The following is a 217,500-nucleotide window of genomic DNA, read 5'->3' as shown; positions in this document are numbered from 1 at the left end:
GCAGTAAGGGGTTAGGTGCCTTGCTCAAGGGCACTTCAGCCGTGGACTGGTCGGGGATCGAATCGGCGACCCTCCGGTTACAAGCTCAAAGCCCTAACTAGTAGGCCACGGCTGACCCCTAAGGCAAGGCCAGCTGTGGTATGGGTGGCTGACTGTAAGTCAACCCAGGAACTAAGCAGGACAATCCCATTTTTGCCTAGATCAACCAACCCATTGGTCTGACTCTCAACCTACTTTAAACTGTAAATGTTTATAATGTTGAACAACAACTGTGTCTACCTCCAATCAAACATATGTTGGATATGTTGTGGTAAGTGTAAATACATGTAAAAAAACCCCCCAATAAAACCTGAAATGTCTCTGTGTACTTAAGTCTATGTTGTAACTGTACCAGAATGCCATATTTTAGTGTTTTCATTGTAAATGTGCATAGTAGTCTATACCTACCCAAGGATTTAGGTATATGCACTATGTTTGGATGTTTATGTGTACAAAATTATATTGTTGTAATTTTATGTCAACAGAATCAATACATTTATCAATAAATATGAATGCATTAAAAATGCTATATTGTCTGAATTAATTTGTGGTTTGAATATTGCCCGCCAGAGTAGGCCTATCAATTGTAAGTCTATGAAACATTTGGTCATGTGGCATAAACTTTTCATTCACAAAAATGTTGTTCTTGAAAAGGATTGATGCCTAATATTTTATATGTGAAACTGTTTTAAAATGCATTATCGGCTATATTGAAATACACTTCCTTGGGGCCAATCGTTTCGTTTTGATATTGGCAACCGCAATTCAACTGGCATTGCACCTTGCCGGTTCAAACATATTCCATTCCGCAATAGCTTACTCCAGAACTGATTTTCCAGCTCGCCGTACAACTATGGGTGTGTTTTGGTGGATTGGTCACAGTTTCTTCTCCTCTGATTGGATCTCATCGACGTGGATCCTGTGAACTTGCCCTATGGTCAAACTGCATAACACTGCCCCAGTACTTGCAGCGGTGTAGAAGTGAATACAATAGAAACGGGAGGCTGCATGGGAGTACTTTGAATCAAACGTAACGGAATCTATCATCTGGGACTCGGCCGTGTTAATTTTTTTCTGCCGGCTTCAGGATGATGAAGTTTAGGTTCAGGAGGCAGGGGAACGATCCCCAGAGAGAGAAGATCAAACAGGACCTCTTTGCATTCAATAAGGTATGGGTGAAGATATTCGGGGGTTTGTCGCCCCCCCCCCCCCCCCCCCGAAAGCATGCATGCGGTGTCGAGTTGCATCAAAATTGTTTGACAAAATATTTTTGGTCAGGCTGTGGCTTTCTGTTGAGGTTCGGTCCCTTTCGTTACGAACGTAGAATCAGCATGTTTGTTTCGCAGGAAATACAATGAATGTCCGCAAGAATTATTCGTGGGTGAATTGTTACAATCACCGCGCCTTGCAACATTTACAAACAAGGGCCCGATTGATACATTCACACGTAGACAACAGCATACACTAATAACCTAACAGGATTCTTCAATAGTTTGGGTATTTGGTTGTAGCCTGTCTAAATTGGTGGGATATACAACCACGTCCTACCGCCAGACATGATAATTATTTAATTACTCGCAGGTCCACAGCAGTAACTGCGGCAAAGTTTGCAGCCCGAATACCAAAATCCTCGAGAACGAGTGGTGTCCATCTGTTACTATTGTTATCCAGTGTAGCGTTGTGTTTGGTACTTTTAAAGTCTTGGCTTCTGTTGTCTGAAATCATTTAATAAGCAGACTATTGAGATGCAAATTCAGATGTTTGTCATTAGTCTTCCTTAAAGCTTTTGTCTTTTCTGGTCAATCGTAATAGTTAAAACCTTTAGCTATGCACAAGAATAGAAGTAGCGTAGGCCTAACCCACTTAAATATCATTAGGCTATTATGCATGAGAAGGGACTAAGCTTTTGGAGGGATTAATTTACTGACACTTTAAAAAGAAACAGGATTTTCTGCCAGTGCAGGATTCTTTTCTGAGGTGACTGAAAACATTTAATACTAGGCCTACTCAAGTGTTTTTAACTGTTATTGGGAGGATAGGCAATAGCCTAAGGCATACAGTCATTGAGTGTGTTCACTAGTTATATGAGGTGTGCTTTAAGTTTGCTTTTGTTTGAAGATGTGGAATAACAACCTGGTTAAGTATCGAAGTGGTCCCCCACCAAAACACGGCTGTAGGAGTACTAGTTATTGGCAGCTATAAAACTTGTTGGTTTGGCCTTGTTAGAGAGAATGGGGATGAGTTGGGGGTGGGGGCTTGTTCTTTATGATCAGGGCCGTTCGCAGGACCGCGCGCACACTGCCAGCGAGGTCAGTGGGGTTGGACTGGCACACATTGGCCAGCCGTGAACTTCATGGCAGTGTCAAAAACGCCCCAGGGGTGACTTATTGTGAGTAACGTTGACACTCCGGATTTGTGTGCACGTATTTTAGTCGTGTGTGTGTGCGTGTGCGTGTGTGTGTGTGTTCGCCGCGTCTATTTCTGCCATCGTTTTTTGTATGTTGAACTGTCAGTGGGGCTGAGCGTTGATGGCAACGGCAATGCCAGCCAGGGAGCGCGCCCTGACACAGTGTGAAATGTCATAAGGCAGCCCTATCCCCATCGGTGTCACCGACTAGCACCTCTGCCTGAACAGCTGCTACCCCCACCTTGGCCACTTTACAGCTTGAGCAATAGAAAGAGTTTATCTCGAGTCTGTTCTGTCTAGAGGGGACAAAAACTGAGTTATATCAACATTTTATTGAGGTCATCCCTCACCTTCTGACTTTACATGTATTGTATTGCATGGCCTCCCCTGTGATCAAGGAAATCCCTTTCCTGTCTGGTCGTTGTAATAAACTTCAGGTTCTAATACATTTTGTTTTATGAGTCATGGAACTCTGTATTTGAAGCTGATATTGTTCCCTTTTTTTGATTGTTAAAACTGGCCACTACTCCTATTACTGTATGTGCATGTTTGTGCCTGTTTCTATTTTGTCTGTCTGTTGCAGGTGACATTGAGTGATCAAATAGTTAATTTGTCTTTCTGTCACTCTCTCTCATCAGACTGTCGAACATGGATTCCCTAACCAACCCAGCGCCTTGGCCTACGATCCAAAGCTACAGCTTATGGCCATTGGCACCAAGTCCGGAGCCATCAAAGTGTATCCTTTTTAAAATTGGGAAAACAAAGTGCATGTTGGTCGGCGGCTTGCACGGTCGGCTGGTTTTCTGAATGGGAGGGCGTGCTGAGACTGAACGGTCTGTACAGATTTATGAAGCACCGCTTCATAACTTCACCCTGTCAAGCAAGAGGGTTTATGTTGTTTTGATGGTGCTGAGAGTGCCATTGTGTGTATGCTTCTCCTAATGGAGCCCCATTTTGGATTGCTGCAGAGTTTTTTTTTCCTCCACCATGAAATCATTGTGGGTTGTCAGTGGATTATCATAGCTCTGAAGTTCTGATCTCTGCTCTCTCTCTTTCTTTCTTTCTTTCTTCCTGTCTTTCTCTCTCTCTCTCTCTCTCTCACACACACACTCTCGCTCTCACTCTTTCATTTCCCAAGTCGCTGAGTCACCACGAAATGAACTATTGATTTCACGGTGTTGCTAATTTTTGAGTAATGAGCGGGGGAAGTGGTTTTTGGAGATGCAGAGAGTGTTTTTTTCTTTTACAACGCAGTGTTCTTCCGTGCATGATAAAGGCTGGCAACCATTGCTGCGATAAGGCTTTAAATACTGCACATTCCTCTCGGTGACGTCGTGCAGGCCTCTCTCTCTCTCTCTCTCTCTCTCTCTCTCTCTCTCTGCAACGGCGGCGGCAGCAGCACTGGCTGGCGTTATTGTCAGTGGCGAGCGAGCGAGCGAGCGTACAGTAGAATCAGGGCTTTGAGCTGCTGCAGACAGCACGGCTTCTGGGGTGACTGGCACTGTCAGGCACTGCCCTGCCGAGAGAGGGAGAGAGAGAAATGGAGGGAGAGAGGGAGGGAAAGAGGGAAAGAGTGGATGGATGGAAGTAAAGCGGGAGAGGGGAGGGAGTGGGATGGGAGAGCGAGGGAGGGTGACATAGTAAGAGGGAGAGAATGTATGAGGTAGGGGGGTGTGGAGAGCAGAGGAGAGAGGGGGCAAGCAAGCAGTAATAGGCTCAGGAAGATAGAGGAAAGAATGAGGGAAAGAAAGAAAGAAAGAAAGAAAGAAAGAAAGAAACACAGACGGACATGTTGTAAGGGTAGAATGAAGAGAGTGGGGGGAAGAGTGGTGGACTAGTGACCAGCGAGCCTGGCCGAGGCCTGAGTCATGCAGGGCGTGTTGCTCGAGAGAGAGAGAGAGAGAGAGGTCTGCTGCTGTTGAGCTGTCAAATCTGTCTGGCCGTCTCCGTCACTGCACTTCAGTTCAGATTTGCCTGTCAGCAAACCACCCCACCGAGCCGTCCGCCTTGCCCCGCCACGACCCCACCCCCACCCCCCCCACCCCCACCACCACCACCACCACCGCCGGGACCAAGAGCTCACATGACGGAACTCTCTCAGTTCACCCCAGGCCTGGGTGCTGATGGTTCAAAAAAAAGAGAAAAGAAAAAAAAAATGACCGGGGCTTCTCTGGTTTTGGAGTAATGAGCGGTTTGGGTTTGCGAGCATTTCCTCCGTCTAGGCACCAGGGGCCGGTGGGGGGGGGGTGGTGTGGTGTGGTGCGGTGCGGTCAGTGTGCGTGTTGCAGACGCAGGAAAGAGGGGAGGGGGGGCAGTGGGGGTGGACGTCGCTGGCGCTGCCCAGTGCATAGCTTGCATGTTTGACATCTCCCTACTCCAGTGTTTTCTTCCTGCTCTCTCTCTCACTCACACACACACACACACACACACACACACACACAGGCACTGTCGGTCTGTAATTCTACCAGGGCCCCGCTGAAGCTGATTCATGGTGCTGCGTTTGTCTCACACTGGGCTGTGTTCGCGTTCTCACACTGCGGTGAATGCGCAGCCCAGGGAGTGGTTTTGTTTCGTTTCAATTTGGATGAGAGATGTTTGCAGTGTTACAACCCCCCCCACCCCTCAAGGGCCTTGGCGTTCTTGACTATTTTTGTGTCTGATAGTCTCCTCCGTCAATAGTTTTAACGATGCTTTTTTGGCTCACATGTCTTTGCTTCGAGTACTTTGTAGTCAACTTGTGTCAACGTGTTTTAGTTTTCTTCTGAAGGAAAAAAAAAATCCTTACTGATGTCAATGGAACCATGTTTAATCAGACAGCTAAGAGGCTTCCCTTATGTTGTTTATTCATTAGACATCTAGGCCTGTCTTCCTTGTCCATTTAACCAAAAGTGGTCTAGGATGGCCTTTTTTCCACGGCCCATATCATTTGCATCGTAGCATGGTTTACACTCCCACGGGGGGAAGCATTGACTCAATTATCTCTCTCTCTCACCGCTCACAGCTTGTCTATCTGTCCCATACCCGAGCAGTTAAAAACACATTATCTTTCCAGCTTGTTTATAGAATGCCAGCGTTGGGTCGGAGAGTGGAGAGCTTTAAAAAACAGGCATATTTTCGGCCCCCACTCTCTCTCCCTGATGTGGGGGCCATGCTGTGCAGCCAGATGTGTGGTTTGCACATCAAAAGCGAGATATGGCTTGTGATCTGCATAGCTTCATAAGCGCTGTCATCGTCAGGCACCCCGGAGAGGAGGCAGGGGTCTAAAAGCTCGCCAGTGGTCAAGCGCGACCCTCGGGGTCTGTGTGGCAAAATCAATGGGACCTACTGTGCTGTTGACCTACTTTTGTATATTGAGTGACAAGTGCCGATTCTGTATATCAAGTATTGATCAGTTTATTCTTTAATTATGCTGTAAATGCATTTCTACACTAATTTCCTGTGTTTTTAGCTGCATTGTGTGTAAGCTGCAGGACAGTGTTTTATGCAAGTTAAAAGAAATGAAATCATATTAATGCCATATTAACTGCCCTCGAGTATTGACCTCATAGCTGAAGAAATTTTGACAAAAACAAATGTATAAGCCATACAGTATGATTTAGAGATTCAAAAAAAGACAGTGACCAGTGCACTATACCGTTGTTGTTGCTGTTTTTGTCAGATAAAACTTTCTTAGTGGACTTGTTATGAGAGAAAAAAAAAAGCCCTGGTAATAGTAGTGTATCTTATCAAGAATGTCAAATTGGCATTTCCCAGTAGGTTGCATCGTAATGCTTGGTGTTTTGCATTGCACGTGGCATGGAAGGATTAGCAACAGGTGTTTGTACCTCCAGCGTTTCCCATGTGCCTGCCTACGCTGCCTTCCTGGAGCAGTGGGGGAGCACTGGAGGGGAAATAGCTCTCTTAATGTGCTGGGCGCTTGCGCTGGGAGGCCAGTGAAGTAGCTCTTCCTCTTTGAAGGCAGAGTCAACGTTATCTCAGCCAAGCAAACCCAGAGGCTTCTCTGTTTTTTAGGGACTGGTCCATCTTCTAATTCTGCATGCTGGGTTTCTTTTTCTAGGAACCAAGCTAATGTTTTGCTGTAAAATTGCATGTTTTTTCCCCCCGGGGTGGTTGGATTTAGGCAGAATCTACAGGTAATGAGGGGTGGGAGGGGGAGAAAATACCATTGTATACCCCTTTTTGTTTTTGGTCCTTGTGCTTGGTTTTGTTGGTCGTATGAAACAGGAGCTGGTGTTCTCCCAAAATTTGTCTTGTGGTATAGTTCTGGAGTTCTGAGGCACTGGTTGAGGAGGAGGAGGAGGAAGAGGAGAGCAGGGGAGGGCTTTTAATGGAAAGTAATGAGATGGCTGGAACAGTCAGGCCGACGGGGAGCTGGGTTCACCCCCCTGAAGAATGCGTGTCGTCCTGCCCCGAGATCACCCTCTGCAATGGGGAGGGGTGGTTGAGGAGGGGTTGAGGGGGGCAAATTCTTTCAGAGGCCTGTTGCTGGCCCTCGAACCGTCGCAATAAAGACATCTTTTGAACCGGTTTCCAAGGCCACCGCTGCAGCAGGCGGATAATCAGGATGCAGCCATGATTTTTTTCTTTCTTTTTTTTCGGGAGACGTCGTTCTCTTGCCAGTGTGTGTGGATTTATTCTCTCTACACTGTTTATAGCATGTGTGTGAGTGTGGGGGGGGGGGGGGGGGGACAGAAGCCTGTGTTGAATCGGGCGATTTATAGAGTTTTGTTCCCAAACGTTCCTCTCTGTCATCCCCTGTGGCAGTCAATATGTAGCTATCCATCTCTTTGTCAGGATATGAGACATTTTCTTCCTGACTGTAAGCTAGGGTTAGTAGTTTATTTTGTTTCCTCAATCGGCATCATATGCTCTCTGGCGTGTGGTTCTCATTTTCTGTCACTGACTGACATGAGCGGCATGACTGTTAGTGAGTCCTCTGTAGTGCCATGTGATGGGGACATTGGTAGGCCTTCCGACATTATGATCAGTCGTGTGTGTGTGCGTGCACGTACAACATCGTAATTATTCTGATTTTGCACTGTGTTCTTACATGCTGACTTCAAAGAGGCACTGACCTCAATTGGCGCTCTAGAGAACCTCTGATGGAGAAAATGGAGGAGGAAGTGCTTGGTATTTGTTTAGAGAAAAAGCCTCAGTATCGCTCTCATCTGGGGTCGTAATGAAAATTGTATTTGTTTTGCATTTTTGCCATCTTGAAACTGGCTGCCTTGTTCTAAAATGACTTGACTACTGGTGGGGATTAAAAACAGAACTGAGATTGAGTGACATTCAGCCTTTTTGAGATTGGATGCCAAGGATATGATGGATAACTAGCTTTGATGACTCCATTGTAGGTAGCGTTGAGGAAATTTGAATGAGCCTAGAAGGAATATCTGACGTGTGTGTGTGTATGTGTGTGAGCCCTGTAATCTCTGGATGGAACAGTGTGTGTGTGTGTGTGTGTGTGTGTGTAATTATGGTATTTCCCCCCCTCTCCTTTTTCCCCTCTTTTTTTGCTCTCCCTCTGCCTTTTGGGTGAGCCAGCCCTGCAGGATATGATATTGAGTGGATTAATCAACGGCTTAGCTTCCTGCCATTGCACCAAGCAGGGGGTAGCCGTCTGTGGATTTGGGTATCACGTGCTGGCAAAGGCGCGGTGCCATATGACGCGCATTAACGCTACTGTAAACATTAGCTCCTCTTGCTAACATCTGGTGGACACAAACTATTTCTGTTGCTGATGATTACAGTGATACGATTAAGTCTTTCAAATAAACTTTTTTCTGTTTTATTTTTAGTGCATCCTGTTCAATATTGTTTTAGATTGATCAGTGATTTGTAGTCATTTTGAGTCACTGATACAGTATAACAGTGTTTTAGTAGGACATTCCAATGGCATATCATGTACTGGATGTACATATGACTGGATGTTTCTGTGATCTCCTACAGTGATGGCTTGCTTGTTTTTAGTCTGCACCATTGATTTGCAGTCAGAAACTGTTCACTGGAACATCTAGGCTGTTTTGAGGACATCCTAACAGCTGTGTGTGTGTGCCTGTGCGTGTGTGTGTGCGCGTGTGTGTTTTTTGTAGAAATGTTCTTGCACCACCGTTGTTTGAGCAGTGCTCTGTGTGTGTCAGTGTCTGCTCATTGATCAGTATTCATTGGCTCATCGCCCCTCTGAGCCCACACACAGCTGTAGTCTTGGTGGCTGAGGTTGTCAGCCCTTGCACCTCACAGTGAAGCGCTTAGCATGGCACACACACACACACACACACACACACACACACACACACACAGTCGACATGGCAGCGTTATGGCTGAGGCGTTATCTCGACTCGTGTTTCGGACAGCTCTGCAGATGAAAGGCCTGAGACTGAGAGTTCTGATTTCACGAGGAGCCTCGTTCTCACACCGTACACACACACACACACACACACACACAAACACACACACACCGCCGCCTTCCATGCTGATTGAGTGCAGCTGAGGCAACACACAGCCGTGCCTCTCAGGCGCCTGCATCACTATGCCCGTCCGCCCCCTCACTTCCACACACACACACACACACACACACACACACACAGAGGCGCACACACAAAGGCGCACACACAAACGCACACATTATCTCTCCCTCTCTCTCTCTTGCTATCTCTCTCTCTATCTCCCTGTCTACTTTCTCTGTCGCTAGTTTTTTAGTGTCGGTCTCAGGCGTAATCTCCCTGGTCCACGCGGTGTTTAATCAACACATGCTGGACGTCTGCACACACACACACACGCTTGCAGGGGTCATCCAGGGATCAGACGCGGTCTCTGCCCCAAATCCAGGTCTCCCCAGCTGCACGGTGAACTCTTTGAATCGGGGCCGTTGCTCCATCTGCAGCCCGTAGAGACTTCAGCACTCCGAGACTCGCGTGGCTTACTGTTTATGGGCCGATAAGGCAGAACGACGTGCATCTATGCCGTGTTCTCGGAGGGAGGCGGCGAGGATGCTCTCCTTTTTTCCCCCCACGTTCTCGTTCATCCCTTTCTTTCTGTTCCTCCTCATACTTATCTGTGGCTTCACCTCTATTGAGTGCGATGGGCTGAATAACGCGGTAAAAGATTGGAGATCGGATAGCATCGTTCTGGTTTATTTTCCTCCGTCGCGACACTCACACACTTTTCTTCTCTTCTTTTCACACTCTTTATCTCCATCTTGCTCCGTATCGTTTTTTTTTTTTTGCTCCATCTCCTCTCCACCAAGCGGCTCCCTCTCACGCTCACTCTCTGCGTGGCTTTGCTCTTTCATCTGATGGGCTTATCAGTGATTTCTCCTCAGACCTCGGTGCTCTGCCATTGATGTTAGGGCAGCCCACCCTTACACACAAACACACACACACACACACACACACACACACGCACACCACACCCCACCCCCTCCTGTTTTTAAAAAACTCTGGTGTCTCCTCCAATCTGCCCTCTTCTATCGCCAGTGAAAGTCTCTGGGGACGCATCAGTCACAAACCATTAGTATTCTGATGCATGGCACACACACACACACACACACACACACACACACACACACACACACACACACACACACACACACACACACACACACACACACACACACACACACACACACACACAGAGGGGGAGAGAGAGAGAGAGCCCAAAATCAGTTCCCCATTCCCCACACTTCCAGTCAGTGTTCCTTTGCCCTTAGGTCTTTCAAAAGAACCTATAGGGTCTTTTAGAAATCCCAGGACCAGCAGAACGGGAAAAGAATGAGGTGAATCTTTATTGGACTCACTGGCACGCTGCAACGTTGCCAACCTGTTTTTTTTTTTTTCCTGCCCTTTTTTCCTTGCCCTTTTTTAAAAAAAGAGAGCTCTGTTTGATTATAAGATGTCATTGTGGAGCATTACAATAAGTAGGAAAGTTGGCTGGCTCAAGCAGGGGCATTCTTCGTTAAAGGCCTTTCTTTCGGCCGTTGGCTTCGGGCTTAATGAGACGAGCACAAGAGCGGAAATCTCCTTCCATACGGCTGGGTCGCTTGACCTAATCTACTGTGACGTGAGCCTAAAATGGGCAGCGCACTTTGGGGCTAACTGATGAGCTTGCAATGTTCGTCCTGCGGCACAGTATCCAAAGGGTACTGAAGCAACCTGTTGCTCAAGCACAACAGTTGCGGAGTACCTTTTTCCCTCCGCTATAAAAACGGTTTATTTTCGGCGTTAAGGCAAGCCGTGCCAGAATATTCCAGAACACGTTCACTTCTCGTATGTTTCTGGTTTTAAGACGCCCTAATAAATGGGATTTTATAATGTTAATAATAAAAGCAAATGCCTTTTAAGTCTCCAATGTGTTTTGGCAACACTTAAAAATAAATATATATGTTTGAGACATGTGGTTTTCTCTGTTAATGGAGGCATGTTCTAGCTATACGTGAGCGTGAACACAGTGTCTGCTGTTTGTGTCTATTCAGACCGTGAAATTGCATTATCTCTTGCTAAGTTAGTGGGAGCGCCTGAGCGGGTAATTGCCAGCCATTGTTGAAGGGAGAATGAGGGGAGAGGAGCCAGCTTCTCCAGCCCACGGGTTCCCCCTCAACTCTCTGTGTGTGTGTGTATGCGTGTGTGTGTGTGTGTGTGCGGGGGTGACTTTGCACTGTAAAGGGGCAGAGAGGCTGAAGGAGAAGGGGTGTAGGGCCTAATGAAGAAACTGCTCAAGGCCTTCGGAATATTCTGGTGTGTGTGTGTGTGTGTGTGTGTGTGTGTGTGTGTGTGTGTGTAGTGGGGCCAGATTGGGTGGTGGGGGAACATACATGTGTATGAGTGCATTTGTTGGAGAGCATGTCTGATATGTTTCCTCAGGCGGATGTGATCACGACGAGGAGCGTTTGAGAAGTTTGGGGTTTTTCCTTCAGCGTTCCCTTTTTAAAACAACAGTCATGAGCGAACAATCAGGGCGGTGCTTTTACTGGCCCTCGGTCGATGTTTCCCCCTTTGCTTCCCATCATGCTGCTACGCTGATTAATGTGGTCACGACCTAAAGCAGTGATGATTCTGTCCTTGTGCCAGCTTCTGTATTTGGTTTTGTCCTGCCAGTTAAACTCTTTCTTTTCCTTTTTTTCTCCCTTTTTTGTGGTGCCTATGCATATCCCCCCACCCACCCCCCTCGCTTGCCTAAAGTGTGTGTGTGTGTGTGTGTGTGTGTGGTGTGTGTGCGTATCCTAGATGAGCTAACTCAGCTATCAACTGGTTCTGGATCAAATTTGCCCACGTTCTGACTCTGCTCTGTGTCAGTCTCTGCTGCTGGTTTGGCTGAGATTGTGTTGTTGAGCAGCTCTCCGTGTTTTTTTGTCTGAAGGCTCCCTTTTGCTGGCCCGGTCGCGGTCGAGGATCGCTGGTGGTGGTTTCTGTGTTGAAAGTAACCCTTCGTAGTGAACGGCGATTGAGCAAAAGGGAGTCGGTCACACACAGTAAAAAGCAGGAACTGACCGAATGATAAAGTGTCATAACTTGTCTGTGTTATTTCTCTTGTCGCCGGGGTCACGGAAGACTTGTTGCACAACAAGGCGTAGCGGGCAGCCTCTCGAGAAACAGGAAATCTTCGGCCTCTTCAATACGTGTTTTCTTTTCCTCCATGCGAAGAGGCATGGCTCGACCGCACACGCAAAAAAACAAAACAAAAACGGCCTGGTTTGTCAACCCCTAGTTCTTGTCTCGTAGGCTTGGTTTCCGTCCTGATCAAGCCTCTCCCTGTAGTAGACCTCTCCGTACAGAGAGGAGGATATTGAATAGACGTGGAGTTGAACTCCGGCCAGCCGTTTTTTGTCTCCCATTGTGAAGGGGGGGAAATGTTGGAAGTTGGAAGAGGGGGAAGTAACGCACGACGCCCCGAAAGAGCAAGAGTGGGGTTCTGTTAGTGATTAATGAGGTGTGGAGGAATCTGTCTCACACACGCGCACACACACGCACACACACACACACACACACAAACGCGCACACACACACACACACACACACACACACACACACTCTCCACCTTTTCCTCACACACACTCTCACTCTTTCTTTCTCTCTCTATCTCTATCTCTGTCTCTTTATATCTCTCTATCTCTATCTCTCTATTTCTCTCTGTCTGTGAGTGTCATCCAGCTGTTTGCTTTTGCTCCTCCTACCTGCTCCTCACACCCAGCACATTCCAGGGCCTCGGTTTCTCAGCCTCGCCTCCACCATCACACCATCACACACACCCACCCACCCACCGGCTCCGTCTCGCTCCCTCCGCTCCCCACCCGCACACTACTCCGCACCGCTCGCAAAGGTCGGCCTTTTGTGCAAAATTTCATGCTCTCACTCTCTCTTGCTCTTGCTGTCTCCGTTTCTCACACACACACACACACACACACACACACACACACACACACACACACTCTTTTTTTGAAGAGCTTGTTCTCTTCCCCTCCCTGCCATCCGTCCATATTCTCTCTGGGCTCTGGCTCACTTTGTCTCCAATGTTTTTCTTTTATAGGTCAATTTTCCCTTCTTTCTTCGATCCCCATCTATGTGCATTCTCTTCTCTTCATCGCTCGCTCTCTCTCTCTCTCTCTCTCACTCGCTCGCTTGCTCGCTCTCTCTCTAGCTGCTCCTGCTCCCCTCTCTCTCTTTCTCACACAACCTCCTTCCCTCATTTATTCATTTATTTTGTCTTATCGGGCCAGAGAGTGACGTAAACTTAAATAATGGAGAGGAAGGGGGGGAAAGGGAAGTTGTCTGCACCCCCTCCCCCCTCCCCCCCAGCCCATCTCGGGGTGCTGTACACACAAAACCACTGAAGATCCATCCTGGAGTCCGTCCATGGCAAACAAACAGTGGAAGGACATGGGATGAGAGTGGTCGTCCGGATTTATTTTTAAAGCCCTCCCCTGGCTTTGTTTAGTTAGGGGCTATAAATAGGGCCAGCGTCCATCACTCATTTGTACGCTTGTCTTGAGAAGCTCCGGGCTTTCTCGCTGATGGTTATCGTGCTGATTTCAAGCCTTCCCATCTGGGCTACTTAACTCTGACTGGGCCCTTGTTTGCTGAAAAGTCAAACATTATGATCATTATTATTTCTCAGTTTGGTGCACCAGGACTGCGGGAGTAGTGAGTGATCGTAGTGACTGCAATTATATATTTATTTGCTGCGTTGTGGTGTTGGTTTCGCAGAATTGGACGATGGGAGTTGAAACCATGTACAAGAAAGTGCACAGAGTCCGCCCTTGGCATGAGTGTGTGGAGGATAGTGATTGTGTTGATGATTTGTTTTGGACTATCGTGTGTATCACTATTTGGAGTCCTGATTGCAAACACATAAATTATACAATGTATCAAGGGATCTTTCCTCCCACCCCAGAGTTGCATGCTTTTCACATGAGTTCAAGGATCCCAATTTTTTGGGGAAAAAAAACATTATATTCCATAACCGTCACCTTTTGCACCATGGGCTGGTTTAATACATACAATATTTCCTTGGACCTTGAGGAGGGTCTGGAACAACGGGCCGGTAGTGCTTGTCCTCCAACAGTATACTCGATCTTCCATACTGTGTGGCCCGGTAGCATTTGTCCTGTGGACCGTCCGGCACTAGTCCACTGCCCGATGGCTACAACACTGTCTTGGATTAGAGGCTCATAGGGGTTTGGGTTAGAGTGATGGTGGGGAAATAGATAGTGAAATATCTTCACTAAGCAGCATTATCAGGTAGTGGCAGTCTGTGTTTTTTGTTGTTTACCATGCATATAGCAGTGGGAATTATGGGATGCGTACAGCGGCGTGACAATTATTGCGGACAACTTCGCTCTCGACAATAGTTGGGCTACATTAGATTCTATTGTTGTGAATACAACCCCGCTCGCCAGCATCGCACTTTGCCGCTGCGTGAATAATGATTCTGTTCTATTTTGTGGGTGCTCCATAAAATCCATCGTTCTTCCCGTTAAAAACATTGCCGCTGATGTACGTGGCGCCAGTGTCCACCGGGCTTTAAAGATGTTTTGGTCAGTTCTCTCTCTGGCCAGAGCTGCCCTTAACTGTCTGTCTGATGGAAGCAGCTGAAAGGAATGGTGGAGTGGGTGTGAAGGATCCTTGATGATTGGGTCTCTCTCTTTCTATCTGTCTGACTAGGTTCTGATCCTGGAGACAGCAGGGTTAAATAGGGTTTGCATTTCAAATGGGTGTCACTGTCCTCATCATGCTGACACCGTTACTCGTACTCTAGCTGAGCCAGTCTAGTTTTTTTTTTTTTTAAGATTATTTTTTGGGCTTTTTATGCCTTTATTTGGACAGGACAGTAGAGAGAATGACAGGAAGCGAGTGGGAGAGAGAGTCGGGGTGGGATCTGGAAAGGACCACGGGGCGGGAATCGAACCCGGGTCGCCAGCGTACGGTGCAGGTGCCCCAGCCAGTTGCGCCACTGCTGGGGCCGAGCCAGTCTAGTTTGATCAGAAGACTCTTTGCAGTGTTCTGGCAGTAGGGGTGTAGGATGAGTTGTAGCATTGTGAAGATGCACAAGTAGCTTTTCAGTCCAAGTCGCTTACTAGGCTTCCTGAAGCCCAATTATACCAAGACGGCTGATTAGCTGGATTGAGGAGTGTTAAGCTCTGGATCATGTGTACTCACAAACGTGTGTGTGTGTGTGTGTGTGTGTGTGTGTGTGTGTATTTTCACATAATCGCAAGCTCACTCTCTGTTACGTATATGAATATAAATGCAAGTTTAAACTCCTGTGATTTCTAGCTCCTCTTTTCTCCCCCTCTCTCCATCCCTGTGCCCCTGCCTGTGCGGTGGACATGAGGTTACTCTCGTTGTCGTCGTTGTTGTTGTTCTCGATGGCACACAGGCCCTGCTTTGTCCATCTCGCTCTTGTCCTGACGGTGCCCGTGCCTCTCTCGGACTCCCTCTGGAACGGTCACACAGACCTCCCATCCCCCTGAGCTTGGATCCAAATGTGAAGCCTATTATTATTATTAGTGTTATTATTGCTATTCATATTACCTGAACAAGAGGAAGGGGTCTATTTTAAAAAAAAGTCACGTGTGGCATGTTACGATCGTAACAATGTGAGATGGGCTTCTGACAGCTCTTGTTGTTTCTGAAAGGGCAAAGTGTATATTTTAAGGCTGCAGTTGGGAGTGATTTATTGGTCTTGGCGATTTTGTCTTGACTGCCATACGGGGAGTCAGTGGGTTTGTAGCCGAGGTTTAGGGCCAACTGGTGCAAGGGCATCGTGAGAAACATGTACAGGCGCTTGTATAGAACGTGTCGTAAAAGTTTGAATTAGTGGACTTGTAGCTCAACTTGTAGAATGTGGCCCTAGGAATTGTTGTAGTCTTGGGTTTCACACACAAACTGATAACTATAGGAGTAGACGTATTGATAAAATCATTCATGTATGCATCCATTCTGCACTGTTGCTCTGCTGAACATTCAGGCTTTTGCCTGATTAGTAGAATGCGATCTCCAACTCTGAAATCGTCTCCATCTCCTCCAATGCTTGTTTTTTGATGAGTCTGTGCTGAATCCATCTGCTATACACTGTTAACAATGCCTGCTTGATTTGAACTGGCAAGCGTGCAGCCGTCGCTTTACCCAAATGTAAATGGGCTCTCCACACTTTATGGTTTTGTAATAACATTGCAAAAAAAGAGATGTGCGATGGGTATGATGTGGGAATGAAAAGCAGATCGAATGAGAGTCATTTGGGTGAAAGGAGAGGATTACACAGTCTAGCTATTACAGTTTTAGCTGGAGCACGGCTGTAGAAATGCCCATAAAGTGCAGTGTTTTAGTCAATTACTTTTCATCTCAAGATTTGTCAGTTTTGTGTCCGCCACTCCATCAGCTGCCATGCTGTAATTACCGCCTGTGGTTTCCTTGCCTTCGCTTCAAAAACACAAAGCCGAGCTTGGCCCTCTGTACAAAAAAAAACTAAGGTAATTCTGTTCGTGTCTGTTTGGGTTTTGCCCTTTGGCACAGCGCTGTTTGGTTGCCTGTGTGATCAGAATGTGATGGCAGTCATTATCTGTAATTGGGCGTGATCAGCCTCTGGTCTTAAGCTGAACTGTGTTCGGGGGAGAATCCAACGTTTGTGTTTTTTTTATGTTTGTGTGCTTGTGCTTGTTTGGGAGCCTTCCAGTCACTCTCAGCACCCTTTCTGCGTACAGTATGTCCATGAGAGATTGAGGGTGCATGCACACTGTTGCCTGAACGAAGTCCGATGCACAAAGTTGATTAATAAAAGAGAGATAGAGATGGAGAGAGATTTTTTTTGACATTCACTTCACTGTCATCCATTTCAAAGTTATACCCACAGCATATAGTTCCATAGCTTTTTGTCCAGATATGTTTGCATTAAAGTTCCTTGACTTATAGCCAAAAGCTATGGAGCACCCGGAGTGGAATTCACTGGCCTGCACAGAGACACCGCCACAGTCACGCAGATCCACTTCCTCTATGGACAGGTAAGACCGTGCTACCCAAACCTCACCGCTCATGCGGTAACGCGCACATATTATGATTTGTGTTTCGTGACTTAAGTCTCCTGAGTACAATACACATATTGAATACCTCCTCGAACATTTTAATATGGCTGCTACATATTCCTTTAAACTGACTAAAAGACCAGACTCTTTTTAGTGATGTTGTATTTAGAGCAAACACCTGCTACCAGCTTCCTGCTACCAACCAGCGCTTGGTGGCTGTGTCTCCACAGGGATCTGTGTCCATTTGTGCTTTGGTGTTTACATTGTGCTGTCTGCTAGATGTTAAGACATCCCTGTAGTGTTTCCCGTAAACGTGGTGTAATGGGACACACCTGACATCTGCTGAATATTGTATTGAAACTGGTTGGCAGGGCCGGATCCTCTCGCTGTTGGATGACAACACTCTGCACCTGTGGGAGATTATCCAGAAGGACAGCTACTCTCACCTGGAAGAGGTCCGCAGCTTCACCCTACCCGGCCGACCGGGGATCGAGAGCGCCAGGTGAGGCTGACGTGACGTCCTTCGCCGGCTCAGGGAGCAGTCTCTGAAAGCCACAATAACAGCTTGTCTGTGTGAGAGACATGTAGGATCATTTAGTTTCAGAGAACAACTTGTTTTTCCTCATTTACTTAAGCAGGCTTTTGCATTGGAATAACCAGGTGTGCTAGATTGCAGGAGACACACCTGCATGCAAAGCCGTGAAGAAACAAAAAATTGTTCCTGTTATTAAGCTCTTCAAATAAGCCAACTGGATTGCTCTGTGCTCTGCTTACCAGCCAGGCCAGTGACATGAACAGAAGTGATGGTGATCCAATGCCCAATTAAACTGACCATAAACTCTGTAACCCTTTTCCTCCTGGAGGTGAAGCTGATCCAATGCTCCGCTATTTACTGTAAACTCCGTAGCCATTTTGCCCCTGAAGGTGAAGCTGATCCAATGCCCAGTTATTTACCATAAACTCTGTAACACCTGTCTTCCTGGAGGTGAAACTGATCCAATGCTCCGTTGTTTACCGTAAACTCCGTAACCCTTCTCTCTCCCCACACTAGTGCGACCCGTGTGACTGTGCTGCTGCTCATGCTGAGGTGTGACCTGCTTTGCGTGGGCACAGAGGGAGGTGGCGTCCACTTCGTGGAGCTGCCCAGCCTCACCCTGCTGGACAAGTCTCTGCTCCAGGATGAGGTGCTGCAGAGGTCAGTTGTCTGTGTCTGTGTCTGTGTCTGTGTGAGAGAGAGTGAGAGTGTCTGTGTGTGGTATTTGCTGTTGACACTAAGCATGTTTGCTGTGTGCATTTCATTGGAGAAAAAATGATTTTAGTTGGGTGCTTCATGCACAGAACCTCCTGTCATGGGCTCCATTGATTTAAGTTGAGTGTTTGGGTGTGTTATGCACAGATAGTCCCGGAGCTGCAGGAGAAATGTCACAGAGGGGGAAAACTGAGGCTGCACTGATGGCAAAAGGCAGCATGGGAATTTTGGAAAGATGCACATCTGCCCAGTCTATGCGCATGAAAGCCTCCTGTTTGGCTGAGCTTCTTTGACCTTTTGACACATGTGTTTAGTCAAAGGGCTGATTGTCAACCTGAGCTTGACCGAGCAAGAGAAGGATTTTGATCCAATGTTGTGTCTTCACCTGGTCAATAGAATGGCAACTGCTATAAGATCGGATTACGGAGTAAGTTGAGTGTGTTTCACATTGGAAGGACTGGGGCGTGGGGAGATGCATTGGAGGGGAGTTCTCTTGCCCATATTGAATACTGAGGGGGGGCACATATTTCAACATATTGCCCATGCTGCACACATCCAATGGCACCCCAGCTAGGTTTTATTGGGCAGTTGATCCAAATGATTTTGAAAAGGAGAAATATCCGTTGCTCTCTCTCGGGGACCATTTTTTTGTTTTGGTCTCCAGCTCTCGCCCACTCCCCTGCACCCCGCTCCTCCTCTCCTCCTCTCCTCCTCTCACATCTCCTCTCTTCCTCTCCCCCGCTCCTCCACTCCTCCTCTCCCCCTCTCCCCCTCTCCCCCTCTCCCCCCCTCCTCCCCTCCTCCTCTCCTCTTCTCCTCCTCTCACATCTCCTCTCCTCCTCTCCTCCTCTCCCCCTCTCCTCCTGCAGTGCTTGCTGGCCTCCAATAAAAGAGAGTTGGGTGGACAGATTCCACCGGCAGCTTAGCTCATAAAATAACTATGTGGGACTCCCTCCTGACGGGGGTCTTAACACAGAGTTTAATGAAGCTGAAGGGAGCTTTCTGACTTATTTCCTTTACCTTCGGGCTCCTGCCCCCATTGGGTGTGGACTGTGGAGGGGAGGAGGGGTTGGTGGGCAGGAGACACGTTTGAACTGGAGGGATCAAACACATTTCATGGGCATAGCTCCAAATGTCCACTCCACTCTTCACTACACGCATACACTCTCTCTCTCTCTGTGTGTCTGTCTCTCTCTCTGACTCACACACTCTCTCTCTCCCTCTCTCCCTCTCTCTCTCTCTCTCTCTCTCTGTCTGTCTGACACACACACACACACACACACACACACACACACAGCTGTGTCCATCTGTTACGCCTCTGTAAGATGGGACTTCAGTCTTTCTCCATTTCCTCTGTTTTGCTTCTCTACACATCAGCTGTTTTTTTTTGTTTTCCCGTGCAAAAAGAAAAAGAAAAAATTCTTTGGTTTCCCCTGCTGTTTCTTCTTGTTTCCACCCATCCGTTTCTCTGAGTCTCTAACCCCCCATCCCAGTGCGGTTCCCCATACTGTTCACGCCTCACTTCCTGCATTATTGCAGGGGGTTCTGCATGACCGGTAGCCATCCTCTAATCTGATGCCATTTGTGCTCTCCACTCGCTGTGGCACTTTGCTTCCTGTCTACTTTACGTGTTGATTGCCATTGCTTGGCAGTTCTGTGTGTGTGTGTCTCTCTCTCTGTGTGTGTGTGTGTGTCTCTCTCTGTGTGTGTGTGTGTGTGTGTGTGTGCGTGTGTGTGTCTCTATCTCAGATGGCTAAGAAGATGGCTGTGAAAAGAAACCAGGATGAAGTGGTAGAGTGTTAGGGAGGGAAAAAAAATGTCAAAATCACCCCAGGCCTGCCTCTGTGCTAAAGATGCTGTTTAAGCTGCAAGTAGATTACACCCTTTGCCCATTTGGTCCCTTTTTAGACACCGATAGGCTGGGCCGCGCTGCGCCGAGCGCTCCGACTTCATGCGCTGTCAAGACGGGGCCCTGGAACCGCTCATTAAGCGGGGCACAATTTGGACTAATGGGCGTCCAATCCCATCTGAGCACCGCTGCTAATAAGTACGTGTCAGCCAGGAAGCGCCGCGCGCGAACAGAGCGCTTTTGTGCCGAGTGCCAAGCGCCGTGATCCCTGGACCCCGAGGATGTGCTCGAGCACGAGGACAGAAAAGGTTCACGGACTCGTCGCCGAGTATCAGCGGGGAAGCGGCATTCCTAAAAATACTTTGATGCTCTCTTGCGGTCTCTTTTCTCTTTCCCTCTCTTTCTCTTTCACTCTCTCTCTCTGTCGTTCATTTTTTCTCTCTCTTTTTTTTGAACAATAGTACGCTTTGTGGTTGGCTGTTTTTGTTTGGGAGCCGAAGTGTCTCCTCTTCCTGTCGTGTGTGTGTGTGTGTTTTTGAGATGCCAGCGTGGTTTTGAGAAATGAGGGAGGGAGTCTAGTGCGCGCTGTAATTGTTTTGGTCTGACAAAACATGGAACTTAATACGCGTCGTCCAGCCCGGGCTCGGCCCCGTGTTCGCCGCCGTTTCGTCAGTGACCTGTGCTCGGCCGCTCCAGTGTGCTTTGTCCTGGGAAGGGTCGTGTTGACAGTTTCATTAATGTTTAAACAGACGGGAGTGATTTATGGCCTGAAATGCATCTGTTTTTCTTGAACGTATTCGCCACCGCTGTCTGTCATGCTACTCTCTCATTTTATTTGAGTACTTTTTTTTTTGTTTTATCCCCCCCTCTTTTTGTCTTTCTTCTTTCCAAGAGCCTTTTGGAAATGGTTCCTCCTCAAGAGTGTCTTTTCTTTGTGCCATTAAGATTGCAATTGTTTGTGTGAAATCTGGTCCCCTCTGTGGCTTGTTGGGTTCAATACCGAGCCAAGCCACTGCAACGGGATTCCAGTCCCTCTCTTTTCTCTGTCTCTCTCCTCTTTTCCGCCTCTCAGCCCCCCCTCACACACACACACACACACACACACACACACACACACACACACACACACACACACACACACACACACACAGAGACACACTCACACACGCACCCCTCGCTCCTGTTTTCATGGGTGCATCGCATCCTCTGTGGGTTTATTGTGTGCATTCCTGCAGTTGAATCTGTGCCACAGTCACAGAGGAATCCCATTCGGTGGTTTGTGATTGGTCATCAGGGTTTAAAGCTTGAATTCGAGCCTGGTAGGATTTGCTCATGTTGTGTCAGCTTTGTCCTTGTGCACCCTCACTTTTATGGGAGCCCCCCCACTCCACCCCCCTTAAAAAAAAAGGGAAAATCCTGATGTCATGCATTTTTCCTCCCCAGCTTTTTTTCTTCTTTTTTTTAGTGCAGTGTTATTCTCTTCAGTGTGGGACAACTGCTATCACAACAAGACGGGCCGACATATCCAAGAAGAGAGTGTCTGTGTGAGAGGGAGTCCAGCAAGGCATTTTTTTGAGGAAAGATGCAAAGGCCTTATTCCGACGTAGGCTTCAGCCAGTTAGTAAATAAGAATACAGAGAATGCTGATTTGTCGCACTAAGCTTGACGCTGAAACGTGCAACCAGAGCGTCGAGTTCCTCAGAAAAGTTCAACGGGGCTGAGGAACCTCAGTCTGCAGACAAAGATGAAGGCATCCTCTTGGTGTTTACAAATCACCCATCTGTCCCACTGTTTGAGATGCTGCACTGGCAGCTCCTCAGTTCTCTCTACCTCTCTCTCTCTCGTGTGTGTGTGTGTGTGTGTGTGTGTGTGTGTGTGTGTGTGAGGGAGGCAGAGTGTGATCCTCAGGATGCTTTTGAAGTCTCCCTTGGTACTTGCCGCATCAGAGGATGATGAGCTTTTTGATGATGCAGGCATCCACTTGGGGTTTCAGAGCAAGGGATGGAATCAGTCAGGCTGCCTGCGTCTTCTTCACAGGAGACGGAGGGGTGTTTGTTAATGCACAGCTTTGTGTGTTAGAGGGATGGAGGGTGTGTGAGAGTCAAAATTGTTATTCCCCTCGCAAGTGTATGTGTGTGAGTGAGACATTCAGTCTTGAGGGGTCTGTCTTTAAAATATCTGCTGGCTCATTCAGGCCTTCCTTATCTGTGTTTAAAATATCTAGTTAGCTGGTTCATTCAGGCTTTCTTATCTGGCTTTAAGATAATCTAGTTAACTGGCTAATTCAGGCCTTCCTTATCTGTCTTTAAAATATCTAGTTAACTGGTTCATTCAGGACTTTCTTATCTATCTGATCTTCTGTTTTGTTTTGCTTTGTTTTGTTTTGTTTTGTTTTTGTTTTTGTTTTGAAGTCACCCCTCTGTGTTTGGTTCTCTGCCGGTCAGTGTGTGTGTGTGTGTGTGTGTGTGTGTATTGTTTTTTCGTGCGCCATTGTTTGTTGTTCTGTGGCTTTGTGTGCTCCATCTCTGGGGCCTGTGAGTAATGGCGTCCCCTCCCCTGCAGCGTTCCCGAGGACTACAAACACGGGAAGTCGCTGGGCCCCGTGGAGTCCCTGCAGGAGCATCCTCAGCAGCCGGACAAGATCCTCATTGGCTACAGCCGCGGCCTGGTGCTCCTGTGGGACATGGACTCGCGGCACGCCGATAACGTCTTCCTGGGAAAGCAGGTGGGGACTTTTTAAAACATTTTTGTTTATTTATTTGTTAGTGTGACTTCACGCACGTACACACGCCATCAACCCCCCAACCCCACCCCCACCCCAACAGAAACACTTACATGCTCTTAGTTGAGTGTGAGGGGGAGGGAAAGGTTTTTTTTGTGTGTGTGAGATTTTGAACTGAAAATAAATTCCCCCCTTGATAGTGCCCTCATACTACTTTTTTTCCCTGCTCAAGACTGAGGGTGGCTCTAGTGAAAAGCGTCAGGGCAGCAGTTCACCAGAAGTGAGTTTCTCCTCCCCAGAGCCCGTCATAAGAGAGAAGTCAAACAATTGTGAAATCTGTAGGGGCTCTCCATTCATTCAGATGATAAATTTGATGGCCTTTCAGGGAAAGCACACACGCGTTGGTTGGTCTCTGTGCATTAGCTCTTTGAAAGGCTACTGAGACGAGAGATGCAGAAAGGTCGATGCTGTCAATCCAGCTAAAACTTGAAAGGTCTATCCTGTCAGATGCCAGACCCTTTTCATCACAGGCTAAGCATGATCGTGTGTGTGTGTGTGTGTGTGTGTGTGTGTGTGTGTGTGTGTGTGTGTGTGTGTGTGTGTGTGTGTGTGTGTGTGTGTGTGTGTGTGTGTGTGTGTGTGTGTGTGTGTGTGTGTGTGTGTGTGTGTGTGTGTGTGTGTGTGTGTGTGTGTGTGTGTGTGTGTGTGTGTGTGTGTGTGTGTGTGTGTGTGTGTGTGTGCGTTCTAGTGCTCATGCTCATGTCTGTTTGTTTTGTGTGACCCCTACAGCAGCTGGAGAGCTTGGTGTGGGAACGGACCGGGAGCTCCTTCGTCAGTTCCCATAGCGACGGTGGCTACATGGTGTGGTCCGTCAGCAGTGGCACCCCGTGTGCCAGTCAGCCATCCACGTCCACTATACCCTACGGTGCGCGGCCGCCTCTTCCTTCTCTCTCTCTCTCTCTCTCTCTCTCTCTCTCTCTCTCTCTGCCGGCCACATCAAGAGCCATTTTACTTTTATTTAAGCTAGGCCATATCATTCTGATAATGTAGCCTTGAAGCATTTTATTGTTATTGTCCTCTAGCCTCGTTTTAAGTGGTTGTTTAATTGGCCCAGAGACAGGATATGTACTTCCAAAAAGTACAGACCAGTGTCTTTCGCTTGTGAAAAAAAGTCTATTAATTTCTCCAGCCCAGACTTATAAAAGTCCAAATAAACCTTAAATGGCCTTTTCACAATTAGCTGATGGCCTGTTTACACCAACCGGAGGAGCTTTCCACGGATTTTCCCGGTTTTTAATAGCCACTGTTTTGGTTTGCCGTAGTGCGGTGCCTTGTTTGGCAGGGCACTGGACTCTGTTTCTTTTTCAATGTAAGAGGAAGAAAACAAAACGTGTCTCTTTTTTTCCCTCGCTCTCAGGTCCATTTCCTTGTAAAGCTGTGAACAAGATCCTCTGGAGAACAGCAGAATCGGGGTGGGTATCAGAGACAGGAAGGAAGAAGAGTGAACGTCTGGCCAGAACTTCACTTTCTCTTTCTTTATTATATATATTTTTTCAACTTTGATCTTCAGTTTGTCCTTTTCTATTTCTTTTTCCAAGTTTGTGATCTTGTATCTTCTTCTCTCTTTTTTGCGTGGGTCTCTCCGCAGGCCTCCGTTGGTGCTCTTCAGCGGCGGCATGCCCCGGGCGAGCTACGGAGACCGCCACTGTCTGACCATCCTGCAGGACAGCACGCACGTCACGCTGGACTTCACGTCCCGAGTAATCGACTTCTTCACCATCCACTGCACAGATCCCCTAAAGGGTGGGTATAGCGCTCCAGTCCACTATCGCCATGTTTACATACACTTTCGACCGAGACCAGAGGCCTTCATTACATCAGCACGCATGGGTTCGAGGTCGTGTTTTCTACCCACGTTCAGATAACGTTGTGCCATTAACCCGTGTGCTCTCTACATTAGAACTGTTACTCAGCTCTGTAATTCCCGTCTGGCATCCCGTAATGTTTACAAATGGATTTTCTCCTTATCGGTTAGTTTGTGTTTCGTAATGTGGGCTGTTTTGGTCCTCCAGAGTTCGACGACCCCACGGCCCTGGTGGTCCTCCTGGAAGAGGAGCTGGTTGTGATTGACCTCTTGACCCCCGGCTGGCCCACGATCCCGTGTCCGTACCTGGCCCCACTCCACTCGTCGGCCATCACCTGCTCCTACCACATCTCCAACGTGCCCGCGCGGCTCTGGGAGAGGATTGTCAGCTCGGGGCAGCAGCAGCAGTGCCCCCAGCAGACGCCTGTGGTACGCAAACACACACACACACACATACACACACACACACACACACACACACATGCAGTTACCCGCATATACACGCACAAATGCAGTTACCCGCATATACACACACAAATGCAGTTACCCGCATATACATACACAAATGCAGTTACCCACATATACAGTACACACACAAATATAGTCACACACACATTCACACTAATGCAGTCACACGTATATACACACACATATAGTCACACACACATTCACACAAATGCAGTCACAAGTACACACACACACACACACACACACACACACAAAAAACCCAAAGAGTGGTCCACAGAGAGGAGAGGAGCTTAGCACGTTGCTTTGACTTTACACCCTTCATTGGACTGAGCTGGAGGACAAATGTATAGTAAAGTCTTCATCAACTGTACTGACACTTCCAAAAGTGAAGTGATTAATTTTTAACTTCATTCTGTGTTTATTTAATGCTTTTTGTGTTTAAAGTTGTCTCTTTATTTCCCTGCCATTGGTTACAATCCTCCACGTTTTGTAGTCTCTTCCAGTATGATCCCGCAAGGTAAAATAAATGAGATTTAACTATAGCAAAAACTAAAGGAATGATGTTATCATTCAACAGTCTCCCCTTAATCCAGAGGAACTTGAAAGCAGCCAGGCTGAAAACATAGTTGTTAAGCGTTTCTGCTTTCTGGAAAGTCAACCCACAGCCTTGGCGTCACTCCCGCGTTCGCAGTTCCAGTTTTTTGCTGCATTGCTTTTTTTTTTTCTTGCCTTGGTCAATGTGAGTGCGGCCAATTTTCGGGGTTCAAGTCGGGGTTGAACTCGGAGGGGCGGAAACTGCTCGCGCGCCCCTGCTCCTCTCTGTTAAATTGGCAGGAAGGCTCAGGTCTCTAGAAACATATGTCAGGTGCCGAGGGCTAGCTTGGACCCACCACCCAACAACATCCATTAGTGCTTGAAATGTTGTCAATAAAACATGGGCCAGCTTCCTCTGAGACCCCAGTTTCATATGTTTGGTGTATGCCAACGAGGTCATTTACAGCGTGTCAACATTTTCACTAATGCTGTTGGATTGAGCGCGCCGGTAATGACTGAATCCCCCCCGGTCTCCTATGCAGAACTGGCCGATCTGTGGAGGCAAGAGCTCGGCGCCTGAACCCAAACAAAAGGAGCTGCTACTGACGGGGTGAGCACTTGATGTTTGTCTAGAAGAGGAAGTGTGTCTGTCTGTGTATGGGTGCCTGTATGAATTGTACATGTCCGCCTGTGTGTGCGTGCACATGTTTGAGGGGCTTGATGTTTGTCTATGAGAGGAAGTCTGTATCTGTGTCTGTGTATGGGTGCCTGTAGGAACTGTGTGTGTGTGTGTGTGTGTGTGTGTGTGTGTGTGTGTGTGTGTGTGTGTGTATGAGGGCTTGATGTTTGCGAGAAAGCTATGCTTGACCGTTGAGCTGATATTGTCATCACTCAGTCATTGTGACCTCTTGTTCTCAGTCACGAGGACGGCACTGTGCGCTTCTGGGACGCCTCTGGCGTGTCCCTCAAGCCCCTGTACAAGCTGAGCACGGCCAACATCTTCCAGACGGACTGCGACCACAACGACAGCCTGACCCAGGCCGGGGAGGAGGACTGGCCCCCTTTCAGGAAGGTGAGAGTCTAGTGTCGTGCTGCACCATTATCTCAGTCGTGATCGCAATATCAACCGACACAATTTCCCAATCGCAGTTAGATATTTTCCCTAAATCTTGCAACTCTAGTCCAGTGTCGAGCTCCACCCCTGGCTACGGAAACTGAGTTGGGCAGAAATCTTGGACCGACTCTTTCATCAGTGTTCGTTGGAAGAGTTTTGGAAGAATTTGTTTATGTATTGGGTTTTTATCAGCGTGACCAGCAGTTTTGGCTTAAATTAGCTCCCAGTTTTCCAGCGGAGGCTGCGGAAGGAATCGTTTGAATTCAGCTTTTGCCTGCAGCCCAGAAAACATGGATATAAATAGGGGCTTTAACTGCATCATTTTTCGTTACATCACATACTCCTTTCAGCGCACGTTCATTTTCTTTTTGTGTCAGTTCTTTACCTGCGTCGACTAACCTCCACACGTAACACCCTTTTTTCAGTCGAGTCTAACGCACACTATCTGCTGGTTGTCCTTTTAAGGCTTTGTGGTGCATGCACATGGCTGGTTTGTCCCAGACATGTCCTAGCTCTTTTTAAATCGACCTCTCTCCCGTCTCCCTCTTCACATAAAGCAGTGGCATTCTCCAGCAGTCTTGTATGCCTCACGCAGCATATGGGATTCACACTCACATTTTTCCCTGCTCCCCCCTCCCCCTCCCCCTCCCTCTCTCCCCTAATTAAAAGCAGGCTGGCTGGCTGGCTGTCTGAGTGGCTGGTTGGTGAAACTGCACTCGCAGGTCTCTCTGCAGACGATGCAGCACATTCCAGCCCAGGATGGCACTGAGGCTGTGTTTAGAGCTTAATGACCCAGGCCTTCCTGTCTCCTCCCATTATACACACACTGTGTGTACGACTGTGTGTGTGTGTGTGTGTGTGTGCACGCGTGTGCATCTTGAGATGTAGGGTGGAGTAGCATATGTGTTAGTGGAGGAAATGGTTGAATAAACTCGTCCCAGACACTAGAGCTGAGGAGGCCTGGAGAAGATTCTAGAATGTTATGCTTGTGATGGGTCTGTGTGGTGCACATCTGTGTGTGTCAGTAGGGGGTGTGCCATGTGCCTGTAAGATAAAGGTGTGTGTGAGGATGGTATGTGATCTATGCTGACCCCTCTGTGTGTGTGTTGTCAGGTGGGCTGTTTTGACCCCTACAGTGATGACCCCAGGTTGGGCATTCAGAAGATCTGCTTGTGTAAATACAGTGGCAAACTAGTGGTCGCTGGAACTGCTGGACAGGTATGTTCTTCAACTTCTATCAACTGACTCATACTATACTCTCTTAAAAATATATAACAATGCTTTGTGCTTTTGTTTGCAATCCTTTTGTTTATTTAGTTTAATAACATCTTTAGTTGCAATTGTACAATTATACTAACATCTATTACTGATGTGGACTTTTTTTAATGTCTCCTTGATGCCTACTTAGTGATCTAGTGCACTGCACTCAGTCTCTCCTACCTCACCTTCTCCTGTGTACTCCTATGGCCAGGTGGTGGTGATGTATCTGAGCGATGAGAAGTCTGATCACATGATCGACGCGGCCACGATGGACCTGCTCCAGGACCGGGAGGGCTTCACGTGGAAGGGGCACGACCGCCTGCCGCCCAAGTCCGGCTCGGTGGTGTTCGCCCCCGGCTTCCAGCCCGTCGTCCTGGTGCAGTGCATGCCCCCCGCCGCCGTCACCGCGGTAACGCTGCACGCCGAGTGGAACCTCATCGCCTTTGGCACCAGCCACGGCTTCGGACTCTTCGACTACCACCGCCGCAGCCCCGTGTTGGCAAGGTAACGCCAGGGAGGCCTCCGCCAACAAACAGCCGTGTGTGTGTGTATGTGTGGATAGATTGTGTTTAAGTGTTTGTCGAGGGAGAGAGTTTAAGAGTGGGGGAGAGAAGTGAGAGACTTTAATGCGGCCTACTTGGCAGAGGGGAAAAAGGAAGAAGTTCTTTGCTTTTTACTACATCTCTCCTGTTTTCTTTCTGTTCTTCTGTTTTGTCATGAGTCAATTCATCAGGTTTCAATAATTGCCCAGTACCCCATGCAACATTTTTATTTTGTTTTATTTTAATACAATTTTATTCAGTGAATCCAGTGAAATTGATCTGGTTTGGTTGGGCTATGGCCTTTAATCTCTCCTCTCTCTCTCCTTCCCTTGGCACTGTGTATCAAACATCTCAATGGCTGTCATTAACATTAATGCAACACCGTGAAACACGTGGCGTTTTGTTTAGTTTGGTACATTCCGTACGAACGTTTTTTTCAGAGCATCGTTTTTGTATTTGTTCCAGATGCACGCTGCACCCCAACGACTCCCTGGCCATGGAGGGGCCACTCTCCCGGGTCAAGTCTCTGAAGAAGTCACTGCGTCAGTCTTTCAGAAGGATCCGGAAGAGCAGAGTCTCTGGGAAGAAGCGGGTAGTCGTCAACAGTCCCACCAGTAAAGTGAGTTTTTAGCAACAGACAATAAATCAGAAGCGTTTTAACAAGTATTCGCTTAAATGCAGGCTTTCATCTGAGCTCGGTTTTGTGTGTGGTTTGGGGGTAGCCATTTTGTTTGTGGTTGATTTCTGCATCAACAAGGAGCTATTCTGGGAAGGCTGCGGAGGCAACTTGTCAGAATTTAATTTTCGATAGACATGCCTCCGTATTGTGATTTGCCTCCGTAGTGGATAGATCTACCCCCCAGTTGTTGAAGTACTGTACACTAGTGGAGATGGGGCAGCCAGTTCTCAGGGATTTTCTTCCAATGTGTCTGGCAGAACATATTCAGTGGAGACCTGCTAGTACAGCTTTTGCAATTACACAGATGGATTTGAACTTGAAGAGCAATGGGAACCAGTGTACCGTGTACAGTGTGAAAGTACACTGCCAAAGAAACGTACCAAAAATGCATTCTAAAGACAGCGGCTAGTTTAGCAAGCCAGGGTCAATTCTGTTTGCGAACGGAATTGAATAGGTTTGTTGGATTAGCATTTTTGTCATTTCTGTCTATTTTCATAAATTTCTACAAGTTAATAATTGAGTTGTCTGTTGCCATCTTGGTGGTCCCCTTATGCAAGGGATGTCCTAATGTAGACTAATCCCTCTGAGCTAAACTGAGCACCCCCTGCCCGTCCTCTGCCCTCAGGTGCAGGAGGCCAACGCCCACCTGGCGGAGCATGACGAGATGGCCCCCGTCCAGAGGAGGATCGAGCCCCGCTCCGCCGACGACTCACTCTCGGGGGTGGTGCGCTGCCTCTGCTTCGCCGACACATACCTCAGAGACGGTAAGACATGAACCCAGCCACAGCAAACCTCACCACACCACATACCTCAGAGATGGTGAGACATGGCCACCACCACACCACACCACACCACACCACACCACAGAGACGGTAAGACATGACTCTTAGACTTCACCACCACACCACACCACACCACACCACATACCTCAGACCTGGTAAGACCTGGCCACCACCACACCACACCACAGAGACGGTAAGACATGAGTCTTAGACTTGACCACCACCTCACCACACCACACTATACCACATACCTTAGAGACGGTAAGACATGACCACCACTTCACCATTTCACTACACGCAAGTAGAGCACTGAGGATGACTGAGGCATTTATTCACATTTCTTAGATTTATTTGTCTAAATTCCCATTTTACAAACTTTTCCTCATACATGATTTTGAGCATATGAAAATGAGTCTATATTCCTATAAAATGTATATGCATATGCATATGCATATTTCATTTTCTCATCATAGTTCAAAGGGAAGGCTTTAAAGTTTAGCCAGAACATTTCAGACAGCTCCTCCTTCTTGCCTCAAGAGATGTTGTTTCAGGAAATGTAAAAAACTCATTTTGTTTTTAGACCTTTAGGCATACACACACAAACTGTGCTGACGTTCTGGCAGACTTCTCTATAAGCGCATTACACCAGTACAAACATCCTGGCTGAAGGCACCAGGCCTGCACGGGCTTCTCCAAATGCAGAGTGTAAGCAAATCCACACTGCTGAGTCTGACTAGCGAGAGGGGGGCTGTTGTATGCATTAACAAACGTTTCTGTGGTTCTTCTGTCGTTTCCGTGGTATGCTGTGTTATGTGTTTTTTATTTCTCGTACAGAGTCGAGTGTAGGGTTTATCTTCGGTATGTTAGACCTATAAAAGTTTTTAACGGTTCTCCGAGGGGCATTTACCTTTACGAAAAAGTTAACCATTTTTATATTTGTGCACGCAGCCATTCCACTTCACATGTGGTTCTGTTTGCCCCCCCTCTCTCACTCACCCGACCCCCCCCCCCCCCTGAGATGTGAGTGAGTCATATGGATGTGGCTGAAGAGTGTCAGGTCTCTGGTCTGACTCTACAGCTGCACACATGTATTTGACACCCCTTTCAGTTTCTCATTAGACGCCCTGCCTGCCTGTCGGTGAGCCTTGACTGCTCTGGTCAGTTCCAGTGTCAGCTGGTCCATTTGCATTTGCTGGAAAGGTAGTCAAGGGCTGTGATTGACTTCTATGACTGTGTGTGGAGACGTTTACAAACCGGAGAGGGCTTTTTCTTTGAGGAAAAAAGATCCAGAAATGTGTACTTAATACCCTTTCTTTATGTGGTGTGCTTTATTCTTTGATATGGTTGTGTAGATAGATTAGTTTAATAGGAAGGGTCTGTTCGTTCTTCAAATGCGACTGTAGTAAAAATTCATTTTACATATGATTGCATGGCTTCTTGACAAAATCGACATTTTCGCACAGGACTGAAACGGGAATGAAACACCCAGAAAAATGTACAGTCAGTGAAGGACTATTTTCAAGGGTCAGAGGAATCGTAGCGTTCTAATGTGATCGCATATTCTACTCTTGTCAGGGTAGGGTCAAATTACTGATAATAAACAGATGTGAACACTGTAATTTTTAGCTTTTCGCTGGAACTGTACATCATCACTAGGAGATGGAGAGTTATCCACTCCACTAGTAGATTGGATGGCCTTTTTGTTTTGGAAACTTAAGGTCATCATTCTGTCTTTGAAGTTGAAATAAAATAAACATTTCCTTTACAGTTCCATAATGAAAAATGTTTTAAGCAAATTGAACTCATTTATATAGTGAGGAGCAGTCAGTAATCAAAAGATGTATGACTCAAGTAGTTAAACAAAGACTAATTTATTTGGACTAGATTTCTTCAGTTATATTGTTAAGTGCAACTAGTTTCTTCACAAAGGCACAGTAATGCCCATATTGGGTACGTTTGATATCACAAAAAGGAACCTAAAGTCTGAAGAACTATCTGTGAGGACAGTCTGTAATCACACACTAGGTTTAGCGGCATGTTCTGGCTTAAAAATAGCCTAGACATTATTAAACATTCTATATCGTAGCACTAAAGACAATCTATTCTGGTAGGCCATTGAAACCATTCAGGAAGTTTTGAGAGGGCTCTGGCCATTTCCAAGCCGACAGTGTTTGAGTTAACCGAGTACGAGTCTCGTACGAGAGTGGTATTTGCTCTACTACAGAAACGTCTGCGGAGAACCGCTCATCTTTAAATCAAAACACTACCGAGAAGGAGGCTCCCCTCTAAAGCGTCAGGAGATTTAGGCTTGTGTCCGCCCGGGACTCCAGAAGCGAACAATGCCCCGCATTGTTGCGGTGGACAGTAAATCTGGAGGTGCGCCCCTAAAGAGGCACTCAGGGAGGCCAGGCCAGGCCCGGGTATGTGTGTGTGTGTGTGTGTGTGTGTGTGTGTGTGTGTGTGTGGTGGGGGGACGTGTGGGTGTGAAGAGGCTTATGTTGCGTTGAGCCGCGGCCCTCCCCCGAGTCCGAGCTCTGGGGCTGGGTTGGGCCGGGGGGTCGGCGGGCGGGCGGGCGGGGCGACTGGAAACAGCTGTACTGGCCGCGGCGGAGCAGAGGGGCCTCGGGGCCCGTGCTGCTGGAGGAGCTCGCCGCTACGCAGAGCTGCGGGAAAGCCACCTGACCGCCCGCCTGACTCTGAATCTGACAGATGGAGGGGGTTTGGGGAGAGGTCCCTCCCGTCCTTCAGCAGTCCATTCCTCTCTCAAATCCACTCTTCCTGTGTGTGCGTCTCTGTGTGTCTCTGTGTGTGTGTGTGTGTCTCTGTGTGTGTGTCTCTGTGTGTGTGTCTCTGTGTGTGTGTCTCTGTGTGTGTGTGTCTGTGTGTGTGTGTCTCTGTGTGTGTGTGTGTGTGTGTGTGTCTCTGTGTGTGTGTGTGTGTGTGTGTGTGTGTGTCTGTGTGTGTGTGTCTCTGTGTGTGTGTGTGTGTGTGTGTGTGTCTCTGTGTGTGTGTGTGTGTGTGTGTGTGTGTCTGTGTGTGTGTGTGTGTGTCTCTGTGTGTGTGTCTGTGTCTGTGTGTGTGTGTGTGTGTGTGTGTCTGTCTCTGTGTGTGTCTGTCTCTGTGTGTGTCTCAGTGGAAGAGGTTGGGAGTGAAACAGAATCAGACGTGCTGTTTATGTAGGATGTGAGAGTTAGTTGCAGTGCTTAAATGTGTGATCTTGTATGTCGGTACTCTGGTTTCTGGTTAAATATTTAGAGACTCCAGCAGCCAATCAAGTGTTGAAATTGGAGCGAAAACAATGATGACCAGTGCGTTTCCCAAGAATGAAGTTCAACATGAGGTTCTAAGAGCATAACAGGTGTGGGTGTGTGTGAGAGAGAGAGAGAGGTGCAGGGAAGGGAAAAGACTTGGCTTGCCTTTACTCAAACATGTGTTATTTATTCCATTTTAGAGCCTGTGAATGACTGTGTGCGTGTGTGTGTGCACGCGTGCATTTTTCACAATTCTCAGTCCTCTTTTGGCTTGTGTGGCTTCAGGACAATTATGTGTCTCGTTGTTGTTGTTGTTGTTGTTGTTGTTGTTATTGACGTCCTGGAACCTACTCTATCTTTTTTTTGTCTGCCAGACGAATAAATGTAAATAAATACAGGGTTTCCCCCAGAAAATTTGTTAGTTAAGGTGGTGTCTGTCCAGGGGAAGGGGGCGTCGCCGTAGCGTACCCGCCACATCGCCGCCACTACCCTCGATGGGGGGGGGGGGGGGTCGAGACCGTTGGTTGAACTGCAGCCGAGACCGAGTGACAACGGCCGAGTCTTTTAGGAAGCAAGTCTGAGTCGAGACTGAGTCTTAAAGGAGTCAAGGCCGCATCAAGACCAACCAAAGAAAGAGGTTTTCATAATTTACATCACCAAGGATCATATAACAGTTAAATTCCCAAAGGGTAGAGATTGTTGGCTACAGGAGCAGTCTAGCACACACTTGTCTAAATAACTTCTTTTCTGATTTACTTTAAGACAAGGAGGTCAGCTGAAGTAAAAAATTAGTAGGCTGTCAGCATTTCATTAATGTTGAAAATGTTGAATTTTGACACTAATGACAGCAATATACCTGGATTTCACATTCATTGTATCAGATTTAATTGAATCAGCAACCAATTAAACATCATTAACACAATTTAGACAATATTATACCTTAAAAGTTTACAACTCCAATGCAGGGCCTTTTGTATCTTTCAAAACCTTTGCACTGCTCAGCATAGCACCATAGGATATATTTTAAAGCCAGTCAATATTATAGTATTCTATTAAAACCAAGAATATTTGCAATGGTGGATATTTTAGAATATATCATAAAATAAAGATAAAACTGTATGAAAATGTAACATTGCGACTGTATGGTATAGTTAATGAATTGTGATTTAGTAGGCTAAAGCTGCAATTCTTTGATTGAAGCTGTAGGCCTATTGTGCGTGCCTGTTGCTCATATATAGCCTAAGAGAGCCGGAACGTTTTTAATGCTTTTTAAAATATAATTAGCGAGATCGTACCGCATTGAACACTAATATTTTGTCACTAGCAACCAGATCTGTGATCTGTCAAATACAGTTGCATGTTCAGCTCTGAACAAAAACATCCAGGAATTATTTCTACAAAACGGAAACATGCGTCCCGCCCGGTCGGGATGAATGAAACTGGCATGGGAGACAAGAGGCTATAGTTTAAAGTTTAAACTAGCCTGTGTAAACCTCAGACAATTTACAACACGTGAATGAATAGCCGTCACAAGTTGTTGTTAGCTGTAGGCTAGATGGCACAAGTATTTGTCACAACAAATTACAAGATGCAGTGGGCTATGCATTCATAGTAGACGAGTGATTAAAAAAAGAAAAGATAAAGCGCTCAAAAGTGTTATGCCGCTCATCCCACACATTTGGTAGATTCAACGGAGAACCATTCCTGTGAGAGTCGTCAAATCTAGCTAGGTTTAGGCTATTTGTGTTCGCAGTCACTCTGAGATATGCGTGGCAGTGGCACCTGACCTGATATCAAATACTCATGCTGAATGAGCGCGTCGCCTGTGCGCATAGGCCAACTCGATTTTGAAAAAGTTTATTTTTTTATGCGTTCTGCAGAGAAGGGAGACTAGCGGCTACGGTTTGGAATGACATGGAGAAAACATGACAGAGTAATACGGCGAATATCACTATACATAATATATTTATTTATTTATTTATTTATTCATTTATTTATTGAAGACGCTAGTTAAGGCGGCAGCCCTGTGTTGTTAAGGCGGCCGCCTTAGCAGGAAAGCGCTGCGGGAAACCCTGAAATAAGCAAACAGACGCGTTCATCCAAAGCGGCCTCCAGCTACAGTTTATCTGTCCCCTTGTGTTCCCCACCACAGGGACCCATCACGGCCCGACCATGTGGGCCGGCACCAACTCGGGCTCGGTGTACGCGTACGCGCTGGACGTTCCGCCGCAGGAGCGCTTCTCCGAGCAGAGCGTGGAGGCCCTGCTGGGCAAGGAGATCCAGCTGATGCACCGGGCGCCCGTGGTCTCCATCGCCGTGCTGGACGGCCGGGGGAACCCCCTGCCCGAGCCCTACGAGGTGTCCAGGGACCTGGCCAAGGCCCCGGACATGCAGGGCAGCCACTCCGTGCTCATCGCCTCAGAAGAACAGTTCAAGGTGAGCAAAGCCCTCAGGGCTACAGTGGCCAAGTTAAAGGAATAGTTTGGAATGTTGGACATAGGACCTCATTTCCAACTTAGCCGGGGTGATATAGGTCGGTGGAGACAGTTTTCAGTGTATGTCATCCCTTAAGTTGCAGCGTAACTAACTATTCCGAACTATTCCTTTAAAGCAACACTGAAATTGTTTTGGAAGGTACAAAAAATGAGTGGTTCATCAACTCGTAACAGGGTGAACGGCACGTCTGCATTCGCTTCACAGCCCTCTATCGACTATAACCGCACTATGCAAGTTTACCAAATCGGGTAGCGGATAGTTCAATGAAATGAGACACAAAAAACTACAAATTTTACTTGCTTCGATGACACAATGCATAATATTTTCGTACAATCTTGCAACATACTCTACCTTGTCTGTGGATGTCGTTATTTGCTGGATAAACAAATGGTGTGCGTGCGACAGAGGAAAAATGCTTTGGTGTTGCCTTAATGCAGGTTAATCTAACACCCGGGCTACACCGGGGGGGTATTCCATCAAGCGAGCTAACCGTAAATCGCGGCTAACTTTGATAAGCCTCGCTAATTTTAGAGAGAGCTCGGTTCCATTACTCCCGCTAACAGGAATCTCAGCTGAGTTGCTGGGGTAACATATGCTTCTGAACTAACCTGGTCGGTGGCAGGCTAACTGCCGAGCTAAATTAATCTGTGTTGCAAATAAAAAACACCAGTCGGAAAACGAGTCCCAAACCGTTGGTTCCGTCAACCTGTGCCGTCGTCACCTGTAGCCTAGCCTACAACTTAAAAAATAGAAGGAGAAACTTTTTTCCGACAGTGTTGCAAGCGTTGATTAAGGCTACCTATCCGCTAGTTTAAATGAATTTCTGAAAATTATGCAACTTACATTGTTTGAACTTGATATGTGTGTGGTCCAAGCAATCTTGCGGCTATGCGTAACGTACGTCTTTCGTGGTGTCATGCGCAGCGTGACAGGAGAACAATCGAGGCATGTTTTGCGTGTTCTCGGGTTCGGTTCCCATGCGATGAATTTACATAGACTATGTTAACACATTAATATTGCCATGTTTAGTTATACTCTTTAATGAAAGGCATCATTATTAAGGGTCATATACAGTAGCTTCAGTGACAGTAGGCAGGCTGTCAGTGTGCTATACGATGCACGGCAAGCCAGCCTATAGCCTAATTCTGTAAAGGCTATAATAATTAAAACCGCTTCATATAGTCTAATTAATTATGCATGTAGTTCGGATATCAAACCAACTGTATTACAGAAATTAAATATGAAATGACATATTGAAAGCCAATATTGCATTTCAGATAGGCTAATTATATTTCACAAACACTTTGGCAGAACTATATGCTTATGGGAGACAATAGGCTAGGTTTTCTCCCAATACTCCCAGGACAATAGGCTACCAATTTATTTTATGACCACCGAAAAAATATTTCAGAGTGAACCCTTTTAATTTACAAACGTAGGTTATCTTTATTGTTGAATAGCCTATGCCAAAGTTGTTTTGAGTTTAAATAGCCTGCTTATTCACTCGTTTTGTTCAGAGTAAGACAATCAAAGTCCCAATTCAAACCATCATAATTACTGTTTAGCGATTTACAGTAGGCCTACGATTTCGTTATTCTCCTTTTTAGGCAACGACTGTATCTATTTTTTTCTCTCGTGTTCAATTTGATTACTTCCGATGAAAATCCTGTAGATGGCGCTTGTAAATCGAACTGAAATCTTCTAGTTTGCCTTAATTTTACGACATGCATCCTCTTTTCATCAATCTATGGTTTTGGTCTACTTTTCTACCTCGTGCACGAGCAGACATGAAGCTGATTTTAGCCTCGTTTGAATAAACGAGGGCAAGATGCAGCTAACTTGAGTTAATGGAACGGCTTTAGCTTCAAGTGGAAGTCTACGCTAGTTCAAGCCAGGCTATTTCTGTTGAGCGCCGCCTTGTTTAGCGAGGTTGATGGAATACCCCCCGGGTCTGCCACTGAAGTGTAGTGTAACAATAGTGTTCGAGGTACATTCCGCTGTCACGTCTGGTGTAACCAGTTCCATTGATTATAGTGGAAGCTAATTGTTGCAGCAGATTTCAGTCACAGGTGATGTGTGTAAATGAATGGGCCTGGGTGGGTGTGTCTCTCTCTCTCTCTCTCTCTCTCTCTCTCGCTCTCTCTCTCTCTCTGTGTGTGTAAAAGTAAATATTGGCTTTCCAAAGAACGTGTTGTTGTTAGCGGACATTCTCCAGTCCGTATATCATAAATGAGCCGTCCCATTCCCATCAGCTGGTATTCATTTGCAGCATCTGTAATCCTGGAACCTTTCTTATTTCATTTGGCCCCGTGTTAGTGTTTGAAAGGGTTTAATTGCTATTTACTTATCAGCCATTATAGTTTATAGTAGCGATGACACAGTACATTGAAGGGATTTGTCTGCTTGCTGATCCAATGTTTAATGTTTTGAAAGTTGCAGTTGACATGTTTTGTCTGTCTAATGGCTTTCAGGTGTTCACGCTGCCCAAGGTGAGCGCCAAGACCAAGTTCAAGCTGACCGCCCACGAGGGGTGCCGAGTGCGGAAGGTGGCGCTGTCCAACTTCGCCAGCGCGGCGTCGGACGACTACTCGGAGAACGGCCTGGTGTGCCTGACCAACCTGGGCGACATCCACGTGTTCAACGTGCCGGCGCTGCGGCCGCAGGTGCGCTACGACTGCATCCGCAAGGAGGACATCAGCGGCATCGCCTCCTGCGTGTTCACCAAGACCGGCCAGGGTGAGGAGAGCTGTTCACTTTCAACAACAACAACAAAAACAAAAACATAAACATCTACTGTTTCATTCACTGCATGTTAGACTGGTGCTGCCACTCATTGGTTAACCTGTACCAGTAAAACCATTGTCTGGCTTTTTTCATGCAGATGTATGTTGCACATGTGGTGTTTGCAAGACATGACATTTGTGTGCGTGTGTGTGTGTGTGTTTAGGATTCTACCTGATCTCGCCCTCGGAGTATGAGCGTTTCTCATTGTCTGCACGCGTCATCACGGAACCTCTGTGTCAGGTGGAGGTGGACCGACCGCACGAGCCCACCGCCCACAGGTAAAGAACTAGACCGTTCCCTTGGCCTCAACACCCAGTTATAGTCACACAGGCCCACCGCCCACAGGTAAAGAACTAGACCGTTCCCTTGGCCTCAACACCCAGTTATAGTCACACAGGCCCACCGCCCACAGGTAAAGGACAAGACTGTCCCCTCGCCCTCAACACCCAGTTATAGTCACACAGGCCCACCGCCCACAGGTAAAGAACTAGACCGTTCCCTTGGCCTCAACACCCAGTTATAGTCACACAGGCCCACCGCCCACAGGTAAAGGACAAGACTGTCCCCTCGCCCTCAACACCCAGCTATAGTCACTCAGGTGTGGGCTTGGGTGGAGGCGGAAGGGAGGCGGAATGCCTTCAAATGTGTGTGGGTGATTCTACTGTTCATGCCACTGGATGCAACCTGATGCGATTTCTCCCAAAGACTCAGGGATATTAGCTCACTATCAGGCTTTCAGTTAATTGCATGATGTTATCAGAGCAGTGAAGTAAGTGCAGTGTAATGACTATGCTTGCTAGATGTCTGTTCTGTTTACGAATAGCAGAAGCGGTGTTCAGAATACACCTGATGTTGTTCGCCAGCTTTGAAAAGGTCTTTTGGATAGACTCTGCAATGACGGAAACATTTGAATGTCATCCAAAGTTGAAAGTCTTTCATTAAATAATGAATGAATGTGACCATATTTTGATGTCGAAAGTAAATTATGTTATGAAATAGGGCAAGTCTTTTTAATAAATTAATGTATTATTCATTAAGATGTTGCCACTGGTAATATGTGTGTGCTGTAGCCATAGGGTTAAATTGACTCTGGGCAGTTTCTGAATGTTATTGAGAACATCTGCCCAGCTTCATGTGTTATTTCTTTTTGGCCCTCTTAACCCTATGGTTTTCAACCACCAGTACTCCACAGTGTCGTGTGAAGCCATGGCTCTCTGTCTGACTCGTTTCTCCTTTGGGTAATAATGTGGCTTGTCATTTGTGGGATATTTGCAGTGACAGCACAACAGCCCCACCTCACGCGAACGGCACTCATAAGAAGCAGACCACTGGAGAGCACAAGTCCGTAGCAGAGGCCGAAGGTACAGCTCACAGAATGAACGAATGAAAAGAAAACGGTTTTTTTTCTCTCTTTCTTTTTTCCCCCCTTTTCACTCTGCTCTCTTGTGATCTTGTGCATTAATCAATGAAAGCTGCCCATGTGGTAACCATAGAAACGGCAAGGGGAAATGGCTTTAAGACTACTATAAAACAGCCACTTAGGAGGAAAATACCAGCAATTGGATATCATTTATTTTCTGGGTTAATGATTGGAAAATTGACCAAATAATACGGGCTATTAAGGGCCGTAATGTCTTGTGCATTGTGTCTGTCAGTGTGGTAAGTTATATAACAGATACATTCGTGACTTTTTAGAGGGAGATTGACCACTGCTTAATTACAATGGTTTTGGGAGTCATGGCCTAGTTTGGAAAGTGTAGATGATGTTTTTGCTGACGTTTTTTTGTCCAAGCGACCCTACTTGTGTATTCATCATATATATATTTTCTTTCTCTCTCCTCTCTCCCTCAGGCATGGTCGATGAACTGCAGAATGCGTTACACTCGACGATGCTGGATTCCCCCAACAGCAGTGCTGACATCACTCTCGACACCACCGGGGAGCTCACTGTGGAGGACGTGAAGGACTTCCTCGTGTAAGGCCTGCTCTCCGTTCAGAGCTTCCGATTGGTCGGTTTCACCTTGGCCGGCTTTCTTCTCGTTTTTTTTCCCTCTCGTTTTTCCTTTTTGACATGCTGCGTATGTGCTTGTCGTAGGACCGTGGACGAGGCCGAGAACAACCGGAGAAATATCACCGAGGAGGACGCCCGGCCTCCTGGAATCCTCATCAACTGAGCGGCGAGGGAGGGAGGGAGGGAGGGAGGGAAGCCCTTGGTGAGTCCCAGACCTGTAGACATGACCAGCTGAAGGCCACTCGGCTGCCCTGAGCCACTCTGGTCGTCCGTGGCTGGCTCTCTCAGGGCTCCCACGGGCCCCGGGAAGCCTTGGAAGTTCTTTTTTTGTTGTTGTCCATTTTATTTGAGAAGCGTAAAGCAAAGCCTTTCAACGTTTTTGAAAATGGACATAAACATGCCATGTGGTGTTGAAAGCGCTTGAATGAGTATGTATATTTTGTGTGACGAGATCCATGATTTCACCTAGTCTTCAATCACCATCAGTCCCATATAACTTGCATTGCCTTTTGCAGTTAGTGCCAAGCCTTAGCCATTAAGATTCCTTCTGAGGTGGGTGTATGTCTGGATGTAAGAGTCTGGAAGCTGGATCCTCTGTGGGCAGACGTGGAGGAGGGTAGGAGAGGAGGAGGGGTGGGGGCTGCTGAGGTGTAGGCAAAGCTTAGCTGTGAGATTTCAGGAAGACAGTGATGACTCGGTCAGGAAACTCCCTCGGAGCCGAGGAATCGGGGTGATTCATGTGAAAATGTAGACATTAATGTGTGGCTCGCTGGTTTTGAGTGTGTGGAGGAGGTTGGCGGTTGATGTTTTTGTTATGAGGGCCAGCTCTCTCTCTCACGCTCTCTCTCTCTCTCTCTCGCTCTCTCTCACTCTCTCTCTCTTATGCTCTCGCTTGCTCTCTCGCTCTCTCGCTCTCTCTCTCTCACGCAGAATGTGTGGGGGACCATTAGAGGTTGTTTTTCTTCTTTTCCTTTCCTTCCTTCTTTTTCTTGGTTGTGTTTTTTGTTTTCCTACTTATAAAATATATAATCTCAGTTCCATTTAGAGTTGAGGATGTCTCTCTCACACACACACACACACACACATACACACAAGTGGTCTTTGTTGTGCTTGTAAGTCAGAGGAGGTGGATTGTATAACTTCAAACGGACGCCTGGGACAAGGCCAGCATTCCAGTCTTGGCGTGTGGGGTGAGAGGAGGGCATCTGTGTCTGCTGTTCCGCCTCCTCACCTTTCCTTTATTCACCGCCACTCTCCTACCTGCCCCTGCCTTTCATCACAAACCTCTGCTGTGTGTGTGTATGTGTGTGTGTGTGTGTGTGCGTGCGTGCGCAACTGTGTTCATGAGTGCATGCCTGAACATCTAAACTCTGGATGGATAAATCTTGGGAGTTTTCTTGTTTCTTCTGTGGCTGTAATTCTCTGATGAGTTCCCCCTGGTGGCTGGATGTTGTAATTACCTGCACATTTATTAGCATCGTTTTGAGGTCAGCTTGACTCTTGTGTAATTTCAGACAGGCGCCTGTAATGATGTAATCTGTGTTATAAAGCCCCAAATTAAGATTTAATGAAGACTCTCTTGTTTTGTAGGGATCATTTTTTTTTGGGAGGGACCGACCTCGATGGAGTTTCCAGCAATATTCTGAATTGGAGCTTGTCTGAAGAAAAAAATGATGGAAAGAAAACCCGAAAGACTCCTAATCTGAAGTTGCACCAGATACGTGTCTACAAGGAAGCGTGAGAATGCGGATGGATGTCGCACCCTCCCTTGTGCCAAAACACTGTCCACTACCCCTCTCCCCCTCACACCCGCCCCTCTCCCCGACTTCCCCCAGCTTGTCTTTCCCCATCTCATCTCCCCTTCAAGCAAAAAGACTAAAAAAAAACACTATGTTACAGTTGGTCGAGACGCGACGGACTACACCAATAACTGCACAAGGATAAAAAAGCCCAGGTAACGGCGACTAGTCAGGAGGCCTGCACTGACCACCCATTCTGAATTTGATTCTTGTTTGCTTTTGAACATTCCTTCCTCCCGGGTAGCAGCGATCCCCTAGCCTGTCTGCTCCCCGCTCCCCCCACCCCCTTACGCTGTGCTTTCACAAGGAAATGAACTGTGGCCTGAATGAATTGTTTACCCTCAGCCATCTTGATAAGACAGCTCTCCGATGATTTTCTTTCTTTTTGTTTTTTTTTCTCTTCTCTTTCATCTCTGTGGTAACTTGCGATGGTGTCTGAGCACGTTCGGATAGCCATCAGAGGGCTGTGGTTATGGACCCTGTGGGTTTGATCAAAATGGTTGAGTTTTTTTCTTTTCTTTTTCTTTTTTTTTTATGTTTTCATATTACCATATTGCCACTGTAAAATAATTCTGGCAGTTAACTGTGAAATGTGTTGATGAAGGCGAGAGTGGTGCTTAGAATCGAGGAGGAGAACTTGCTCCCGTGTTTTGTAAGGTGAACTCTGTGCATCTGGAGGTGTATAATGCTTGTGTCCACCTCTTTCAAGTACTCCCCCACCCCCCTCCCTCATGCCACAGTATTAACACCATATGAAGGAACTAATAATGAATGATGCAATATCCTATAGCGTTATTTTATATGGCTTATGAAATTGATATTTTATATTTTGTAGATATATCACTGGCATGTAGAGAACTAGGCATTTGTAACACTACGGTTTTATAAGGCGATTTGTGTTTGTTTTGAAGGCAAATATGAAGGTACCAGTTCCACGGTGTTGTGGAGAGAAGTCTGATGCCTGAGAAAGGAGAGTTTGTCGTGATTACATGGATTAGACCCAGTCAAAGTTTGAGTAGTAAAAATGAAAAGGTTACATTGTATAGGTAATCTTTTGACCTTTTATACTGTTGTTATTATTTGATACAACTATTCCACATCAGTGTTTTCTTCTAGGATAAGAAAAAGGAAATGTTTATTGATTTTATGGCATTTAAAGGGTGGAAACCGTATCTAGTTGACCACTAAATGGTAAAGATACCCGTCATGGGAACTTGCGTTGTTCAGCGAGGTACAAGCTTTTAAATAGTCACAACCGGTAGATGAAGGATTCTAAATCTCATTATCTCTGTTATCTAAGATTACATGACATGTTGAAAGGGACCTCACTAATGTAACTGTTTCATTAGTCTTTTGTGTTGTGTACATGTTTATTTTGGCCTTGATTTATACAAATTAACATTTACACATGTAAGCTGGCATATCTATCCTGTGAAATTCCATTTTGTTTCTTTTTTTGTAGAGTTTTAATTTGAGACCTAGTGATGCTAATACAGAATCTTGAATGTTTAATAAAGTATTTACTCTCTAAAACTATTGGCTCGTTTTATTAGTCACTCAGTAAAACTCAGAAGACTGAGGCTGAAACATCTGATTTGGAGCAAAGCATTTGTCAGTAGTGGTCACTTCCAAGTGGTGAGTGAGGCATCGGAATGACCAGGATCTGAGGTCTTTCAAACAAAACGTAATATGGGAGTTCAATGTCTTGGTCACAGCAACCTTCAGCTTTTCCAGCAGCCTTTAAACTTGGACTAGATTATATTTCCAGTTAAATTGACCAGTCATAATCACTGGGGAAACTGTCAGTCCACTATAGAGTTGGTCATCATTGCCACACTAAAACATCAATATGGGCTATGAGTAAATGTATTTGTAGGACTGTGCAATGATCCATCCATGCAACATTGCAATAGATTGAATTTTCTTTTCTTAAGTATCTAGTGACTGAATGAACTATGGAAAGCTGTTGTGTATACAGTAGGTGATACGGACCCATTTATCTAAGCAACAGGGGACTGCTGCTGAGCTTTTTACCAGAGAATGTCCGGAAATGTTTTGAGCTCTCAATAAACACAAGACGAACCAATATATTTATTTTGTTTTGTTTTAATAGTAAAAAGTCAACACGGATACTTATGTACAAAATAGCTATTTATTTCTTCATGTTTACTTGTATATTTTTGTGAACATTAATGATCAGGACAGACTAGAACCTGATACACTGATCACTGGACTTCAGCTCATCATGTCTGTCTCATCTTCCTCTTCCTCATCATCGTCATCAAAGTAGCGATCCTCTGCATCCCGATTCACTATGTCCAAGTTGTCATAATCTGGGTTGTCATCCACCTCACTGAAACAGGTGAAACATTTTTACAGTAAGTAAGTTTAATCTATACAACTTTTAGTGCTTCACACGATACAGAAAAGAAATGAAACAACTATAACAAACACACAGACAAACATGCAGTATTTACAAATATATAACAATAATACTGTCCTCCCAAACCCTAAACCTGGATTTAAGTCTTGGTGCAACCACAGCAAATGTGTGATCTCCTTTTGCTGTAGTCACACACGTGCGCGCATTCTCAACATGCAGAATGGAACCCTGACCCTAACACCACCTCTTGCAGAAGTGAAGCAGACACCTGCCTGTAGTTGAAGTCTTTGTCTTTGCCATCCAGGAAACGTTGCTGCATCTGACTGACAAACTCCTCCTTGAGGAGGGCCTTCTCCTGATCGTTAGGCTCCCAATCCTGCTCTCCACGTCGGCCATGTCCTGTCAAGAACCAAAATACAACATTCAGATGTGACCTGTATGTTACTGTAGGTCCTGACTTTAAGCGCCAGTTTTGCTTCGAGATAACAACCATCAAACAAACCACTTTCTTGGTTAGGCTTTTAAATCCTAAAGGATGCTACAGTATATGGAGTTGCATTCTGTGCTGTAGAAAACGTTTAGACAAAAATTACACACAAGGGTCAATAGCCTAATAGCTTTTTACTCAAACAAAAGCCCCTACACTCACTCTCTCACACGCACATACGCACGCACACACACACACACACTGCTCTATAGATCTTATCCTCACCATCCTCCTCATCTTCCTCTTCTTCCTCCTGTGCACAGTCCTCCTCCTCCTGTTGCTCTTGCAGACGGGCCTGCAGGACCCGCTCTTGGTAGGAGTCGATGAGCAGGTCGGACAGGCCTCCTGGTCCACTTTGCATTGCATCCTGGGAGCGCTGAAAGATCTCCTCCTCGCTCAGGTACTGGCCGATATACTGCTCATACAGCAGCGGTTCCCGAATACGCATCTGCTCCTCGCTAAAATACTGACCTTCTGTATTTGACGAGGGAAGGAATGCACAACAGTGTTTTATGAATGACTTGTCCAGCTAGTTGATAAATCAATTTCATGTTAAGTTGGGTGACAAAATAACATTGAATTTTTTTCTCTTTTTATCTTGTTTTGTCCTGTCCAGCCTCATCAACTGTGAAGCATTTTGGGTCAACTCTGTTGTTTTAAAATGAGCTATAAATGAAGTGACTGGACTTTTAAAGTTTACTGTTGGGCTACAGAAAATTCATGAAATAGATCATCATGTTTGTTGGGATGACGATATTTTAAGAGGTCTACCTACCTTTCTGTAATGCCCTTAGAGCTGCATACCGGTGGTTGCGAACGTTAGTCTTGTTAGTTTGACTGCCTGCTCGCCTCTGCACCTCTTTGAAGTAGTGCTGAGCCCTGAAGTCGCCGCTGACGTGAGAGAAGGCGTCCAGGTGTTCCGGTTTCAGGTAAGCCTGGTAGCGCTCCAGGAAAACCAAGGGCTTGGCTTCATATAGCTCCAGCAAGATCTGTCCTCTCTCCTCCAGAGTCAGGTCAGGGTCCCCGATCTGCTGGCTTTTCACCGGACTGCCACTGATTGCTACAGCCTCTATCATGTCGCTGAAATATATGGGATGTTCGCCCCTTGCAGGACTTTGAGCCTTGTTAGGTGATGGGCTGCCTTCATTCCCACTACTCGACCCTCTTAAATCAGGAGGAGAGCAAGCGCTACTTTGAGCTAATGATAGTCCAGCCTCACTACTACATTTCTCGACAGCTGGTTCAATTTCTCCCCACATAGTTACAAAATGTTAACGTTAGCGTGATGTTACCTTTAGCTATGCTAGCATACAAACTCAGCCAGACAGCCCGCTCTTCGATATACCGATAGCTTGCATTACTGCTTCTTTTTGTGCTAACAAGTTATTTTCAGCCAGACATCAAAGTGTACAGTAAAGCATCACACGGACAGTTTCAGAAAGCAAACATGCATTTGTCAGGAGGGAGAAGTGGACGCTGGTGTTGCGTTTGCTTCTCCGACATCTGGGTACGCTGTTGTTTATGTCCCCTTTAGTTCATTTCCAACAATTTTAAGTTCCGCGGAATCCCCGTCGTCTCGAATATCATCCCCGTCGTCTCGAATATAATATTGTCTCCGCAACAAACCAAACAGAAATAAAAATGCACATGCATAGATTGCAACAATAATAATATGAATAATATGAATAATATGCGAAATACTTATTCAAATATTTTAATTGTTCACTTTTGGAAAGATTACCATGACCAGTTATTACACAGCTTCTTCAGATATCAAACAACGCTGACACGCCCTCGTTCTTCTTTTCTTTATAAATAAATCAATAAACAAACAAACACATAAATAAAAGGCTAACTCATTTTCTCTTTGCTAATGTGATCGGGTTGGCTACACAGGATGGGTTTTTCAGAGGACAAATTTGTCTCATTTTGCCTTGGCGAAAGCCTAGAGACAGGATGTGTTATGTAGGCCTACCAGCAAGTGGCAGTGTTGCTCAAGTAATGGTCTCGTTTGCATTTTTGTAGGCTATTTGTTCAAATTTACTGTCTTAATGTAGGTTACATATAGCCTAGACCTATATCCTATGCCAGGGCTATTCAATTAGTTTGTAATAGGGGCCAGTTCATGAAAAGTATCACAACTGAGGGGCCGGAGAAATACCGCTTGAAATATGAGTAATTACGTACAAATGTAGATACAATAAACTACAACAGCACAAATATGGGTGTTCAAATGTTGCATTTGGTAAATGCATAATATCAGAGCCCGTCCCTTATTAGACATTCTCTGATAATATCGTTTTTTGGTGGTTATTTGTGTTTTGGGAATATTTCTGCCACAGGCCCAGACTACCACAGTGGTAGGCCAACATTGGGAAGGTGACACTGGATCTATATTGCTAATATGTTGCATTTTGTAAAAGCATAATTATTTTGTGGTTATTTTGTTGTATTTGTGTTTTGGGAATATTTCTGCCACAGGCCCAGACTACCACAGTGGTAGGCATTGGGAAGGTGACACTGGATCTGCATTGCTATGGCTAATATGAAATCTGTGATAACATTAACAGCAATGGAATCTGAGCTATGCGCAGTAACTGCTAGGTCCATACAATTTCCAATGGGCACAAACAGGTTTCAAACAGTGTTTAAATGAATTAAATGTGCGTAATCGGTCGCATATGTAACTCTTCTCAACATACATTTAACGTTCCCACCATTTAAATTGGATGAACGTGTTCACAGATCAATGTTACTTACAGTGGACTTGACATCAAGGCGATGGATGTGTATTAGTTTCACACTGAAACTATTTCCATGGTGCAACCCGTTAAAATGTTAGTAGCTTATAATACTCCAACGTAGTGGCAATTTACGTTGAAACTAAGCTAAGATGGAACTTATGTTCAACTCGGTCAAAACGTTACGTGCAATTGGCTGAGGTGCAGTGGCTGCAGGACTTCAGAGCGAGTGAGAGCATGCAACAGAACTGATGCCACCAAAGTTAAACTTTTAAACCGACTCCTATTTGCTCCAATAGCTACATTACGAGTGGCGAATGTTTTCGCGAGGATCTGCTTGACTGGAGAGGCACACTACCGGTGAGATTTCATGCACCGAAAATGCTTCATGCTTTGAGGAAAAAAGCTTGGATTTGGCGCACGTCAACATGTTGGTGACGCTGCGTAAAAACGAAGCAAGGCACCTCTTTGTATAATATCCAGTAACAAAGTAGCCTACAGCGGCAACGCACCACACAGAACATTATTTCTAGGCGCTACTCGCAGTGTAGCCTATCACTGCACCTCCATTAGCGTGTTTTCCACCAGCTATTTACGTCTCTACCGATCATAAAGATTTGCTCATATATAACATCAGCCAACACTTCAAGGGCCACTACAAAGTATCTCGGGGGCCGGATACGGCCCGCGGGCCGCTAATTGAAGAGCCCTGTCCTATGCTATCTATAATTATGTAAAATATATAATTGTCTGCTTAGTCTTACCTAAAAAAATATCAGTTTATCGATTATCTGTGCAATGTCAGAACTTATAAAAATAGTTAGGCTAAACCAATTATTAGTGAACCAAATATGTTGTGCACTTTTGACTGACTGAATGACCGATACATTACTTCTCATTTGAACCTTGATTGTTTACTTTTGGTGATTATTTCATTTATTTAAAGGTAAGACATGTGTGCGAAGTCACTTAGCAATGCCAAGTTTGCATGGAGAAAATACAGCAACATAGTAGGCCTAGGCTAGGCCTAGCCCTAAACTAGAAAAAGTTAGGATGTTATGTAAAATGCAAATAAAATCAGGACTTGATAATCTACAAATCTCGTAAACCCATAGGCCTACAGTATATAGCGGCAAAAAGCACATAGACAGCATATAAAATGTCAAAATAACAAATTTGACCATTTCATGGAAAATATGTTCATTTTCAATTAGATGCCAGCAACAAAAAGTTGGAACAGGGACTTATGCTGCTTCATTTAACAACATTCTATAAATGTTTAAGAACTGAGGAGACCAGATGCTAGAGTTTTGAGAAATACATTTTGTCCCACTCTTGCCCAAAATAGGATTTCAGCTGCTCAACAGTCTGGGGTCTTCTTTATCTTGTTTTTCATTCCAGTGCACCCAATCTGACAGGTCTGGTCTGCAGACAGGCCATTTTACCACCTGCACTCCTCTTCTACGAAACCAGAATTAATTCTGGCATAATTTTCCTGAAATATGCCAGGTCTTCCCTGAAAAAGACATTGTCTGGATGGTAATATATGTTGCTCAAAACCTCATTGTACATCATTCAGAATGGGCACTAATGCATCTCCACACCATCAGATAGGCTATATTGAGCTGAGCACTATAACAAGTTGGACAAGTTGAATAGCTGAATTATAGTCCTCTTCTGTTTAACCCAGAGGAGTCCATGATTTCCAAAAATAATAGCATATTTTGATTGGTCTAACCACAGGACCATTTTCCACTTTACCTCAAGTCCTTTTCAAATGAAATGTCTGCTGCCATCCAATATTGTTTTTCAGCTCTGTTTTGCAAAGATTTCTAATAACATTATGTATTGTAGGCAGATATGAATAGCAAATAGCAAACATACGAAAATACTGTACATTTTAATGTTGGCTGCAAAGATCATGCAGACGGCTATGATTTACTGCACACACCCACACACACACACACACACACTCACATCATCAAGATCATACGCTGGGTTTAGTTAATCATCGGGCTATAACAAGACCACGTGAGCTACAGTATGTCTCTGACAGCCGGGACACTTTAATAGTGGTTGGAGTAAACCGGGACACTTTAGTGGTTGGTGTAAACGGGACATTTTGGCGTCCCAACCGGCTTTTGTCGGGACTCAGGACACGCATCTCAAAATCGGGACGTCATAGGGAAAGGAGACATATTCATGCATGTAAGGTTCGCTTCCCACACGAAGCTTCTACAGTTCATAGCTTACCAGCTTGATAATGCCATTTTTAATTATATTCTTTAGTGAAAGACATGTTCTACTATTGATAAAGGGTCATGCACATTTGGTAGGCTACTCAGTGACAGTAAACAGTGGCAGTGGGCTACAATGTGATGTGATGCAAAGATATAATTCTGTCTGTATAGCCTTCTAATGACTAATAACTAATGATGATTAAAACATCTTCGTGTGTTGAGGATTGTTCATGAGAGCTAATTCCTTCCTCAGTTTCCTCACCTCCTCTCAACTTCCTTCCTGTTCCCCTTTCACTCTCACTTCAAAACCACTTCAAACAGCAGCCACAGGAGGAAGGATGTCGGCCTTAATGTTAATGTTCATCATTTCAGGTAAGAATGGCTCCTGCTGGGACACGTGGGATAGTGTGGAAATCTCATAGTGTTTGAAATGAAGTTAAGCTTTTTCCTGGTGCTTCAGTATTCAGTATTCTACAATATGTAAAATAGTTAAAATCATGAAGCATGAATGAGTTGATGTGTCCAAACCTTCGACTGGTACTGGTATGGATGTGGTGGAGCAGCGGAAACGTCTCCGACTGACAATTTAACAACCTGGGTTTGATTCCTGCATGTTGTTGTGAGTCTGTATCGCATGGATAAAAGCGTCTGCTAAAATATAAGTCCACTTTAGGATGTGCAGAGTGAGGTCTCCATCCTTGAATGCCTGAGGAAGAGCTAGTGGCTCCAAACGGTGCTTGTCAATAAATTTCACTTTATCTTTTTGTATGGCTTACGGCTCTTGAAGATCCTGCACCTGGGCAAAATTAACTAAGGATGTGTGTGGGTATTCAACTTTTTATGACTCCATCCTTGAATGGACATGGAAATGCGCCATTGGAGAGGACAAAGCCTATGCATGCAATACATTTCATTCTTATTTCTAACTATCCGGATGACATAGCCTGCATGCTGCTTCTATTTCGTAAGACTCCTGAACTATTGTGGGCTAACCGAAGCGTGCTTAGGTCCTAACCACGTCTGCTAACATCCCTGCTGCTAATCTCACTCTTTTGTAACAAAAAACTTGCAAAAGTTATTTCCACACACGTTAGGCCTGCTACCACACTCTGTGTGCGTGTGTATATGTGTGTGTGTGTGTGTGTGTGTGTGTGAGAGAGAGAGAGAGAGGATGAAGGGTTGCTGGTTGCTCAGGCTATTTTGATGTGTAAATCTAGAAGATCCAATTCCCATTGTAATAGTTTGCTTTATAGACTAGTTATGATTGCATTGGATTGTCCCATTAATTAAAAGGCGCTCTCAATTGTTAGAATAGAATAGAATAGAATATATACTTTTTTGATCCCGTGAGGGAAATTCAGTTCTCTGCATTTAACCCAATTTAACCGAATTAGTGAACACACAGCACACAGTGAACACACAGCACACAGTGAACACACAGTGAGGTGAATCACACAACCCAGAGCAGTGAGCTGCCTGCCCAACCAGCGGCGCTCGGGGAGCAGTGAGGGGTTAGGTGCCTTGCTCAAGGGCACTTCAGCTGTGGTGGACTGGTCGGGGATCGAACCGGCAACCCTCTGGTTACAAGCCCGATGCGCTAACCAGTACACATCGGCTGCCCCTGTTAGCCTTCATTAATGTCTTGTGTATAATGAGGAAGCATTAAGTTATCATGGTTACTCCACGATATGGTCGCAATCACGATCCTTATCATTCCTTATTTTACATTTTGCAATTAAGGTTGAAAAACTCTCACTTTGGTCTACAAGACACTGACTGGATCTCCTTCCAGCTACTTTAATTCAATGATCAAGATGTACATCCCCAACCACCTACTGTGGTCTTCTGATGAGCATCTGTTGTGTTGACCAGCTATAAACGCTAGTAGTCTGACCAACTTTTTGGCAACTTTTGCCATAACCATGAGCATAAAACAAATAGTTTGCCACAGGTAGAACTTGATAGTTTCAGATGTTGTGTGGCAAGGTTTTACTACTGTAGCTGATTTTCACTTTCTATAAGCCAACGGACATCTTGCAGAATGATATGAAAAACGGGAATCAAAAGCACAAAACTTGTTGCCACTGACAGCAGTCATTATATACTTTGCAGCAGTACTTATTTAACAGACTTATTTAACATTGTGAAGGCCCATTCATGTGAACGTAACTTACTGCAGCACTCTTAATATGTTTTAAATTCAAAACTGTTTCTCATCAGTACCAATAGTGGCATGCTTCAACATCGAGTCTACTTCCTGGAGACACATCAACCAATCGGCAGAGGGCTTTGGCTACAGAGTGATCCAGGACACTGCATCACGGTATGAGTGGCATGAACACCCTGAAGACAATCGTGCAGTATGATTAAGGGCATCACCAGCTTAATTTAAACACGTCATAGAGAATACAACAGGCCCTAGTTTAAAAAATAGTGGGGCAGCGTGCAAAGTGTATTTGGCCCCATCATCTTTTTTTTTAAATATCAAACTGCTTTCCTTCTAGTCTGTTGGTGAGTGCTTCTCTAGAGCAGCATGGTGTGGATAAGAGAGGGCGGGTTTACCAATGCCATGTTCCTGTATGCTCCCCTATACGTTCCCCTGTACGTTCCTATATGTCCCCCAATACGTTCCCCTATATGTCCCTATATGTTCCCCTACATGTTCCTCAATGTTCCCCTATATGTTCCTTTATGTTCCCCTACATGTTCCTATATGTTCTCCTATACAGTATGTTCCTCTATGTTCCTATATGTTGCTGTAGTCTGTTGGTGAGTGCTCCGCTAGAGCAACATGGTGTGGATAGGAGAGGACGGGTTTACCAATGCCATGTTCCTATATGTTCCCCTATATGTTCCTTTATGTTCTCCTATACGTTCTTGATATGTTCCTCTGTGTTGCTGTAGTGTGTTGGTGAGTGCCCCTCTAGAGCAGCATGGTGTGGATGGGAGAGGGCGGGTTTACCAATGCCATGTTCCTATATGTTCCCCAATATGTTCCCTATATGTTCCTATATGTTCCTATATGTTGCTGTAGTGTGTTGGTGAGTGCCCCTCTAGAGCAGCATGGTGTGGATAGGAGAGGACGGGTTTACCAATGCCATGTTCCTATATGTTCCCCTATACGTTCCTATATGTCCCCCAATACATTCCCCTATAAGTTCCTATATGTCCCCCTATACTGTATGTTCCTATATGTTCCCCTATATGTTCCTATATGTTCCTCTATGTTGCTGTAGTCTGTTGGTGAGTGCTCCGCTAGAGCAGCATGGTGTGGATAGGAGAGGACGGGTTTACCAATGCCAGGTCTCATCCAGCTCCTGCTCACCACTACAAATAGATGGTATGTATGCAGTATGTACCTATTTATTGATCAATATATTTTATGTGTGAGGCACGCCTGTGACTAGTCACACCCTTCTGTTTATTCTTGAATAACCCGAGCCCTCATTACAACTTTCCTAATTTAATCTGCCTTTCAACAGTCTAAGTTTTCATTCTCAGGTGTCTTAAACATAATAAACATTCTCATATTTTTTTTACTCTACATAGTATACATTCTGTATCATTGTATGTATCTAAATCATATAAATATTAAATGTATTAATCTCAAACAGTTCCTCTGTATGGATTGAACATGTCCCTTGGTCTTTCTATGAGCAAGACAGAGGCATCTACAAAGACAATAGTAGGTCACCTATCCCACCATCCTCTCAGTCTGTCTTCCTGTCTCTCCTCTTAAAATGATTTTTTTCTTGCTTTTTCTGACTTTTTCCTCTGTCTTTCAGGTTTGTGGTCCAACCATTCCTAAAGAGTGTGACGGAATCACTCTCTATGGTGGGATGTGTTTTAGCATTGGTCCATCTCTTCAACAAGAAGGACCTGTGCCAGCCACTCTTCAAGGTACACCCCCCCCCCCCCCCCCCCCCCCCCCCTTACAACATGCATAGGCAACTGGCAGTGGAGTATTCTAAATCTGTTGAATAGAATGGCGATTAAAAGCTACAGTAGATTAAAGTCAATTCAGGTTGCCGTTTACACAGTTATATATGTTTTCCTTTATAAATCACAATATTGAATTTTACAGTGCAAGATACCTCATAAAGACAGGGGATGCATACAGAAAGAAAGCAACTAAAGGCAGTAGATCTCTGACCGCCCTTTCTCTCTCTCCTTTCCATGTTGAATTTTGTTTGAATATGGGTTGCTATTATTTAACAGATTGAACTGTAAATTATGTTGACATATAATGGTTAAAATCTTGTTCCATGCCTGCACAAGCCTGAGGCCATTTATTGGAGGTTTCACAGTAACCTACTGCCTACATTTCATTTTAAAGGGTCAGAGAGTGCAAAATGATATACTGAAATCATATAAAATATTTTGCTCTTCAGACTGCAAGGCTACAGATATTGCCTTCTTGCTGGATGGGTCTGGGAGTGTGAATAGCAACCAGTTCATCACCATGAAGACATTTGTAAAAGGCCTATCCACAAGACTGCTGCATCAAAACACCAGGGTGAGTCTGATTCCTTCTTTACTTAATATCCTCTGAGCTGGATGTAGTTTAATGAAAAACATTAACAGTCCAGTTTCCCAGGAATGTTGCCAGTGGCCTCTGTCTACCTTATGCGCATCCCAATTCTCCCTGCAGTTTGCCTTGGCACAGTACTCCTCGGAATGCACCATCCATGTGAAGTTTAATGATTTCAGAAGATCAGTATGGGGAGACCAGGTAGACAGTATCGTCCAGGAGAGGCAAGGTACTGCTACAGCAAAAGGCATCAAAAAAGTTGTGTAAGTCTTAAATTAATCAGAAATCTTCTTCTGTCATGGTAATGGGACTGTAGACTTTCTTCTCACTTTTCCCATGGTCCACTTTGTCACTCTTTTTTAATCCGTCGGCCATAAGAACAAACGGTTATGAATATAATGTTCCATGTTACACCTGGCACATTGTGGCATTATTTAAAGTCACAGGCAAAGTGAAGCTGACTTCACTGTATCTCATAGTCGAGGACAAAACAGTAAGTACAGCAGGAGTTTATTTGAATAGCACTTGCCTGATGGCTTCTACTATGCTGCTATCGCTAGCGCTGCGTCAACGTCACTCTCACACACACACACACACACACACACCCACTCACACATACACACACACACACTCACTCACACACACACACACGTGACGTTGTGAAGTGTGAGTGATATTGATGCAGCTGGACCCTAGCATGAAATGACTCCTAACCATGCCTTTAAGTGTACGATTACATGTACATATTAAACTGATGGGGGCAAAGGGTCTAATCCAGGAACTGCTAACCTACAGTAATTATGTTGTTTTGTTTGTGCAGTTTTATGCATATTTATTCTTCATCATGTCACCGTTTAAGGGAACAAATTATATAGTAAAATACTATTAGCACTTCTGATAATACTGTTGATTAAATGCATTGTCATTGTTTTGATCTTCTCATTTCCACAGGAATGAGGCATTTGATGTTTCTGCTGGAATGAGACCTGATGCTACAAAAATCCTCATTGTTATCACAGATGGGCGCTCAAGTGATAGCGACAAATATGACGCTGTTACAAAACTAGCTGACGCTAAAAAGATTATCAGATATGCTATTGGGGTATGATGTGCTATATGTTTATATTTACGCATTTAGCAGAAGCCTTTATCCAATGTAGCTTATGGTTCACAGATGTACATTTATTTTCAACATGTATGATGCCTGGCTAGCACACTTCTCAAATGAGACGTGGTCTGGCAACCAAATGTTCATTTTCTTGTATTTGAAAAAAATGCCCAGATCCGTTCATTGGGCACCACAGATGTCAAATCAAATGTGTCTGTGCATAGCTCATCATTGTCTTGCTTCCCCCCCGTTCTGTGATTGGTCCCTTATATCAGGCAAAAATTAGGGTGGTAGTTTCAGACCAGGGGGTCAGGATTTGACTGATTAGCTTCGCCGATTAGCAAGGCACTTCCTCGTCGCCATTTTCCAGAAATACATCATGTCCGGTGCCGTTTCTCCTCATGCTGATTGGTGGCTGTTCCACTCTCAGCTCATGTACGAGCTTAGTGTGGGCACGAGCTCTCCTTCTGTACCTTAAGTCAATCAGTAACCTGGCACTTAATTGGCTAAGTAAAACGGCACCGGAAACAAGCCCCTTGAAACGCCATGTTGAAGCCTGAAAAAATCGTTCAATTTTGGCAATTTTCACTAGCCTAGCATTCCCATTGAAATGAATGGGGGCGGGACTTGTTCACTTTCTCCAGTTCTTAGAATACCTCCATGTTCCAGACTGCCTCAGCAGCGTGAATGAAATTGTGCGCAAGGCAGCATGGGAACAGCCAGGCTATGTCTAATGGTGCACTCCACACCACTAGTGCTGCCAGCCAGGCTATGTCTAATGGTGCACTCCACGCCACTAGTGCTGCCAGCCAGGCTATGTCTAATGGTGCACTCCACGCCACTAGTGCTGCCAGCCAGGCTATGTCTAATGGTGCACTCCACACCACTAGTGCTGCCAGCCAGGCTATGTCTAATGGTGCACTCCACACCACTAGTGCTGCCAGCCAGGCTATGTCTAATGGTGCACTCCACGCCACTGGTGCTGCCAGCCAGGCTATGTCTAATGGTGCACTCCACGCCACTGGTGCTGCCAGCCAGGCTATGTCTAATGGTGCACTCCACGCCACTGGTGCTGCCAGCACCTTGCACGTCTGATTTCTGCCCCCTCACAACTTCTCTTCCGAGCCTGGGGGGTGTCACAATTACATTTGATTTTTTTACATAGATACTATGTGATTAATTAATCTAAATGAATCGCATATCATTTTTGCTGTGAAAACTAAATATAAGTCGGTAGATTTTGAATATGTTAATTAGATATACCTAGGGATCACAAAAAACTTGGATTGATTACTATTGCAATTAGTTACGGGTCAAACGCTAGATTGACTGGCCTAAATGCCTTGTACGTACAGTATGTGAAAGAAAAACTTTTGAATTGCATTGTAAAATTTGTTTCCTCAGCATATTTGGTCATATTGTAGATTGTTATGGCCATTATTTGAACAGTGAAAATAATATGAAAGGAGTTTTTGAACTTTAAAGTCACTCACATTCATTCATTCATTTATTAATTCATTTGAATTGAAATATCTAAAAAAATGATTGTCAATGATATGGTATGATGGAAGTATCTCAATGCATCCCAAGTCACTTGATATGTTGTCTAAAGGTCGATATCTTCCTTATGTTACTTGGCATGCATTGAGATACTTCGATCATGCCATATCATTGACAATCATTGGTTCTATAATGTACTTCCATTGAAACACATTGATTTTGACTTGACTTGATTTCCTCATTTTTGAGGTGATATGAAGTGATATCTAATATTCCCTTTGCATAGGCTTTTGGTATCCAATATATAAGCAAAATGCAGCAATTATTTTGAAGCTGACTGTACCTATTGTTCAGATTTAGTTTTCTAGAAATATATGCAAATTATTGCATATTTAAGTAAAACTGGTCTCATTTACATATCTAAACATCACATTTCAGAAAACTTGCAATGCAAAAAAGCTTTGCCTTAATGTGAGTAAACAACTGTGAAAGTTTCAAGTTGATATCTATAGTTTAAAATTTTACCCATTTCACCTGTAGTAAATCCCAATGGCAAAATGCATTGGAAATTGCTACCTTTGACCTTGAAAAACTTATGTTCCACTAAATATAAATGGGTAGATTTTTAATATGTGATGCAGGGTTTAAGGATCAATAAAAAGTATGAAACATTACTATTGCAATTAGTTTAAGTTTTGGCCCTTTTTTGAGCTAGATTGACTGGCCTAATTTCAGGCCACAGTTATAACCTAGGGGACACAATGAAAATAAATGTACACTCTCCTCAATGTCAACACTATTTCTTTGTATTGATGTGGTACTTTAAAGTTAACGATCTCCGGTGATCTGCAAATTCCTTGCTGCAGACATGGCAGAGGCCTTTTTGTATTAACACTTTATTTTCAACAACACCATCAGGCTGTTTTTTAAAAGTAAATATTTCAATTAATGATCCAAGCAGGGCATTCTCGTCTCCTTCCTTCATTTTACAGTCTAATGACTGACTAGAACGACTCAAAGACGAGTCAAAAGGTCATCAATTAATCTGGGTCATTTTTTTAATCAGATTTTTTTTTTCTCAAATTAATTAATCGAAATGAATGTGTTATTTTAACAGTCCTAGTTTTGAAAGAATTTTAATATTACTGAATTGTGCACTTATTTTACTAAACTGTGGTCTTGTAATAGATTGCGCTCTCTATTTAGTAAATTGTGCATACAATAAGCACGAAATGAGCTCAGGACTAGCCTATTGCATCTTCAACAGAGAATAAAGTACTTGTTTGGGTGTGTTGTGCTAATCAGAATGTCCCCTGATGAGAGATGCTTCTTATCTTCCTTATTTCACAGGTTGGCGGCGCCTTTAACAGTCAGTGGGCACTCGAGGAGCTCAGGAGCATAGCATCCTCACCTGTATCAGAGCACATGTTTAAAGTGGACAGCTTTGAGGCACTGGACCAGATCAGCAACACCCTGGAGAGGAGCATCATTGTCATAGAAGGTATGAGCAGGTTTCAATTTGCCAGTACTCATAATCTTACACTTCCAACCTCCACAGAATGAAAAATATTTATATAAACACACTCACATGTTAGAACACAGCATGTCATTCTCAAAACCACTCTCTTCTTGTATCCCCAGGAACCCAAACCACTGGTGATGCCACAACGATGGAATTTGCCCAGAATGGATTCAGCGCAGCTCTTGTGTCAAGGCCTGTATGTTGTTATATCTATTGCAATGTATAGCAGTACCGTATCAGTACTGTTTCATGTTGTGAAAAAGACAGCACGGACAAGCTTAAAAGTAAAAGTAAACATAATTATGCTTTTAAACGAAAGTACTTTTACAAACTCACCCTAGGATACAGAATGCCACACAGCTAGATGACTGGCTACCAGAGCGACATGCTCATTGAGCTCAGTGCAAATCAACTTAACTGAAAAAAACACCACACCAATTTCTAGGTATATATGGTGAAAGGTAGCCTAGGTGCGTGCGTGGCAAGATGGCGCCAGTGTGTCAGGCGTGCCGTCAGCTGCTCCACCTGTTGTGTGTGTTTCTGCTGTCTCTAACACTTGTACATACCGTCAACGCTCTGCTGGTATATGATCGCCAAACGCTGCTAGATCTGAGAATCATCTCTGGAAATCTGCGCAAATTGGATTACCACGGGGGGGGGACTGAGTCTCCTTTCCTATCGGATGTCCCGTCATACCTCCGCCGCACTCCACCGCCCCGACGAAAAAGGCACCGACGCCGGGGGAAACGCAGCGGTTGTCTTGTGAGGCTGAGGGCGATGTTGGTACGTCCCGATCGAGGTGGATATGGAGCTGGTCCTCGCCTGTGCGCCTCTCCACGTTCCCTGGACCCTGTTGCTTCCTGTTTGGTCATGGTGGCGGGCTCCGATGTGGCCTTCCAGCCCCGCGGCCCCTGCTCTCCCTGTCTACGCTGGCGCGGAGTGAACCTGGAGTATCTGCGGCCTCTGCGCCGTGCCTCCCCGCCAGCTGTTCGCCCTGACCCTCCGGCTCCTGCTCGGTTTGGCCTGGTTAACGCCAGATCACTTGGAAATAAAACCTTTATCCTCAAGGACTTCCTCTTCATCTCTGAGACCTGGCTGACTTCTGGTGAGTCCAGTGTCTTTACGGATCTTTTACCGGACAAATGCTGCTATTTTAATTCTCCTCGGACGTCTGGCCGAGGCGGAGGAATCGCGACTGTTTTTAAGAGGGACTTTACATGCAAACAGATATCGCTGTCATCCCCTACTAGCTTTGAACTGAGTCTGTTTGAGCTGGGCCACTCGCACACGGTGTTGTGCGCTGTGGTTTATCGGCCTCCCAAATACAACAAAGACTTTTTAACGGATTTTTCGGTATTCTTGTCGGATGTTATGCCTAAATATGACCGGGTCCTTATCGTTGGGGATTGTAATATTCACGTTTGCTGCCCCGAGAACCCATTAGCGAGAGACTTTCTAAACATAATTGACTCTTTTAACCTTGTACAGTCTGTACTTGGGCCGACACATGAACGTGGTCACACACTCGATCTTGATATGGTTTGCCTGTTTCTAACGTGGAGATCTGTGCTGCCATTTTCTCTGATCATATACTGTTTGATGCTGCTGTTCACTGTCCAACCATTAAACCTCGCGCCCCGGCTCGCAGATGCCGAGTTATTAACCCTTCCACTGCTGCATACTTCTCGTCCGTTTTTAGTCAAAACTGCGTCATCCCTGAAAGTTTGTATAATGACACTGAGGCTCTGAACTCTTGGTTTCTCAACACCTGTCAAACTGCCATAGACATTGCGGCTCCATTAAAAACCAGACGTCAAAAACCTAAGTCAGAGGCAGAGCCCTGGCTGAACGAAACAACCCGGGCTTCAAGACAGGAGTGTCGAAGAGCTGAGAGAAAGTGGAAAAAGGACAAATTGCAAGTGTCTTTTCAAATATTGAGGGATTGCTGGCGTCATTACCAATCCACTGTGAAAGAGGCTAAAAGAAAATATTTTTCTGATATTATCCTGGTAAACTCCCACAAGCCTCGTGTTTTGTTTAAGGTCATTAAAGGGATAGTTCGGATTTTAAGACACGAAGTTGTATGGGTTCCCTGTCAGCAACGTAGTGCATCAGCACTGACTTACCCCCGACAGCGTCCTGTGAGCCGAGATCCAGCCGGTTTTAGATCGTTTTTGATGCTGAAGAAAGTAGTCCGGCAAGTTTCTGGGGTCACGAAAGTAAAGTGTTTTTCTTCTCAAAACCATATGCGTTCAACAGAGTGATATAAACCGCTCACAAAAAGTAAGGAAACTTGACTTTGGCCCATTATATCTCCCCTTTAGTAACACCAACCAGTAAAGTGTTTCATATAATTTTTATCGTTGATTTGTCACCTTTACAATGAGGTATAGCTTGTAAGCATAGGGCAATCATGGAATGAGCAACACAAGCAAACGTGTAAGTAGTGCCAACGAAAAATGTGCCAAAATGGCCTGTTATGCTGTTGGAATTCACCTTTGTTACTTGAAGCATTGACGATTGCACTCTCCCACAGAAATGAGGAAAACAAAACATGTTAGGCATACATTTGTTCATTTTATACTCAGTGTCAGGGTCCTCAGTAGTGTGTAGAGGATCCATATGCAGCCACAACAGCTTGGCACCTTCTTCTCATGCTGGTCACCAACCTGGCTACATTCTCCTGTGGGATGGAATTCCATTCCTCGATAAGGATCTGTTGTCAGCCAACCTGGTTTTGTTGGTGACTCTGGCACGTACAGCACGCCCAAGCTGATCCCACAAGTGTTCACGGCAGGCCATTCGATCCTCTCCACTCCCAAATTCTGGAGGTACTCTGATGATCCCAGCTCTATGGGGGCGAGCGTTGTCATTCTGGAGGATGGCAATTGGTCCCATATTCTGGAGATATGGAATTGCCACTGGCTCCAGAATCTCATCCCGGTATCAAAGATGAATTTCCACAGTAGTGGACAATAAAGACTTCTAATCTAATCTAACTGCATGATGATTGCCTTCAATGATAACAAGGTCTGTCTTTCCAGTTAGAGTCACCCCACAGCAGAATGTAAAGCCAGGTTGGTGACCTGCATGAGAAGAAGGTGCCAAGCTGTTGTGGCTGCATATGGATCCTCTACACGCTACTGTGGACCCTGACACTGAGTATAAAATGAACAAATGTATGCCTAACATGTTTTGTTTTCCTCATTTCTGTGGGAGAGTGCAATCGTCAATGCTTGAAGTAACAAAGGTGAATTCCAACAGCATAACAGGCCATTTTGGCACATTTTTCGTTGGCACTACTTACACGTTTGCTTGTGTTGCTCATTCCATGATTGCCCTATGCTTACAAGCTATACCTCATTGTAAAGGTGACAAATCAACGTTAAAAATGATATGAAACACTTTACTGGTTGGTATTACTAAAGGGGAGATATAATGGGCCAAAGTCAAGTTTCCTTACTTTTTGTGAGCAGTTTATTTGCACCACAAAAACGTTGTCCAGGAAAAATTCAAACCTCGTTATCACTTACTCATTTTTCGCGATTCCTATCACTGCGCGCTACTGACAGCTGGACAACGTTTTTGTGGTGCAAATATATCACTCTGTTGAACGCATATGGTTTTGAGAAGAAAAACACTTTACTTTCGTGACCCCAGAAACTTGCTGAAGAAAATAGTCCGGCATCAAAAACGATCAAAAACCGGCTGGATCTCGGCTCACAGGACGCTGTCGGGGGTAAGTCAGTGCTGATGCACTACGTTGCTGACAGGGAACCCATACAACTTCGTGTCTTAAAATCCGAACTATCCCTTTAACTCTGCTTTGAATGCACCACAGACTGTTGAAATCGATGCTTCCCCAGCTGTATGTGAGAACTTCCTCCACTTCTTCATTGATAAAGTCACTTCTGCTAGAGCATATATCACCCCCTGGTTCTGATCCCTCAGTGTTTGTCCCATTTTCTGCTGTTCTTGACACTTTTGAGCCTGTGACCCTGCCTTTTGTACAGGAGATTGTTGGTCATTTGAAGCCCTCAGGTTCTCCAAGTGATGCTGTCACTCCTCGCCTTTTTAAGGAGGTTTTTCCAACTATTGGACCAGCATTTACTGCAGTCATTAATAGCAGCCTGTCCTCTGGAGTGGTGCCTGTTCATTTTAAACACAGTTGTGCAACCCTTGTTAAAGAAACCTGGTCTGGATCCTACTGTTTTAGCTAACTTTAGGCCTATTTCCAAATTACATTTCCTTTCTAAAATCTTGGAAAAGATTGTTTATTGCCAGCTCATGGATTTTATAAATGCACAAAATATTATTGAGATTTTCCAATCCGGTTTTAAAACATTACACAGCACTGAATCAGCACTTTTAAGAGTTTTTAATGACATCTTTTTAGCTACTGACTCTGGTCACTGTGTTGTCCTTGTACTTTTAGATTTGACTGCTGCTTTTGATACAGTGGATCATGACATCCTGATTGCTCGTTTGGAGCAGTGGGTGGGCATTAGTGGCACAGCACTAGATTGGTTCAGGTCTTATTTGTCTCAGCGAACCTTCTGTGTTAGCCTTGCTGACTCCGTGTCCTCCACCGCTCCCCTGTCACATGGGGTGCCACAGGGCTCTGGGCTTGGCCCCCTTTTATTTTCCATCTATCTACTCCCACTTGGTTCAATTCTCAGGAAACATGGCATCTCTTTTCACTGCTATGCAGATGACAGCCAGATCTATGTCCCTCTTAAGAAGTCAGACTCCTACTGTGTTAAGCCATTGCTTGAGTGTTTACACGATATTAAGGCCTGGATGTCTCTTAACTTTTTAAATTTTAATGAAAAAAAGACAGAAGTTATGGTTTTTAGTGGCACTTCTGTGACCCCCCCCGGTTGACCTGGATCACTTGGCACAGTATCGCAGGCCAATTATTAATAATCTAGGGGTAAAGGTGGATGCTGACCTTAAATTGGACACTCAGATTAAAGCTGTGGTGAAGTCTAGCTTTTTTCAATTAAGGCAGCTGGCAAAAATCAAACCAGTCCTTCAGAGACAGCACTTTGAAACAGTAATCCACGCCTTTGTGACCACCCGGCTGGATTACTGCAATGCACTGTATATGGGGGTTAGTGGGTCCTCCATTGCCCGTCTGCATCTAGTCCAAAATGCTGCTGCTCGTCTTTTAACTAACACTAGAAAGTATGACCACATTTCACCTATTTTAGCCTCACTCCATTGGCTGCCTGTTCATTTTAGGATTCATTTTAAAATTTTGTTGTTTGCTTTTAAAGCCTTGAATGGCCTGGCCCCACCATACCTCTCCGAGCTGTTACACCCCTACACTCCCAGCCGTTCTCTCAGGTCAGCTGACCAGCTGCTCCTGACAGTGCCTAGAACTAGGCTGAAATCCAGAGGAGAACGAGCTTTTGCTGTGGCAGCCCCAAAGCTGTGGAATGTATTGCCACTCTACATCCGACAAGCCTCTTCACTGTCTCATTTTAAATCTTTGCTTAAAACCCAGCTTTTCTCACTGGCTTTTGATACCAGGTAGTATGGTTGATGTGAGGTAAATGTGTTATGGACAGTGCACTTTATGTATTTATTTATTTATTAGGGCCCGAGCACCGAGGTGCGGCCACTGAAAGTGGCTGCACCGTAGGTGCAAGGCCCTATTGTTTTTGCTCAGATTATTAGGGCCCGAGCACCGAGGTGCGGCCACTGAAAGTGGCTGCACCGTAGGTGCAAGGCCCTATTGTTTTTGCTCAGATTATTATTATTATTATTATTATTATTTTTCTTCTTCTTCCGTCTTACCTGTTTTTTTTTTTTCACCAACTTGGCATGCTCTAAAACTCTTGTAATTTCGCAGCCATTTGTAGAATTGCAATCGAAACTCAGAGACAGAGCTTTGGCCTAGGGTGTGGCTCAGGGACTCTATAGCGCCACCTAGCGCGGTTTCTGTTGTGTTTGACACATACATGCACGAAAATGAACCAAATTTGGTGGACATGTGTGTTGTATGAATCTGAACAATTTTTAGATTTACACTCTATAGTAAATATTCGAAGAATTTGAGTTATGGTTATGATTATGAATTTTGCACATCATGTATTTTGAAACACTTCTCCTAGACGGTTTATCGAAATCATGTCCTTTTTGCAGTAAAATGATCTTGAGGGGTTGCCCAAGAGAAATTGCGACCAGATTTTTGAATTTCAAAAGTATATTGAAATGGCGAAGGTTTGAATCTAGGTGTCTTATAAAAGAAACAAAAAGTTGGTGTTATAGGCAGAAAACAGTGACTAATTTGGATGAAATTTTATGGAGTATTAGTTAGTGTGTTTGTAGTGACAGTCATATACAAAGTTTTGAATTTGGTGTTGTTTGTGATTTTTAAAAGCGCATTAATGATTTTGGTGGACACAGTTTTAGCTAGAATATTTTGAAGCGAGTTGATGAATAATAATAATCATATTAACCTATGCTGCAATTTTGACTTTAACCACATTAACAGAAAGTGAGTTATTTAGGTTTTCTTATGAAGATGGCTCTGTGTTACGATCTTTTCTCATCCGCGCCTTCATGTTGGTCCTGTTACACACACACAGAACCACATTTAACCGCACACACATTACACACGCGCAAGCTTTCCAGAGAGTTACGCACACACATGGCATCCCCCTTGACCCCTCTGCCTCCCTCCCTCTCTCTCTTTCTATCTCTCTCTCTATCTTAGCCCCATGCCCCCCCCCCCTCATTTGCATACCGACCCCCCACACACTCTCTCACCCATCCCCCATGCCTCTCTGGTGGTGGTAAGAAGGCCAACAGACTTGAGGATGAGAGAAGGCACCACAATCCTGCAACTTATTTGCCATGTGTGTGTGTGACAACACCTTGGTTAATAGATCTTAAACTTTCCTTAATATTAGACAATGATTAAAGAAGGCTTAAGAACGCTCTGTCGGGTTGTCTGTTGTGGTTGACACATACATTCACAAAAATGAACCAAATTTGATGGGCTTGTGTGTTATTGCTATCTCTAGTCAGAGACAGAGCTCTGGCCTAGGGTGTGGCTAAGGGACTCTATAGCGCCACCTAGCGCATTGCCTGTTGTGGTTGACACATACATTCACGAAAATTAACCAGATTTGATGGGCTTGTGTGTTATCCCTATTGCTAGTCAGAGACAAACTCTGGCCAAAGGTGTGGCTTAGGGACTCTATAGCGCCACCTAGAGCATTAGGCCCTATTGTTTTTGCTCAGATTATTATTATTATTATTATTATTATTTTTCTTCTTCTTCCGTCTTACCTGTTTTTTTTTTTTCACCAACTTGGCATGCTCTAAAACTCTTGTAATTTCGCAGCCATTTGTAGAATTGCAATCGAAACTCAGAGACAGAGCTTTGGCCTAGGGTGTGGCTCAGGGACTCTATAGCGCCACCTAGCGCGGTTTCTGTTGTGTTTGACACATACATGCACGAAAATGAACCAAATTTGGTGGACATGTGTGTTGTATGAATCTGAACAATTTTTAGATTTACACTCTATAGTAAATATTCGAAGAATTTGAGTTATGGTTATGATTATGAATTTTGCACATCATGTATTTTGAAACACTTCTCCTAGACGGTTTATCGAAATCATGTCCTTTTTGCAGTAAAATGATCTTGAGGGGTTGCCCAAGAGAAATTGCGACCAGATTTTTGAATTTCAAAAGTATATTGAAATGGCAAAGGTTTGAATCTAGGTGTCTTATAAAAGAAACAAAAAGTTGGTGTTATAGGCAGAAAACAGTGACTAATTTGGATGAAATTTTATGGAGTATTAGTTAGTGTGTTTGTAGTGACAGTCATATACAAAGTTTTGAATTTGGTGTTGTTTGTGATTTTTAAAAGCGCATTAATGATTTTGGTGGACACAGTTTTAGCTAGAATATTTTGAAGCGAGTTGATGAATAATAATAATCATATTAACCTATGCTGCAATTTTGACTTTAACCACATTAACAGAAAGTGAGTTATTTAGGTTTTCTTATGAAGATGGCTCTGTGTTACGATCTTTTCTCATCCGCGCCTTCATGTTGGTCCTGTTACACACACACAGAACCACATTTAACCGCACACACATTACACACGCGCAAGCTTTCCAGAGAGTTACGCACACACATGGCATCCCCCTTGACCCCTCTGCCTCCCTCCCTCTCTCTCTTTCTATCTCTCTCTCTATCTTAGCCCCATGCCCCCCCCCCCTCATTTGCATACCGACCCCCCACACACTCTCTCACCCATCCCCCATGCCTCTCTGGTGGTGGTAAGAAGGCCAACAGACTTGAGGATGAGAGAAGGCACCACAATCCTGCAACTTATTTGCCATGTGTGTGTGTGACAACACCTTGGTTAATAGATCTTAAACTTTCCTTAATATTAGACAATGATTAAAAAAGGCTTAAGAACGCTCTGTCGGGTTGTCTGTTGTGGTTGACACATACATTCACAAAAATGAACCAAATTTGATGGGCTTGTGTGTTATTGCTATCTCTAGTCAGAGACAGAGCTCTGGCCTAGGGTGTGGCTAAGGGACTCTATAGCGCCACCTAGCGCATTGCCTGTTGTGGTTGACACATACATTCACGAAAATTAACCAGATTTGATGGGCTTGTGTGTTATCCCTATTGCTAGTCAGAGACAAACTCTGGCCAAAGGTGTGGCTTAGGGACTCTATAGCGCCACCTAGAGCATTAGGCCCTATTGTTTTTGCTCAGATTATTATTATTATTATTATTATTATTTTTCTTCTTCTTCCGTCTTACCTGTTTTTTTTTTTTCACCAACTTGGCATGCTCTAAAACTCTTGTAATTTCGCAGCCATTTGTAGAATTGCAATCGAAACTCAGAGACAGAGCTTTGGCCTAGGGTGTGGCTCAGGGACTCTATAGCGCCACCTAGCGCGGTTTCTGTTGTGTTTGACACATACATGCACGAAAATGAACCAAATTTGGTGGACATGTGTGTTGTATGAATCTGAACAATTTTTAGATTTACACTCTATAGTAAATATTCGAAGAATTTGAGTTATGGTTATGATTATGAATTTTGCACATCATGTATTTTGAAACACTTCTCCTAGACGGTTTATCGAAATCATGTCCTTTTTGCAGTAAAATGATCTTGAGGGGTTGCCCAAGAGAAATTGCGACCAGATTTTTGAATTTCAAAAGTATATTGAAATGGCGAAGGTTTGAATCTAGGTGTCTTATAAAAGAAACAAAAAGTTGGTGTTATAGGCAGAAAACAGTGACTAATTTGGATGAAATTTTATGGAGTATTAGTTAGTGTGTTTGTAGTGACAGTCATATACAAAGTTTTGAATTTGGTGTTGTTTGTGATTTTTAAAAGCGCATTAATGATTTTGGTGGACACAGTTTTAGCTAGAATATTTTGAAGCGAGTTGATGAATAATAATAATCATATTAACCTATGCTGCAATTTTGACTTTAACCACATTAACAGAAAGTGAGTTATTTAGGTTTTCTTATGAAGATGGCTCTGTGTTACGATCTTTTCTCATCCGCGCCTTCATGTTGGTCCTGTTACACACACACAGAACCACATTTAACCGCACACACATTACACACGCGCAAGCTTTCCAGAGAGTTACGCACACACATGGCATCCCCCTTGACCCCTCTGCCTCCCTCCCTCTCTCTCTTTCTATCTCTCTCTCTATCTTAGCCCCATGCCCCCCCCCCCTCATTTGCATACCGACCCCCCACACACTCTCTCACCCATCCCCCATGCCTCTCTGGTGGTGGTAAGAAGGCCAACAGACTTGAGGATGAGAGAAGGCACCACAATCCTGCAACTTATTTGCCATGTGTGTGTGTGACAACACCTTGGTTAATAGATCTTAAACTTTCCTTAATATTAGACAATGATTAAAGAAGGCTTAAGAACGCTCTGTCGGGTTGTCTGTTGTGGTTGACACATACATTCACAAAAATGAACCAAATTTGATGGGCTTGTGTGTTATTGCTATCTCTAGTCAGAGACAGAGCTCTGGCCTAGGGTGTGGCTAAGGGACTCTATAGCGCCACCTAGCGCATTGCCTGTTGTGGTTGACACATACATTCACGAAAATTAACCAGATTTGATGGGCTTGTGTGTTATCCCTATTGCTAGTCAGAGACAAACTCTGGCCAAAGGTGTGGCTTAGGGACTCTATAGCGCCACCTAGAGCATTGTTTGTTGTGGTTGACACAAACATTCACAAAGATGAACCAAATTTGGTGGGCTTGTGTGTTATTGCTGCCGCTAGATAAAAACAGAGCTCTTGCCTAGGGTGTGGCTTAGGGACTCTATAGCGCCACCTAGCGCATTGCCTGTTGTGGTTGACACGTACATTCACGAAAATTAACCAAATTTGATGGGCTTGTGTGTTATTCCTATTGCTAGTCAGAGACAGAGCTCTGGCCAAAGGTCTGACTTAGGGACTCTATAGCGCCACCTAGAGCATTGTTTGTTGTGGCTGACACAAACATTGACAAAAATGAACCAAATTTGGTGGGCTTGTGTGTTATTGCTGCCGCTAGATAAAAACAGAGCTCTTGCCTAGGGTGTGGCTTAGGGACTCTATAGCGCCACCTAGCGCATTGCCTGTTGTGGTTGACACGTACATTCACGAAAATTAGCCAAATTTGATGGGCTTGTGTGTTATTCCTATTGCTAGTCAGAGACAGAGCTCTGGCCAAAGGTCTGACTTAGGGACTCTATAGCGCCACCTAGAGCATTGTTTGTTGTGGCTGACACAAACATTGACAAAAATGAACCACATTTGGTGGGCTTGAGTGTTATTGCTGCCGCTAGATAAAGACAGAGCTCTGGCCTCGGGTGTGGCTTAGGGACTCCATAGCGCCACCTAGCGCATTGTCTGTTGTGGTTGACATGTACATTCACGAAAATGAACCAAATTTGGTGGGCATATTTGCTACAGCTATTCAGAGACAGAGCTCTGGCCGAGGGTGTGGCTTAGGGACTCTATAACGCCACCTAGTGTGTTACCTGTTGTGGTTGACATATACATTCACGAAAATGAATCAAATTTGGTGAGCTTGTGTGTTATTACTGCCGCAAGTCAGAAACAGAGCTCTGGCCTAGGGTGTGGCTTAGGGACTCTATAGCGCCACCTAGCGCATTGTCTGTTGTGGTTGATACATTCACGAAAATGAGCCACATTTGGTGGGCATGTGTGTTATTGCTACCGCTAGTCAGGGATAGAGCTCTGGCCTAGGGTGTGGCTTAGGGACTCTATAGCGCCACCTAGCACATTGTCTATTATGGTTGACACATTCACGAAAATGAACCACATTTGGTGGGCATGTGTGCTATTGCTACTGCTTGTCAGGGATAGAGCTCTGGCCTAGGGTGAGGGTTAGGGACTCTATAGCGCCACCTAGCACATTGTCTATTATTGTTGACACATACATACACGACAATTAGGTACGCTTGTGTGTTATTGCTGCCACTAGTCAGAGACAGAGCTCTGGCCTTGGGTGTGGCTTTGGGACTCTATAGCGCCACCTAGCTTGTTTTCTGTTGTGGTTGACACATACATTGATGAAAATTAACCAAATTTGGTGGGCATGTGTGTTGCTCATGCACATGCCCACCAACAAGTACGTGTTGCTTTGCTAGATTCCGCAAATGTCACGGGTCCGTACCGCAGGTGCTCGGGCCCGCCATCGCCGCTTGCGGCTATATTTATTATAGTTTTTTCCGTCTTACCTAACTCCTTTTTTCACCAACTTGGCATGCTCTAAAACTCTTGAAATTTGGCAGCTACGTGTGGAATTGGTAACGCTACTCAGAACCAGAGCTCTGGCCTAGGGTGTGGCTCAGGGACTCTATAGCGCCACCTAGCGCGCTGTCTGTTGTTGTTGACACATACATTCACGGAATTGAACCAAATTTGGTGGACATGTGTGTTGTATGAATCTGAACAAGTTTTACATTTAACCTATATAGTAAATATTAAAAGAATTTGAATTATATGAGATTTTCTGATTTTTGCACATCATGCATTTTGAAATACTTCTCCTAGACGGATTATCGAAATTATGTCATTTCATCAGTAAAATTATCTTGAGGGGTTGCCCAAGAGAAATTGCGACCAGATTTTTGAATTTCAAAAGTATCTCGAAATGGCGAAGGTTTGAACCTAGGTGTCTTATAAAAGGAACAAAAAGTTGGTGTTATAGGCAGAAAACAGTGACTAATTTGGATGAAATTTAATGGAGTATTAGTTAGTGTGTTTGTAGTGACAGTCATATACAAGTTTTGATGTTGTTCAATGTGGTGTTGATTGTGTCACTCAATAGCACATTAATGATCGTAGTTGACACATAGTTTCACCTAAAATATTTTGAAGCAAGAATACGAATAGTCATATTCATATCAACCTATGCTGTAATTTTGACTTTAACCATGTTGACAGAAAGTGAGTTATTTGTTTATTTCAAATTTGCCCATGGTGGGCTTTTTGCTATCGCCCCCCTCTCTGCCCTTCTTTGTCTGTCTCTCAGCTGGAGGTCTCTCTCCTTCCCCTCTCTCTTGCAGCTCACACACGCACACACTCTCTTATTAGCACATACACATTGACACACGCGTGGCTACACACACACACACACACACACACACACACACACACACACACACACACACACACACACACACACACACACACACACACACACACACACACACACACACACACACACACACACACACACACACACACACACTCCCTCCCTCCCTCCCTCCCTCCCTCCTTCCCTCTGGGCAGCTGTGGCCTACTGGTTAGGGCTTGGGGCTTGTAACTGGAGGGTTGCCTGTTCAATCCCCGACCAGTTCACCACTAAGGTGCCCTTGGGCAAGGCACCTAACCCCTCACTGCTCCCCCAGCACCACTGGTTGGGCAGGCAGCTCACTGCTTTGGGTCAGTGTGTGATTCACCTCACTGTGTCTTCGCTGTGTGCTGTGTATGTTCACTAATTTGGTTAAATTGGGTTACATGCAGAGAAATGAATTTCCCTCACGGGATCAAAAAAGTATATATTCTATTCTATTGATCCATTTGCCTCTATTTGTGGGTCTCTCTCTCTCTCTCTCTCTCTCTCTCTCTCTCACAGTTGATTGCTTCCCCTCCCCCGTTCTTTCCACACAGACAGACAGACAGACACACAGACAGACACACAGACACACACACACACACACACACACACACACACACACACACACACACACACACACACACACACACACACACACACACACACACACACACACACACACACACACACACACACACACACACACACACACACACACACTCCCTCCCTCCCTCCCTCCCTCCTTCCCTCTGGGCAGCCGTGGCCTACTGCTTAGGGATTGGGGCTTGTTACTGGAGGGTTGCCGGTTCAATCCCCGACCAGTTCACCACTAAGGTGCCCTTGGGCAAGGCACCTAACCCCTCACTGCTCCCCCAGCACCGCTGGTTGGGCAGGCAGCTCACTGCTCTGGGTCAGTGTGTGATTCACCTCACTGTGTGTTCACTAATTTGGTTAAATTGGGTTACATGCAGAGAAATGATTTCCCTCACGAGATCAAAAAAGTGTATATTCTTTTCTATTGATCCATTTGTCTCTACCCCCTCTGTCTGTGTCTGTCTAGCGTTATTGCTATCGATAGTCAGAGATAGAGCTCTGGCCTAGGGTGTGGCTTAGGGACTCTATAGCGCTACCTAGCGTGTTGTCTGTTGTGGCTGACACACACATTCAGGAAAATTGACCAAATTTGGTGGGCATGTGTGTTGCTCATGCACATGCCCACCAACACGCACATGTTGCTTTGTTAGATTCCGAAATCTCACAGGTCTCCGCACCGCTGGTGCTCGGGCCCGCCATCGCCGCTTGCGGCTATATTTCTTATTTGATTTTACTTATTTTCATCTTATTTGTTTTGTTGTTTTTATCTTATTTGATTTTATTCTATTTTATTATTTTATGCTAATTGACTAGTTTTATCCTACCTTCTTTTTATCCTACTTCTTTTTTTATTTCTTTTACTTTTTAGAATTAGTTTTATCTCTTTTATCCTACTGTTGTCCTCATTTTGTGGTGTACAGCACTTTGGAAACCTTGTGGTTGTTTAAATTTGTGCTATATAAATAAAGTGGATTGGATTGGATTGATGATGTGGGGCTATTTAGATATTTAAACATTTATTTATTTACGATACATTATTCATTCACAAAGAAAATTGGTGTCCTTAAAGGTTGTATTTTTCCTCATGTTGTTAATTAACCCTCTAACCGCCCAGGTTTTTTTGGATTTTTGCATAACAAATTCAAAAGGCCATGGCTTGAAAGTGGTCAGAGATAAAGTCCTACTGTAAATGTGAAAATCATTGAGTATGAACTAAAGTTTATAAAGGGAGTACATTTACTCATCTAATTTGCATATTATGACGTCACAGATTGGCAATAGCGTCAAATTATGCACATTTCAGTAAATACTGATTGTTGAACACATTTGAGCAGTTTTACTTTGATTTTTGTAATTTCTCCGACATAACAAACAAACAGGACCACAGCCACATGTAAACCAACAACAGTAAACTATTAGTATGACCACAATCCCTATGTTACTATATAATAAAGTAGCCTGGTCAAATCAGTTCCTATCGCGGATGACTTTGTAGTTCTTCAGAGCCCTATTTTTACTAGACCTGCTGTCTGTACCATGTCAATTACAGACACTATCATCATGATTATCACTGGCACCAAGCACATCATGCTTATTTGAACCCTTTGGTCAACATTGCTGCAGGTAAACATTGACGTACACACGCAAAGACCCACCTCCATTCACAGACGCATCTTGACTGTCACTGCCAATGAACGACCGATCATAATCTCCAAAAGACAGATATTCTCCTTCAGAATCAGAGTAGGTGAATGGCAGACCCAAGACTTCATAACACACTTTGTTTTTTAACATTTGCCGTTTTTCTGCTTCAATTTGTGCATAGCGATCGCGCATTTCACTTCCGCGTTATAAACAGGAAATGCGTCTTTTTTTTTTTGTTTCTCACGAGTAATACAGGCACTTCCTGAAAACTTTTTTACTCGAATTTGGGCTTGAATCGAAGCTCTGGATGTCTGCCAACTAGTGGTGGAGGTACAAAGGCGATTTGTCACCCTACTCGGATCTACCGTCTGTTTTAATCAGTGATGTTGCTTGTCGCCGTACGGCGCCTTGGGCGGTTAGAGGGTTAAGGCATCAAAATCATTTCCCAAAAGATTATTTATTGTCCTCTTTTTAGTCAATGTTAGCATGTGTATGTAAACTTATGACCACAACTGTAGCTTTTTGGAGATTTTTGCCTGTTGTTATTCCTTCACCTTTACAACAAAATCATTTTCACTGTGCACAGGGTGGATACGTCACAAGAAGTTGAATATATATTGTGACTCTAGAGGGAGCTCTACGACACTAGAAATACCTTAACCTGCATAGTGTACCTTTAAATGATACATCACACTTAACCTGCATAGTGTACCTTTAAGTGCTACATCACACTTAACCTGCATAGTGTACCTTTAAATGCTACATCACACTTAACCTGCATAGTGTACCTTTAAATGCTACATCACACTTAACCTGCATAGTGTACCTTTAAGTGCTACATCACACACTTAACCTGCATAGTGTACCTTTAAGTGCTACATCACACTTAACCTGCATAGTGTCGGGCAGCCGTGGTGTACTGGTTAGCGCATCGGGCTTGTAACCGGAGGGTTGCCGGTTCGATCCCCGACCAGTCCACCACGGCTGAAGTGCCCTTGAGCAAGGCACCTAACCCCTCACTGCTCCCCGAGCGCTGCTGGTTGGGCAGGCAGCTCACTGCTCTGGGTTGTGTGATTCACCTCACTGTGTGTTCACTGTGTGCTGTGTGTTCACTAATTCGGTTAAATTGGGTTAAATGCAGAGAACTGAATTTCCCTCACGGGATCAAAAAAGTATATATTCTATTTTTATTCTATTCTATTCTATTCTAGTGTACCTTTAAATGCTACATCACACTTAACCTGCATAGTGTACCTTTAAATGCTACATCACACACTTAACCTGTATAGTGTACCTTTAAATGCTACATCACACTTAACCTGCATAGTGTGCCTTTAAATGCTACATCACACTTAACCTGCATAGTGTACCTTTAAATGCTACATCACATTTGGAAATTCAACTAAGCAGTGGTATAATGAAGAATAATGTATTACGTAACGTAATGACTTATAACCTTATAAGGAAACTGTGCATGTATACAGTGTAGATGTGGATAAATATATCCTCTGTGTCTCTGTGACTCCATATCTCTCTTAGGAACGGTTTCTAGTGGGTGTGGTTGGGGCAAATGAATGGAGAGGAGGTTATCAGGACATCCCTCTGTCCAGCGGGGAGCCCAGCTTCAAGAGGGTTGATCAGGTCACTGCTTACAGTTATCTGGGTAAGACACTTATCACTCCCAAGGGAGTGCAAGCATGTCTCCCCATCCGTTGCATATAAACATATGTTCAAATACACATACATGGGGGTGCGCTGTGGCACAGCAGGCTGCAGCGTTCATGCACTGCACAGTTCCAACTTAACCTGACTTTCGCCAGATCCTTTTAGTTCGCTGAGCTTCACACAAGGATTTGGGACTGAACGATAGGAGATGTATTTCAGAAGGCGGGGCCTTGTAAAAAAAATCCTTGTATGTGATTGGATAAACCACTTGTCCGTTACCTTGAATGACGCGCTAGGCTACTTCAAGCTCTTGCCAAACCCGGTCGGAAGAAGAGTGAAAACATCCTTGCCACCAATAAATGCCTTCAAAACCATAAACTGTTCCTCTTTTAAAGAATGAACACTCGATAGATTCGACAAAACAGTTGAAATAGCAGAATCAATGTCAGCACAAGACTCCTCGGTGCGCGTCGCCATTGTTGTTTGAATCAGACAGTCACTTTGGCGCTACGTCACATCTATGAAATCCCCTCCGGCGATCCTGATTGGTTCATTACTTTTTGCTCCCTGGAAAGAGTTTGCTATGCCCTCGAGTCCAGACCCTTGTGTGGAGCTCAGCGAAACGCCTCTGGTGGAGAATGGCGGAACTACAAGGGTCTGGCGAGAGTCAGGCTAGTTCCGAGTACCCACGGGGACCCAAGTTCAAGTCCGACCTACGGTCATTTCCAGATCCCACCCCATCTCTCTCTCTCCCACTTGCGTCCGGTCTCACTCTTCACTGTCCTATTCATTTGTGCCACCTACGTCACTATCAAGTAGAACGCCGCCATATTTACGACCGATTTCGCCCAATATGACTGCCCACACTGCCCGTTTGAATGGAAGAGAAAGACAGATAGATCTAGAGAAATGTTCAGTTTTAGGCTCCGATCTTTATTTGTTTGTTACCCCCAGTTTTCCTTTATCCCTTATTGTCTGCCCCAAGTTTGTTCCAATTGGCTTTCCATATCATACATTTATCTAGTTAACCCCTCATACAGTGGTGTTAATTAGGCTATTTTAAGATAAGGTGACGATGTTCGAGACCGCCCAAACCGGGAAGATAATCCCAAAAATGTGGGATAAAAACGGGGACATTTTCAGGTTGACTCAATCCGATTGAAATACATATAAGTTTTGTCTTCAAAAAACGGGGGGGCTAGGTAGCTTTACTGTATTTTCCCCGGGTCGGGCAACCAAAACCGGGGGCTGTAGGCTACAGGAAACCGGAGACTGCACCGATGCATCAGCATGGGAATAGGCTAGCCTACGTAGGCCTAGGCTATAATAAAAACATGATTCTAGTGGTAGTTTACTGACTAGGTAACGTTAGTTAAGTGGCCAACAGCTAGCAATCTCATGTTAGTGCCCCAACTAATTGAATAAATAGCCGAAAAGAGGCATTCTCCCTCTCACGCAATAGCGTTTTTGAAATCGAAACTGGGTTTTGCTGAAGTAGCCGGCTACAGGCAGGTTTTATTACATAAAACCAAGCAACACGGTGTAACCTTAATTTGCTGTTTATTGCTCTGTCTGAAGCACAAAATATAAAAATACCAATCAGACATGCATCACGCAAGACGCATCGATTTCTGTACATGTAGCCTATCTCATTCACACCGATAGCAGCCACAACCGCACGCTCTGCAAACTATAGCTAACTCTAACCAACTAACATTGGCAAGATATAAAAACAACGTAGCCAGTGTATATAATGAGCACAATACAAGTAGATAGACTACATTACAGAAACAGCACAAACTACAACTCTACTAGATCGCATTTTGATGACACCATACCTCTGCCTCAGGACTGTCGCAGCACCCTCTGGGCTAGGCCTACATGAAAACTGGTAAGGGGTCCTCCGCAGCGTGGGAACCAACTCCTTCCACACCCAAGCCACACACACCCAATAGCCTACTATTTACTGTACCCAGAGGAGTATGAAACAGTTTTTCACCATGCAACATTGTACAGAACATGCAGGGAATAAGGGGAAATCCAGGGAAGCTTAATCAACCCTGCTACAATAGCAAGTTAGTAGGTAGGTTGCCTTTAACGACAGGAGCAAGCTTACCGCAACAACAGCGGTCACACTATAACAGAGGTGAATTCCACCACAACACACCTCTAGTGTTCAAATACACTCATTCACAGGCATGATTTCATACTACTTTGAGTAACTTCACCATCTGTAATAGTGTCTTCTGCAACATTTAAATAATACAATTAAAACTGATTGAACTGACAGTGACCTTTCAGCACCTGATAAGGTAAAATGTACCACTTGACAAGATGACATTGAGCACCACAAATAAGAAAATAAAGACAGATTTTGAGAGCACAACTTACTCTTATGCAGAAACTACAGTATGCAACACTGTTAGGTTTGTAGGTTCACCAAAATAACATTTAACATCTATGACTACAAAACAGTACTAACTAATTTAGAAATTATTTTACACCAATAGATTTAGACAACTCAACTCATGGTTCAACATATTTTATTTAAGACCTGTCAAGACAGTGTCAAACAAAGCATTACAATGTTTGGATCCACAATCCAGTTTGAAAGATCCAAAAGATGACATGTGAATACATCGTGCCAATCATGTGATGTGTTGGGGATACACTGTACCAATCATGTGTTGTGATCTCACTGCTGTTCCTTAGGTGGCCATAAGATTAGATCTGAGATTCTGAAAAACATTACATCTAATGTGCTAATGAACACTATGACGACAGTGAATTTAGATATTCCAAAAAAGTGAGCAAAAAAGTATTCATTCAAGGACTGTTCCTCATCCCTGGCCCTTAACTCATGAGCCACACACACTCACTTTCCAGTGCTGACATCTCCGATGCCAGGTCTTTTCATAGTTGTGGTCACTGTGATGGTCAGTAGAAGTAGTAGCCTCTTCATGCTCCTCCACATTGGTGGTTGAACAGCCAGTGAGATTGTTGCAAGTCACGCATTTTGTGCTTCATTGGCTGAATGTTGTTTGTCCTTCTCCCTCGCCGAGGTGTGTGCAAAAAGACTGCGCACAAAACTGGAGTCCAAAGCAGTCGCTCCTAAAAAGTCAGGGCAGAGTAAAATAAAACACGACATGTGTGAGACATTACATTGTCCAACCTGAGTAAATATATTTCTCTTAGAACCTAGCCTAACATGGCCAGGGTCTTTTAAGTAGAGGCTGCGCAAAGCACAGACCTTTATTTGGGGCAGGATTTGTTCAAAACGACCACGGCTATTACCCGAGGCTCAGCTATAAATAAAGTATGTATAATATGAGGATTTACGATGTAGGTCTTAATAAGGGACAGATACAGAAATTAGGAAGTTAACTACTGGGTTTAGCCAGAGACAGTAAAAGATAGGGATAGCATAATAGCCTAATTAAGTTATGGTTACGGTATTTAGCAGACGCCCATACAAATAACAACGATACAGTGGGCTATAAGCTAATTAACAGTAACAATTTCAAAGTTGATGATACTACATTAATGACAATAGAATAATCCGACTTCAGCATTTGTGTTCATGTGAAATATAGGTTTTAGTAGGCTATCAAATGGAATAAGACATTGCAAGATTGCAATTTCAATGTGCTAACGTTAAAATAATAGACACCATACCAGCTACCATCTACTAGCAGCTAACACAACACAAACGCATTGCATAAGATATTATATCATGCGTGATGTTTACAAAACGTGTGAACCTCATGAACTTGACTGATTGATATAGTCAATCAAGTTTTGTAAGTGTTGTCCAAACGTGTCTCTTGTTGTTGTTAGCCCTAGATGCTACTAAGTTGAGAAGGCTCGCTTACCTGACACGAAAGTGTTCATTGCAGGGTGTATCGTGGTTATCCAAACATCTCTTCGAATGGCAGTTACTTCTTTCTTCTTTCTTTTGGTATAACGTTAGCATAACATACCAGTTCAGGGTTCCTCAACTGTACAACACATAGCTAACATGACTATGTGACCTTAACCTGTTGAACTTGTTAGCAGCTAATCATTTCCCTCGAGCCGCTGGCTCCGTGGTCACTCCGTGGCCCCGTGGTCACACTTTTTCTTCGGTTTTCTCAGTTTAAATACAACGCGAAATGAATTTCCAAATCTCCACTTTTGCCCGAGTTTTGTTTAGAAATAATCGTATTCAGAGGCGAAATCGCCGTTTGCGTGTAAAACGAAGGGAACAAACGAAGGGGAAAGTTTCTATTATTTAAGATATCCATGTATGAGTGAATGGCGCCGCCTAGTGAGCGACTCGAATCGGTCGGCAAGATGGCGGCGCAAAGTTACTGTGACGTCAGGTGGTCCAAACGAATATGCAAAAAGGCAAAATACAATACAATTAAAAAAGAAATACACACACACATAGACATGCATGCACATAGACACATATTGTGAGCCCAAAATCAAAAGTTAACCTATCAACCTCAACATTATGACTGGTGTGCATACACACACACACACACACACACACACACACTCACACACATACACACACACACACACACGCACACACACACACACACACACACACACACACACACACATTGTGAGCCCTAATCAACCTCACCATTATGACTGGCGTGACACTGTGGTGTATACTGGTCTCCAGGCTACTCAATGGCTATAGCCAGCTCAAGAGGAAAGGACTACATAGTTATGGGGGCCCCCAGGTATGAACACAAAGGGCTACTCATGGTCTTCTCTCCTGGAGATAAGCCACCAAAGATGATCACACAGGTACTGACCTCATCTGAATACAATAATGCTGATGTTACTGTTACTGTGATAACAGCTGTTTAATCGCCATTATGGATTATGCAGTATTATATAGGAAAAAAGTATTGCATGGCGACTTAAGTATAACCAGCGTCATCAGAATGACCAGCATTAACATAATAAATGTCTCTATTTTATCTCTCTCAGTCTCAGATCGGTGCCTACTTTGGAGCAGAGGTGTGTGTGGTGGATTTGGACGGAGACTCCAACACTGATCTGATTCTGGCATCTGCCCCCATGCACACAGAGGGAGAGAGAGAGGGCAAAGTGTTTGTCTACAGAATAAAGTATCAGGTGATGCGTAGCAGGCAATGGGACACCGGATCAATTGGGACGCTGTCCTAACTTTTACAGAGAAAGTCTGAAGCACTTTTCCATTGAAGCTTGTCTTTCCCTTGACTGCCAGATTGGCGTGTCCCTGCTGGGGATGAAGGGTCAGATGGGGAGGTTCGGCTCGTCTCTGGCCAGCCTGGCTGACCTGAACGGGGACGGGATCAGGGACGTGGCCGTCGGAGCTCCTCTGGAGGATAACGGACAGGGCAGCGTGTACATCTTCAACGGGAGGAGAGGAGGAATCAACCCCACCTACTCACAGGTGAGAGAGAGAAAGAGAGAGAGAGAGAGAGAGAGAGAGAGAGAGAGAGAGGGGGACAGAGAGAAAGACAGATAGATAGACACAGAGCAGACAGATAATGGAGAGCTATTCACTGTTGATTGACTGGGAAATGAACAAACACTATCACTGGCCCCAGGCGTGGCGCAACTGGCTGGGGCACCCACACCGCACGCCGGCAACCTGGGTTCGATTCCTGCCCCGTGGTCATTTCCGGATCCCACCCCAAGTCTCTCTCCCACTCACTTCCTGTCTGTATCTCTACTGTCCTGTCCAATTAAAGGCATAAAAAGCCCCCAAAAATATACTTCATAATAATAACAAAAACTAACAATCACTTAATCATCACTTCAATTATAGAGGATTGCGGGTTTGTCGGTGCGGTCCGGTCTGCGGTTCTTTGGGCTGACCGTGGCCCAGTCTGCTTTGGACCAGAGTAAAGACGGACTGCCTGACATCGCAGTTGGGTCCAAAGGAGCGGTTCTGCTACTCAGGTTCCTCACACAGACACACACACACACACACACACTGCAGTCGGGTCCAAAGGAGCGGTTCTGCTACTCAGGTTCCTCACACAGACACACACACACACACACACTGCAGTCGGGTCCAAAGGAGCGGTTCTGCTGCTCAGGTTCCTCACACACACACACACACACACACACACAAACACACACTGCAGTCGGGTCCAAAGGAGCGGTTCTGCTGCTCAGTTTCCTCACACACACACACACACATCGCAGTCGGGTCCAAAGGAGCGGTTCTGCTGCTCAGGTTCCGCACACACACACACACACACACACACACACACACACACACTGCAGTCGCAGTCGGGTCCAAAGGAGCGGTTGTGCTGCTCAGGTTCCTCACACACACACACACACACACACACACTGCAGTCGCAGTCGGGTCCAAAGGAGCGGTTCTGCTGCTCAGGTAGCATTATTAAAACACACACACACACACAGTGCAGTGCAGTGTTAGTGCTGGTGCAGATGGTGTTATTAATGAAACGTCTTCTGTTACAGGTCAAGGCCTGTTGTGTCTATAGCCACAAAAGTTACATTTGAACCATCCAAAATCCCTGTATCCATCTACGACTGTACGAGTCTTCAACAGAACAAAGCCAAAGTGTGCTTTAGCATGACTGGGGTCACTAAGGATAGCTTGACAGGTACAACAATATGGCCTCTTGGTCCTCTTCAATGATAGATAACACATTGGCAGTTATGATACATAGCATTTAAAGGTGACATAGAATGGAAATCATTTTTTTCTTGGTTTTCATGAATTATGAGAGGTTGTGCATGAGGCATGGTTGTGCCCTTCTTCATATGAAAATCTTGAACTTAGAAATAGACACTAAAAAATGGGCGATTCAGCAAAACTGCTTGCTTGTGATGTCAGACATCGCAAGGTAATTTAAGTTCAATTGGGGCTGCCAAAGAGGGCGCCATTTAGTCAAATGGACCATTTCAATACCCAGCCTAAATATATGGTTTTAATTAGTCTTTTTTAAATCGAAGTTGAATATATACTATTTTAACATCAGAACACAGTGCAATACTCAATTCATCCATTCTATGTCGTCTTTAAGTATAAACGTATGGAAAGTGTGCATATCTAATGTATGTCCAAATATTAAAAAGACTAAATATAGCCCTTGATTTTGATCCATATCACTTTGTAAAGTTTAAATAATTGATTTTCGCTGTATTCCCTGCACTTCAACTGCTGCCTGAATTAAAGACTATGCCTCGACTATGACTACTATTTAAGTCATACAAGAAAAGAACCTAAACATTCGTTATGTTCAAAACAGTGCACTAAAATATTGATCATTCTGTTTTGTCCCAGGATTGCAGGCAAATCTCAACTACACGCTGAGCTTAGATTTTGTCCGTCAATATTCCCGTGCCTTCTTCACAGCTGGAGGGACAGACAGGAGGGAGAACAAAGAGGTCACAGTGTCTCTAGGAGAAACATGTTCTGAACACTCTTTCTTTGTACAGGTGAGTCTACAGAGAATTAAGCATTATCACACGAGTGGGAGTGGTATTGTTGTGTATTGTGTGTTCACCTTACCTGATGGCTACCTGTCTTCCGGGGTGCTGGGGTGCAACAAGAATGTCGGAGGTGAGACCGATTTAAAGGGACGGGGCGCGCTCCCATAAGGGAAGCGCTCATAGAGACAGGGGTGTTTCAGTTGTTTTGTTTTATTCGTGATTTTGGGGGACTGTAGTAATGTCTTGATGATTGCACATGAATGTTATAAAGTAATGTGTTGTGCGCATATAGTGTGTAGCCTAAGAGAATATGGGGTTGCGCTGATTGATTGTTTGTTCTGTTTGGTTGGCACCAATGGAATATAATGGTATGGAGCGTTTCAGTCTAGGATGGCCTCTGTCGTGAGAGGGTACATTGTGTTATGTATGGTGCGTGAAGGGCCTAGCTATTGGGCATTGTCCCATGTTTTTGTTTTTCGTTTGATCAGTGTTTTCTTTTGTTTATTATTGTCACGTCTAACCTACCGGTAGCCTAATAAAAAAAAGGAAGTTTTCTTCTACTTGTGCATCTCGACCTTAGTCTCTACATCACCAACAAAACATGGGATAATGCCCACTAAAGCTAGGCCCTTACGGTGGCAGCGGAAAAAAACAAGTGTCTAAGACCAGGCGGAGAGGTCAAAGTAAAGATGGGCCTCTGCCGTGAGAGGGCACATTGTCTCGGTCAGTATGGGTACGTAAAGGGCCTAGCTTTAGTGGGCATTATCCCATGTTTTGGTTTTTCGTTTGATCAGTGTTTTTCTTTTGTGTATGTCTTATGTCTTAAACCTACCGGTAGCTTATAATAAAAAAAAGAAGTTTTCTTCTACTTTGCATTCCGACCTGAGTCTCTCCATCTGCACAGACACATTACTACATCAAATGTGATAGTGTGTCCGAGCAGATGTAGAGACTCAGGTCGAGAGATGCCAAGTAGAAGAAAACTTCCTTTTTTTATTAAGCTACCGGTAGGTTTAGACATTAGACATAAACAAACAAAAGAAAACACTGATCAAACGAAAAACAAAACATGGGACAATGCCCAATAGCTAGGCCCTTTACGTACCCATACTGACCGAGACAATGTGCCCTCTCACGGCAGAGGCCCATCTCCCCGAATGAAGCGCCCAATACTCTTTTATGCTATTGGCGCGGACCAAACACAGCAAACAATCAATTAGCGCACCCATATATCCTCTAGGCTAGATACTATGGAGCGCAACACATTACTTGAACACATTCCTGTGCAATCATAAGTACTTGGCTAAAGTTCCCCCAAAATAACAAATAAAACAAAACTACTGAAACACCCCTGTCTCTATGAGCGCTTCCCTTATGGGAGCGCGCTCCGTCCCTTTAACTGGGTCTCACCTCCGACACTCTTGTCGCACCCCGGAAGACAGGTAGACTAGCCCTATATCCAGGGCTGTACGCTTAGCTTTTTCACTAGGAGCATAGGTGCTCCTAAATGAAAAAAATTAGGAGCACTATGAAATTTCATTGAAAACCTTATTGCCTTAAGCAGGATACAGATCATTCACAGCAGTGGCAATCCTAGTCTCTGCTCAAACCCTCCATACACACAGAAAATGGCTTGTCTGGTTTCTATTTCATATTTTGAATTCAGAATTGGTATACATTTTGTTAACAATTCATAGAATTATAGGATCTGCAGAATTACTTATAGCTTAAAATTCAAAGTAATTTGAATACTTCATGGCTATGGCTATGGTTATTTAGCAGACGCCTTTGTCCAAAGCGACATACAAATAAATAACAATACAAATTAAATTAACAGTGAACAATTACAAACTAGGGAGAATAGTAATATTATCAGTAAAACAATAATTTTAAGCACTAACCTAATGAGAAATAAAACAGTGAAATGAGAATAGCAATCAAATAAGTCACTCAGTTAATTATATATAATAATAATAACTAAAGCATGGTATGGCTAAATTTAAGGACAATAGCAAAATAAATTTAAAATTCTATCAATAGACAAATTATAACAAAACAATACTATTATACAAACCATAACACATCACAAACTCAAAGGACTAAGTGCATATTAAATAAATATGCCTTAAGACCCCTCTTAAAAGATCCAAAGCTGTTGCTGGAACGGAGAGCACTGGGCAACTCATTCCACCAACACGGAACCACTGAAGAATAGGATCTACAATTTGACCTAGCATGTATGGTTGGTCGACATAACAGACGCTCCTCAGAAGATCGCAATGGGCGGTTGGGAATGTACATCGTGATTAAAGAACTGAAGTAGCTGGGAGCAGATCCAGTCAGTGTCCTATAGGCCAGAGTGAGAGATTTAAATTTAATTCTGGCTACTATAGGGAGCCAGTGGAGAGTAACTAGGAGAGGGGTTACATGTGTCCTCTTTGGCTGATTGAAGACCAGTCGTGCTGCAGCATTCTGAATCAACTGTAGTGGTCTTAATACACAAGCAGGTAGGCCAGCTAACAGAGAATTACAGTAGTCCAGCTTGGAGATAACCATTGCCTGTACAAGAAGCTGAGTGGAATCTTGTGTCAGATAAGGTCTGATCTTCCTAATGTTGTACAGGGTATACCGACATGACTTTGCAATTGAGGCAACATGCTCAGAGAAAGTAAGTTGGTCATCAATTATGACACCCAAGTTACGTGCCGATCTGGTTGGAGTCAGTGAGGATGAATCAAGCTGGATATTGATCTGTTGGGGAATAGCTGTTTTTGCTGGAAACACCAAGAGCTCAGTTTTGGAAAGATTACTTCATATTGATTACACTTGTCTTGAATGATATTACAGGGGTGGTGTGTAGGTCTAATTGAGTGCCTGTCACTTTAAGAAGTACTAACAACGGTAAAGACAAATATTTCCGGTGTAATAGAAAAGATAAGTGTCCAGCAATGTTAACTTCTATGATTTAGGTAGCCTACTGTAGCATGGCATTGTGAGTTGTCCTTTCCCTTTTTCCTTGGTCATGTTTAATTGGCTGGGTGCTTAACTTACTCTGCCATGACTTGTCTTGGAGTTTGGTAGCCTATATCTGTTATATTCAATGAGTGACAACCAGTGCTCAAAATAAAACGTAACGGTATTCTCCTGATAACGTTAGTGGAATGGATTTAATGTGAACGTAGCCATAAAAAGACGCAGAGTGGCTTTAAACAGCGCACATTTGCGATGAAAATGTTCCGCCTTAAAAGCAGATGTAGCCTACACCGAATCGTGTTATCGACAGTAACAGTAACATCATTTAGACAACAGAATCAGTAGGATACCATTTTTGTTTCATAGAAGTCTACCAGGCCTATGTCAAATGCAGGAATTAACCACGGTTTCCACACTGTGTTAAGCCTATCAACCGTGACAATAATAATATTTGAAATGAACAAGGTAATTGTTATAGTCAACAGTTTTATCATGGTTTACCGTTTCACCGGTAATTGCTATATAGTCACCAACTGATAACAAACAGATTGAAGAAAAAGAAGAATGGATTTGGAGTGACATTTCTTGCGTGTGTGTGAGAGAGCGAGGTTGATGCTGAAAGCGTGAGTGTCTAGCCAGGTGCGTAAGAGTTGTCAACTCTGAAATTTGTATACAGATGCACGAAAATTGTACTATACTTTGATCCACTTGGTGTGGATTAATTTTAGGAGCAAAATGCGAATGAAAGGGTTGAAATCAGTACTCGCACGTGTGTGAGTATTTATTATTTTAAACTCGCACTAATATATTTTACTCGTTTTTGCGACGACCTGCTCGCAGTGTACAGTCCTGCCTATATCGCCACGGCTGTGGTTCGCCGTAGGCACAAAGCTGAAGGCTGAGTGCCGTAGATAACCACAGCCGTGGCGATATAGGCCAACAACACCACGACCACGAGTGCGATAACACTTTTATACAACAGTTCCATTGCCAACAAAAAGATACCAGGGTGCATTTTTACGAAGGATAATTTATTATTTGCCATTGCCGGAGTGATTATTTATTTATTATTTGCCGGAGTGATTATTAGCTGTGAAGAGTCACCGATAGAACGCGTCTCGTCCAATCAGATATTGCTAAATCGTTCAAGCGGACCTAACTGTTGTATAATGTTATTTATTGCCCTAGCAATGATTACCTGTGGTCAGTGAAACACAATCTTACAGTAACAAGGTGTACTGTATACTTTTAGACATTTCTATCCTTTCAAAGAGAGAACCCAGACCTGTTAGCATATTTGAATTTGTTTGCTACACTCATCCACAGTGATCCTTTGTGTTCCTCCAGTGTTCCCCAGTGGATGTTGTAACTCCTGTGGACGTCCAGGTGGCCTTCTCCTTCCATGGGCTTCCTATCCCGTCTGCAGACCAGCTGACACCAACGCTGTTCCGCACTTCCCCCATCACCACAAACCACAAGGTATGAGTCTCTGCACTGGGCTGGGATACAGTTTAGTGTTCATTAAGACCCGCTCACAACTCCTGCTTCATATTTTGAATTACTATGACCAAATTATCTACATAGGAACAACTAGGTACAGTATATTGCAACACTAATTTTATCTCAACATTGTTTTTTGATCTCTTGATACTGATTTGGATCTTGATACAATAAAAGTCTCATTCTCAATGAATTTACAGTGGGTACGGGTTGAGAATGCACCTTCTCCCGCGGGACTCCCGAAGAGATCCCGCAGGCCGTCAAGCCGATTTTTTTCGAGGCTAAGGCAATGTACCCAAACAACCACCAGGTGGCAGAAAGTTTCATCCCGCATTTCAAAATGATGAAGACCGCATATCCGTCAATAGTCGACTCCTTAATCTCATTTAATCATTACAATGAAGGTGATGACTGGCGAAATTATTCAAACGACGTTTCAATGAACCATTGTTGAAATGAATGAAAATGGTTATAGAAAATCGCCTACAGCCTAACGCCGACACAGCTGATTCTTTTATTGATTCTAAGCTGTTTTGATGTAGGGGATGGGTAAACTGGCGCGCTACAAACATGCTACCAATCAAATGTAATATTAGTAGGACTAGCCTACTTAGACACTTTAGTCATAGGCAACGTTGCCATGTTAATTTGGGCTAGAAGTGCTTGCTTGTGGTGGCGCTCCTGTCCGCTGCTTCTTTGAATGTCTAACACTCTGTAAAGCGCCTTGAGACATGTGTAATGTATTGGCGCTCTATAAGCGACATTAAATTGAAAATTAAATTGCTTCTCCCGAATTGTGTGGCAAATTTGTCAGCAATCAGCTTAAATGTCAAATCATATTTATTTCTCTTTGTCGCCATGGTATTGGGGGAAACGCGGAGAAACGAGATGGTCAGTCCTCGTATTTTTTCTTCGCGTTTCGTTATAAGAAATATATAAGTAATAGTTAGTCTTCTTCCGTATTGAACAGATAGCCTACGGGACGCTCTTTGTTCCGTATTTTAAGGAACTACTCAATGCACACACACTAAAATGAAAAACACACAAAGAAATCATTAAACATATAGCCTACAACCTAATGACACTTTAATGCAGCGTTTCTCAAACTATGGGCCGCGAAACGTAGAGACTGCTGCTGGTCCGCGAGACATGGAGTGAAATTAGGTCCGGTGATCTGGGCCCGTATTCACAAAGAATTTTAGGGCTAAAAGTAGCTCCTAACTGGCGAATTTAGGAGGAACTCCTAAAAATAATGGGCGTGTCACTCCTAACTTTAGGACTGCTAATTTTTTTCACTAAAAGTTATTTACAAAGCATTTTAAGCCTAAAAGTAGCTCCTAAGTCTAGGACAGCGTAAGAGAACTCGAGAGGACTTCTAACTCACTAAGACCTATTCACAACCCGCTTTTAGTGGCATTTCACGTCGCGATGTTTTGAAATGACCGTGCAGTGCAGGAGCTCGCTGTCATGCAAGGGAATAAATAAATGTGCATTGCAATTAAGGATGCAAATGCAATAATGCCACCGACAACCAAAACCACCATTGAAACTAAATGTAGGCCTAACGTCTCATTGTGCCTAATTAAATTAAATCGCTTCTCCTCTTTGCAAATATAGGCTACGTGTTTTCATACAGATTAATTTAAAACATGTTGCAAAGATACTGCTCCAGTCCATAGTGTTTCATTAAGCCTAGGCTTGCTTTACTCTTTATTCATTAAGGCTGCCTATTTATTCATCATCTTCCATCCTTCACAGCCCGACATACTGTAGCGCACGCATTCTCACCAGCTAAGACCTAACACCTGTCACTCAACTCGTCATCGTAGGGGTAGGTTTGCCATCATTCCCGCGTTATAATCACCAGCCAATCAAGGTGGTCACTTTCATCAAGCTCGTGCATGAGTAATGACGTCAACCATAGAAACGAAGACTCACTTTTAGTTTAGGAGTGGGCGTTTCTCCTTACTAAAAGTAGGTCTGAAAGGCTTTGTGAATAACTTCTAAGGGAAAACTCCTAACTAAAATCTTCTAGCGCGATTTAGGAGTACTCTTAGTGGTAAGATAAAATGCTTTGTGAATACGGGCCCAGATAATTTGCTGCGCAATTGACCAAGTAACCGCGGACCGACAGAAAAAGAAAGCAAACGTTGCTGCGGAAATGCTTGCTAATTTGATGTGTTTAAACCAGTGCCGGTTCAGACCTCCATGGGGCCCTAAGCAAAATCCTGCTAAGGGGCCCTCCTTACTACCTGAACTCTGAGGGCCAAAATATAACCATTTAAAAAAAAAAAAAAAAAAAATGTGTGTATATATATATATATATATATATATATATATATATATATATATATATATATATACAGACAGATGCACACAGATATATTTAATGTAGGCTATATTATGTGACATAACTGTGCTCCTAATACAATCATCCCAAAACAGAAATTAGCAAATATAATGTTTTCCCCCATAAAGGACCTTCACAGCAAATGTAAATATAATGTAGGCTATAAATAAAGCTACGGTTTCGATACTCAGAAATTTGTGGTTTGACACGTGAAGTTATGCAGTTCTTTTTTGTAAGGGTCTAGACCGTTCTTCACCTGTGTGTCTGCAGTAGGCTACGAGCCAAAGACATAGCTACTGAACATGGCTCCCCTGATTGATTCCCTTCAATATTTTTTCAAACGTAGACTATTTTAAACAATAATTGTAATACTTCATATTTTGTCTATTCTATTGCCCATGCGGCACAGCGAATCAAAGTTAATAGGCCCAAAGGCTACTTTCCATTTTGCATACGTTCAGTTGTAGGGTATCTAAACCAACTAAAGCTCAACTAAAATATTGTAAACCCATTTATCTAAAATGTATAGTATGGGAAGAGTGAAATCACAGATTCGTTTCGATCTGTTCTCGCATGTGTCTGCTGAAAAACTGTTTCATCCCGAGCTGCACATAATTATGAGCGCAATTAAAGAAGCGGGTTTTTTTCTTCTTATTATAATGTAGCCAGTCGCCGTCTTCAAAAACGGAACGTGGGATTATAGGCTACATTATCACAACTTTGCCATGACTGGGAAAGGCTGGAAAGCAAGCCGCAGACAGATTCACTTCAGATTCAGGGGATTCACTTCCTTGTGTGGTCGACCTACAGTAAGCTAGGTCAGCAACATGCGCTGGAGAGATGTGTGTAGCCTAGACATCAAACCATGAGACGAACGCAAGTTTACCCAACTGCTGTTCCTGCTTTTCATTCTCGTTAAGTTTCTTCTTTTTTCGGATTCACGTTCATCTTCTTGTAATGTAGCTTATGAAACATTGTCGCTGTGTCTGCATATACCTACCTGTCTGTCACTACCTTGGCTCAAGGGAAGACAGAGGAGGGGGCCTTCATTTACTTGCGGGGCCCTACGCAACTTGCGTAGTGTGCGTATAGGGAGAACCGGCCCTGGTTTAAACATAGAGCCATACAATTAGGTGTGTCTGTTATTATGATAATTTTCGAGCATAACTGCTTGTCCATAGCTCAGTGACAGGTGTTAATAGCCTTGCCATAAGCACTGCTGCAGGTGCTTCTTTTATTATGCGGTTAGAGCACAAGCGCTTACTCATATAGACTATAACTCAGGGATCTTTTCCCTTTTCATTTCCTACGATGGGGAGAAGTGGCCGCAAGGACTGCATCGATAAGATCAACGAATACAGTAATGTTTTACAACCCGGCCAGCTGGTATCCGCTGTTCATTCCGACATATAAAATAAAACAATAGCCTAAAAAATAACTGCATGCATAATGGACACGGCTCTATATCCTAAATAATTTTCGAGGTTCGCCATTTGGTAATATGACCTATCCTTACTGACAATAATTTAGATTGAGCACAACTAAAGTTGCACGAAGGCAAAATACAGTCCTAAAAGCCTATTCTATATAGCCTGGCCAATATTGTAGATGTGCAAAAGCAGCATTTGCGTGCGTGCTTGCCGGTGAGGTGTAGCCTACAAAAATGAGCATAACATCTGATTATTAAAGTATGGCTGTAGGATATAGGCTAGAGAAGAGTTGGTTTAAAATTCAAGTGTAGTAAAAAAGTTTGTGCACATCCCCGGTCAAGGTGCAGAACAAGAGTAGGCTAAATCATAAAAAAATGGAAAAAGGTTCGCACACTTGAAATCCTTCTTTTTTGATTTGATTTTATTTTCTTTATCACAAAGGAATGACGTTTCGACCGTGTGGTCTTCTTCAGATTAAAATTCAAGTACGTGCGCTATTTAACCCCTCGAGACCGACTGCAGTCTGCTGACACAGCCAGATGACTCTCCCAACCCATTCATTCGTTTTGGCCGATGATATAACCCATTCATTCGTTTTGTGCGTATATAGATTCCTGCATGCTGCATTACCGTGACCCTTAGCCTACCTTGTGGATGTTTTTTTTCTCATTGGAATACAGCAGGACAGAATGCCTTTTATCTAACAAACGCAAAAGCTGAGATTGTTGGAAGGACTAGGCTACTCAACAAACTTGTTTTTCGTTTCTGGGAGATCTCGTTATCGTTTTGGATTGTCGGATTTTTATACTTATTGTTTGGACTTATGGACAATGAACTTTGAGGGGTGGTTGTTAGTGCTTTACAAAGCTTTGTGTTAATAAGTGTCGGTCCTCCTATCCTTCAGCTCACTGCGCGATGCAGTTGCGCATAGTGGCCATGAAGTTATTAACTCTTTACGACACAATACATGATATTTGTGTTTTTCGTTTCTTAGATTTAATGCATGTTTGACATGTAAACAGGCCTTCAGTCCGTTAACTTAAGGCCTTCTTTTGCATGGGGTTGCTCGCATCCGCCCGTAACCTAGGCTATTATGTGCGTAGTGGCTGCATACTCTTGATTATAATAAGAGGCAAATTGTTACAGGACAACTTAAACTGACTTCCCCAATGCTTCCCCGCAGCACATTACATTTTAATATAGGCTAATATAGGATGAACAAAGTCTATGGACTTGCTATATTAAATCCAGTAGCCTAATAATTCTATGTGCCACGTCCGATTTCGCAAGTGATGTAGTAGGCTATGTTTAAACATCGACAAACGTCTGTGAGACTACCCATTTCATGAAGAGCAATTGTCTTGTGCGATCATTCCCCCTCCCCCACACTTGTCTAACCAGTTCACTAGACATTATAGCCTACCTATATGCGGCATTGAGGACGATTGCCTCCCTCCCCCCTCTCTCTCGACAGACACTTCCTGACACTAGGGCTCGGGATCGTGACATCAAAACTTCGCGGGCACAGCCACATTGGCAGCTTCACTCCTTACTATGGATTACTATGGATTTACTCCCGCCTTTTAGTGTGTTCCTGTTACTTAGTTTTTGCCTTCTTGGTCGTATGTTGCTGTGTAGTGGGGTGTAACAGTGCAACCCACGATCGCAAGAGGAAAAGAATAAATCGCTATATTTCTGCTTCTTGTCTTGTGCATCTGAATGAATGGATATTACGTTCAGTGCGCTACCAAATGGCGGCGATATTCCTAGAATGCAAGGCGTGTGCCCGAGCCCTATTATGTAAATGTAAAAATGTGTGTGTGTGTGTGTGTGTGTGTGTTTGTGTTTGTGTTTGTGTTTGTGTTTGTGTTTGTGTGTGTGTGTGTGTGTGTGTGTGTGTGTGTGTGTGTGTGTGTGTGTGTGTGTCTGTGTGTGTCTGTGTGTGTGTGTGTGTGTGTGTGTGTGTGTGCGCTGAACCACGAATTCACATATTAACTTTTCTTTTCAGCAGACATCGCAATCATAAAAAAATCGCAAAACTTTTTAATAAAATAAAGCCTCTTGTCTTAATGGGTTCCGGAGGTTCGTAGAGTAAGTTTTGAACTCCGGTCGCTGACGTGTGATTAGGATGCCTCAACCAGTTACGCCACAGTTCGAATGTCAATATCGTCGCACTCAGCCAAGAAATATAAAGGATTCAGTCAGTCGAGTTCATTTATTCGCGGCATGCACTTGAAACGCCGATCAAAAGTTCTGACATGTTAAACTGACGTTAGTCATTAATTCACCACATGATAAAATGCTGTTAAATATTGACGCACAGTAGCCCATGGTAGTCTATGTCTATCTCTGAATCAACATGAACATGCATAACGAGATCCATATATTCTAAGTTGCTAGAAACTTCTTTTGCGGAGCTAGGCCTACTAGTCGATGGTTACAATGAATCACCCTCACTGCCCTATCGCATATCTGACCATCCATTGTTACAATGTTACAAAATGCGCGATCTTCTCCATGCATGTAGCCTACGGTTATAAGTAAAGTGACATGATAGGCATGTAGGCCTATTAAAGATATTTCTGTTAAATACATTTTATTTTCAGTTGTCAAAAGTGGTGGGGACAAAATCTGTGATAAAGTGCTGGGTAAGCTACCCAGCGTCGCCGGTTAAAATGAACATGCCTCCGTTTTAAAATAGCCTATAGGCCTACACATTTCTAAGTATTCCTAGCATAAATGTAGCCTAAATGTCCATCTTGTCCCTCTCTTTCGTCTTCGCCTTGACAATAATAGCCTATTCACGGAAATGCGGTCTTGTAACCGTAATGAATTAATGAATTAATCTAAGGTTGCCTATCGAGTCTTTCAGGTTGAATTGAAGGCTTCTAAAACCATTTTCATTAATTTCAACAATGGTTTATTGAAACGTCGTTTGATTATAATTTCGCCAGTCATCACCTTCATTTTAATGATTAAATGAGACGGATATGCGGAGCATTTCTCTCCCTCTCCATTGACCAAAACGTTGCTCTCGCATCTCTGCTGGACTGACTGAGTTATAGGCTACGTCGAGTGAGAGAGCCAGCTGTGAGGTAGGCTGTAAAACATTCGAAAACTCTGAAACTGCAATCTGACATGCCGAGCGTGATGTCTCTTTTCTCCGCTCGTCACCAGCGCGGTGTGAGCCGAACCTTCATTTTATTAGGGCGGTCTTATGTTGCCCCCTTGCGGTTGCAAAGTCCCGATGCTTCGGGATTCCCGATGTGCGGGAAAGAAAGGAGCATTCTCAACCCGTACCATCTGTATCATCGACCAACAACTTGACCTTCTGTGCCTTAATGAAACATGGCAAAAACCCCTGGATTATTTTTCACTAAACCAAACCACCCCTGCTGGATACTCTTACCTGGACAGCCCACGCTCTGAGGGCAGAGGAGGGGGGCATCGCTGCCATCTACCATCAAGACCTCCAACCTCGTCCTCTCTCCATCCTGGCTACTTCATCATTTGAACACCTGGCTTTTAAACTACCTGGTCCTAAACCTCTCATCATTGCAATCATCTACCGCCCCCCCAAACCCAACCCATCATTTCTATCAGAACTCTCTGAATTCATCACCGCACTCTCCTCAATATCACCATCCGTTTCACTCCTCGGCGATTTCAACCTCCACATTGACTCCCCGGACTGTAAAAATGCCATAGACTTTCTGGACCTTATCAGCTGCCTCAGCTTCACCCAACACATCAACTTTCCCACCCACAACCGCGGACACATCTTAGACCTGGTTTGTTCCACCGGTCTCCACATCCACAATATCTCCAGCACTGACCTCGCCATATCTGACCACCTGGCCATCACACTTGTCGTTGACACCCCTGCTCCCCAACCCAAACAGGACCGCACAGTCACTTTTCGCAACGTTAAATCCATCTGTCCAGTCTCTCTCTCCACCTGCATATCAAACACTCTCTCCAGCCTCAACTTTCCTGCAAATCCAACCCCCATGGACCTTGTCAACATTTACAACAGCACGCTGTCTTCATCCCTCAACAAACTAGCTCCCCTGAGAACCAAAACTGTCACCTTCACTCACTCGGCTCCCTGGTTCACCCCGGAACTTCACAAACTCAAAAAACAACTGCGACAACTAGAACGACTTCACAAGAAAACCGGTTTCACATACAAAGAGCACACACACCTCTACAAATCAGCACTAAACAAAGCCCGTTCTGTCTACTACTCTGGCATCATTCAGTCTGGATCCTCCAACCCACGCAGCCTGTTTTCCACTATAAACAAACTCCTCAAGCCCCACGACAACACCTCATCTTCATTCACCCCGGAAAAATGCAACAACCTCATTTCATTTTTCAATTCCAAAATAAAAAACATCCACAACCAGCTTGCAACCTCCTCTGCCTCCACCCCGGTCCCAGAACCCACACCTCCTTCATCCTCTGACCACCAGCTCTCTACCTTCTCACCAATAACCACAGCAGACCTATCCAAAATACTCTCCACCATGAAATCTTCCACCTCCCCCCTGGACCCCATGCCATCTGTATTTGTGAAAGCCTGTTTTACCTCTCTCGCCCCACTCATCACTGACACCATCAACTCCTCCCTTACCTCTGGCACTGTCCCCGCACCTCTTAAGCTTGCTGCCATCACCCCTCTCCTTAAAAAACCTGGTCTTGACCCCGACGACCCCAACAATTTCAGACCCATCTCCAACCTCACATTCATCTCAAAACTACTGGAAAGAGCCATCGCAACTCAACTCAAGTCTTACCTCCTCTCCAATAACCTCTATGAAACATTACAATCTGGCTTTCGAACTCACCACAGCACTGAAACAGCTCTAATCAAAGTCACAAATGACCTCCTCCTCTCCTCTGATTCCAGCTCCCTCACCATTCTTCTCCTCCTGGACCTCAGTGCTGCCTTTGACACTGTCAACCACTCCATTCTCCTCAGCCGCCTGAACTCAATAGGCATCACCCATTCCGCCCTCTCCTGGTTCAACTCCTACCTCTCAGATAGATTTCACTATGTCACCATAAACAATCACAAATCTCACACTACCCCTGTCTCACATGGAGTCCCCCAAGGCTCAGTGCTCGGCCCCATCCTCTTCATCCTCTACATGCTCCCACTTGGTCACATCATCCGCCGCCATGGACTTCACTTTCACTGCTACGCTGATGACACTCAACTCTACATCTCCACCAAAACCATTACTCCAGCTATTCTCTCCACCATCACCAATTGCCTCACTGACATAAAAACCTCCCCACCTCCCAGAACTTCTCACTCTGCATCGATGGTCACTCTGTCACTCCCTCCTCCCTGGTCAGAAACCTTGGCATCTACATGGACCCTGCACTCTCCTTCAAGTCACACATAAACCACGTCACCAAAACATCCTTCTTCCACCTCCGGAACATAGCACGCCTCCGACCCACTCTATCCTTCTCAGCTGCTGAAACCCTAATTCATGCCTTCATCACCTCCAGACTCGACTACTGCAATAGCATCCTGTATGGTCTCCCCTCCAGACTCCACTACTGCAATAGCATCCTGTATGGTCTCCCCTCCACTGTTCTTCAAAAACTGCAATATGTTCAAAACTCCGCTGCCCGACTGCTCACTCACACCCCCTCCAGAGAACACATCACGCCCATCCTCCGTCAACTTCACTGGCTTTCTGTAAAACAACGCATACATTTCAAGATTCTTCTCACCACCTACAAAGCCTTGAACAACCTTGCCCCTTCATACCTGACAGATCTCCTCCACCGCCCTATTCACCCCCACCGAACACGTTCCTCTGCTGCCAACACTCTCACCCTCACCACCAGGACCAAATATCGCACCATAGGGGACAGAGCTTTTGCCATCGCCGCCCCTACCCTCTGGAATTCCATCCCCCTGGCCATCCGCAATGCTGACTCACTGCCGTCCTTCAAAAATCACCTCAAAACCCATCTGTTCAACATCACTTACAACACCTGACACATTTTCCTTACCCTTTGTATTGTTCTTTTTGCGTTTTTGTTTGTTTACATGTCTGTATTGTATGTACTGTTTTGTCCTTTTGTATCCTTCTTGTTCTGTGTCTTTGTAAAGTGTCTTTGGGTACCCAGAAAAGCTCTTTAAAAAACTGAGGTATTATTGATATCTTAGCATCCCAGCAACTCAAGCAGGTGACTCTATTGAATGCTTGAGGAACTCAAGCAATTGACTCTCTGTTAAAGGCTTGAGGAACTCAAGCAGGTGACTCTCTGTTGAAGGCTTGTCTAGTCTATTTGTATAATGTCTATCTTTGTGTTCCAGTTAAACTTTGAAAAAGACTGTGGAGAGGACCACGAGTGTATCGATCAAATCCATATCAACTTCAGCTTGTCTGGGTAAGCTATCCAAGCACACCAGTGTGGGAGTGGTGTATTAAGGTGACCTTGTTCTGTTTAATCCATTACAATCCAATAATTTATTAGAATAATCAATCCATCAATCCATAATCAGTCCATTTGTATTGTAAAGGTTTCAATCAATCATGGGGAAATCAGGCTTGTGCACAATTCCGAATTTTAGAATTGGCCTTCATTCAATTCATGAATTGGAATTTGAATTGAATTGGCCCCACCCCACAGGAAGTGGAATTTGAATTGGAATTGGAATGACAGGAAGTGGAACTCAATTCATGGGAATTCAAAACAATTCACAGTCACATAACAGGAAAAAAGTGTTGAATCTCACATACATTCCGTTTTGGGACGGTTACTTTGGAAATGTAATTGATTACTGTTTTCAATTATAGGTTGTGTGTTTGTTGCGATCATATCTGACATATTTTGTGAAATTTCATTGTTAAATTTCATTGTAATTCTACATCCGGTTTTGACCTTACGGTTTTTGAACACATACAAGTACCTGGGCGTACATCTGGACGATAAACTGGACTGGTCAGTCAACACTGAAGCAATATACAAGAAAGGGCAGAGCAGGCTGTACTTCCTGAGGAGGCTGCGGTCCTTCAATGTCTGCAGCAAGCTCCTCTGGATGTTTTACCAGTCTGTTGTTGCCAGCGTCCTCTTCTATGCTGTGGCATGCTGGGGAGGAAGCACTAGGAAGAGGGATGCTGGGCGACTAGACAGGCTGGTAAGGAAGGCTGGCTCTGTTGTGGGAGCTGATCTGGAGTGCATCACTTCAGTATCAGACAAAAGGACCCTGAACAAGCTACACAGCATCCTGGACAATGACTGTCATCCACTCTACAGCATTATCATACAGCAGAAGAGCTTGATCAGCTGGAGACTACGCTCCATGACATGCACAACAGACAGACTGAGGAAGTCATTTGTACCCAGGGCCATACAACTGTACAATGCTTCACTGAAGGGAAAAGGAGAGTTGGACTTCTATGCATAGTATATCTGCACATCCACCCTCTTATACACTTACATGGCATGGCTTTGTCTACCCTCATGTCTAACTCTTATATTATTACTATGTTAAGTTTATTTTAATTGTCCATATATTTATACTAGTACTGTTATTATTATTACTATGCTTACATTTTGTACTGTACATATTTATTGCTGGTCACTAGAATTTAATCTAGCACTGTTGCACTGTTGGACTTACTTGCACTACCAACTTGACACACACCTCAGACTGGATCACAGTATCACAGTATCACAGTACCAATCCACAGTACATTCATGCATACCTTATCTAGTATTTTACTGCTCCTTTAGTCATGTTGATTTGCTTTTTATTGTTCCTGTTTACATTGTTTACATTGTACTGTATGTTGTGTGTGGTGTCTTAAGCTGCTGGGACCTTGAATTTCCCCTTGGGGATCAATAAAGTATCTATCTATCTATCTATCTATCTATCTGACCTCAATTCAAATTCAATTCAAACTCAAGAATTGAGTTGGAATTTAGAAGTCATTCTCTATTCAATTCGGAATTTTGCACAAGCCTGGGGGAAATATAACTTAATCGTATGGCCCCTCTATACAGCTATTATGCACTAGTTGTAACTAACAACATGAGAGTTCACACTGAGGATGCACAATATTGTATTTTGGCCGATATCTGGTGTTATGACCAGGCTCTAAGCCGCAACATAAAGAGGACAACAGAGATAACTTTAACCAGTAAAGTATTTATTTAAAAGTAACCAAAAGCAATAAATAACCATTACTAAAAGATGTCTAGGGGAAAGTGAAAGCATGTATGCAAGTGTTCATGTGGGTGTGTGTATGCCAAAGTCAATAAGATAGAAAGATACCCTTCACCATACCATATTCTCTAGGGTATGTGATGATGTGGGGCTATTTTAATTCCAATGGCCAATGGAACTTTATCAGGATGCATCCTGGATCCATTAAATAACTGGCCTTAAAAAAAAAATCTGCCTGCCTGTATGGGAATTTAACATACGGGTATGTATACTTATGCCCCTGTATTTTATTTATTTATTTACAATACATTATTCTTTCACAATGAAAATTAGTGTCCTTCTAGTGTCATCTAAATTTTCCACAGTTCAGACTCCCAAAATATTCATTATATCCCGGACGAGCCCCCAATTTATGTTACGACCCGGCCACAACATAAAGAGGGTGTCAGGACAACAGAGATAACTTTAACCGGTAAAGTATTTATTTTAAAGTAACCAAAAGCATTAACTAACCATTACCAAAAGATGTCTAGGGCAGTGGTTCTCAAAGTGGGGTCCGCGGACCCCTGGGGGTCCGTGACGTGTTGCCAGGGGGTCCGTGAAAAAGTTACAATTTAATAAACTAAACGCTACAGCAGCGCTGATTAAAGCAGATCTCTGATATCTAGAATATACAGTAATCCAATCACATTCTGCTCTTTACTCCCGCCCTCATACCGTTGACCAATGTCATACTTTGTTGACAAATTACGTCAAGCTGTCAAAACACGTTCTAAGACTTTAACGTTATATTAGCCGCGAGACTCAGTTAGCCTATAAGTTCTGTCACAACACTGGTTAATAGAGTGAGCCAGTATAAGGCTGCAAGCTGACTTAATATAAAAATGGATCGCTTTTTGAAACAAACGAGTAATGGCACCTCCAAGCCAAACAAATTAAGAAAATATGATGCCAATTACATTGAATTTGGCTTCATTGAAAGCAGCGGAGGAAAGCCTATGTGTGTGAACTGTCTCCAGGTGCTAGCTAACGAAGCTATGAAACCAGCCAAGCTAAGGCGGCATCTGCTAACAAAACACCCCGAATACATCAGCAAACCAAAAGAATTCTTTCAACGAAAAGGTGAGGAATATGTATCTCAGCGAAAAAGGCTAACAACGATGGCAACCACATCAGAGAGGGCACAGAGAGCGTCTTATTTGGTAGCCCAGCGTATAGCTAAGTGCAAGAAGGCTCATACCTTGGCGGAGGAGCTGATCCTTCCAGCAGCAGTGGATATGTGCGAGGTCATGATCGGAACAGAGGCAGCTAATAAACTGAAAACTGTGCCACTCTCCAACGACACCATAAGGCGAAGGATTGATGATCTCTCTGATGACATCCTGTCACAACTTTTGGATAGACTTCGCTGCTGTAGCCAATATTGTATTCAGCTGGACGAGTCTACTGATATAGCTAGTGCAGCTCAGCTGATCGCTCTTGTCCGCTACCCATGGGAAGGATCGATTTTAGAGGAATTTTTGTTCTGCAAAGTGGTCCCTGGTAGGGCAACAGGAGAGGAGATATTCAGGCTCCTGGATGATTTTATTAAAGAAGCTGGGCTGAGCTGGGGCAAATGTGTGTCCGTGTGCACAGTTGGAGCGGCAGCGATGACTGGCCGTAAGAGTGGTGTTGTCGCTCGCATAAAGGCTGTCAACCCGAACGTCAAATCTGTGCATTGTATGCTGCATCGTCAAGCGCTAGCCTCCAAAGCCATGGAACCTGACTTGCACTTCGTGCTGAATAAAGCTGTGGCTGCAGTTAATTTTGTTAAGTCAAGAGCACTGCAGACACGTTTGTTTGGGCAACTTTGTCGGGAGATGGACGCAGGCCATGACACACTGCTCTACCATTCTGAAGTGAGGTGGCTCTCTCGTGGAAAGGTGCTTCAGCGGGTGTTTGAACTACGCACCGAAATGTCTGAATTTATGCGAACAGAGAAGCCCGACATCGCGGAGTTTTTCTCCGATCCTGAATACGTTGCTAAGTTGGCATATCTGGTGGATGTTTTCAATGCCCTCAATAGCCTTAATCTCTCCATCCAAGGACGCCATGCCTCCATCCTTGAGGTAAGCGACAAACTCACCGCCTTCATGAGGAAAGCAGAGTTGTGGAGAAGACGACTACAAGATGGGGTGACAGACATGTTCCCGCAGCTCACAGAATATCTGCTCGCAAACGATCTGCCTGTGACTGTCGTGAAAGACGTTGCCACCTCTCACCTCGCTGCGCTCAGCAAGCACTTCACCTCATATTTCTCAGATGTCAACACTGATGCCTGGGACTGGGTGCGAGATCCCTTTGCTCCAGTAGCTATACACAGCCTTACAGGCAAAGCAGAGGAGGAGTTAGTGGACTTGTCTTGCGATCGGACTTTGAAGGCCAAATTCCAGCAGGTGAGCCATGCAGAGTTTTGGCCCTCTCTACTATCTGAATATCCTGAACTCACAGCACATGCTATGCAGATATTGCTACCCTTTCCTACTACTTACTTATGTGAGTCATCTTTCTCGTCTTTGACTGCAATGAAGACCAAGTACAGAGCTCGTCTCCATGTGGAGAGTGATCTTAGAGTCTGCCTATCATCCATCACACCAAGACTGGACAAACTGTGTCGTGAGAGACAGGCACACCCATCTCATTGATGATGATGATGATGATGATGATACTACAGTTCCCCAAAACCTGTAAAATCTCACCTGTTCACTCTCCAGCTGCCCCCCCCCTACACACACACACACACACACACACACACACACACACACACACACACACACACACACACACACACACACACACACACACACACACACACACACACACACACACACACACACACACACACCACCACCACCACCACCACCACCACCAAAAAATGGTTAATACAATTTTAAATAGTAGGCCTAATGCATGTATTTCTAGCAGTTTGATTGTCTTACTCTGACACCAGTTTGGTGCCTGTTACTGCATTATTGATTTTCACTTTACTAATCTTTGATCTTACTAATCTTACTAATCATTGATTAGTAAATGTATAATTTAATTTACTCCTTGACAGTTACCTCTGAATGCATAATTCATGCTGTGTTTGCACTGAAGTTTGTCAGTCTGTTTTTTGATTTCAATGAATTTTAAATAGAATCCCACTACTATTCATTAATGTGAGTGAAATACAGTTACACACAGTAGGCTCACATTTGACAAAAAAAACTGTTCGTAGGCCCTACTTTTGCATCAAAATGCCTATTTTAAATGACTTGCATTAAAATGCCTATTTTAAATTATTTGCATTAAAATGCCTATTTTAAACAATTGTGGTAACTTGGGTTTTTTTTTTTTGGGGGGGGGGGGTCTTTGGAAAATTTTCTGCTCCATTAGGGGTCCCCGGACCAAAAAAGTTTGAGAACCCCTGGTCTAGGGGAAAGTAAAAGCATGTATGCAAGTGTTCATGTGGGTGTATGTATACCAAAGTCAGCATGATGTTAAAAAGTTAGAAAGAGAAGGTGCCAATGAGAGATAACCTAAGGGTTCCTGCTACAGAATGTGCTAAACCGAAAAGTACCCAAATCAAGAGAGAGAGAACAACCCACACCTTCACCATGTGTCGTGATTAGCTAATTAGACCAGCTAGGTCGGCATTTCCAGAGCCCATTTATGGAGAGCCGGTCCACTCGCTATTAACTCCATTGTACCTACAGTTCCTGTTGCAGTTCCAAAAGGGGCGATCACGAGCAAGCACGATAACACACTAGCATCCTGCTAACGAATGACATCATTGACACGTTTGAAAGGCTTTTTAGAACAATTAAGGGACTTAAAAAATCTAATACTCAGCCGTGTGTATTTTCTTTGACCCCCCTTTCACATACAATATTCCGATTTCCACACAAAAAATTATATCCAGAGAAAAGTGGATTTTAGGAGAAACTCCATTCACCTCCATTCATTCTCCACTTGCTCGTGATCGCCCTCCAGTTGCAGTACCATGCGGAATTATTTAGCGAGTGGTTGTTCTCCCCCTATTAGACATTCTCTGGCCATGGACCTCTGAAGTTCGCCTACAAAAAAGCTACCATCTTTGCCCAAATAAGGAGATCCGGTATCTTGAGATTTTTTCTATGGGAAAATAACATGGGGATTTTGAATTATCACACCTGTTAAACTCTCGCGGGGATGATGACATTGGAAATGCAGACCTTTTTCGCTACACAGTTTTGTCCACTGCTGTCTAGTGGATTCTGTGATCTTTGGTAGGTGAAGACGGAACAGACTGATCTTTGCTACCCCAAAGCTAACTTACAATGCAACTTGCCATACGCAGTTAGCCTCAATTAACTCCCGGATCTCCTTATATGGGCAAAGATGGCAGCTCTGGATCCTTTTTGTAGGCGAACTTTAGAGGTCTATGCCAGGTGTGAAGGGGGGCGCAGGGCGTTGTAACACCGGTATATATTGACGAGGTCATTTTGGCATTGCAAATACCGGCACACAGCTGACATGTTGAAGTATGTTGTTGCTCAAAGTAACCTATACATTTGCTTCATTTTCGCATAAGTAACAGATCACGTTATCGGCAGATATTGATAATTAAGTTATGAAACTTATATATATATCTGCAGATACCGATGTCGGGCCGATATCATCATGCATACAGTACCTAGTTCACACTGACCACCGATAAGGAAAGCCCAGGATTTCTTGATTGTTCATTGTTGGGATATCTACAATTTGATCTATTCTGACTTGCTGTCAGGGTTTTCAACATTAGCAAAATCTCTTGGAAATTGATCTCAACAATATAGATTTTGTGAATGTCGTTGTAGTCAAAGTTTGTGGTGTGGATATTGTTATTCTTAATCGCTAAAGCAGTATTTAAACCCTTGTGTTTTTACAATTTGTTTTACAAATTGTTATATTTAACACTGGCATAATGGACACTGTTTATAATACCTCATTACCACATGATGTAAAGGAATATGGCCGGTTTCACCCAAATGTCTTGTTTTGTCCTGACATCAGAACATCCATCATCGAGGTGGGCATTACACAGGAGATGAGCGTGAGGGTGACGGTAGAGAATAGAGGAGAGAATTCGTACGACACCCGTGTGTCTCTCTCCTACCCTGCTGGCTTCTCCTACAGGACCTTCACCAAGAGCCAGGTGAGGGATACCAGGTCTCTAGAGCAGTGCACTTGATATGATGCTGCAAGAGCCAGGTGAGGACAAACAGGTCTCTAGAGCAGTGCACTTCATATGATGCTGCAAGAGCCAGGTGAGGACAAACAGGTCTCTAGAGCAGTGCACTTGATATGATGCTGCAAGAGCCAGGTGAGGGATACCAGGTCTCTAGAGCAGTGCACTTGATATGATGCTGCAAGAGCCAGGTGAGGACAAACAGGTCTCTAGAGCAGTGCACTTGATATGATGCTGCAAGAGCCAGGTGAGGACAAACAGGTCTCTAGAGCAGTGCACTTGATATGATGCTGCAAGAGCCAGGTGAGGACAAACAGGTCTCTAGAGCAGTGCACTTGATATGATGCTGCAAGAGCCAGGTGAGGGATACCAGGTCTCTAGAGCAGTGCACTTGATATGATGCTGCAAGAGGTGAGGGGGAACAGGTCTCTAGAGCAGTGCACTTGATATGATGCTGCATGTGGACATGTGAAGGGAATGAGCTTGTGTCTGTGTGTGCTGCTGCAGGGTGGAGTGCACTTGATATGATGCTGCATGTGGACATGTGAAGGGAATGAGCTTGTGTGTGTGTGTGTGCTGCTGCAGGGCAGGGTGGAGTGCACTTCTCTAGACAGCACAGATGGACTCACCCTGGGAAAGACTGACTGCAGCATCGACAGACCCATCTTGCAGGCTGGAGATAAGGTTGGGGAAACTCACCCTACACTCACACACACACACACACACGCACGCACGCACGCACACACACACACACACACACACACACACACACACACACACACACACACACACACACACACACACACACACACACACACACACACACACACACACACACACACACACACACACACACACACACACACACACACACACACATGCACACACAGAGACAGACAGAGACTTCCATTCTACAGTATCAATACTAAACTCTTCCTAGAGCAGGCCCTATGCTTAACCCTAACCATTAACGAAGAAATATTTTTGCACTTTTAGTTTAATCAGGAATATTAGTGTGGTGCCACCTGATTATTACTCTCTGTCTAGCCAGACCCTTAAGTGGAGAACAGAATTTTGTGGGAACCAGAAATTTGTCCTCATAAAGGACTTTTTGACACATTCTACTAGTTAGGACTTTGTTGTCCTCATATTGGTTTCTTTACAAGACCACACACAAACACACACACACACACACACACACACACACAGACACAGACACAGACACAGACACACACACACACACACACACACACACACACACACACACACACACACACACACACACACACACACACACACACACACACAGGAATTTGCAAATTATAATACAGTTTCCAATTATTTTTCTTCAGGCTGAATGTTGTTCAGTATGGAATTGATGAAATTGATGAAAGCTATGTTGATGACAGGGTCACCATGCAGGCCAATGCTTCAAGGTAAATTCTGAGGACTTCTTCTCTAAAGGGTAGAGCATACCTAGGTGTTTGATTTAAGAAATCCTCTATGGCCAGCTACACTGTGTTTTTCCCTTTGGTGCACTGCTTCAATCTGTGTCAACTATCAATATTTGACTATGGCAAATGTAATCTCTTCTCCAGTGACAACGATAAACATGATCCAGGTAGCCAGCTGTCCAAAAGCCTGGACATTGGGATGAAATACAGCATTTATGTAATTCTGAACAGGTCGGTGTTCATGAACACACTCTCAACACTTGATGTGTACAAGCTGTTGTGATGACCACAAGGGAAGTCACTATTTCAACACTATTTACAGTTTTTTTCAATCGCAAACAAGCGTTTGTCCATTCATTTGACACATTTTCAAAACTCTAAACACAGACTCTCACCTACAAAACACAATTGGCCAAATGGATAATTTTCCTCTCAAAAGCACATTCCATGTTGTTACACCACATTTTGTTACATATACACTAATTCGTCATTTCTCTGCACACACTAACTTTACCAAAACACTGGAAACCTGACTCAAAATGAAGTTATTTTGTCAAAGAATGAAGCTTGTTTTCACTTCACAAGATACATGCAGTCAATCAGAGTACACTAGGTTTCAAAATACTGGCTACTGTTGACATTACAAAAACTGCATAGACTTTTATGTTTCAGTTTTACAGGTATTTGCATGCAAAACATGCAATCCAGCATTTTTATGGTGTTTCATAACATTTCTTTTGGTTGGGAACTGTCCAGATGTAATGTTCACATTCAAATGCATTCCAGTAAAAAGCTTTTTTTTGTTTTTTTTTACTGTTCACTATAGGCCTACAGGAGGTGCAGTATAAATACTGTTTACAGTAGACTATGATAGAACAGCATTGCAGTGAACAAAATATCCATGAAACACAAGAGCATTCTGAACAAAAAACAACAGCAAAAAGCCCAGATAAAAAGGGGGTGAACAAAAAAAAGCACAATATAACTGTGTCTAATCTCTGCACCTGCTCCTCTCAGTGCTCCTGCACCTCTCACTGCATCTCTCACTGGGCCTGCTCTTCTCCCTGGGCCCCTTACTCTTACTCTTCTTCGTCCAGACATTACAGTATTTGTCTTTTTCTGTTTCTGCTTCCAAAAACATCACCTCCTCTTTTTACTGTGTAGGTGTCAATGTAATAGAGAGAAATAACCCCTGCCACTGAGTCTAAGACAGACTGGAATCAGCTGTGGTTGGCCCAATTTACCCAACATAAATCATCTGTGTGTCAATTATTCAATTGTTTGTTGTATTATCAGCTGAGATATACAGTATTGCTTTTGAATTGATAACATTGCAGAAGCAGAGGTTTTTATACTGTATCTAAGGTTTGGAATATTGTTTTAACTATTGTGGGATGTTGTGTGTTAACATGCGAAAATAATACAAAAACGATCCATTATTTTGTTGGGAGGTATAGTTTGTCTGTTAAGAAAATGTAAGCATTGTGAAAATGTATTCACTGACTGCATACTGTGTGAAAACAACATGAAATGTGTGAATGGTATGGCCACAAAAGACCGATGCTGTGCTAACTGTGTTTAGAGTTTTGAAAATGTGTCAACTGAATGGACAAACGCTTGTTAGCGATTGAAAAAAACTGTAAATCTGTCTCTTTCTTGTACTTTCTCAGTTTTACCAATGGTACCATCAATTTCACCGCAGGAGATAATCACTTGCAAAAACCAGGGATACAAGAATTAGAGGTAGAGTAGACCATGTCAAGCACACCCAAGCATGCTTTACTCTCTTTTATGTCTTTCTAAATCTGCTTCTCCAAAGATATCCAAAGTTCTCTTCACAGATCCATTCTCAAATACTTCATTAACTCTTAAGGGCCATTCACACCAGAAACAATAACTATAGCCATAATGACAAAAGCGTCCACACTGACCAATGACAGGCAAAGTCTCTCTCCTTGTGTTCATGAATGTGATGGGTTCTGATTGGCTGTTATTTTTTTTTACCGCTCTCAAAATTGCTGTGAAAGGCATCCCCAACAGTATGCTTTCCTAAATGTTCTGCTCTTGCTGGCATCTCAGCAAAAATAGCATATCGTTTGTCATCAATCTACTGTAGCTCACATTTTCTCATCAATCTACATTTTGACAATACAAACATCTGTTGAATAAGTGCTTTGTTATTTTATTAAGTGTGGAGGAATTCACACCCAAATAGAGGTGCTGGCCAGTAGGCTACCACACACTCTGATCTTTTGATAAATGTATAATGGCCGACGTTTCGGCAAGCAGCCTTTATTGAAGGTGCTCGAAGCGATGTTGGGCAACGTCACTTCTGTTCAAGTTCAAATAAAATAGAGAGCTAGCTCATTACTCCCTCCCCCTCCGTCCTGTGCAATTGAAACTCTCCTAAACCTGCATCTCGTTGGTTTTGGACTGGAAAACTGTTTGTTATGTTTCCTGATGCAGGTTGCACCATTTTAGCCATTTTAGCATAAAAAACATGTGCGACATCGCTTAGATAATAATACATTTATCAAGAGAGTGTGTGGCTACACTGTTTTTAAATTGTTATATTATCAAAACAAGTAATAGGGTCTGAAAACTTCACTTCTTAATAACGTTTCCTTTCATATATCTGATCAAACTGATTGTTCAATCTGATTGTTTTAGTGGCCTTAGCATACAGTACTCTCTATCTCTCTCTCTTTAGGCCTATTCGGACGGGATTAGTTTTATGGGGTGACATCAGGTAAAGTAATAATTACCAGGAAATTCAGTCCCATCCGGAAGCGCCATGTCAGTAAACATAACAGAGTATGTCGGTGAAATTTACAGCCACTTTTACCTTCCGTAAAACGGTCTGGAGAAATAACCTTAGGTAGGCCTAATATTAATCCCGTGCGAACACGACCCTCTGTAAAGATAATATTTCGTCACATCCTGATTTGAAAACAATTCCACCATAGTCTGAATGAAAACAGCTTCTAATAGGACGTTTGTCTAATAGCTCAATGTTGTTAGCCATTTCAAACTACTTATGGCATAACATAGAGCTAACGTTTGCTAGTTTAACCAATTTGTGTAGTCTTTGAAATCTGAAAATGCCGCACGCAACAGACGCAAAGTATCACGTGCACGGCGATGAAGATGTGATGGCAGAACGTAAACGTAGTTATTCCTCCCATGTCAAATAAAATGACAGAGATGTCTAGTCCCGTCCGAATTGGACATTTACATTACAGAGGTCATATGATAAACCTGCATTACTCTACATCCCCCTGTAAAATAAGTCCCGTCCGAATAGGCCTTTTCTCTCTCTCTGTTTCATTCACTCACATTCTCTCCCTTTCAGGTGACAAACAAATTCAGAGAACTCAATCTGACTGTTGTAATTCGTGTTCCAGTAAGACTCCAAGGCAAATACATCTGGACCAATGTGGACAGTTTGCAAGTGTGTGCATTTTTTTTTACATTTTACATTTAAAAAAACAAAACAAAATAAAACAGGTTCTTTCAGATTTTTTTTCTCGTTGAAGTACAATATTGATCATCACCTTGTAAATACTATAATTTCAGAAGTTTTATAATAATAGTCATGTGTTGTATACATTTAATACAGTAGTTTGTCTAATAGATTGTATATTTCCATTCTCCATTAGATCCAGGGATGCTCTAGGGGGCGTGAGAGGAGTCCAATCATCACAGACCTGAAGTATTTCTTCAAGGACAACAAGGAGCCTGATGTGGTGATTAGCAAAACACTGATTAGCATTTCACACAACCTCAAGGTCTAAAGGCGACCATCACATTACATCAGAACCATGTGTATGTGTTTTACAGTCACCAATCTCATATCTCTCTATTGTTAGAGATATAATGCCATCAGAATCAATGTAGGAATTTGACCACCAGCGCTTAACTTGCATATTCTGTCGGACAAGTACTCTTGAACCTCATTTCTATTTTCAGTGGAGGTGAAGCGTAGTCTTATTAAAACACATTGTTAAATCATGTCAGAGACGGAGGCAGTGCAAATGCTTTAATTGACATTACACTCACGCCTTACTCTCGCTGTAAATTCCCAGTAATTTGAAGATTTTGTTGTGGTTCTCCTCTAACAGTTCATGTTAGTAATATCTATGTACAGTAATTGCAAAAGTTGAGTTAAAAATCAGTTTGGAATCAGTTTGTAATAAATATGTAGTGATTCAACTTTCACTTCCTGAAGCCAGAGCATTCTACCCCTCTACTACGTGACCTAACCACATTCCCAACACAAGTCATATTCCTACATCCGTCTGTGGGAACGCTGACAGTTGAGGAGCTTTTGATTGAAGTGTATTGGCTCACCACTGCACTGCTGTCCTCCTGGTCTTCCTCTCTCCCTGTTCCCCTTGTCTCTCCCTCAGAACTGCTCCATTGCTGTGTGTCTGGAGTTCAGGTGTGACTCCTACATGATGATAGACGACCAAAACCGCTACAGAATCTCAGGGAATGTGAGCTCAGAGTGGATCGAGCAGGTGCTGGATTTGTTAGACAACTTCAAAATGGTTCAGTAACCTGCCTGTATAAAAACAGCAGTTATCTATTATCATCAAAGGCTCTGCTCCTGGGGTATTCACACAACAGCATTAGTTTGAGTGGGGCAGGCATTAGGGTTAATACATGCAGTGGGAGCCTTAGCCAGACTGTAGTAAGAAATGTTGATGTATATGGCAATGTATTAATACTTATGAATATTAACAATGTGATACAATTTGTCTCAGGGAACTATTTTATGCACCTCCTAGTTTTCGTAAATTTTGTCCATGTTTTTTTGTCTTTATTAATTCTAATTGTCTAACTTCATATTATCCTCTCCTTTCTATTCTCTCACTATTCCTCAGACTGGGCTGCGTTCTGCTCTGTTCCACTTGGTCAGCTCAGCCACACTGGAGTACGATAACAGCAAGTACATCTTCTACTCTGCAGACTCTTCCCGCCTGCCACCAGTCTCCAAGGTAACCAGACAATACAATTTTCAAAATTACATATAGATTTTAAAATGAGGCAAAGCAATAATGCAAAGCCTCTCAAAAGTTTAATTAGTATCTCACAGTATGCCAAAATTCTTCAACACAATGGGCCCAGTCAGGGCAATATAAAACTCTCATAGACATTTAGGACATGTCCATTTCACATTCAGCATGATTTTGTGATCAGACACTGGGTGCATTGTTCAAAAGGGTTGTTCTTCTGTGTCATGGGTGTGTTTCGAAGGATATAATTAAGCATTATCGTGGCGATATAGGCCAACAACACCACGACCACGAGTGCGACAGTGCAACAGCTCCATTGCCAACAAAAAAAAGATACCAGAGTGCATTTTTAGGAAGGATAATTTATTATTTGCCATTGTGGTTTTTTTGCTCAGTTCCTCCGCTATGCAAAGTAGGCCTAGCTCAGAATGTGTGTGGTTGCTATGCAACTGCTAAATCAAAGAACATGGAATGCCGTCTCTGGTTAAATCAAAGCGAAGAATCAACCATCTCTGGATACATTGGCGGAGTGATTATTAGCTGTGAAGAGTCACCAGTGGTGATATTGCTTGATATCACCACTGATAGAACGCGTCTCGTCCAATCAGATATTGCTAAATCGTTCGACCAGACCAAACTGTTGTATAAGTAAGGGATAATGTATAGAACGCCGGTCATTATCGGAAAATAATTCCCGACAGGATGAACAGAACCCCGACGCGCAGCGGAGGGGTTTTGCTTCGTCCTGAAGGGAATTATTTTCCGATAATGACCGGCGTTCTATACATTATCCCGCTTATTATATGGCTACTTGCCAAAAAGAGAAATGAAACTTAACTCAATGTGTCTTTAGCAATGACTTGGCTACCGTTTGGTGGCTTCCGCTAACTTCTAGAAAATAAATAGTTCGCCACAGTTGACAGTTGTTAGGTGTTGCCTGGCAACATACTTGGTAACTTTCAATGGAATTCCATTGCAACCAGCGAACGGCTTTGTTGCGGATTGATATGAAAGACGTGAATTAGAAGCACAAAACCCGTTGCCATTGACAGCGGTCATTATATACTTTCACCGGTGATTATACATATTAATCACCGGTAGAACGTTGGGGAGGCCCATTCAAAGTGAATGGGAGCTCTCTCGACATTCTAGAGAGCCATATAATAACATCCTTTAAACCAGGGCTCTGCACCGGCTCAAGGAACGCAAACGAAAACGAAAATGGTCTTCAGCTGTTCCGGAACAGAAACGTTATTCTGAAATCCATAAAACCGGTTAATAACGTTTTTTTTTCGTTCTCTATATATTTTATACAATTTCAGAAAAGCATAGCCTATGTCAGGGGGAAAAAAGACTATTTGTCCGGTTGTGCGTTCACTTCGCCGCCCACTAGGCAGCTGTCACGATTTCCTATTTCCACCACAACCCTGGCGAGAGGCGATTTGGAAGCAACTGAGCTATCCACTGAGCTATATCAAACATGTTGAAAAAAACGAATAAATAGGCTATAGGCTAGTCTGCCACTTCGGATCTTAGGCCACCTCGTAGCGTATAGTAAAATTGATTTGGAAATTGTTTGTAGGCAATTTAAGCATAACATAATAGCCTATAGCCTATTTCGCCTGTCCACGCCTTGTCATTTTAAAGTCGGGATTTTAAGTGTTTGCGCAATTGTAGGCTATGTAGAGTTAAATAGGAATATTGAGGTAGGCCTATATGTAAGGGATAACGGCCGACGAGGTGACCGGTTCGATGGAAATAATGGCTAGGTGGAGGTCTAGAACTCCGGCGACGTGCAAAGCACCTCGAAGGCCGTTATCCTGCTTATCTCCCGTTTGTATTCATCACCTGTATTTATTCCACCGTTGCCACTTGTGTAATGTTAATTTCCTATTACAATGTAAACATTTACATCGCTAAAACTGTCTTGATAGTGGAACTACTTTCCGCCACATATCAACTTTTTACTTGTCTGGCAGGACAAAACTGCCGTTGCTAGTTCTAAATGGATGGTTGCTATGGCCAAAGGCCAGTCGTTAGTTCTAAATGGCTGGTTGCTACGGCTAAAAGCCAGTCGTTAGTTCTATCTCTCCCTTTGTCAAGCGGGCATATCCCAGGATTCTGATGAAGGTTAACTTTGAAAGATCGCTATTTTTTAGCCTACATGCCATCCAACTAGTTACAATCCACCTCCGTCATATGCTACAATGTTTCTATGTTCTGCACGTCTGTATTTCAGCTTGGAGGCAGGGTGACAGTTCATTTAAACTTCGCAACGAGTTTGGCGAATCAATATTCAAGTGTGATACGGGCAACACAGTGGAACTACTTCGAAGGTAGCAGGTTATACGAAGTTATTATATGGCTCTCTAGAATGTTGAGGGAGCTCCCATTCACTTTGAATGGGCCTCTCAACGTTCTACCGGTCCGTTATATCTGCATATTGACCGCTCCGAAGGTATAATGACCGCTGCCAATGGCAACGGGTTCACTCCGCTAGTTGTTGCGGAAGCCACGAAACGGTAGCCAAGTCATTGCTAAAGACACATTGAGATAAGTTGATTTTCTCGTTTTGGCAAGTAGCCATATAATAAGCGCGATAATGTATAGAACGCCGGTCATTATCTGAAAATAATTCCCTTCAGTACGAAGCAAAACCCCTCCGCTGCGCGTCGGGGTTCTGTCCGTCCTGTCGGGAATTATTTTCCGATAATGACCGGCGTTCTATACATTATCCCTTACTTATTATATGGCTCTCTAGAATGTTGAGAGAGCTCCCATTCACTTTGAATGGGCCTCCCCAACGTTCTACCGGTGATTAATATGTATAATCACCGGTGAAAGTATATAATGACCGCTGTCAATGGCAACGGGTTTTGTGCTTCTAATTCACGTCTTTCATATCAATCCGCAACAAAGCCGTTCGCTGGTTGCAATGGAATTTCATTGAAAGTTACCAAGTATGTTGCCAGGCAACACCTAACAACTGTCAACTGTGGCGAACTATTTATTTTCTAGAAGTTAGCGGAAGCCACCAAACGGTAGCCAAGTCATTGCTAAAGACACATTGAGTTAAGTTTCATTTCTCTTTTTGGCAAGTAGCCATATAATAAGCGGGATAATGTATAGAACGCCGGTCATTATCGGAAAATAATTCCCTTCAGGACGAAGCAAAACCCCTCCGCTGCGCGTCGGGGTTCTGTTCATCCTGTCGGGAATTATTTTCCGATAATGACCGGCGTTCTATACATTATCCCTTACTTAATGGCCACCCCATTAGCCAATCAGAGAAGAGATTTCCATTGTTGAGGGAGATAATTCTCAGCAACAGACAGGCTGTAACATGTTCGCTTATAAACGTGGTTAGGAATTATTGAGCAAGCCTTTGAAGATGGATAAAACTTTCAAATTTGGTGTGTTTGGGTGTGTAGCCTACTGTGTTTGGTTAGCGCCTGGAGCTCAGTCCAAAAACTTCAATCTTAGTTTCCAAAAAGTTCAATCTTAGTCTCATCTGACCATAAAAGCTTTTTCCACATGGTAGCAGAATATTCCAGATGTGTTTTTGCACTGAACTCCAAGCGCAATGTTTGGCGAAAACCAACACAGTACACTACCCAAAACACACCATACCTAGTGTGAAGCATGGTGGGGGCAACATTATGTTGTGGGGATGTTTCTCTTCAACGGGGACTGGGCAATTGGTCAGGATAGAAGGGAAAATGGATGCTGCCAAGTACACCCACATTCTTAAGGAAAACCTGCGTCCCTCTCCTAGACAGCTGAAGATGGGCAGGTCATTCGCCTTCCAACACGACAATGATCCTAAACATACTGCCAAAAGAACAAAGCAGTGGCTTAAGGATAGGATGGTGAATATCCTTGAGAATATCCTTGAGAGCCCTGACTTAAATCCTATAGAAAATCTGTGGATTGACTTGAAGAGAGCAGTCCATCGCCGTTCCCTACAGAATTTGACTGAATTTTAACAATTTTGCACGGTAGATTGGGCAAATATTCCCCAATCTAGGTGTGCAAAGCTATAATAGAGACATATCCAAACAGATTGATGGCTGTAAAGAAAGAAAAAGGAAGCTCTGCAAAGTATTAAGTCAGGGGTATGATGACTTTTCCAACCCTGTTATTCTAGTTTTTATTTTTTTATTACTTTTCAGAACTGTAAACTTGTAAATAAAACTGGAAAAAGATTTTGATTTCAGGCTGTAAGACAAAAAAAGTAACTTTCAAAAAGGTATGATGACTTTCTATAGGCATTGTATTTATTTCCACTATTGACTGACAAGGGGTTACCATCAAAAACATAGCCTGCAAAATATGCCCAAGAGTGTCCAAATGACTGAATACAAATCCTAAAGATAGTCATCCTGCAGAGGAGTTGTTTGGAACGGGTTGCTAAAGGCTGCTTATCTTGTGTCTTTCGCTATAGACCCGTTTTTTCTGGGTCAGTGTCATTTTTTTAGAGGGTGTAACATAGCAATTTTTTGATTGTGAAAAAAACATCCCTTTATTGATGACTGGCATCTCAAAATATTGTTGACTTTTTATCTCAAATATTTGATTTAATGTTTCAAAATGTTGACTAAGTATTTCAGAATTTGTATTTACTATGTTTTTCTTGTTTCTCACGTGGCAGAAAGGGGCGTTCATAGGTTTGCATTACTGTGTCAGGTTAATGTAAAGATGTGCGTGTGTCCTGCAGATTGAGACTCTTGTGGAGGTCTATGATGAGCCAGACCTAACTAAGGAGATCATTGGTGGAGTGGTGGGTGGCTTCATCCTATTGGCTCTCATGACTGCTGGCCTCGTCAAGGTAACCAGTCAACACTATACACTTATAATTTTACCAAAGACGGCAAATGAATGTGTGCATTTAAGTGGCATAAAAAATATAGAAATATATAATTATATAAAAAATAAATAATATATAAAAAAATATATGTATAGTTTTTTTACAAGGGCACTCCCTGGAGTTTCATGTCGGAAAGTAAAACAGAAATTAGTGATAGCTCCAGCTCTAATATGGTATAGCTCAATGACTGCTGAAGAGCCAAACAGACAAGCAAATGCATTCATAAACAAGCAAACAAATAAACGCACAGAGACCAAGCAACATTTAAAACATATACTGTGATTGTTTTATTTGTGTTGTGCTCCACAGTGTCTATCTCTCTGTCGTGAAGTCTGTATAAATGTCTTACTATCGCTGTCCATTGTCTTTAATTGCAGTTGGGCTTCTTCAAGAGTCAGTACCAGCAGAAACTACAGGATGCTCATGGAGGAGAGGCCGCAGAATAACAACTCTCTGCCAGTTTGACGGAGCATTTTGCAGACAGTGCACATGCACTGTGGCCAGAGTGAGGTCAAGCACACACACAGTGGGCCGAAGTTAATTAATAAAAGATAGATAGCTAGATCAGAATTTAACACTGGTTATTCAATTTCACTTCACCAGAGAAGTCTCGCCCATTTCAGAGTCCCTGCCTTGACAGAGCTTCCCGCTACCTATATTGCCACCAAATTGTGTGTGTGTGTGTGTGTGTGTGTGTGTGTGTGTGTTTGTGTGTGTGTGTGTGTGTGACTGTGTTTTTAAAAAATCCTGCAAAATATAAAAATATGAACATTAACCCATTTTTTGTAGGAGGCTTTCATAGATAATGACTTTCGTTTAGAGCAAACACGTTTCACTTGTTTGCCTTTTCAAGTCCATACCCCAAAACTCATATCACCACCACAGGTGAAATTAACAATCCTAGAGTCACATGACCACGTTTCATGACTGATCAGTCAGCCTGTGCTCTGAAGGATGTTTGAGTACATTTCTTATGTTCCTGCAACCAACCAGTACCTGGTAACCTGAAGTAGTAGTGCACAGGGATTTTTTAAATTGAATATACAAATGATTGTCCATAAAGGGGTGTACCTCACCGACAGGGAAAATTATTCATGTGAAATACATATGTAATAACTAAAATGAGTGTTAAAATGGGTGTGAATTTGCAGGTACTGCTTTTTTGGATGGTGAAGTAATATATCATAATGTTTGCAGACCTAAATGTGTTTACATTGAGGCCCATATACAGTACTTCCCATGTATGTGTCTTCTGGTTGTATACAGCACTTCCATGATATACAGTAGGCCGTGTTTCCCAAATTCATTAAGAAGCTCTTAAGTGCTAAGATCTTCTTAGGAGCATTAGAACGTTCTTAGAGCACTTCTAAGAAGATCTTAACACTTAAGAGCGCCGAGCGCCGCTGGTTGGGCAGGCAGCTCACTGCTCTGGGTTGTGTGATTCACCTCACTGTGTGTTCACTGTGTGCTGTGTGTTCACTAATTCGGTTAAATTGGGTTAAATGCAGAGAACTGAATTTCCCTCACGGGATCAAAAAGTATATATTCTAACGAATCTGGGAAATGCGGCCAACATCTGTAAATGTTATGGTTTTGTGTTTTTCTTAAATATACCTTTAGCCAAAACAACTTGTATTGTCTTATAGTGTGTTATAGCCTCATTTAATGCTCGTATCTGCTATCTAAATTAATTCTTGTAATGTGACTTATTCCAGTAAATTCCGTACATCTACTGTACGTGTACTGTATGTGTTATTTTTGGTCCATCATTCTTAAGTGACAAACTATCTTCTTCTAAGACAAACCAACTTCTGCTTCCTGGAATCAAAGAGAAAACAGGCAATCACATATATTTACATCAATCACATACGGTATACACATCAACCATATACAGTATACTTTGCTGATTGTAGACGCTTGCCTAATTCTCAGACCTTATATACACGTTTGGGTATTGTACAGAGATGGACTCATTTACTATGATTGATAGACTACAGTATATGGTCTGTTGGGCCCTCACTGTCAACTTCAAATCTGCTCTCCCTGGAAGGCACTAGGTTTAGGCAAGGGTTATGGTTAAGGTTACTGTTAGGATTAGGTGGAAGGCACTAGGTTTAGGCAAGGGTTAGGGTTAAGGTTACTGTTAGGATTAGGTGGAAGGCGCTAGGTTTAGGCAAGGGTTAGGGTTAAGGTTACTGTTAGGATTAGGTGGAAGGCGCTAGGTTTAGGCAAGGGTTAGGGTTAAGGTTACTGTTAGGATTAGGTGGAAGGCACTAGGTTTAGGCAAGGGTTAGGGTTAAGGTTACTGTTAGGATTAGGTGGAAGGCACTAGGTTTAGGCAAGGGTTAAAGGGATATTCCGCCATTTTTGGAAATACGCTCATTTTCCACCTCCCCTCGAGCAAAACAATCGATATTTACCTTGTTCCCGTTCATCCAGCCATTCTGTGAGTCTGGCGATACAACTTTTATCTTCAGCCTAGCATAGATCATTGAATCGGATTAGACCATTAGCTTCTCGCCTGCTAGCTTAATGTTTAAAAGTGACTAAGATTTCTGGTAATTTTCCCATTTAAAACGTGTCTCCTCTCAAGTTAGAAAGTGTAATAAGACCAACTGAAAATGAAACCTGGCGTTTTTCTAGGCTGATTTGACATGGAACTACACTCTCATCTGGCGTAATAATCAAGGCAACTTGCAAACGTACTGAAGGCGCAGTGATATCGTACGCAGCATCTGAAAATAGTCCCCATAGACAACAAGCAGTAGTACAGTAGTGCCAGTAGGTTGCAAGTTGCCTTGATTATTACGCCAGATGAGAGTGTAGTTCCATGTCAAATCAGCCTAGAAAAACGCCAGGTTTCATTTTCAGTTGGTCTTATTGCACTTTCTAACTTGAGAGGAGACACGTTTTAAATGGGAAAATTACCAGAAATCTTAGTCACTTTTAAACATGAAGCTAGCAGGCGAGAAGCTAATGGTCTAATCCGATTCAATGATCTATGCTAGGCTGAAGCTAAAAGTTGTATCGCCAGACTCACAGAATGGCTGGATGAACGGGAACAAGGTAAATATCGATTGTTTTGCTCGAGGGGAGGTGGAAAATGAGCGTATTTCCAAAAATGGCGGAATATCCCTTTAAGGTTACTGTTAGGATTAGGTGGAAGGCACTAGGGTTAGGCAAGGGTTAGGGTTAAGGTTACTGTTAGGATTAGGTGGAAGGCGCTAGGTTTAGGCAAGGGTTAGGATTAAGGTTACTGTTAGGATTAGGTGGAAGGCGCTAGGTTTAGGCAAGAGTTAGGGTTAAGGTTACTGTTAGGATTAGGTGCATTGCAGTCGATGGTAGGGGCCCAAAAGACCATCAAGTGAGAGACCATTTGATGCCTGAAAGTGAGCTGGCACTGGATTTCAAATGCAGAAGTGTTGCTGTATCTGCCACCCACACCGTTTTACTGTAAATAATAGCTCAGTGATCAGATACACAGCGTAGAATACTACCAAATTACATTTCTGCACTTCTGTGTTAAGATGATAAGGCAGGTGCAATATCTCTCATCTAGGCCACATGTTTTTAACATTTTCGAGACTTCCTCTTTTTTGTAGATGTCTAGTTCTGCTTTTTGCAATTCAACCCTTTTTTGGTAAGTAGATGTGCTGGGTTGAAGCCCATTGGCATGCAATGGTAACCTCAATGAGTGCCCAGGCTCTTGTTGTGTAGTGGAAGAGTTCATTTAACATAAGCACCTTACAGTTCAAGCCTGACTGAGTGTGTTTGTATTAGTACAAACTGACAGTTAACTACACCACCTTGATAAAAGATGTTTATTTTTTTGTTATATGCCAGTGTTGACGATGCTTTTCATCAGGGGATTTCTTTGCAGTTAAAAGCAGCATGTAGATATGCCATCAAAACTGTGTTAAGAATCACATAACGTGTTCATTTGGCAGACACTTTTATCCAAAGCCATCACTTACAGAATGAAGAGTAACATTCATGCCACTACTATGCTCAACTAAATGTTAGCTTTGGGACTGCAGTGTCACAGAGTCTGTGCCATAGACCAACGACAGCTGCATCAGTTTTGCACTACTGTGGGTCAGCCCACCAAAAGATCCTATCACAAGGGAACCAACAGAGTTATTCCTACCTACACACACACACGCACACACACACAGCAGACACTCCAGTAACTCATTTTCACTGAATTAAGAAAATGTCAGAAGTCGAGATCTCGATGACTTCGTAGTTGACTACAGGCCTGAGTTAATGCAGAGATGTTGTTGTGAAATCAAACATACAGTATGCTGGGGCTACATTGAATGCCTCAAAGATGAAAGGTTGGCATGGAAGGCATATGTGTGGTGTGAGGTAATAAGATATTTGTCAGTTGCAGGAGTGGGCAGCCTTGTTGACACTGTAGCCTTCCCATTGCTCATTCTGCCTATCCTGCACATTCAAAACACCATTGCAATGACACAATTTTTTTTATAGCAATGCTAATTGATAGTGTAGACATATCCTACTGATAGGCTTAAGTGAGGTTCATTTATTTGGAGAGCTAGACACTAGGCTACTTGGCTGATGAAGCATTGAGCCAATGGGCAATGGCAGTTGGATGGATGACCATTCTGGACTTTTCAAAGTCCAAAGTATTTCAAAATATAGTTGTATAGTTGTATAGACACAGTGGTTGAGGAATGAAAGAGTTAGAGAAGGGCAGATATCCCATACAGAAAATAATATATTGTGAAATATATTTTTAAGTGTCAAAAAATATATTTTTGGACCAATTTTGAATATTTACATATTTCAAAAGTATATTGTGAATTTCTAATGCCAGGTGACATGATTGAGATCCAGAGTTCTTTTGTGAAGATGAGAGAAGCAGAGGGACTGGGTGATTCACAGCCAGCTGTTGCTTTCCTCGGAACAACAACCAAAAACGCTGTATATTGCCAAATATGATATACCAAATGACTCAACAACAGCAGAGTAAACCTTCCCTAATTGTTACAATTGGCCTGTTATATCTTATTGTATTATAACCATATTCTCGTCAAAACAACACAACTATTGCATCTGATTCAAATCAAATTTAGTTTACAGCTATAATAAATTCATAGAGATAACAATTAATAATACATTTTAATCCCAATATGTCAATGTATCTATTTAAAACATTTAAAAGCAACAGCAGTTGACCAGTGCTGTACATTTTATGTGAGATGCTACCATCATACAATCCTTTTGTCAGTTATGGCAAAGCTATTCTATTTTAGCATACAGAGTCCATTTTATAATAGTAAAGGTTGGATTAAACTGTAATGTTTGAACAAATATTTGATTTTAAACATCCTATTGGTGACTTGAAGGATGGATTTTCATTCATGAGGTGACAATCTCTCTCTCTCTCTCTCTCTCTCTCTCTCTCTCTTCAATTCAAGTGTGCTTTATTAGTATGACATATTTTTGCACTGCCAAAGCATTTAAACAAAAAAATCTTCTGCCCTCAGCTATGCGGCTCTACACAGCCTAGACAGCGAGCTAAACAAGGGTCCAGTAAGTGCTCAAGACACTGATGCCGTTTGAGATTGTTTACTTGGAAGCCACATTTGTAAAACTGAAAGTACAAAAATAAAGAAGATTTCAATTAATAAAGCTATTCTTTTCTGCATACATGCAAATGACAAACACAATATACCGCTACTACGGGTAAAACAGTGTTAGCTATTTCTGAGCGGTGAAGTTAGCTCCAAACTGGGGTCATCCCTATGTTCCCCGGGTCCTATGTTCCCCATTTTTCCCCAAAAGGGTCCTATGTTCCCCGGTTGCAATACATACAGGGGATCATAGGACCCTTTTTCTGAAAAAGGGTCCTATGTTCCCCAGGTCTCCCGGGGAACATAGGACCCTTTTTTTGAAAAAGGGTTCTATGTTCCCCACTGTGAGAAACTGAACTTTACCAGTCTCACCCACTGCATCCCTCTTTGATTGTAAAATGTTTTGTGAGTGGTAGGTGAAAAACTCTCCTGTGAGGCAGAGTAAGTGAGTATTAGATAGATAGATAGATAGATACTTTATTGATCCCCAAGGGGAAATTAAATTCAATTAGGCTAATACTTTAACTGTGCATTGTTTGTGCTATTTTTGTTGGTAAAATTATTATGACCGCCCTACAGCACAGGTTTAGTCAGATTTTTTTTTTTTCCATGCGCAATTGTCCGTCAAGGATTCCCGGGACCGGGGTGCAGGAAACTTGTTGGACATGTTGGACCACCTTTTTTTGTATGTTGGTCTTAAAGGACCATATCAACCCATTCCATAACCACTCATTTCATGTATAGAGCCACCTAGTTAAAAATGAAAAAGCAAAATTGAGGCATTGTAATTGCAGGTATCTTTGGTTGACAGGTTCAAAACTGCACAGAAAATTACGACACCCTCTGAATGTATGCCAAGTTTTGTGTAATTGAGGGACCATACATTAAATGAATATGTGTACATTTAGCGACTGTACACTATGCACACGCACGCATAAACACATAAAGATACATGCACACACATGCAGGCACACACACACACACACACACACACACACACACACACACACACACACACATACATGTATACAGTGGGGAGAATAACTATTTGACCCCATGCTAAAGTTGACTAAAAAGAGGAATATGAAATACCCTTTTCAAAATGTATCTTAATGCCTTAATTAAACAAATGAGTACAAATCCAACCTTTAAGGACATACATTTTCTTTGTGAATGAAGAATGTATCATAAATAAATAAATAAATGTTTTCCTTAAAACACAGGGGCATAAGTATTTGACTCCTATGTTAAATTCCCATAGAAGCAGGAAGATTTTACATCCCTGCTGAAAAAACCAGCCTGACCAGCTAAAGGTGGTTTGCTGGTTGACCAGCTTGTTAACCAGCTTATTTGACCACCCTTTGATGGTTAACCAGCTAGACCAGCAAAACTCTCGCGAAAACACACCTTCAGCTGGTTTACCCAGCTTATGATGGTAATTCAGCTGGTTTTGATTGTTGTACCACCTTAAGCTGGTCATTTTAGTTGGTGTTGCTGGTCTACATTGCTGGTTTTTACTGGCCACGCCAGCTTATGTTGGTTATTCTAGAAAACCAGCTTGACCATCTTTGTCAAGCTGGACAGGCTGGTCACCAGCATGACCATCTTAAACCAGTTGTATCCCAAATGACAGGCTGGTCACACCAGCACAACCAGCTTCCTCAGATGGTCACGCCAGCATGTCTAGCTGGTGGCCTAACCAGCTACACCAGCAAAGACCAGCAATAATAACTGTGTTTTGGGCAAAGACCAGCAAAGACCAGCTAAAACCAGCTACCAGCCTAAGCTGGTTTCTTGCTGTTTTTTACAGCAGGGATATGTTTTAATTTTTAAAGGCCAGTTATTTCATGGATCAAGTTTCCCTTTGCCTTTGGAATCAAAATAGCCCCACATCACCACATAACTCATTGAGCTTAATGCAAATCAAACAGGCTAATAGGCCTAGGCTAACTGAAAAAAACACCATGCCAATCTCTAGGTATGGTGAAGGGTATGTGGTGATGTGGGGCTATTTTGATTCCAAAGGCAAAGTAAAACTTATCAGGATGCATAGTATCCTGGATCCATGAAATAACTGGCCTTTAAAAATAAAAACATATCAAAAATCTTCCTGCTTCTATGGGAATTTTAGATAGGAGTCACTATGCCCCCTGTGTTTCAAGGAAAACATTTATTTATTTACGATATACTCACTCACTTCATTCTACCCTCCTTACGGGGGTCCAGTTGAGTTGGCGACGGATCAAAACGAAAAACAATGGTTCCATGCTATGCGTGTGGGTCTACATGCGCACCAAGTTTCATGCACCCCGGTCTTTCAGTGGCCCGGCACTTCTTGACGGAAAATTGCGCATGTGAAACCCCCCCCCCCCCCCAAATCTGACTAAACCTGACCTACCCACCGCTTCGCTGTGTGGCGGTCATAATAATAGACTGGGGAACATAGGACCTTTTTTCAAAAAAGGGTCCTATGTTCCCCTCTTTGTATGGGACCGGGGAACATATAGGACCTTTTTTTTTAAAAAAAGGGTCCTATGTTCCCCCAGTCTCCTGGGGAACATAGGACCCTTTTTTTGAAAAAGGGTTCTATGTTCCCCAGTCCCATACTAAGAGGGGAACATAGGACCCTTTTTGGGAACAGTGGGGAATATAGGACCCTTTTTTTAAAAAAAGGGTCCTATGTTCCCCGGTCCCATACAAAGTGGGGAACATAGGACCCGGGGATAGGTACGCTCCCCTATAAACTAGCCAGGAAGTTAAAGATTTCTGCTTACATATAGCATTACCAAACACAAAATACAAGCAAAGAAAGGCTAAGTACATAGCTTAACTAAATGATAACATTCAAACTTACAGATTGTCCCGTGTATAGGATAGACCGTGTCTCTAACTTCGAAGGCACTAACAACAATGAAAACATTGACTTGCGTGCTCAAATTCACTATCACATAACACCACTAGGTGGAAGCATTTACCAAGAAACAGGAAATATTTACTAAATTCCAGGGACAGAACAAAAAAGCTTAAATAATTTGCCAGGGAACATGAGTGAGATCCAGAGTTCCTTTGTGAAGATGGGAGAAGCATACAGTGGGACTGGGTGATTCACAGCCAGCTGTTGCTTTCCTCAGCAACAGCTGGCTGTGTTCTTCTCATCCACTGCCCCAGTTTCCTGTGGTGTCCCCCAAGGGTCTGTCCTTGGACCAGTCCTCTTCTGCCTGTATATGCTCCCACTAGGCAACATTATCAGAAAACACAACATATCATTTCACTTCTATGCAGACGACTCACAACTTTATCTGCCACTGAAGTCTAGAGACTCCCTTCAGCCTCTCCTGGACTGTCTGGATGATATTAAAGGCTGGATGGCAAACAACTTCCTCCAGCTAAACAGCGACAAGACAGAAGTTATGTTTTTTGGCCCTTCCAAACCAAGACACACACTTGTCAGTCATCTAGATCACCTTGCCCCACATGTTAAGTCCTATGCTAGAGACCTAGGTGTCATTCTTGATTCAGACCTTTGTTTTGACAAACAAATCTGTGCTGTTGTCAAAAATAGCTTTTACCAACTAAGAGTGATTGCCAAAATTAAGCCTTCCCTGTCATTTAATGACCTAGAAAAAGTCATCCACGCATTTATTACATCACGGTTGGACTACTGCAACTCTCTATATCTAGGCCTCCCCCAGTCCTTACTCAATCGACTCCAGATGGTCCAAAATGCAGCTGCTAGACTGCTGACAGGTACCAAGAAACATGCCCACATTACCCCAGTCCTGGCTTCCTTGCATTGGCTCCCTATTAATTTTAGAGTCCAGTTCAAGGTCCTTCTGTTTGTTTTTAAAGCTCTAAATGGGCAAGCCCCGAGCTACATCACTGACCTTCTCCACCTGCAGCAAGCCTCCAGGTCTCTCAGGTCAAATAATAAAGCTCTCCTCCATGTGCCCCGGTCAAGGCTCAAACAAAAAGGTGACCGAGCCTTTGCAGTAGCTGCGCCACGGCTGTGGAACAACTTGCCCCTGGACATTAAAAATGCTTCCTCCATCTGTGTTTTTAAGTCTAGGCTCAAAACCCACCTTTTTACCTTATCCTTCTCAGCTCCCTAAATGTTTTGCCTGTTTTGTCTTGTCTGTAACTTTGCACTTGTCGCCTGTGTTTGTCTCCTGCTGTTATTGTTGATCTGTGTCTGTCTGCTTCCTTTTTTGCCTTATTTTTCTTTATTTATATATTTTTACTCTGTACAGCACTTTGGTCAGTGAAAGCTGTGTTTAAATGTGCTTTATAAATAAATTTTACTTACTTACTTACTTACTCAGAGCAACAACCAAAAAAGTTTAACTTCTCATTCCCCTTTTCCTCCACTATAAACCACTCAGCTGTGCCCATATATTCTCTCTCTGTCTGTCTCTCTCTCTCTCTCTCTCTCCCTCCCTTCACTTCTCATTCCCTTTTCCTCCACTATATAAACCACTCAGCTGTGCCCATGCATGTGCCATACCTCACTACTGGCTTCAGCTTGAGGCCAAGGATGGGAGGCTCATTATTCACCTTGGGCTTCTTTTCAGGTGAGTTGTGGAATGAGGGCATTATTTTATATAATTTCATATAATACAATATAATTTCAGAAATGACTGCTGTTATTGTGGTATAATAAGTTAATATTGACTATATCATGTGCATTTTCAAAAATGTGTCAAAAATATGTTTTCAATATAACTGATCATATTGATTTACGCCTGTTGATGATATTTTATTTTGGTTTGGACATTTATTTAAAGTTTATTTAAAGTAAAAGATAAAGGTGATATGCCATGTTTTGTAGTCAGTCAGGGTCTGTGACCATAATGCATATTGCAACATGACCTGAGATTCTCAGCCAATAGTGATAATCTATAATCAACACAGTATAGTTATATAGTCTGAAGCAATACATTAAATCAGTATTATGATTGTTGCCTCATGCTTATATGTGAGTATAACAATCATTACAATACCTTATGATTGGGTGATATTGTGTTATGAATGTATGCATAAATCATGATAGAAATGATCTTCATAAAAGGTCTGAACGGCAACTGACGATTCAGTAGATTTGCTTTGGTTAGATAGATAGATAGATAGATAGATACTTTATTGATCCATCCCAGTTGTCTAATTTTTGCATTTTGTTGTACTATTTTTCACCAGCCTTTCAAATGGTGGCATGTTTCAACATTGAGTCTACTTCCTGGAGACACATCCACCAACCAGCTGAGGGCTTTGGCTACAAAGTGATCCAGCATGATGCATCAAGGTCTGAAAGGCACACATACTCAGAGAATGGCCATATACAGTAATATTAGCATACTAGCATCATGAGTCTTTTTCCTATATGTTTTCTTTAAGTTCCTATGTTCTCCCTATGTTCCCTCTATGTTATTTCTATGTTCCCTCTCTGTTCTCTTTATGGAGCGTCTATGTTCCCCTAATTTCCTGCATATAAGCCGCATTGTGTATAAGCCGCAGGACAGTGTTTTATGCCAGTTAAAAGAAGCAAAACCATATTACCTGCCCCCCTGTATAAACTTCATAGCTGAAGAAATTTTGCAAAATCAATCTATAAGCCGCGGCTAATAGTCGGGAAATTACGGTATACAGTATGTTCCTCCATGCTTTCTATGTTCCCTATATGTTTCTCCATGCTTTCTATGTTCCCTAGGCCTATATGTTCTCTCTATGTTCCCCTCTATGTTCTCTATACGTTCCACTCTGTTCCTCTATGTTCCCCCATATGTTCCTCTATGTTTCCCAATACGTTCCCCTATATGTTCCTTTATACATTCCCTATACGTTCTTGATATGTTCCTCTATGTTGCTGTAGTGTGTTGGTGAGTGCCCCTCTAGAGCAGCATGGTGTGGATGGGAGAGGGCGGGTTTACCAATGCCATGTTCCTATGTGTTCCCCAATACGTTCCCTATATGTTCCCCTATATGTTCCTATATGTTCTTCTATGTTGCTGTAGTGTGTTGGTGAGTGCTCCTCTAGAGCAGTATGGTGTGAATAGGAGAGGACGGGTTTACCAATGCCAGGTCTCATCCAGCTCCTGCTCACCACTACACATACATGGTAAGAGTTCAAGAAAATATAGATGTATGTGAGTATGCACAGTATGTGTGTATGAATTACTAGAGACTCAAGCAGTTCTCAGCATGTCCACCAGAGGTGCTCATGAGAGCTTCTTTAGCCATGCTCACTTTCCGTGACATGTAGCCCTTTATTCTGGCCTATGTATGTGGGTATACACTATATGTGTGTACAGTATGGTAAATGTCCAATTTTGTTTTTCATTCTCTCTCTGATTGTTCCATTGACTGTTACTATTTTCTAACAGTTCCCCAACATGGAGTCAATATGTCCCTTGGCCTTTCAATGAGCAAGACTGGGACGTCCACAAAGACCGTGGTAGGCAGCCATGCCTGTTTACTGGTCTCTTATTTTTGTACTTATTCATTTGTCACCTATTTTCCATCCATACACAGACCTACACTTCACTACTGTAAAGAAGTGGAAAACCTATTTGTTTTGGCTAATTTACGGTAGCATTTTAATAGCAATGGCTAATGCTACACAGTGTTACAGGGGGGCTACACCAGATGCGTAACTGAAGCGTTCCGTTCGCGACGCGTATGTTGCAGCCGGTCGTAGCTGTTAATAATCACTGTAGTCAATGGAAGTAGCTACACCAGACGCAACAGTGGCGCGTACATTCGAAAAAAATAGACCCATCTTCTAAAATGGATTTTACGCGTCGCGAACGGAACGCTTCAGTTACGCATCTGGTGTAGCCCCCCTGTTACTCTTCAGTTCCCTTTATGTATGTGCTTTAGGTTTGTGGACCAACCATCCCTAACGAGTGTGACGCAATCACTCTGTATGGTGGGATGTGTTTCAGCATTGGTCCGTCTCTTCCATCTGGATTTCAACAACAAGGACCTGTTCCAGCCTCTCTTGAAGGTAGCCTACACACACAGATGATCTCCATAGAGGGAGATAGCGTACATCCTCTTAGCTAACCCCAAGCTATAGCCAAGAGAATGTACTTATCTCCAAGCTAAGGATACGGATGTACTTATCTACATGTACAGGCTAACCCCAAAGTTAGCTAAGAGATTGTACAGCGGGGGAAATAAGTATTGAACGCAGTTCAATTGCAGTTGAGTTGGAGTAAGTGTTCTTGGTGGGATGTAGGCCCAGGAGTGAAGGAGGGGGAGCTATGCGCCAGTTGATTAGCATACTGTACAGTATACTCAGAAGTGTATTTCCAATAAGGCTATTCACAAGAGATTTCCACCCTAGTGGGCTTATGAACTAGTAGGCCTGTAAATGCACACATATAGAGGAATTCAAACGTTAAAGTACATGATGTGGTATTCATGGTATGAATAAATAATACTAAGAGTTCTAGTAAGTAGGCTACGAGTATCAAATTGTGCCCTTAATAGCATGTCTGCCTCCCTATTTTCCACAGCTTCCCTTGACAGTGTTGTCTTTCTGTTTCATCTGCAGTTTATAGGTGTCTATATAATGTGTACCCAGCAAACACGCCCTTGCGGGGCCCATATGGGGCCCATGCGGTATTTCTTCGGGTAGTGTGGGCTAGGGCCAAACCCATACAAACCCATGCAGGGCCAGCGTGGGCTTGCCCAGGTCAGGACCAAACCTTTGGGCTCTCTGTGGGCTCTCTTTGGGCAGCCCACAATTAGCTGATTGCCCCCAGAAAGCCCCTGCTGGCCCAGTGTGGGCTAGCCCATTCTGGCCCAGAGGAACTTTTGTACCATTGGGCCCATGCAGGTTTTTTGTGGGCAGCCCTCACTCATAGGATTTTTTTTTTTTTTTTGACCAACCAATGTACAAAGGCATTGCAAACCAAAAACAAAATACAGTATGCATCGTTCAGTGAATATTTTGATATTCTGTCCCTGATATTACTCTACACTCTAAAAACAGATTGTTCAAATACTAATATCATTGGTAAAGCCAGCATTGGTTGTTTTAACCAGAGCCCGTCCCTTATTAGACATTCTGGTTTTAACCAAGATGTTACTCATAACCAATCAATTGGTTATTCATCAATCAATGTTTTTGGTTGAATAGTCTACTTAGGCTATCTGTATTAGTTGAAAGCCAATGTCAGAAAAAGGGATAGCCTAATGGTTGGGGGCTATTTTTGTTTTCTAAGGTGGCCTTCACATTTTGGCATGTACTTTGATCGAACTTTAGCCCCAAGGTAGCATAACATGTACCTTTTCTGGAAACAAAAAAGGCCTACAAACAGTCACGTGTGTTGTTGGGGAAGGGGATATCGGGGTGACCGATACGGTCACCTCAAGTCTCAATATCAGCAGCCCTCCCTCACCAAGTGATGCAGCAACTTTCAACTGCCTTTGGTGAGGAGGCAGAGATGCAGGGTTGCCAACTTTGGGTGTTTGGCTGGAGTGAGATTTTGTGAACTTGGGGGGGGGGGGGGGGTTGCAAAAGGTATCAGCACAATCTTTAAGTGCAGGCCCCTTGCCAGACACACGGGCCACAACATATACTAACATGGTTGTTACACAGGTGAATATAATATATCAGCATGGGTTTCTCAATGTCATTTAGTGGTGTTGTAGACCGATACAACTCACATCCAATACAATATAGCTATTTACAGAAGGCTGTACTGTAGGCTAGGCTATCTATCTATCTATCCATACATAAATTTAGGTCTATATATCTCATGCATCAGTTAGGAGCCATAGCCAGTGAAAAACATTATAAGAATTTTAATGTGTCACAATTGTTTTGATATTGACAATCAGTCAATAATTTTAATATCTCTTGATTTGATTTGGGATGCTAATGCTTGTTTTCTAGTAAAAAAAATAAAATAAAACTAAACAAGTGGAAGAGCAGTAGCCTAGTTAATTATTTTGGGGCGCTACATAGCCTGCAGTGGTTCTCAAACTTTTTCTTTCATTCCCCACTTTGATCAAGGGGGCTTTCTCGACCCCCACCTGTCCATCATCATCACTCTAAAAAAGTAGTAGCCTAGGTCAAGCTCAAAATTGTCAAATTTATTGACATAACGTCACTTGCTAAATATACCTCAGTAACAGTTAGGCTACAGATAGGCCTAAATATCAGTTCAGAAATAGAGAAAATAAAAATCTAAATCAATGACCAATATCGTCAGTTTTTGTCATTGACAAGATGTTAATCCTTGCTTCAAAAAAAGATGATTTCCAAAATTACAGAAATAGGGCCAACTATAGGCTACCATTGTGTTATAGGCTAAATGAAGCACAACCTCGTTCAAAATTTCAGTCAGGTCAGGTCAGGCCCTGACGCGAGCGCTTCCCTGAATGAAACAGTCCGTCCGTTGCGCATCGGGCGCTACCCCCTCTATCACGGTCTGCAGGCCATTTCTTTTACCTGCTATCGTATGTGCGCCATCCGAGTCCCTCACAGCTTTCCCATTTGATGTCATGTTCTGCCAGGTAGACTAGGGTAATTGTTGAGAATGTTGAATAGCTCATCAGCAGTGGCCCTACTTTTGACAGAATAGAATATCTTCGCTCGCTGTCAAGTTAACAAAGCGGACATAACTTTGTTACTGTCAGTGCCTACTGCCTGAAGTTGGAGAACAAGTAGAAATGTAGGCCTATTGCAATTTAAAAACTGGAATAGGCTACTGAATGGCTTCATTAATTGCATTAATTGCATTAACTGCCATCAGAAAGATTGCGCTCTGTCAAGTGTCATTCATATCAGTGTGAACTTCGTGAGCAATCCGACAGAAACGAATGGTGCGCATTTTGCACTTCGCCCGCCGCAAATAATTTCTCTGCGCTGAGAACGTTGTAGACAGATATTATACCTATACCTGCTATTGATCTAAAGAGCCTATAGCCTATAGCCTATACATGCCTTAAGTTCGTCTTCTGTCTACAATAGGCTATGATCTGCTGTGGTCTAGTCACCAACTGATTATGAACGGGTTGAAGAAAAAGAAGAATGGATTTTGGCGTGACATTTCTTGTGTGTGAGCGTGAGATTGATGCTGAAATCGTGAGTGTCACGGCGGGAGCGTGAGAGTTGGCAACCCAGATGTCGTCTGTCTGGTTGTTCTTGAAAGTGTCTGAATCCTTTTCCCAAAACCATATTTGCTAACCTGTTAGCAACTTAGTTGGTTGGCAATGGGAAGTTGCATTGCAACCTCAAAGTTGCTAACTTAGGCTATAGGCTACTGACTCAGCTTGCGTACCGACACACACACACACACACACACCATAGACTGTAAAAAAAACGTGTTATATCCATGACGAGTCTTGAGATAGTGAATTAGCCTAACAATGGCCCTCATTTATGAAACGTGCGTACGACCAAAAACAGGCGTAAAACCAGCGTACGCTTGTTTCCACGCAAAGTAGGCTACAGCATTTATCAATGTAAACGTGATCGGTGCTAAACGCTCAAATCTCACATCTAGCCTGAACTCGCGTACGCAAGTTTCAGGCAGCATAGCACCGTGCTGAATTGATGGACTATCTCGGACATAACACCTTTCCTGTACATGTGCAGCCTATTTGACACATATTGACACATTTTATGGCTTAGGATAGCCATATAGGAGATGATTATATTCTCTTTGGCAAACGCAACATTCATGAATTATATATTTTAAATTATTTTCAAAGGGCAAATTTCAGTGTCGTAAGGTTTTGTAATGAATGTATGTATGATGTGTTCTCTCTGCGAAAATAAAGTCTGTTGCACTTAAATCGCTCTAGTTTTCCGCCTTCCTTCATGACAGCTTCTAGCTGTTAAAATTAACAAGGTTTAGCTGGACGTCACTGTGGCTCGAGATCATGATGATCTCTTTTGGACATATAATGCACCTTCATGTCGCAAATTCTAGGGGCGAGGCCATTAAAACGAGCATAATATAGGGGTGTGATATTTAAATATCACCTTGTTTCCAGCCGCCACATTTATCAACACACGTTTATTCTTACGCTGGAATTGGAGTGATACGAAAGTTTGATGAATCACGCGTGAGCCCCGTCGTAAGATGATTTCTGCGCTCAGATATATACACTGGTTTCTACGCTCTGTTGATAAATAAGGGCCATTGTCTACTGATAACCAAAAAATAATTTAAAAAATGAGTAAACATTAAACCACATCATCACATACCCTTCACCATAGCTAGAGATTGGCATGGTCCTTTTTCCAGTAGGCCTATTAGCCTGTTTGATGCTCATTGAGCTCAATGCAAATCAAACAGGCTATTAGTCCTACTGGAAAAAGCCCAACAGGAAACTCCTTAAATTATGTACATGACTTTCATTGAATTAAATTCTACTTCCTGTATTAAATTTGAATTGTAATTCTACATCCTGTTTTTGACCTCAATTCATATTCAAACTCAAGAATTGAATTGGAATTTATAAGTCATTCTCAATTCAATTCTGAATTGTGCTAGCCTGACCTAGCCTTGCACGCCCTCCCAGTGACGTAGCCTAACACCTTCGGCGTTGCTGTCGCTGGTCTGGCCCAAAGCCATCGATATCTCAAAGTTGCGACACTACCATTGACTCCCGTGTACAAACAATGGCGGCACATCCGGGAACTATTCCATTGAGAATGGATGAATATCTCAGGTGTTATATTAAGACTTTTCTACATGACTTATAGTCGTGTGCATAATAATGCATTTTCATTGAGTAATATATATGTATGTGGAAATGCAGTTTACAGTAATTTTCATCGAGTATTTACCGTAAATATTAATGCGATCGCTGCTGTCAATCCCGTAGTAAACCAGGGACCGAGGGAACTACTGAGTCTACCCACTAACCACGTGACCGCTCTAATCTGGCTTTAAGATGGAAGTCAACGGCTGTCGCAACTTTGAGATATCGATGGCTTTGGTCTGGCCAACTGCTCATCGGGGAGGATTTCTGAATTCCGCAAAACTGCGTAACTGCCCCCTCTGGTCGAGAACCAATCAACTTTGAGCAGCTCCAACGGCTCTGGGTAGAGGCTTGTTCAAGGCAGAGTTGTTATTAGCCGTGTTCAAGTTCAACTCCAAATGACCTTTTGCAGCAACGAGAGCTGCCGGTGGCAGCAGGGGCGGGGATGCAAAAGCTGCTATGAAGTTGTACACTCTCTACTTCCCGTGGTCTAGACTTGACCATGTGACGAATCACGAGGCACGGACCCGCACGGACTCTTGTGGATATGGGGAGGCATCTAAACACCTGCACACACGTCAGGGATGTAAAAGCCAATTAGGGCAAAGACCTGACGTCATGAAGGCAGGGTCTAGGCTCCGCTGCTCTCCGCAGTACCTCCAGACCGGCTGCTCTTTTGCGGAGCAGCCGCCTGGCCACGCCTTGCTCCCGCGATAAGTTGAGGCCATGTGATACCGACTGCCGAGTCGAAAACACGCCCATCTAGACCATCGTGGACAGATTTTTAACCACGTGCATCTTGTGCTGCGCAGTTTTTGTGCTGCGCAGCCAACTTGAACGCGCCTATTGATTTAAACTCGGCAAACCCCTTTCTGACATTGACCAGTAACAAATCGAGGCACTTAAAGGAGGCGGGTCAACCAAGCGCTTGGAGAAACTGTTTAGCACATGCTCTTAGTCAGACTAAAGTCTCGCAGAGCCTTGAAAGTCGATGGCAATCAGGCTAAGCCTGACCAGCCAGACCCACATCAAGATAACCCTAGGCAGGACTCAATCGGAGGGGTGGGATAAACAGTTGTCTTTCAAATTCCTTCTCCACGCAATAGGATAACGCTAAACGAATCATCTTCTTGTTTTCAAGTAGCATGATGTGTAACCGTTGCAACTTCTGGTCGCATGTCAGTCACCATAGACCTCTGAAGTTCGCCTACAAAAAAGCCACCATCTTTGCCCAAATAAGGAGATCCGGTATCTTGAGATTTTTTCTATAGGAAAATAACATGGTTTTTTTCAATTATCGCACCTGTTAAACTCTCGCGGGGATGATGACATTGGAAATGCAGATGTTTTTCGCTACACAGTTTTGTCCACTGACATCTAGTGGATACTGTGATCTTCGGTAGGTGAAGACGGCACAGTTTGATCTTTGCTACCCCAGAGCTAACTTACAATGCAACTTGCCATAGGCAGTTAGCTTCAATTAACTCCCGGATCTCCTTATATGGGCAAAGATGGCAGCTTTGGATCCTTTTTGTAGGCGAACTTCAGAGGTCTATAGACCCACAAAAAAAGCTACCATCTTTGCCCATATAAGGAGTTACGGTATCTGACGATTTGTCCTATGGTTAATTAACATGGGGATTTGGAATTATCACACCTGTTAAACTCGCGGGGATGACAAAATCGGAAATGCAGGTGTTTTCCTGAACACACTTTTGTCCTCTGCCTTCGATAGGAATCTGTGATCTCCGGTACACGAAGGCGGCAGACTTTGATTTTTGCTACCCCAGAGCTAACTTGCGATGCAACTTGCCATTAAGTTAGCTCTGGGGTAGCAAAAATGAAAGTGTGCTGACTTCACGTAGGCCTACCGGAGATCACAGTATGCACAAGAAGGCAGAGGACAAAAGTGTGTTCAGGAAAACGTCTGCATTTAAGACTTTATCGTCCCCGCGAGAGTTTAACAGGTGCGATAATTCAAAATTCCCATGTTATTTTCCCATAGGAAAAATCGGCAGATACCGAATTTTAAAGATGCCAGCTTTTTTGTAGGCGAACTTCAGAGGTCTATTATGTTAAGCCCGCCCATCGACTGTACACGATGTGATTTGTCTGGTGATTCTGCCAATGCCCAGCTCCCAAGCTAGAGTTCCTAGACTGACCCGGGCAGCCAATTAGATTTGCTGCCGCTAGGGGCGTCTAGATTTCTAGGCTAGTATTTTGCACAAGCCTGTCCCGAACATTAACAATATGCTGGCTTTCTGCCAGAGTGAACTTTGGTGTCTTTTTAGACTCTTGCCTTTTTAATGGCACACATTATTCCACCCAGTTGTAAGGCTGTGTGTCTAATTTTCTAATGTTATAACAAACCATTGTAAGATTGCTGAGTGTTTTTGGAGATATAGAGTCTTTATTGTCCTATAAAGGATATTCTTCTTCACACGTCATTTCATCCATAAAAGATGGATGTTTCTCCAAAATATTGCTGCATGATTCATTACACCACACCAAAGACAATATATTCTCCTCTCCATTCACTATGGTGTGAAACCAAACATGAATGTTCTTATGTTGTTCTTAAGCACAACGTAAGCTTAGTTGAAAGCAATAAACATTTTGTTCTCGATTGCGAACATTGTCAAATATTCATGGGAAGGTATATTTACTGTTGGTCACCTATTATGCAAGTATTTTCTTAAGCATATTAGCACATTGTGGCTGCTTTAAATGGTAGTGTTTTATGTTTTACTCACCTGCATAAAGAGTCTAAGTTGAGTTTAAACCAGGTCAAAAAATGACCATGAAATAATGATAGGCCTACGTACAATGTTCTTCTTTCAGACACATTTGAATTTGTATAGTGATGTTTGGAATGAGTTAATGAGAAGTTATGTAAACTGTACAAGATATATGGTTGCTTTTACAACGTAGATAAATAAATACCTTTTTTAATGTTCATGGCTTCTTTGTGTAAGCACAGGCAATAACCATAGTATATTGGTTATAATTAAACAAAGTCAATGGTAGGTTGTTTCCATATGGTACTAATATATTAGTCAAATTTAACCAATGAGATTACTCAATATATTATACTCAATGTATAGGTTGATTTGAAGTACAGTAGACTATCCATGCTCAGTAGTCATCAAATGTGAATAAACTGGAGACATTTTGGATGGAAGAATAGTTCAAAATACCTGGAACCAGAATTCAGGGACTTACAGTATCTGTAGCTATCTGTAGCACAAAAACAATGTATCTACAAACTAAATTTTTGTAAGCTAATATAGCAAAGCTAATATAGCTTGGTGTCTGTCTTGTTTTGTGTATTGATTGGTTTGTGTCTACCTGTCGAATGGTGCTGGCCGCCAGGTATATGTTCCCCCTTCAAATGTATAGTATGTGTTTTATTTATTTAAAAGAAATGCTTGTAAATCATACCATTTTCCTCATGAAGACTGTTTATGTAAACCTAAAGGACTTTTAAGAATGACAAGGAAGATTGTTGTTAAGATGAAAATGGTTTGTAATCTATGGTGGTAACATTCATTCATCTTTGAAAATGCCTTATTTTTCAATATAGGATTATAGGCACAATATGCACTTTAATCTACCAAATTTCAAGTCTGATAAAATGATTCTTAAAGGGGTCTAAGTAAAGATCCTTCACACTAAAAATCCTTGCCATTTGTTTTGACAAATAAGGTTTGTAAGTAATTATCTCAAATAATCAGAAAGACGTGGTGAACTAAGGTGGAAAAAACACTTACATTATATTTTTTGTAATTTCTTGTTGCAAACTTGTAGAATTCAGTTGACTACTTCAACATTTGATTTACTTTATCAGTGCAAAAATCTGCTGCAGACACATGAAATTGGCGCATGCGCATTTTGTTTATCAATGGGATTTCACGTGCGCTTGATTCGGCCAGGGATTTGGCAGACTTCAGACAGACAAACAACATTTGAAACTATCTTTCGAAAACGAACGACTACATACTTAAACGTAAGTAAAACATTTAATCAAACTATACAGTATTCATTGTTTTAAATGACAGTCTTGAACATTCCGTGTCGTGTTGATTAATTATGATTAAGAAATAATCATTTGACTAGCCAAATTCTGTTAATAACTAGCCATAGTTAGCTATGTCTAGTTGTTAGCCATAACTCAACTCTTTATACAACTCAACTAATGGTAATACTAGCTTGATATGTTGTGGTAAGATTTAATCTTTTGTCACTGACTGTTTCCCTAATGAACATGTTGTTCCTAAAACATTCACTCATGCAACAACGGAGGCGTTTCTGTAGCTTTGTATGCTAGCTACCATCTGGTAACGTAAGGTAACTGTGTTGAACGTTATTAGACATCAATAGAGCCATATATGGTCGTGCTAGTCAGTGACAACTGCCACTATGTGGTTGACGGGATCAAGCACGGAGTGTGCAGGACTGGACCGCACGCAGGTTACATGTTGTTTGAGGGATAACTTTGTTGATGATTACCTTTTGAAGCATTTGGAATACTTTTATCTGGGACAGTGTTCAGCTCTGCAGTCGAACTTGCTATTTGAACAGAGGAACGACCGATGATGGGCTACATTTGTGGCAATAGCCGAATGCAACATTGATATACTTTCAGTTGTTTATACTTTTACTCGATTACAGAAATATAAGTTGTCCTCTTGTCTCAGTCCTAGAGTGATGCAGTCCACCTTTCTCTTTGCCATCAAGATGTTGTGGAGGTTGATTCCCATATCAGAGAAATTAGTCAAATATGGCCTGCTCTGTTTCTCAATGATGAGGCAAGTATTAATGTATTTCTCTGCATGTCTGTGTATATCTATTTGTCTATCTATGTATTTTTTGCACATTGTTTATAAGCTTAAAGGAAATATCTGGTCATGGTCAAGTGCATAGGCAATAGAACAGGAACATTTGATCAGGTTATCTGCAAATGTTACAAAATTCATATACTTTCAATGTTTTCAGTAAGCAAATCAAACCAGCACAATTTAAATAGCTCAACAAGTGTTTTCTCTCAATTTGACACAAGTTGACACCAAAAAAGAACTAGTGCAGTCTCACACTTATTCAACACCTTCATAACAAGTGTCTTTCATATTTGGAAGAGCACATATGTGTTTTAACCTGTTGCAAATGCATCTTAGCTCATTCCTAATGGGCAATGGCCTCCAATCCTCTCTTAGGACTCCCTAAGTATTTTAATGAATCCATCTTCCCCTACACATGCTGCATGTTTTCCAGAGGAAGCAAAGATGCCATATTGCATCACCGAGCCATCATCATTCAACACAAGTCAGGTATTTGGCAGTCAGTGTATGCCCAATTTTTCCCCTCTAGACTTACTGCCGTTTCATCGGCATAAACAGAACAGAACCCACAACTGTATGCTGTAATTGAGTCTCATGAAGTATATAAGTATATATCCTTTTTTGATCCCGTGAGGGAAATTCGTTCTCTGCATTTAACCCAATTTAACCGAATTAGTGAACACACATAGCACAGCGAGGTGGGTTAGGTGCCTTGCTCAAGGGCACTTCAGCCGTGGACTGGTCGGGGATGGAACCGCAACCCTCCGGTCACAAGCTCGAAGCCCTAACCAGTAGGCCACGGCTGTCCACAAGCATAGGCTGTAAACTGCATCATGTATGAATTAAGAGTAAAAATTACAATGGCTTTGTAATACTTTAGCAGTTGGTCTGCTATTTAGTATATGTTGTACCAAGTGTTCTTGTTCTTTTTCCTGCTGATAGTACAGTGACCATCTCAACCTAAACCAACAAATTTCCTGTGGGAAATTTCCTGTAACTGATGCAGTCTATAGCTAAATTAAACAACAATTGGGAATTGTGTCAAATATTGTCATTCTTTCTGTATCTCCATCTACAGTATGTGCAGGTGGCAGATATCACAGCACATAGGAGAAGGATAGCCCTGGAAGGACTGCCGCTTTTCTTCAGGGAAGAGTCTACATGCCTTTTCAGGAAATGCCTGGTAAATGCTAGTTTTGTTTCATTGTGGCCTACCAGGCCTATGTCAAAAGCAGCCTTGGGTAAAGCTGGGAAAGATTAAACACACGGTTTCCACACCGTGGTAATCAACCGTGATAATTATGATATTTGAAATGAAAGCGGTAATTGTTATCGTCAACATTTTTAATCATTGTTTACCGTTACACCGGTAATCGTTACTTGGGGGTTTAAAGTTCTGATTTCTTTACTTGTGTAGATTTTTTTAAGTTAATACATTTCATGTCAGTAGTCCAGTCAGACATAACTGTTGAAAAAAATGTGACATGTACAATACTTATTTTCACTGCTGTATATACGTAAGGGATAATGTATAGAACGCTGGTCATTATCGGGAAAATAAGGACCGACAGGGCGAACCGGACCCTGACGCTCACCTGTCTTGACTCACATATGAACTTCAGTCACATCCCATCCTTAACCCTCATGTTGTCCTAAAATCTTACGACGTTCGTTGTCCTTGGGGTCAATTTGACCCCAGCTACAAAAAACTCTCAAAAATGATTACAATTATTTTTTTTACCCAATTTTTTTTTGTGGTAGGTACTTAACAAGAGTGTAATAACCACTATCAAAAGCCCTACAAAACAATCCCACCCCCCCACACCCCTTTATGAACCCTGGAACCCTGACTGGCAATATGGCCAATCCAGTGTCAACAGCCCAAAGGCTGACTTTTTGGACTTTTTCAGACCTGCCAAAATAACTTATATGTAATATGTACTTGTATATGAAATAATGATAATAGCTACATGTTCTCATACTATTACAATAATAATATCCATAATTTGTCAAATATTCATTTTCATCATGTTTCATAAAAATGGGGTCAAATTGACCCCAATACCACCAACGTAACTATTTTTTTTACAGGACATTGGAAACATATTTTTGTGCAAATTTCATGTTTACTCTGTTGTACCCTTCAAATAAGGAAAAGTCATGAAACTTGAAGCAAAACAAAAAAAGTGAACCATATATTTTATGATGTTAAACACTGCTTGGGGTCAAATTGACCCCAAGGACAACATAAGGGTTAATCCATAGGGTTTATTATGATGTCAGTCCACTCTTTGCAGCTATAACAGCTTCAACTCTTAGACTTTCCACAAAGTTTAGGTGTGTGTTTCTGGGATTTTTTGACAATTCTTTCAGTGGCACATTTGTGAGGTCACACACTGATGTTGGACGAGGCGACTGGCTCTCAGTATCCACATTAATTCATCCCAAAAGTGTTCTATCGGGTTGAGGTCAGGACTCTGTGCAGGACAGTCAAGTTCATCCCCACCAAACTCTGTCATTCATGCCTTTATCTATCTATCTATCTTTATGGACCTTGCTTTGTGCACTGATGCACAGTCATGTTGGAACAGGAAGGGGCCGTCCCTGAGCTGGGCTTGGTCCCTTAGTTCCAGTGAAAGGAACTCTGAATGCTTCAGCATTAACCAAGAGATTTTGGACAATTCCTTGCTCCTAACTTTGTGGGAAATTTGGGGATGGCCACTACTTGTTCCAACATGCCCGTGCACCAGTGCAAGGTCCATAAATACATGGATGACAGAGTTTGGTGTGGATAAACTTGACTGGCCTGCATAAAGTTCTGACCTCAACCCAATAGAACACCTTTGGGATGAATTAGGATGAATACTGAGAGCCAGTCACCTCATCCAACATCAATGTGTGACCTCACAAATGCACTTCTGAAAGAATGGTCAACAAATCCCAGAAACACACTCCTAACCTTATGGGAAGACTTCACAGAACAGTTGAAGCTGTTATAACTGCAAAGGGTGGACTGATGTCATCATAAACCCTATGGATTAAAGGGATATTCCACCATTTTTGGAAATAAGCTAATTTTTCACCTCCCCTCGAGCAAAACAATTAATATTTACCTTTTTCCCGTTCATCCAGCCATTCTGTGAGTCTGGCGATACAACTTTTAACTTCAGCCTAGCATAGCTTGGAACTACATGGAACTACACTCTCATCTGGCGTAATAATCAAGGGAAGTTGCAAACGTACCATGGGCGCAGTGATATCTGAAAATAGTCCCCATAGGCAACAAGCAGTAGTAGTGCGTGATATCACTGTGCCCATGGTACGTTTGCAACTTCCCTTGATTATTACTCCAGATGAGAGTGTAGTTCCATGTCAAATCAGCCTAGAAAAATGCCAGGTTTCATTTTCAGTTGGTCTTATTGCACTCTAACTTGAGAAGAGACACGTTTTAAATGGGAAAATTACCGGAAATCTTAGTTACTTTTAAGCATGATGCTAGCAGGCGAGAAGCTAATGGTCTAATCCGATTCAATGATCTATGCCAGGCTGAAGCTAAAAGTTGTATCGCCAGACTCACAGAATGGCTGGATGAACGGGAAAAAGGGAAATATCGATCGTTTTGCTCAAGGGGAGGTGGAAAATATTTCCAAAAATGGCGGAATATTCCTTTAAGGATGGGATGTGACCGAAGTTCATATGTGAGTCAAGACAGGTGAGCGAAAGCTTTTGCCAATATAGTGTATTTCTTGTATACCTTATACACCTTGTCATTCGGTGGTATTATTTTTATTATTATTATTTAATTTTCTAAATTCTTGAGTAAATGAGAGATCTGGGGCCTCATGTACAAAGACTTGCATGGAATTCTTACTACAACATTGCGTACGCGAAAATCTGGAAAGAAGCGTACGCACAAAAAAATTCAGATGTATGAAACCATGCGTACGCAGCAATCCACGCAGCTTTCCTTTGTACATCCCAAATAACGTGAAATTAAGCGCACATGCATGAGCATTATACTCCACCCCCTCTCCTCCCTCAATCACACTCATTTTAATATGCTAACTAGAAGGCCACTCGAAAACTCAGACCTCCGCGAAGGCAAAACGCCTTATCCCACAATATTAATAAGAGAAAAAAATCATTTGTGGATCCATCCGTTCTTGAACCTGCTACAAAATGTAATAATTTATATAATCAAATCGAAAAAGTATTAAACGTTTATTACCAGCGATTGCGAGGTAGAAGTGCTCTTATCAGACAACATGGTAAAGACAGTAGCCTACGTCTTTATCATCTGTAATTAATAACAAAAAAAAAACAGTAGAGGCAGAGCGTGGCAGTGGCTACAAGGGTCAGAGACCGTGGCAGATTCATTGGTCAGTCTGCAAGTGACAAGGTTCACATAACGCGTTTTGTTGGGCATTTCAAGCATTACAAAATAACTGCAATAATTAAAAGGTAATTAAATCACACGTGTCCGAGTAAGAACACGCATCGCGCACCCATAGTAAGTTTATCCACGCTTTGCCACGACGATTTCTGGATCATATTCCTATAATGTGAATGCTTACTCGAGGAAAGTCAAAGTAGCCTATGCAGTCAGTCAGGGAAATTGCTTCAATTCGCACTAAGCTATTCACGCGGATCATCTTGTCCCATTTGTTTTTTGTTTTACTGAAAACTGTCGGAAATATGTTAAAACACCCGGAAAATGTTTTAGACATGGACATATGCGTGAAGCCGACCACATTCATCACAGATTTCGAGGAAGGAAAGCTCTTCGAAATCTGAAATGTTTGATAAGCAAGTGAATAATCATGTATGGAACTAAATATAGGCATTATCTCTATACGTTTCACATTAGGCTACCTAATTCTTGATATTCTCTGATAAGACTACAGTTTTAATTGCAGATATAGGCTGTTGCATAGTTTGGTACTATTAACGCATGTTGCATGGCCAATTATCTAGAAACATATGCCTATTTCGAAGTGCTATTTTTAATATGCTGTGCAAATAAAGGCCTTGATTTGTGATCAACTAATGTTGTTGCGCTGCATTGCCTCTATGTGTCGCCAACTGACGATACACACTGGAAATGTGCGTACGCCAAGCATGAAGCTTGCGTGGAGGACCGCACATTCTCACATTCAAGTCAGTCTTTGTACATCCGGACGTGAGCGTGAGACTTAGAGTACGCAGCATTTTTGTGCGTACGCAAGCTTTGTACATGAGGCCCCAGGTGTGTTAAAACGTGATTATACGTTGTTTTGCCTCAGCCCTCTTTTTAAATGTTGGAAATGTCATTATACTGTCAACGAAGAGTGGGACTACTTTGAGCTAGCCTGGCACGCCGTCCCAGTGACGTAACACCTTCGGCTTTTGCTGTCGCTGGTCTGGTCAACTGCTAATCGGGAAGGATTTCTGAGTTCCCGAAATCTGCGGAACTGTCCCCTTTGGTCGAGAACCAATCAACTTTGAGCAGTGGCTCTGGGTAGAGGCGTGTTCAAGGCAGAGGAAAGAGTGTTGTTGTTGGTTTAAACTCGGCAAACCGCTTTCTGACATCGACCAGTAGCAAATCGAGGCACTTAAAGGAGGCGGGTCAACCAGCGCTTGGAGAAACCGTGTTAGCACAGGCCCTTGGTCAGACTAAAGTCTCGCAGAGCCTTTGAAAGTCGATGGTAATCAGGCTAACTTTGAGCCTTTCTGTGGTTTAAAACAGCGATTTGGCTATTTAGCTACAACTAGGAGGCGGTCTTCTCCGGCCTGCCTGAACGTCTGCTTGAAATTCTGCTCCCCGGCAAACTGCATTCCAAATTATTATGCATATGCAGTCTTTGTTCATTTTCCAGAATAGTCTATAGCTACACCGGCATTCTCTTTTAACATAGACAGCCAAATTTGCCTTTAGATATATTTCATAATTTTATGAAAATGGCTTGGAATACTGCTCTGACATTCTGCAGGACAGGAGTACATGATTTAAAAATAAATAAATGAATACAACTTGAAACCATCAAGAAATTCTGTAGTTGTCCAGTTGACAGTGGAATGATGTTCCTCCAACGTGCAGATAACGACCCCAGTGGTGCTTACTATAAAAGTAGTATAAGAATGTAGAAACCATGTAATGCCAATGTAATGTCATCAAGTGTTATTACATGTTCATGATGATGTGTCATGTTAGTGACAGGTTCATGTCACTCTGTCGAAAACCTCAAGTAAAGCGTTGCTATTTTTTAACACCCATTCAGATGCTGTGAGGAGAGTTGGATTTGTTGGTGAGATGCCACAGGCATCTAATGTTGAAAAAGAAATTAAGTCATGGCTACGAAACGCGAGAGACCAGGGTGGCGGACGACGGCAGAGGTTACTACAGCAAAACAGAAACCCTGATGCTAACGTGAGCTAAGGGGGGGGGGGGGGGGGGGGGGGCAAATGTAACAAATGTATTGCGGAGGTGTACTGTATTTGTTATTTGTTATTGCTGGGGGGAACACATGTTATACCTTTGTTATTTATTTATTTATTTATTTCATATACAGTGCCCTCCATAAGTATTTGAACACATGCTAAAGTTGAGTATAAAGAGGAATATAAAATCATCTTTTGGAAATTGATCTTAATGTCTTACTGTAAATACAAAAATGAGGAAATATCCAACATTTAAGGACACCAATTTTCTATGTTAATGAATAATGTATTGTAAATAGATAAATGTTTTCCTTAAAATACAGGCGTCATAAGTATTTGAACCCCTATGTGTTAAATTCCCATAGAGGCAGGCAGGTTTTTATTATTTCATGGATCCAGGATACTATGCACCCTAAAAAAGTTCCCTTGGCCTTTGCAATTAAAATAACCCCACATCCTTACATACCCTTCACCATCCCTAGAGATTGGCATGGTGTTTTTTCAGTTAGTCTATTAGCTGGTTTCATGCTCATTGAGCTCAATGCAAATCAAACCAGGTAGTAGGCTAATTGAAAACAAAAAAAAAAAAGAAGCACCATACCAATCTTTAGGTTAAGTGAAGGGTATGTGATGATGTGGGGCTGTCTGCCTCATGAGAATTTAACACATGGTTGATTCCGTGTCAAATCAGGACACTTTCGGATCTCATTGTCACAGATTGCATTTTGCATTTTGTCCATGCTCAGGGTGGGAAATGAAAAAGAAACATTTGCATAAGACAAGTCAAATTGGTGTTTTTAAAAAGAAGAGGTAATGCAGATTAAAGAAAAAAATATTTTAAAAATCGTTGTATATTCCCACCAAGCGTTAGGGTGCTCTGAATATGAGATCCAACATTATTTTTCAAACTTGTGAGGTCTGCTGTTCAGTCCCTGATGGAATTTCTTTCTTCTTTTTCTGAGAGTGTTTCTACTGATCTCAAAAAGGGGGAAAAAATCAACAGCCTATGTTGAGTAAAAATATGTCTTCTGTAAGTCTAAACAGAGCCCAGCCAAGAACTCCAATAAAATGTTGATCAACTTTGAGGGACTGCTATGACCATCCAGGATGATCCAGACCACTCGTGGTGATTTTACTGCATGCTATTCCAATTTATGCACCAGCCTCCAAAATTTGAGCCTCCTACAAATTCTAGTTCTTGAGCAATGAGCTTATGAACTTTGACAAACAAAAGAGGCAGAGCAAAATTGACACCCCCCTCCCCCCGTAAAACTGTCTAACTTGGAAAGTATTGATCTTAGCACAAAAACATTTTACAGAGTGTCTCCTGGGTAACATAGGTACAAATGGTATTTTTTTTTTTCAGATTTTTTTGAGACGCAAGTGCGTGCGCTCTGGTTGATTTGACGTGGAATGACCCTCTTGTGTTTTGACTTATTGAATCTCCTTTACTGTAATAGGCCAGTCAATCTAGCTCAAAAAAGGGCCAAAACTTAAACTAATTGCAATAGTAATGGTTCATACTTTTTATTGATCCTTAAACCCTCCTGCATCACATATTAAAAATCTACCCATTTATATTTAGTGGAACATACTTTTATTCAAGGTCAAAGGTAGCAATTTCCCATGCATTTTGCTATTGGGATTTACTACAGGTGAAATGGGTAAAATGTTAAACTATAGATATCAAATTGAAACTTTCACAGTTGTTTACTCACATTAAGGCTAATATTTTTTGTATTGCAAGTTTTCTGAAATGTGATGTTTATATATGCAAATGAGACCAGTTTTACCTAAATATGCAATAATTTGCATATATTTCTAGAAAACTAAATCTGAACAATAGGTACAGTCAGCTTCAAAATAATTGCTGCATTTTGCTTCTATATTGGATACCAAAAGCCTATGCAAAGGGAATATTAGATATTACTTCATATCACCTCAGAAATGAGGAAATCAAGTCAAGTCAAAATCAATGCGTTTCAATGGAAGTACATTATAGAACAAATGATTGTCAATGATATGGTATGATGGAAGTATCTCAATGCATGCCAAGTCACATAAGGAAGATATTGACCTTTAGACAACATATCAAGTGAGTTGCATGCACTGAGATACTTCCATCATACCATATCATTGACAATCATTTGTATAATGTACTTCCATTGAAACGCATTGATTTTGGCTTGACTTGATTTCCTCATTTCTGAGGTGATATGAAGTAATATCTAATATTCCCTTTGCATAGGCTTTTGGTATCCAATATAGTAGCAAAATGCAGCAATTATTTTGAAGCTGACTGTACCTATTGTTCAGATTTAGTTTTCTAGAAATATATGCAAATTATTGCATATTAAGGTAAAACTGGTCTCATTTGCATATCTAAACATCACATTTCAGACAATTTGCAATACAAAAAATCTTTGTCATAATGTGAGTAAACAACTGTGAAAGTTTCAATTTGATATCTATAGTTTAAAATTTTACCCATTTCACTAGTAAATCCCAATGGCAAAATGCATTGGAAATTGCTACCTTTGACCTTGAAAAAAGTATGTTCCACTAAATATAAATGGGTAGATTTTTTATATGTTAATTAGATATACCTAGGGATCACAAAAATCTTGGAATGATTACTATTGCAATTAGTCATGGGTCAAACACTAGATTGACTGGCCTATTGGGCAGCCAATGGGCTAGGGCCGGCCCTGTAGCAGGCGAGAAGCTAATGGTCTAATCCGATTCAATGATCTATGCTAGGCTGAAGCTAAAAGTTGTATCGCCAGACTCACAGAATGGCTGGATGAACGGGAACAAGGTAAATATCGATTGTTTTGCTCGAGGGGAGGTGGAAAATGAGCGTATTTCCAAAAATGGCGGAATATCCCTTTAAGATCAATTTCCAAAAGATGATTTTATTTTCCTCTTTTTAGGCAACTTTAGCATATGTTCAAATACTTATGGAGGGCACTGTATATATTTCATGACCATTAAAGTGATTTAATATTGAAGGTTTCATATGTATTTATTTATATTTTAAAGCTAATACTTGTCTCAGGTAATTTTCATATTAAATGTTTAGAGATATAGTGTGTATATTAACACAATAAACTTACATTTCTTTGAATTCTGGACTATTGTAATTTTCTTTTGAACAGTTATGCAAGGCAAGTTTACTTATATAGCACATTTCATACACAGAGGCAGTTCAATGTGTTTAACAAAGATGAATGAATAAACTTTAAAAGAAATAAAATACAAACATGGAGGGGAAAAACAATAACAATGCTGAGTATGGGCCTAGAGAGGGCAATGTGGGCTGCCCATGCGTGGCCATTACAGGGCCCACGCTTTTGAGCGTGGGCCTAGAGAGGGCTTAGGGCTAGATGAGGGCAGCCCATAGGGGCCTGTGCGGGCCTAGTTAGGGCTATTAGGGCTAAGTGAGGGCTGCCCCTGCGGGGCCAGCACTGCGGGCCCAGCGCTTTGCCGATGAGCAAGCCCTCAGGGGCCCACCGTGGGCAGCCCGCTAGGGGCCCCAGCGGCAGCCCACAGTGAGCCTACAAGGGGCCCGCGCGGGCTTGCTTGCTGGGTACTGTAGGTTGCAATACACTGGCACACATAGTTTGTACACGTCTATGCTAAGTCGGACCATACCCTTAGTCTAAGTTATAGTCACAGTCTATCTTAGTGAAACTGGCCCCAGTTCTATTTGCTTCTTGGCACCTTTTTTTCTGCTGTGTACTGACAGATTGTAAGAAAACTGATATCGCTTTTCTGCTGGATGGGTCTGGAAGTGTGAGATCTCACCAGTTCAGCGCCATGAAGACATTTGTTAAAAGTCTCATCCGCAGACTCCTGTCGCCAAACAGCTTGGTGAGTCCTGACCCGATGTTTTGTTAATGTGGGTTAGTCTTGTATGGGCTAGTTTATTCATGTATTTGTGTATTTCTTTATTTGCAGTTTGCCTTTGCACAGTACTCCCACAGCTTTATAATCCATGTGAACTTCAATCAGTTTGAGAGAACACGATGGGATAATCAGGTGGACGCTATCCAGCAAACTCGAGGACGGACGTACACCGCAGGGGCTATACAGAAAGTAGTGTAAGTGTTCAATGTGGGACTATATGAGTCTCATCTCATACCCTTATCTGTTGGAACAGCAGCCATTTTTGCCATGAAATATATACCATGTGCCGTAATTTCCCGACTATTAGCCGCGGCTTATACGTTGATTTTGCAAAATTTATTCCGCTATGAGGTTAATATGGTTTTGTTTCTTTTAACTTGCATAAAACACTGTCCTGCGGCTTATACACAATGCGGCGTATATGTATGAAATTACTGTACAGGTCCAAGTTTAACCCCAACTTGCTTCAAGGACAATGTCATCACTTGTAATACAGTCGGCAAGTCACTTTGGACAACAATGTCTGCTAAATGAACACATGTAAAATATGACAGGCCCAGCTGTTACTTTAAAGGTGACATAGAATGGATGAATTGAGTATTGCACTGTGTACTCTGATTTTAAAATAGCATATATTCAACTTTGATTTTAAAAAAATAAACTCAATTGCAATTTTACAAGACTAATAAAACCATATATTTAGGCTGGGTATTGAAATGGTCTGTTTGACTAAATGGCGCCCTCTTTGGCAACCCCAATTGAACTTCAATGGCATTGCGATGTCTGACATCATAAGTAGGCTCTTTTCTAATTCACCCATTTTTTAGTGTCTATTTCTAAGTTCAAGATTTTCATATGAAGGAGGACACAACCATGATTCATGTTCATGATAGCTCTTTGTTTATGCACAACCTCTCATAATTCAAATGTCAGGTGAAAGGGAACATTGGGAAGATGATGTCAGACTGTGGCCAAAACTTACCGATGAAGGTAATTTATTAACAACATAAGGTATTAAGGCGTGTATTAATTACAGCTAACCTCTGCAACAGCCGCCTACGGAACCAACGGGCTACTTTCTTGGCAGCCAGCCACGCAGTAATCATCATCAACCGTTTTTTATTCAGGGAAATTTGACTGAGCATCAAGCTCTTTTACAGCAATGCCCTGAGTCACAAAACATATAACAACAATAATCAAATAAAACAAGAATAAGAAATAGCCAGGTGCCAGACAGAGCGGCGTATTCACACAGCGTTCCTGTACAGACATCAAGACAGGCAGACATTAGACAACCACTACAAACATAGCGCATTTCATGTGCACAGAGTACAACCCATACACAGACAGTGCCGAACGGAGTAGCGTAGACGCCAGCGTACCCGTGGCAACAAAGAACAAACAAATTTACAAAATAACAAGACACAAGACAAAAGATGCCGGACGGAGCGGCGTAATCGCCTGCGTACCCGTGACACCAAGACATACAAAGACAGACACCAGACAACAATTAACATATAATACAATAACATAGATTAACAAAAACTCTTGCAACACTAGGCAAAACAAAATGTCAAATAAATAATAAAAGCAAACAAAATCAGAAAAGTCCACGCCAACTTAGTCCAATTGACTGCATCCGAGTCAGACGACCGAGAAAAGTCCCAGGGCAATGATGACACACAGCCTTGAACCAACCGGTGGATTCAATATTGAACTTTGCTTCCGTGTTTCGCTGGATTAGTGTATAGAATGAAATGCGGTCAAGGTGTACAGTATGTTTGTGTTGGATTTTACAACAGCATCGAACACGATTCAGCCAATCAGAATCAAGGACGGAACTATCAGTTTTAGAAAGCATCAAATAGCCTAAGGCTCTTATTCTGCTACATTTAAAAATAACTTTTAGTTACACCAGTGCTCGCTCTACTATTTCATGTCAAAATGGATGCGGTGGATAAGGTTTACCATCCTCCTGCACTAGACTTTCTCCTCAGACTTCTACCACTTTACCACTTTAATGTTTTCTGTTTTGTGACTGTAAAACCTGCACTGGGATTTGTAACGCAGTCAGAAGTGTAACAGTATAAAATCAAGTGTACCTCTCTTGTCTGATGATTATGAAGAGCATATAATATACAGTATGATTATTTACATAAAATATATCACAAAGCTATATAAAATATATCACAAAGCTATATAGAATATATCACAAAGCTATATAAAATATATCACAAAGCTATACCTATTTTTACAGAAACAGTGTGTTTGTATCCTCTGCTGGAGCAAGACCAGAGGCCAACAGGATCCTCATCGTCATCACAGATGGACAGTCATTTGATGCTTATCACTATCCCGCGGTCACAGCTCTGGCTGATGGAAAACACATCATTAGATATGCCATTGGGGTACAGTATGAAGTGCTGTATAGTCACAGCTGTGGCTGATGGAAAACACATCATTAGATATGCCATTGGGGTATGAAGAGCTGTATAGTGACATAGTTGACCGAGATGTCTTGAACACGGGCACACAGCGCTCTTGCAGTTCATCACTGTATTTAACAGAGAGTTTGACCAACTTAAATCATGGGCTAGGCTGAAAACTTGGACATAAGTCACTGTCTCTCTTGCTTCTTGTCCACGTTTGCTGGGTCCAGTCACAAACTGGCTTATCCAGTCACGCCTCTCATGCAGTAGAAATAAAGCGCAGACTCCCCAGACTAATGTTCAATCTTAAAAGATTGAGCTTAGCATGGTGATAGCCAGGCTAATCATGGGGGTTATGTTGGAGACAAGCATCAGATGACTCTGCTCTCAGTCCTCTTCTTTTTGGGTCACGGGGGGGGGGGGACTAATGCAATCGTTTACTGCCTTACGGTCTTGCACTGCAGCCAAATGTTCCACAGTTGAGCATTTTGTTAATTTTTGCTATTTTTTAAAAAATAATTTGTTATATTTTTCCATTGTTCACTGCACTACTGTTTGCCAGTGGGGATCTAATGAATGCATCTAACATGGCATCTACAAACCATGTGACCACATCGGAACCAATCACATAACGGGATAGCTCAGACCATTTGATTCCCTAGCTGGCCAAACTCTCTGTACTGTACTGTATACGGCTCTGGTATACCGTAACACAGCAGCCACACGTGGTACAGCGATGTATTACAAGAGTGTCACATTCACATTCTGTCATTATCTCTAGGTCATTTTGGATGTTTTAAGCCACATGACACATTTTAAATGATGCTGGTGTTGATTGTTAAGGACATTTTTACAAAATATATTAATTCTCAAAAATCAAATATTGGACTTGTCTGGGTGTGTTGTGCTACAGTACATCTCCCCAGAGAGTGTTGTCTAATGAGAGACGCTAACTCTCCTCCTTATGTAACAGGTTGGCAATGCCTTTAACAGTCACTCGGCACAAAATGAGCTCAGGAGCATCGCATCCCCACCTGAATCAGAGCACATGTTTAAAGTGGACAGCTTTGAGGCTCTGGACAGAATCAGCAGCACACTGGAGGAGAGCATCATTGCCATAGAAGGTAATGGGACATTTGGGATTCATCATCGGCATGTGTTATCCAACTTATGATCAGAGAATGGAATGGGAAATCTTAAACCAGGGAGGGTTGATTGTGTTTTGGTCAAAAACTTAGGAGCTGACAGGGTAAAGGAAAAATCTGGTGTTAAACCAACCTGGGGCCTGGTAGCCATCTAGCTATCTCGTCCATTATCTATGGAACATGAAGGCCTGTTACCACCACTTACACCACAAAAATAATGTGGGAAAAGTAAAAATGTCAATAAAAGTTGAATACCCACGCACATCCTATGTTAATTTTGCCCGGGTGCAGGATCTTCAAAAGCCGTAAGCCATACAAAAAGATAAAAAGTATCCGCACACAGTTTATAGCTCCCAGTGAAATTTAATGAAGCAACGTTTCGAGCCAAAAGCTCTTCCTTTGGCTTGAAACGTTGCTTCATTAAATTTCACTGAGAGCTATAAACTGGTGTGCAGATACTTTTTTATCTTTTTTTAAAAGTAAAAATGTACCTTCTTCAGGAGCTAGCCTGAAAAATTCTTTGTGAATACAGGCCCTGATCTCTAAGATCTCTCTATCTTCAGGAACCCAAACCACTGGAGGTGATGCCACAACGATGGAATTTGCTCAGAATGGATTCAGTGCAGCTCTTGTGTCAAATCCAAATGTAGGCTATGCTCTCCTATTCCATGCATATTGCTAAGGTTACGGAGTTGTGCCATGCTACCCCTCATCCACTATGATAGATAGATAGATAAATAGATAGATACTTTATTGATCCCCACGGGGAAATTCAAGATGGCCACATTGTGTGCTGTGTTATTGGTGTATGGGTCTGATGAGTTTAAAATTAGACTTCTTCCTACTGTATGCTGCTAATTATACTGTGTCGTTATTATAGCTAGTGACAATACAATTCACATAACTATAGCCTACCTTTATGGCTATTAGATGCTGAAATGCTCAAGTGTAGATCATGTTTAGATTGTCTTTCAGTGGATCACAGCTGCGAGGTCTGACTGGGACTTTGTTTTGATGTGTATGAGCTTGCATGGCTTTCTCTTGCTCTTGCAGGACAGGATGCTAGTGGGTGTGGTTGGGGCTAACGAGTGGAGAGGAGGGTACCAGGACATCCCTCTGTCCAGCAGGACGCCCAGCTTTAGGAGGCTGCATCAGGTCACACCCGACAGTTATGTTGGTGAGAGAATACACATTAGCTGACACTGATATTTCTCTATCTGCACTCTGCACTCTGCATCTTAGTTAATGCCAAGTGGCCATGATGAAGAACATCCCATGACATTAAAAAGGACATTAAAGAAACAAATGACACCTTATGACAACAGTCATAAACATTCACAAACACTCGTGCAGTGTGGTTATAGCTGATAGAGGGCCGCAAAGCGAATGCAGAAGTGTCCTTCACCCTGTTACGAGTTGATAAACCACAATGATTTTGGAAATATTATTTTAAGGAACCAAAAACTCTGTTGCTTTAACCCTCTCCAGGCTACTCCATGGCTGTAGCAAGCAGAGACGGGCAGGAGCACATAGTTATGGGGGCCCCCAGGTATGAACACAAGGGGCTGCTCATGGTGTTCTCTCCTGGAAACAAGCCACCAAAGATGTTCACACAGGTACTGAAAGCACGGTGATACAGTAATAACTGCCATTAGCTTGTCCAAACTCTAAACTCTATAGGGATGCTGTTTTGTTTACTTAAAAATGACATAGAATGGATGAACAAAATATTTGAACTTGTTTTCTGATGTTAACATGCTGTAGAAGGTATATATGCAAATGTACCAGCCCGTTTACGACCCTGTAATTTGGCTGGGGAATTAAACGGACCATTTTAGCAGATGTTTAGCGTCCTGTCATTTTTATCTGATTAATTAAACCCACACAGTTAATTAATGAATTAATTGAGCTTTATGCTGATTGGTTGTCACACAGCAGTTTCCAATTCGTGGTACTGTAGGTTAGAGGATACATCATGACCTCCAAAATGACCGTAGTGATCCTCATCATCACGATGTTCCTCAGTCTCAGATCGGGGCCTACTTTGGAGCAGAGGTGTGTGTGGTGGATTTGGACGGAGACTCCAACACTGATCTGATTCTGGCATCTGCCCCCATGCACACAGAGGGAGAGAGAGAGGGGAAAGTGTTGGTGTACAAATTTACAGAGGAGGTAAAAGAAAAGCGATCATGCTGAATTTACCTCCTGAACCAACTAATGCTGTGTCATATTTTTTTTGTGTGTATGTTTTTGTTATTTCTACAATAACTGAAAGTACAGCAATGTGTTTAATGAATGTATTTCATATTTCTACCAATACTTTAAGTGCCCAGATCTGTCTGAAATCTCGCATCATGATGATATTGTAAATACAGAGCATACATGTCATGCTTTCTGAACAGGAGTCTCGCACGATTGTGTCTGACACTGGTGTGTCCCTGCTGGGGCTGGAGGGTCAGAGGGGGAGGTTCGGCGCGTCTCTGGCCAGCCTGGCTGACCTGAACGGGGACGGGATCAGGGACGTGGCCGTGGGAGCTCCTCTGGAGGATAACGGACAGGGCAGCGTGTACATCTTCAACGGGAGGAGAGGAGGAATCAACCCCACCTACTCACAGGTGAGAGAGAGAAAGAGAGAGAGACAGAGAGAGAGAGAGAGAGAGAGAGAGAGAGAGATAATGGATAGCTGTTGACTGGGTTTGAAAACACTATCATTACTTAATCATCACTTCTATTATAGAGGATTGCGGGTTCGTCGGTGCGGTCCGGTCTGCGGTTCTTTGGGCTGACCGTGGCCCAGTCTGCTTTGGACCAGAGTGGAGACGGACTGCCTGACATCGCAGTTGGGTCCAAAGGAGCGGTTCTGCTGCTCAGGTTTTTATATACAGTAATTTCTCAATGATACATGCATACAGCACATACACACATACACATTCAGCACATACACACCATGTATAGTTTGTGTATGCATATGTGCACTATCTGTATGTTTTCACATGACATTTAGTGGTAAAATAAGAGGTGGATAAAGGTGGACTTGGCCATGCGATATTGGATTTAAAAAACAGGCAATCAAAACATGTTTGATGATGGTGGAGGTTATTGTCCAATGTGTAGAACAATACCAGTGGCATTAGATGGTCCCCAGAGTGCTGATGAGTGGACATATTGTGAATGTGGATAAAACCAAAGATCCTTCATTACTGCTCCGCTTTAACCCTCTCTGATAAAACCAAGTGTGTAAAGTAGATACAAACTAGCTGGGGTGCGTTTCCCAGAACCATAATTCCTAACCTGTTAGCGACTTAGTTGGTTGGCAATGGGAAATTACATTTCAACCAAGAACGTTGCTAACTTAGTTAGCAAATATGGTTTTGGGAAACGTGCCGCTGGAGGCCAGCCCGTAACATTTGAGGTTGGGAAATCCAGTCTGAGCTTGCTCCATTGACAGGCCTCTTCGAAAACTTGAGCAATCAAATCGTCCGGGCGGGCTTTACACTATAATGGACAGATGAACAATGGTGTTCATGTCGCTATCTTGTCTGCTGTACAATTGTGTGTTGTGTGTGTGTGTGTGTGTGTGTGTGTGTGTGGTTGTGTCACGGGGTTGTGTGTTTGACTCTGTCTCTGATATTAGTGTCGTATATTCTGTTGTAATGCTCAGGTCCAGGCCTGTGGTATCCATGGTGACCAGCGTGACCTTTGCCCCTCCCCAAATCCCCACCGCTATCTCAGGCTGTCAGGCTCCCCTACAGTTCAACGCATCAGTGTGTTTCAGAATGACAAAGACCACCAAGGACAAATTCACAGGTACAGTCAGAGTGAGTGAGTGAGTATTTTAGTCAGACTATTTAATGTAGTGTATTGTAAGCAGTGTAATTGGCTGACTCATTCATTCCCTCACTCCCCACTTCAAGCTGGTGTGTGTGGAGAGAGAGTTCTGGGTCCGTATTCACAAAGAATTTTAAGGCTAAAAGTAGCTCCTAACTGGCGAATTTAGGAGCAACTCCTAACCCTCTATTGCATAGTGTTGCTTCAGGGTAACATACCCTTTTCCCCTCATTATCTCAGGCATAAAAAATCATACACCATTAAAAAATGCCCATTTTGAATCGGAGGAAGTATGAACAGCCAATAGAATGCTTGTATTTGATCACATGGCTTGTAAAATACCCTTTTCAATCTCTTTTCCTCACCTGCACTCACATGCGACAGGCATGTTTTTTCAGCTCCACAAAACTTAAACTTAAAAAAGTAAAATTTTCCTCAGGATTTCCATGGAATAAAGAATGTTGCGTGCTACACATTGGTGCTGGATATAGAGCGATTCCCTTTTCACTGTAAAGTACTTCTGGTGCCTTGATAAAGCGTTACGTAATGCAGTGCGTTGTTGTTGTTGTTGTTGTTGTTGTTGTTGATGATTATTGATGGAATGCTCTTCTCTCAGACCTGCGGGCAAAACTCAAGGTCACCCTGAAGCTGGATTACGTCCGCCAGCGCACTCGTGCTTATTTCACAGCCAGTGAAGACGAGAAGAACTTCATGGTGGCACTGCAAGAGAACTGTCTCCAGCATCCTCTCTTTGTGCGGGTCAGTGTGTTCTGTCTCCAGCATCCTCTCTTTGTGCGGGTCAGTGTGTTCTGTCTCCAGCATCCTCTCTTTGTGCGGGTCAGTGTGTTCTGTCTCCAGCATCCTCTCTTTGTGCGGGTCAGTGTGTTCTGTCTCCAGCATCCTCTCTTTGTGCGGGTCAGTGTGTTCTGTCTCCAGCATCCTCTCTTTGTGCGGGTCAGTGTGTTCTGTCTCCAGCATCCTCTCTTTGTGCGGGTCAGTGTGTTCTGTCTCCAGCATCCTCTCTTTGTGCGGGTCAGTGTGTTCTGTGTCCAGCATCCTCTCTTTGTGCGGGTCAGTGTGTTCTGTCTCCAGCATCCTCTCTTTGTGCGGGTCAGTGTGTTCTGTCTCCAGCATCCTCTCTTTGTGCGGGTCAGTGTGTTCTGTGTCCAGCATCCTCTCTTTGTGCGGGTCAGTGTGTTCTGTGTCCAGCATCCTCTCTTTGTGCGGGTCAGTGTGTTCTGTCTCCAGCATCCTCTCTTTGTGCGGGTCAGTGTGTTCTGTCTCCAGCATCCTCTCTTTGTGCGGGTCAGTGTGTTCTGTCTCCAGCATCCTCTCTTTGTGCGGGTCAGTGTGTTCTGTCTCCAGCATCCTCTCTTTGTGCGGGTCAGTGGGTTATGTCTCCAGCATCCTTCTTGTTGGCGACACTCAATGCAAATCCATTGTTTATCTATTGCTTGTCTGTTCAAAAAAACTTAAACTTAAACGGTGTGCTTAAACTTGCCCTGCCTTGCCTTGCCTTGCCTTGCCCTGCCCTGCCCTGCCCTGCCTTGCCTTGCCTTGCCTTGCCTTGCCTTGCCTTGCCTTGCCCTGCCCTGCCCTGCCCTGCCCTGCCCTGCCCTGCCCTGCCCTGCCCTGCCCTGCCCTGCCCTGCCTTGCCTTGCCTTGCCTTGCCCTGCCCTGCCCTGCCCTGCCTTGCCTTGCCTTGCCTTGCCTTGCCTTGCCTTGCCTTGCCCTGCCCTGCCCTGCCCTGCCCTGCCCTGCCCTGCCCTGCCCTGCCCTGCCTTGCCTTGCCTTGCCTTGCCCTGCCCTGCCTTGCCCTGGCCCCTGCCTTGCCTTGCCTTGCCCTGCCTTGCCTTGCCCTGCCCTGCATTCACCCTGTATGTGTCCCCCCCAGTGCTCGCCAGAGGATGCTCTGAACCCCGTGGATGTGCAGGTGGCCTTCTCCTTTCAGGGGGTTCCCATACAGGCACAAGACGCCCTGGCACCTCAGCTGGGCAGCAGCTCCAGACTCGTCACAGACCACAAGGTACTCCTGGGTTCAGCTGGCTCATGCTGTTGCTACCTCCGCCAAGGAGGTATATGTTTTCATTGGGGACCGGCGTATGTTTGTTTGTTGTTTGTTTGTTTGTTTGTTTGTTTGTTTGTTTGTTACGAATTTCGCGAGAACATGCTCCAAAGTCTGTGAGTCTGAGTCCGGACTTTGAGATTGGGCCAATTAGCCACACACACAGCATGTGTTTCACTAATATACGGACTGGGATAAATGCAGAGACCAAATGTCCCTCACAGGATCAAAAAAATATATAGACTTTCTGGGGAAGCTTTCAGGCCCAAGTTTTTTGTTGTCATGAGATTACATGAATAGCCTTTTATGTTATCTTCATTGTTTGAGTCTAACTTTTTTTTGTGCCGCAGTTAAAGTTTACGATTGACTGTGGAAAGGACAAAGTCTGTGAAGACAACTTACGAGTTGACCTCAACTTTTCAAGGTAGGTCTGTAAAGATAAAAAAAAAAATGCTCTGAAATAATTCTAAACCTTATGCAGATAATCAGTCAGCATCTCACAAATGGGATGTGTTCCTCCCCTACTGGTGCTAGTGGAAATTACATGATACAATATTGAGCATTTGAAGAGAAAAACATTGAAAATAGTATAGTACTGTAAATGTTGCGTATGCTTATGTATATTGTACTTATGCAAAGCAAACACCATAATCATGATAATCAACAATATTCTTACACAATTGGATATCAATTGAAAATATTTTAGTGCAAAGTACACTACAATCACAACACCAAAGTCATGTAGGAAGGGGACTTCTGTTTGTTGGTGAGATAGAATCGTCATAGACCATAAATGAAACTCTTCTCAGTCTGTTCTGTGCCACGTGTAGTGTCTCCCAACCAGTTTATTCACAATAAATGCCATTTCCAATGGGCAAATGCGTCATGAAAAAGAGGATGTTCCGCATCAGTCTTGTATCTCACATGTTTGTCCAGCAGGTGGCTCTCTGCTGCTACCCCCAGTAATATAAAGGCATTGGAACTAAGTTCCTTTTGTACAGCAGACTGTCTGTTGGACCCCCCTTGAGGGTGTTTGTTGCCTGGTTCCAACAGGTCCTCCATCATCGAGGTGGGCATTGCTCAGGCGATGAGTGTGATTGTGATGGTGGAGAATAGAGGAGAGAACTCCTATGACACTCGTGTGTCTCTCTCCTACCCTCCTGGCCTCTCCTACAGGACCTTCACCAAGAGCCAGGTGAGGGGAAACACCTAGAGTTCTCTAGAGCAGTGCACTTGATAGGATGCTGCATGTGGACATACTGTGTGAAGGGAATGAGCTTGTATCTGTGTGTGCTGCTGCAGGGATGAGTGCACTTGATATGATGCTGCATGTGGACATGTGAAGGGAATGAGCTTGTGTGTGTGTGTGCTGCTGCAGGGTGGAGTGCACTTGATATGATGCTGCATGTGGACATGTGAAGGGAATGAGCTTGTGTGTCTGTGTGTGCTGCTGCAGGGATGAGTGCACTTGATATGATGCTGCATGTGGACATGTGAAGGGAATGAGCTTGTGTCTGTGTGTGCTGCTGCAGGGTGGAGTGCACTTGATATGATGCTGCAAGTGGACATGTGAAGGGAATGAGCTTGTGTCTGTGTGTGCTGCTGCAGGACAGGGTGGAGTGCACTTGATATGATGCTGCATGTGGACATGTGAAGGGAATGAGCTTGTGTGTCTGTGTGTGCTGCTGCAGGACAGGGTGGAGTGCACTTGATATGATGCTGCATGTGGACATGTGAAGGGAATGAGCTTGTGTCTGTGTGTGCTGCTGCAGGACAGGGTGGAGTGCACTTGATATGATGCTGCATGTGGACATGTGAAGGGAGTGAGCTTGTGTCTGTGTGTGCTGCTGCAGGGCAGGGTGGAGTGCACTTCTCTAGACAGCACAGATGGACTCACCCTGGGACAGACTGACTGCAGCATCAACAGACCTTTCTTACGGGCTGGAGACAAGGTTTGGGGAAACTCATCCTACACACACACACAAACACACAAATACACATAGTGTAGGCATGTGTATGTAACAGCCGAGTCCACATTCTGTTTTTAGGCAATCTTTGTTGTTCAGTATGGAATTGATGGGAGCAGTAATTATGGTGATCAAGTCACCATACAGGCCAGTGCAGCAAGGTAATAAATATCTGTTTTTTTAAGTCCGACTTCACAGCTCAACAGCTCATTGGTCTAGAACATTTGCTAGCACAGCCAGCCAGTACTGTCACCATCACCTGTGTGTGTTAGTGAGGGTTAAGACTGTATGCATAACTTGGTGTTCAGCGTCCCCTAACTGCACCTTTAAAACCATATGCATAACTTGGTCTTTGGCATCCCATGTTGTAGTCAAAGCAATCTGTTTTCAGTGATAACGACAAACACGCACCTGGTAGTGTCCTGTCCAGACGTCTGGACATCGGGGTCAAGTACAGCATTCATGTAATTCTGAAGAGGTCAGACACTCTCTCAAACACTTGAGAATTCTACTTAACTCAAGTTGCAGTTTTGTTTTTAATCTTACATCTTGTGACTAATCTGTTTACATTTTGTTTTTAATCTGTTTATGTTCTTCCATATCAGAACGGAAAGCACAACCAACTACATTAATTTCACTGCTGGATATAATGACCTACAGAAACCAGTGCGGCAGAAATTAGAGGTAGACTGAACTCTGTACTGCATCCACAACCACTGATGGATGTACTGTACTTGCACAACACTAACGTTTCAAATGGCAAAGTATTGTGTCAATAAGATGTTACTCTTTGTTGCTCAGCACACACGCTTTCTCACTCACACACACACACACACACACACACACACACACACACACACACACACACACACACACACACACACACACACACACACACACACAAACACACAAACACACACACACACACACACACAATTTTACAGTAATGTCTGTCTCTTCTGATGCCCCATCTCTCCTCTCGCTCTCTCTCTATCTCTCTCTCTCACTCTCTCTCTCTTTCTCTCACAGGTGACAAATAGCCTAAGAGGACTCAAACTGACCGTTGTAATACTCGTACCAGTAAGACTCCAAGGCAAAGACATCTGGACAAGTGTTGACAGCTTGAATGTGTGTATTTTATATCTCTAAAACCAGGAGTCAATTAGTGAGAAGTAACCATAAATTATGTATTGTTCATGATAGCGTTTCAAAATCACTTCAAATATCCCTTATTTCACCTGCTAATTACCGAAAAGTAGGCTACTCTATTATTAGAGAGATTGTATTGCTTGTCTTTGCATCCTCCAATAGATCTATGTACTGTATGTATGTATATGTTCATTAATAAACTCTTTGGAGTATTTTAATTTCCTCTGTTAGATCCAGGACTGCACTAGAGGGGTTGAGAGAAACCCAGTGATCACAGACCTGCAGCAGACCTTCAAGGACAACATGGAGCCTGATGTGGTGACTAGCAGGACTTAAAACATGTCACTTAAACTTTGGAATACTGAAACCTTTTCCAAGTACCTTCTACATGCTGTACTTGGGATGGTGTTAGTTTAGTGTTAAAGTAACATTATGAAGAAATGCACCTGAATGGCGTTTCTGGACACACTGTTCAGTAATGCATTGTTATGACACAGGGGATGTTGTTTGTCACAGTCACATTGCTAACCATTGTTTTCTCATCTCTCTCTCTCTCTCTCTCTCTCTCTCTCTCTCCATCAGGACTGTTCTGTTGTTTTCTCATCTCTCTCTCTCTCCATCAGAACTGTTCCATTGCCGTGTGTCTGGAGTTCAGATGCAGCTCATACATGGCAAGAGATGACTCCCAATTCTACACAATCTCAGGAAACGTGAGCTCAGGATGGATTGAAAAGGTCCTGAATCTGATCACTTTTTACAGTTAATTTTCTTGATGTGTGTTGGTACTGTGGAAAGATTCAGCATACAGTACGTGGTGGATGCTAAAGGAATGATGTTAGCGCATTAGGACCTGTCAAAGCACATTAGCACTGGCCCCCATGTTATTACTGCCTCCTATGCTATCTCCCATAGCCAGATGTACGGTATGCATAGTTGCCTACACTCAAACCACAGAGGAGAAGTTCAGTAAATGTGGAAGGGAACAGTGTGGTGGCATTTGCAATGAAAGTGTAGAGGAGAAAGCTTAGATATGCACTGAGATATACCGCACAACTATGTATCAGCTAGCTACCTTTAGATATGCTGAGATATAGCAGAGGGAAAAATCAATAAACTTATTGTCTCCTTGTTCTGGATGGATTTCGATTACATTTTCAGGGAAGGTCTGAAATGACCCAAGGAAGAAACGATTAGATTGTGGGAGTGATCCGTATCACTGTCTGGATCCAGAAGGCGGTTATGTTTTCACTCTCTGAGTGCTTTTTCTAGTTGTCTCCTAATTGTCTCCTAATTGTCTCCGTATTGTCTCCTTTTCACTCTCAGACTGGGCTGCGTTCTGCTCTGTTTCACCTGGTCAGCTCAGCCACACTGGAGTACGACAGCAAGTACATCTTCTACTCCTCTGAGTCCTCTCGCCTCCCACCTGTCATCAAGGTAACCGGCAAACACACCTGAACAGCTGTTAGTTTAGAGTTTAAGATGGTGGACATGTGTTTATGTGCATGTTTAAAGTTTACAATGTGTAAATGAAATGAAAAGGCACTCTGAAAAAATAGCAAAGTCTTTGCTATGAAATGAGATGAATAAGTGAGGTTATGCATGTGCATGTTCCCTGCAGATTGAGACTCTTGTGGAGGTCTATGAGGAGCCAACCCTAACTAAGGAGATCATTGGTGGAGTGGTGGGTGGCTTCATCCTATTGGCTCTCATGACTGCTGGCCTCGCCAAGGTAACCAGAGTATCTGATACTAGATCAGTATTCCTTCTGTTTCCTTCATGCCATGTGTGTCTATCTGTTCCCCTCTCTTGGATATCTGATGACTAAACGGGTGGCTTATGTCAAGCTGTCTTTCTCTATAGCATTCTGCCTGTGTTTGGATGGTGATCTTTCTGTCTGTCTCTCTCTCTGTCTCTCACAGAGCTACTGTATATGTTTTGTTCAGGTTTTGTTGCATACAGTATATACATAGCCAATGTAATGAATGTCTAAGTCCCTGTTTACCTGTCTGCCTGTCTGTCTAGCCTGTTGTCTACTGTATGTGGAATCTGCACTGCTGTCTGAAGTCCCCTTTCTGTGCTTCCCATCAATCTAATTGTAATTCCAGTCAGGCTTCTTCAAGAGCGAGTACCAGCAGAAACTGCAGGAGGCAGAAGCAGCCCAGGCAGGAGAGGCACCACCAGAGGAGGAAGCAGCAGCCGCAGCTGAATAACCGCTGTGTGTGTGTGTGTGTGTGTGTCTGTGTCTGTGTCTGTGTCTGTGTCTGTGTCTGTGTCTGTGTGTGTGTGTGTGTGTGTGTGTGTGTGTGTGTGTGTGTGTGTGTGTGTGTGTGTATGTCTTAGCTCTTGAGCTCACCTTTGCTCCGGGTCATCACCATGAGGTCATGCCATAAGGCTACTCAACACCCTTGCTTGCTCTGTGGCCATGGGAGGAGAAGCGCATGAATCTCTTCACACTGTTGTTCCCATCACCATTTCCCCACTGGACTGAGCTATCTTCTAACTGGACCAAACCATTCCCATTTCCCCACTGGACTGAGCTATCTTCTCACTGGACCAAACCATTTCCCCACTGGACTGAGCTATCCTCTTGCTGGACCAAACCATTCCCACCAACATTGTTATTGCACTGATCTTATTTTATCTGATCTTATTTTGCATATTTGTACTGGAGTGGAATATTAGTCTTCTTTCATCTTTATGCTAAATCTTTAGCAAGTCGCTTATTAAGTCATTTATTATGCACAGTATTAAGCTGACACAAATATTTATCATGATCTTGTCTGCTTTATCTCATGTTCATGTTGCTATTATTATTATCGTCATGATTAATGATTAATCATATTTTTTTATTCAAACTGGAGTAGGCCAGTGATGGCACAGTGTATAGCAATGTAGCCTATCAAGTCAGAGACCTGGGTTCAAATCCCACCTGAGTGATCACTGGGTTCATCAGAGACCTGGGTTCAAATCCCATCTGAGTGATCACTTTCCTAAATTGCTTTGGACAGATGCATTTGATGAACTAGGCCTGAAAGTCAAAGGGAAGTATAAATAGTACTGGCTGTAGATTGGGGGCTGCAAAACAACTTGCAAAACGATAAGAAAGATGGAATGCATATGCTAGCTACTTTCTCATACACCATTTATTATGATCTCTCTAAATGATGAACTATACGTGTGTAAATTGACATGCCGATTTTGCCATCTTTGTGTTCAGGGCTCACCATTAATAAACATGTAAGTGGTGAATACAATGTGCTTTGAGTGACATTAACTACTTCTAAAAAAATTAGTAATATTAGTAATCTGATAGTAAAGACTTAACTAACCATTTTATAAAAGGCTAACTATTTTTGCAAATTACATTTAAAGGAACACTCCGCCGTTTTTTCATTTTAACGTTATTCCCTTTACTAAGACGAGTTGATACATACCTCTTGGCTCTGGCGGGCGGCACTACTTTGATAGCGCTTAGCTAGCCCAGTTTATTCATTAGGATCCAATCAGATGCACAGAGGTGCACGGTGATGTTGGAACAGGTTGGGGACATCCCCAAGATGGGCTTGGAAAGGAACTCTGAATGCTTCAGCATTAACCAAGAGATTTTGGACAATTCCATGCTCCCAACTTTGTGGGAAGTTTGGGGATGGTCACTTCCTGTTCCAACATGACTGCACCAGTGCACAAAGCAAGGTCCATAAAGGCCTGGATGACAGAAATGTGTGTGGATGAACTTGACTGAGTCAACCCAATAGAACATCATTGGGATGAATTAGGGCTTCGTCCAACATCACTCACAAATGCGCTTCTGAAAGAATGGACAAAAATCCCATAAACACACTCCTTAACCTTGTGGAAAGGCTTCCCAGAGGAGTTGAGGCTGTTATAGCTGCAAAGAGTGGACCGACGTCATAATAAACCCTAAGGATGGGATGTGACTGAAGTTCAGATGTGAGTCAAGAGAAGCGAATACTTTTGCCAATATAGTGTATGTGGAAGACTTCATCCTTTGAGTTGCTGCATGTTCTCACTGCACAAACCATTTTCATCAGATAAAGCTTTCTTATGTGTGTGTGTGTGTGTGTGTGTGTGTGTGTGTGTGTGTGTGTGTGTGTGTGTGTGTTTGTCTGCCAGGTGCTCAGAAACGAGTACTTTGTATGGCATTTTCATCTCAGAATGGAACAACAGTTGACTTATTAATATAAATGTTTCATCCTTTGATCTGCTAAATCAGTGATGTAAATGTGTTGTATGGAAATGGTGCAAAGATTATGTGTGAATAAAAAAAGAAATAAATAAGTAATAAAATAACACTAAGTCTTACTGTTGGTGTGTGTGTGTGTGTGTGTGTGTGTGTGTGTGTGTGTGTGTGTGTGTGCGCACGCACGTGCGTGTGTGTGTCAAGATATTTGGGATTATTTTTGCAGTCTTGCATGTTGAACGGTTTAAATGAACTATTTACCAGCTCATTTTCTAACATGATGAATTGTATCCTTCTGGTAATGATACAAGCATGCATTAAATGCTTGTGATAAAATATTTGTATGTATCACATGTAATTAGTTTACAGTAAAGTGCATCAACAAATTAGACCTCTTTCATCCATCGTCTCACTAATACTCACAACAGCATATGTGCAATATTCAGAATTTATTTCTTGATAACAGTGTTAGTCATGGGGTAACTTGTAAAACAAAGTGCTTGTGGTCAACAAAGCCTTTTGATACTCCCAATAATATGACAAATCAATCTACTTCCTGTGTGCTAGTATTGTTAGGGGGAGGAATAAGCAAATATGTGCTCTCTTTACAGAGGGGAACAAAAAGCAAGGACAACATCTCGCAGGTCAGTGTCATGTATCTTTCTCTCCTTTCCTGACCCTCCCTTTCCTTCACTTTTTCTCCTCTCCTCCATTTCTTCTCCTCTTTCGCTCCTTCTCTCCACCAACCCCCCCCCCCCCCCCCCCCCTCCTCCACAACCCCCCTTACTGACGTGTCTTCTGTTGTCCGTCCTTGTTGGTGACGATGTCGAAGAGCGTGAGGAGAGCCTTCTGGCTCCTCTCGTCCCACGACTTCATGAAGCCGTCGTGACGCTTGCCGGCCGGCGGGCCGCTCCACCTGAGGTGGTTCATCTTGAACGAACCGTCTTGCTTCTGCTGGAGCAGTTCGGCCAGCGCTTCCTTCTCGTCCGCCTCGCCGTCGCTACGCACCGGGCGCGGCATCTCCTCCGGCTCCTCCGGCTCCCCCTGCTCCCCCTGCTCGGCCAGCTCCTCCTTCACGCCGTCGGGGTTCCCATCGATGAACACCCTGACAGGTCTGCTCTTTAGACCAACCGGCTTGCCCCAGCGGAAGTGACCCATGGCAAAGGAGCGCTTGTCCTCGTGCCTGGGGGAGGCCTGCTTCACCTCGGGGGAGCCTGCTGCGGCGAGGTTGCGGACGGGCAGGGCGTCCACGTCGGTCCCCTCGGGCGCTGGGGGTTGGAGGTGGCCCTGGTCAGGGTGGACTGGGCTCCCAGCTGTGAGCTCTGACCTACACAGCTGAATGCACTCCTGCCCGTGGCCACCGTAATCACAAGGCATTAGATCAAGATGTCCCAGTTCAACATTAAAGAGAAAGAATTAATTTCAAATGCCCACATTTCACACAACAAAAACTTATACAATTCAATTTCATTACAAGAGTAGATGGTTTTTGCTTTGGTGATGGAATGAATCCAAGTTTTTAGGATCCGATGGTCTTTATCAATGCACACTTCTCTCTTACAGAAATCTGATGAGGATCAGGATATTCCCCTCAGCGCTTTGACTAATTGCATGTGACTAACTATCATTAGATACAGATATGGAACCCCATGCACACTACATTTTAAAAGTTTAGTATCCCTGTCTCTCTACACTGTCTCTGTCATTAAAGCCCCCCCCCACCAAAAAAAACAAAAAAAAACCAAACAAAAAAAAAAAAAATATATATATATTTATTATATGGCTCTCTAGAATGTTGAGGGAGCTCCCATTCACTTTGAATGGGCCTCTCAACGTTTTACCAGTCTGTTATATTTGCATAATGACCGCTCCGAAGGTATAATGACCGCTGCCAATGGCAACGGATTCACTCTGCTAGTTGTTGAGGAAGCCACGAAACGGTAGCCAAGTCATTGCTAAAGACACATTGAGATAAGTTTATTTTCTCGTTTTGGCAAGTAGCCATATAATAAGCGCGATAATGTATAGAACGCCGGTCATTATCTGAAAATAATTCCCTTCAGGACGAAGCAAAACCCCTCCGCTGCGCGTCGGGGTTCAGTTCATCCTGTCGGAAATTATTTTCCAATAATGACCGGCATTCTATACATTATCCCTTACATATATATACAGTATATATATAAATATACACACACATAAAACAGTACTAACCAACATGTTCTCCTCTGTGCTGAGGTCTTGGCAGTGGGCGCTCTCCCAGCACTGACTGCTGACTTCCATGGTGAGTGTGCAAAGCACCGCCACAGCCAAGGACCACACAGGACACAGCATCTTCAGTCCTCTCAGCATCACTGCAAGGGACACAGATCAGCATGTTATAGCATAGGACCACACAGGACACAGCATCTTTACTCCTCTCAGTCTCAGCATCACTGCAAGGGACAGAGATCAGCATGTTATACTGTAGTATAGGACCACACAGGACACAGCATCTTTACACCTCTCAGTCTCAGCATCACTGCAAGGGACAGAGATCAGCATGTTATACTGTAGTATAGGACCACACAGGACACAGCATCTTTACTCCTCTCAGCATCACTGCAAGGGACAGAGATCAGCATGTTATACTGTAGTATAGGACCACACAGGACACAGCATCTTTACTCCTCTCAGCATCACTGCAAGGGACACAGATCAGTATGTTATGGGACCATACAGGACACAGCATCTTTACTCCTCTCAGCATCACTGCAAGGGACACAGATCAGCATGTTATGGGACCATACAGGACACAGCATCTTTACTCCTCTCAGCATCACTGCAAGGGACACAGATCAGCATGTTATAGTATAGGACCACACAGGACACAGCATCTTCAGTCCTCTCAGCATCACTGCAAGGGACACAGATCAGCATGTTATAGTATAGGAACACACAGGACACAGCATCTTTACTCCTCTCAGCATCACTGCAAGGGACAGAGATCAGCATGTTACAGGACACAGCATCTTTACTCCTCTCAGCATCACTGCAAGGGACAGAGATCAGCATGTTATACTGTAGTATAGGACCACACAGGACACAGCATCTTTAATCCTCTCAGCATCACTGCAAGGGACAGAGATCAGCATGTTATAGGACCATACAGGACACAGCATCTTTACTCCTCTCAGCATCACTGCAAGGGACAGAGATCAGCATGTTATAGGACCATACAGGACACAGCATCTTTACTCCTCTCAGCATCACTGCAAGGGACAGAGATCAGCATGTTATAGTATAGGACCACACAGGACACAGCATCTTTACTCCTCTCAGCATCACTGCAAGGGACAGAGATCAGCATGTTATGGGACCATACAGGACACAGCATCTTTACTCCTCCTCTCAGCATCACTGCAAGGGACAGAGATCAGCATGTTATGGGACCACACAGGACACAGCATCTTTACTCCTCTCAGCATCACTGCAAGGGACAGAGATCAGCATGTTATAGGACCACACAGGACACAGCATCTTTACTCCTCTCAGCATCACTGCAAGGGACAGAGATCAGCATGTTATGGGTTCCTGGTGAGTATGATACATAATTCAATTAAATGCAAAAATAACAATTCAATTTATTGTTATTCATTAAAGCAACACTAAAGCACTTTTCCTCTGTCGCACACATGATATTTGTTTATCCAGCAAATAACGGACAAGGTAGAATGTTGCATGATTTTATGAAAGTATGATGTATTGCGACATCGAAGCAAGTCAAATTTGTAGTTTCTGATGTCTTATTTCATCGAACTACAGATACACTACCCCACCTCATCAAGTTACATAGTGCGGTTATAGCAGATAGAGGCCGCGAAGTGAAAGCAGAAGTGCCGTTCACCCTGTTACGAGTTGATGAACCACTCAAATGATTTTGGAAACATTATTTTAAGGTACGAAAAACTCTTTAATATTGCTTTAATACTGACAATTACTTGAATTATTAAATGACTTTCAAATGTTCTGTACGACAAGAGATCAACTATTTGTAGCCAACATGCTTACAATGAGCACACACATGCACATTATCATGAAATGAGAAAAGAATAATTGATTTAGACAGTCCATGTTAAATAACCCAATTTAGAGTAATTTCTCCAAACTTACTTATACTTAATGGGACAGTTGTATCATTTGTTTAATTGACATCTGAACTTACATACCAATAATCATACTGAGAAATGTTTTTGTGCAAAATGGAACATGGAAATGATCTTGAGATATGAACTCCAAACATTTCATATTTCTTGTGAATTTGTGAATATCTTAATAGTCTGACTGCACATTAAACCGATATAATAATGGTGTTCAAATAATAATGCAACGTGAAAAAAGCAAGTTTAAAAATGGCTCACCTGTTGCACAGTAAGAGTGTGCTCCCTCTTCTCTGAGAAGTTTCTCCTGGTCTTCTCTTCCCCTACAGACTCCTGGTCTATGAGTGAATCTGCTTGTTTGTCGGGATGCGTGTCTGTGTGTTTGTAGGCGCGTCACTCTGTACTCTTGCACTCCCTGATGCCTGAACACCACAACAGTCCTTTTATAGCGGCACAAGAGAGCCAACCTCTCAAGGACGGTAGATTGTCCACCTTCTTTCCACTCCACCTAGCCCACCCGAGTCACAAGCAGTTCCGGAAAACACTAACCATAAACGAAAATAATCAGATCCATGTTTGTGGCAATCAATGGTTTTTAAAGGTCATCAATGACATCAGAAGAGATTATCAAGTAGATATCAAGTCAGGATGACCATTTTCACCGTTGGACGTGAGGGGCACAAGGCTCCACTTACATGGGTTCAAGAGCAGGAGATTAAAATGAGGTCATAGATGATGTCAGTTCTGGCACAGAACAATTAAAGGTGTTAATTCCACGTTCTAAGGGTTTTGTAATGGTGGAGGTTATTCAGATATTCCTGCAGAACAGACATGACTGATGGACATCTAAGAGCATAGTCTACCTAGATGCTTCAACTTCTCTCCACTGCTTGTTGCGTGGCCTTCTTCAAGAGTGAGTACCAGCAAAAACAGCTAAAACTGCTGGAGGCAGAAGCCCAGAAGGAAGCAGCCGAATAACCGCTCTCTCTCTCTGTGTGTAGGCTACCTGTATTTCTGTGTGTGTGTGTGTGTGTGTGCCTGTATTTCTGTGTGTGTGTGTGTGTGTGTGTGTGTGTGTGTGTGTGTGTGTGTGTGCGCGCGCGCCTGTATTTCTCTCTCTTTCTGTGCGTGTGTATGATGTGTACGCTATTTTGGAGGGGGAAGGGGGGGCAGTTTCCTGGTCCATTCAATCTGGTCACCTAGATCAGTGTAACCGGCTCATTCATCCATTCTCTCTCTCTCTCTCTCCACTCCAAGCTGTGGTGAGGCTAATGGCTACCGCGCTACACACTGGTGGAGGTTAGTGAGGTCCCCCCTTCCCTGTGAAGCACTTTGAGTGTTGGGAAATGTTATACTAATATGTTACACTAATGTTGCTATAAATGTTGCATGTTTTTGTTGTTGTTGAATGCACTTTTGTTACCATTACCATTTCCCCCACTGGACTGAGCTATCTTCTTGATGTGCCAAACAATTCTCACCAGTGTTGTTGTGTGGTAATAAAAGTTACCTCATCTAATCTAATCTTTTTTGACATATTTGTACTGGATATGGAGTGGAATCGTTTTCTTTCATCTTTATGCTAAATCATTGGCAAGTCAACTAAGCCTGAGAGCCAAATACTCGCTTCTTCTCGCACTGAAAAAGATTGAAGACTTCTGTGCTAATGATAGTCTATACTGTATCTTTGTAAATTTACATGGTGATTTTGCCATTAATAAACATGTATGTGATGCATACCATGTGTTTTGAGTGACTTATACACTTCTTGTACTGTAAGTGTTTTCTTATCTAATGATAGTAAATAGCTAACCAACCCTTTACTAACACCTAGTTGTTATAAAGCATTACCAGGAAGTGCCCCCACCCCACCCCACCCCACCCCACCCCACCCCACCCCACCTCACCCCACCTCCTGTTCTCCTCCCTGTTCAGCCTCCAATATATAACATACCCATGCACATGCATCACATGTGGAGTCACATCACTCACTGAATATTTCTGAATGCTGAACGTGTGAGTCAACTTGATAGCACAATATGGCTGCTGTCTTCACAACACTGTTCATCCTTTCAGGTAAGTGCCTCTAGAATGGTTACATCACAGTAAAGATGTACACACTTCTGATAACTGAAATGTTATAATTACAAATGTGTGATACTATGATAACACTTAACTGCTGTAATTTCCCGACTAGCCGCGGCTTATAGACTGATTTTGCAAAATTTCTTCAGCTATGAGGTTAATAAACGGGGACAGTTAATATGGTATCAATATGGTTTTATTTCTTTTAACTTGCATAAAACGTCCTGCGGCTTATACACAATGCGGCTTATATGTAAATTACTGTACTTAAGGATGATGCAAATTACAAATATTTCCATAGTATTATAGCATCAAGTGATCAAATGAAAATGAAGCAATGATACACAAAGTGTGCCCAGGGTGAAGGGAATATGTCTCAGTGTTTTTTTTTGGCAAAGTATACCACCCGGAAACATGAGAGAGTATTGGTGGTAGGTTGTTGAGCTTTATCACTGTGTTTAAATCTTTTGAATGTACATGAAGGGATATAATACATGCATACATGTTAAGGTATGTGATGATGTGGGGCTATTTTAATTCCAAAAGCCAAGGGAACTTGATCAGGATTAATAGTATCCTGGATCCATAAAATAATTGACCTTTGCAAATGCAAATCTGCCTGCCTCTATGGAAATGTAATATAGAGGTGTTTATATACTTATGGTCCCTGTATTTCAACATTTATTTATTTACGATACATTATTCATTGAAAACTCAAGAAAATTGGTGTCCTTAAAGGTTGATATTTTCCTTTAAAAATCAATCAATAAATAAATAGGACATTAAAATCAATTTCCATAATGTATTCCTCTTTTTAGTATGTGTGTGCATAGGGTGTGTGAACGTATGAGCACAGCTGTACCAGCATTGGGGCATCTGGGGTGTGTGGCTATAGGACTGTATTGCTGCAATATATGTGCAATATATACAGCGCCCTCCACAATTATTGGCACCCCTGGTTAAGATGTGTTCTTTAGCTTCTAATAAATTCATTTTTTTTTCCAAATAATATAGGACAACAATGAAAAAAAAAAGCGTAAAATCCAACCTTTAATACAAGTGCATTTATTTAGAAGGGAAAAAATCCCATATTAAGAAATAATTATTCTTCATAAAATCACCTGTTCCACAATTATTGGCACCCCTAACAATTCCTAGGAAATAAATGTAATTAAAGTATTTCTGTCATTTCTGTCATTTCTACAGTAGTTTACAAAGTCAATCAGAGTATGTAGGAACATTTAATTAGTAATTCTTAACATCCTGTTTCCCTGGGCTATCAATATGATGTGACACAGAGGCCATTTCTCTTCAACATGGGAAAGACAAAGGAACACACTGTTCAAGTAAGGCAGATGTGTGTCGACCTTCACAAGTAAGGCAATGGCTATAAGAAAATAGCCACTCGCACACCTGCCCATATCTATGGTCAGAGGAATCGTTAAGAAGTTTAAAACAACTGGAACAGTGGTAAACAAGCCTGGAAGAGGACACATGTTTATTTTGCCACCACGCACAGTGAGGAGGATGGTAAGAGAAATAAAAAAATCTCCAAAACTCACTGTTACAGAATTGCATCAAATGGTTGCATCTTGGGGTCACAAAGTCTCCAAAACAACCATCAGGCACTATCTACATGCCAACAAGTTGTTTGGGAGGCATGCATGGAAAAAACCCTTTCTCACTCAAAATCATAAGCACAAACGTCTGGAGCGGTACTGGGCCTTCAACTGGGACCGTGTGCTTTGGTCAGATGAGACAAAGTTAGAGCTTTTTGGCAACAAACACTCTAAGTGGGTCTGGCGTAACAAAAAGATGAGTATGCAGAACAGCACCTCATGCCCACTGTGAAGTATGGGGGAGGATCGGTGATGTTGTGGGCCTGTTTCTCTTCCAAAGGGCCTGGGAACCTTGTTAGGGTGCATGGCATCATGAATGCTTTGAAATACCAGGACATTTTAAATCAAAATCTGGTGGCCTCTGCCCGAAAGCTGAAGATGGATCGTCACTGGGTCTTTCAGCAAGATAATGACCCTAAACATATGGCCAAGTCTACACAGAAATGGTTTACCAGACACCGTATCAAGCTCCTACCATGGCCATCTCAGTTCCCAGACCTCAACCCCATTGAAAACCTGTGTGGTGAGTTGAAGAGGAGAGTGCAGAGGAGAGAACCCAGGTCGTTGGATGATTTGGAGATTTTGTGCAAAGAGGATTGGTCGAAGATCCCTCTTTCTGTTTTCTCTAATCTTGTGAAACATTATAAGACAAGATTAGGTGCTGTTTCATTAGCAAAAGGGGGTTGTACAAAGCATTTACATCAGGGGTGCCAATAATTGTGGCACACATGATTTGATGTAAAATAATTATTTCTTAATGTGGGATTTTTTCCCTTCTAAATAAATGCACTTGTATTAAAGGTTGGATTTTACGCTTTTTTTCATTGTGGTCCTATATTATTTGGAAAAAAAATGAATTTATCAGAAGCTAAAGAACACATCTTAACCAGGGGTGCCAATAATTGTGGAGGGCGCTGTAGATGCTAAACTGTTTTGCCGTATCTCACCTGGTGGAGGATCAACACAACGTACTGTTTATAATCACGTAGAATGTATGGGGCAGATTGAGACAGCGGTAGTGTAGCTTGGATAGCATGCAGTGAGTAGAATGTATGGGGCAGATTGAGACAGTGGTAGTGTAGCTTGGATAGCTTGCAGCAGCCTGACATGTTGTGGGTTCAATTCCCGGCGTCCATCGTTGTGCCCTTGAGCAGGACACTTAGCCCTGAGTTGCTATGGGGACTGAGAAAGGCTCTTGTAATTGTAATTGAGAAAGGCCCCTTGTAATATAGTTGACGTGTGTAAGTTGCTGTGGATAAAAGTGTGCAAAGTAAATGGAAATGTAATGTCAAAGTAACATATTATGACTGATACACAGTTCCACTTCAACAGGAATATGAATAAATAAGATATTTTAGGGAAGGTGACAGGGACCAATAGAGAGGAAGAAAACCAGCAAGAAATGAAGAACCTGGCATACTAAAACAATGAGGGGAATGAATGGACCGTGGAAGTGTTAACATAAACAATCGTGAACATAACAATCTGGCCAACTAACAGGAACAATAGAATATGCCACTGAAAGGTCTTGCTTGGCTAGCAAGCTTTTCCACCTTTTCTGCTAAATTTTGAGCTGACACGGTTATATGACAGTACACGGCCAAAAGAGGATTTCCATTCACAGTTCTTCATTTGTCATTTTCAGTTGCTTTGGTGCATTTCTCTATTTGTTGCATAACATAACAGAGCCAAAGAGTCAAAGAGGACAGTGGCGCAAATACATTTGACCCTGATTTTATATTATCTAGTTATATAGTAGGCCTACACGTAGACTACACCGTGCACATAACTGAAGCATTCTGTTAGCAACTAGCTACAGACAGCTGTGGGTACAATTTGCTTTCTGCAGTGGCACTAGGCCGTATGCCTTGTCTCTTGCCTTATGATGTACAGTGGTGGCACTAGGCCGTATGCCTCGTCTCTTGCCTTATGATATACAGTGGTGGCTCAGGCCGTAGAGGAGGTTGCCAGGAGGTTTGAATTTGGCCCATTCTGACCCTGTCTATATGTCCTTGAGTAATACACTGAACCCAAAACTGCTCCTGATGTGCTGGTTGGCGCCTTTTATGGCAGCCTCCACCATCAATGAATGAGTGAGTGTTTGAATGCGTCAGTGAGAAGCATGACTTTGCAGTCCATTTAACTTTTTAATTGTTATTAGTCAGGGTTTTTACTGCACCTAATGTGTTTCCTTTTCAGGATATCCAATGGTGATGGCGTATAACATTGAGTCTATGCCTTGGAAAAACATAGCATACCCATGGGCTGGCTTTGGCTACAGAGTGATTCAGCACAGTGAATCAAGGTATGTATGTGCGTGCGTGCGTGTGTGCGTGCGTGCGTGTGTATAATGTAGTTAGGTAACTTACATCAGTACAATCATGGTTGATCGTCTCATTTGGTAAATGGAAAAGCAGTCTTGAAATAGCTTGAACATTGCGTCCACTTTTCAAAACCTCTCTTACTGTGTTTCTTTTATGTCTCCCTTGCATTCCCCTGTATGCTTTTATGTACTATTACTATTTGCTTTGGTTATGCAAAGCACAATGAACAACTTTGTGTTTGAAATGTGCTGTAAATAAACTTGCTTTGTTTACAGTCTGTTGGTGAGTGCCCCTCTAGATCAGCATGGTGTGGATAGGAGAGGACTAGTTTACCAATGCCATGTTCCTATATGCTCCCCTATACGTTCCCCTATACGTTCCTATATGTCCCCCAATGCCTTCCTATATGTCCCTATATGTTCCTCTGTGTTGCTTCAGTCTGTTGGTGAGTGCCCCTCTAGAGCAGCATGGTGTGAATAGGAGAGGACGAGTTTACCAATGCCATGTTCCTATATGCTCCCCTATACGTTCTCCTATTGTCCCCCAATACGTTCTCCTATATGTTCCTCTGTGTTGCTGTAGTGTGTTGGTGAGTGCTCCTCTAGAGCAGTATGGTGTGAATAGGAGAGGACGAGTTTACCAATGCCAGGTCTCATCCAGCTCCTGCTCATCACTAAACATAAACGGTAAGAGTTCTAGAAAATATAGATGTGGGAATACAGTTATGTGTGTATGGGTGAGTGACTTGAATTACTAGAGACTGTCCTCTGAGAGCTTCTTTAGTCACACTCATTTGCAGACAAGTATACCCGTATTTGTGTTTATGCATATAGTTTACATGTAGATTTCATATTTCATACAATGAATCTATTTGTCTTTAGTCATTGACTTGATTTTTTAATCTGTAGGTCTGATATCTGCCGATAGTTTTTCATTTTGTACATACAATGGGATATGGTGAATGTTCTATTTTGTTTTTCATTCTCTCTCTGATTTCTCCTCTGATTGTTCTTTTGACTGTTCTTATTCTCTAACAGTTCCCCCACATGGAGTCAATATGTCCCTTGGCCTTTCCATGAGCAAGACTGAAACTCTCAGAAAGACCGTGGTAGGCAGCCTGGCCTATTTCCTTCTCTCTTATTTGTGTACATTCATTTGTCACCTATTTTCCATCCATACACAGACCTACATGACCCCGTAAAGAAGTGTAGAACGTAATTGTATTGGCTAATGTAGCATTTTGATAGCAATGGCTATTGCTACACGGTGTCCCATAGGATCATATTGTAATGGTGACATTAAACAGCATTACCCTTCAGTCCTCTGTATGTCTATACTTCAGGTTTGTGGCCCAACCATCCCAAAAGAGTGTGACGGAATCACTCTCTATGGTGGGATGTGTTTCATCATTGGACCATCTCTTCCTCAACAAGAAGGACCTGTGCCAGCCTCTCTTGAAGGTAGCTTACACACAAAGACAATCTTCCAACTTAATAGTAGCTTCGTTGACACCAGACCCTTCTCAATTGAAATTGTCTGACAAAGGTTCATTGACTTACGCCTTCCAGCGGGGGCATAAGTAACAGGGAAATTAAATTAAATAGGTGCATTAAACTCTTAATGAATTCTTTGGCTAGGATATGATGCCTTGTTGTTCTGTTGTGTGCCAACAGCATGCAAAGATACTGATATCGTTTTTCTGCTGGATGGGTCTGGGAGTGTGAGATCTTACCAGTTCAGTGCCATGAAAGTATTTGTGAAAAATCTCATCAGACGACTCCTGAAGCCATACACCATAGTGAGTCCTGACCCAATGTTCTCTTAAGGTTGCTTCAGCTTTAGTCTTATGCGGCACCAGGTGTATTTATTCATGTATGTGAATTTCTTTGTTTGCAGTTTGCCTTTGCACAATACTCACACCGCTTTAGGGTCCACGTGAACTTTAATCAGTTTGACAGAACACGATGGGAGTATCAGCTGAACAGTATCCGGCAGACTGGAGGAGGAACACTCACTGCAACTGCCATCCAGAACGTTGTGTAAGTCACATGAAGACTAAGTGCAGTCTCACCTGAAATCTTTATCTGTTTATCATCCAGAACGTTGTGTAAGTCACATGAAGACTAAGTGCAGTCCCCCCTGAAATCTGTATCTGTTTATCATCCAGAACGTTGTGTAAGTCACATGAAGACTAAGTGTAGTCTCACCTGAAATCTTTATCTGTTTTAACTGCCCCACTATCATCCTACGCAAGACCATCACCTGAAACTCTTACTTTATCACCTAATATTTTCTCATTAAAACTGTCAATAGGGTTGCTTGCACTGGGGTTTTCTAATTCAGTCATACGTGACAAGTCCAGTAACTATGTCTGATGATTATCAAGAGCGTATAATACTTTATCTTCATATGAAATTCATCACAAATCTTATTTTTACAGAAACACAGTGTTTGTACCCTATGCTGGAGCGAGACCAACTGCCAACAAGATTCTCATTGTCATCACAGATGGACGATCAGGGGACTCTGCGTCCTATCCCAGTGTCACAGCTCTGGCTGATAGTAAAAACATAATTAGATATTCCATTGGGGTATGAAGTGCTCTTGCAATTCACTTGCATTGTATTTAATACTGTGGCCACACGTATAGTGTGCTGTTACAAGAGAGTTGGCCCGGCCCGCCGCGGCACTAGTTGATTTGCACGCTAACTTCAGTGGATATCTGGATGACGGGAGCATACCTATGTTTCCCAGGTCCTATGTTTCCCAGGTCCTATGTTCCCCACTTTGTATGGGACTGGGGAACATAGGACCCTTTTCTTACATTTTAAAAAGGGTCATATGTTCCTCGCTTTTCCCAAAAAGGGTATGCTCCCCGGTATGTATTGTGAGCGGGGAACATAGGACCTGGGGAACATAGGGATGACCCCCTGGATGACATTGGGGTCCATTTCCCAATATCATAGTTGCTAACTATGATAGCAACTATCTTGTTAGTGACACTGCCAAATGTTATTTTTACGAGTGGGAGAGAGAGTGGGGTGGGATCCGGAAAGGACCACGGGGCGGGAATCGAACCCGGGTCGCCGGCGTGCGGTGCAGGTGCCCCAGCCAGTCGCTCCACGACTGGGGCCCAAATGTTAATTTTAATTTTAATGTTAATGTTAATGTTAACCACTGTCATGGTTAATTTTAGAAAATTAGAAACTAAATTAATGTTGTTAGCACTTACAGCAATGTGACCGAAATGCGACCGAATATCAAACACGGTCAACTCACATTTGGCAGTGATGCTACCATGGAAAATGCATGTTAGTTAGCTGCTATGCTTTTAGGAAACGGAGCCCTAATCTAGTCGTTATTTCTAGGTCATATTGGATGCTTTAAATTGTAGGGATAAAAAGGCTTCATAGTACCCCTTCACCAGTATGATAATTCCCTATAGGAGTTGATCCCATCCAAATATACTGTAATATACTTGTCTGTGTGCGATGCTAACTCTCCTCCTCATGTGACAGGTTGGCAACGCCTTTAACAATCAGTGGGCACTCAATGAGCTCAGGAGCATCGCATCTCTACCAACATCAGAGCACATGTTTAAAGTGGACAGCTTTGAAGCACTTAACAAAATCAGCAGCAAACTGGAGAAGAGCATCATTGCCATAGAGGGTAATGGGACATTTGGGATTCATCGGCATTTGTGATCAGAGAATGAGACATCTGAACCCATAGATGGGTGATGGGGTTTTGGTCCGTATCTAAGGAGCTGACAGGTCTTCTTTTCCAGCATCAGTTGAGGGATGGTGCTTTAGCAGTTAGGTGTCTGTTCCATAGTCCTCTGAAGTTCGCATGGTGTTGTTTGAAACAGGTTAATGCACAAAATCCAGGTATTGTGCCAGAGGTACTACAGCACACCCTGGTGGTCAAGTCATATGTAGCACCAGATTGTGCCGCAGACCTCTGAGATTTCTCTATCTTCAGGAACCCAAACGGCTGGTGATGCCACAACGATGGAATTTGCCCAGAATGGATTCAGTGCAGCTCTTGTGTCAAACGTATGTCCTCAAACTATTTCATTCTTATTTGTAAAGGTTAAGATGACTGATATTCACCAGACACTTTAATCCAAAGCAACATTTGATCCACCATGCCCACATTGTGTGCTATATTATTTGTATGGGTCCGATGAGTTCTAAAATGGCTGATCCTCTATTTTTTTTAATGTTGTATACTACTAAAAATATAAAAATTCCTCATAGGCTAATTATTATCTGTTAGTGACAATTCACATGACCATATATCGTACCTTTATGGCTGGTAGATACTGAGTCTGCAGTACTCAGGTCCAGATATAATGGCAGTCTTTCAGTGCATCTCAATTGTGTGGTCTGACTGGGACTTTCTGTTTTGATGTTTATGAAAAGGAGTTTCTATGGCTTTCTCTTACAGTACAGGATGCTGGTGAGTGTGGTTGGGGCAAACGAGTGGAGAGGAGGTTACCAGGACATCTCTCTGTCTACCAAGAGGCCCAGTTTTAGGAGGGTGCATCAAGTCACTCCTGACAGTTATGTTGGTGAGAGCCCGTCCATTGTAGTTAAAACCGCTAAAATATAGTTTTGACAGAGGTTAGAGTACAGCTTTCCCCCTGTGAGGCTTATTATACACAACATACATTATAACTCATTCTTATTAGGCCTATACAGCACACCAGGTAGCATGAATGCTAAATATATATATATATATATATTATTTTTCTTATCATACAGCAACAGCACACCATGTAGCATGAATGCTAGCATCTGCAGTACCTTATCTCTCTTATGTTTTCATGAATGCTAGCATCTATTATCTTATCTCTCTAATGTGATTGATCATCACCAAACTTTCTGCACTGATGACAAGGCTACTCCATGGCTGTAGCGAATGGTTTCGGTCAGAGCTACATAATTGTGGGAGCCCCCAGGTATGAGCACAAGGGCCTGGTCATGGTCTTCAAGCCTGGAAACCATCTACTGAAGAGTCTCTCACAGGTAATTTGACGTCTGAGAACATTTCACAAACTTCATTAATGTCTAATATTCTCTCTCTTTCTATATCCTCCCTCTCTGTCTCAATTCATTTCAGTTCTCTCTCTGTTTGTCTCTCCTTCAGTCTCAGATCGGTGGCTACTTTGGAGCAGAGGTGTGTGTGGTGGATTTGGACGGAGACTCCAACACTGATCTGATTCTGGCATCTGCCCCCATGCACACAGAGGGAGAGAGAGAGGGGAAAGTGTTTGTCTACAGCACATCATATTACTACTATCAGGTGATATGTAGCAGGCAATGGGACAGGTCTTTGAGCTCAATTGTTCATGAAATTCAGTTAGAGAACTGGCTACCAGAGTCCTAGTGAATTATTTCTCTCTTTATTGTAAGAATGAATGAAATCCACTTTTATTTCCATCACAAACATGGTGTTTTTTCCAGTTAGCCAATTAGCCTATTTGATGCTCATTGAGCTCAGTGCAAATCAAACAGGGGGGGGGGGGGCTCACATAGGCTATGCACCTAGGAACACGTGCATTCATACAATTGTGTCAACATACATAGTGATATATGATTATGAGATGTATTGGCCGGCCGACACTAACAGAAAAACACTGCCTCAAAAGGCTATTTTGTAGTTGAAAGTTTTAAATGTGCAAAAACAAACTAAACATTTGTAGGCTATACAATGTAAAGTATAGTCACAACAATGGTAAAACAAAAATAATAAAAAATAAAACCTAATTGCACAAAATGAGACATTTTTAAAGTTGAAAAGTTGTCCAATGGCTAATACTTTTCAGTCCTCCTAAACTGCCTGCTTTGCATTGATCTCGACCAAGACGAAAACATGGAAATTACGTTTCAATTCGTCAGGGAACTTGCACTTGCGTTTCGGCATGGCTGAAGATGCCGGATAGTTTTGCGCGTTGCCAGTGGTTAACAAGGAAGTGTTCGCTGATGAGGTGAATAACCAATTAAATGTTTAGGCCGAGAATATCGAACAATGACGGTAGCTCTAAGGTCAGGCTCTACATTTCAACTCAATGCAAAGCGAACTGTAGGGGGAGGGCGTGATTAGCCTACTATGTGAATGAAAGAGAGAGCAATGCAAATTCGGTGAAAACACGTTACGCTAGAATAACAAAATCCCGGACGATTCTGAAATTCCACCCGGACACATTTTTAGGTTTCAAAAAGAGGACATGTCCGGGCAAAAGAGGACGTCTGGTCACCCTAAACAGGCTAATAGGCTAACTGGAAAAAACACCATGCCAATCTCTAGCTATGGTGAATACTTTTTCACAGCACTGTATATATGTCCTGCTTCCTGTCCACATCTTCTGGGCCCAATCACAAACTAGCTTATCCAAAAGGCACACCCGGATCGTTGGTCTGATTGGTTGAAGGACTATCCAAAAGCGTATAGAGTCATTTGAACTACGCCCACTGATCACGCCTCTTGTGCAGTAGAAATAAAGCACAGACTCCCCAGACTAATGTTCAGTCTTAGAAGATTGAGCTTAGTATGGTGATAGCCAGACTAGGGCACTTTAAGAGTACAGAAAGAAATGGATATCTGCACACACATTATCCCGAATTTAACTTACATTTCCACCATGGTGAAGTATTGGATCTCCAATCTTTATTGAAGCCTGTCTTTCCCACTAGATTCGCTTCTACCACCTCGTCTACTCTTTTCACCGTGCCAGTGTGCTGGACACTGGTGTGTCCCTGCTGGGGATGAAGGGTCAGAGGGGGAGGTTCGGCTCGTCTCTGGCCAGCCTGGCTGACCTGAACGGGGACGGGATCAGGGACGTGGCCGTGGGAGCTCCTCTGGAGGATAACGGACAGGGCAGCGTGTACATCTTCAACGGGAGGAGAGGAGGAATCAACCCCACCTACTCACAGGTGAGAGAGAGAGAGAGCAAACAACTATATTCTACAGCTTATAGTTAAACTTTATGTAGTTCATCTTCATCTAGAAAAGTCGGGACCTATTTCTCGATAATGACCAGTGTTCTATACATTATCCCTTACTTAGACAGTATAACCATTACTTACAATACATTAAAGCAACAGCTCACAGTGCATTAGGAATATTACCATAGTCTCAAGCCTGCTTGTAAATCATTCTAAGAATTATTATAATGACTTATGATCGCATGTTATGAATGTATGCAAAAGTCATTATAGCGATGACCTTCATCAAAAGTGATATCCAAAAGACCTTTCCTTAAAAAATAAAAACGGAAAAAGGTGGTTAACAGCATTTGTGTTGAACCGTTTATATTCTCTATTGCAGAGGATTGCGGGTTGGTCGGTGCGGTCCGGTCTGCGGTTCTTTGGGCTGACCGTGGCCCAGTCTGCTTTGGACCAGAGTGGAGACGGACTGCCTGACATCGCAGTTGGGTCCAAAGGAGCGGTTCTGCTACTCAGGTTCCTCACACACACACACACACACACACACACACACTGCAGTCGGGTCCAAAGGAGCGGTTCTGCTGCTCAGGTTCCTCACACACACACACACACACACACTGCAGTCGGGTCCAAAGGAGCGGTTGTGCTGCTCAGGTTCTCACACACACACACACACACACACACACACACACACACACACACACACACACACACACACACACACACATTGCAGTCGGGTCCAAAGGAGCGGTTCTGCTGCTCAGGTTCACATCTCATATTATTAAAGCACAACACCCACATGTACTGTATGCACACACGCACACACACACGTACACACTATACAGTACACTCTGCAGTCGGGTGCGATACACTTAACTATGTGTAGTATACCTGCTCTTAGCATGATACATTTTGTGGTTCTGCCGCGTGATAAGATTGTGATTGGAGCACTGTTTTATGACTGCAGGTCCAGTCCCATTGTAGCTGTACACACAAGAATGATGTTTGTCCCCAACAAAATCCCTGTGTCCATCTACGACTGCTCTGTCCCGCAACAGATCAATGCGTCTGTGTGTTTCACCATGACCAAAATCACCAAGGACCGCTTTACAGGTAAGCATGATTCACCATGACCAAAATCACCAGTGACCGCTTTACAGGTAAGCATGATATGGTGATGTTAAACATTACCTCGGAAGTACTCCAGTAAAACCCTGACTTTAAAGTAGGCTTCATTGTTCCCTGTGAGTACATTTACCCTCTCCTTTGGGATACCAGATACACAATTGACTTCAAAGTTCACATTTGGGATTCACAGTTGACTGGTTGAAAGGATCAATCATTTTTTGCATCGAACCTTTATTTTCGACAATTACATAAAGGTGACATAGAATTTGTCTTGGTTTTGATGAATTAGGAGAGGTTGTGCATAACCAAAGAGCTATCATGAACATGTGGCATGGTCGTGCCCTCCTTCATACGAAAATCTTGAACTTAGAAATAGACACTTAACTAAAAAATGGGCGAAATAGAAGCCTACTTGTGATATCAAATGTATTGTGATTGTCAAATATTGCAAAGCCATTGAAATTTAATTGGGGTTGCCAAAGAGGGCGCCATTTAGTCAAACTGACCATTTCAGTACACAACCTATATATAAGGTTTTAATTGGGCTTGGAAATGAGGACATAGAATGGACGAATCAAGCATTGTACTGTGTTCTCTGATGTTACAATATATACTGTATTCAACTTTGATACATAAAAATTAATCTCAATTTACAAGCCCAATTAAAACCCATTGCTCATTGAGCTCAATGCAAATCAAACAGGCTAATAGGCTAACTGGAAAAAGCACCATGCCACTCTCTAGCTATGGTGAAGGGTATGTGATGATGTGGGGCTATTCAAAGGCCAAGGGAACTTTATCAGGATGCATACAGTAATATCCTGGATCCATGAAATAGCTGGCCTTTAAAAATAAAAACATATAAAAAATCCTCCTGCTCCTATGGGAATTTAGCATAGGGGTCAAATACTTGTACTTGCCCCCTGTATTTAAGGAAGAACATTTATCTATTGACGATACATTCTTCAATCACAAAGAAAATTAGTGTCCTTAGCGGTTTGACTTTTACTCATTTTTTAAATTAAGGCATTACAATCAATTCTCAAAAGATGATTTTATATTCCTCTTTTTAGTCAACTTTAGCATGGGTGTGAATACTTATACCCACTGTATAAATGAACAGACAGACAAGCAAACTTACACAAAAGAACAAAAGAACAAACAAATACAATCTGATCCTTCTCAATTCATTTCTTCATGTGTGTGCTCTTGGATTAGGATGTTGGGATGTTCAATGACTTAAAAGGGAATACCTGTCTGGAGACATCCGGGTGTTTTTGGATAATAACAAGTGTACACTTATTGGGGAATCAGTGTTCTATACTCTGATGAAGATGTAGGCCTACATCAAAATGTTAGTAATTTGTCACACTGTTCTGAAAAACTGAAGTATCTATGTGTTCTGAAGACCCCTTCCTGGTTGTAATAAAACATAGTGCTCCTTCATTTGTGTAGATCTGCAAGCTGACCTCAATTACACAGTGACATTGGACTATCTTCGGCAAAAATATCGGGCGAACTTCACCGTTGAGAAGCGGGAGAGAGATCATGAGACGACTCTGAGGCTTGGGGAGAAGTGCTTCATGCATACCTTCTATGTGCAGGTAAAACTCTACGCTCTAAACTACACTATGTGCAGGTAAAGCTCTGCACTCTCTACAGTATGTGCAGGTAAATCTCTACACTCTAAACCACTTTCAGGGTGGAAATGCAGGCCAGGATGCGTGATTGCAAATGTCTGACCCGCAAAATGGGGGAAAAATAATCACACTTTCAGCATGTGATGTACAGTATCTCTCCTGTGATGTGATGTTTTTATTTCCTGCTTGCTGTATCTGGTTTCCACTACATGTTTTGTCACCAGTCATCGGAATCGGAATGTATGCTAAGAAAGTGTATATTTAGCATACGGGTACTTTCTCCCTCTGAAATGGACAAAGACTGTCTCTTTCACAAAGTAGACATGTAGGGATCTTGTTCATTTACAACATGTACAGTATATACTTACCCACAGAGATCCTTTGTGTTCCTCCAGTGCTCCCCAGAAGATGTTGTGAATCCTGTGGACATCCGGGTGGCCTTCTCCTTCCAGGGGCTTCCTATCCCGTCTGCAGACCAGCTGACCCCCAAGCTGTCCAGTAGCTCCCCCTTCACCACAGACCACAAGGTACGTATGGCAAGCCAAATGAGCATTTATTCCGATATCTTGAGATCAAGCTACAGTGTCCAATACTAGTCTTTTCTGTCAATCAAGATATCGGAACAAATGCTCTTTTGGCTTGCCATAGTATGAGTCTGCAATGGGGTAGGATGCAGTTTAATGTTAGTATTTATTACCTCTGCCAAGGAGGCTATGTTTTCATTAGGGTTTGTTTGTCTTTCTGTCTGTTTGTTTGTTTGTTCGTTTGTTGTTGTCTGAATTTTGGGCATTGCTGGATGTTTCTGCAGCAGTGTGACGTCTAGAGCAAATATCCCAATAGGGACGTAGGGTTCCAATCATTAAACGTTTCCGCCCACATGTGTTATTTAGCATTCAAACTCCCAACACCAAATCCAAGAATGGCAGTTCTAACTCCAAAGATTGCGACGGCCATCAATCCTGGTTATGTAGTCTGTTGTGATGTGATGTCATGTTGCAGTGCAGGATCCAAAGCAATCCCAATGTCCTCAATGTCTGGATCTCCATAACAGTGACTTGAGCAGAGCACCAAACTCCAAAAGACTGCTTCAAAGACTTACTCACTGCAATTCGCCTCCTTAGACATTTAGAGAGTGCTCGCAGGCAAGGAGAAATTTGTGTTTTTATAAACAGATTATTGTTTTACATCCTGCAGTTAATCTTTGCAATCAAGTGTGGACAGGACAGAGTGTGTGAAGATAACATCCATCTCAACTTCAACATCTCTGAGTAAGCCTTACAGCAAAGTCTGAACATGCTTTATTAACAGATTATTTTGTATGACATGTAACTGTGATTTGCAGTGATGTGACATCACACCTCAAAGGATCTGTAGTTCTGTCCCTTCTGACGCCAGACCTCATCGCGGCCTACAGCATTGAGATTTGTGGTCTGGCAACCACACATTCATTTCCTCATATTTGAGGCGTGGCGTAGGAATGCCCTGAGCCATTTATTGGGCACTATGAATGTCTATGCGTCTGTAGGGAGCTCATAGCCAATCGTATCAATTATACCAGATAGCGTACAGTATAGAGCATTTTAGTACTTCAAAATAACATTTGATAAATGAGCCTTTTTTTTCAATAGTGATAGGTGTTTAGATTTTAAAACCCAGGCTGCCATCGCCAGCTCCACCATTATTGAGGCCTTAAAGGGGAATTCCGGCTCTTTTTCACATAGATCTCCATTTCCAAAATGAAAACAATCGGTTTAGCTGAGTGCTACGTTATGTTCAGCCAACCGCTAAAGCAGTGCTACGCTATGATCAGCCAACCGCTAAAGCAGTGCTACACTATGTGCAGCCCCCAGCTAAAGCAGTGCTACGCTATGTCCATGCCCCCAGCTAAAGCAGTGCTACACTATGTTCATGCCCCCAGCTGAAGCAGTGCTACGCTATGTGCAGCCCCCAGCTAAAGCAGTGCTACGCTATGTGCATGCCCCCAGCTAAAGTGGTGCTACACTATGTTCATGCCCCCAGCTAAAGCAGTGCTACACTATGTTCATGCCCCCAGCTAAAGTGGTGCTACACTATGTCCATGCCCCCAGCTAAAGCAGTGCTACGCTACGTTCATGCCCCCAGCTAAAGTGGTGCTACACTATGTTCATGCCCCCAGCTAAAGTGGTGCTACACTATGTCCATGCCCCCAGCTAAAGCAGTGCTATGCTACGTTCATGCCCCCAGCTAAAGTGGTGCTACACTATGTTCATGCCCCCAGCTAAAGCAGTGCTACACTATGTTCATGCCCCCAGCTAAAGCAGTGCTACACTATGTTCATGCCCCCAGCTAAAGCAGTGCCCCCAGCTAAAGCAGTGCTACACTATGTTCATGCCCCCAGCTAAAGCAGTGCTACACTACAGTATGTTCATGCCCCCTGAATGAAGTGCTGTAGCTGCCTGTTTGCTTTAGCCATCGGCTGCAGCAACTTGAGCTACTGTACAGTAGGTACCAACAGCACTCTGTGACCTCGAGAAACTGTGATTTATGTGCAAGCTCACTGGAATCTCCCTTTAACTCTGTTTATAATAACCCATTACCACATGATGTAAAGGAGTGTTGCATTTTATGTGAGCGGTTTCACCCAAAGGTCTTGTTTTGTCTTGACATGGCCAGATCCATCCTGGAGGTGGGCATTGCACAAGAGATGAGTGTGAGGGTGATGGTGGAGAATAGAGGAGAGAACTCCTACGGCACTCGTGTGTCTCTCTCCTACCCTGTCGGCCTCTCCTACAGGACCTTCACCAAGAGCCAGGTGAGGACCTACAGCAGGGGAAATGCCGGCAGAATACACTTTTTCTGTTGAACTTTCTATCTGACGGATTTAAAGGTCCTATATTATACTTATTTTCCAACAAGTCAAAATAGACCTATGGGCTGCACAAACCATATCAGGGAAGCTGTTTGCATAAAATAACTCTCAAATTACACATCATTATCACATTATGTTGATGACCACACCCCACTCCGTCACTGAAATTTGTATATTTTGTGTAGCCTAGTAGATGGGAATTTTCAGATGGGGTGGGTAGTCAGCGCCCTCTATGGCTCTGGGGGTAGTAATATTCAAATGTCCCTTATTGTGACGTCACAACAGGGGAGACATCTGAATGGCTCACAGCTGAGCACGGTACTTTGATCTGGTGTTTCTCAACTAACCCTCAAACACACATCTATCCCATCTATCTGACTCTAGCCTCTGTCTACTGTCTGCCTGTATGTAATACTAGTATCTGTAATACCTGTTTTTACTCCTGAGCTTGTACTGTGTCTGTGTGTGCTGCTGCAGAGTGGAGTGCACTTGATATGATGCTGCATGTGGACATACTGTATGAAGGGAATGAGCTTGTGTGTGTGTGTGCTGCTGCAGGGTGGAGTGCACTTGATATGATGCTGCATGTGGACATACTGTATGAAGGGAATGAGCTTGTGTGTGTGTGTGCTGCTGCAGGGCAGGGTGGAGTGCACTTCTCTAGATAGTACGGATGGAGTCACCCTGGGAAAGACTGACTGCAGCATCGACAGACCCATCTTGCAGGCTGGAGACAAGGTTTGGGGAAACTCCTCCTACACATACACACACACACACGCACACACGCACACACACGCACACACACACACACACACACACACACACTGAATCACACTGTCTTTGTCCTTGTTTTATAGGCTGTGTTTGTTGTTGTGTATGGAATTGATGGAAGTGGTGACTTTGACGAAACCCTTTCCATTGAGGCCCAGGCTTCAAGGTAAATTATACTGATTTCATTTGGTAGTTCAAGTTGTGAGTATGCCATTTTACTATTACCTCTGAAAAGATCTGATCTCTTTCAGTGATAACGATGTACACTCTAATGAGAGTGAACCATTCCAAAAGAAAGAAATTGCAGTCAAGTACAGCATTTACGCCCTCATCAGAAGGTTGGGACCACTTTCATTGTTGTCCTTTATCAGTTACAATCTCCATCTCCGATAAAACACAGAGAAAATTCACACAAGTCACCTGGTTCTCACCTCAGCTCTGTTTGCTGTGTTTGTCTTAGATTTAAAAACACCACCAACTACATTAACTTCACTGCTGGGAACAATGGCATGGAGAATGAAGTGAGGCAGGACTTTGAGGTAGGGCTTCATTACGAGTTAAACATCAACCTGACGCAACCCCAACCTCTGGCAAGGTGTCTGATCTCCAAAACATTTTACCTTGTAGATTAGCTAAATACCGCGCCTTACTCAAATCTAGTCCAGATTTGAGGCGGGGGGTATACCTAACCAATCAGAGCAAAAAAATAGCTTACCGTGAACTGTAGGAAGAATACCCGAACCATCCTTCTTTCAAAGCCCGCCCAGACGATTTTATTGATCTGAGCAGCTCTGATTGGGGCGTAGTTGCTCCTTAACGAACTTCCCGACCTCATATGTTCATGTTGTGGGCGTGGCTAAGTTTGGCTGGTTTCCAGGCAGATAAATACAATTTTACATTAAAGTAACGTGATTCTATGGTATTACGAGCGTTACGGTACATTCATCAAGCTAGGTAGTGTAATATATTAGAGCCGATGGTTGACCCCTGGTCTCTCTCTCTCTCTCTCTTTCTCTTTCTTTCACTCTCTCTCTCTCTCTCTCTCTCTGTCCCAGGTAACAAACAGCATTAGAGGACTCAATCTGACTGTTGTAATCAATGTTCCAGTAAGACTCCAAGATAAAGATATCTGGACCGATGTGGACAGCCTTAATGTGAGTGTTTCTGTATTGTGATCAGATAACCAACCAAGACACGCCTGAGGTTTTTAGTCTTGATGAATCCTGATCTCAGCTCCCTGAGCTAATGGTTGCAAAAGGTCTTTGCATGTGTATAAGTGGTTTATTGGTGCCTATAAAAGGTCTATGCTTGTGTATAAATGGTTTATTGGTGCCTTTAAAAGGTCTGTGCTTGTGTATAAGTGGTTTATTGGTGCCTATACTGTAAAAGGTCTGTGCTTGTGTAAGTGGTTTAAGAATGCCTGTACTGTAAATGGTGTATATATCTATTAAAGAGACCCTATGCAACTTTTTCACAATAGATGGCAATATATATTTATTAAAGGTCTAGGTGTGTCTATGAATAGTTGGTGCATGTCTTCGTAACACTGACTTATTTATTGTCTCCATTTCACATTAGATCACGGGATGCACCAGAGAGGTTGAGCTGGAGCCAAACATGACCGATTTTAAAGAGACGCTGCTGAAGAACAAAGAGCATATTGTGGTAATGACCGATTTTAAAGAGACACTGCTGATGAACAAAGAGCATATTGTGGTAATGAACAGACCTTCAACACCTTCTCTCAAACTCTACAACAAAACTATTTATTCATTTCTGATTGGACGAGTGAGATTCTAGAGTGAGGATATCAAATGTCATCACCACTTGGACCTCTAGTAATCATTCCATTTTGATCGTTCCATTAATTCCAAAGGAGAGAGCAGTGATTTCATAATAATCATTGCAATGTTGTGACAGTTACTGAGTGAGCAAATTGAGTAAATGGATAAGCTCTGCAGCACTCTGCCTCGTGCCTAAGGCCGAGCCACAGCGATGGGTATATCTTTACCAACCCCACTTTCAATCGTGCCATATTGCTGAAGCAGTGTGATTGGAGGGTCAACTGCTCATCGCACGAGAGCAGTTTAGACAGACTAGCATAATGTGCCTGTACATAATATACCCATTCATAATGTAAGCCTGTTGTTGCATCGTCTCTCCATCAGGACTGTTCCATTGCCGTGTGTCTGGAGTTCAGATGCACCTCATACATGGCAAGAGATGACTCCCAACTGTACACAGTCTCAGGAAACATGAGCTCAGGATGGATTGAACAGGTGCTGCTAAGTATTCAATTCAAACCTGTTTTAGCATATTTTGCTGAAACGACTGTATTATATTCAACAAACATCTTTGTTTGAAGATACACTATGCAAGATATTCACCTTAATATAACCTTTGCAAAGCAAATTTGTTGGTAAACAAACTTGTAATAGTAGTATAGTATACTAGTAACTTGGAATCGTACAGCATAGGTGTAGCAAGTCGCTAACGAGAGAATCAGCCATGCAACTTCAAGAATAGTCAGCATGAAGACATCTCACAAGAAATGTACTTTGTCTGCATTTTCATTGTGCATATAGGGGCAATATGCCACGAAAATTAGGCTATTTTACGATGACACTGGATAGTATACCTTTGAAATATTGAATTGTGATTGGGTGGAATTATCAGATTGATTCTCATTAAGAGAAACTCACCACTGTCACTCTCCTCTCTCTCTCCACTCCTCTCCACTCCTCTCAGACTGGACTGCGTGCTGCAACGTTTCACCTGGTCAGCTCAGCCACACTGGAGTATGATGACAGCAAGTACATCTTCTACTCCTCCGAATCCTCACGCCTCCCACCTGTCACCAAGGTAACCCCCCCAGCCTCACCAACTGCTATTACTATCAAGTCAGAGAAAACAAACACAAACAAACAAACAAACAACAAACAAACACTACATTTTCTTCTAATACGACAAATCTGCCAAATGTCCAGCTTGAAGACTAGAGACTAGAGGTACATTTGGTTTTATTCCAACAGTAGATATTTCTGGACCTACTGTAGCTATTGACATTGTATGCCTTTTCAGATGAAAAGCTCAAACAAGTAAAACTGGCTCTGACCATCAGTGAATGTAGTGAAAATGTTTGTGTCCCTGTAGATTGATACCCTAGTGGAGGTCTATGAGGGGCCAAACCTGACTAATGTGATCATTGGTGGAGCCTTTGGTGGCCTGTTCCTGTTGATCATCCTAACAGTGGTCCTCGTCAAGGTAGGAAACATATCAGTAGGCACACAGTCACTCAAACAACCATTCCTTATTTGTGTGTCTTGAAATGCACATACTGTACGTCCACAAGAAATTCATTCTACCAAACTCATCATTATTAGTTTATTCAGGTACAGAAGGGCACTGGAAGTGAGAGACATTTTTTTTCTTCCAGGTGGGATTTTTCAGAAGTCGCTACGAGAAGCTGTTATCTGAAGCAGAAGCAGCAGCTCAGAAAAAAGAATGAGAATGTGTGTGTGTTTGTGTGTGTGTGTGTGTGTGTGTGTGTGTGTGTGTGTGTGTGTGTGTGGGTGGGTGTGGGTGTGTGGGTGTGGGTGGGGTGATGTTTGTATTTGTGCATGGGAATGTTTATGTGTGTGTGTGTATGTGTGTGTGTGTGTGTGTGTGTGTGTGTGTGTGTGTGTGTAGTACGTGCTCTAAAGTGCGAATGGCATTGTAGCTCAGAATATATGACAAAATGCTTCACAAAGTGAATGACAAATACGTTATTATACATGATGAAATGGTAAATACATTATTATACATGATAAACTGATGAATGTGACATTGATATTTAGTATGTATGTTGTAAACTGTGACAGAAACAATGCATACAAAAGCATTTTAAGAATTTTTAATAACGCAATTGTACATGTAAGTGTCTTACAAAGACACTCATTTCTAAATAATTGCCATAACATGTTTTAGCAATTTAATTTCTCAACGCTTATTAAATGCATTTATTTGTACTCAATAAAAATTTAAATCAATCTGGCGAACGCTTCACTTTATCTAGGTTTTCATGCCATCACTTCTTGAACGCGAACAGATGGATTTTACAGTTTATCAGTAAACCTCTGATCAACCTCTCAATCAATCTACCAAAGAATTTGACAAAGATGTCAGAATAATAGGCCTAAAGAATAATGATAGTAACAAATCATGCCTTACATTACACATTTAGAAAATACCAACAGTTTGCTGGCCAAAACATCGTCTGAAGTTTTGTCTTCTTACAATCTAAAGTAAACTGACATTTCCCATGTGAACAGCACCCAGTAAGACCGAAATCAAATCCACTTTGGTTTCACGCCTGCAACTGACATTTACTTTGCTGAACTACATGTAGTGCAATGTAGTGTAAATGTGCAATACACATACAATGTCACAAACAAACACAATGTCCTAAAATCCCCATACACTAATACAGGATTGAATAATAATCCAGCATAATCAATGTTGTGAAAGATAGATAGATAGATATATAGACAGCCAGTAGGACAGCCGGTAAAACATATATTGATCGACAGTGAGACAGACACACTGATTGATTGATTGATTGATTGATTGATCGATTTCCAATTTCGATTTTCCATTTCATGGGTTGACAGAGGGAGGGAGATCTCTCTTCTCTTCAACTCTCCTCCATCACCCCCCCTCTCCTCTCTTCTTCGTCACCTCTCCTCTCCTCTCCTCTCCTCTCCTCTCCTCTCCTCTCCTCTCCTCCCCTCTTCATCGCCTCTCCTCTAGTTGTCCGTCCCTGATCCTCCAGGTCCAGGCGGGGCAGTCATCCAGGGCGGGGACACACTGGAGCCACGTGCCCGACTCCTGCACCTCCTCCTCGGGCTGCACCAGCTTCCCGTCCAGGGTGGCCAGGCTGAACATCCGCAACGAGATCTGGAGATGGAGAGGAGACAGGAAAACAAACACACACACACACACACACACACACACACACGTATACAAAGATTAGTGAGAGAGGGAGATCCTAAGAAACATGGGGAAAAGAAGTGCACTTCAAGGTGCCTGATATTAACTGATATAACTTCTAGATGTCTTAAACTGCTTACGCATGAAAACACACAAATATAGTTAAAACACATACAAATATAGTTATTTTTGGTTTAACCATCCCCTGTAGAACAGCTTATATCTGATATAAACACAAACTCACCTGGGGCCTCATTTATAAAACTTTCTTACGCACAGATTTGATCTAAGACCGTGCGTACGCTCAAATCCATGCCAACGCTCAGATTTATAAAGACCGTCTTTGACGTGGAAAAGTGCTTATCTCCACGTCAGGTTCCAACCTGACGTACGACCATTTCCTTGTGGTAGTGCCAGGGTACTGCAAGTAATCTGAGGTCCAAATGCGATGAATTCTCAAAATTCCAAGAAGACCAACGATCTCATGTAGTTCTCTACCATATGCATGATCAATATCAGCAGAAGTTGTAAGTAGTAAGTATAGAAGTTAAAGTTTTAACTAACCTAATTCTTAAAGGTTGGAAAAGGAAAGTGAAACAATCCTATAATATTGTAGTGGAGGCTAAAAGTGGAGGCTAAAAGTAAGTAAACGCAGTTTATTCACCCCAGGCATTTCAAAAATAGAGTTTATCAACCTCTCCAAAGACGTATTCACCTATTTCAACTTTTAACATTGAAAAAGCACACTGTAGGCTATTATCTGCATTCACAATATGAACAACACTCATCAACACGAACCATTTAATCCACCAATCTTGAATTACCCTTGGGGATCAATAAGTATCTATCTATCTATCTATCTATCTATCTATCTATCTAGCCTATCTATCTATCTATATATTTTATAAACACTTGATAATATCCTCTACCATAATCAAACATATTCTGAATGCGTTATGAAACGGCGCATTACCGTGATCACAGAATTCATGGGTTACCCACTTCTTATTTTACCACTACACCCGTGCCATGCCTAGGCTATATCTTATCTATTTCATAGCATTCAAAAAAGGCAGGCCATAGAGTCATCTATATATTTAATGTTCCCATCGATATTGACCATAAAGTGTCCATTTACGCTTGTTTAGAAGAGGGAAATATGACTTGCGTTCATGATATTCCAACCTCCACAACAAAAAGATAATATTATAATGTAGGCTATATATGGACAGGTATTTTTCAGCATCTTTACATCACAAATAGACATAATCTATAGATAGATAGATACTGTAGATATTTTATTGATCCCCAAGGGGAAATTCAAGAATTTGGTGTTAACATTCCATTCTCACGGTAATTGCATTGTTGCCTTTATCAAACGCACGCACAGGCGCATTACCGTGATCACAGAATTCATGGGTTACCCACTTTATATAAAAATATATGAAGGTAAATAGACATAATCTATCCTCTGAAAAGCAGAGTTTTGCATCTTCATAATTGCGGCCGAGTTGCAATGAGTTATAGCACGCGTCTGGTTGCATAGCCTGTGTCTGATGGCAGTGCCCAAGACCAGATGGCAATACGTGGATAATAACAATTAGGATAATGCAGGCTAAAATATAAAAATATATAAAGGTAGGCCTAAAGGTCACTGGACATTCTTGAAAGTAAACAGTCGCTGACATCGATATTGCTTGAATCCCGACGCGCAGAATGAATGAAGAATGACCGGTGAACTACTTATACTATTCGCTATACAGTAAAAACATAGCCTATCCTTAAACGTTCGGTCTACATGACATACAGTATCTCGCTTATAATGTAGTCCGCCGTAGGCTACATGGGCAGTATCTAACCCTGGGTCATATTGGAAACGCCATACTGTACCATAACCGTATAGGCCTAAATTAGTATGATGTACTGTAGGTATTTCCGTCATAAGGTAGCCTACTATGTTCTATTACCAAAGTAAACCTACTACATTTGCCACACATTGCCTACTACATTACTGCAAGCAGAAGGAATAAAAGCAAGCAGAGGACAATGGACATGGATGCATATTTCTTTCCAGAAAGCGCTGCTTGGAAAATTATAATTAATTATTCGAACTAACAGCGCATAAACATAGGTTAACATCAGATGGCATAGGCTAGGCCTTTACAGTTTTCAATATATGTATTTAGGTACAACTCAGCCATTGATTGCATTAAAGCCTATGCTAATGATATTGATGAGGGGGCGTGTACAAGGCGGAGACCTAAAATCACCCGGCTGCGCACAAATTCACGTTCATTTGCGATTTATAATGGCCACATCTGCAAGAGTGGCGTACGCACGTTTTTTTGTGCGTACGTTCGTTTCTCTGAATCACACGTACGATCATATCAGAAATGATCTAAGATCAAATGAACAATGGTTTCTACGCGATACTTTTATAAATGAGGCCCCTGGTCACTGATCTCAAATACGCAGGCAGATAGATAGATAGATCCAAAGATAGATCGATAGATAGTGTGTACTGTATGTGTGTGTGTGTGTGTGTGTGTGTGAGAGAGCAAAGGAGCATAGAATATATCTAATATCACGAAACTCACCTGGTCACTGATCCCCATGGCAACGTGGCCCACCTTCACCTGTGGTTTCTCTCGGATCCTGAAGCGCTCTCCACTGAAGTCCTCGATCCAGATGTCCACCCCTAAACCTGGAGATGACAGACAACAGATCAGGGGCCTTCTAAAAGCAATACTTGGACTAGCCAGCAAAAACTGACAATTGCAGATTATCACATCTTAAAGTAGCCCTAAAGGCTTTTTTGCCTAAAAATACGTTTCCAAAATCATTTTTGATGGCACATAAACTCTTAAATGGGGTGAACAGCTATTCAGAGCTCTCCTTTTACACACTGCTGTTCATGCAGTCCCTCTGTAGTGTATCCCAGTTACGTTTATAACTTGTTACAAATATGCACATTTATTACATTACCAAGTTCATTGATCATTGCGCTTCTCACCTGAAGGGGGAGCCCAAGAGCAAATATTCTTTAGTGCTGCTTTAATTAAATTAATGCACTCTATCTGTGTGTCACCACATTTAATTAGGCCAATTTTATAATCCGGTTACAGCAACTACTTATTGAGCTCCTGGAGGAGTGAAGGGACGCTAGTGTGTACTATCAGAGAATGTCTAATAAGGGGAGAACTACTGTACCCCTCTCGGTATACACACACACAAACCTTCAATGCAACAGGAGGGCGGCTGATTGGTGGAAACCAGCCAATCAACACTGAAGCTCTCTCTGTCAGTCTGGCTGTTATAGGATGAGAACACCCCTGAGCTGAGGTCATCTGACCAATCATCAGACTCCTAGAGGTAGAACAGGAAGTATGCCATGAGTACACAGAGACATCAGCCACTCTTCATTATTTAGTCAATAGAATGGAATGTAATAGGAGTCAACAGAATAGAAGTCAATAGAAGTGTGCATGTGGAAAAATGTCACCTTTTCTGAAGAGTCATACTGGTGTTCTGATGTGTTGCGTGGGATTAAGGCACGGTTCTGTGATCGAGGAGGCCGTGGCAGAGACACACTGTTCAAACTGGGTCCTACAGAACACATTACAATCAATCAATCAATTAATCAATCAATCATCCAACCAACCAATCAATCAATCAATCAATCAATCAATCAATCATCCAACCAATCATGTCTACTGTGATGTTATTACAGATAGAGACCCATTTCTCCTCTCTTCACACCAGCCTTCCACCACAATCAATACTCACCAGTTAGTGGCTAAACACACAAGAACACTGACGCACTGACCATACACTCACACACATTCTCTCTCTCACACACACACACACACACACACCTTTCATGGGTGCTTCCTCCTCTGACTCGGTCTGGTCCGTGTGCGAGTGTGAGTGCGCGTGTGAGTGTGTGTGTGAGTGTGTGTGATGTTTGGGCCCGTAGAGTATCTGCAGGCGGTGGAAGGGCTCCCACTCCTCCTCCTCCTCCATCCAGTCGCTGGCCTTCCCCCGCAGGCTCTCCAGGTCGCTCCCATCTTCCTCCTCCTCGCTCTCCTCTTCCTCCCACTTCTCTCTCCTCCCCTCCGCCTCACTCCACTCCTCCTCCTCCTCCTCGGAGTGCCTCTCTCCGCCCTCGCTCTCACTCCCCTCCTCCTCCTGGGCTCTCTCTCTCCAGGTGCTGAGCCAGTGCACCAGGGGCTGGGGGCTGTCGCCGCAACAGGAAGCGATGTCATAGCCTCGCGGTGGTGGAGGAGGGGCTTCCTGGGGGGTTCCAGACGGACGTTCTGGGGCTGGAGTGCTTTTTGTCTCAGCAGAGGGTTCCACAGGTGGGTGAGTTGGTGGGTGAGTTATGGTGCTGGATACTCCACCCACTGCAGCAGACACACACACACACACACACACACACACACACACACACACAGACACACACAGACACACACACACACACACACACACACACACACACACACACACACACACACACACACACACACAGACACACACACACACACACACACACACACACACACACACACACACACACACACACACACACACACACACACACGCACAAGGGAAGGAGAGAAAAGAAGTTAATGTTAATATCCACTGAGATTCTGAAGCCTAAAAACTGATTTCACAATCTACATAATATGTTATTTTGCCGTCATCAAAAGCCCAGCAAATAAACAGCCACATTTTCATGAAATGATTCACAGATCAGGCCATATTTCCCCTCACTTTGCCATTACATGACATAAACAGCTGAACACCTGCACTCCAATGGACCATAACTAGCACCATAACTAACACTATTAATAACATCTTAATAGGCACACAAATGAAGGACAAAAACACCTGTGGTACCCTAGCAAAGGTGTGAGGAGGATTACACATTATGTTCATCATCCCTAACACTAGTAATAACACCTTAATAAACACATATGTTCATCATCCACCACTAACTAATAACACATTAATAAACACACACTCATGACAAGAGAACACCTGGTACAGGTGCGTGGAGGGTTACATATGTCAAATCCATAAGTAACACTACTAATAACACGTTTCAATAAACACATATATTTGTTATCCAGAACTATCACTAGTTATAACACCTTAATAAGCACACACTCGTGACAAGAGAACACCTGGCCCAGGTGTGTGGAGGTGTACCTGCCCTGAGGGCGTCCCTGCTCCTCTCCTTGAGCTCCATGGCGGAGGCCCTCTCCCCGGGGTCCTTCACCAGGCCGGCCCTGAACACCTGCACCGTGAGCGGGCGGCAGGAGCTGGGCACCTCCCTCAGCGGCGCCTCCTCACTCACGATCTGCAGCCACACACAGAGCAGAAGCACACCAGTGTCTAGGAGTTCTGAGTTCTGTGAGCTCTATGTGTTCTACATTCCGTGTCTGTGGCCTTGATTCACTGTGAACCAGAGGCACTGAGTGTAGTAGTAGGTCCATGTGTTCTATGCGTAGTACTGGGTCCAGGTTCTTTGAGTTGTACATGTTCTATGTTCCGTGTCTTATGTTCTTGACTCACCGTTAGGCAGAGCCTGTGCGTAGTAGCGGGTCCTGGTTCTATGAGTTCTGAGTTCTATGTGTTCTACATGTTCTGTGTGTTCTGAGTTCTATGTTCTATGTTCTGGACTCACCGTGAGGCAGAGTGGGTGAGCGTAGTAGCGGGTCCAGGGGTGGCAGCCATTGAGCATGTGCAGTAGCATGCAGCAGCTGCTCCACACGTCGGCCTTGGCCCCGCGCACGTCCCCCCTCGCCACCTCCGGAGCCATGTGGGTCTCCGTCCCCCGCAGCCCGTAGCCTTGGAGACGCAGCACAACACAACACACAACACACAACACACGGCCCGTTTTAGCGCCGCTAAATTTAGCCCTCGTGATAGAGGAGCCCTGTAAGGCACCCAAGCCTTCCGCACTCACCTATCCAGCTGACTCCGCAGCTTCATATGTCATGAAATCATACAGACATTTATGTGTGTGTATCTATGTGTGTATCTATGTGTGTGTAAGTGTGTGTGACTCACCCCGGAATGCTCTAGGTGCCTGTCCGTTGGTGTCCAGCATCTCTGAGAGTCCGAAGTCGCACAGGAAGCAGTCTCTCCCATCCTCAGACAGCAGCACATTGTCCACTACACACAAACAGCCAATCACAGATCCAGCATCAGAGAAAAAGCCAATCACACTACACCCTTGATCAGGAATCAGAATCTTGTTTATTGGCCAGGTTTGCGTAAACAAACAAGGAATTTGACTCAACACTCAACTCAACACTCAACAATAACGTATAAAGAATAAAAATAAAAATACAGAACAGTAAGAATAGAATTAAGGGCAGTAAGGCTATAAGAATATATACAGTATTTACATCTGCAAACAAATGAAGCATGTTGCCAACAGTGAATCAATCAAACAAGTGAATCTGAATGCCCACATCTGAAATTATAGCCAATTTGAGTAATTTAAGGACAAGATATTCACAAATGGAAAAACACTCTGACTCTGGCATGTTCTAAGCATCAAGCACATCTGAACTTAGAAAACCAGACAGACATCATGAGACTCAGACAGCACTTCAGTGCCACGGCTGCCCGCACCAGACAGTCGGGGTGGACAGAGGAGCCGCCAGACCCGCATGCGCTGGTGTCCCTGGGAGGTGAGGGTGGAGGGGGGGGGGGGGGGGGGGGGGGGGCTCTTAAAATGAATGTGTTGAAAACAACACATCTCTGTGTCCAGATAGTGACAACACAGTTTGTGTTGTTTCCAACACATTGCTTTTCTTATTTGTTCCACAATATGTGTTGAAAATAACACAACCTGTGTTGAAAATAACACAACCTGTGTTGAAAATAACCCAATTTCTGTTGTTTTTAGATAGGGAGACAGAGATAGGGACGACAGCACCTGTGCTAAAACACTCAAATCAATGCATCTGGTTTGTCCAATGTAATTGCTATGTCCATACCAAATAAACATTAATAATAATAATAGAGTGTGTTTGTTTCCAACGCATCTGTGTTTTGAGAGTGTGTGCTCTGCTCACCTTTGACGTCCAGGTGCAGCACACGTCTCCTGTGCAGGTGCTCCAGGGCCTCCAGCACCTGGACGTGGTAATGCAGACTCAGGTCCTCAGGGAGCCGCCCCCGACACCTCAGCAGCTGAGCCAGCGAGCCTGGGGGGGGGGGGGGGGGGGGAGAGAGAGGGGGAGAGGGGGAGAGAAAGAGAGAGAGAGAGAAAGAGAGAGGAGAGAGAGAGAGAGAGAGGACAGACAGAGCATTCCCATGAGAGGGGGGAAACAGAGAGAGAGAGAGACAAAGCAAGTGAGAGAGAAAGAGAGGGTTCTCTTGAGAAAGGGGGGGAGAGAGAGAGAAAGAGAGAGGGAGTGTGTCCATGAGAAAGGGAGAGAGAGAGAGAGGGTCAGACAAGAATGAGAGAATAATAATGCAGTAGATAACGGAGCAAATGGAGGGTACAAGAGGGGAAATCAATGAAGAAGATGAGAAGGACGATCCTGACATGAAACTGAGACAGCGCAGATGGCAGACTGAGATCCAGGCTGGGGACACTGTGAGCACATGCAGGGCTGATATTGCATAGAGATAGGAAGACAACCTGACACCTTTGCTTTATTTGTCCCCTACCCTTCTCAACTCTCCTCTAGTCTCGTAGCTCCTCCACTTCAACATCTCTCCCCTCTTCTTCCTCTCCTCCCTTCTCCTCATCTCTCCTCATCCCTCTTCTTCTCTGCTCTCCCATCCTCTTCCTCTCCTCCTCTTGCCTCTCCTCATCTCTCCCCATGTCCCCTCTCCTCTCCTCATCTCTCCTCTCCTCTCCTCTCCTCTCCTCCTCTCTCCTCCTCTTCCTCTACCCCTCCTCTTCCTCTCCTCATCCACTCCTCTCCCCTCTTCTCCTCCTCTCTCCTCCTCTTCCTCTCCCCTCCTCTCCTCCTCTCTCCTCCTCTTCCTCTACCCCTCCTCTTCCTCTCCTCTCATTTTCCTCTCCTCTCCACTCCTCTTCCTCTCCTCTTCCCCTCCTCATCCACTCCTCTCCTCATCCCCTCCCCTCCTCATCCTCTCCTCTCCTCTTCCCCTTCTCATCCCCTCCCCTCCTCTCCTCTCCTCTTCCTCTCCTCATCCTCTCCACTCCTCTCCCCTCTTCCTCTCCCCTCCTCTCCTCTTCCCCTCCTCATCCTCTCCTCTCCACTCTTCCTCCCTCCCCCAGTAGAGCGCATCAGTGAGAGTGTACCGGTCTTGAGGTCCATGAACAGGACGATGTTGGGTCCTTCCCTCACGGCTCCAAACAGCTGGAGGACGCGAGGAGAGCTCAGGCCACTCCACGTGCCCACCTCCTCCCAGCTGAAACTACACAGCGGCACCTGAAGGGGACAGAACACAACACAGAAAATCATCTCATGAATGCAGAGACTCATGGGAAATGTAGTTTATAGAGACAACATAAAAAAAAGAAATGGGGAGAAAAGTCCTATTCAGTTCTCAAAGTTTGAGCTTATCAAAATCGACTTCAGTTCAAGCCTCTTTGTCAAACAGACAAAACACATAACCTGAGTACTCCCTCATAAAACCTGTGTCCTGTTACCCTTTGTTACCCAGCATTAAATATAGTACATTGACACAGTAACATGTGCAACAAGTATAACGTGTGTAACAATGATAAACGCCAGCCATGTTGCTACTGTATGACTTGCATGCTCACGGTACCTTTTTGGCCGCGCACTTGAATCCTGTGGTGAGGTCCACAGCGCTGAAGACGTCCCCGTAAGATCCGTTCTGAATGTGCTGCAGCAGCGAGTACTGCTGACCCTCACGATACGCCAGGTGTCTGGGCTGCAGGAGCTGATAGAAGGACACACAACACATAGGAGAAGTCACGATAAAAGGTACCAACAGGCAGAATATACTGTGTACATGTTTATGCTTGTTATTTCTGATTCATGCACAGCAGAAAAAGATAACTAAGGGCACTTTCACACCACCAGTTCGATTATTTTGTCCGCATCAGGCAATATAATTGTTATTATTTAGCATATAGACTCCAGTGAGCCAAAAATTGGCCTGATTGACGTTTCATCAATGTTTATCTTCGGTAGAAATAAGGGTTAGATGGATGTTTTCTTCTCTATTGTAGTACCTTCTAGGGGTGTGTGTTTTATTCTCTAGTGTGTAGTACCTTCTGGGTGTGTGTGTTTTATTCTCTAGTGTGTAGTACCTTCTGGGTGTGTTTTACTCTCTATTGTGTAGTACCTTCTGGGGGTGTGTGTTTTATTCTCTATTGTGTAGTACCTTCTGGGTGTGTGTGTGTTTTATTCTCTCGTGTGTAGTACCTTCTGGGGGTGTGTGTTTTATTCTCTCGTGTGTAGTACCTTCTGGGGGTGTGTGTTTTATTCTCTCGTGTGTAGTACCTTCTGGGGGTGTGTGTTTTATTCTCTATTGTGTAGTACCTTCTGGGGGTGTGTGTTTTATTCTCTAGTGTGTTACCTTCTGGGTGGGGGGGTTATTCTCTAGTGTGTTACCTTCTGGGGGTGTGTGTTTTATTCTCTATTGTGTAGTACCTTCTGGGGGTGTGTGTTTTATTCTCTAGTGTGTAGTACCTTCTGGGGGTGTGTGTTTTATTTTCCAGTGTGTAGTACCTTCTGTGTGTGTGTGTTTTATTACCTTCTGGGGGGGTGTGTGTTATTACCTTCTGTGGGTGGAACAGGAAGCCCTCGTTGGTGCTGGTCTTCTGGTCCCGGTCGTCGCCCGTCTCCCTCACCAGCTCCCTGAAGAAGGGCGACACCAGGCGCCGGTCCGCCTGGGTGACCGCGCCGCGGAGGTCCTTCAGAACGCGCTCCAGGTGGCTGGCCAGGTGTGCCGGCGAGTCCAGCTGCATCCCCGCCTCCAGCGTCCGAGCCAGAGCGTCCGCGGCGTCCCTCTCCGCGCCGTTACCGGGCGACGACGCGGGCGTGTCCGCCGCCGCCTGGTACAGAGAGTCTGACGAGTTGCCGCGGTGACCGGGAGTGGATTCCGAAACGCTCCTCTCGCTGTTGTCAAGGGAGACCACCGAGCCCCACTCCGCCACGGCCGAGGTGCTGAGCGAGTCGGAGTCGACCCCGTACGACGAGTCACACACGGAGGGGTCAGAGGTCACCGCAGAGGTCACCACAGAGGTCGCCCCGTTGTCCGTCTCGCTGCAGTAGAGGTTAGGGTACACTTCCACACTACTCTGGGAGGCCTCCAGCTCAACGGGACAGGTGCACAGAGCGGTGGTGTTGTGACTCAGATAGAGAGAGTCAGTGCTTCTCTCCGTGCTAGTCGGACAGGGCTCAGTCTTAACAGGATAGGTACAGAGAGCGGTAGTCTTCTCACTGAGATAGAGAGAGTCAGAGCTCCTCTCCGTGCTAGCCTGAGAGGACTTCATCTCAGTAGGACAGGTACACAGGGCAGTAGTGTTATCACTCAGATAGAGAGAGTCAACGCTTCTCTCTGTGCTAGCCTGAGAGGCCTCCGTCTCCAGAGGACACGTACAGAGAGCCACAGCCCTCTCGCTCAGATAGGGCGAGTCCAGACTTCTCTCCACGCTGTACAGCGACGAGTCCGAGTCCCTGGCCGTGTCTGCGCTGCTGTAGGACGCGTCGGAGCCTCCTCGTCCGTCCATGCACACGTACACGGCCTCCGAGTCATCGGTCACGCACAGCGAGTCGAAGCTCCGCCGCACCGTGTTGCAGGACGAGTCGGAGCGGAAGACCGTCTCGCTGCTACTGCACCGCGAGTCCGACTTAGTCTCAACGCCCAAGCACGGGCCCCTTCTCCTGTCCATACACACATACGAGGAGTCCGAGTCGTTGTTCGTGCAGAGGGAGTCACAACTGCCCTTCACTGCTGAGGAGTCAAATCCTCTCCTCGGTTTGAGAGTGCTGCTGGAGTTTGTGTGAGAGTGAGAGTCAGAGCAGTGTTCAGAAGAGTCTGCCCCCACTACAGCGTAGGAGTCCATGTCCTCGGCACACAGCGAGTCAAAGCTCCGCGTCACCGTGTAGGCAGAAGAGGTGGACGTGCAGGTGTGGGCAGAAGAGGTGGACGTGCAGGTGGCGTCCGTGCTGCTGTAGAGAGATAAAGACGACGACGTCTCCGCGCCGTAGTCCTTCATCCTGCCCGTCCTCTGCCTCCGTCCGCACAGACAGGACAGGGCCGAGATGCTGCCCACAGCCTCAGAGCTTCTGGTCAGCGTGCAACAGGAGGTGGACGCCGTCCAAGTGCCCGTGCTGCTGTTGGTGTACGGGACAGTGCCCCCGACACGCACGCGGCTGAGGCGTCCGTCCAGCTTGGCACGGAAGAGTCTAGAATCCGAGGGACCGTTCGAGCGCGACGATGACACGGTCGTGACGCTCCTCTGATCTAAGCTCCAGGTGGAGGAAGCGGAAAATGCGTTGCCGGGGAACCCTGGACACAAACAGCGCGGCGGTGAGTCACGGTCCGGCGTGAGTGAGTCAGAGCTGCGCTCCGACAGGCTGTAGCTCTGAGCAGAGTCCGGCGTGTTGGAGTGGGACGTGCTGGGACTGCCCTCAGACGGGAAGCAGGAGGAGCAGGAGCCCAGCTGGACCTGAGTGCTGTGGTGTGTGTGTGAGTCCTCGTGCCCCGGCGTGTGTGTGCTGTGGTGTGTGTGTGAGGCCTCGTGCCCTGGAGTGTGTGTGCTGTGGTGAGTGTGTGAGTCCTCGTGCCCCGGCGTGTGTGTGGTGTGGTGTGTGTGTGAGGCCTCGTGCCCTGGAGTGTGTGTGCTGGAGGCGTCCGTGCTGCAGTCTCGGCCAGCTGGACTCTGGGAGAGGACGCTGCCCAGGCTGTCCAGGCTGGGGGATTCCCAGAGCGGAGCCTTGCGGTCAGCAAATGCGGGGGGTGGACTGAGTCTGTGCGGCTGGAATCGGTGCCTCCTCCCTGGGCTGGGGTGCCATGGCTTGGGGGTCCACCTGTGGTGGGTAGTGTAGGTGTGTGGGCATTCATCGCTGCTGCTGGCCGGCTCGCTGGGCTCGGACAGGACTCTCCGGCTCCTCCTCTCTCTCGTGTCGCCCCTCGCTCGGCCACTCTGCTGCGTCTCTTTCCCTCCCTCTCTCCATCCCTCTCTCCCTCCCTCCCTCCACCCCTCTCTCCCTCCCTCCCTCCATCCCTCTCTCCCTCCATCCCTCCATCTCTCGCTCCAGCGGTCCCTGGTGGGCTCCATCTTCTTCCTCTGCCTCTTCCTCCTCTTCTGGCAGCGGCTGGGGGTCCAGACACCGTCATCGTCCTGGGACTCCGAGAGGTCCTCTGCCTTGCCCAAGCACACCCCAAAGGGCCTGCCAATCCCCACAACACACAACCAGAGGGGGTTTATGTTACTTACATGTATGGAAAAGATACAAATAGAAATTCAGTACCAAAACCAACACTTTCATCAAAGATTCTCTAACTGTTTTTACTAGATTCTCTGTGCGTATGTATGTAAGTGTCATGACAAGCAAACTGTTCTGTTTTATCCAAATCTCATCCAGTGACGTCTGCAAGAGTGCTCACCTGGTGGTGTGAGAGGCTTTGCTCAGGTAGAAATCCATGCAGTTTGGACTGAATTCCTCTGACTCGTCGCCTGAGACAAAATATACACAAAAAATCAGTTCCTACGGTACTGCCTGATCTCAGTAGAAGCTCCCCCAGATATGCCCCCATAAGCCCACCAGTTGCTATGGTACTGCCTGATCTCAGTAGAAACTCCCACTCAGCTTCCCATTGATGTGAAAACTCCCACCTGTGCCGACACATATGCTTTCTTACCCCTCCTGTGCCCACACCTATGCCCTCTTGCCCTGCCGTACCCACACGTATGCCCGTCCGTCTGCTCTCTTACCCTCCTCCTGGGCGATGATGGAGGCGCAGCGCGGCTCCTCCTCGGTGCCAGGCTCGTCCATGCCAGGTAGCGCAGCTCCAGGTGGCACCAGGGGCACTTGGTCCTTCTCCGTGGCCCGGACGTGAGCCTCCTCCTTGGGGGAGCACAGTATGGAGCCTCCCCTGCCCACCAGGATCCTGGTACTGCAATTAAACATGGTGGGTATGGCCATTCCACTGGCTGGGCACCACAACAGGAGACACAGTCACTTATCATCACTTACAGCTCTGTCAGTTTAGGCTAACAATCATTTCAGGTATTGTCACATAATAAACCACAACACAAATGCAGCACTGAACAAACCAGTCTCAGTGTTTCAAATGTATTTCATAAGTACTATAATACTGATGGAACAGTTTGTTCTCATTCAGCAAAGAGATATGCTACTGTGGTACTGCACCTCTCATCTGAGGGATACTTGCCTTGCATATTGTCACAGATACCACAATATAACATATTGTCACAGATACCATAACATAACATATTGTCACAGATACCATAACATAAATGCAACACGAAAGACTTTAACAAGTATTCTATCATATATTAAGAATTTTTTTTATCTATTTGATACAATATGTTATGATACAACTATGATATAAAATATTGATATCATAGTTTGTTCTCATTCAACAAAGAACCAGAAACAACAACTTAAAAGCTCATTGTCTATTGAACAGATGAAGGGGTTCAAATGTTGAAAATGTACAGTATACGATGAACACACTGTGGCCAAACTCAAACATCTGACCGGAGTGTTCGAAGTATCTCACACAAGCCATACCCCAGACATGAAGGTCTCAGTTTCACATAGACATCTATACCACATTCATTAGATGTATTGAACATAACACTAGTCATGTTCTTGCTTTGACTGAAATCAGTTATGTCAATATGAGGTCCGTATGCAATAAACCTTTAATAAACGTTCAAGAAAACGTTAAATACACATTCACATAATAAACTTTACACTAGACATTTACATAACTCAACTCAGTCAAAATAACAAGATGACTTGACCAGGCAATACACCTTTTCTATAGTCTACACATTGACGCTGATTTGCACTAAAACACATCATACAGTCTTGTTAACATTATATACAGTATTATATACAGTACTTACATGCGGTCAATAAATCCCTACAATCCCTTTTGCCTGCTCAGATATAGAAAAGCTGGTTTGTTTGTTTGTTTGATCTCTAAACATTAAATCAGAATGAATTCAAACTATTCCACTGAGTTCCCTCCAACAACTGATCATTTCTGTAGTACTACATGTAGTTCCTGTTCCCTCCAACAACTGATCATTTCTGTAGTACTACATGTAGTTCCTGTTTCCTCCAACAACTGATCATTTCTGTAGTACTACATGTAGTTCCTGTTGTAAAACTGCTCCATTTCCTCCTCCTCATTCTAGCACTGCCTCTCTCACTGACAGGTAGAGAGCCACAGGTAAACAGCCACAGGCAGCGAACGCTACAGGTGGAGCGAGACTCAGGTAAATGGAAACGTGGACGTACACACACACACGCGCACACACACACACACACACACACACACACACACCTACACATACATACACATACACAGCACGCACCTTTTTCCATGCAGTTGGTGGTGTTGCCGGGTGTGAGTGTGAGTGAGTGTGCTGAGTGCCAGGCTGGCTGGTGTGAGGGACCTGAGGAGGAGGAGGCCGTTATAAATAGCCAGCGGAGATTTGGCACGTATGAGCAGGCATGCTAGCGGCCTCCTGCTCTCAGCTATCTGTTCAGCTGTCACAGTCTCTCTCCCTCCCTCTCTCTCTCTCTCTCTCTCTCTCTCTCTCTCTCTCCCTCTCTCTATCTCTCCAGTCACATTCAAACACATGCCCTATGGCCTCCTCTATCACACACACACACACACACACACACACACACACACACATTCACACACACACACACACACACACACACACACACACACACACATTCACACACACACACACACACACACACACACACACACACACACACACACACACACACACACACACACACACACACACACACACACACACACATACTGTACCTACCCATACCTACACACACATAGATGGCATTCCACTCCTCCCCTCTGAAATACATAAACACCCACTCCTTCCCCCCCCCCCTCTCTCACTCCAACATGCCTATCCTGGCCAACATACCCACACACACTCTCATTCTCTTTCTCTCCCTATCTCTCTCGCTCTCGCTCTCTCTCTTTCCAACATGCCTCTCCTGGCCAACACACACACACACACACACACACCCACTGCCCCCTTACTTCCTCTTCCCCTCCCTCCCTCTCTCCCTCCTGTAGTCTACCAGTCCTCCTTTCCCTCCCTTTCTCTCTCGTCCCCTTTCCCTAGCGAGAGCCAAGCAGCCACACAATCTGTCCTCAGGTCCCTGAGCCAGCCGAGGTCCGGCAGTAGCGGCTCCTCCAGGATCGTTTTAATAAGACTGGCGACCTCGATGACCCCCTTTCCTTAAATACCTCTAAAGCCCGCAGGAATTACTCTTCACCTTTCACATGAACCTCTCTCAGCCGTCTGAAGCCTCACAACACTGTGTGTGTGTGTGTGTGTGTGTGTGTGTGTGTGTGTGTGTGTGTGTGTGGGCCCTGGGCATGTAGGCCAGCATGGGATAGTGTTGTATTGACCACCGCTCAACACTACAGCTGGGACTTACAGTATGTGTCATTAAAGAACTGATGTAGTGTTGTTGAGGTCATGTGTCTTATATATTACTATGGGGCTACTTAACAAAATGAGACAAGAAGTACTAATAAGTGTTTTTAAATTCATTTGTTGCCATTTTATGGTCTCCGCAGAGAAAGAATTGGGTCGCCAAGCACACAAATAGACTTTGAAAGCTAAGATTCTAGAGCACTCACTACATCTTTGGTTGAAAGCACAGGCCTATATTAAGGTAAACATAATCATAGACAGCACCAGAGAACAGTAAGTGGTTTGGCTATGCAATAACTGAAACCTTCAACCACAGACTGTACTCTCTGTCACTCTCAATGAAGTTCTGACAAAGAATATCCATCGTTATCAAGTGTAGTTTAGTAATGCAACACCAATAATTAAGTAATTCATCTAAAATATTACAGTGACAGAAGATCTATCTATTAATGCAAGGAACGTCTGTCTGTGTGTCAGTCTGTCTGTTCCACGCAAAACTCTCGAACCACTCATCCGACTGCTCCCATTTGGTGGGTGTCATCCTAATGGCACGAGTGTGTGCAGTGCCAAATTTCATGTTATACGAACAAAAAATGGCACATCTACGCGCTCTGCACTAGTACAATTTAGTAAAGAGACTCTTTTTTATCCAATGGATAAAAGGACTTGCAATGTTTGAGTATAGGGCAGATGCCAATCATGTATTAGTTAATGCTGCTCACACACACACACACACACACACACACACGCACATCCACCATCTTACAGTATATTACTGATAACAAATGAATGAGCATCCATAGATGCATCAGGCACAAGCACAGCATTAACACTATAAAGTGTCATACAGATTATGCAATGCTTACTGCTCCCAGAGCTACATTATAAAAACAAATTTAGAATAGAAAATGTGAAAATATTCAACGAGAAATGTGGGGTGAGTTGAAGTTGAAGATGTTTGAGGCTTGTTTTTCTTACCTGCTGCTGTGGAGGCTGGGAGGAGACAAAGGCTGCCGGATTAGTGGAAGGTCGCTTCGCTTGGCAGCCAGACTTCTCCAAGACTTGTGCGTTATTTTTACCCCACACTTCCTACAACAAAGGCCCTGCCACTCAAGTCACTGTGCTGTGTCATGGATATCTGACAACCTCGCTTCCCCTACACTGAGGGACAAATGTATCAGGCTCTTTTGGATATCAAACTTCACTTAATATTAATATTACATTTGAAATAAATCATTGGGTTGAATCTCATGATGTAGGACTGACGACAGCTTGGATTATTTGAAAATAAATGTGTGTGTTTGTGTGTGTGTGTGTGTGTGTGTTAGTGCTGAACATCCCCCACCCACCCATATCCACACACACACACACACACACACACAAATCCATCCATCCACCCACTCACAAAAATGCACACACAGATACTTGCACACACACACACACACACACACACACACACACACACACACACACCCACACCCACTCACACACAGAGAAAGATACACACACTCGCACTGTGTAACATTACCCCTCTGGAACACAGCAAGCCAGGGAATGTGTGTCGGTGGGTTCTGATTGGCTGGCAGAGGTGACAAGTATGCCAAGATCGGACCCCCTTTCCCGAAAACCGCCCACGCTTGGACACAGACACACACAAACAAAAACACTCCGACACACTCACTTTACTCACTCATGGAGATACAAATGTCATGCTCTCACTTTCTCTCACTGTCTCTCCATCTGTCTTATACACAGACACACACAAACACACACACACACACACACACACACAAAATGAGAGAGAGAGAGAGAGAGAGATGTATACAGTATGTGTATTTTAAAATGTACTAATTATACATAAATACATACACATATATATATCCTCTCTATATATACACTGTATATGTATACATATAGATTGTCAGATTATATATACACACACACACACACACACACACACATATATATATATATACTGTATATATACACATATATCCTCTATATACAGTATATATATGTGTGTCTCTCTCTCTCTCTCTCTCACTCTATACTATATACAATAATTGTATACACATTGTAATAATAAAACCTTTGGCAATACAAGTGATCTTGTCATACTTATAAAGCATTTTGAATTTTAATTTGAGAGAGAGAGAGAGAGAGAGACTCCATTCATAACAGTGCAATTCCACTGAGGCTTAACGAGCAGGGATGTTACAGGGCTGAGCAGCTGTGTGGATTATGTTATTTATATACATTATAGAGGCATTCCTCCCACCAAACACCTGCGTCACCAGCACACCCAAACGTCACAGTAGTCAGGCAGGGCAAGGGGACAGGGGACTTCCCCCCTCTCCTCTCCTCCACACTCCCCATCTCTCCTATCCACTCCCCTCCTCTCCTTTCCTCTCCTCTACACTCCTCCTCTCCTCTCCTCTCCTCCCGTTACCCTCTCCATCTCCTGAGCCCATCAATCCATTCCAATCTGCTGTTTAATTCTGGCCACTGGCATTGTGTTACCCATTAGTAGGAGTCCGGTTTCGTGCCACTGCGCCCACAACATGGTCCACCCGTGATGGCACGCCCTCTGCTAAGGAGACGGCCCATATGTCCGGCAGTAGCTACCACAGAAGCCACACTCTCCATCACATGGCACTATGCAATGTCATACATTAACACATTTACATAATGTAATATATAACTGACATATGGCTAAGTAGAATGACTCAGGAAAAAATTATTGAACACGCAACATTTCTTAAACACTTTGTGGACAAGCCTTGTTTGTAATGACAACTTCAAGACATTCCCTGTATGACCAATCAGTCACAGTATTCAGGTGTGATTTTGGTCCATTCTCCTAAACATATCTTAAAGATTCCAGGGGTCCCTCTTGTGAATAATGATCTTTAGTTCATTCTATTTAATTGGATTAAAAACTCCAAAACTCACTGTTGGTATGTTTTTTCAGCCTGATGTACAGGCTTGTCTAAATGTTGTGTAGCATGATTTTCCTCAGTGGAGTCATGTGGGGTGAGTTGTATATACCTATGCTTTTCTCTGTTACAATTGTACGTGCTGCCTCCAAGTCTTTCTGGGGCTTTCTTCTTGTGTTCCTCGGCTCTTGGGCTGCTCTTCTGACTGAAGTACTCAAATGGCCCAAGTGCTGCTTATGGGAATATTCTGAAGTTTTTAAATGCATCTGTAACCACTTCCACCTGATGCTTTGCAACACTAAGGTTGGGAAGGTGTTGGAAGAGCTCTTTGCTTTTACACATCATGAAATATTTCTTGTGTGACACCTTGGTAACGAAAACCCTTTTTATAGCCCATCATCACTGTACTAACCTTATATTAGGATATATAGTGCATAATGTGCACAGATAGGAGGGATCATTCTAAATACTTACAGATTCCATATCGTTCCTTGCCTTGGTGTATTACTTTTTCTTAGCGTGTTCAATTCTTTTTTCCTGTGTAATTCCACTTTATTGCACACAGTACAACTGTACATATGGACTTCGATGTTTTGATTGTTTATGACTGGATTACCTCAGTCAATATTAATGACAATTTCATGTGAATAGCCTCACTGGATGTATACTTACAGAAATAAATGTTGGCGCTCAAATCCTTATTTCCCTGCTGTATATCTAGACGATGCTGGTCAGGAGGGCTAACTGTACAGACACCAGATAATGTGGTCAAGAAATTGGGTGAACATGAGTGGAAGAAAATGTTCTTGAGTGAATGTCTACATTAGGCTACTTAAAAGTATACATTTGGGGTAAAATGAATGAGCATGGAAGTGTTATGCCTGCATCTACAATAAGTAGGTCATCACAAGATCAATAGTTTAATTGTAGCACTTGAGGACACACAAAAAAGATGTGAATTGTATCAGCTGGGATGAATTTGAAAATGTAAAGCTGGTAAATTTCCATCCGGGAAACATCTCTAAAGTTCAGAACGGGGGAGACGACCTCACAGCTAGACTCCTTTGTGTCCAGGTGATCTATTTGCATTTGAACTGTTCCCATTGTGTGTGTGGCAGGCCATTTGTTAAAAGGCCCTCGGACACACCTACATTTTCCCTCTCCACATATCTCAGGATTAATGCTGAAAACTGAAATGTATCTGTTTCATGACAAATGATAATACATCCATGTTTGGTCTTGAATTACTTGTAATGTGGGCAACAGCCTGATCATGCTTTCATTGCAATCTAATGTATGTATACATAATTGTAGAGTAAGAACTGCACGGGAGAACTTCAGGTGGTGGACCCACCCACAGGGTTGGGGGGTGACCTGCATGACAGTTAAAGTTGAGATGTTTCTCACCTTTCGCTTCTCTTCTCTCTATCTCAGCTCTGGGCAAGGAGGTCACTCTGATCTTTGGTCCCCTCTTGCTTTCTCTCTCTCTCTCTCTCTCTCTCTCTCTCTCTCTCTCTGCCTTTTCTGTCTCTCTCTCCCTCTCTATCTATCTATCTATCTATCTTTTGATTTCTTTATGGGGTTTGTTATTTTCATTATTTGATATATTGTTTTATCTGGTGTATGTAGCATTGTAACTTGGTAACTTGTTAAGGTTTAAGTCCAAGTTTATTGTTTGTTTTGAAGTTAAGATCACTTTATCCTTTGTTCCTTTGTTTAAGGATAATTACTGATACTTTTACTCTTACCTAATGCTCAAGGCCTAATAAATGGTTAATTCTCCTCGCTCAGTTTGCATATCTCTAAAAGTTTAGTGTGCCATTCCATTCTCTACCATAGTTAAACAAACAAGTTATTTGGTAATTTATTAGAGGTACAATATATCTATGGAGTCAGATTAACTTGGTGAATTCCTAATAACTTTGCCATCTAACTTCTCAGACATTTTTACAGTCCAATTCAACCTCATCGAAGCGCCGGACGTAGACAGTCAGAACACGTATTTGTGGGAAAATATAATTGCGTATATTTGGCCTACTTACAAAAATATCGGAATATCCAACATCAGCCAAAACCAAATACCCTGCGTCCCCAGAAGCCTTTGGTATTATTCCAAGATTAAACACTTATCCAATGATTATCTCATGAGGACTTAGCATTGGATTACCATGGCTACTGAAACACTTGAGGACTGATCCTCCTATAGGTGGCAGCAGAGAGCTGGGCTAATAAGAGTGTGAACTGTGATCCACTAAAGACTTCACATCGTCTCTCCTCGGTCCTCCGGCTCCTTCCCACTGATCTATATATGAATGATGGGGCGGCAACAATGGGAGAGTCTATCCAGTGTTCCTTATAGATCAGTGGAAACGAGCCGGAGGGCCGAGGATCGAAGAGAGACGTTGAGAAGAGCCGCCTACATCCACACAACACCAGTCTTTGTAAAGAGGCTTTGTAAAGAAGTGGACTCAAGAGAACAGACAGACAGATGATGAAAGGGAAGAAGACACTGTTTTCTTTTCTTTTTTTTATTTTTGATCTGAATTCTTCACTTGTATAATTATAAACAAAAGACACCCAATCCACTTCAAACAAAGTAATAATCAAAAATCACTTTATAGTCAAATAAAAAAAAAAAAACAAAGATCCAGAGTAAAGCCAGCTCTTTATTCATTGTCCAAACACAATCTGTCGCTTTCCGCCATGTTAAAAATGTCCTAAAAGTCAGGCAGTTGTTCTGACTCTGACCATAAAAGAGACACACTCAAAAATATCCATGTTTGCTTCCTTTTTTAAAACAAATTTGAATCAGATGGTTCAGACTAGCTGTAGATCATCCTCACTGGACACACACGACCCATGAGTGCAGCAGGAACCCCACCCCGAGGATCATGCTTCTCTGCTCCTAGTAGAGTGAGGCCCTTCAAACAGAGCGGAGAAGGAGCTAGCAGCTAACAGCTAACAGCTAACTTAAACACTGTGTCAGGGCCAGGACACCTTCAGGGTTGATCTAACATTTGGGCAAGCAGCTAGCTGAAGTCCTAGGTCGATAAGGCACACCCCATTTAACCGGAAGTCACTCTTAAGTGCATGAGCTAAAACATAATTAAAAGTGGTGCCAATACTGATTTGATTCAAAGGGGAAAAAATCTGAATTAAAAAAGCGTCAGTAACACTAAAAGTGGAAGCAGCTGACCGGTAGACAACAGCAGCATGTATCGGTGATGCAGGTTTGATGTGTTACCATGACGATGTACACAGGAAGTGAGGAGGAGCACTTCGATCCTAGGGGCAGACACTGCGTCTGAGACTCAGACAGAAAACTGGACTGCTGGGCGTATTCAACCAGGAAGCCTTCAAAAACATCAAAGTCATGGGGTCACCCTGAAGTCACAGGCTTTATGCCTCTCTAATGGATAGTCACAGAGGTTACTAAAAACAAATCTCTAAAACTCCTTAGAAAGAGGTGGAATCAAATCATACATCCAATCAATGTTCTTCACTTTCCTTATGAGTCAGCTATGCCCCAGAGGCAAAAACACTGATGGTGTTTCTCTCAGTCTGAGCTCCATTACACGGGGTCTAGGGACTAGGGACTGGGGACTAGGGACTAGGGACGAGTCTGGAACTGGTGAAGCCCAGGTGTTCCTGCTAACCCGATAGCCGGTTTACCACATCAACATCCTGTATCCATGGAAACTCTGGTAACCGGGGGAGACCAGTTTACCAAACTGACGGCCCACATCAAAGAATATTCGGTTACCCAGGTGACAAGTTCATCACAGCCACAGCCCACATCCCCTCCTTCAAAGCAGAGGGACTTCGGTTACATTCATGTCCCTCTGACTGCCATCTCTAAACGCTGGGACTAAAACAATAATTCAAATAAAAAAACCTCTCGTTGCCCATCTCAGCATTAGTTGATTAGTTGAATGAATGACATGAAAGATAATCAGCCACTGTGAGAGAACAGAGACGAGCTAGACAGTTCCTACATATGAGCGGAAGAGACCAGAAGCGGTGATGTGCCGGTGTGCAGGCTGTTGAAACATGAAAACATCTCTCACTTGGTGCGTTTGTGGCAGCTAGTCTGAAGAGAAAAGACTTGAAATGAGTGTTTGAGTAGATGGCTGATTTTAGAAGACTAGGAGAGGGACTAGGAGAGAGAGAGAGGTCCCTTCTGTTCCAGAGGTCCAGACCCAACAGCACTGGACTGGAGTGTGTGTCAGTTCAGCACAATGTCTGAGAAGAAAGTGTGTGTGTGTGGGTGTGTGTGTGTATTTTACCAGTGTTTGGATTTTTTCACAGACTGTTTTTTTTTTTAAAGACTATTCTGTGCAAGCGTGTGTCAGTTTGTCTAGTGTGTGTGTGTGTGTGTGTGTGTGTGTGTATTGTAGTGCAGCTGCTTAGTCTCTAGGTGGTTCCTAGAGCGTGTTGTCCCACCAGGTGAGCGTGGAGCCCTTGGTGCAGCCCTGGATCTCGGCGTTGCAGGTGTATCCCATGGGGCAACAGTTCTTCATGTCAGGACAACACACCGCCTGTTTGACCAGAGAACAGAGCACACACATTTAGACTTATTCATTTAGCAGACATTTTTATCCAAAGTCACTCACAAAATGAGGAATAATATTTAAGCTACAATGCAGAGAGAGAGCGAGAGACAGAGAGAGAGAGAGAGAGGGAGAGAGAGACAGAGAGAGACAGAGAGAGAGAGAGAGAGAGAGAGAGATTTGTTCATTTTGAACTGCCTATTTACATCTGTTCCAAAGGGCCGATATCAGATATCGGTGTTTACATGGTTCATTAATTTCACACAACCTGTATGCACAGCGGAGCGATTTTGGTCACGAAACGAAAGCACACCTACAGTACAGACGCCACAGGAGATGTCTGAAATAACACAAGCGTGCATTATAAGGCTATTTCAGTGGCAATTTTTTTTACTTTCGCTTCTGAAGTATCTTGACAAGTCTGCAAGGTAGACTACTGGTTTATTTTAAGGCAACAATAAGAAATCAAAAGAGAGCCCCTACTGCAGATTTTTATTTTAATTTCACTTGTGCGCGTGAAAGCCACATTGTGTGAGATGTAAAGGTGACGAGGTAAGAATGCTGGCAGAAGTGGGTGAGCCAGTCGTCAGCGTTTCTAATGAAAAGGCTGGTTTCTACGTGTGAACTGGCATGGTGTGGTAGTCTTTCATTACCATGGGCACAAGGCAGGCTAATTCATATGTGTGTCTGTGTGTGTGTGT

The 217,500-nt window shown here is 43.5% G+C and overlaps 10 protein-coding genes and 2 long non-coding RNA genes across 13 annotated transcripts in view; 7 read left to right on the top strand and 5 right to left on the bottom strand.

Moving 5' to 3' along the window:
* The window catches only part of myo15aa (myosin XVAa), a 47,745-nt gene extending 47,284 nt beyond the window's left edge, over window positions 1–461 (top strand). Inside the window, exon 65 of the mRNA XM_062530986.1 lies at window positions 1–461. This exon is cut by the window's left edge and continues 620 nt beyond it. The gene's annotated coding sequence lies outside the window, so the exon portion shown is untranslated.
* Window positions 462–1,009: 548 nt separating this feature from the next.
* llgl1 (LLGL scribble cell polarity complex component 1) lies at window positions 1,010–40,740 on the top strand. The gene is made up of 22 exons (XM_062532593.1): window positions 1,010–1,208; window positions 3,085–3,182; window positions 16,856–16,937; window positions 17,330–17,460; window positions 18,010–18,153; window positions 22,619–22,781; window positions 23,568–23,703; window positions 24,196–24,250; window positions 24,427–24,581; window positions 24,851–25,071; window positions 26,187–26,254; window positions 26,563–26,716; window positions 27,872–27,976; window positions 28,230–28,522; window positions 29,026–29,179; window positions 29,865–30,003; window positions 35,425–35,708; window positions 38,240–38,504; window positions 38,716–38,830; window positions 39,828–39,913; window positions 40,404–40,527; window positions 40,648–40,740. Exons 1-22 carry the CDS (start codon window positions 1,128–1,130, stop codon window positions 40,724–40,726), a joined length of 3,132 nt encoding a protein of 1,043 aa, XP_062388577.1. The 5' UTR covers window positions 1,010–1,127; the 3' UTR covers window positions 40,727–40,740.
* A 3,755-nt stretch (window positions 40,741–44,495) lies between these two features.
* Window positions 44,496–46,738, bottom strand: ccdc97 (coiled-coil domain containing 97). Its single transcript, XM_062531207.1, has 4 exons — window positions 46,008–46,738; window positions 45,458–45,706; window positions 45,014–45,144; window positions 44,496–44,711 (listed from the first exon to the last, which is right to left on the bottom strand). The coding sequence occupies exons 1-4, from the start codon at window positions 46,489–46,491 to the stop codon at window positions 44,598–44,600; spliced, it is 978 nt and encodes a 325-aa protein (XP_062387191.1). The 5' UTR covers window positions 46,492–46,738; the 3' UTR covers window positions 44,496–44,597.
* Window positions 46,739–50,544: 3,806 nt separating this feature from the next.
* On the top strand, window positions 50,545–116,400 carry LOC134075959 (integrin alpha-X-like). The gene is made up of 30 exons (XM_062530984.1): window positions 50,545–50,585; window positions 52,434–52,536; window positions 53,450–53,553; window positions 53,828–53,926; window positions 54,064–54,113; window positions 54,865–55,007; window positions 55,696–55,846; window positions 58,703–58,853; window positions 58,994–59,077; window positions 75,322–75,432; window positions 80,107–80,234; window positions 80,421–80,546; window positions 80,641–80,868; window positions 81,247–81,380; window positions 81,915–82,060; window positions 82,744–82,898; window positions 87,213–87,344; window positions 97,489–97,562; window positions 104,404–104,545; window positions 105,164–105,262; window positions 105,630–105,637; window positions 105,931–106,014; window positions 106,177–106,263; window positions 107,703–107,775; window positions 109,385–109,483; window positions 109,692–109,778; window positions 110,442–110,552; window positions 110,919–111,032; window positions 115,768–115,878; window positions 116,295–116,400. Exons 1-30 carry the CDS (start codon window positions 50,552–50,554, stop codon window positions 116,361–116,363), a joined length of 3,237 nt encoding a protein of 1,078 aa, XP_062386968.1. The 5' UTR covers window positions 50,545–50,551; the 3' UTR covers window positions 116,364–116,400.
* LOC134077164 (uncharacterized) lies at window positions 77,961–79,790 on the bottom strand. The gene is made up of 2 exons (XR_009938664.1): window positions 79,307–79,790; window positions 77,961–78,545 (listed from the first exon to the last, which is right to left on the bottom strand). It is a non-coding gene; the product is annotated as an uncharacterized LOC134077164 (long non-coding RNA).
* Window positions 116,401–126,031: 9,631 nt separating the features above from the next.
* LOC134075958 (integrin alpha-M-like) lies at window positions 126,032–128,410 on the top strand. The gene is made up of 5 exons (XM_062530983.1): window positions 126,032–126,085; window positions 126,708–126,813; window positions 127,523–127,626; window positions 127,892–127,999; window positions 128,388–128,410. The coding sequence occupies exons 1-5, from the start codon at window positions 126,049–126,051 to the stop codon at window positions 128,408–128,410; spliced, it is 378 nt and encodes a 125-aa protein (XP_062386967.1). The 5' UTR covers window positions 126,032–126,048.
* A 16-nt stretch (window positions 128,411–128,426) lies between these two features.
* LOC134077163 (integrin alpha-X-like) lies at window positions 128,427–165,177 on the top strand. 2 transcript variants are annotated; one of them, XM_062532591.1, is made up of 26 exons: window positions 128,427–128,514; window positions 148,239–148,363; window positions 148,451–148,593; window positions 150,657–150,807; window positions 151,802–151,952; window positions 152,537–152,619; window positions 153,027–153,150; window positions 153,462–153,589; window positions 153,999–154,145; window positions 154,376–154,588; window positions 154,711–154,844; window positions 155,635–155,780; window positions 156,418–156,560; window positions 157,696–157,827; window positions 158,217–158,290; window positions 158,920–159,061; window positions 159,720–159,818; window positions 159,915–159,994; window positions 160,225–160,311; window positions 160,439–160,517; window positions 160,863–160,961; window positions 161,214–161,300; window positions 161,606–161,716; window positions 162,306–162,416; window positions 162,601–162,711; window positions 163,088–165,177. In XM_062532591.1, exons 1-26 carry the CDS (start codon window positions 128,442–128,444, stop codon window positions 163,190–163,192), a joined length of 3,078 nt encoding a protein of 1,025 aa, XP_062388575.1. In that variant the 5' UTR covers window positions 128,427–128,441; the 3' UTR covers window positions 163,193–165,177. The 2 variants fall into 2 exon arrangements, with proteins under 2 accessions (XP_062388575.1, XP_062388576.1); XM_062532592.1 differs by lacking the exons at window positions 162,601–162,711; window positions 163,088–165,177 and having other exon boundaries at window positions 161,565–161,716; window positions 162,306–162,403.
* On the top strand, window positions 138,329–144,478 carry LOC134077165 (uncharacterized). Its single transcript, XR_009938665.1, has 3 exons — window positions 138,329–138,562; window positions 139,152–139,256; window positions 144,331–144,478. It is a non-coding gene; the product is annotated as an uncharacterized LOC134077165 (long non-coding RNA).
* A 789-nt stretch (window positions 165,178–165,966) lies between the features above and the next one.
* Window positions 165,967–167,532, bottom strand: LOC134076201 (pro-opiomelanocortin-2-like). The gene is made up of 2 exons (XM_062531206.1): window positions 167,395–167,532; window positions 165,967–166,530 (listed from the first exon to the last, which is right to left on the bottom strand). The coding sequence occupies exons 1-2, from the start codon at window positions 167,530–167,532 to the stop codon at window positions 165,967–165,969; spliced, it is 702 nt and encodes a 233-aa protein (XP_062387190.1).
* A 3,767-nt stretch (window positions 167,533–171,299) lies between these two features.
* On the top strand, window positions 171,300–192,715 carry LOC134077162 (integrin alpha-X-like). Its single transcript, XM_062532590.1, has 30 exons — window positions 171,300–171,395; window positions 175,223–175,328; window positions 175,930–176,033; window positions 176,385–176,455; window positions 176,690–176,807; window positions 177,021–177,145; window positions 177,244–177,386; window positions 177,788–177,938; window positions 178,866–179,016; window positions 179,329–179,402; window positions 179,797–179,920; window positions 180,250–180,377; window positions 180,499–180,654; window positions 182,046–182,285; window positions 182,680–182,813; window positions 183,265–183,410; window positions 184,881–185,029; window positions 185,461–185,592; window positions 186,260–186,333; window positions 187,718–187,856; window positions 188,553–188,651; window positions 188,771–188,850; window positions 188,936–189,022; window positions 189,145–189,223; window positions 189,740–189,838; window positions 190,263–190,349; window positions 190,853–190,963; window positions 191,433–191,546; window positions 191,838–191,948; window positions 192,121–192,715. The coding sequence occupies exons 1-30, from the start codon at window positions 171,359–171,361 to the stop codon at window positions 192,190–192,192; spliced, it is 3,441 nt and encodes a 1,146-aa protein (XP_062388574.1). The 5' UTR covers window positions 171,300–171,358; the 3' UTR covers window positions 192,193–192,715.
* Window positions 192,716–193,093: 378 nt separating this feature from the next.
* Window positions 193,094–205,783, bottom strand: LOC134077161 (mitogen-activated protein kinase kinase kinase 14). Its single transcript, XM_062532589.1, has 12 exons — window positions 203,401–205,783; window positions 202,422–202,556; window positions 201,949–202,078; window positions 200,747–200,875; window positions 199,731–199,835; window positions 199,345–199,508; window positions 198,867–199,017; window positions 197,531–198,058; window positions 197,158–197,261; window positions 196,892–197,021; window positions 196,253–196,359; window positions 193,094–193,622 (listed from the first exon to the last, which is right to left on the bottom strand). The coding sequence occupies exons 1-12, from the start codon at window positions 204,841–204,843 to the stop codon at window positions 193,458–193,460; spliced, it is 3,291 nt and encodes a 1,096-aa protein (XP_062388573.1). The 5' UTR covers window positions 204,844–205,783; the 3' UTR covers window positions 193,094–193,457.
* A 9,245-nt stretch (window positions 205,784–215,028) lies between these two features.
* The window catches only part of grnb (granulin b), a 27,256-nt gene continuing 24,784 nt past the window's right edge, over window positions 215,029–217,500 (bottom strand). Inside the window, exon 16 of the mRNA XM_062532587.1 lies at window positions 215,029–216,787. Coding sequence (XP_062388571.1) covers window positions 216,674–216,787 — 114 coding nt within the window. The 3' untranslated portion in view covers window positions 215,029–216,673. The remainder of the gene's footprint in view (window positions 216,788–217,500) is intronic.

This window comes from Sardina pilchardus, chromosome 3 (assembly GCF_963854185.1).
Source record: "Sardina pilchardus chromosome 3, fSarPil1.1, whole genome shotgun sequence".
Classification (NCBI taxonomy): domain Eukaryota; kingdom Metazoa; phylum Chordata; class Actinopteri; order Clupeiformes; family Clupeidae; genus Sardina; species Sardina pilchardus.
This window is presented reverse-complemented; position numbering and strand designations above follow the sequence as displayed.

What these genes read in the sequence shown, in the direction of transcription:
- llgl1 (XM_062532593.1), top strand. Translation starts at nt 1,128, where the DNA reads ATGATGAAGTTTAGGTTCAGGAGGCAGGGGAACGATCCCCAGAGAGAG. An exon ending in AAGGAGCTGCTACTGACGGG is followed by an intron (nt 26,255 to 26,562) that starts GTGAGCACTTGA and finishes TCTTGTTCTCAG; the next exon opens with TCACGAGGACGGCACTGTGC. An exon ending in ACTGGCCCCCTTTCAGGAAG is followed by an intron (nt 26,717 to 27,871) that starts GTGAGAGTCTAG and finishes GTGTGTTGTCAG; the next exon opens with GTGGGCTGTTTTGACCCCTA.
- ccdc97 (XM_062531207.1), bottom strand. Translation starts at nt 46,491, where the DNA reads ATGTGGGGAGAAATTGAACCAGCTGTCGAGAAATGTAGTAGTGAGGCT. An exon ending in TCTAAGGGCATTACAGAAAG is followed by an intron (nt 45,707 to 46,007) that starts GTAGGTAGACCT and finishes CGTCAAATACAG; the next exon opens with AAGGTCAGTATTTTAGCGAG. An exon ending in AAGACTTCAACTACAGGCAG is followed by an intron (nt 44,712 to 45,013) that starts GTGTCTGCTTCA and finishes TGTTTCAGTGAG; the next exon opens with GTGGATGACAACCCAGATTA.
- LOC134075959 (XM_062530984.1), top strand. Translation starts at nt 50,552, where the DNA reads ATGTCGGCCTTAATGTTAATGTTCATCATTTCAG. An exon ending in CCTATCCCACCATCCTCTCA is followed by an intron (nt 53,927 to 54,063) that starts GTCTGTCTTCCT and finishes GATGTGTTTTAG; the next exon opens with CATTGGTCCATCTCTTCAAC. An exon ending in TGTGCCAGCCACTCTTCAAG is followed by an intron (nt 54,114 to 54,864) that starts GTACACCCCCCC and finishes TTCTCCCTGCAG; the next exon opens with TTTGCCTTGGCACAGTACTC.
- LOC134075958 (XM_062530983.1), top strand. Translation starts at nt 126,049, where the DNA reads ATGGGAGGCTCATTATTCACCTTGGGCTTCTTTTCAG. An exon ending in ATCCAGCATGATGCATCAAG is followed by an intron (nt 126,814 to 127,522) that starts GTCTGAAAGGCA and finishes ATGTTGCTGTAG; the next exon opens with TGTGTTGGTGAGTGCTCCTC. An exon ending in TTTACTGGTCTCTTATTTTT is followed by an intron (nt 128,000 to 128,387) that starts GTACTTATTCAT and finishes TATGTGCTTTAG; the next exon opens with GTTTGTGGACCAACCATCCC.
- LOC134077163 (XM_062532591.1), top strand. Translation starts at nt 128,442, where the DNA reads ATGTGTTTCAGCATTGGTCCGTCTCTTCCATCTGGATTTCAACAACAA. An exon ending in TGTACAAATTTACAGAGGAG is followed by an intron (nt 154,146 to 154,375) that starts GTAAAAGAAAAG and finishes CTTTCTGAACAG; the next exon opens with GAGTCTCGCACGATTGTGTC. An exon ending in ATACAGGCCAGTGCAGCAAG is followed by an intron (nt 159,995 to 160,224) that starts GTAATAAATATC and finishes ATCTGTTTTCAG; the next exon opens with TGATAACGACAAACACGCAC.
- LOC134076201 (XM_062531206.1), bottom strand. Translation starts at nt 167,532, where the DNA reads ATGCTGAGAGGACTGAAGATGCTGTGTCCTGTGTGGTCCTTGGCTGTG. An exon ending in GCACAGAGGAGAACATGTTG is followed by an intron (nt 166,531 to 167,394) that starts GTTAGTACTGTT and finishes GGCCACGGGCAG; the next exon opens with GAGTGCATTCAGCTGTGTAG.
- LOC134077162 (XM_062532590.1), top strand. Translation starts at nt 171,359, where the DNA reads ATGGCTGCTGTCTTCACAACACTGTTCATCCTTTCAG. An exon ending in AGAACAAAGAGCATATTGTG is followed by an intron (nt 190,350 to 190,852) that starts GTAATGACCGAT and finishes TCTCTCCATCAG; the next exon opens with GACTGTTCCATTGCCGTGTG. An exon ending in TAACAGTGGTCCTCGTCAAG is followed by an intron (nt 191,949 to 192,120) that starts GTAGGAAACATA and finishes TTTTTCTTCCAG; the next exon opens with GTGGGATTTTTCAGAAGTCG.
- LOC134077161 (XM_062532589.1), bottom strand. Translation starts at nt 204,843, where the DNA reads ATGAAGGACTACGGCGCGGAGACGTCGTCGTCTTTATCTCTCTACAGC. An exon ending in TCCTGTTCCACCCACAGAAG is followed by an intron (nt 202,557 to 203,400) that starts GTAATAACACAC and finishes TCCTTCTATCAG; the next exon opens with CTCCTGCAGCCCAGACACCT. An exon ending in AGTATGACTCTTCAGAAAAG is followed by an intron (nt 197,022 to 197,157) that starts GTGACATTTTTC and finishes TTCTACCTCTAG; the next exon opens with GAGTCTGATGATTGGTCAGA.